At 40.3% G+C, this 288,358-nt stretch overlaps 2 protein-coding genes and 2 long non-coding RNA genes across 8 annotated transcripts; 1 reads left to right on the top strand and 3 right to left on the bottom strand.

Moving 5' to 3' along the window:
- Nucleotides 1-71,756: 71,756 nt before the first annotated feature.
- On the bottom strand, nucleotides 71,757-95,311 carry FANCB (FA complementation group B). Its single transcript, XM_060002085.1, has 10 exons — nucleotides 95,219-95,311; nucleotides 86,935-87,891; nucleotides 83,603-83,755; nucleotides 82,377-82,463; nucleotides 76,907-77,035; nucleotides 76,073-76,075; nucleotides 74,379-74,545; nucleotides 73,267-73,709; nucleotides 72,909-73,146; nucleotides 71,757-72,171 (listed from the first exon to the last, which is right to left on the bottom strand). Exons 1-10 carry the CDS (start codon nucleotides 95,309-95,311, stop codon nucleotides 71,757-71,759), a joined length of 2,685 nt encoding a protein of 894 aa, XP_059858068.1.
- On the top strand, nucleotides 95,229-155,128 carry MOSPD2 (motile sperm domain containing 2). Of its 4 annotated transcripts, none has more exons than XR_009518044.2 (16): nucleotides 95,229-95,318; nucleotides 95,476-95,545; nucleotides 109,957-110,112; nucleotides 111,976-112,062; nucleotides 113,497-113,651; nucleotides 117,288-117,348; nucleotides 119,860-119,898; nucleotides 125,156-125,280; nucleotides 134,469-134,645; nucleotides 139,181-139,293; nucleotides 141,805-141,901; nucleotides 142,672-142,768; nucleotides 143,397-143,526; nucleotides 151,910-152,012; nucleotides 153,822-153,882; nucleotides 154,196-155,128. XR_009518044.2 is itself a non-coding variant. In XM_060002912.2 (15 exons), the coding sequence occupies exons 1-15, from the start codon at nucleotides 95,310-95,312 to the stop codon at nucleotides 153,828-153,830; spliced, it is 1,428 nt and encodes a 475-aa protein (XP_059858895.1). In that variant the 5' UTR covers nucleotides 95,229-95,309; the 3' UTR covers nucleotides 153,831-155,128. The 4 variants fall into 4 exon arrangements, 2 of the variants coding, with proteins under 2 accessions (XP_059858895.1, XP_059858894.1); XR_011246341.1 differs by having other exon boundaries at nucleotides 152,600-153,882; nucleotides 154,196-155,125; XM_060002912.2 differs by having other exon boundaries at nucleotides 153,822-155,128.
- Nucleotides 145,812-152,671, bottom strand: LOC132418858 (uncharacterized). 2 transcript variants are annotated; one of them, XR_009518046.1, is made up of 4 exons: nucleotides 152,574-152,671; nucleotides 151,051-151,142; nucleotides 146,486-146,651; nucleotides 145,812-146,017 (listed from the first exon to the last, which is right to left on the bottom strand). It is a non-coding gene; the product is annotated as an uncharacterized lncRNA (long non-coding RNA). The 2 variants fall into 2 exon arrangements; XR_009518045.1 differs by lacking the exon at nucleotides 152,574-152,671 and having other exon boundaries at nucleotides 151,051-151,307.
- Nucleotides 155,129-155,204: 76 nt separating the features above from the next.
- LOC138413982 (uncharacterized) lies at nucleotides 155,205-190,628 on the bottom strand. Its single transcript, XR_011246342.1, has 4 exons — nucleotides 190,519-190,628; nucleotides 186,275-186,416; nucleotides 155,520-155,721; nucleotides 155,205-155,411 (listed from the first exon to the last, which is right to left on the bottom strand). It is a non-coding gene; the product is annotated as an uncharacterized lncRNA (long non-coding RNA).
- Nucleotides 190,629-288,358: the final 97,730 nt, after the last annotated feature.

Here is a 288,358-nt window from a genome sequence, read left to right as displayed (position 1 = left end):
AACTATTAATGATTTTTTTCAGTAAGGAAGAACATTCCACATGAAATAGAATCCACTACATTAATAAACCTTAGCTGATACTAAACGTAAGTTATTGGATATTTTCCAAATGCATTACTAAGTACTGGATAACTCGCAAATATAGCAAAATGTAATAAAGGAAAATGAAAAATTCTTAGGTGTTGATTACTTTCTGTGTACAAAGGGGCTTCGTGCTCTAGATATACATGAATAGATCAAATGACTGTGAACCATGATTATGGCCAACCGTGAAAAGGAGGCTTGTTTCCCTGTGGCCTGGGACCACTTATTTTACAAAATGAAACACTTCTCTCTATAACAAGTTAAATTTCTAACATGATACAGGAGAACTACTTGGTCTCGCAGAAAAGTATGGTCATTTTTCATTTGTTTACTGTTAAATATTCCCTACCTGCTTACTATGTGCCAAGCACTCAGTAAGAGTACTTAAGAAGTAAATCGTAAGGTTAAATACTGAAATCGTTGTCTGGGTTTTTAAACTCTTACGTTCTATACATACAACCAGAAGACAGTTTCCAACAACATAACATCTTAGTCTGAGGTCTAAAAAGTAGGTTATTAATGATAATTGGGTAGAAATCCGGCTAAACTTTTTAAATGTCTAAAATATTCTGAAATAAATGATTTTGATGTAACATAGGTTAGATTTTAGCCTATACTTGATAATGTTACAATTCAATTTAGTAGAACATGTATTGCCCAGATCCACGAGTCAGCAAGCTTTTTCTGTAAAGCATTAGATAGTAAATATTTGAGGTTTTGCAGGCCAGATGGTTTCTGTCACAATTATTCAACACAGCCCTGCAGTGCAAATGTAGATAATACAAACATTAATGGGCGTAGCTGTGATCCAATAAAACTTTACAGACACTGAAATTTGATTTTCATATAATTCTCATGTGTCACAAAATATTATTTTGATTTTTTTCAATCATTTAAAAATGTGAAAAATCATCCTTAGCTCATGAGTGAGCTCTATAAAAACAAGTAGTAGGGTGAGTTTAGTCCAAGAACCTGATGTCCCAGTTTTGAGTTTCCCCGAAGTCGGGCTGAGGCAAGGGTTTGGGGGTGCAGGTAGTTTATTTGGGAGGTGACCCCAGGAAGCAGGAATGAAGGAGCATAGAGAGAGAGAGATATTGGAAAAGAGATCTGTTACTGAGGGCAGCTGGACTCTATCTCACTGGGTACGCTCTGAGAAACTGGTAGAATGTGCCCTAGACATTCTCCTCTGAAGGATGGGAGGTTGCTCCTGACGGCAGTACTTTAAATAATTAAGTAATTTAAAGCGTGGAGAACAAAAGCGTCATATGCCTAAGCTTTCACCTCGAGGCACAGATTAAAATCAAAGATTTTCTATAACACGCTTTAAAACATTTTCTCTCTTACAGCAATAAAAATAAAATATCCAAAAATCTAACTCAGACTTTGAGTCTGATCAAATCCAAGTTTGCTTGCTGAATTACAGTATCAGTTGGATTCACAGCCCTGCCACGTCTTTGATGTGAGTGAAGGCAGTGCCCTGGAAAGAGTGCAATTCCAGCAATTTGAATGGAAATATCTGGAACACTTTGAAGAATACCCTGAATCCTCAACTCCCCATGAAGTGCTTCCCACTGGGCCTCCTGAGTCTGCAGAGCAGTTCTCCTACCCTTGCTTAGAGAAACTCTTACTTCCTGGCCTGTGTGCCCTCGTGGAACAAAATTAATATTTTGTAGCCCACCAGTCATTGTCACTCAGTCAATAACCATAATCAGATTCCAGCCCTGGGAGAGAGGTTGAGTGTGGCATCAAACTTGGGAAGAGAAGGCTTATATAATGGAAGACCTTTAGGAATTTGTTCAATTATAAGAGCAAAAATCAGAGGGATATTTGTGGGAACAGATCTTGAGGATTTTGAACCCAAAGGGAAGAATATATAAAGGAAGAATAAAAAAAGAATGTATTTCACAACAAAAACAACACATATTTCAGTATGGAAATGCTGGGGCATAACTACAGGAGAAGATACTCTGGAGTAGATGGACACTTGCCCCTATCACCATGCATGCAGCAGTTACAAATGCCCATGGATTCAGGCGTGCTATGTTAGCAATACATGCCTGTGTTAGTATGAGTTTCCTATTGCTGCTGTAACAAACTACCACAAACTTAGTGGCTTTTAAAAACAACACAAATCTATACTTTTACAATTGTGGAGGTCAGAACTCTGAATTGGTCTCCTTGGACTAAGATCAAGGTGTCAGCAAGGTTGCATTCCTTTCTGAATGCTCCAGAGGAGAATTCACCTTCTTGCCTTTTCTAGCTTCCAGAGGCTGCGTGCATTCCTCAGCTCATGGCGCCTTCTCCACCTTCAAAGCTAGCAATCTTAAGACCCTTGCGAATCAATGAAACAGAATAGAGAGCCCAGAAATAAACCCACACACCTACGGTCAATTAATCTATGACAAAGGAAGCAAAAATATACAATGGAGAAAAGACAGTCTCTTCAGCAAGTGGTGTTGGGAAAGTTGGAGACAGCTTCATGTAAATCAATGAAGTTAGAACACACCCTCATACCATACACATAAATAAACTCAAAATGGCTTAAAGACTTAAACATAAGACATGATACCATAAAACTCCTAGAAGAGGATATAGGCAAAACATCCTCTGACATAAATTGTAGCAATGTTTTCTTAGGTCCGTCTCTCAAGGCAAAAGAAATAAAAGCAAAAATAAACAAATGGGACCTAATTAAACTTAAAAGCTCTCGCACAGCAAAAGAAACCATAAAAAAAAAACACAACCTATTTATGGGAGAAAATATTTGCAAATGATGCAACTGACAAGCGATTCATTTCCAAAATATACAAACAGCTTATACAGCTCAATATCATAAAACAAAAAAAAAAAACAATCAAAAAAATGGGCAGAAGACCTAAATAGACATTTCTCCAAAGAAGACATACAGATGGCCAACAGGCACGTGAAAAAATGTTCGACATCACTTATTATTAGAGAAATGCAAATCAAAACTACAATGAGGTATCGCCTCACACCAGTCAGAGTGGCCATTATTAAAATATCTACAAACAATAAATGTTGGAGCAGGTGTGGAGAAAAGGGAACCCTCCTATACTCTTGGTGGGAACGTAAATTGGTATAGCCACTATGGAAAACAGTATGGAAGTTCCTTCAAAAACTAAAAATAAGTGAGGTGGATGGACCTAGAGTCTGTCATACAGAGTGAAATAAGTCAGAAAGAGAAAAACATATACCGTATGCTAACGCATATATATGGAATCTAAAAAAAAAAAAAGGTCATAAAGAACCTAGAGGGGGCTACCCTGGTGGCGCAGTGGTTGAGAGTCCGCCTGCCGATGCAGGGGACACGGGTTCGTGCCCCGGTCCGGGAATATCCCACATGCCGCGGAGCGGCTGGGCCCGTGAGCCATCGCCGCTGAGCCTGCGCGTCTGGAGCCTGTGCTCCGCAACGTAAGAGGCCGCAACAGTGAGAGGCCCGCGTACCGCAAAAAAAAAAAAGAACCTAGGGGCAGGACAGGAACAAAGACGCAGATCTACTAGAGAATGGACTTGAGGACACGGGGAGGGGAAAGGGTAAGCTGGGACAAAGTGAAAGAGAGGCATGGACATATATACACTATCAAACGTAAAACAGATAGCTAGTGGGAAGCAGCCGCATAGCACAGAGAGATCATCTCCGTGCTTTGTGATCACCTAGAGCGGTGGGATAGGGACGGTGGGAGGGAGGGAGACGCAAGAGGGAGAAGATATGGGGATATATGTATATGTATAGCTGATTCACTCTGTTATACAGCAGAAACTAACACACCATTGTAAAGCAGTTATACTCCAATAAAGATGTTAAAAAAATAAAAATAATAAAAAATAAATAAAAGTGGTGGGGTCTGGCCCTTCTCCCTGTCATTGGTTGCCAAGAAGGGAACCTGAAAAATCAAAGAACCTCCCCCGAAGGAAAGAAACTATTTTTAAACTCCTATTTGTGCTAATGCCTATTTCACCTAGTCTCTCTTTGGCCCTTGTGGCAAGAAAAGGGAGCTGAGGAAAACTGTACCTTGAATGAGCCTTACCATGTTCCTGATAAAGTGAGGAGAAAGAACCCCATAATTAGTATGCAGGAAGCAGAATGGGGTAAAATTGTCCAAGAAGCAGCAATATAATCTTTTATTGGGCCTCTAGTGGTATCAAGAAGTTCATTACCACCCAAGAACTCCATGAGTTCAACCTTGCGCTGGCTGCCAGCTCCTTAGTGCCAAGCTCTCCATGTTTGTGACTCCAGAAGGATTTGTCTGGAATCCAATGATAATATATTTCATAGACCATGGATTTAGAGCCCAGTGAGTTGAATGATGTGAAACGTCAGCGTGCAAAATGTTTCAGTGAAGAAAATGGGTCAAAGGCAAAATGGGGATTATGACTCTGAGGACAGGTAACTTTTATATGGCCTCGGTCACTATATGGTGAATTTCTTGGGAGAACATGCCCACCTAGCCTGGGGGGATCCATTAGGGGGAGTCAGAGAAGTAAATGCAAGGAAGTGAGAGGAAGGAAAAACCTCCATTTTCCTCAGCATTTAAAATATTCTCTCATCAGTGCCCTTTGAGATTCATTCAGTTCTTGCTTTCTTCATGAAAAGTCTCTTAAAACATACATGAGGCATACCCGTGTTCATAGCAGCATTATTCACAATAGCTAAAATGTGGACTCAACCCATGTGTTCAGTTCACATTTTATAATAATAAAATAAATATTTTTTTAAAAAAAGAATTAGCAGGAAAAAAAGGGAAAATCTGGCTAGATTGTGCCAGAGGTGAAGTTCTAGGTGAAGTCCTGGGGCTGGAGCTACATTTGGCTGAAGTAGCAGGAATATGCCCCACATGGACTGAGATCCCAGGAAGCTGGTATCAGGGTCCAGACAGGAAAACAGACACCATGCCAGGTATTTTAATAGAAAAGATTTAATCTAGAGAATTCACTGAACTGTTGTCAAAGAAACCATAAGACAAAATCAGGAAACTAAAGCAGCAACCTGTCCCTATATGAGAGATTAGAGTTAGTGGAATTTAAAGGTTTGGAGGAAGAGCCCCATGGAATTGGAGCCCAGCCCTGGGGGCATGGGTGGAAGGGGCAGGCACTGCCCAGCTGGTCCTGGTATCTCTGAGGAGTACAATGGGGCTAGTTCTGGGAGTGTGGCAAGTACTGAAACCAATTGCCACTGTCAGAGTGAAGAACCATTGCTGTGTTGACATTAACTGAAGGAACAAAAGTGGACAGGAAGGAACAGGTCCCTTCTCCTCCCAACTTTGAAGTCTCCATCTAGTGCCCCCTACTGGCAGAGCCTAACAGGGCATCAGCTGGCAAAGGTTTGCAAAGTGCCATCCCCAGCATGACAAAATACAATGCTGTCCAGTCTGGTTGTCACTAGCTACAAGTAGCCATTTAAGTTTCAATTTAAATACATGGAAATTAAATAAAATTAAAAATTCAGTTCCTCACTTGCACTAGCTACATTTGGATTGCTCAAGAGCCACATGTGGCTAGTGGCTATTATGTTGGACAGCACAGCAGTAGGAGATGGTGATGCCCTAAATCACATAAGAAGGAACACAGTGCATCTTGTAAGTTTCACTTTCTATGCTGTATCTTCAGACCCAGAGAAACCATCCATACTCTAGCAAAGGTGATCTTTCTTCAAACAAATAATGGTATTATGCCATTAAAAAAAGGACTCTTCTTCAATACAATGACGGTGGTGGTAGTGATGGTGGTGGTAGTGGCAATATTTTATTAAGCATTTACATTTAGAGCCACGTCCTGTGCAAAGTATTTTGGTTTCAGTATTTCATTTACTAGCACAACACTAAGAGCTAAGTACTTTTTGGATCCCATCTTACAGATGTAGAACCTGGAGTTTAGAGTGGGTAAGGAACTCGTCAAAGCCACACAGTTGACTGCAGAGCCCTTGACTTAACCTCTGGCATACATTGTCTCAGGCTGTCAAAGGGAGCTGATATTTCACAAAGAGGAGATTTTATTTGCTTGCCATTTTTCAGTAGAACATTATTTCCTCAGAAAAAAATAAATTACACCAAGAAAACCAACAATTAATAATGGGGCTTAATAACATAAGGAATTATGACAATGAAAGTAATTTCACTTCAGTAAAATTCACTCCCAGCAGACTTGCAACAACCAAACGGGGAGAAGTAAAGGTTCTTTCTGGTTTTGTGATGAGTCATCACACTCCATCAGATTCAATGCGTAGAAATATCTTGGATTGAATCCTTCACCTTTCGATTATGATGTTTGCAAGATGATTGCTTAATTTATGAGTAGAGACTAAAACTTCGTCTGCCCTCATTTTCTGTTGCGTTAACAATGCAGTTATCTAAGTTATGCTAATCAGAGGCCACATGATCAAAACGTGGTTGGGTCAATCATAAGCTTTGTGATATTGAATAGCTATGAAGTTCCTCTAAGTCTTGGTTTCCTTACCTCATAGGGATATTGTGAGGATTAAATTAGATCACGGATATACGTAAACAATCTTGAACATTCTTTGACATGTATAACTGTGCTATTATTAATGGATTTTAGGTGGCCCTCTAACAGAAGGCAAAAGAGACAGAAACAATTATTTCTTGTCTTTTAAGCATATCTACATTCATTTGTTCACTCAACAAATGTTTGTCAAATGCCTACTATGTGCCATGCACTGTTCCAGGTTCTTGGGATACATCAACGAACACACCAGACAAAAATCTGTGCCATTATGGAGCTAACATTATATCTAGTGAGCACTCGTTCTGTAAAAGACATTAACCCCATTTGTCACAAATATAAATAGGAATCTTCCCTGTCTTTAAGAAGTTTATATTCTATTACCTTAAAAGCTTGTAAAACACCCTCTAAAAGGAACAACATTTATTAACATATGAAGTATTCCTGGAAACAGGAATTAAATATATAGTGGGGAAAGATGCTAATTCAGGTATCAGAGAATCTAGGTTCTAGCCCTATCTCTGCCTCTAACTTCTTGTATTATCAATTATACTCTGTGAGCTTCAGTTTTTCTCACCTGCCAAAATGGGAGTAGGTATTTTCAACAATAAAGTTATATTTTCTATACATCTACTATAATCATACTAGCAAGACAGGCCACATTTATGAAGACTAGAAAAATATACTTTTCATAGTTAATATCATAATCAGAGGCACTACTATCATGTATAACTTGAGATGCAACCTTACAGAGGAATACTTAGTTTTTCTACTGAAGGTAGCAAAAGCAGCTGTTTGGATAGTCGCAAAAGCAGAGTCTGAGACAAAGAGATCATCTTAGCAGAGTGTTGGTAATTTGTTTGAGGGGAATCCCAAGAAGTTGTAGTAAGGGAAAGGATCAGTGAGACGGGAGAAAGCCAACGTCAGGGTGTGTTAATAAAGTTGCTGTTGTAGCAAATGGGACGCAGTCTTGTCAGGACTTCTGAGAAAAGATGGAATACCTGCTTGCCAGAATAATCCATCCAAAGGAGAGGAGTGTGGTGCATTTTTTCACGGGTCCCATTCCTGACTGATTGAGGATTGCCCCAAGGGTGTCAACAGGCTCACCTTCTGAGCCCAGCAGCTTCCATGGCTTCAGCTCTGAGAAGGCCATGAGACAGAAAGCACGGTGCGAGTTTAAAATGTGACACTGCTATAGGTTGAACTGTGTTCCTCCACAGAATTTATATGTTGGAGTTCTAACCTCCAGCGCCTCAGAAGGTAACATTATTTGAAGATAGGTTCTTTACAGAGGTAATCAAATTAAAATGAGTTCATTAGGATAAGCCCTAATCCAATACGACTGGTATCCCTAGAAAAAGGGGAAAATTTGGACACAGATATAAGCACACAAGGAGAATATCACATGAAGACTGAAGTTCTGCTACCACAGCCAAGGAACTGCCAGGTGCTAGGACAGAAGCCGGGAACAGACCTTCCCTAGCACCTTTGGAGGGAGCATGGCCTGTCAACAACTTGATCTGGAATTCCTAGCCTCCAGAACTGTGAGACAATTCATTTCCGTTGTGTAAACCACTCAGTCCACCCGATTTTGTCACTGCAGCTTTAGCAAACTGATATAGACGTTGTTGTGGTGCATCTGAGCGCGCGAGGAACTGTGCGACACAGCAATGGCTGAAGTTAGAAGTAGGTGAGGGAGATGACATGGGCACTAAAGACATCTACAGAGTCCCTAGAAGAAGGATGTGCTGGAGCTGAGCAATTACCCTGCCGCTTCTCAGCTCCACTTCAAGAAAGGGTGAGAAAGCTACAACCTGCAACGGCTAGACCTATAACCCAGAATGTCAAAAGGTGTGTTCTGTATGTTCATTATACTTGAAGCAGTGATAAACCCTCCTATTATCCTCTCAATTGTTAATATACCTTTTCCTCCTAAGGTGGCCATTGAGAGCCCATGTCCTCTTTTATATGAACCAATTACATTTGTTAACACATTTGAAAAAGGGACATTTTAACAGCCTGGTTTCCAGAGCAGCCTCCATTCTTTCTAGGGTAAGAATGACAAAAACAAAAAATGGATGACAACTGTGTTACACCTAAAAATCTTACATTTATATTCATAATATTTTATAGTGGGAAAGGTTTAAAAATTGTAATGAATCCACTCAAATGTGTCATAGAAATGCCGTGGAAATTGGGAGCACGGGTTTTGCCTGAAATTTGAGATTCTTTAACTAGGTCAGGAATATCTTCCTAAAAGCGCTGCGCTTAGACACTGTCATTCTGTACTTTCCCTCCGAAAGCATCAATCTCAAAAGAAATATGTGCACAAATTAGTGAGAGGAGTTTTTCAAGACACTGAATATGTTTGATCTGAAGAAAAAGCAAGGCTCTCCACAGAAGTTAGTCACTTCATCATGCCCTACTTTGGTTAGAACCTGACTCTCCCTCCCCACCTGGCTGACCTGTCCCTCCCTGAAGCTAAGCAATTTTCTGGGATGAATATATACATTGAACCCTGTTGGCCAACAGAAATCAGAGGCTAGGTTTCAATATTAATGCCCCATTTAAAAAAAATTAGACCTATTGCCTCATTGTAAAAGGAGTTGTAATTTGTCAAGAGTTAAAAACACAAAAAGTAAGTTGGAAGTAATCTAGACACTTTGTCATAAATATTTCATTTATAATACTGTAAATTGAAAAACGGAAACGTGCCATTTAGTATCTGTGTTGTTGGATAAGGAATTTAAAGTGCAGGTTTTTTCTAACATGAATTTTCACTTCTTTTTTTCACCATGTGGTACATTAGATCCCCAGAACTTATTCATCTTACAAATGGAAGTTTGACCAACATCTCCCAATATCTTCCACCCCTCAGCCCCTGACAACCCGCATTCCACTCTCTATTTCCACGAGTTCAATGTTTTTATTTTATTTTTAAACAGTTTATATTCATAGTTAATATTTTTTTAATATTTATTTATTTGCCTGTGCCGGGTCTTAGTTGCAGCACGTTGGATCTTCATTGCCTCGTGCGGGATCTTCACTGTGGCATGTGGGATCTTTAGCTGCAGCATGTGGGATCTAGTTCCCTGACCAGGGATTGAACCTGGGCCCCATGCATTGGAGAGCGGAGCCTTAGCCACTGGACCACCAGGGAAGTCCTGAGTTCAATGTTTTTAGATTCTATATATAAGTGAGATTGTACAGCATCTTTCTTTCTCTGTTTGACTTATTTCACTTAGCATAATGCCCTCAAGGTCTATCCATGTTGCCACAAATGGCAAGATTTCCTTCTTTTTTACGGTTGATATTCCATCGTATACGTATATAACCACATTTTCTTTACCCATGCATCTGTCAATGGACACTTATGTTGTTTTGAAAGTGAGGTATTAAACTTCCCTACTATTATTTATTGTTGTCTATTACTCCCTTCAGATGTTAGTATTTGCTTAATATATTTAGGTGCTCCACTACTGGGTTGATATATATTTACAATCATTATATCCTCTTGATGATCCCTTTATCATTATATAATGACCTTGTCTCTTATTACAGTATTTGACTTAAAGTCTATTTCACCTGATATAACTATAGCGACCCTGTCCTCTTTTAGTTTCCATTTTCATGAAATATCTTTTTCCATCCCCTCACTTTCAGCTTATCTGTATCCTTGAAACTGAAGTGAGAGTCCTGTAGGCAGCATATAGTTGGGTCTCGTTTTTCATCCATTCAACCACTCTACAACTTTTGATCAGAGAATTTAATCCACTTACATTTAAAGTAATTATTGATAGGTAAGGACTTACTATTGCCATCTTGTCAATTGTTTTCTGGCTGTTTTGTATGTCCTTTGTTACTTTCTTCCTCTCTTGCTGCCTTTCTATGCAAACTGATAAATTTCCATGTTGGTATACTTTGATCCCCTTCTCTCAATTTTGTGTGTATCCACTACAGGATTTTTCTTTGTGGTTACCCTGAGGCTTACTTGAAACATGTTATAGAGATAATAGTCTATTTTAAGCTGATAAGAACTTAACTTTGATTACACAGAAAACTCTATCCTTTTACTCCCACCCCCACATTTTATGGGTTTTTTTTTTTTCGGTATGCGGGCCTCTCACTGTTGTGGCCTCTCCCATTGCGGAGCACAGGCTCTGGACGCGCAGGCTCAGCAGCCATGGCTCACGGGCCCAGCCGCTCCGCAGCATGTGGGATCTTCCCGGACCGGGGCACGAACCCATGTCCCCTGCATCAGCAGGCGGACTCTCAACCACTGCGCCACCAGGGAAGCCCAGAGCTGTATCTATTTTTAATACTTTCATCCTTAACCTTTATACTAGAGTTAACTGGTTAACACTCCACCATATTATAGTATTAGAGTATGTGAATCTGACTACACTTATCTTACCAGTGTGTTGTATATTTTTGTATGTTTTCATATTACTAGTTACTGTGCTTTCATTTCAGCTTGAAGAACTCCTTTCAGCATGTCCTATAAGGCAGGTCTAGTGGTGATGAGCTCCCTCAGCTTTTGATAGGAAAAGTCTTTATCTCACCTTCATTTCTTAAGGACAGCTTTGCTGGGTAAAGTATTCTTGGCTGGCTGCTTTTCTTTTTCTTTCAGCCCTTTGAATCTACCATTCCATTCTCTCTTGGCCTAGAAGGTTTCTGCTGAATAATCCACTGATAGCCTTATGGGGGTTCACTTACCTGAGAGAAATTTTTTCTCTTGCTGTTTAAAAATCCTCTCTTTGTCTTTGACTTTAGACAGTTTTATTATAATGTATCTTGGAGAAGATCATTTTGGATTGAAATTTGGGGGTACCTATTAGCTTCACAAACTTGAATTTCCAAGTCTCTCCCCAGGTTTGGGAAGTTCTCAGCCATTATTTCTTTAAATAAGCTTTCTACCCCTTCTCCCTCTCTTATTCTTCTAGGACTCCAGTAATGCATAGATTATTTCTGTTAATGGTATCCCTAAGGACCATAGGCTTTCTTCACTTCTTTTCATTCTTTTTTCTTTCTCTCTCTCTCCTTTTTTTGTTCCAACTGCACTGCATGGCCTGCGGGACCTCAGTTCCCCGATAAGGGATTGAACCTGGGCCACAGCAGTGAAAGCCCAGAATTCTAACCACTAGGCCACCAGAGAACACCCTCATTCTTTTTACTTTTTGTTCCTTTGATTGGATAATTTCAAATGATTTGTCTTTGAATTGACTGATTCTTTCTCCTTTTGGTCCTATCTGCTGTTGAAGCTCTCTATTGAATTTTAGTTCAGTCACTGTTTTTTTCAGCTCTGATATTTCTTTTACTTTTTTCTGTCCTTTTGTTGAACTTCTAATTTTGTTCTTGTATTGTTTTCTTGACTTCATTAAATTGATTATTTGTGTTGTAGCTCTCTGAACATCTTTAGAACAATTATTTAAAGAATTAATTATTTAAGGAATTATTTCATTCTTTGTTGGGCAATCCCTGTATCTTCACCTCTTTGGTGTCAGTTACTAGAGGTTTCCTGTGTTCCTTTGGTGAAGTCATGTTTCCCTGAATCTTTGTGATCTCTATAGCCTACCACAGGTGTCTATACATTTGAAGAAGCAGTCACCTCTTCCACACTTTACTGGCTGAAAGGAAAGGAAAGGAAAGGAAAGACCTTCACCTGTGGGTGGGGCATATTGGAGTATGCTATGACCCTGGGCCTAGTGGTACAAGGTGCCAGGTGCAGGGGTATGTGGCGACTCTGGGTCTGAGAGGCTGTGGTGACTTGGTGGTTCTGGGTACCATGGCCCACAGCATCAACAACTGCACGGTCCTTGGTGAGCACTTTAGGGGGTCCACAGAGGCTACAAGGGATGTTGGGGTCCTCTAGGACACTGTTACAAATATGTCTTGTGTGTAATCAGATGAGTGACATGCTTCTGTTTACCTGGAGCCAGGTAATGGTCCAGGTTGAAAAGTCCAGAGTCATAACCAAGGCAGAAGTGGGGAGGAAAAAGACAGGTTATAATTTTAAAGGCAGAATCAACAGTTTGTTGACTGACAGATCCTGCGGATGAAGACTGAGGGAGAGGAAAATGAAAGATGAAGGATGATGCAAAGGTTTTTAGGTTGGATGACTGAGTGATGTTGCTGTTAATTAAACTAGAGGACACCAGAGGAGAAAGGATGAAAGGAAAGATAATGAGCTGTGTTACTGTGGTGAAGATGCCTTTATGAGATACCTTTGAGATATGCAGTTAGAATCATGGGTTTGGATCTAAGGAGAAAAGTGGGGCTACATACATTTGGAAGTCATCTGTGAATATGGAAGGCAAAGAAAGTGCCGCCATAATAAATGTTTTCAAAATTATCTCATTTAATGTCCATGACAATTCTGAGCTGTACATTATTTTTACTGATGAGGACACTGAGATTCTAAAAGACTAAATCACTTCCCCAAAATCATATAGCTAATAAGTGGTAGAACTGGCATTCAAATAACTCTTATTAAATACAAAGTCCATGTTCTTTCCTCTGTGTCTAGCTGACGCTCTCTAAGTCATGGCAATGATAGACTCTTCCATGAAAAGCCTATAGGATGAGGAGAGAACAGGTACATACAATATTGGGTGTGATGGAAAAATCAAATGTAGTCAGTTTGTAGTTTACATTCCAAATGGAGAATGTAATAAATGGTGTGATTGAGAGAGAGACAGTAGCCACCCTGCTACAGTGATTCTCACACGTATTAATGGCTTCCTAGGGAAATTTTCATTATGCTCTTTGAGTGAATGTGACTTTCAGACTTGGCAAAATAAAGAGAAATCAAGAACACTTAGGTAGCAATAAAAGAAAGGTGTCTTGGATCTCCAGCCTCTTAGTTTCAATATGATGCTTTAAATGTTGTAAAGTGGCCATTAGGTTGCCAAATTGGTAGTTGACCACTAACCAGACACATCTCCATTTTAAGTTGAATACCTTTGTAGCTTCTTTTACTACATCTCTGGTGAAGAGGCTGTAACTTCCATCTTAGGTTTTATTTTCAAGAAAAGGAAATACAAACTTTGGGGTAGACACTGAAAAAGAATAACTCTATTCTCTATTAAATGCTTCAGTATTTTCAAAATTAATACATTTACTCATGTATTCAATGTATCTTCATTAACAAGACACTTCCCTTGCCTTCTAGGTTACAACAGTTGAGCTGGGGAAAGAGTGCAGGCTTCAACCATGAGTAGTTTCAATGAGAAGAAGCTAGAAGAGAAGAAGCAGTGAAGATGTAGACTCACCCTTGAGGAGAGGGAGAGATAATGTGATGCAGAGCACAGGTGGGAATATTAGCCTGTGAAAAGAGGACATCAACTTTCAAGAATAACAGCCAGAGGAGAAGAAAAGATTGGATACAAAAGCAGTTTGATGACAAGAAAATTAAGGGAATTTGTGTCTAGTGGCTTCTATTATTTTTCCTATGGAATTTTCTTCTGAAAATCAAGAGGAAAGGTTCAAACTAGCAGAAAAATTTAGAACAATATTTTGTCTTTCATAGGGCTTTTACTCTGTTCCAAACACAAAGATGTCTACACCCAAACATGAGATAACAGAATTACTGGAGCTGCAAAGTCAATTCTGAGTGCAAAGAGACAAGGACCAAGGCAATGTAATATGGTCCAAGAATGAAGCTCACCGATGGGAGGCTTGGCTTGGACATAGGATGAAACTGGAAAATACTGAGAAGCAAAGAAAAGTCACCACTACAGGTCTGTTGCTTCGCCTAGACATTTGACAGGCCCCTTACCATATAAATAAGTGGTCAAGATCCCTTTGAGTGCCTAAAAAGCAGGTATTTCATGATTTTTACTGATGGGAGAGTAAAGCAGTTCGCCTTAAGCTTGGCTGCATAATGGAATCACCTAGTGTGGTAGTCATCTATTGCTGTATAACAAATTACCACAAAAGTTAGCAGCTTAAAACAAAGAACGTTTACTACCCCATGCAGTTTCTGTGGATCAGGAATTTGGGAATAGCTTAGGTGGGGGATCTGGCTCAGCATCTCTCATGAGGCTGCACTCAAGATGTCAGCTTGGGCTGCAGTCATCTGAAGGCTTGACTGGGGTTTCCAAGATGGCACACTCACAAGACTATTGGCAGAAGGCTGCATTAGTCTAGGTTCTCCAGAGAGGAACCAATAGGATATAAATGTGTATAAAATAAGTAATTGTCTTGCACACTTACTGAGGCTGAGAAGTCCCAAGACCTGTAGTCAGCAAGCTAGAGACCCACAAGAGCCAATGTTGTAGTTCCAGTCCAAGTACAATAGCCCAAGAGCCAGGAGAGCTGACGGTGTCAGTTCCAGTCCCAAAGCCAGCAGGCTTGAGACCCAAGAAGAGCAGCTGTTTCAGTTAAGGTCTGAAGGCAGGAAGACTGATGTCCCAGCTCAAGGACTTAGGCAAGAGGAGTTCCCTCTTAGTCTTTTTGTTCTATTTAGGTCTTCAGTTGATTGCATGAGGCCCATCCAATCTGCTTTGCTCAGTCTATCTATTCAAATGTTAATGTCATCCCGAAATACCCTCACAGACAAACCCAGAATAATGTTTGTCCAAGTGTCTGAGCACCCCATGGCCCAGTCAAGCTGACACATAAAATTAACCATCACAAAGGGCTCAGTTCCTCGCTGGCTGTTGGTAGGAGGCCTCAGTTCCTTATAACATGAGATCCTCTCTAGGGCTGCTCGAGTGTCCTCATGGCCATGGTAGCTGGCTTCCCCCAAAGCATGTGATTCAAGAGAGAAAGCCAGGAGGAAGCCTCAGAGTGTTTTATGAGCTAGTATTGGAAGTCATATGGTCACTGCCTCCATATATTCTTGTTAGAAGCAAGTCACTAAGTCCAGCTCACTCTCAATGAGCTGAAGGAATTAAGTTTTACCTCTTGAAGAAAGGAGTATCACAAAATGTGTGGGTGTATTTTTAAACCACTGAATCTGACAGATTTAAAAATACTGACACCTAGCTACCTATCACACCTAGCCCTTCTGATTTAATTAGTCTGGGATTTTTTTTTTTTTTAAAGATCGCCAGGTGATTCTAATGAGCAGCCAGGTCTTCCCTCTATCATCTGCATCTACTCTTGTGTCTCTGAAGACACAAGTCCTTAGACAGCAAGCACACAGCCCTGTGATTTGCGCTTTACCAGCCCCAGTGTTGCACCATATCATGCCAGTGGGTGTGAAAACGTCCTCTGATAAAGAACTCAATTTCATTAAAGGAAATATTTAAATAATCAAAATGCTTCCTTTTTTTTTTTTTTGCTGTACGCGGGCCTCTCACTGTTGTGGCCTCTCCCGTTGGGGAGCACAGGCTCCGGGCGCGCAGGCTCAGCGGCCATGGCTCACGGGCCCAGCCGCTCCGCGGCATGTGGGATCTTCCCAGACCGGGGCACGAACCTGTGTCCCCTGCATCAGCAGGCGGACTCTCAACCACTGCATGAACCTCTTTTTCACTTGTTTTTTCATATATGTTTGTGTATGTGTTTATGTGTATTAGATCATAACAAAACCGTTTATCCTTCTGGTGGGGGAATCATGTTTTTAAAAGTTTGAAAAACAGAGCTCGCAGCATAATAATGATTCCCAGATTGCCTTCCATCTAAAGGACCACTAGACCCTCGCACTGCTAACACAGCCACCCCTCCTCCATTTCTTTTTATTAACACCATGTTCCCAGGCCAACAGTACTGGTGCCTGCTAGGAAAAAAATGAATTGCAAAGACTCCAGGCCTTAGGAAACACAAAGAACAGGGCAAGATGGAAAATAAGAAGAGCTTTGTGGCTTATTCTCCTTTAAGAGCTCTGTGATTTCCTTGAAACCTTGGGACCGAGGCCATATGACCTGTCTTCCTCTCTTCTTGTGGCTATTTAGGCAAGAGAGTCAAAGATAAATGGATCACGGCTCCTCCTGAAGGTGCTCCTGGACTGACAGCAAAGAAGGACGTTTCAGATAGTACCATTGTAAGGTGATGCTGTGAGTGATTTATTGAGGGTGCTACCAAGGATAAGATGTTCTGAAAAGATAACTAGGAGTTTCCCTATCAGAGGAGAGGAGGAAGGACCCTCCAGGCAGAGAATGGAATATGCAGGGTATGTGAAAGGAATGGCGAGGCCATGGAGCCAGGCACCTCATAGGATGGTATGGTATCACATGATGTGGCTAAAACATTGGGTCACAGGGCAGAATGTCAGACCATAGGGTAAGGAGGGAGGGCAGAGACCAGGTCACAGAGGGAAAGGCTTGGTGGTTATACTAAAGAGTTCAGGCATTACCCTGTAGTCATGGAAAACCACCCAGGGGTCTTAAGTTGTAATAAAACAATCAGATTTGCAACACAGAAGGGTCATTGTGTAAGGACGCCAAGACCGATTGCTGAGATCAGGGGCAGTAAGCTTTTGGAGGCAGGAAAGTTTGATAGGACCCTGTTACCATAGATCATGTAAGACGTGATGGGGACCTTCATCACAGTGGTGGGAAGGCAGAGGAGAAAATGGAAATAAGAGATTGAAGAGATAGAATCAAGAAAATTTGGCGACTGGTGAAGAACCAAGAGGAGTCTTGGGTAACTCCCATCCTTCTCAATTGGGTGTCTGCATGGGTGGTGGTACTATTCTTTAGGACAGGAATTGTGGGAGGAGAAGAAACACTGGGCACAGATGATAAATTCAGTTTGGGCTAAACTGAATTAATGTGAATATAGGACATCCAAATGAATTAGGATATTAGATAATTGAATCTGGTACCTTCTTTTGTTTTCTAAGCTGAAATGCAATCAAACAACCCAAGAAATGTATAGGCCTTAAGTCAAGCAACACTTTCCTTTAAAGTCACCAGGCAGTGGTTTCTACTATGGTCCTTGAAAATGTATTTCAGGAGAAAAGATTCAGCATGCACTGAATACAAGAAATTCTGGAAAAACTAGGGCCCCAATGCTGCTATCTTCAGATCTAGGTACTGCTGAGACTTGAATAAATTCTCTTCATTCCAGGATATGAAGACCAACCTTCATTTTGAGAGCCAAGACATTTGCAGTGGTGGAAAAGAGTCATGAATTTGTCTCTGACTCCAAGAAAGCTACTGTTTTTTACATGCCAAAAGGACTGGGTTCTGAATCATTTAGCCTTGAGCTCTCCCAAAGGGAGTAACGTTTATTCCTAGGGACAAATGTGCAGATCACCCAGGGATTTCGAGACCTGTCTGTCGATTAGCCACAGGCATGTATGGTGCTGAGGCAAAGCAGACGTGCTACTTGGATTTCAGCAATAAACTTGGTGCCAGAAAATGTTATTGCAGAACAAGACTCCAGTTTAATCTGTTACCTTAAAGACCTCCGGAATTCTTTCCGCCACTCAATATTTTAAAATGATCACCATGTGTTTCCTCATCGATGAAGAGATTGCATTTTGAAATGCCTTAGATAAGCTACCCACTAATAACTCTGGGTGTGTGTAGGTGGGGGAGCGGGGGAGGGGTGGGGTGGGGCAGAGGAGTGTTGGGGAGGAAAAGAAGCTCACGCCAACCTGACAAGCTTCTTTTTTTTTTCCGGGGGGGAGGGGAGGAGGGCAGAAGGAGCATCATGTAGCTATCAGTAAAGTTAAAATAAGAAAAAGTGTCAGAAGTAAAAATTTAGCACGTTTCTGCCTTCCAATACCATGCCTGGTGTTCATCCTCGGCCCACAGAGGTAACAGATATAGTTCTGCTGATGTGGGTTAGATTTCACCCTCTTTTCCAAGTTCATTGCTCACCTCAATCCCTTTTCAGATTGTTAAAGAACTACCTGTCTCTGCCAGTTGTTGGGGGGGGCGTGCCTTGAAGAAAGTAGAGCAAACTCAAAAGGCTAGGGCCCGCTTCTCAGCTCCACGCCATTTAGCAGAGCTAAGAAATCAAGAAATCAAAAGCTACAGTTTGGCAAAATGGATTCGACTTCTGTTTCCCTAACCTACAGCTCCAGTTCTGATACCACCCAAGTTCCAATCCTGACTTTTTAGTGGCTTTTCTATGCCACTCTGTCCGCTCAAACTCCACAGGTTGAAATTGTATTTATCGTCTCCTCCTTTTCACCCTACTAGCCAGCACTTCTGGCTTTTGTCTTTGAACCCACCCTTCCTGAATTCTCCTGATCCCCCAAAAATAGACGTGTGAGTCTCACTCATAGGCTACATGACTCATTCTTTTTTTTTTTTTTTTTTTTTGCGGTATGCGGGCCTCTCACTGTTGTGGCCTCTCCCGTTGCGGAGCACAGGCTCCGGACGCGCAGGCTCAGCAGCCATGGCTCACGGGCCCAGCCGCTCCACGGCATGCGGGATCTTCCCGGACCGGGGCACGAACCCGTGTCCCCTGCATCAGCAGGCGGACTCTCAACCACTGCACCACCAGGGAAGCCCCATGACTCATTCTTAAACACCAGTTTTTCACCTCCTGATTTACATTTGTGCTACAGGAATGTCATGCTCCTTAAGAACATTCAAAACCAAGCATGCTAAATCTGTGGGTGCCGGCATCTGGGGGTCTACAGCTGCCGACTCAACATCTTTGAGAGGGTGTCACTGGTACCTCAAACTAACCATAGGCATAACTGAATCCATGGTTTCCTCCACCCCCGCCCCCCGCAAAGTGCTCCTCCTTCCATGTTCCCTCGTCTCAGAAAGGGCACCAGCACGCCTCCACTGCTCAAGCCAGGTCCATCCTCTCACTGACTCACCTACCCACACAGCTGCTGAGCCCCTTCAATCCCACCTTCGCAATAGCTCTCAAATCCATTTCATGCCCCTCCCCTTGTCCTGCCTCAGCCCACACATTTCAGAGTTCCTTCTGCAGTCAAAGTCTTATGACTGTTCTCTCTGACTCCACGCTGTGGCCCTCTGACCCAAGCCAGAGTGATCTTTCTAGAATGTAGCTTTGAGCATGACATTCTGCTCCTTAACATCTTTCAAAAGCTTCCTTCTCCCGAGATAAACCCACGCACCTATGGTCAACTAATCTATGACAAAGGAGGCAAAGATATACAATGGAGAAAAGACAGTCTCTTCAATAAGGGGTGCTGGGAAAATGGGACAGCTACATGTAAAAGAAGGAAATTAGAACACTCCCTAACACCATACACAAAAATAAACTCAAAATGGATTCGAGACCTAAATGTAAGACCGGACACTATAAAACTCTTAGAGGAAAACAGGAAGAACACTCTTTGACATAAATCACAGCAAGATCTTTTTTGATCCACCTCCTAGAGTAATGGAAATAAAAACAAAAATAAACAAATGGGACCTAATGAAACTTCAAAGCTTTTGCACAGCAAAGGAAACCATAAACAAGACAAAAAGACAACCCTCAGAATGGGAGAAAATATTTGCAAACAAGTCATCAGACAAAGGATTAATCTCCAAAATATATAAACAGCTCAGGCAGCTTAATATTAAAGAAACAAACAACCCAATCCAAAAATGGGCAGAAGACCTAAATAGACATCTCTCCAGAGAAGACATACAGATGGCCAAGAAGCACATGAAAAGCTGCTCAAGATCTCTAATTATTAGAGAAACGCAAATCAAAACTACAATGAGGTATCACCTCACACCAGTCAAAATGGGCATCATCAGAAAATCTACAAACAACCAATGCTGGAGAGGGTGTGGAGAAAAGGGAACCCTCTTGCACTGTTGGTGAGAATGTAAATTGATACAGCCACTATGGAGAACAGTATGGAGATTCCTTAAAAAACTAAAAATAGAATTACCATATGATCCAGCAATCCCACTACTGGGCATATACCCAGAGAAAACCATAATTCAAAAAGACACATGCACCCCAATGTTCATTGCAGCACTATTTACAATAGCCAGGTCATGGAAGCAACCTAAATGCCCATCGACAGAAGAATGGATAAAGAAGTTGTGATACATGTACACAATGGAATATTACTCAGCCATAAAAGAAATTGAGTCATTTGCTGAGACGTGGATGGACCTAGAGACTGTCATACAGAGTGAAGTAAGTTAGAAAGAGAAAAACAAATATCGTATATTAACGCATGTATGTGGAACCTAGAAAAATGGTACAGATGAACCGGTTTGCAGGGCAGAAGTTGAGACACAGATGTAGAGAACAAACGTATGGACACTAAGGAGGGAAAACTGCTGGGGGGTGGGGGTGGTGGTGTGCTGAATTGGGTGATTGGGATTGACATGTATACACTGATGTATATAAAATTGATGACTAATAAGAACCTGCTGTATAAAAAAATAAATAAAATAAAATTTAAAAAAAAAGCTTCCTTCTGCCCACATGATACTCCCCAAGAGCCTCCATTACACAGGCCATTCTGACCACTCCAGTGTCATCGGCTACAGCTCAGCAAGCTCCTGTGCTCTCACATGCTACTCTTCCTCCGCACAAAGTTCTCTACTACTTCTCACGCTCCTCAAATGACTCGATGCCTCATACTGCTTCCTCCTTTTTCTAGAAATTAGGAACTCCCATTTCAAACAATGTGCTCGATTAAAGAAAACGCTGAACTGAAAGCATGTGTTCCCAAAGGGTGTCTACCCAGAGTAGACGGCCTTTGTTTGGCAGAATGCCTGGCTGAAGTTTATAAAATAAAGAAGCAGGGGAATTCCCCGGCGGTCCCGTGGTTAGTACTTTCACTGCCAAGGGCGTGGGTTGAATCCCTGGTCGGGGAACTAAGATCCCGCAAACCCCATGGCGCGGCCAAAAATTTTTTAAAAATTAAAAATAGAATAAAATAAAATAAAAGAAGCAGGACCAGGGTTGAGTTAAAGATCAGGAAAGTCAAAGTGTAGCACATACTTGAGTAAGGGTGATTATGGGCTTCAAAGGAATGGGGTGAGGAGAGTTTGAGAGAGATGGAGGGAGAGCCCTGAGAAAGGAGGGCAGGGAACATGTTAGAGAGTGTGAAAATGAAAGAGAGCCCAGTATCATGGTGACAGGCTATGCCTGAAAAGAAAGACACCCACCAAGCAATTCCCAGTAATGAGGACGGCCACGGGATGCTAGAGAACTGGCGTGCCTGTGATTCAACGTCATATGGCCTGTCTTGACTATTCTGAGTTGCGGTCCCCCTCTAGTACCCCTAACCCTTCCATCAAAGTCTGCTACAACAGCCCTGTGTGCTAGCGCAGAGCGGTGCTCTAACAGAGGGGATGTACGCTTGGTGAGAGTGCTGCTGGTGTGGAGAGAAGATAGCAGCCACTGGGGTCCAGAGGTGACACCCTCCGGACACAGTGTGGACAGACCACAAGAAAGTCAGATACATGGAACAGCCCGGATATCTTCGTCAGCAAGTTAGATTTTCTATCACCTGAGAGACTGCACCTCAGGGCAGTTTACTTGACATGAGAGGAAAAGGAGACGAAACTCCCAAAGGCAAAAAGAACTGAGGATTTCCAGGCAGCTGACCCTTGTGTTACAGTTACAGCTCATGCAATAAAGATACAGGATTGCTACGAAGTAAATAAACACTTTTGAGTAAGTAAATAAATGCAATAATAAATATGTTAGATATAAATTATAAAGGATGAGCTTATGTTTAGAAGGGGTTGGTAAAAAGCACATGGGATGGTAGATATAAAGTAACGTTACAAGAGTACTGATGATAACTTAAAAAGAAAAGATTGGTCTTCAGTCTCTGAAGCCTTAACCTACCAAAAAAGGTAAATTGTTTCCAACAGGTCAGAGAAATGATGACATAGTTTTGATTCAAATTATGGAGAAAGAGAGAGTGAAGTGTGTGGATGAGAAGAGAGAGAGGTTGTTTACCACTGTTCTAGAAATTTTCACACTCTCTAATCTAGAATTCAGGAAGCTAAATAAAGTCTACATTATAGCTTACATAACAGAATTTATACAATGAGCAGGTAAAAGTCATCAAACTTGAGATGTCACAATTCAGCATATATTTTAATGTCAACAGAAAAATCATTTCAGACATAAAATGTATTTCCAAAGCCTAAAAAAAAAGTTCCTTCACATGCAGCCCAGAAACTATATGAGAGAACATTTGCTGCTTACTGCCAAGTCACTGGAGTTTTATACAGACTAACATCTCTCTAGAACTTCAATGCTAATCAGAATTTGAGAAAGCAGTGTGAATGAATATGTATGTGAAATATTAATATATCCTGATTCCCAAGGCAGAAGCAACACTCTAGAAATTTGGGGGTTCAAGAATTCCAGAGTAGTTGCTAATTAACTTGGATGTATTAGTCAGGATAAGTTAGAATGTACTACAATAAGAATTCCAAAATTCTCAGTAGTATAGCACAACAAAAGATTGGTTCTTACTCACGCAAAGTCTAGCAGATCTGGGAGACTGGGCGGGATTGCTGTTCTCCACTGGTGCGGTTTTCCACATTGCTCAGATGTTATGGTTTCTCCATACCAACATACACTCCCATGGTTGCTGTGGTCTAGGACGAGAGCATGGAAGATCATGAATTTGCTTCCACTCATAATTCACATTTCAGTCACATGACCACACCTAACTTCAAGAGGCGTGTACTCAACACACTCCCCACCCACAAAAACTGGGGGCAAATATTAGCATTGTCTACTACAGATATGTAGCAGATCGATTGACTGATTGATTGATTTACATTTTTGGCCGTGCCATGCATCTTGCAGGATCTTAGTTCCCTGACTAGGGATCGAACGCATGCCCCCTGGAGCGGAAGCACGGAGTCTTAACCACTGGGCCACCAGGGAATTCCCTGTAGCAGATCTTTAGATTTTCCTTGTATTCATATAGAAAAGATAAAATAAAAATGTTTTCAGGTATTCTCAAGCACCAGAAGCTCTTTGCCACCTTCCTCCTACTTGTTCCTTGCTTCAGTATGGTGTGACCAAGAAAAAAAAAGAATAAAAATAGACTTCAAATAATTATTCATTTTAATCCAATCCACAATACAAGTGAAGGACTGAGCTTTCTTTCATCTATTGTACAGTTCCTCAACCTCAGCGTTATCTACCTTTAGAGCTGCACCATTCTGGGGAGCTGTCCTGTGTTGCAGGATATTTAGCAGCGTCCCTGGTCTCGACCCACTAGATACCAAGAGCAACTTTCCCATTTTACCCTGGGGGGTAAAATTACTCCTGCTTGAGAACTGCTTTTCTATTTGCTTCCTTTGACCACTAGAAGTGTTCAGGTCATCTAACAGATGGTGGGACCCACTGCTGAAGAAGGGGAGAAGACATACAGATGGCCACTCTAAGCCCATGGTGCACAGGCTTAGACCAAAGATAATACACTTTCTCTCAGATCTACCACGGAGACTTTAGGCCAATCTCTGAACCACTCTTTGCCTAATCTATAAAGTGGGGAGAAGTGTTACCTGGTTCACAAGCTTTTTGTAAGAATTAAATAAGACACTAAGTAACCCATTCTTTTCTCTCTGTTTTGGAAAACTACTTCTATATACATCCAGTTCCTATATATACATGGAATCTATTTCTGGACTTTCTGTTCTGTTCTGTCTCTTTGCGCACTTCTGTGAGAGTTCGTCACTGTACAGATTAACCATTGTTATCATTAAGCCCACTATTATCTGTTGGTGACTTGTCTGGGAAACTCAGCCATCAGGAAAGAAGCTTGAAACTGAGAAGTGAAGAAAAAGGCCTGCAGAAGCTCTGCACTGAAGTTCAGACACTTCTCACTGTGCAGTCCCCCAAGGTTATTAAGATGGTTTATAAATTATTTCTTCTTCAGCCCCTGTACCATCTTGTGCCTGTCACACAGGTACAGGCACCCAGCAAATGGTTGCTGAAGGACTACATGCCCAACTTCAGACGTAAGTCAAACAAGCTCCCCATTACTGGGTTTCCCCACGTCACCTTAGCTTAGGAGTCCCAAATTACTTGGGACGAGGGCAGGGAAGGTATTAATACAGGCAGGGCCAGCGTTAGCAATAAGTGACAGGTGACAGTCTGACATTAAAAGAGGACATTAAAGGGCAGACATTAATTAAAAAATAAAAACCACTGCTGTGGAGAGTAAGCACTCATTCACAACACAATAACCCCTTAGCTGCATTACACTGTCAGTGCATAATAATTGACATCCCTAATAATGACTCTGACATTTTAAAAAATGCTAATTTCTGTTCAGCATGTTCTATTTTAAAAATTCAGAGTAGTATGTAAGGCATTTGAGAAAGATTTCCAACATAGACTTATAAAATATGTGATTTGCAATATACCTTAGAGCTTACCTAATCTCTTTTCTAGATGAAGAAAGTTCCAGAAAGGTGAAGTGCACTTGTCCAAGAGCAGGTTGCCCATAGAGGCAGGAATGGAACTAAAATCTTAGCTTGCTGACTCCGCAGCAAATTCTTTTTCGACTACAGCACATCTTCAAAAATATAAATATATTTCTTTAATTAGTTAAAATTGCCAAGTTTAATATTTGGCAACTCAATAAGGGTACAGTTCAACTATATGGAATATTCTTGCACTGGTCCTTATTGAGCCTTCGTGTTGCTCCAAAAAAAATCATAGTTTAAATCCAGTAGATGTGTCAAATGAAAGAGAAAACATGATGTTTTTTTTTTTTTAATTATTTAATTAATTTATTTTTGGCTGCATTGGGTCTTCGTTGCTGCGCACAGGCTTTCTCTAGTTGGGGCGAGCGGGGGCACCCTTCGTTTAGGTGCACGGGCTTCTCATCGTGGTGTCTTCTCTTGTTGCGGAGCTCAGGCTCTAGGCGCGTGGGCTTCAGTAGTTGTGGCACGTGAGCTCAGTAGTTGTGGCTCACAGGCTCTACAGCACAGGCTCAGTAGTTGTGGTGCACGGGCTTAGTTGCTCTGCAGCATGTGGGATCTTCCCGGAACAGGGCTCGAACCCGTGTCCCCTACATTGGCAGGTGGATTCTTAACCACTGCGCCACCAGGGAAGGCCAGATGCTTTCTTTTTTAATTTTATTTTTGAATTTTTTATACAGCAGGTTCTTATTAGTTATCTATTTTATACATATTGGTGTATATATGTCAATCCCAATCTCCCAGTTCATCACACCACCACCACCACCCGTGCCCCGCTATTCCCCCTTGGTGTCCATACATTTGTTCTCTACATCTGTGTCTCTATTTCTGCCTTGCAAACCGGTTCATCTGTACCATTTTTCTAGATTCCACATATATATGTTATTATACAATATGTGTTTTTCTCTTTCTGACTTACTTCACTCTGTATGACAGTCTCTAGGTCCATCTATGTCTCTACAAATGACCCAGCTTCGTTCCTTTTTATGGCTGAGTAATATTCCATTGTATATATTGTACCATATCTTCTTTATCCATTCATCTGTCAGTGGGCATTTAGGTTGCTTCCATGACCTGGCTATTGTAAATAGTGCTGCAATGAACATTGGGGTGCATGTGTCTTTTTGAATTATGGTTTTCTCTGGGTATATGCCCAGTAGTGGGATTGCTGGATCATATGGTAATTCTATTTCTAGTTTTTTAAGGAACCTCCATACTGTTCTCCATAGTGGCTGTATTAATTACATTCCCAGAAAGCAGATGCTTGACTCAGTGACTGAACTTTCTAGAAGGGAAGGGAAGATTTACATGTAAGATGTCAGAACAATGAAAAGGGGTACAGAGTGTGGCAACGAATCTGCGCATGTAGAAACTAACTCTGTGTGCTCTGGGAATTAAGAAATGGGAGACATCAACCCATGGCATGTGGTCAAGGATGGCAGAGGGGTGGGATGGGACAGGTCATCTGAGTTGGACCCAGAGGCAATGTAGACTTTGGAAAAGAAAACAAGGATGTTCCAGATGCAAAGAACAATGACAGAAAACACTAGAAGGGGGTGGAAGCCTGGATCACATTTTCTAAACCATTCATTCGAACAGGTTATCTAACAATTATGAATTATTTATGAAGATGGAGGGGGTGGTTAGAGGAAATATTAAAAATTTAGCCTGCCCTGGAAAATCTAAGTTGAAGGGAGGAGAGAACAAGGAAAATGGCCCAATTGTTCTAGAATAGCACTGCCTGATAGAAATGTAATACATGCTACACATGTAACTTAAAATATTCTAGTAGCCCTATTTAAAAAAGCAAAAATCAACAGATTAAATTCACTTTTAAAATATATTTTATCTAATTCAATATATCTAAAATGTTATTTCAATATGTACTCTATATATAAAAATTATTAATGTGATATTTTAAATTCTTTTACCCATACTAAGTCTCAGAAATTTAATGTGCATTTCACACTTACAGCATATCTCCATTTGGATGTTAAATTCATCTGAAATAATTAACCTGCATTTAGATATTGTAAAATTTACAACTGAAAAGATGAACTCGTTTACCCAAGTTGTTCCAAATACTTATACATAAAAGTTTCCCTGGGGCTTCCCTGGTGGTGCAGTGGTTAAGAATCCACCTGCCAATGTAGGGGACATGGGTTCGAGCCCCAGTCCGGGAATATCCCACATGCTGCAGAGCAACTAAGCCCATGTGCCACAACTACTGAGCTCGCGTGCCACAACTACTGAAGCCTGCGCACCTAGAGCCCGTGCTCTGCAACAAGAGAAGCCACCGCAATGAGAAGCCCACGCACCGCAACGAAGAGTAGCCCCCGCTCGCTGCAACTAGAGAAACCCCACGCGCAGTAACGAAGACCTGACACAGCCAAAAATAAATAAATAAATAAATAAAAATTTTTTTAAAAAGAAAGTTTCCCTGTAACTGAATCAAATACTAAAAATCATTTTCTGTTAATATTTGCATCCACATTGACAAAGGTACTTCAGTTCCTAAATTTAAAAGCCAGTCAATTAAAATTAAATAAAAAGTGGCTACGCATTAGGCTGCACAGGTCTAGAAGTGCGTGTCAGGGGTGGGAAGCAGGATGGCCAGGTGACATGCAGCCCTTGGAAGGCTTACTCCGAGTGCCTGGAGGGAGACTCTGCATAGGAGCTAGTACACAAAACGGTGCCACCCTGTCCTACCTGCCAAGAAGAAAGGAGATATCAAGACAAAAACAGATTTCTAGGGAGACTAATCAGCAACAGGATAGAGAAAACAAAACAGAGAAAAAGCAAAGTCAGGAAGACCAATGGACAGTTAACTGTAATAAGTAAAATGTGAAATAACAAGGACTGGAACCGGAGGTGGGAAGGAGGAATGAGGGGGAGTTGATGATCCGAGAGGCTGTTTGTTGGATAGAAGAACAGACAAGACTGAAGAATGGGTGGGACACATAAGTAGAGCTACTGGCTGAAGACGTCAGAGGGACCTGGTTTATGTTGGCTTGTTCTGTGTTTTGTTTGGGGTTTTGTTTTGTGTTTGTTTTTTCTCTCTTCTCTCTTCTATGCGCATAGCGGTTTCCAGGAGTTCATGGATTCTTCAGGTGCAACACTTGGGAATGCAAAGGGTCTATTAATATGGACAAGAGCTGAAGAGAGGAGAGGAAGGAACAGAGGAGAGGGGAGAAGGAGACGGAGAGGCTATAAATTCTAAATTTAGGATTTACCAATAAATAGAAGATAGATCAAACCATTTGAGTGAGTGAGATCACCCAGGGAGGTATGGAGAGTGAGAAGACACGGGCCACCTCAGGGATAATACATTTCCAGGGACAGAGAAGCCTTCTGAGGAATGTTTCCAATGGGCAAAGTGACTGAACCAGACAGGTTAGGGGTCTGCTCCAGGGCCTCATTCACTTGACCAACATTTACTGAGACGAAGGTCTAGGTGTTCTCATTCTACATACAAGTGAGGTGGGCCACACTGGAAGAGTGCCCTGCTAGGGTCGCAGCCAGGACTGAATCCCCGATGGCCTCCTACACCACAACAGAGCAGGAGTCATGCACGGTGTCACTGGCGAGGTTCTGGCCTTGGAGATGGGTCAGTCTAAATCATGTTCTTTTCCCTTGATGTTTCATTTGCCATTTCTAAGAATGCTCTTCAAGGAAGATCTTACTTTTACCACCAAGAGCAAAGTAGTTAGATTCACATTTTAAAGGGAAAAGAAAAGATGGGGCTGTGTAGAGTTGGGATGAGGGAGAAGTCTTCTCCTTTACAGTAGTGATGGTGTGGAGGCAGCACAGGGCTTTGGAGAGGGAAATAGGTGTTGGTCTCCCATCTATTAGCTGATACAAAAAGATGGGTGTGAAGGTATAGAAAAGACAAATTATGATGCAAGAAAATTCAGAAGACGTTCCGTTCAATATGAACTGATGACACATTATACCATTTAACTTCGGAAAGGGGTAGTGCTCAAATTGACTTGGGATGGAAAGGTCTAACTTTGTAACTTCTCTTTCCATAGAAATGTCATAACATTTTCCCTTAAGGCTCAAAGGGGCCACCATAGTTTCACTTGCTGGAACACAGATTTCTATCCCACCCTGGTGAACAATTATGATTTTACATTGGTTAGTTATGAAAATTCTATTTTGCCTGCTTTGTAATTTGGAGGAATGTTTAGTATTCTCGATTCAAGCTGTGAAATACAATAGAGAAAATTACCCATCTTGGAAACATAATTGCTTTTATTGCATAGTTGACTTAACAAAAAAAAAGACCTTTAAAGGAACAATTTATTCATTAAATCCAACAGTGCGCATAAAACAATGCCGTACCTCAATTCAGTCCTTATTTCTTTCCAAATTTTTCATGAAAGGTAGAATTCAGTCTCATTAACTTCACACTTCTCTCAGTGACATTCAAGATTCTGAAATCAGAGGACCATGGAACGTGCAGTAAGAAAAAGCAGTTGCCTGGGGTGTCTTTCTTCCCCCTCCATCTGACATCTCCTACACATCATTAATGTGGACTCCTCTGTGCCCTTCCAAAATCTCTACTCTTTTGGAGAAATCTACTTGTGTTTTTCTTATGTGTGAATGCATCTGACTGCGCCAGACCTTCAGGGAAGGACTCTCATGCACATCTTTGTATCTCCAGAGGTTACCCCAGTAACTGGTCTAGGAAGCACCCAGTAAATATTTGTGTAAGAAATAAAGCATGGATATATAAATGAACAAGCAAATGAATTAGAAGAACTGGACTGAGGACTTCCCTGGTGGTGCAGTGGTTAAGAATCCGTCTGCCAATGCAAGGGACACGGGTTCGAGCCCTGGTGCAGGAAGATCTCACATGTCGCAGAGCAACTAGGCCTGTGCACCACAATTACTGAGCCTGCGCTCTAGAGCCCACGAGTCACAACTACTGAAGCCCGCGTGCTTAGAGCCCGCGCTCCGTAACGAGAAGCCACCACAATGAGAAGCCCGCCCACTGCAACAAAGAGTAGCCCCCGCTCGCCGCAACTAGAGAAAGCCTGCTCACAGCAACCAAGACCCAACGCAGACAAATTAATTAATTAATTATTTTAAAAAAGAAGAACTGGATTCAGAACCAGAATTCTTACTACCTAGAGCAATTCACTCCACTTCTCTGAGCTTCAATTTCCTTATCATAATAAAGAGAAATAGTAGACTGCCTAGTGAACTTCTCAGGGCATTGGAAAGCATAACATATGATAATATATGTGAAAGCCCCTGACAAATGGTAAAGCACTATGCAAATATTAGTTACTGTCTGGTGTCTGGATAGAGACATAAAAACCTAGTCAAGTATAAGACAGATAGGAAGCAAATTCCACATGTCTGGGAATGGTGCCATTGTTGATCCAGATCCCAAAACAAAATCCTGAGAAACATCCTTGATTCCTCCTTCTCTTTCACTCCTAACACCCAATTAGAACCAGTGTCACCTGTCTCACCATCACTAAGGACAATACAGGCACGAACAATTATACATTCAAGGCTCCATCCCTGCTGGTAGCAGCAAGTCCATTTCCTCCCTGTATATCACATCTCCCCATAATTGACCACGGCCTCCAAGGCCTTACCCAATCCCAGGGGTGGGATCAGGACACAAAGGATGGTATTGGTTCTTCATACAAACACCCACTGGAGAACCAACTAGAGGACTGCTATCTGACAGAGTTCTCCCACAATTTTGTGTTTTAAACAAGTTCTGTACAGCGACTGCTGCTGGAAAGTCTATTCCAGAGCCCATCTCAGGCTGCGAGGCATGTCACATCATGTACCATGATAGCTCGGGAGGTTAGGTCCGGAGGATCCTCCAGCACCAGTCACAGACTATGCTTAAACCAGCCCTTCTCCATAAACTCCAAAACCCCTGTCCTGGTCCCTGTTCACAAGCCCCCTTTACTCAGTCATTGCATTTACAGGATTTCATTGTCTGTCTCTGCCACTGGTTCTCAGAAGAGGTCTTTCTGACCTAAGTTTACAGGTCTTCCTAACTTTGAATCTTGGGAAGCAGGTACGGAGTTCTCACGTATTTTCCCGCACTGAATAATGGGTGCCTTCCCCTCTTCTATTTACATCACCAAAGGAGTTCTGTAGCTTTTATAGAACAATGAAGATCATTTCAGGGATACCACCCACCATGGGCACTCCATTCAATATCTGCCTTAACAGGCAATCTATTACACAAGCAGCCACAAAGTTCTGCCCTTTTGAATGCCAAAATGTTTCTCAGTTCCATTCATTTGCCTCACCACCACCTTGTTCAGGCCACATCTTTCACCTGGGTTATGGTGGCGGCTTCCTGACGTTGCCTGCTTTGAATTGCTCTGTTCCAATCCATTCTCCAAACAGTAAGCAGAAGACCCTTTGGAAACAAGAATCAGATCATGTCACCTCCTTGTTCAAAACAAGTCAGATGTTTCCCATTGACCTCCTAGTGAACCCCTTAACATGATTTTACATGACCGTTGTGATCTACATACTTCTTCAGCTTTACGTGTCATCTTCCTCTGCCTCTGCCACTGCTTACCAGTCCCTTCCCTTCTTTCCTAGTCCTATCCTCCTGATTTATTTTCCCTTTCTGGCAAATACTAATCAATCAACCAATCTCTCTCCCCGTCCCTGTTCCCCTACCTTTCACTTCCCAGCATTTCCCCTTCTTGTTCCCCAGTCTGAAATAATCTTCCTTCCATTCTTCACTGGTATGCTTCATACTTCTCCTTTACGTCACAATTAAAAGCCACTTCATGGAAAAAGTCTTTGCTGATCCCCCAAAACTAGGTAAGAGTCATGTTTTATATGCTCTCATAACTATTGAACTAATTTTATTGTATTGTAATACCTATCATGTTGGTATTATAATTGCCCATCTCATGTGTTCTGTCTTTTCTTTGTTTCCTAAATAGAAGGGAAGCTCATTGAGTGCAGGGACTTTTAAGAGTTTAGTCGATAGGAGGTACAGAATAAAAATGTAACCACAGGAGGTCACATACATGAAATAAAACCTAATAAAATTTAATATCAAAAGTAACTAAACTATTAAATTCAGGGCACTGGTAATAAATAGCCTTTGTTATGGTACAAATCCAGTTAGACCTAGATTTTACCTTCTTGAAGTTTAAATCTAAAAAAGATAACTGAGAAAGATAGATGGCAATAATCTCAGCTGTCTAAAACTTGATATAAAAATCGTATTTTATTATTTTATTATTAAAATGCATTTTATTATAGTTATGCAAGATGTTAGCATAAGGAGAGTATATAAGAACTCTATATAGGAACTCAAATTTAAAAGTTTTTAAAAATGATTTTTTGTATGCATTCTTCCCTTAGCTATGTAATCCCCTTCAAAAAAATGAATTCCACAGATATGTCAAGACAAAAGAGATGAGAACCGGAACATTTGTCAAAATTAATACTGATCTAGAAATTCAGATATATATTTGGAGTGCCTAAAATATTCTATTCATTGCTTTACTAAAAGTATAATGATTTCGGTCTGTTACAAATTTCTTTTATCTCTATAAATATAAAAGCATATATAGAAAATTGATATTTTTACTGTAAACAGCTTTGATTCTCAAAATTCCATAATGCCTACAATGGCTAAAATATTATTTTTAGCTAAGAAACTGCCACAACAATTTTGTTGACATACACTACCGTTGTACCACAGTTCAGTAACAGGTTACAAGTCTCAATTACAGAAAACCCTTGACAGAGAAAAAAAATACCACATGAAAAGTAAAGCCCCGGGCTTCCCGGGTGACGCAGTGGTTGAGAGTCCGCCTGCCGATGCAGGGGACACGGGTTCATGCCCTGGTCCGGGAAGATCCCACATGCCGTAGAGCGGCTGGGCCCGTGAGCCGTGGCCGCTGAGCCTGCGCGTCCGGAGCCTGTGCTCCGCAACGGGAGAGGCCACAACAGTGAGAGGCCCGCGTACCACAAAAAAAAAAAAAAAAAGTGAAGCCCCATGCTGAGGGTATAAGCTTGATGAAAGCCAGTAAAGCAGGAAAAAAGGCATCTATCTAATTTCATGTTTTCATTATATTTTAAAATATGTATTCAGAAAATGTTGCCCTCTAACAAATTAACCCTCTGTCATACGGATGACAAATGGTTATGACATAGGACATAGAACATAAAATAGAATAAAACATTTAATGTGATTTATGATATATATAACCTAATTATTTAAACAGATTATTATTCCAGAAGGTTCTCTTTTAGTCTGCTATTCATATAGTCACGTAAGCAGGCCCTGTTAAGCTAATGTAAAGTGATATTAAATGGTGCTTTTCTTATTGTCTGAGAGGTCCCATGAAGCCCTCAGAGCTGAGGCCAATGGGTGTCACGTTTCTAGTCATTCTAAAGACAGGTGATGGACTTAATCACCCAAGTGACTGGTTCAGTGCCCACCACCTCCGCCAGCTTATTCAGGAGAAACCCAGAGAGACTTATTAGAAAAATTAGAAGAGAGGTGATTTCTCAAAGTGAAAAGAAATGAGAACATCCTGGTATTTTTGTTTTCTTCCTCGTGGGGTCATTCTCTCCTCCTTCAAACTTAGGTCAAGGGGGTCAAGGAGGCAACAAGAAACTCCTTTGGGGAGATGGGAGGATAGGATTAGGAAAGAAGGGAAGGGAATGGTAAGCAGTGGCAGAGGCAGAGGAAGATGACACGTAAAGCTGAAGAAGTATGTAGATCACAACGGTCATGTAAAATCGTGTTAAGGGGTTCACTAGGAGGTCAATGGGAAACATCTGACTTGTTTTGAACAAGGAGGTGACATGATCTGATTCGCGTTTCCAAAGGGTCTTCTGCTTACTGTTTGGAGAATGGATTGGAACAGAGCAATTCAAAGCAGGCAACGTCAGGAAGCCGCCACCATAACCCAGGTGAAAGATGTGGCCTGAACAAGGTGGTGGTGAGGCAAATGAATGGAACTGAGAAACATTTTGGCATTCAAAAGGGCAGAACTTTGTGGCTGCTTGTGTAATAGATTGCCTGTTAAGGCAGATATTGAATGGAGTGCCCATGGTGGGTGGTATCCCTGAAATGATCTTCATTGTTCTATAAAAGCTACAGAACTCCTTTGGTGATGTAAATAGAAGAGGGGAAGGCACCCATTATTCAGTGTGGGAAAATATGTGAGAACTCCGTACCTGCTTCCCAAGATTCAAAGGGAGAGGAGTTAAAGGGAAATTATGGGAAGTCATTTCTCACCCTGGTCATGGAATGCAGCAGGGCCAACGCCTCCAGGAGGATCTCTGAATAGCTCACACAAACAAGCCTTGAAATGAAGAGCCTTCAGTTGGGCAGGCTGCTGGGACAGAGGTACCAACAGCCAGACTGTGCTAAGGCCAATCCGGAGGGACTGCTCCTTGCCTTGAATCTCCACGTCAGGAGCCAGCCTGGACAGCTGAGCGCGTGAGGTCCGGATACAGTCTAGTCCTCTTCCTCACCGCCGGTCTGCAGAACTGAGGGCCCAGCCTGAGCTGAGAAGAGAAGGAAATCTTTGTATTAAAGGAGAGATTTACAGTTTACATTTTTTTAAATTTATTTATTTTATTTATTTATTTTTGGCTGCGTTGGGTCTTCATTGCTGCACGTGGGTTTTAGTTGCAAAGAGCGGGGGCTACTCTTTGTTGCGGTGCATGGGCTTCTCATTGCAGTGGCTTCTCTTGTTGCGGAGCACGGGCTCTAGGCACGTGGGCTTCAGTAGTTGCGGCTCGCGGGCTCTAGAGCGCAGGCTCAGTAGTTGTGGCATACGGGCTTAGTTGCTCCGCGGCATGTGAGATCTTCCTGGACCAGGGATCGAACCCGTGTCCCCCTGCATTGGCAGGCGGATTCTTAACCGCTGCGCCACCAGGGAAGCCCTACAGTTTACATTTTAAATGTAAATGTACTCATCTCATTTGACAAAATAAAGAGTATAAAAAGATTATCAGTGAAAAATCTTACTCCCACCTGTTTCAATCACCTAATTCTTCATAAGAGGTAATTATTTTTATCAGTTTCCGAATGAGTTTCTTAAGGCTACTGTAACAAATTACCACAAACGTGGTGGCTTAACAGAAACGTGTTCTCTCAAATTTCTGGAGGCCAGAAGTCTGAATTTAGTGTCACCGAGGAGAAATGAAGGTGTCAGCAGGGCCGCGCTCGCTGGAGACGCTCTAGGGGAGACCCTGTTCCTTGCCTCCTCCAGCTTCTAATGGCTGCTGGCGTCCTTTGACTGCGGCTGCGCCACTCTATTCGCCATCTCCATGGTCACACTGCCTTCTCTTTGGTGTCTGTAATCACTGTCTGCCTCTCCTGTGATGGCGTTTAAAGCCCACCTGCATAATCCAGGAAAATCTCCTTAACTGAATCGCATCTTCTGCCAAATAAGGTAATAGTCACTGGTTCCAGAGATTACGAAGTGGCTCTATCTTTAGGGGCCATTATTTAGCCTACCAGTTTCTTATGCATCTCTCCAGATAGAAGCAAATGCAATCACACAGGAAAATATACTCACATTGTTTCATATTCTAACACAAAAGGTGATTTGCCATACACAGCTCTGTACCTTGCTTTACTGTTGGAACAATATATACTGAGATCTTTCCATATTACTGCATAGAGGGCATACTCCATTTTGACAGGTGCACAGAATACCACTGAACGGATGTATGCAATTTCTTTACTTCCTTTCAGTTTTCACTGTTTTGTCGTTACAATGTCAAAGTAAATACTTACACACAGATACATATGTTTGCAAATATATTTTAAGATAAATTCCTAGAAGTAGGATTTGTCAAAGAGTATACATGTTTGTAATTTCGTTTAGATATCGCCAAATTGCCTGGTTAAGGGATATATCTGTTTGCACTCCCACCTTTAAAACATAAGAGCGCCAGTTTCTCCATGTCCTTGATGGCAGAAGGTACTGTCAAAGAACATTTAAATTTGTGCCAATCCAATCAATGAAAACTGTTATCTCAGTAAACTGAATGATTTTTAAGAGTTGCTGAACATTTCATCACATGTATGAAACAAATTCTAAAACCATTTTTCCTACTGCTAGACATCTCATTTTTTTACTGTTTGAAATCAATGATCATCTCTAAGCATATATATCTTTTCCCACATACTGGATTGCTTCCTTATAATAAATTTCTAGCAGTGCCCATGCTCAAAGAGTTTGAGTATCTATTGTCTGTGATACATATTCTAAAGTGGCTTTGTAGAAAAGTTTTACCTGTTTTATTCTCACCAGTAGCATAGGAGGGGCAGAGAGCAGAGTCTTCACTGCAATTATTTATAGGAATTGCTTACAAGTAAGCAATTACAAGTTTCGGGTTTTTGGACCCAATTTCAACGTGTGGGCGAGGTTTCCGCACACCTCCAACAAACAATTCTCCGGACACCAGCTGGTGCCTATCTACCCAGAGGCAGCATCAGATGCCACAGGTTAAGGGTTCAGTCCTACAAGGCAGCCCGCCCTCCCACTTCAGATGCCAGTCGCAAGCCCAAGTTATTATTACCTGTACTTCTTGACCAACCAGTTATATATCAGAGGTTCCCATGACCCCTCCTTGGGTTCCATCAATTTGCTAGAGCAACTCACAGAACTCAGGAGACCCATTTACTCCCTAGATTACCAATTTATTATAAAAGGATAGAACTCAGGAACAGCCAGATGAAGGAAATGCATAGGGCAAGGTGTGGTGAAAGAGCCCGGAGCTTCTTTGCCCTCTTCAGGCACCACCTTCCCCAAATTCCCGCATGTTCACCAACCTGCAAGCTCTCCAAACCCCGTCCTTTGGGGTTTTTATGGAGACTTCATTATATACGCATGATTGATCAAATCATTGGCCACTGGCGACTGAACTCAATCTCCAGCACCCCCCCACACCCCGCCCCTCTCCCCCCTCCCTTCCCCTGGGGGCGGGAGGGTGGGACTGAACATTCCAACCCTCTGAATCACAGGGCTGGCTCCACTGACAACCAGCCCCCAACCTTAAGTGCAGTCCAAAGGTCACCTCATTAACATAACAAAACACACCATTGTAACTCTCTTTACAGGAAATTCCAAGGGTTTTAGGAGCTCTGTGCCAGAAATGAGCATGAAGACCCAATACATTTGACCTTTGAACAATGCAGGGGTTAGGGGCGCTGACCCTCTTCGAAGCCAAAAATCAGAGTGTAACTTATAGTCAGCCCTCCACATCCCTGTTTCTAAATCCTTGGTCAACCAAGCTCAGATCACGTAGTACAGTAGTATTTACTATTGAAAAAAATTCATGTATAAGTGGACCCTCAAGGTTCAAACCCGTGTTGTTCAAAGGTCAACTGTATATATATATATATATATATATATATATATATGTCTTATTATATATCACAACATCACAAGAAGTTTTAACTCAGGGGTAATACTAATAATAACAATACTAAAATAACAATACAGACACTTATTGGGAGTTTACCATGTGCCAGATGTTCTAAACATTTTATATTCATCATGTCATTTATGATCCCTCATTTTACAGTTGAAACTGAGGAGTCCAGCTTCTAGCCAAAAACCTATGCATGATTTCTCAGGCCCAACCAGAGGCAATTACAAAGGCTTTACCTGGCAGGCGTCCTGATGCATATCTGCCTTCCTAGCCCAGGCACCTTCATTCAGAGGCCTCCTTCTTATCCTCTGGTGCCTCCCATGAGACCTCTTTATCAGGGGGGAGAAGAGAAGATCCTTGAACACACTTTCCTCCACTCAGACTCAGTCCTTTTCCACACCGAGTCCTTCCCCTCTCCCTCCCCCTGGCCCCCAGGTCCATGAAACTGCAGCAGCCTCTTGTATGGGGCTCCCTCAGCAGGGAGATGACCCCTCTGTGCTGATCCAACTCATCCTCCACCAATGGGCCCTTGCACGTGGGCCCATGCTCTCTCCGCTCTTGCTTATACTATCACAGTAGGTAAGTAAATGCTTGAATGCTATTCAGTACTTTTATTTTGGCTGGCTGTCTTAATCAGCTACTTTGACACCTGGCAGCTCAGCTCTCTCCAGCTCAGCTGAGTTCCAGACAAAAACCAAGGCCCGTGGAGGTTAAGTAACTAGCCTAATGTTCCTAGCTACTAAGTGGTGGATCCCAGATTTGAATCCAGACTGTTTCCTAAAATAAGAATAACATGCATGATTAGCTGAGAGTAATTAAACCTACAATGAGCCATTCCATGCAGAGTTCACAAAATAGTAAACTTTACCATAAGACTTCATACTCATTGCAAATAATTCACAGGATTCTGGTATTAATTTTTGGTCTGAACCCTCCTGAAGCCAAGTGTGTGGTTGAGGGAAATGATTCTCCCATTTCTACAAACTCTAGAAAATTCCCATTAACTATATTTCTAGGTTTGCTTCCCTCTAATGACTGCAAAATGTTGCTTGCTCTTTTTACCTGAATGATCTCCACAAATCTGAACCATGGTAGTTTTTCACTGTGAAAATGGGCATCACATGATATTTGGTGTTAACTTTATATCTGGGTATATTCTGTAGTTTCTAGACAACATGGAACCTGAAAAATTAGTCTATTCTTACTGTCTGCAGATTAATATCACTATGCTAGCCTGCTCTGGCTTAATGTTGGCATGTTGTATCTTTGTCCCCCCTTTTACTATTCACCTTTCTGTATCTATTTAAAGTATATCTCTTGTATGTAAGACAAATCTAAAGTAAGAAATATACAAATAACACTAACAACTTGTAACTTTTACCTGGAATATTCAATCCACTTACATTAAATGTAATTAGTTATCGTTGGATTTATATCTGCCATCTTACTATTTGTTTTCTATTTGGCCCATCTGGTTTATGTTCCCTTTTCCCTTTTCACTTGCCCTTTTTTTTTTAATTGAAGTATAGTTGATTTACAATCTTGTGCCTTTGCCTTCTTTTTAATTAATAAAATTTTTACTAGTCTTTCCTTAAGTTGTTGTTTTGGCAATATTTTTTTTATCAAGGTAAATTTACATAAAATAAGATACACAGACTTTAAAGGTATAGTTTGATGATTTTTAACAAATATATATTATACACTTACATAACCAACACTCCAATCAAGACTTAGAACTTTCTATCACCCCAGAAAATTTCCATGCCCCTTTCCAGATAACATCTTCCCCAGTCATGGATTAATTCATTATTATTATTATTATATATTTTTTAATTTTTCGCTGCATTGGGTCTTCGTTGCGGCATGCAGGCTTCTCACTGTGGTGGATTCTCTTGTTGCCGAGCACAGGCTCTAGGCATGCAGGCTTCAGTAGTTGTGGTTCACAGGCTCTAGAGTGCAGGCTCAGTAGTTGTGGCACACGGGCTTAGTTGCTCTGTGGCATGTGGGATCTTCCTGGACCAGGGCTCAAACCCGTGTCCCCTGCACTGGCAGGTGGATTCCTAACCACTGTGCCACCAGGGAAGTCCCTGGATTAATTTTATCTGTTTTAGAACTTCATATAAATGAAATCATGAAGTATTTGCTTGTTTTTGTTCCATACAACATTGTTTATGAGATTAATCCATGTCATTGTTCTTTTTTATTTCTGAGTAGTATTCCACAGTAGGGATATTATACCACTATTTGTTTACCTGTTTTCCTATTGAAGGACATGTGAGTTCTTTCCTTCAGCGGTTATTAAAATAAAGCCACATAGGGCTTCCCTGGTGGCGCAGTGGTTGAGAGTCCGCCTGCCGATGCAGGGGACACGGGTTCGTGCCCCGCTCCGGGAAGGTCCCACATGACGCGGAGCGGCTAGGCCCATGAGCCACAACTACTGAGCCTGCGCTCCACAATGGGAGAGGCCGTGACAGTGAGAGGCCCGCGCACCGTGATGAAGAGTGGCCCCCACTCGCCGCAACTGGAGAAAGCCAGTTGTGGGATCTTCCCAGACCAGTGCTCGAACCCATGTCCCCTGCATTGGCAGGCAGATTCTTAACCACTGCGCCACCAGGGAAGCCCCTGACTGGTAAGTTTTATACTTTCATATGATTTCATGTTACTACTTAGCACTCTTTCTTTTCAACTTGAAGAATTTCCTTTAGCTTTCTTGTAAAGTATGTCTAGTTGTGATGAACTCCTTTAGCTTTTGTTTGCCTAGGAGTGTAATTCTCTCTCCTTCATTCCTGAATTTCAACTTTGCTGGGCAAAGTATTCTCAGCTGGCTTTTTTTTTTCTTTTAGCTATTTGAATATATCATCCCACTCTCTCCTGGCCTGCAAGATTTCTGCTCAGAAATCTACTTATGTTGGGGAGTGGGAGTGGGGATGTGATTTCTCTTGTATGTAATGAGCTTATTTTCTCTTGTTGATCTTCCTTTCTCTAGAAAGATGCTCTGTCTTTGATTTTCAGTTTTATTACAATGTGTCTCAGTGAAATCTTAGTTGGGTTGAACCTGATTGAGGACTTTTGACCTTTATGTACCTAGACATCCATATCTTTCCCCAGATTTGGGAGGCTTTTGGCCATTATTTCTTTAAGCATTCTGTTCCTTTCTCTCTTTTCCTTCTATGATTTCTATAATGTGAATATCATTTGGCTTGATGTTGTCCTGTAGGCTTTCTTCACTCCTTTTCATTCTTTTTTCTCCTCTGACTGGATAATTTCAAATGAAGTGTCTTCTAATTCACTGATTCACTCTTCTCTTGCCCAAGTCTGCTGTTGAAGCTCTCTATTGCATTTTTTTTTTTTTTTTTTTTTTTGCGGTACGCGGGCCTCTCACTGCTGTGGCCTCTCCCGTTGCAGAGCACAGGCTCCGGATGCGCAGCCTCAGCGGCCATGGCTCACGGGCCCAGCCGCTCTGCGGCACGTGGGATCCTCCCAGACCGCGGCACGAACCCGTGTCCCCTGCATGGGCAGGTGGACTCTCAAGCACTGGGCCATCAGGGAAGCCCTCTATTGCATTTTTAAATTTCTGTCATTATATTCCTCAGCTCCAAAATGTGTTTGGTCTTTTTAATGTTTTCTCTGTTGAACTTCTCATTTTGTTCTTGCATCATTTTCTTGATTTTGTTAAACTGCCAATCTGTGTCCTCTTGTAGCTCTCTGAACTTTAGAACAGTTATTTTGGATTCTTTGTCAGGCAGTTTGTGGATCTCCATTTCTTTGGGATAAATTACTGGAAGTTTACTTATTCCTTTGGTGGTGTCATGTTTCCCCACTCATCATGACCTGTGTAACCTTGTGTTGTTATGTGTCTGTGCATCTGAAGAAGGAGTCACCTCTTTCAGATTTTATGGACTGATTTTAGTAAGGAACAAACCTCACCTGTGAGTCAGGGCATGCTGGTGCATGCTGTGGCCCTTGGTCTAGTGGTGTGAGGTGCCAAGTGTGGGGCATGTGGTGTCTCTGGGTCTAGCGGGTAAATAGTGTCTCATCGGCTCAGGCAACTGTTTATCACAATGTTGACAACTCCAGGATCCTTTGTGGTGAGAGCTGCAGGGTGTCTGCTGGCTGCAATGGATGTTGGGGTCCTTAGTGATGCCTCCAGGTCCAGAGGTGAGGGTGTGGGACTGGTAACAGTTCTGGCCAGAGCTGGTGGTGTGCATGTTTGACTATGGGAACTGGCTGTAGGTGCCTGTGTGGGGTCAGAGGCCAGCTGCAGGTACACATGCAGTGATAAGGGCCAATGTCAGGGGCTGGGGCCATCAGTGGACACACAAGTATCTGCAGGGTTCCAGGCTACATAATATGCCCTTGTGTGGCTGCAGGGGCTAACTGCAGGTACATGCATGGCAGTAAGGTCCAGTGAAAGGATGCAGGGCCAGCTCCAGGCATACAAAGAGCTGTGGTGCCTGGGCTTTGGCATGCACTCATGCATCTACTGGGGCTAGCTGCAGGTATGCACATGGTGGTAATGCATGGACCTAAGCTGGCATTATGCACCCACACAGTCACAAAGACCGTGGCTAGTTGCCAGTGCAGATCCCGGGTCCTGTGCATCCTGCAGCAAGGTCACCAGGAGAAGGTAGAGGAAAACAGGAAGGGACTGAGGCAGCTGCTGTCTGCAAATGCAAAATCCTGTGGGGCCCTCAGTAACAGACGCTGTAGAGGGCCCACAGTGGCTGTGCTGCTATTGGTTTCCTCAACATCGAAAGCTGTTGGGATCATCTGTGGAGAGGTCTGCTGAGGTCTGTGATGAGGTCCTCAATGATGAAAGCTGTAGGGTTTCTGCAGCATCCTGAAGGCCGTCGTGGTCCTCAGTGGCAAAGGCTACTGGGGTCCTCTGCAGAGCAGGCCACTGGGAACCACATTCACTCCCACTGCATGGCTGATACTGGTAGCCCCTGCCCTTCTTCCTTGTTCCCAGCCATCTCTAGATGTCGCAGCTATGCCAGTCTCTGGGTAGGATGAAATCAAGCAAGTCTTGTGCAGTGCCCCGAAAGCCTGGGTGAGCTGATCACTCATTCCTTTCTCCTTTTCCCAGCAAAGGGAACTATTTTGGACCAGGGAGCTCCCTCTTGGCACTGAGCCGTGTTGACTTGGCACTGGGATGATGCAGGCAAGATGAAACTGTTCTTCCTACTCTTGTTTTATAGTTATTCTCAGGTTTGTGGGCCACTGTGTTGCTGAAGCTTCTCAAGTGGACTCTTGAGCACACCCAGAGCCATTTTTCTTTGTGGATTTGCTAATTGTGGTTCTTTGTAGGGAGACAGAGGCTTGGGTGTCCTGCTGCAATCTTGGCAATGCCACTCTTCTGTTGTCATGCATTTTAATTATACATATAATTTAAACTCAAGACATGACAATTACTGTTTTGTACAATATTTATTCATATATATTTACTATTTATCTTTTAATACATACATTCTTCATTCCCTCCTGCAATTTTCATGTTTCCATATAGCACCATTTTGTTCCTGCCTGGAGAAATCCCTTTAATATTTCTTTTAGAGCACACCTGCTGGCAATGAAATTCTTTAGTCTTTGTCTGAAAATTTATGTATTTTATCTTCATTTTTGAAACATATTTTTGCTATACCTAGAATTCCAGGCTGTTATTTTCTATAAGCAGTTTTTTTTAAAACATCTTTATTAGAGTATAATTGCTTTACAATGGTGTGTCAGTTCTGCTTTATAACAAAGTGAATCAGTTATACATATACATATGTCCCCATATCTCTTCCCTCTTGCGTCTCCCTCCCCCCCACCCTCCCTATTCCACCACTCTACATGGTCACAAAGCATCAAGCTGATCTCCCTGTGCTATATGGCTACTTCCCACTAGCTATCTATTTCACATTTGGTAGTGTATATACACCCATGCCTCTCTCTCGCTTTGTCACAGCTTACCCTTCCCCCTCCCCATATCCTCAAGTCCATTCCCTAGTAGGTCTGCATCTTTATTCTCGTCTTGCCCCTAGGTTCTTCTGACCATTTTTTTTTTTTTAGATTCCATATATATGTGTTAGCATACAGTATTTGTTTTTCTTTCTGGCTTACTTCACTCTGTATGACAGTCTCTAGGTCCATCCACCTCACTACAAATAACTCAGTTTTGTTCCCTTTTATGGGTGAGTAATAGTCCATTGTATATACGTGCCACGTCTTCTTTATCCATTCATCCGATGATGGACACTTAGGTTCTTTCCATCTCTTGGCTATTGTAAATAGAGCTGCAATGAACATTGTGGTACATGACTCTTTTTGAATTATGGTTTTCTCAGGGTATATGCCCAGTAGTGGGATTGCTGGGTTGTATGGTAGTTCTATTTTTAGTTTTTTAAGGAACCTCCATACTGTTCTCCATAGTGGCTGTATCAATTTACATTCCCACCAACAGTTCTATAAGCAGTTTAAAGGTGAAATTCCCTTGCTTTCTGGGTGTCAGTTGTTTCTGATAGGACATTGACTGTTGGTTTATACTCTTGTTCTTTTGAGGGCAATGTATTCTTCTCTAACGCCTTTTAAGATGTTCTAACTGACTTTATCAGCTGTTTGTCCATGATGCACATAAGTGCAGTTTCCTACTTGCTTCTTGAGTCCCTGGGTTGATGTCTTTCACCAGTTTTGAACAAATTCTCAACTATTATCTCTTCAAATATTGCTTTTGCCCCATTCTCTTTCTTCTTTTCCTCCAGAATTTTGATTACATGAATGTTAAACCATTTGAGTATGTATTACATGTCTCTTATACTCTCTTTTTTCCACCCTTTCTTTCTCTGCTTCAGTTTGAGCATTTTTTATTGACCCATATCCCAGTTCACTAATCCTACATTTTGCTACGTCCCCTCTGCTGCCAAATTCATACACTGCGTTTTAACTTTTAGATATTGCCTTTTTAAAAAAAATTTTTTGGCCATGCGGCATGTGGGAACTTAGTTCCCTGACCAAGGATCGAACTTGCACCTGCTGCAGGGGAAACACAGTCTTAACCACTGGACCACCAGGGAAGTCCCTAGATACTGCCTTTTTCAGTTCTAAACTTTCTATTTGATTGTTTTTTTTTTAATAAAGTGAATAGTGTGGTTTTTTTATTTATTTTATTTTTGGCTGCACTGGGTCTTTGTTGCTGTGCGCGGGCTTTCTCTAGTTGCAGTGAGCAGATGCTACTCTGTTGCAGTGTGTGGGCTTCTCATTGTGGTGGCTTCTCTTGCTGAGGAGAGAGCTCTAGGTCCATGGGCTCAGTAGTTGTGGCTCACGGGCTCTAGAGCACAGGCTCAGTAGCTGTGGCTCGCGGGCTCTAGAGCGCAGGCTCGGTAGTTGTGGCTCACGGGCTTAGTTGCTCCACGGCTTGTGGGATCTTCCCGGACCAGGGCTCAAACCCGTGTCCCCTGCATTGGCAGGCCGATTCTTAAGCACTGCACCGCCAGGGAAGCCCTGATTATTGTTTAAACATCCCAAGTGTTTTAGATTTTCCATTCTTTTCGCCTATTTTGTCCTTTTCCTCTATTTAGAATATATTATATAACATATTTGAGTTCTTATCAGCTAACTTCAGTATCAGCAACATCTATGGATCTGCATCTATTTTTTTCCCTCTTAATTGCCAGTCTGACCTTTTTACACACCTAGAAATGTTACTGTGTGCCAGGTAGTATGTATAGAAGAACCATAGAAGTTTCACAGAAAAGAGGTTTCCCTTTTATTTCATTAGGCTGTTAAGGTGAGTAGCTAATAAACTCTATCCAGTCAGAAATTGAGCTTGATCAGGAATATACTGTAAGTTTAGTAAGACTCTATCTCCTTCTGGTATGTTCCTGTTCGTAGATTGTGGAAATACAGATCTCCTCACCCCTAGAAGCTAACAGACAGTTCTGACCTTCAGAGGTTTTCAGCCTCCTTTAGCCTCCTACTTCACGCAGCTTTAAAACTTGGCAAACGTCTTTAAGAGAAAACTCACTGTGTTTGAAGAAGAGCTCCTCTCTCGCGGCACTGTGCAACTGAAAGGTACCTCAGTCTGTCTTTTAGAAGTTTCTGTGCTAACTCCACCATTTCCTGTACAGCTACAGAACAATGAAAATATCCCAAGGTGAAAACTGTGTGCATTTAGGGTCCCTTAATATTTCAATTTGTCACCACAGTACTATGCAACTGCTAAAAGGCTTCTGACTTCTCTGTCCTCAAGCAGAAGCCCTTTGCCTGGAACAAGCCTGATCTACATCCTGCCCCCAAATAAACAAAGGGCTGGCAATTATCAAATCACTTTGTAACAATTTTCCCTTTTCTGTAAGTTCAGTTCATCCAGTCCTTTGTTTCCACAGCTCTCTGAACCCCTTAAAATGTGATTTTCGTAGTGTATCCAATTTTGTCTAGTGGGAGAGTGGGCCTGTGGCAACACATTTCATTTCACCGCTACATGAAAGTCCAGGGTTTTTGGTTTTGTCACTAAGGGTATTTGTTATTTTCAGTTACACTTTGAATTTTATGTACAAAATTTCCTACCAGTCTGAACATTCTTTACAGCATGCATTTCAAGGTTTAGGCTTGCTGAAACCACATATACATCCAAACAGTTTACCAATATCACAGAGCTGAAAGCTGTCAAAGTCGGTTTTATTGATGCAGATTCTTTTTGCTTTTGTGAAGTTGCACATGTTGTTAAATCTTTATTTGCATCTCCTTTTCCATTAGTTTTTTTTCTTTGCCCTTTTTTTCTACTGACATTTTCCCTTTACCATTTTCAAGACATTTTCTCTGTATTGCAGATACTAGTCCTTATTTTGAGCTATGTCACAAATAATGTTTTCCCCATATTATCTTGTCTTTTGACTTTATTTTTTAATAAAGATGTTTTGATTTTTTCTTTCTATGTGACTGAATTTTATGGCTTCTGGAATTTGTGAAATAGATTGGTAAGTCTTTCCCACTCTAAGTTAACATGGAAGTTATTACTTATTTTCATCTTTTTGTTTGTTACCTTTTTTTATACTTGAAACTTTGATCCTGGTAATGGGCACATTCTCCCTTGTCTTCCCCAGATGGCTATTTGGATTCCCTAAGACCATCCTTTTACTCAATGAAGTGGAATGCTGTCATTATAATGTACAAATTCTCATATGCATTTCGTTCTATTTCTGAACTTTCTATTCTGTTCTATTCTGGTGTGTCTATGTGTGCACTAGAAACACACTTTTACTTATTGATATTTTACTACATATCTTAATATCCAGTAGGGTGACTCTCCACTTGCCACCATGCTTTCCTTTTCAGAGTTTTCATGACCTTTCTGGCTTGCAGATTTTTCCACAAGAACTTTAGAATCAAGATAACTTGTTCCAAAGAAAATCTATGGGTATTTTTATTGGGATTGGGTTATATCCATAAACAACAAACATAGAGAGAACTGACAACTTAATGACACTGAGTTTCTACCTTAAAATAACGTGTTACTATTTATGTTTCCTTTTTGGAGGGGAGGATCCTTTAGTAGTATTTGAATGTTTTCTTCATTCACATCTTGCACATTTCTTGTTACGGGCATTTTTTTGTTGTTACTGTAATTATGCTGTATCTGCTTTCTTATATAGTCTCATTTCACAGATAATAGATTGAAATGAACTTTTCAATACTTGAAAATGGGATTGCTCTTCAGTACCCAGAAGTAGCAGAGAAGCTATAGGGATGTGTGAGAAACACTGTTTGAGAGTAGGGAAAAAAGATTGCCTTCACTGAGTTCAGTCCATTTAAAAAAAACTGTTTTCGTAAAATGTAATAGATTCATTGAAGGAGTTCAAACTACTCTTTTCCCTAAATTTTATCATTAACCCAAAATAAAAACCTGGGAGTATTCCTTGACTACTCCCACTTGGTCTGCTGACCATCTATCCATAGTTTTTATTCTGATGGTGAACATCAGAATTATACTTGTAGCTTTTAAAAAAGCATACAGCCAGCTTCTACCCTTGACCATTCTGATTCAGGTCTAGGGCAAGTCTAGGCATGTGTGTATGTGTTTACACACACAACTCCAGTGATTGTGATTCCCCACCTTTTAGGAATCATTAAAAAATCAAAAACTAAGTCCTGTTGACAATACATCCTAAATATCTCTGCAATATACTTCTTCATTTTTACCTTTGCCAATTTAAACCAATACTTCATCATCTCGTGCCTAGACCACTCTAGCAATCTCCTTGTTGCTATTTTAAAATCTACTCTTTGTCCCTTACAATTCAGCCTCCAAACAGCTAACAAGGCTATATATATGTAAAAGAAAAATCAGGCTGTGCCACATGCCAACATAAATTCCTTCAAAACTTCCCATCTACGATCCCTAAACACTGATCCACTGACGAGTGCCAGTCCCTAAGTTTCCACTGGTGTGTTGCACAATGAGACTGAGAAAAAATAAACATGGTGATTTTTTTATGAAACCAAATTTATTCAGTTTAAATTATCTGCATTCTATGATTATATATTTAGCACCAATATATTATGTTTTCTGAAATGATGGTGGCATGGGTGCCATCTCTTAACATGAATTTTACGTGGTAAAACAGAAGGATGTCAAATCTATGCTGGTCTCAATTTTTAAAATTACACCTGCTCACATGATCAAAGTCTGGGAACCACGGATGGAAGAATTAAGTATAAGCTTCCTAATGTGGTCTGTGATATGGAAATCCCCTAGTACCACACAAACACACCAAGGTTGGCTCTTTACTTGAATTTGTTAAAACTACATTTCATTCATTAACATTTTCTTTTTAAAAAATTTACACTAATATTAGTTAATTACCAGTTATGTGCAAAGTACTATGCCAGATGGGATAAAAAGGTGATCAAGAGCGGGAAGAGAAATGGGAACATATGTATATATATAACTGATTCATTTTGTTGTGAAGCAGAAACTAACACACCACTGTAAAGCAATTATACTCCAATAAAGATGTTAAAAAAAAAAAAAAGAAAAGAAAATGGGCCCTGCCCATAAGGAAGTTAAGCGTATTGGGGGTTCTAAATTTTGGAGTCAACAGCCTTGATTTCAAACTGGAGTTAACTATAGTACCTGCCTATAATTAGTTAGCTATTAAATTACAACTATAGTACCTGGAAAGAAGGACGGTGTACTACAAAACTACACACCAGGGGAACTTGGCCTAGTCCTCGAAGGTCAGAGGTTTCCACGAGGAAGTGAATTAAGAACTGAGATCTGAAGGATGAATGGGCATGAAACTAGGTGAATGAAGAGCAGGAATGAAGAGAGAGCAGCACAGATAATGGGAAGAGCATGTGCAGAATATGAGGTGGGAAGCACAGGCTGTGCTTGAAGAACTGATGGGCTATCGGTGACTAGCGCCCATGGGGACAGGAGCAGAATCCTAGCTAGGCTCGTGAGGAAGACTAGGTGACACCGGACCTCACATGTCACATATGGATTCTGGTCTTTATTCTAAAAGTAATGGGAAGTCACTGAAGGAACACTGAAACGATGGAAAGATGATGACAGAATCTTATACTGGATTGGCCAAAAAGGGTCGTTCGGGTTTTCCTGTAACATCTTATGGAAAAACCCAAACGAACTTTTGGGCCAACCCAATACTTTAACACTAACAACCATCGGCTTAACAGTCCTATGCAAACATCATGCTGTTGTACTTTTCACTGCCTTTATAATAACCTACCCTCCTTCCTCCAATACACTCTTGATTTTTTAATATTTAAAACTAACGTAATGGATAAGTGTTGTATTAGTTTCCTAGGGCTGCGGAAACAAAATGCCACAAACTCAGTGGTTTAAAACAACAGAAATCTGTTTCACAGTTCTGGACGTTAGAAGTCAGAAATCGAGGTGTAGGCAGCGTCATGCTCCCTCTGAAATCTGTAGGGGAATCCTTCCTTGCGCCCTCCTAGTTTCTGGTGGCTTGCTGGTAACCTGTGGCATTCCTCAGCTTGTAGCTATGTAACTCCAATCTCTGCCTACATTGTCACACTGCATTCTCCCTGTCTCTGTCTTCACATCTTCCTGTAAGGACACCAGTCATACTGGAGTAGGGGCCCACCCTACTCCCGTATGACCTCATCTCAACTGATCACATCTGTAACAACTCTATTTCCAAACTAAGTCACATTCTGAGGTACTAAGGATTAGGACCTCAACATACCTTGGGGTGGATGGGGGGAGGACACAATTCAACCCATAACGAATACCTACATAAAAACATTTAGGTAGTACTAAACAGGAAGCAGTGAGGTCTCCCTCTCATAACCCAGGCCTAAGCCAATCACTACAGGATATTCAATGACCATAGACCATTTCAGGACTGAATGTGGGTAGTAAGACATGAGGGGGAGATGTTCCTCACTCTTCTGTAAGCTTTCTCCCTCTGGACAGAGTGGTGTGTAGACGTGTACACCTTAATATCCTGCTGAGCTGCCTAATTAAACCATCTCAAGCTTGCACACCTCCCACCAGTTACAATAACCATGACATCTCCTTCGCTGGTAAGTTTGTTTTGAGTTGGACGTTCCTTTAATATAAGTCCTAATGGATAAGGGTATCATCTGGCAATGTACAATCATTATCTTTCCATTGTTTCAGTATTCGGAGTAATTCTTCATGGTTACGAATTAAAGAAAAGACACCTTTCCACAATGATTATGGACATAAGATATGGAAGATAACCTAAAGTGGGAAATGTCAAAGAAGAAAGTAAGATTAAGCTTATGTATTCCTTGGTTTTCCTTTCATCACCAAAGATGTTGGGATAATGCAGGGCAATATACTTTTGGGTAGGATTTACATCAATGGAAGCACAATGCCAGCAGAGATGGATGACCTTGTAGTTAGCCATCCAGAAAACACATCAGACTGTGAGGATTTTATGGAATGACAACAAGATGATATTTGGAAACTTGAATTTTCCCCAACACAAAAGTCTTGACTTTGACAATACCATAAAGTTGCTTATCACCTTGCCTTTCAGAGTGTGGCCCATGAACCAGAAGCATCAATATCACTGCATGTTAGACATGCAGTCTCAGGTCCCACTCTAGACCTGCTAAATCAGAATGTAGAGTTGAACAAGATCCTCAGGTGATTTGTATATACATGAAAGCTTGGGAAATAACGGCATTATTACACTGAACAGAAAGATGACAAAGAGAAGTCTGTGAAGACATGTCCCCTGAAATGGTCAAGCTGATTTGCTGCTTGTTGTAATGCACTGGCTCTAGCTATACATCAGAATAACCGCAGAAGCTTTTAAACTGATGCTAAGGCCCAAGGCAGAACCTAGACCAACTGGATCAGAATCTTCGGGGTGAGGCTTAGGATCAGCAAAGCCCTTTAAGAAGTCCTCAAGTAATTCTTATCAAAAACCATGGCTGAGAATTATTAGTGTAAAGCAAGGGCTAGGGAGAGGAGGACTAAGAATTCATGTTTAATGAATATAGAGTTTTGGTTTCACAAGATGAAAAAGTTCTAGAGATCTACTGCACAACAATGTGAATATACTTAACACTACTGAACTGTACACTTAAAAATGATTAAGACGTAATATTTGCCAGAATAGGCAAAATCATTCAGATAATCAATTTTAAATTATTTGCTTTACTATACACAGATATGTTATTTGAATTTTTAGAATAAATTTGGTTTTCTAAAAGGGTTTTGAATGTAATTATAGTATGGGTTCACCAATACAGTAAAACCAATTTTTCGATCAATAAATATTTCAAAATTGCATGATTTAAATGCTTTAGACCCCTGTTTACTGTCCCAAGTGCTCTGGTTTGAACTTCTCTCTTTGTGTATACGTATCTCTCTGGGCCTTTCTTCATGGGGCAGCAACAGGTCTGGTGGAGGCTCCCTGAAGCATCAGGCAAAATTCCAGTATATTATAATACCACTTTAATCCACAACCACCCCAACATGAATATCCTTAGAGTTTACCAGATCCCCGAAGAGTCCTGTTATGCAAAATTAAGAACTCTTGCTTTCAGATGGTGTCCCTGCTGGGTACAGTGCCCCATAAGGGTATTCCTATGAGACCCCAGGAATACTTTTATGAATTAGTATAGCATATAGCTCTGTGCCACTGTCTCTCCCATTAAGACTGCAAGCTTTCTGGAAGCTGTGGAGAGTCATATTTATCTTTAGATCTCTAGCACCTACTTATATATTTGGGCATGACAACGTATTCAATGGAACATCAATAAACACATGACTGGATGAAAGATCTCCATATCCTCTTCCACTTCATACCCTACTGATATTTTGAAAGAGACAAAATGTTTTCTATAGGCACATCATTTGGAAGGATTAGAGCACACACAGGATGAAAAAAGAAAACAGAATTCCATTCCTTTTCTTCTCAAGTAATGTACTCATGTGGAATAAAGACGTAGTTTTCTAAAAGGGCTAACTTTTCCTGGAATTCCAAGCTCTACTGCACTGACTCCCAGCCAATGACAAACACTTCAGAGAATCTCAAGACTTCCTAGAGACGTCTCAAAGAGAAGTTACTTAAGGGTTATTTAAAGAACTAACAATTTCATTTAAGAAACCCCAAAATATAAATGAGCAATGGTAAATGCAATAATTCTGGAGAGTGATAGTTCTAACAAAGACAACTGAAAGGTAATAAGAAAGAGAGACTCAGGTATTTAGATAGAGTTGGAGGCAGTAGTCAAGAGATAAAACTCAGCTGGGGCCAGCAATCACCTCTAAGAGCTCACTCATAGGATTTAAGATAACACGGTGCACAGCAAAGGAAACCATAACAGAATGAAAAGACAACCTACTGAATGGAAGAAAATATTTGCAAATGATATGATCAATAAGGGATTAATATCCAAAATATATAAACAGCTCATACAACTCAATATCAAAAAAACAAACAACCTGGTTAAAAAAAATTAGGCAGAAAACCTGTATAGACATTTCTCCAAAGAGGACATGCAGACGGCCAACAGGCACATGAAAAGATGCTCAACATCGCTGATCATCAGGAAAATGCAAATCAAAACCACAATGAGATTTCACCTCACATGTGTCAGAATGACTACCATCAAAAAGAACACAAATAACAAATGTTGGTGAGGATGTGAAGAAAAGAGAACCCTAGTACACCGTTGTTGAGAATGTAAATTGGTACAGCCATTGTGGAAAACATTATGGAGGTGTCTCAAAAAATTAAAAACAGAACTACCATATGACCCAGCAATTAAATTCCTGGGTATATATCCAAAAAAACCCCAAAAACACTAATTCGAAAAGATACATGCACTATTATTCATAACAGCACTATTTATAATTGCCAAGATACGGAAGCAAACCAAGTGTCCATCGACAGATAAATGGATAAAGAGGATATGGGGTGTGTGTGTGTGTGTGTGTGTGTGTGTGTGTGTGTGTGTGTACACATACACACAATGGAACATTACTTGGCCATAAAAAAGAATGAAAATTTTTCCATTTGCAATAGCATGGATGGACTTGGAGGGCATTATTCTAAGTGAAGTAAGTCTGAGAAAGACAAATACTGTATGATATCACTTATATGTGGAATCCAAAATAATACAGCAAACTAGTAAAAATAACAAAAAAGAAGCAGACTCACAGATATAGAGAACAAACTAGTGGTTACCAGTGGGGAGAGGAAGCCGGGGAGGGACAATATAAGAGTAGGGAATTAAGAGGTACAAACTATTATGTATAAAACAAGCTACAAGAATATACTGTACAACACAGAGAATGTAACCAATATTGTATAACTATAAATGGAGTATAACCTTTAAAAATTGTGAATCACTACATTGTACACCCATAACCTACATAATACTGTACATCAACTATACTTCAATAAAAATATTAAAAAAAATAACATGGCCCAGATCATATAAATCTTTCGCCTTTTACTAAAAAAAAAAAAAAAAAGGCCCACATTTCCCGATATCTCAATATTAATAAACTTATACTTTTATTGAACTATACATTTTTTGTAAATTTTTAAAACAGTAAGTGCATTTTGTTAATATAAAACTGTCAGAAGACATGGCACTATATTATTACAAACTGACTTTATTACAAACTGACCTTTGCTCTTTCACCACGAAGAGCATAGTCCTGGAGCTACACTGGATGTCAATCTTGGCTCTGTTCCTTACTATAGCTATATGACCCTGGGTGTAGTACTAAACCTGTGTGGGTCTTAGTTTCTTGATTTGTAAACAAGAGATAGTTAATAGAGCACATCTTATAGCAGCACTGTCTAATAAAACTTTCTGAGACTAAGGAAATGTTCTATTCTGTACTGTCCAAATAGTAGCCACTAGCCACATGTAGCTATTGATCATTTGAAATGTGGCTAATGCAAGTAAGAAACTGAATTTTTAATTTAGTTTTAATTCAGTTAAATGTAAACAGCCACACAACACTACTGGCAATGTCCTGGAAAGCATAGTTTCAGAGAGTTGTAAGGATCATATGGGGTAAGCATTCAAATCAATGTCTGACACACAATAATCAATATATGTTAGCTAGTGCTATTGCCCAGCACATCACATTATAGATAACTAGTACCCAAGCGCAGATTACAGTTTTATTCAACTCTTTCCCTAAATTTTATGTAATCATTTTTCCTACTATTTATAGTTCCAGACTAATTCTTTCCCCTTCCAGGTGGCACTGGCTTCAGGAAACAGACCAGTCTGCACACCAAGCCCCATCTCCCCTTGTTAGGCTCAACGCATGTACTATATGGTCACTTTCTCTGAAGGTTTTGAAGACTGTCAGAAGACATTTGGTCCTGGCTCCCTTCGGATGGTACCCGCTGCCCCCACTCCCAATGTTTTGACTACATTTACCAGAATCTTTCAAGTGTTACAGCATATTAATTTCCTTTTTGGATAATGTATCAGAGGATTTTATTGTCACACTTGACATAACCAAATTAGTCATTCTACACCTTAAAACATTTTATCAGGCTTATAAAAACGACACTAAATATTTCCATCATCTTGTTTTTTGTATGAGGCTACAGTGAAGTTTAGAAAGGTTATCTTTTGCTCCCTGGTATATATTAAAATGCAACTACTCATGTTCTAGCACATATTTGTTACCTTGAAAAAGGCTGCAAGCTCTAAATCAATAAGGCTGTTCATCTCTTTTGATACAGCAATACTACTCTATTTCCAAAACAGTCTCATAATATCACATTTGTTTTTCCTAACACAAAGACTCCTAGAACAATCAAAATTGGTAAAGATTCCTTTCTCTTCCCATTGGAGAAGATATAGCTGAGAATATGAGAAAAGATGTCAGAAGAGAATTACAAGTCTGAATTCTCCTGCTGTCTAAGTAACACAATAGATGTGGTTCTTACATTGATAATTTTATATTCTAAAACACGAAATATGGAGAAATAGTTAAATAATCTGACATATACCTCTAACCCAATGAGGAAGGCATCATTAAACAAGTGGCCTGGTGTAATACCAGAGGAAAGCTAAGGAAGACAGAAAAGATAAAGAATTAAAAAAAAATACAGCTTATCTCAGATATAAACTACTATCAGGTATGAACTAATTTGAGTTGTAAACTTACAAAAAAAAAAAAAAGAAAAGAAAAGGACAAAACAGGAAAGAAGCCTAGCAAGCCACTGCCCAGAAATAAACTGTGGGGAGTGGGGGCAGGGAGGGGCAGCTTTTGCCTACACTGCTTTTAGCAGGTACAAGCACCCTGTTTCTGCAGGAAACTCTTCCTGTCCTGGGACTGCACATGTGTGGACAGTCAGCTTTGTTCTCTGGGATTCTTTACCCCATTTCAAGCAGTGAGAAATGATTTCAGCTGCAAGTAACAGAAACCTTGACTTCTGTTACAAGGAATTTTTTTTTTTCCTGAAGTAATGGGCAGTCCCGGGAAACGGTGAGCTTACATTCAATTCAGTGGCACAATAAAACAATTTTTCAGTCTACAGTGTCAGATTCATTCTAAAGCCTAATTTCCTGTGATTCTCTCAACTTCTCAAGTTAGGGCCACCTACTTCCAGCGGGACAGGAAAAACCTCTTCCTAATTGGACTGAGGGGAAGAACCAAGCCCTTCCCCTCGGTCTGATTCGGCCCAATTTAGGTTTTGTGCCCAGCCCAGTAACGGCTGCCTGGGAAATGTCCTGCACTAACTGGCTTAGACTAGTCAGGACTAACCTCTGGAACTGGGGATGGAGTTCACTTACCCAGTCACATGAATGGTGGGAAGGAAGTTTCCGGAGCAAAATGAGAGCTCTGCTATGAGAAAAGGAGGAAATCGATGTGGACCAGGCAATCAACCGATTGCATCACACTTACCTCCCACTCCTGGCGGACTTGGTATCTAGTGCTAAATGCTTTGGCTGGTTACTAAGAGTATGTTTTACTGGCCCATAACACTGCTTATACTTTGTGGGTAAGTGACTGCTGCTGTGGGGAAATGGATAATCCAAGATGAAATTAAAGATGCTAAAGAAGTTTCCTAGCTGAACTCAGGACTATTATGTTGACCTCCAGTTAGGCACACAGGCACTTGTCCAGTATAGCTGCTCACAAGTGTAGCACAGGAAAAATCTGCATAGTGAGGGCACAGCAGGTCTGATTTTCTGCCCTTATGAACATTCACTACCTCAATAGTGCCTGCCACGCTACTGAACAAAAAGGCAACACAGGATTATTGAAATAAGGTCCTAGGAAATGGCCACACTATTAGCACTGTGAAGAAACTCAACACAGTAGGATTTTACAGGACAGGGCTATTTTGTAGAGTCCATAAGCAATTCAACTCAAAAACTGAAAACAGAAAAAACCTTTGAAGGATTCAATTAAATACACTGTTTACAGATCAGCATTCTTTCCATTGCACCATACTGTCTTTAGCAGTAAAAACCTCAAGTTCCCCAGAGAAGATTAACCAGGAAAGAGCTCTCACTCTCAAATTCTTAGGATGTTAAGTAATATTTTCACAATTTGAATAGAAGAAAAAGGATACCTTTCAACATTTGGTATTAGCCCAGTTTTGCGGGAAAAAAAAAAGGAAAGGATACAAAGCTTTGCTTTTACTCGGAAGGGCAGGCAAAGAAGTTAACTGGATCTTTTCCTTCCTGAGACGGGGAGAAAACTGAGTGGTCAATTCTATGTAGTACAAAGGGATGTTATCAGGACAATAGAAGATTCACTTGTACATTATTAGAATTCTTAAAGGGTCTGCTGATTTTAAAAAAAACCTCTAACAAGGTTATAGGATCAAGTTGCTTGCATGCAACCCCTTAATTTGGTTTAACATTTTTTTTCATACTGGGGACAACATTAATGAGCTGCTATGAAGGATTAAACCATATATATGTATAGGTATGAATATTACTGCGGGAGGGGTATGTGTGTGTTTTCAAGCTGTTTGGTATACAGTTGAAGGAAACAATAGCATAATAACTGAGGCAGAAGAATGGATAAGTGACCTGGAAGACAGAATGGTGGAATTCACTGCTGTGGAACAGGCTAAAGAAAAAAGAATGAAAGGAAATGAAGACAGCCTAAGAGACCTCTGGGACAACATTAAACGCAACAACATTCACATTACAGGGGTCCCAGAAGGAGAAGAGAGAGAGAAAGGACCAGAGAAAATATTTGGAGATTATAGTCGAAAACATCCCTAACATGGGAAAGGAAATAGCCACCCAAGTCCAGGAAGAGCAGAGAGTCCCAGGCAGGATAAACCCAAGGAGAAACACGCCGAAACACATAGTAATCAAATTGGCAAAACTTAAAGACAAAGAAAAATTATTGAAAGCAGCAAGGGAAAAATGACAAATAACATACAAGGGAACTCCCATAAGGTTAACAGCTGATTTCGCAGCAGAAACTCTACAAGCCAGAAAGCAGTGGCATGATATACTTAAAGTGATGAAAGGGAAGGACCTACAACCAAGATTACTCTACCCAGCAAGGATCTCATTCAGATTCGATGGAGAAATTAAAAGCTTTAGAGACAAGCAAAAGCTAAGAAAATTCAGCACCACCAAACCAGCTCTACAACAAATGCTAAAGGAACTTCTCTAAGTGGGAAACACAAGAGAAGAAAAGGACCTACAAAAACAAACCCAAAACAATTAAGAAAATGATAATAGGAACATACATATCGATAATTACCTTAAACGTGAATGGATTAAATGCTCCAACCAAAAGACACAAGCTTGCTGAATGGATACAAAAACAAGACCCATATATATGCTGTCTACAAGAGACCCACTTCAGACCTAGGGACACATTCAGACTGAAAGTGAGGGGATGGAAAAAGATATTCCATGCAAATGGAAATCAACAGAAAGCTGGGGTAGCTATACTCATATCAGATAAAATAGACTTTAAAATAAAGACTATTACAAGAGACGACGAACGACACTACATAATGATCAAGGGATCAATCCAAGAAGAAGATATAACAATTATAAATATATATGCACCCAAAAAAGGAGCACCTCAACACATAAGGCAACTGCTAACAGCTCTAAAAGAGGAAATAGACAGTAGCACAATAATAGTGGGGGACTTTACAACCTCACTTACACCAATGGACAGATCATCCAAAACGAAAATAAATAAGAAAACAGAAGGTTTAAATGACACAATAGACCAGACAGATTTAATTGATATGTATAGGACATTCCATCCAAAAACAGCAGATTACACTTTCTTCAAGTGTGCATGGTACATTCTCCAGGATAGATCACATCTTGGGTCACAAATCAAGCCTCAGTAAATTTAAGAAAATTGAAATCATATCAAGCATCTTTTTTGACCACAATGCTACAAGATTAGAAATGAAATACAGGGAAAAATATACAAACACATGGAGGCTAAACAATACGTTACTAAATAACCAAGAGAACACTGAAGAAATCAAAGAGGAAATCAAAAAATACCTAGAGACAAATGACAATGAAAACATGACGATCCAAAACTTATGGGATGCAGCAAAAGCAGTTCTAACAGGGAAGTTTATAGTTATACAAGCCTACCTCAAGAAACAAGAAACATCTCAAGTAAACAATCTAACCTTACACCTAAAGGAACTAGAGAAAGAAGAACAAACAAAACCCAAAGTTAGCAGAAGGAAAGAAATCATAAAGATCAGAGCAGAAATAAATGAAACAGAAACAAAGAAACAATAGCAAAGCTCAATAAAACTAAAAGCTGGTTCTTTGAGAGGATAAACAAAATGGATAAACCATTAGCCAGACTCATCAAGAAAAAGAGGGAGAGGACTCAAATCAATAAAATTAGAAATGAAAAAGGAGAAGTTACAACAGACACCGCAGAAATACAAAGGATCATGAGAGATTACTACAAGCAACTCTATGCCAATAAAATGGACAACCGGGAAGAAGTGGACAAATTCTTAGAAAAGCACAACATTCCAAGACTGAACCAGGAAGAAATAGAAAATATAAACAGACCAGTCACAAGTAATGAAATTGAAACTGTGATTAAAAATCTTCCAACAAACAAAAGTCCAGGACCAGATGGCTTCACAGGCGAATTCTATCAAACATTTAGAGAAGAGCTAACACCCATCCTTCTCAAACTTTTCCAAAAAATTGGCGAGGAGGGAACACTCCCAAACTCATTCTATGAGGCTACCATCACCCTGATACCAAAACCAGACAAAGACACTACAAAAAAAGAAAATTACAGACCAATATCACTGATGAATATAGATGCAAAAATCCTCAACAAAATACTAGCAAACAGAATCCAACAACACATTAAAAGGATCATACACCATGATCAAGTGGGATTTATCCCAGGGATGCAAGGATTCTTCAATAAATGAAATCAATAAATGCGATACACCATATTAACAAATTGAAGAAGAAAAACCATATGATCATCTCAATAGATGCAGAAAAAGCTTTCGACAAAATTCAACACGCATTTATGATAAAAACTCTCCAGAAAGTGGGCATAGAGGGAACTTTCCTCAACATAATAAAGGCCATATACAACAACCCACAGAAAACATAATTCTCAATGGTGAAAAACTGAAAGCATTTCCTCTAACATCAGGAAAGAGACAAGAATGTCCACTCTCACCGATATTATTCAACATAGTTTTGGAAGTCCTAGCCACGGCAATCAGAGAAGAAAAAGAAATAAAAGGAATACAAATTGGAAAAGAAGAAGTAAAATTGTCATTGTTTGCAGATGACATGATACTATACATAGAGAATCCTAAAAATGCCACCAGAAAACTAGTAGAGCTAATCAATGAATTTGGTAAAGTTGCAGGATACAAAATTAATGCACAGCAATCTCTTGCATTCCTATACACTAATGATGAAAAGTTTGAAAGTGAAATTATGGAAACATTCCCATTTACCATTGCAACAGAAAGAACAAAATACCTAGGCATAAACCTACCTAGGGAGACAAAAGACCTGTACGCAGAAAACTGTAAGACACTGATGAAAGAAATTAAAGATGATACCAACAGATGGAGAGATATACCACATTCTCGGATTGGAAGAATCAATATTGTGAAAATGAATATACTACCCAAAGCAATCTACAGATTCAATGCAATCCCTATCAAATTACCAATGGCATTTTTTACGGAACTAGAACAAATCATCTTAAAATTTGTATGGAGACACAAAAGACCCTGAAGAGCCAAAGCAGTCTTGAGGGAAAAAAACGGAGCTGGAGGAATCAGACTCCCTGACTTCAGACTATACTACAAAGCTACAGTAATCAAGACATTATGGTACGGGCACAAAAACAGAAACATAGGTCAATGGAACAAGATAGAAAGCCCAGAGATAAACCCACGCACCTATGGTCAACTAATCTATGACAAAGGAGGCAAAGATATACAATGGAGAAAAGACAGTCTCTTCAATAACGGGTGCTGGGAAAATGGGACAGCTACATGTAAAAGAAGGAAATTAGAACACTTCCTAACACCATACACAAAAATAAACTCAAAATGGATTCGAGACCTAAATGTAAGACCGGACACTATAAAACTCTTAGAGGAAAACATAGGAAGAACACTCTTTGACATAAATCACAGCAACATCTTTTTTAATCCACCTCCTAGAGTAATGGAAACAAAAACAAAAACAAACAAATGGGACCGAATGAAACTTCAAAGCTTTTGCACAGCAAAGGAGACCATAAACAAGACCAAAAGACAACCCTCAGGCTGGCAGAAAATATCTGCAAACGAATCATCGGACAAAGGATTAATCTCCAAAATATATAAACAGCTCAGGCAGCTCAATATTAAAGAAACAAACAACCCAATCCAAAAATGGGCAGAAGACCAAAACAGACATTTCTTTAAAGAAGACATTCAGATGGCCAAGAAACACATGAAAAGCTGCTCAACATGACTAATTATTAAAGAAACGCAAATCAAAACCACAATGAGGTATCACCTCACACACACCAGTCAGAATGAGCCTCATCAGAAAATCTACAAACAACAAATGCTGGAGAGGGTGTGGAGATAAGGGAACCCTCTTGCACTGTTGGTGGGAATGTAAATTGATACAGCCACTATGGAGAACAGTATGGAGGTTCCTTAAAAAACTAAAAATAGAATTACCATATGATCCAGCAATCCCATTACTGGGCATATACCTGAGACAACCATAATTCAAAAAGACACATGCACCCCAATGTTCTTTGGAGCACTATTTACAATAGCCAGGTCATGGAAGCAACCTAAATGCCCATCGACAGACGAATGGATAAAGAAGTTGTGATACATGTACACAATGGAATATTACTCAGCCATAAAAAGGAAAGAAATTGAGTCATTTGTTGTGACGTGGATGGATCTAGAGACTGTCATAGAGAGTGAAGTAAGTCAGAAAGAGAAAAAGAAATATCATATATCAACGCATGTATGTAGAACCTAGAAAAATGGTACAGATGATCTGGTTTGCAGGGCAGAAGTTGAGACACAGATGTAGAGAACAAACGTATGGATACCAAGAAGGGAAAATCACAGTGGGGTGGGGATGGTGGTGTGCTGAATTGGGTGATTGGGATTGACATGTATACACTGACGTGTATAAAATTAAAGACTCATAAGAACCTACAGTATAAACAAACAAACAAAAAAACAACTAATACTAAACTTTCTTTGGGTTATTTGTATTGAAATATGTTAATATAAATGTTGCAGACATTACATGAAATTTCTAAAAATCTTATATGTTTTGGTATAATGTTATAAGTCATACTTCTACTTATTACTTTAAAATGTATGTCTCAGAAATAAGTAAATTTCCTTGCCAATTGCATTATTATGAACTTTCAGCAGATCTTTAACCGTGGTCATTTTTAAGTCTTTTGTCATTCCCAGACAGTTCTGGGTGTACTGTGATGCTTTTGCAAAAATGTTCCTATAAAACGGTTTCATCTTCAAGAAATTCACGGAAAAGACTCTGACAAGTACAGGTTTCTGGTAACTGACTATACTGGTGAACTGAATGAATAAGCATTTTCAGAACTCTAACGGAAAACTGAACTCATGAAAGTGCTAACAGAAGATCAAGATGACAAAAAAATGATTATATGGGACTGAGTGAACTGATGAGGATGATTAAAATTTTTGTGACTTTCTGTTTGAATAAAAAAAAATCCCACAAGGACTCAGAGGCAAAAAATATACAAATCAATGTTCACTGGAGGGGGGCAGAGGGGAAGATGGCGGAAGAGTAAGATGCGGAGATCACCTTCCTCCCCACAGATACACCAGAAATACATCTACACGTGGAGCAACTCCTATAGAACACCTACTGAACGCTGGCAGAAGACCTCAGACCTCCCAAAAGGCAAGAAACTCCCCACGTACCTGGGTAGGGCAAAAGAAAAAACAGAGACAAAAGAATAGGGACAGGACCTGCACCAGTGGGAGGGAGCTGTGAAGGAGGAAAGGTTTCCACACACTAGGAAGCCCCTTCGCGGGCGGAGACTGCGGGAGGCTGACGGGGAAAGCTTCGGAGCCGCAGAGGAGAGCACAGCAACAGGGGTGCAGAGGGCAAAGTGGGGAGATTCCCGCACAGAGGATCGGCGCCTACCGGCACTCACCAGCCCAAGAGGCTTGTCTGCTCACCTGCCGGGGCGGGTGGGGCTGCGAGCTGAGGCTCCGGCTTTGGTCGGAGAGCAAAGAGAGGACTGGGGTTGGCTGCGTGAACACAGCCTGAAGGGGTTAGTGCACCACGGCTAGCCGGGAGGGAGTCCGGGAAAAGGTCTGGAGCTGCCGAAGAGGCAAGAGACTTTTTCTTCCCTCTTTGTTTCCTGGTGCGCAAGGACAGGGATTTAAGAGCGCTGCCTAAAAGAACTCCAGAGACGCGCGCGAGTCGCGGCGAAAAATGCGGACCCCAGAGACGGGCGCGAGCCGCGGCTGAAAACGCGGACCCTAGAGACGCGCACGAAACGCAGCTAAAAACGCAGACCCCAGAAACGGGTGCGAGCCGCGTCTAAAAGCGCGAAACCCAGAAACGGAGCACAGGTCACTATCCACACCTCCCCTTCCAAGAGCCTGTGCAGCCCGCCACTGCCAGGGTCCTGGGATCCAGGGACAACTTCCCCGGGAGAACGCATGGCGGGCCTCAGGCTGGTGCAATGTCACGCCGGCCTCTGCCGCCACAGGACCGCCCCGCACACTGTGCCTCTCGCTCCCCCCACCTGAGTGAGCCAGAGCCCCCGAATCAGCGGCTCCTTTAACCCCGTCCTGTCAGCAAAAAACAGACGCCCTCCAGTGACCTACATGCGGAGGCGGGGCCAAATCCAAAGCTGAGCCCCTGGGAGCTGTGAGAACAAAGAAGAGAAAGGGAAATCTCTCCCAGCAGCCTCAAAAGCAGCGGATTAAAGCTCCACAACCAACGTGATGTACCCTGCATCTGTGGAATACATGAATAGACAACGAATCATCCCAAACTGAGAAGGTGGACTTTGAGAGCAAGATTTATGATTTTTCCCCTTCTCCTCTTTTTGTGAGTGTGTATGTGCATGCTTCTGTGTGAGATTTTGTCTGTATACCTTTGCTTCCACCATTTGTCCTACGGTTCTATCCGTCCGGTTTTTTTAAAATTTTCTTTTCTTAATAATGAAGTTTAATTTTAATAACTTTACTACACTTTACCTTCTTTCTTTCTTTCCTCCCTTCCCTCCTTTAGACAACGAATCATCCCAAATTGAGGAGGTGGACTTTGAGAGCAAGACTTATGATTTTTTCCCCTTTACCCCTTTTTGTGAGGGTGTATGTGTATGCTTCTGTGTAAGAGTTTGTCTGTATAGATTTGATTCCACCATTTGTCCTAAGGTTCTATCCGTCCTCTTTTTTTTCCTAAATAATTATTTTTTAATTTAATAACTTTATTATACTTTATTTTAATTTACTGTATCTTCTTTCTTTCTTTTTTCCTTCCTTCCTCCCTCCCTCCCTCCCCACCTCCCTCTTTTTTTTCCTTCTTTCCTTTTCTTTCTTTCTTCCTTCCTTCCTGCCTTCCTTCCTTCCTTCCCTCCTTTCTTTCTTTCTTCTTTCTTTCTTTCTTCCTACTTCTACTACTTCTTTCTCTCTACTTTTTCTCCCTTTTATTCTGACCTGTGTGGATGAAAGGCTATTGGTGCTGCAGCCAGGAGTCAGTGCTGTGCCTCTGAGGTGGGAGAGCCAACTTCAGGATACTGATCAACAAGAGTCCTCCCAGCTCCACATAATGTCAAACGGCGAAAATTTCCCAGAGATCTCCATCTCAACACCAGCACCCAGCTTCACTCAATGACCAGCAAGCTACAGTGCTGGACAACCTATTGCAAACAACTAGCAAAACAGGAACACAACCCCACCCATTAGCAGAGAGGCTGCCTAAAATCATAATCAGTCCACAGACACCCCAAAACACAACACCAGACGTGGACCTGCCCCCTAGAGAGACAATATCCAGCCTCATCCACCAGAACACAGGCACTAGTCCCCTACACAAGGAAGCCTACACAACCCACTGAACCAACGTTAGCCACTGGGGACAGACACCAAAAACAACGGCAGCTATGAACCTGCAGCCTGCAAAAAGGAGACCCCAAACACAGTAAGATAAGCAAAATGAGAAGACAGAAAAACACACAGCAGATGAAGGAGCAAGATAAAAACGCACCAGACCTAACAAATGAAGAGGAAATAGGCAGTCTACCTGAAAAAAAATTCAGAATAATGATAGTAAAGATGATCCAAAATCTTGGAAATAGAATGGACAAAATGCAAGAAACATTGAACAAGGACCTAGAAGAATTAAAGATGAAACAAAAAATGATGAACAACACAATAAATGAAATGAAAAAGACTCTAGATGGGCTCAATAGCAGAATAACTGAGGCAGAAGAACGGATAAGTGACCTAGAAGATAATATACTAGAAATAACTACTGCAGAGCAGAATAAAGAAAAAAGAATGAAAAGAACGGAGGACAGTCTCAGAGACCTCTGGGACAACATTAAACACACCAACATTCAAATTATAGGGGTTCCAGAAGAAGAAGAGAAAAAGAAAGGGACTGAGAAAATATTTGAAGAGTTTATAGTTGAAAACTTTCCTAATATGGGAAAGGAAACAGTTAATCAAGTCCAGGAAGCACAGAGAGTCCCATACAGGATAAATCCAAGGAGAAATATGCCAAGACACATATTAATCAAACTGTCAAAAATTAAATACAAAGAAAGCATATTAAAAGCAGCAAGGGCAAAACAACAAATAACACACAAGGGAATCCCCATAAGGTTAACAGCTGATCTCTCAGCAGAAACTCTGCAAGCCAGAAGGGAGTGGCAGGACATACTGAAAGTGAGGAAGGAGAAAAACCTGCAACCAAGATTACTCTACCCAGTAAGGATCTCATTCAGATTTGATGGAGAAATTAAAACCCTTATAGACAAGCAAAAGCTGAGAGAGTTCAGCACCACCAAACCAGCTTTACAACAAATGCTAAAGGATCTTCTCTAGGCAAGAAACACAAGAGAAGGTAAAGACCTATAATAACGAACCCAAAACAATTAACAAGATGGGAAGAGGAACATACATATCGATAATTACCTTAAATGTAAATGGACTAAATGCTTCCACAAAAAGACACAGACTGGCTGAATGAATACAAAAACAAGACCCATATATATGCTGTCTACAAGAGACCCACTTCAGACCTAGAGACACATACAGACTGAAAGTAAGGGGATGGAAAAAGATATTCCATGCAAATGGAAACCAAAAGAAAGCTGGAGTAGCAATTCTCATATCAGACAAAATAGACTTTAAAATAAAGACTATTAAAAGAGACAAAGAAGGACACTACATAATGATCAAGGGGTCGATCCAAGAAGAAGATATAACAATTATAAATATTTATGCACCCAACATAGGAGCACCTCAATACAAAGGCAAATACTAACAGCCATAAAAGGGGAAATCGACAGTAACACATGCATAGTAGGGGACTTTAACACCCCACTTTCACCAATGGACAGATCATCCAAAATGAAAATAGATAAGGAGACACAAGCTTTAAATGATACATTAAACAAGATGGACTTAATTGATATTTATAGGACATTCCATCCAAAAACAACAGAATACACATTTTTCTCAAGTGCTCATGGAACATTCTCCAGGATAGATCATATCTTGGGTCACAAATCAAGCCTTGGTAAATTTAAGAAACTTGAAATTGTATCAAGTATCTTTTCCAACCACAACACCATGAGACTAGATATCAATTACAGGAAAAGATCTGTAAAAAATACAAACACATGGAGGCTAAACAATACAGTACTTAATAACCAAGTGATCACTGAAGAAATCAAAGAGGAAATAAAAGAATACCTAGAAACAAATGACAATGGAGACACAACGACCCAAAACCTATGGGATGCAGCAAAAGCAGTTCTAAGAGGGAAGTCTATAGCAAGAGAAGACCACCTTAACAAACAGGAAACATCTCGAATAAACAACCTAACTTTGCACCTAAAGCAGTTAGAGAAAGAAGAACAAAAAAACCCCAAAGGTAGCAGAAGGAAAGAAATCATAAAAATCAGATCAGAAATAAATGAAAAAGAAATGAAGGAAACAATAGCAAAGATCAATAAAACTAAAAGCTGGGTCTTTGAGAAGAAAAACAAAATAGATAAACCATTAGCAAGACTCATCAAGAAAAAAAGGGAGAAGACTCAAATCAATAGAATTAGAAATGAAAAAGGAGAAGTGACAACTGACACTGCAGAAATAAAAAAGATCATGAGAGATTACTACAAGCAACTCTATGCCAATAAAATGGACAACCTGGAAGAAATGGACAAATTCTTAGAAATGCACAAACTGCCAAGACTGAATCAGGAAGAAATAGAAAATATGAACACACCAATCACAAGCCCTGAAGTTGAAACTGTGATTTTAAATCTTCCAACAAACAAAAGCCCAGGACCAGATGGCTTCACAGGCAAATTCTATCAAACATTTAGAGAAGAGCTAACAACTATCCTTCTCAAACTCTTCCAAAATATAGCAGAGGGAGAAACACTCCCAAATTCCTTCTACGAGGCCACCATCACCTTGATACCAAAACTAGACAAGGATGTCACAAAGAAAGAAAACTAAAGGCCAATATCACTGATGAACATAGATGCAAAAATCCTCAACAAAATACTAGCAAACAGAATCCAACAGCACATTAAAAGGATCATACACCATGATCAAGTGGGGTTTATTCCAGGAATGCAAGGATTCTTCAATACATGCAAATCTATCAATGTGATAAACCATATTAACAAATTGGAGAAAAACCATATGATCATCTCAATAGATGCAGAGAAAGCTTTTGACAAAATTCAACACCCATTTATGATAAAAACCCTGCAGAAAGTAGGCATAGAGGGAAGTTTCCTCAACATAACAAAGGCCATATATGACAAGCCCACAGCCAACATCATCCTCAATGGTGAAAAACTGAAAGCATTTCCACTAAGATCAGGAACAAGACAAGGTTGCCCACTCTCACCACTATTATTCAACATAGTTTTGGAAGTTGTAGCCACAGCAATCAGAGAAGAAAAGGAAATAAAAGGAATCCAAATCAGAAAAGAAGAAGTAAAGCTGTCACTGTTTGCAGATGACGTGATACTATACATAGAGAATCCTAAAGATGCTACCAGAAAACTACTAGAGCTAATCAATGAATTTGGTCAAGTAGTAGGATACAAAACTAATGCACTGAAATCTCTAGCATTCCTATACATTAATGATGAAAAATCTGAAAGTGAAATCAAGAAAACACTCCCATTTACCATTACAACAAAAAGAATAAAATATCTAGGAATAAACCTACCTAACGAGACAAAAGACCTGTATGCAGAAAATTATAAGACACTGATGAAAGAAATTAAAGATGATACCAATAGATGGAGAGATATACCATGTTCTTCGATTGGAAGAATTAACATTGTGAAAATGACTCTACTACCCAAAGCAATCTACAGATTCAATGCAATCCCTATCAAACTACCACTGGCGTTTTTCACAGAACTAGAACAAAAAATTTCACAATTTGTATGGAAACACAAAAGACCCAGAATAGCCAAAGCAATCTTGAGAAAGAAAAACGGAGCTGGAGGAATCAGGCTCCCTGACTTCAGACTATACTACAAAGCTACAGTAATCAAGACAGTATGGTACTGGCACAAAAACAGAAAGATAGATCAATGGAACAGGATAGAAAGCCCAGAGATAAACCCACACACATATGGTCACCTTATGTTTGATAAAGGAGGCAGGAATGTACAGTGGAGAAAGGACAGCCTCTTCAATAAGTGGTACTGGGAAAACCGGACAGGTACATGTAAAAGTATGAAATTAGATCACTCCCTAACACCATACACAAAAATAAGCTCAAAATGGATTAAAAACCTAAATGTAAGGCCAGAAACTATCAAACTCTTAGAGGAAAACATAGGCAGAACACTCTATGACATAAATCACAGCAAGATCCTTTTTGACCCACCTCCTACAGAAATGGAAATAAAAAGAAAAATAAACAAATGGGACCTAATGAAACTTCAAAGCTTTTGCACAGCAAAGGAAACCATAAATAAGACCAAAAGACAACCCTCAGAATGGCAGAAAATATTTGCAAATGAAGCAACTGACAAAGGATTAATCTCCAAAATTTACAAGCAGCTCATGCAGCTCAATAACAAAAAAACAAACAATCCAATCCAAAAATGGGCAGAAGACCTAAAGAGACATTTCTCCAAAGAAGATATACAGACTGCCAACAAACACATGAAAGAATGCTCAACATCATTAATCATTAGAGAAATGCAAATCAAAACTACAATGAGATATCATCTCACAGTGGTCAGAATGGCCATCATCAAAAAATCTAGAAACAATAAATGCTGGAGAGGGTGTGGAGAAAAGGGAACCCTCCTGCACTGCTGGTGGGAATGTGAATTGGTTCAGCCACTATGGAGAGCAGTATGGAGGTTCCTTAAAAAACTGCAAATAGAACTACCATATGACCCAGCAATCCCACTACTGGGCATATATCCTGAGAAAACCAAAATTCAAAAAGAGTCATGTAACAAAATATTCATTGTAGCTCTATTTACAATAGTCTGGAGATGGAAACAACCTAAGAGCCCATCATTGGATGAATGGAAAAAGAAGATGTGGCACATATATACAATGGAATATTACTCAGTCATAAAAAGAAACAAAATTGAGCTATATGTAATGAGGTGGATAGACCTAGAGTCTGTCATACAGAGTGAAGTTAGTCAGAAAGAGAAAGACAAATACCGTATGCTAACACATATATGTCGAATTTAAGAAAAAAAATGTCATGAAGAACCTAGGGGTAAGACAGGAATAAAGACACAGACGTACTGGAGAACGGACTTGAGGATATGGGGAGGGGGAAGGGTGAGCTGTGACAGAGAGAGAGGCATGGACATATATACACTACCAAACATAAGGTAGATAGCTAGTGGGAAGCAGCCGCATAGCACAGGAATATCAGCTCGGTGCTCTGTGACCGCCTGGAGGGGTGGGATAGGGAGGGTGGGAGGGAGGGAGACGCAAGAGCGAAGAGATATGGGAACATATGTATATGTTATATGCATAACTGATTCACTTTGTTATAAAGCAGAAACTAACACGCCATTGTAAAGCAATTATACCCCAATAAAGATGTTAAAAAAAAATTTTCACGCAAAGTAAAGAAGCTGTTACAGTGGAGGATTACTGGACTGAATGTCAATATTATGACATAGTATGAGTGTGTTTGGTAATTGCAATCATTGTTGCTTTTGTTGTAGTCATCCATTTACAATGCTTGTTGTCAGTTTATTTATCTCTTGTAAAAATAAAATACAGTGTGTGTGTGTGTGTGTGTGTGTGTGAAAAAAGAAAAAGAAAAAGAAGAAAAAGAAAAACAAATTACACTGGAGTACAAAGCTCACTTGTAAAGAGGTTATTTGGTACATACAGATTAACACCTTTTGTTTGCTTTTATAAATAAAAAATAAGCAATATGCTATTTTTTTTTTTTTACTATCCTAGCTTTTCTATAGATAAACTATTACAATCAAATTCTGTTTAGTTTTTTGACAGCCTCCATTTTACAATTTAGTTCCTATATTTTCTACCTGGTTGTCCTTTCAGAACATGTCATGGGAAGTTTCACTACACCTACTGACACACATTGCTTTCTGACTTCCACAATTAATCCTGAAATTATCACATTTTCATTTCCAGAAAGTCTGAAATATTTTTCATTGAAATTTCATAGAAATCGAGCTATAGAGTTATAGAACTCAATTTGCAATGGATTACTAAAAAAAGAGGTAGCATATTATATGGACAACCATAAAAACCGAGACAAGACAGTAATAACCTAGCTTCTCAAAAACCCACTTGCATCACCAGATCATTAGGGACAAGCACTTCTGAGGCATGGGGTGGGGGGATTAGCAGTTCACTGCTGCAAGTGTGAAATGCCGGTTTCTATAATCATCTTTATGTCTCTCAAGTGAGACAGAAACTTCCATCTCACTTATGGATTTTAGAGCAAAAAGGATCAGAAACATTCCTTTTGGCCCATATCCTTTTGTGTCTTTTTCCTTCTCCTGACATTCTCTTATTACTTCAGAATTCTTATTTTTTCCAAAAAGAAAAGAGAATAGGTTGAATTTTTATCCCTTTGAAATGCCTCACTGGACCCCTTAAAAAATCACTTAACTGAAGTGAATTTTCACTTATTTTTAAATTTCTCAGTCCCTAAGGAGTGCCATATTCTTTAAGTTACTTTAGTTAGGATTTTACATTTTAGCTTTGCCTAGAGTTGGAATTTCAGATGGCTTAAAGGCAATTTCAATTTTTTAAAAATAGTGGCCTATGAGGTCTGCTTAGCCTTTTGAAAGAGAGATGCTTTTCAAAGAAATGCCCCCAAATTTTCACATGCCTATAGACTTACACAATTTCATAGAGGCTTTCTAAGAAAATTTAATTTAATAAGGGTTTCCGCCATAATGGTCTCACCTAGACACTCTGCCATTTAAACTTCCACAGGGGCTTGATATTTACAGAAACTTCTGAATTGTGACAACCTTGTTTATCTGTTTGAAGCTTTTTTTTTTTTTTTTTTTTGCAGTACGCGGGCCTCTCACTGTTGTGGCCTCTCCCACTGCGGAGCACAGGCTCCGGACGCTCAGGCTCAGCGGCCATGGCTCATGGGCCCAGCCGCTCCACGGCATGTGGGATCTTCCCGGACTGGGGCACGAACCCATGTCCCCTGCATCGGCAGTCAGACTCTCAACCACTGTGCCACCAGGGAAGCCCTGAAGCTCATTTTTATATGCTAGGTTTTACTAAGCAGAGTATAATAAAAGGGCTACTTAAGGTTTTTTGAAGATTTAGAACAAAATATTGTTCCATCACCTATGTCTTAAGTGGAAACACTAAGGCAGGATTTCTCCACCCCGGGCATTACTCACATTTGGGCTGGACCCTCCCCTGTCGGGGGCTGTGCTTTGCTGTGTAGGAAGTTTAGCCGCATCCCTCGCCTCAACCCACTAGATCTGAATAGCACCCCTCTCTTGCCCTCCCCACCTGCCACTACTCCTGACAACCAAAAAATATCTCCAGACATAGCCAAACGCCCCTGGGAGGCAAAATGAGCCTAGGTGAGAAGTGCTGCTCTAAGGCATGCTATTTTGTGCATCTTCAAGATTCTACACTAAGCCTCAATCTTTACTTTTACAGAGAAGGCATATAATGTAAGATGAAAACAAGTAGGACCAAAACATTCTGGCAGGGAAAAATATTCTAAAATATAACCAAGCCGAGATTGTAATTATAAATCAGTCACTTTCTGGGCAGCAAGGTCTGATTTCAGCTGAACCTCAGCTAATTTCAAAGTCATTTCTCTGTAAAGGGCACCACTCACTTTTAGGTTCGTCCCCAACTTTTGCTTCTTTTCTCTCTGAAGTTCTTTTCTGTAGGCATGGATGCTTTCCTCTATGTCTGATAAAGCAGCCACATCACCACTAGTCTTTTCTTTGCTTGCTTCACAACTCTGCACCAAGTTGCTTTCAACCTTAACTAAGGCAGAAGAAAAAGAACCAAGGATAACCAATTCCTTCTCCAAAGCTAATCCCAAATGACCAATTAGGAAATCCTCACTTCCTAATTTTAGATATTTGAAGAAACTGTTTATAGGGAGAACACTGCTGAGATTATGAAGGCACTGGAACAAAACTGTTTGATTCCTGGAATAAAAAACCAAACACAATATTACACAACTTAGGACAGTGAAAAATGGTCATGTACAACATACTGTAGTAATCAATTAATATTCATTTCTAAACTCTCTAGTAATCATCAGAACCAATAATGCATTCATGTGGTCACTGACATAATTCAGACTGTAGCAATCAAATACGGTCAGCCCCGTGGTTGGTTGAATCGCAGATGTGGAACCCATGGGTATGGAGGGCGGACCATACTACGCCGTCCTCTAGGATTCGAGCATCCGTGGATTTTTGTGTCCACTGGGGTCCTGGAACCAATCCTCCATGGATACAGAGGAACAGCCGTATACATATCCTAAACCAACTCAGTATTAATCAGGTTGCTTCCTGATTAAAGTTCTTTTTCTGAGTAATAAGATCAAAATTATATTTTTAAAACTTCACTGTGGGGGAGCAGTAAGGGGGAATCTTAAAGTCATTATTAGGCCCTAATCAATCCCACCAAAAAGCCAAAAACAAACAAAATCAAAACGGCTTCAGTTTCTAAATGAGACCACCTGTTCATTCACGTTGTACCAGGCGATGACCTGGACATGTCCCACAGTGGTATAGAACACTACCACGGGGATCCCTGTTGGCACGCACACACACGCACGCACACACACACACACACACACGCACGCAGGCGCGCGCACACACACACACACACACACACACGCACTTCCCTGGACCAATTCCAATTTGATGTGCCTTACCTGGAATAGACTATTAAAATCCCTTCAAATGGTGTTCTTTGTTTCCAGTTGAAGAGTGTCCCATAGAAGCTTCCTGGCCTTTTGCAAAAGCAAATTTCTGGAAATTCTTTGATAACTTCACATTCCATGTGTTCTAAGAGCCATACCTTCATTGAAGTCAGAGCATAGCTGGGTGATATGATTTGAAAACAAGTTCTCTGCCAGGCTGCGAGAAGCGCAAAGAGATCTTCCATGTGTTCTATGGCAAAAACATGTCACAAGTGCTGTCATTAAACTCTGCCCATTATCACATAAAGGGAGTTCTTAAAATTTTCTGATTCTATTAGGTATATGATTAAAAAGGACCCACAAAAATTACCTATAGGTTTCTTCTTTGGAAATGTCAGCAGGTATTTCCCACTTGAAAGATCTTCTAGACTTAAAGCAATTCTGCCACACTGAACATAACGAGTTGCAGAACGGTTACCATTCTCTCTCTCTCTAATTTGTAGCAGCACAATGCAACAAAAATTACCGAATGCTAAAAGTGGCGAAAGAGATGTTACAGCAGTAATCATCTGCACATACTCTTTCTCAGATGGTTGTACAAAAACAACGCTTTCCTCTTTCTCTTCCTCTTCCTCACTATCAACACTCAACTTGATTTTTTTTACCTCTGATCCTATTTCATATGGCACTGAGCCTGGTACTGGGGAACATTTCCTACTCAACTTGATCACCCTACTTTGACACTTAATGAGCAGAAAGCTGGAGTTAGGGGCTTGATCCATTGACAGCGATAAAGTCACATGATTCAGGGACCTGTAAAAAATACAGAGTAAAAGCTCATTCTTTAAAATCAAACAGATGATTAAATGCCATACAAACAACAACCAAAAAGTTTTATTCTCTGCTTTCCTAGGAAACATCATTTCAAATGTAAAATATATCAGAAAATTAAGTGTAAAAGCCAAACACATTTTTTTTTTTTTTTCAGTACGCGGGCCTCTCACTGTTGTGGCCTCTCCCGTTGCGGAGCACAGGCTCCGGACGCGCAGGCTCAGCGGCCATGGCTCACGGGCCCAGCCGCTCCGCGGCATGTGGGATCTTCCCGGACCGGGGCACGAACCCGTGTCCCCTGCATCGGCAGGCGGACTCTCAACCACTGCGCCACCAGGGAAGCCCAAACACATTTTTAAAGATTCTGTAATAGCACTTCTCTTGAAATAGGAAAGCAAAGACATTATAAATATGCTGGACTTAAGGAAGTAATTTTTTTAGGAGAAAGGAAAGGTAAAGTAATGCCTGTATTTTATTTTTGAGGTAGATTTTTCTCCTTTCCTCTTAAACAAGAAAAAAAAAACTACTAAGTTTTTAAAAGAGTCGATTTTGGTAGTTATTTAGAATGAAATACCTCCATGCACTATATTTCTGTTGGACAGTGCTGTTGTAGAGCATCAAGATAATGTTATCATGTTAGAATTTACTTACACCTTCAAAGAAGATGTGGTTTTCACTCCAACAACCAAGCTATCTTCTATTACACGATACCATATCTTCTCTACTAGCTGTTCTGAATCTTGAAAATTATCTGATAACTTTTCATCAAAGGTATAGACAGGATTTTCTTCTTCACCACAAAGAGTGGCAAGACATTCCTTATGGAAAAACGTTTAAATAACTGATTACAAAAAAAAAAACAACAAAAAAACCGGCCAAATGTATCAAAACTAAAAAAAATAATATAAACCAGCTTTTGGCTGGGCCTTATGGCTTACATATTTAAAAATAAATTATCATCAATAATATATTATAGATTATACATAATTCACTAAAATAAAACTTATAAAACATATAATTAACCATCTACTTGGATTAAGAAGCATGGCCTGACTGTAAACAGGGCTCTGGGTACCCAACACAGAGCCAGCAGGGATGTAAACCTGGAGTCCATTTTGAAAAATAATCTCACAATATGTGCTCAAGGCATGCTGAGAACAATCCAATCTTTATTTTAGCAGTGACTAACTCTAAACTGTAACTGGAAACTTTTGTATGAATAACAGTGATTAAACTATCTTAGGACAGCTGATCGATTATTGCTAAAATTTTCTTCTTTTATTTTTCCTTATTTAAAAAAAATTCTAGTAGAGTTGATGCCAAAATTTTCTTCTTAAAGACCAGGCCACTCACTTATTTCCGCACACATATGGATTTATGATAGAAATGGAAATAGGAGGAGGAGTAATGATTATAATAATACACAACACTTACTGAATGCTTGCTATATGTTAGGCACTGTTCTGAACGCCATTCATGCGTCAATTTGTTTAATCATCACAATAACTCTAGTACCCTAGGTCGGTAGTATTATTATCTACATTTTCCAGATAAGGAAACTTGAGGCACAGGGAGGTTAGGTACCTCCCCCGGTCACCCAGTTAGCAAGACTCAGAGCTGGAATCTGAACCAGAGGCAACTGCTTCCAGAGCCCATGTTGCACATTAACCATTACTCTATACTGCCCCTCTATGTGGTAATTACTGAAAAAAGATATGGGCACTTACATTACAGTGAATGAAACATGTTCCTAGGAATCTGACACTTCTGCCAGTAGCTGTGAGATTTGAGGCAGGCTGTTCACCTGAAACCCGCAGAAATTTTTATTACCTGCCAGAATTGCTCTTAAAGTTAACAATGTAAAGGGCCCAAAACAGTGCCTTGCACGCAATGGCTTCAATGCACTAATTTGTAACATTTCTTCCCCTTTTCTAACACCGGCAAAATCACCGGGGTCAAGTGGGGAAGGGAAATGGGAAGACTTTGAACAGTGACTTTCTACAAGGACTCGCATGAGGTTTCCCAGGAGATGAGAACAGTAATACAGAAATGCAAGACGATGTGCTTTTGTTTTTTACGTTAATGGAATCATATTTTGGGGCAAAATGATCATATGGCTAAGACCGAAATACAGACACAAGGCAAAGAGCATTACAAGAACAGTTAATCTTAAAGGGAGTCAAAGCAAGGCACTAAAGTGACTTGAGGGAAGAAAATGCAACTTCAAGTGTATCTATGTCCAGCTTTTCTTGATTTATCTGTAACTCTGCTATGCTATCTTTCTCTGTAGGGAACGAATGTGCATAAATCCTATTTTTTATGAAGTCAAAGCAGTTTTTGCTCACTTTCTACATTACTATACTGGCACAAGTAACTGCAAGGTACCTGAAGAGGTTCTTATGATGGTCAACCACAAGGGAAACTAGAGTAAAATTATAAAAAGCAGATATGAGGACTAGAAGAGCATAGCAATTTAGGGACATTAAGTAGAGGAATAAATATCCTTAGAAATGAACCATGCAACAGACTAAAAGAATAATTATATTAATGATGAAATTATGTCACCATTAATACAAGGTAAAATAATACTCAGTATATTCTGTTTAAGAAGTCAGAAAACATATACAATTGCCCCTTGAACAAAAGGAGTTTGAACTGCGCAGGTCCACTTATATGTGGATTTTCTTCAATAGTAGATACTACAGTACTACTTGATCGCCAGTTGCTTGAATCTGCAGATGGGGAACCAGAGATATAGATGGCCCACAGTAAAGTTACTTGTGGATTTTCACTGCGTGTAGGGTCGGCGCCCCTGACCCCCATGTTGTTCAAGGGTTAACTGTAATTCACTTAGGAGTAATTTCTATTCAAACTATACAAAAAAAACAGTTTAATATTTAAACCTTGTTTAAACAAAAGGACTTGTTCCCCGAGGTTCCTGATAACTGAGATTTTAATATCCTACAGAACAATTTGCAAATTGGTAAAATATTGGCTTTTTAACCAAATAGTTTTCAATGTCATAAAAGCCCACCATTACAGAATCCCTGCCACTTTGCTTCTTGATCCATTGTGCAGCATTTTCTAATATATTCCAATATTCTAATTTAAAGAACTCTTCAATAGCTTATAGGTTTTCAATTCATAAAATGATAAAACGGTCACATGATCAAGTTTACCTCCTCTGCACTTGATGTACTATCATCCTTCCCTTGAAACAGGTTCATTAAAGCCTTGTAAGATTTTGAAATAACTTTTTCCTTAAGCAAGAGATGCTGCTGTAATTCCTGAACAGAAACCAAACCAACCTGTAGAGTATAAAGAAAAATCATTGCCAGAGACATAAGTTCAAATGAAACCGAACGTACCAATAATTCAGTAAGTATTTTCTCCAAATTTGCTTATTAATTCATTTTTCTATAGACAAGTAAAGAATACGTGTCAGAGCAAAACTATTTACGAATTTTGAGTCTCTAATTACAAAGGAAAATAAACACAGCAAATAATTATAATAGTTTACATATCAAATTGAGAGAATGCCAATGTATTTGCATCTGTTTCACTAGTGAGTTAAGTAATGAATCAATATGAATAAGTCCAATCAATATTAATAAAAAGCAAGGCCTACCAACACTCCTACTCCAACAAGAAAACTGTTTTGCTTGTTGAAATAATTTCTGCTTCAAAAAGCAAGACGTATCATTATGAACAGAAATGCTTACCTTTGATTTGATACTGCCTGAAATCCTCTGTTCATATGACCTTTAGAGCAAAATTTTAACGGTAACATGTAACTGTCACACGTTAATTGTTGTGCAAATAAATTCAGTGCTCGGGTCCAGTCTTAACTATCGGGGGGTAAAAACTGGCTCTGAACTGAGCATACAGCAAACCGTTCCTTTTATTATACTAGATAAATAGATTTCAGCACTAAGGATGAAACATTCATGAAATATATTTTACTCCTGAAAATTTAAAAAGAGTCGCGTCACTGAACATTTAGAAGCTGCTTCATTTCAGGTGGATATCTGAGACTGTTTAAGTATTAATTCAGCTTTTAATATAACATGTTCTTCTAGACTAAAAAAAACAAGATGCAGCCTGTATTTGCCTTTCTTTTAAATTACATTTTAAGGCAGATAAATTCTTTTTCCTTTTATCAATGAATAGAAGTTGGAGAGTAAAGACTGAATTCTATCTTCCCTCGGTGCACAAAGCACGTCAAGTGTCTACCTAACGTTTTAAAACTTCATCTGTTAGCCTACCTCCGAGGGCTCCACGTCATTCACGTCCCATCATTCATTGGCCGAGTAACTCACGACTGTGAGGCCGTGAGATGTACCTGTCTGGGGTGGAGAGCCAAGTGTGAGGCTGCTGGAGGGGCAGGGAGTGGAAGAGAAGGCTATACGGGCAGAATGACAATGAGGGCACCCTCAGAAATTATCCGTGGTCTCTCTTCCCTACTCTCTTCAACATGACCCCCACTCCAGGAATAAATCGTGTGTCACTAGACTTCTTAAATATTCTATGTTGTTACAAGTTTTATTATAAAATTATGAAAATAAGCCCATGATAACAAATTTAAACAACATAAAAAGACATCTCACCTTCCCTTCCTAGACCCTCAATCCCATTTGCACAGCCAAAAGATTGCTTACCTTTCCAGAACTTTTCCATGTATATGTTAAGGTATGCTTTCATTCTCCTCCTCATAAACAAGACCTAACCCAAACCAAACAGAGGAGCACACTGCACTGCGTGACACCGAATGTTGCTTTCCTGTTCTTATTGTGATCTCTTTCATACGTGCAGAAGAGTTTGCAAGACAAAAAAGCAGTTCATAGACTAATGATGAAGTAGATACCCCTGGAACCACACCCAGGTCAAAAAAGCAGCACTTTAGGAGCAGCCCATGGGCCCTCCCCAATAGAGCACCTCTCTCTGCCGGAGGCAACACTACCCTGGCCTTTCAGGATAACTTCCTTGTTGATCTTCATCATTTTACCATCATCATATGAACTCCTAAAGAATATGTTTAGTCTGTGTGTGTGTTCTGCTTCTGAACTTTTATAAGTGGAATCGTTCTGTATGTAATCGCTTTTCGAGTCATCTATTTGTCGCTAGTAGCTGCAGCTCGTGCCTTTCACTGCTTTGTAGCATCCCATCGGCTCACTACACCAGTTCCCCTCTCCTTCCTCCCGCTGATGGACAGCTGGGTTATGCCCAGCTGTGGAGCACTACAAACAATGCTGCTGTGAACATTCCTGTACCTAGGCACAAGTGTCTCCAAGGTCCTGGCCTCTCCTTATCCCTTCCAACAAGTGGCTGGAAAATAAAATGCATAGGGGAAAGAACAGTGAGCCGAACTCTAGCTGTAGCTCTGCAAGCCACCTCACATTTCTGGCTCTCCATCTGCTTCCTTGTATGCAAAATGGCAGAGAGGGTAGATTTGTTCATCTCTAAAAGGCCTTCCAGCGCTTAGAAATGTTTTGAGCCACATTGAGAGCTAGTGGTAACATGTGGATACTTGAAACAACATGGACGCTCAGCTATTTCTCGTACGTCCCTGCCTTCCCTCTCCGTTTCTTTCATATTTTCCTTCTTTGTCTCTGTTGATACCTTCTAGATAATTTTCTTAACAGTCTAGTTTGCTTATTTGCTCCACATCTCTGAGTCAACTATTAAACTCATCTGTTTTTTTAAATTTCAATTTATTTTTAGTTTATAGAAATGGTTATTTTCTGTGAATAATTAATCATGATGCCTTGTTTCTTCATGTGCTTAGTTATTCTGTAGGTGGCTCATTTTCTTTAAAAAATTACTTGTGAGATTCAGAAGAGACCTAGGATAAATGTGTATTCCTAGAGAGCATTTTATGTTGCTTCTGCCAGGTGACTAGGGCACTCGTGCTTTATGTTAAATACAAATGCTCCCAGGGCAATAGTAGCATCAGTGTTCTGCTTGCCTCCCTGGGTTCCAGCCTTTAGGGTTTGGCCTGCTAATTTATTCTTATATTTTCAGCTTTTTGAAGCTTTTAAGAATATATTAAAAACATATTTCATCTATCATTTTAAGTTGTTTTTATCATCAAAGTTGATCCAAATAAATTAAATGACATATTAACAGAAGTAGAATTTCTAAAAGTCATGCTTTCATAAATTAAATTATTTTGGCATCATTTAACAATCAGTATAAAGAGGTACCTTAATCTTTCTGACAGCTGCACACTATTCCATGGTTCGGTTATATCATATTTACCATACTCCTAATGATGGATATTTAGATTTTGATTGAACTTTGTTTATTAATACTACTTAAACGTTCCTGTAAAATCAGCTTTGCTTACATGTATAAGTATATGTTTAGAACAGATTTCTAGAAGTGAAACTGCAAGAGTAAAAAGATATGTGCAATTCACATTTTAATAGCTATAACAAGTTTCCTTCTGAGGAGGTTGGACCACTTTACATACTCAACAATACTGTTTTAGGGCTTCCCTGGTGGCGCAGTGGTTGAGAGTCCGCCTGCTGATGCAGGGGACAAGGGTTCATGCCCTGGTCCGCGAAGATCCCACATGCCGCGGAGCGGCTGGGCCCGTGAGCCATGGCCGCTGAGCCTGCGCGTCCAGAGCCTGTGCTCCGCAACGGGAGAGGCCACAACAGTGAGAGGCCCGCATACCGCAAAAAAAAACCCCAAAACTCAATACTGTTTTAGAATAATGCCTATTTATATTAAGAAAATTAATCCTTTGTCAAATATGTTCCAATTTCTTTTTATATAATTTGCCTTTTTATTTTACTTTGTTTGGAGCAAAGAAGTTTTTAATGTAATCAACCTTTTCCTTTATGGTTCTATGTCCATTATGTTTTATTTATCTACTGTTTACATTCACATCTAATACGTGTTCACTAAGCATTTACTGAATTCACTTTAATATTAAAATACTTGCAAAAAAAACTTTTAAAGGGCCTGCAAAGTACAAATATTTACTATCTGGTCCTTCACCAAAAAAGTTTGCCAGGGATAAAGGATAAAGATAAATGACAACACAAGGAAACAGACAAATCAGAAAGGAGGGACAACTGGCCTGGCCTCCTCATTAGTGTCACTTTTTTCAAAACGGGGAGAGGGCATAATTCTAGATGAAAAGACCAATGAGACATATAATAATCAAGTGCAAGTGTAAACTGATTGGATCCTGAAAAAAGCAGCCATATAAAAACATTTTTGTGGCAATTGAAGCCATTTGAATATGGACTGAATAGTAAATAAGATTAAGAGATTATTATACTAACTTTCTAAGTGAATAATGGTATCGGGGTTACATAGGAGAATGTCTTTATTTTTAGGAGATTCCTGCTAAAACACATAGGAGTGAAGTATTAGAAGATGTGCAACTTTCAAATGGTTCTGCAAAAACGTACAAATACATGTACATACGCACAAGCAGAAACAGATGAGGCAAATGTGATTTTTTATAAAGTAACAATAGTTGAATCTACATGGGGACTAGAGATAATCACTGTTTTATTCTATGAATTTTCTGTATATTGGAAAATTTTTATGAATGAAAAAAGGCAGGTTACATAAGAACAGGCATCTTATAATCACATTTCCATGTAAACTTGTATATATTCATTAAAAACATCAACAAGAATATGCAAGTCAAAGTGTTAAAACTGGTTACATCACAGTAGTGGAATCATAGGTAATTGTGAGTATCTCTTGAATATTTCTTGGCATAGTCTGAGTATTTTACAGGGAATGTGTGTTACCTTCGTACATTTGGGAAAAAATCAAAAACTTTTAGAGAGCTTTGTATGGAAAACTTGAAGGTAAACTGATCATGTTTAGAACATGTCATGATTCATCATATTTGCTGCTCCTTTAAAAGAGTTATGGTATGCTGATCCTAAAAACTAGGAAGAATGTGTTTTCAAAAGTCAGTCTCTATTTTATCTTATAAGGCTTATTAAATTTACATAATCTTACGACAAAAAGGTATCATGTTTAGATGACACATTTATAAGTAATGTCATAATAGCTTTTACAGAGGTACCAAAAAAGGAAATAGATCCTTTGAAATACAGGTTTCCCCACTACCCAAAAGTAGAGCATGCCTATGAAACCTTTTGAAAGCCATTATGAAATGATGTAAAGCAAAGAAGCAATTACCTTAGGACACATCTTGCTAAGGGATGCACAAAATAAATGGGAGATAAAGCACGGGTGCTCACAGACACAGGTCAAAGCTATGGCAGCTGGATGCTGAGATGCCAAACTCAGTCCCCAGGAAGGAGCTTGGCGGGGTTACTCTCGCTTCTCGGGACGTGAGGTATAACGGCTCATCGCAAAACAAACGCTGAACGCTATTTTCGCTTTCGCCTTTTCTCATAAAAGTGAAAGTCCTCTTTGGATTTCTTTCTGTTAGCAAAAACAGGTGCTAACGCAGGTCTTTCGTAAAAGCAAAGTGGCATAAAGCAAAGTGGCATAAGGCGAACTTTCAAAAAGCAGGGGATACCTGTACCATATTTTTCCCTCCCAATCACTCAGCTTCTTATACTGTAAGGACCTTTCTTTCAATGTTCTTTCCTTCATTTAGAACAGCACTAATCCAAAAAAGCAAAAGCAGAAAGCAAAGACACTAACTTTCAATCTTCTTTCCAGAGGTGGAACCACCAAATAATTCTCTTTGCCGTCAAATAAGTCATCTTCATTGTAATCCAATGATTCACTCTAATAAATAAAACAATACACTAAAACTTTACACTCTAATAAATAAAACTTTACACTCTAATAAATAAAACAATACACTAAAACAATACACTAAAAATTTTGAAAGAAACTGAAAATTCTTAAGATTAACAAAATACAATTAAAGTTTATCCAAAAGGCAGTGTGCCACAATACACACTGTTATATAAAAGACAAGATACATATTTTCCCCCTCATCTTCTCATAACTAGAAAAAAACTTATTATTTCCACTATTACCACCCACCTAACATTTGTATACTGCTTCAAAAAGTATCAGCTTGGGCTTCCCTGGTGGCGCAGTGGTTGAGAGTCCGCCTGCCAATGCAGGGGACACGGGTTCGTGCCCCGGTCTGGGAAGAGCCCACATGCCGCGGAGCGGCTGGGCCCGTGAGCCATGGCCACTGAGCCTGCGCGTCCCTCCGCAACAGGAGAGGCCACAGCAGTGAGAGGCCCGTGTACCGCAAAAAAAAAAAAAAAAAAGAAAAAAAAAAAAGAAAAAAAAATCAGCTTACTAGGCTTTTATAAAATCCCATAACTAGAGAAAATACGAATTATCCTCATTTTACTAATGGAAAAAGAAAACAGAAAAAAAAAACCCCTGAGGCTCAGAGACGTTTTATATAGATCTGAAACTTCCAGAGTATTATTTTCCTTATGCTCAAAATCTTAAGATATTATGAACAGTTACTTCTTTTAGTAAAGCAGTTTCGCTTTATTTTGTTCCTTAATTAATCCAATATTATCATGTTTATTGGTATAAAATGTGCTTTTCAGAAGCAACGATAGTTAATTTACAGTATTATTGTCACTTGAGTGAATACCAGATATACTATATTCCAAATTTATAACAAAAACACCTACACTAATATGTATAAAATAGATAACTAATAAGAACCTGCTGTATAAAAATAAATATTTTTAAAAAGTCAATTTGTATAACATTTGTTGAAAGAAGAGTCAATGTACTATTTAAAAGATTCAATGTATGTATTTTTAAAGTTCTAAAAGCTTACTTTAAGTATGAAATCAAAAATATTTAAAGGGTAAGTCAAAAGCTTTAAAGTGCTCAAATTTTCTAAAATATTCTTAAGTAATGCATAAAAAGTAAACAGAACTTACTGAATAGTTTAAGTTGTCCAGGTCTGTTATTTTAAAGGAACTGAGGCAATCTGAATTCAAGGGGTCCTTAAAAAGTAGCAGTACTTGTTCAGTTCCAGTTCCAAGAAAGTCATCTATCAGTACTGAGCTAACTTTCTCCCACTTAGCAGCAACCTGAAAGAGAGTGTTAAAGAAGGAATAGAGAAAGAAAAAAATCAGATGTGAAGTAAGCTAAATCCTTTTGTTGCACGTAGCTCTAATTTGTCATCTTCAGTCTTACAAACAAGCCATGAAAATGGTAGGGTAAACACTGAAAACTAAACTAAAATAAAGATATTGGGAGACGAGAAGACATAAGCAGTCATCAATTTATAAATAGCAAGGTACTGACATTTCTTTATCAACATTTGTCCAGGGACTGTCACGTTCCTGATTTGTATATTAAAATTTTATAATTTATAAATTCTAACACTTCTCATGACTAACTCTAGTGAAGATTCTTTCTCTAACCGGTTAATTTAAGGATGACCCTCACTCCCATAAGCCTTAGTGGATATGTATTTATGATCAAACCAATTAAACAAGGAATTCAGTGGCATTAGGTAACTAGACGGTACTAGCAAACACTTTAAGAGCTCTCAAAGCAGAATAACGTTTAAGAGTCCATATAAAATTAATTAATACCCTAAACTCTGGTAGGACAGAACAGTCATTATGAGGGGCACAGAAGGGGAGGGATCCTAATAGTAGGGCACCTAGAATCATCCTAGCCTAATGAAATGATTTCTTAGGTTTATACAAGAACGTGAGACCCCAAGTTTAAAACAGAAGACAACTTCTTAAAGATCCATAAAGCTGAAAGCTTCCAGATTGGTTCCCTAGAAAACTAACACCATGGGGATCAGAAATCCCTTCTCCCTCAGGCAGAAAAGCTGAAACTCCCACTTAGAATCCCGCATGGATACATCATCCTCTAGGTGGAGGGTAGCCTGCATTACAGCAAGAACATAAGACTCTCAATCTATATAATGAAATATCAATCTTTCCCCTATAAGGTTAATTCCAAAGCAGTGATTTTTCACTCATGCAGGGAGAAAGCTGTAAACTCATATCCTCCCTTCCTCCCACTGCCCCACCATGAATAGCATGGACTATAATGAACCATGTGAAGAGACACTGGTAATAAGAATGTGCTCAGCACGCAAACACCATAGAGCTGTGCACGCATGCATGCACACACACGCCTGCAATCTCTAGCTCTAGAATAGCGTCATCCGAAAGAAATATACGTGAGCCACAAATGCAAGGCACATATATAACTTTAAATTTTCCAGTAGCCAATAAAAGAAAGTTCTCTAGTAGCAGTAAAAAGGTGAAACTTATTTTATTTAATCTATCTAAAATATTATTTCAATTCAATATAATCAATAAAAATTATTAAAGAGATATTTTATTTCCATTTTTTACTAAGCCTTTGAAATCTGGTGTGTATTTGACATGGACAGCATGTTCTAATTCACACCAGCCACATTTCAAATGTTGAATCACCACCTGCGGCTAGTGGCTACCGTATAAGACATCGCACCTCTAGAATATATTAGCCTCTTTCTATCTACAACACACCACTATCTGTTTCACATATACCTGACAATGATCTCAATTTTGAAATGCCTGCTACATAGAATACTTGTCAAAACTTGCAGAGACAATTTCTTAGTTGTGGCATGTGGTATCTTTAGTTGCAGCATGCGGGATCTAGTTCCCTGACCAGGGATCCAACCCGGGCCCCTCGCATTGGGAGCACGGAGTCTTACCCACTGGACCACCAGGGAAGTCCTGTGATAGAAAATTTAATTGAGCTTCTAATTAAATGGACAGGGCACATCAAGTAAGGCAGTATCTGCTTTTTTTCCCAAAGCAGCACAGGAACTTAAAAGATTGTATAATGTATTAAAAAAAACTACTTTGGAAGATCTTAAACTATAAACACTTCATATCACATAAATGAATGTGCTGATAAACATCTTAAGCCAGGAGGACGCAATGTTAACAAAACACCAGGGTCAGAGAAATGTTATCGGAGACGCACAGTTACAATCCTCCAACTTCCTTTTCATTTTCTGCACCTTTTTACTTGTTATTGAATGCTCAATACCAGTGAGTATTTTAAAGCAATTTCCCAACCTTACATTAAAAGACATGACTACATGTAGATAAAATGTGAATGCTTGCTCAAAGGACAACTCTGAGTTTCAAAATGTAACATTCTCTAAGCAATGGTTTTTAGAAAAATTAACCCATCACTTTTCTCTGGAGAACAATTATTTGTCTCTAAAGGGACAATGATAGATTTCAAGGAATTCCTCTAGATTTCATTTTAACTTTAAAACGATAATGACCAACTTTTAAAAAGCTCAACAACTGGGCTTCCCTGGTGGCGCAGTGGTTGGGAGTCCGCCTGCCGATGCAGGGGACACGGGTTCGTGCCCTGGTCCAGGAAGATCCCACATGCCGCGGAGCGGCTGGGCCCGTGAGCCATGGCCGCTGAGCCTGAGCATCCGGAGCCTGTGCTCCGCAACGGGAGAGGCCACAACAGTGAGAGGCCGGCGTACCGCAAAAAAAATAAATAGATAAAAATAAAAAAAGCTCAACAACTGATTTGAGTTTTCTAGAAAGGTTTATGATCTTATTCTAAGTAAAAATACAAAGCCAATTATTACCAACTTATGAAAATTAAAAAGTTATAGTAAAAGACAAATAAATAGATAATAATTGTAGTTATGTATTTATGTATTCCCCAAAACTCAAGGGTTTTGTGACTCAAAATCACAAGGCAAAATCCTTATCAAGTAATATTCAGATAATTTTAAGAAAAAGGACTGATGTAACATATATGATTTTCTTTTTAGTGCAGCACTAAAAATTGATTTGGATAATAAGACTCCAGGATGAACCCTATGAAGCACAGGGATGCTTAGTAGGTCTAAGACTATGCCAACTGAATGATTAAAAGTACCATACCTGGGGCTTCCCTGGTGGCGCAGTGGTTGAGAATCTGCCTGCTAATGCAGGCAACACGGGTTCGAGCCCTGGTCTGGGAGGATCCCACATGCCGCGGAGCAACTAGGCCCGTGAGCCACAACTACTGAGCCTGCGCGTCTGGAGCCTGTGCTCCGCAACAAGAAAGGCCGCGATAGTGAGAGGCCCGCGCACCGCGATGAAGAGTGGCCCCCGCTTGCCACAACTAGAGAAAGCCCTCGCACAGAAATGAAGACCCAACACAGCAAAAATAAATTAATTAATTAATAAACTCCTACCCCCAACATCTTCTTTAAAAAAAAAAGGTACCATACCTGAAAGTTCTTTTCCCAAACAGCACAAGCATCACTGGCCCTAAAGGATATGACGAAAAGGAGGTCTCCTCCACCTGAATCCATAAGTTGAACTGCACAAGGATCTCCAAATGGAAGCTGGCACACACTTTTAGGAGTCCCATCTTGGAATGAAATCAGCTGATTCTTTTGAGTAAGAGCAATCAGCGACATTCTTAACCGGTTGTTGACAATCTCAGTTGCACAGACATGCACACATGTTATCACACTGGTATAAACAGGAGGGATAATGTATGTATCACTTATTACTTCTTCCCTTTCGAGCGAGTATACACAAAATTGAGTATTCCAAGTTGCATAATCTGATTTTGAAGGCTGTGGGGTACATCCTTCCTCAGATAAGTTACATCTCTTTCGTCCTAACAAAACCATACCTACATTTTCAATCTCCCCTGCCCACTCAATAGAGGAAAACTTAATGGACATAGTAACAACTTTGCCAGTTTGGGAAGAGATATAAAAGAATGTTTGGATATGTCTCCATAAAACTAAAGGGCCATTAAGGACCCTTATGCTGTCCTTCAACTCACAGTGTAGGCTAAAACTCAAACGCTTTTCAAATTTATTGGTACTGTGAAGAAATAGTAGAAAATATCTGAAAACGTTACTCTTTTTAATGCACTGTATCATAATATAAGGCAGATTAATTCCAGTTCTGAAATCTGAAACACAGTCGCAACCCATAATTCTTAAATGAGAGTATTCTTCTTTTATGCTGAAGAATCCAGTGGATTTCTGAACAAATACTCCTGTTCCTCTGTCAAATACCATTCTTCGGACATGTAACACAGTTGTTTTTGTAGGCCCTTCATCTACAAAATTTCCTTTAGACAAACGAAAAACAAGGACTTCTCCATTATAACAGAAGAGCCTTTCTTGTTCATTAGATGACATTGCTTGTTTGCTAGTAAAGCCACAGTATCAAGTCCAATTTTCAAATGTAAATCGATTCCAGTTGATGCTTCTAAACCTAAAAATGAAATGAGGGAAACTGCCATCCAGTAGGCAGAGCTGAAAAGAAAACACATGTTTTTGTTAGAGAACCATCACATAGGTAACTATAAACTTTGACATTTTTAAGCTTTTTATGCTATTTTAACAACGTCACACTTATCAAAAAACTGTATCCCAAATGTTATTTCTGTACAGCCGTTAAAAAACACAGTTTGCAAAGAATGCAAATAACCACACCACAAAAGATAACCGAATGTGTTAACAGCATCTATTAAAAGGTGTGGGTGCTCTATTATAAGGAACTGCACACATTCTCTCTGGCTCAGGGAATTTCTTAAGGGTTCTACTTCTGTCTCTCAAACCTACCAACCTAATCTGGTTTCTCCCTGTCGGCCTGAGTCCCTCTACAATGACAACTCAGTCAGTCAAGGATTCAAATTAGAGCACTCCCACAGACCAGGCGCTTGGGTTCCTGCTTCCCTGAGAAAGGAGTTCGAACGGACTCGATGGCCAAAATGAAAGCCCAGAAAGAAAAACAGGAGATGCTGTAACATGGCTTTAAAAAAATCTCCATAAGCGTAACAGAAATAAACCTTAAATCTCACTTTGCAAAAACAGTGCAGTTTTACACCCTAAGGAAGTCACTATCCTCATTCAAAGTAGAAGGAAATAGAGATTATGGAGGATCTATAAAATAGAGGATCCTCTATAAAACAGAGGATTAAAATAGAGTATCATTGTTATAATGAACACAAGAATTAAATAATAGCTATCAATTATTCACGCTTATTATATGCCAGGTACAATACATGCATTATTTCACTTAAGGCTCACAACTACTCTTTTAAAGTAAGTATTCTTATTATCCCATCTTATAAACAAGAAAACCGTAGTCTAACAAAGGTCAGAAAATTCTTCCAAGCTTACAAAGCTAATCAGCAATGGCACTAGATTTGGAAGAGGGGCCCAATGCCTCCTGAACCTACACTTTTAACCACTACACTGTCCTGGCACACATTCCCTTACTCTGAACACTGGTTAAGAAAGGCAACTTGAGAGAATTAGTAAAGTAGAACACATAACAAAGGAACACCCCCTCCACTGAACACATGTAAGAAAACATGTAAGAAAAAGATGTTGATGTCTCTTTATCCAGTGGCTATATATGCTGAGTCACTCCTGTAACAGTTACCAAATGCTTAGCATATGCTAAGAACCGTGCACCTTTAGAACACCCTCTGAGTGTTGGGCCTGCCTTGTACTAGATGTGTGATCTATGGCAAGTTTCTTAACCCCTTTATGCCTCACATCCACATCTATGTAATGGGGTGTAGTAACAGTATCTACCCCACAAGGTGCTGGAATTAGCTAATATAACTCACTTGAAATAGAAGCTGGCACGTAGAAAGTGCTAATAAAGGCTAGCTACTATCATTCTCATCATCATGGCTGGCTCTGGTTCATACAGTACCTAATCTTAGAAACATCAGAATAGTTGCATACTTAATGGTCTGTGAATGCTGAAATGTCTCCCGTCACTCACTATAAGTAACTCTAACTCATACTCTCTCTTTTCTCTTATTTGTGGATCACTTAAACCAGGAAAATAAAGTACTTTAGAAATAAATGAAAACTAGGTCATGTACAAGGAAGTAATATTGTTTTCCTCTTTCAAATGAGAAGCAAACTCCAAAGGCTTAGGTTTTGTTCTTTTAATATAAAAATCTACCAATAGTCCAATTAGAACAAAAATCACTGAACCATTAATCTATAAATTTAACTTAATATAGCCTGCATTTTATTGAAATGACTTGATTTAGAGGCAATTCTACTTAAAAGCAGACTAGATTAGTCAGCATCTACATTCGAATTGGAGAGGCTGCACCTTATTGTCTAACTTCCAAATACATGTGGTTTTAAAATATGCTCACAGCAACTAAGCCCATGCGCCACAACTACTGAGCCTGCACTCTAGAGCCCACGTGCTGCGACTACTGAAGCCCACGCACCTAGAGCCCGTGCTCCGCAGCAAGAGAAACCACCGCAATGAGAAGCTGGCGCACTGCAACAAAGCGTAGCCCCAGCTTGCCGCAACCAGAGAAAGCCCGCGCGCAGCAACGAAGACCCAATGCAGCCAAAAAAATAAAATAAAATATGCTCACAAATCTCTTTGAAATTCCTTCCATCAAGAAGGAACTCTCCTCCCCTTGAGTGAGGCCTGGTCATTATGACTCACTTCCAGCCAACAGAATACAGCAGAAGACTGGGTGACAGAGCATGGTGGTTTCCTCAGTGACCTGTTCCTTGGCTCACTTGCACTGGGGAAAGCCACCTGCCGTATCATTAAGACACTCGGGCAGCCCCGCGGAGATGTACACGTGGCAAGGAACTGTGGCTTCCTGCCAACAGCCAGCAAGGGACTGAGGCCTTTTGCCAAGAGCCATGTGAGTGAGCCTTCCAGGGATCCCATCTCCCAGCTCCAGTCAAGCTTTCCTGAGCAGACCCACCCCAGCTAAGCGGCTCCCAAATTCCTGGTCCTCAGAAATTTTAAGTTAATAAATGTTTGTTGTTTTATGCTGCTCAATTTGGGAGTAATTTGTTATGCAGCAACAGATAAATACATTCCTCTATGGCATTTGGGGTTTTTTTTCAAATCAAATTGATGATATTGCTTTTGAGAATTTCAAGAAGTATTAGTGAAGTAACTAGAGATACTAGATCATAATACAAACTAGCAGAAGCCAAACAGTTTCCTGGCTTGTTGTTAAGCAATTCATGCGAAGATCTGGGACAACAGGTACCCCAGAGTAGTTTCAGCTTCATCAGTAAAGAAGATACGTAGGGTAACCAAAGGTGTGGCTTTTAATTACGAAACTACGTTTTACTTGAAAGGAAATACACATATTGGTTATATTACATCAAAATGTATGACTACTAATTTATTTCAAATTTCCCACAGACATCTCAGACCTCTTAGAAGACTTCTAAGAAAGTTTCCTTTTTTAGCACTAAATGATATATTCTTTTTTAGCATTATATATTATAAATATAAATTATATATTCTGAGGTAAAGATCTAAAAACTCATTGTCTTTTACTACCTACTCACTTCAAAAGGTGTTCAGATTTCTTAATACTAAAAACAACCAAAACAACCTTCTGTCCAGGAAAGGATTTTGTTATTTTAATATTAAATGTCACAACTAATGTGTCATCAACACAATGCTCTTGTTCACCAACACCCAAGTGTGACAGGAGTAAGGAGGATCTTAGTGGTAAGACCACTAAGTAAAAGGTCACAGAACCGCCCCCTTCAAAAATCTTTGGAGTATGTATTGTTGCACCTTCATAAAGTAATGAGTTAGGAAAATCAGGCCCCTTACATTCTATTCTTTTAATGCTATCACCAAGTTCCTTAACTTAGAAACTTCTTTCTTCCAACTCTCTGATCCAACTGCCACTATGATGATTCAGGGTTTCATCTCTCATTTAGGTTGAGATAAAAGCCCTTTAATCAGTCTTCCTTAATCTAGTCTCTCTCCCCTGCAATATATCTATTCATTTATGCTACCTCACTTATTGTTCTAAAACACAAACTTGACTGGGTAACTGTCCCCTAATTTAAAAGCTTTGCATGCACTTACCGCCACTCCCCCGCACCCCCCATATCTACGATCTATGATCCCTAAACTACTACCTGGAAAGACAGATGCGAAACAGTGTACTGACCGTATGAATGACATAGAGATAAAAGGGTGCAAGCCACTGCTAAATTATAATCCTATTATCCTATTATAATCCTAACCCAACATGCTTTTAGCATGAGCTCTAGGCAAAAAGCAAACTTCTTCTCATGGACTTAGACTCAAATAGATTTAAAAAACATAACTGCTACATAAAAGGTCATTATTTTTTTATTTTTAAATACTACTGCAAAAACATGCACATTTTTAAGGTAAGTTATTCTAAATGGACCATCTTTAGGGTTAAAAATTAGAAACTATAATATATTTATAAAGATAAATTTTTTCCTCAAACTTTCTGTAATCTCAAGGCTTACTGAATTCACATATCTGTGAATACTGTTTTATTTTATACTATGCAACATCTTTTTTAAAAGTAAAAGTTCTGAGTATATGTACATAAGACAAACCTTTAAGGCTATGGAATAAGTGGTAATGTTCTTTTTTCAGATAGAAATAATCCGGAAACAAACCCAGGTTCAATTTAGAGGTTCTTAAACCAATATAAACAAGCCTTGATTAATCAAATCAGGACACCAGGCTTAGTATTCCAGCCTATTAGTCACTTGACTTTTTACTTGGTACTCTTATAACAGTGGCTGCAGAATGAAACAGGTAACTCAAACCAGTTAAGTTTTACCTCCTGTTTCAGCTCTGGAGGGGGGTGGCGGAGGGAAGGAGGGAGGGGAGATTTGGATGCAGATTATTTGTAAAATACTAGGTAGTTAATTTGAGCTTTTCCCGTTCTGTATTACCACACATCAAAGTTGACTGTATATATTTCACATACAAAATGGAAACAGATGTGTGAGTATACTAGAAAAACAATACATGCTAACCTAAATATAGTAGATGGGCAACGAATTATCACCCTTCTCTCCCAGCCTCCCACCAAATAAACAATGCTCCCGTTCAATGCTAATAATAACAACTGGCATTATAAATTTCAGAACTCTTAAATAAACTACAAGTCTGGTTCAGGAAGATCCTAAAAGACACTATATTATCTGCAGGTGAAAGCTATAAAACTCTTAAGAAACCAATCCATAGATTGCGACCACTGGAAAGTGTCTTTGGAATTCTACCCTTGGAAAAAAGATAGAATTAAGACTCCCAACTAAAAACTTCACCTAATAATATTAAACATAAACGTATGAGCGTAATACCCATAGATATCATTTTTCCAACATATAGGACATTCTTTACCTAAGTAGATTAACTTGGCTACAGAATGGGTCCACTGTTAAAACTTTTTCTACCTATATACCTAGGTCATTTGTTGGGGCTTGCCCAGAATCAGTCTCCCCTTTCCCTTTCCCAACAACACTTAGTGTACCTGAAATGTAGATGAATGTGGGGGGATGGTGGTCCACTGAGAGAATCAGGAAAGATTAAATTAAAGGTTCTTGATACCATACTAAGGAATTCTAGCTTTCTCTAAGCAGTGATAAATCACTGAAAGATTTCAAAAATAGAAATCAGAGGGGCTTCCCTGGTGGCGCAGTGGTTGGGAGTCCGCCTGCCGATGCAGGGGACACGGGTTCTTGCCCCGGTCCAGGGGGATCCCACATGCCGCGGAGCGGCTGGGCCCGTGAGCCATAGCCGCTGAGCCTGCGCGTCTGGAGCCTGTGCTCCGCAACGGGAGAGGCCACAACAGGGAGAGGGCTGCGTACCGCAAAAAAAAAAAAAAAAAAAAAAAAGAAATCACAGGATTGTACTTCTGAATAATAAAGATCCTGGTGACAGTGTTGAAGATGGCGGAGTGAATTGAGATTGGAGGAGGAGCCATCAGTTAGGAAATCATTACAAGTACTTAATTAAAGGGAGACTTTGGGAGGCAATTTGGCAGTAAACAGAAATGCATATACCCAGCAATTTCATTTCTAGATATGAACCCAGAGAAATAATCCTACATAATAATGCACAAAGACATTGCTCTAGAATGTTCACTTTGCCGTCATTTGCAATTTTTTTTTGAAAAGCAAGAACTTCAATGACCACCAATGGGGGAATGAATACAGATGGAATATCATACTACAGTTAAAAGGAATGAATTAGATGTGTATCCTCGGGGCTAGACTTCAGAAGTCAAATGAAAAAAATTAAGTTGAAGAAAAATGTATACTGTAGTACATTATGTATCAAAATCAAAACACATAAAACAGCATGAAATATTTTGTTTACCTGCAATGGCTGTATTCCCTGACTGCTCTATGCCAGGCACTGTTCTAAGCACTTTGGACTAATTCATTCCTCATGACGTCCTTATGCTGTAGGCAGTATTATCCCATTCTACAGATGGGGAAACTGAGGCATGGAGTTTAAGGCCTACAGATAGGAAGTGATAGAGCCAGGATTCAAACCTAGGCAGCCTGGTCCAAAGCAAAAAAAGCAAAGGTGCAAAGATTCATGCCAAATCCCAATGACTACTGATTTTGGAGAAGAGGAATATCAGAGTAGGGGAGTGGAGCCAGAGAGAGGCTTTAGCCATATCTGAAATACTATTTCAAGGGCGTATTCAAATACTTTTTAAACAATGTTCATTTTTCCCCCATTAAAAAAAAGTGAACATATAAAGAAAGTTTGGAGCAAAAGAGTGTCCATCGTGGTTGACTATGGCTGGTGGGAATATGGGGACCGTTCTTACAACTTCTTGGTAGTCTTCTGTTGCGAAAACCAAAAATGTCTCCAGACATGGTCAAATGTCCCCCGGGGGGGGCAAAATTGCCCCGGCTGAGCACTTCCTTAATTAATAAACCGTAAGACGCTTTACATCTTTTAACTCTATATACCTGTTTTAAAGATGTCAAAGATATATTCTCTGTTAAGTATTTCACCCTCCAAGTGAGAAAGATGCTGCAGGGGTGAAGAAAGTGTCAAGCGAAATAATCCTCGAATAGAGTAACCACTTGGAATAATCTAGTTATCCTTCCAGAGAAGGGTGGGCACAGGCCCCGGATAGCCCACTTCCTTCGCGCTCTTCCGCAATAAAGGGACTAGGGGAGCAAAACCCTGCGCCGCCGCCACCCCCTCGGCGAAGGCTGGGTCAGGGAACACGCCGCCGGCCCTACCTCAGCGTGTGAGGCTCTAGCACACCACAGCCGCCACGTCCCCAACGCCGCAAAACCGCTCAGCGCCAGGAGGCTCCAAACCTCCCGCCCGCGCGCTGCATCTTGGGAGGCCCAGGCCGGAGGCTGCGTCCAGCGCAGAGAAGGCGGAGCCTGCCTAGCGGCCAGGACCGGGTTGCCAAGGGAGGCTGAGGAGGCGAGGCCTCCGGGGAATGTTGTGAAAGCGAATAGCAGGAGGAGCTAGTCAGGGCTGAGCTTGAAGAGGGAAGCGCCCGCGATCCGCCGGTTGGCGGGGGCGGGTCCGCAGTGCAGGAGACGTCGGGGGGCGGGGCCCGAACAAGAAGTGAATGGGAAGCCAGCTTGCGGGCCTGGTCCCGCCTCCATTCCCAGGCGGCCGCACCGGATTGGGCGGTGCGGCGGCGCTGCTGCCCGCCTTCCGTTGTCACGCGACCGCCTCCACCTCCCGCCCTTCCCTCTTTACCTCCGGGCCGGCTTGCCCTGTGATGAGATAGTCGGACCGCAGTGTCGTGGAAGTGGCGACGGCAACTGCAATCACGTCCACGACCGCGACCATGGCCGAGGTGAGGAGCTGACCGCACCGCTGCCGAGCCCCTCCAACTCCGACCCCGAAGCCGCCTCAGCCTCGGGGGCCGTGCGCCCAGGTGCAGGTGGGCTGGGCAGCGGGGAAGTGGGATGGAGCGCGTAATGTCTAAGCGTCCCTTCGTGTCTCCCTTATAGTGTCAAGCCCAGAATAAAGCCAAGCTCATCTCTGACGTCCGACGGAGGTTCGAAGCTGAGTATGTGACAGGTGGGTACCGCAATCTCGGTGTTGAGGCAGGTGTGAAATGAGCGTCCCCAACTTTGCTGGGGTGTTTGCGGGAGTCATTAGGGACCATTTCGATCCTCACGGGGTTAGGGACCGTGCCCTCCACGTTTCCCAGGTTTTACTCTCCGTAATATATGGCAAGGACACTGCTCCACTTGGGCAAGTGATGCGTCCATTGATTCCTAAAGGGTTAACGTAAGTTGGAAGTGTTTTGAGCGTCTCGAGTTTGTGGAACTTGCAGGACACTTGTCAGGCCCTCAGCTCAGGTGACACTGTACCTCTAATGACCTTTCACGAGCAACAATCTAGAAAATGAACCTGGAAACAGCTGTAATACTACTCACGTGTGCTTAATTGGGGATCTGAATTCCTCGGCCATTTTGCCTAATTGCACTTCCTACAACCCAGCAGGCTCCCCGCGAAGTAGGCCCTCTCGTGCTGGAGCGAGTTCTTATCTTTTTATCCCACATGTACATAGCAAAGTACCTGTGAGTCCAGAATTGATTTATTGGGTGAACGTTCTGTGTCCAGATGTCACAGATAACTTGAGCTGTCCAGTATTTGATGATTTAATCTTTGTACAGTAATTTTCAGAAGCCTGTAGGATAATGTATTATAAATATGGAATAAATAGTCTAATCCAGACCCTGCCACTTACTAGCTTGCTTGTCTTCTCTGAGCCCCTGATTCCATAAGTGTGAAATGTGAATAATTAGGTTAGGAGAATTAAATGAAAAGGCATATATCAAACTGTGTAGCATGGGGTTAGCATATAGTAGGCTCTCAGTATTTTTCCTCAGTAGTCTTTTTGGTTATGTGAAAGGAGTTCAGCTTCTACATCTTGATTTTAGTGCTGAGCGGAGGTTCCCCACAGCTTTAGACTGCCCTAGATGGTATGTCAGTTAATGACCTAGAACAAATAAAGAAATATGTTTGGAATAACCTAGTCAGTAAATCTTTTCATCCCTCCTTGTCAGTTTTCTTCACATTCCAAACTTTGTACCAGAGAGTTGCAAAAGCACTTGATTCACTTGTAGCCTAGAGATCTCATTTCTAATAAGATAGCTGGTTCCAGTAAAGAGAGAATTCTAAAATTGCTTTCTGTGGAAGTGTAACTCTTAGAGCTACGTGGTTTATAACATTGTAAGAAGTAACCCAGAAGTTGACCTAATGAGCTAGTTCTCCCTAATGGTCATTTACTTAGGCCCGAGGGAGGAAGCAGGATATAGTCATGGAATTTAGCGATAGATAAGATCTTGAAGGTCATCTTGGCCCAACCTTCTCATTTTTACAGTGAAGAAAGTGAGCTCTAGAGAGATGAAGTGATTTGCTCAAACGCCCTAGTGTTAGTAGCTAGGCCGGGGCTGGTGCTCAGGTCTTCTGAATTCACTCTAGTGATGTTTTGGCAGCACCGTCATGTCTAATTAGATCATGGCACTCCCCAGCTTGAAACCCTTCAGTACCTTTCTGCTGTGTTTAGCGTAGACCCCAATTCTTTATGGTGGCCTACACTGTGAGGCCATGTATGCACGAGCTGGATGAGCTCCACCCTCATCTTTTACTACTCCTCTTGCTTAGTACAGATTTCACCACTGCCCACAGTAAGAAACGTATTATACATTGTAACTTAGTACACACGCACACACATAACTGAAGCAGAAGTTCATTAAAGAATACTTATGCTGAAAACCTATGACTCCCTGATACAATGACCCATAAAATTGACATCTCAACCTACAAATGTGACCCACAGTTTGAATAACATGGCCAGCCACACTGCTGCTTTTATGCACTCCAGATGGACTGAGTCTGTTTCCATCTCGGGACCTTTCCAGTTCTCTCTGCCTGGAAGGCTCTTTATAGGGAGTGAGCATGGCTACGTTCTTCTTTTCTTTTCCATCTTGGTTTACATGTATACAAGAGGCCTTTGCCAATTATTAAGTAGCCTCCCTGTCTTGTCTCCTTTACGGCTCTTACCATAACCTGTAATTTCCTGTTCATTTGTTTCCTTATTGTTCATTTCCTTCAGTAGAATGTCTGTGGGTCTGGGGCAGCCTTTGGGCCTTGAGGGCAGGGTCTGACTCGCCTCTGTATACTTATCACAGCTCTGAATACATAGTCATCGATTGAATACAGCAATGCTTAAATACATACATATGAAGATGAGTCCAAGTCTGTATTAAGAGCTGTCCTGACCGTCTCCCCTCCCCCACCAAAATCTGGCAAAGAGCAGCCCTCACAAAATGTCTCCTAAAGACCAGTGTTATTTCAAATTAAAGCACCGTCTGGCATTAAGTATAGGGAGGGTTTTGTCACACCTGGGGATGTGTGAATGTACGTGGGTGAGTTATCTGCACAGCCATTGCAAATATTAATTAATTTAAAGACTTGCGTTGGAAAGGAAAATAAAAGTTCTTTAAAGACTTTCTCCCCTTAAAGTTTCAGCTGTTTCCTGAAATACAGCACTGGGTAAAGGTAGAGTAGGAAAGTGGTGAAAAGGGTTTTTTGATTTGCCTGTGTTCTCCCTTTCAAGTTTACTTTTTAGAAGTTAGGTGTTGAGAACATCCACTTTCCTCCTTCCTCTGTCTTTCATTTTCCCCTTTCTCTTATTGTTAACAATATTTTGTTTCAGAAGAGGCTTAAGGCAGGCTTAAGCAAACATGATGTTTTTCCTAAAGGAAAATATTATTTGCAAGTATGTTACCTTACACACTGGCTGTACTCCAACACGTCCTTGGGGGGTAGGTTCTTGGGAATTCTGAGCATGTTTTTGTTTCCACAGAAATTAAGTTACCAATTATGGATAGATTTGTAGCTGCAAAAAGAATAAAATCTAAGTCCATAATTGTTGTAGCAGTACTACTGTTTCTGTCCTCATTGTTTCTGTAAGAAATTTCATGCTGAGCCTCGAATGAGGAACATTTTCCCTTCTATCTTCCTCCTTCTTGTGGCCAAGGAAAGAGACTAATCCCTTGTGACAATAATGTATTCAGTTCCTCACATACTGTGTGCTTAATTCTGGGAAACAGTGTGTCAATATTAGAGAAAGCGCCGAAGAAGGATAGAGCCCCTTTCTGAACGACTACAATCTAGTAGAGTCATCAAAACAGAGCTCTATCAAGAGGAATGAGTGCTAAAATCATTTCTGTAGGAGTCAAAGAGCAGGGAAAAAATCACACCTAATGGGGGTGACTGGGTTAGCACCGAGTTAGGAAAAACTTCTTAGAAAAGGTGGTGTTTCTCAAGAACTTTGGAAGATGCTAGAATTCGGCTAGGTAGAGATTGTGATCCAGGTGGCTCAAAGATGCTTAAGTGAGAAGGTGTGGGGCTTGTTCGGGTGGTGTTTCTCAAGAACTTTGGAAGATGCTAGAATTCGGCTAGGTAGAGATTGTGATCCAGGTGGCTCAAATAGTCCAAGCTGAGATGCTTAAGTGAGAAGGTGTGGGGCTTGTTCGGGAAGCCATAGGAAGTCCGCTTTGATGAGCCTTAAGGAGGGTAAGCATACCTGCCTAAAAACAGTGGGAATATAGCGTAGAGAGCCTTGGCCACCAAAGCGATGCATCTGTACTTTATTGAGTTTGAAGAGCAACTGAGAGGTTTGTGGGTTTTGTAATTTTAGGTTTGTTTTCTGACTCTATAAGTATATGAATTCATTTAAATAAATTTGGGTGATACCAGAAACAGTCTGGAGAATCTCCCATAAGCTTATCATCCAGAGATAGCTCTCCTAACAGTGGGTGCATTTTTTTCTGGCCTTTTTTTCTATACATTAAAAAAATAGTTAAAAGGTCATTCTGTATGTAGTTTTTCTGTGTTGCATTTTTTATTGACGTGATCTTATTTCCCCATATTATGAAGTAAGCCACGTTTTACATTACTACTTAATATTCAGTTCTATAAATAAAAGAGAATTTTCTTATCTTTTATCTGAAGTAGTCCCTTTTGGACATTTAGATTCTTTCCAGTTTTTTGTTAATACAATGTTTTGCACAGTAGTTCAGATTTTTTCCTCAAGAGTCATGTGTAGAAGTAGAATTGTTGGTTTGAAGAGTGTGAATATTTTAAGATACTTCATATGTATGCTTAATTCTCCTCCATACAAGTTGCACCACGATTCATTCCCAGCAGCAGATATGAAAGTGTTAGTCTCGCCACAGCTTTAGGATCATTTCTTAACTCATGCTTCTTTGTTTGCATTTGATTACTAATGAGAATAAACTTCTTTTCATATGTTTACATCCATTTGTAGTTAAAAAATTTTTTTTCTTTAGTATGGCTTTTAAAATTGGTTTGGGCTTTTCTTGTTTATGTCATTTGGACTTTTTTCCTTTTTTGAATGTATTCAAACTTATCCATTCCTTTGTGGTTTCTCCCATTGCTGTTAAGTTTAATAATTGTCTCTCATCCAATAACTTTTTCTAGTCTTTTTGTTTTGTCTTGGCCTCTTATTTTTAACTTTGAAATATCTTGTATGTACAAAATGTATAAAACATGAATGAAATAAACACCCATGTACTCGCTATTCAACAAAAGAAAAAGAACTTTGTGGGTATCCTCAACCCGGCCATTCACAGGGCAGCTGCTTATCCTACATTTGCCGTTACTCGTTCTCTTGCTTTTCATTAGCTTTACCACCTGTGACGTATTCCTCACCAGTACTCTATTAAGTTTACCTCTTTTTTGAACTTGAAATATCAATAAAAGCTGAATATTCTTTTTCCATGACTTGCTTCTGTTGCTGAAGAGCCATTCATACTGTAATCAATTCCTTTTTATAGCTGTGTTGTAGCTCACAGAATGAAAATACCAGTTGATGGATTTGGGGTTCTTTCTAGATTTTACTATTATGTACAATGCTGCTTTAAACATTCTTAGATATACCTGGGGCCTAGACTTTCTCTAGGGCAGCGGTTGTCAAAGTTGGTATAGGAATTAGAGTTCCTTGAGCCCATTTCAAGGGGCTTGAGACTCCAAAACTGTTTGCATAGTAACACTGAGACATCATTTTCCTTTTTCACTGGCATTCTCTCACAAGCATACAGTGGCGTTTCCCAGAGGTTACATGGCATGTGATATTGCTGTGACAGATGATAGAATGTGTGCTCATGTGTCCTTATATTTAATTGTTTTCTGTTATAATACCTAATATAGTAACTACCAGTAAATATAACCCATATAAACAAACAAACTCTTTAGAGCCCTCATTTTTAAGAGTGTAAAAGGGGTCTAGAGACCAAGAAGTTTGAGAACTGCTGCTCTAGTTTGTAGCCAACAGTGAAATGGGTGGATAGTAGAATAGGCACATGGTCCACTTTACTAGATGATGCCAAACTAGTTTCCAAACTGATTGCATCTGTTTTCATTTTAACCAGCACTTTTTGAGTGTCCTTATTTTTCTACATCCTGAAATCTGGCATTGTTAGTGTTTTTTTAAATTTTTGCCCATCTGATGGGAGTGTTGGGATATCTCATTGTGGTTTTAATTTGAATTTCTTTAAGTACCAGTGAGTTTGAGCATCTCTTCATATCTTTATGGGCCATTTGGTTTCTGCTTATGAAAATCACTTCTTCAGGCTCTTCTTGGCCCTTTGTTCGTCCATATAAATTTTAGAATCAGTTTATCATGTTTTTGCAAAAAAAAAAAACCCAAAACAAAACAAAACCTCTTTTGGGATTTTGAGTGGAATCATGTGAAATCAGAAGATCAGTTTTGGGGGACTTGACATCATCTTGGTTAAATTTTCTAAGAACCTGGTATACCTATCTGCTGAACTCTTCCTTCTTGAAAGATTTATAATTTTCTCCATAAAGGTTAACCCATTTTTGTTCAGTTTATTTCCAGATACTTTATATGTTTTATTTTTATGGTGGTTTAGACAGTATCTCTTCAGAATTTATTTTCTAAATGATTGTTGCTGGTTTATAGAAAGTACATTTGACTTTTTTACATTAATATTGGACTCAACCTTACTAACTCTTATTAATTTCAATAATTTATCTCTAGATAAGTTGTATTTCTATGTAGACAATAATATCACCTGGAAATAATGATAGTTTTCTTTCAAACTTTGCAATTTTTAGAGCTTTAAGTGCTTCTGTTTTATACTCACTGGAACATTTAGAACACTGTTGAATTGAAGCATTGATAAAAGCCTACTTGTCTTATTCCCGGTCTTAGAGAGATACCCCCGAACACGATCTCTGTAGCTATCTTTTATCAAAATGAAGAAGTTTCCTCTGTTCCTGCTTTGCTAGTCTTAGGGTTTTGTTTGTTCTTTTGTTCCCATCACAGTTGCGGGTTGAATTTTACTAAATGCATTTTCTTCATCTATTGAACACATTGTATCGAATGAAATGTTCACTTGGTTTTTCGCTTTTAATCTGTTAATATGGTGGCTTATATTAATCAGGTTTTTAAAATATATTGCTGTAGTCGGTTAGGTGATACTTTGTTTGGGCGTTTTACATCTGTATTGAAAAATTGGCCTGTAAATTTCTTTTCTTGCACTTTTCTTGTGTGACTTTGACATTAAAATTATGCAACCTTCATAAAATGAGTTAGCAGTGTTTCCTCTTTTCTACTCCCTAACAGGTATGGTCATTGTGGAGTTCTAACCTGGTTTCCCATAAATCACCCCTCCTCCAATTGATTATTGTTGTTTTATATATTAGTGGTTGCTTACATACCATGTATTTGCCAATATCTTTATCTATCATTCCTTAAGTTTCATATCTTTTATCTGGTATCATTATTGCTTCATCTTAAGTATAACCTTGAGATTTTCCCTTGGTGAGGTCTTGGTGGTAAACTTAATTTTGAAAATGTCTTTATTTTCTCTGTTTTCTTTAAATTGTGCAGTTAACCTTGCAGAATGCCTTCGTCTTATTAGGCTGAGAGAGACAAAGTAGTTAGAGAAGTAGAAGAAGTAGGAAATGTTAGTATCATAGATGATCTCTGAGAGGAGAATTTCAAGGACAGGAAGATCAGTGAATAGAAGGAAACTCTGTACGTAAAGGTACATAAAAACGGGATTGTTCTTATCAACTGCCCTCTCTGGAAAGGAAGGGTGTAAGGAAAATGGCATTTAAAGTGGAATTAGTATAGCAGATTGACTTTGTTATAAAGCAGAAACTAACACACCATTGTAAAGCAATTATATTCCAATAAAAATGTTAAAAAACACAAAGTGGAACTACACTCCTGGACATTTTACGTAAACTCTCTGGGTTATGAACCATCAGGGATCAGCTCAGGCTTTATTCATCTTTGCGTCTGCAATTCCTAGCTCTCTTTTGAGCTAACATATGGTGGGTGATAATAAATTAGTCCTCATAACTAATGAATTATGTATTATCCCCAAGAGAGGAAGCCTTTAGAAGATAGGTAGGTAGACAGACAGATAGACACACACACACACAGGCACTTGGATTTCCTTAAATTCTACTCCAACATTCTCCAGGTCAACCTTTTAAAGTTGTCATGATCACAAGAAGAGGAAAAGATGGGTTAAGAGTTTATCAAGTTTTGTCCTTAATACATGTCTAAAACTATCAAGCCTTTGATAATAGAGAGTATAATATGATGTTGTAACTTTATGTGGGTACAATATATATTTGTGCTCTTGGAACTTTTGCAAACATTCACCACATATTAAGTCATAAAGGAAGTCTCAGAAATTCCAAAGCAGCTAGATCATACAGACCATATTCTCACCCCATTAAGCAACTAAATGAGAGGTAAGGTACTTAAAAAGAAATCAAATGTTAGGAAACTAAAATAACACCTCTAAATAACCCATGGGTTAACAACTTTCCTGCAATGTGTGTAATTCATACTTCTGCTAAATAACTCATAGGGTAAAGAGGATATCACAATGGAAATTACAAAATACTTAAAAGCTGAGCAAGAGAATATCTGTGGTCTCACTTTCATTTATTAGAAAACAAGGCCCAATAAAAATCAGGTAAAGATTCAATTCAAGGAGCTAAAAAAATGCACACGAGTAAATTAGAGAAAGTAGAGGAAAAAAGAGCAGATATTCATGGTATAGGAAAGAACGATAGTAGGTATAATAAACCTAAGTTGGCCTTTTGAAAGAACTAGTAAAATAAACAAACCTCGGATGACTGATTAAGAAGATAGCGAGAAGGCAAACACATACACTAGGAACAAAAAGCAGATAGAATTATAGATGTGGTAGAGATTTAAAAAAAATCATAAGAATTCAATGACCAGCTTTATCACAGTAAGTTAGAAAACTTAGATTAAGTGGAAAACTTTCTGGAGAAAAGAAAAATCATCTAAAATTGTCTCAATGACAAGTAAAAAACCTAAATACATCAATGACTATTAAAGAAATTGAATTGGTAGTCACAGACCTCTACCACTCTTCCCACCCCACCATCACAAAGGCACACACATACTCGTAAGGCCCAAGGTCTTTTGTTAGCCCCAGGAATGCAAAGATAATTCATAATCAGAAAATGCAGCAGAGGAATTTACCACGTTAACAAAATGCTTCTCAGTGAAATTTTTGAACAGGCACAGTTCACAACCAAAACTATAAAAAGGTACACATTGCAAAGTCTCTTACATCTCTTGTGCCTCTTCACTCCCTCTTCCTTCTTTAGCTAGCCATATTTGTTTTCTGTTTCTTTTTTCTATATTTGTTTAAGCAAATACAAACATTTGCAGTAACCAGATTAAATGAGGGGAAATGTTTATTTCAATAAAGACAGAAACCACACTGGCTATAATTCACCTTTATGAAAAACGAACAAATCTTTTACCAAACGATAAACTTTCTTAGCTCTGAAGTGTGCCTTCTAAAATTCTACAGCAAAGGTCATGGTTAATTGTGAACCTTCAAAATGATTCCCAGAGCGTCAGGAAAAAGACAGTGATCTACAATATTATTTCTGTAATTCTACTGGATATAAAATAACCTAGTTATCAATATGGCAAGGAATATAAGAGGTATAACGTTTGCCAGTCTTGTCAGTATTGGCTCATGGTAGCAACACAAAAATCTCTAGACTACTTAATAATCTGATAGAAGAAATATACAACTTTTTTTCTTTTATGGAGAAAATTATAAAGTATGATTAAAGAACATTGAAAACAATAGATCAAAAGGGAGATAAGTCATCCAAGATACAATATCTCGTACATATCCAGCATATGAATTGAGCTCTTCAAGGATAGGAGCTGAAGCACAAAGCACCTCCCCTCTCTACAACAGACCAGAGATCGGCTCAGTCCTGTTGTCATTGTTGTTGTTTTTTAATAGCCCTTGAGCTAAGAATATTTTTTGTATTTTTAAAGTGTTGCTTAAAAAAAAAAAAAAAGAGGAAGAATCGGCAGCAGAGGCCATATGTGGCTTCAAAGTCTAAGATACTTAGATGTTTACCATCTGGCCCTTTACCGAACAATTTTGCCTATCCCTGTAATAGGCCCGTAGTTCTCAAAGTGTGGTCCCTGGGGCGGCAGCAGCATCCTGTAGGAATTTGCTGTAAGTGCAGATTCTGGGATCCCACCCATGAATTAGACACTCTAGAGGTGGGGCCCAGTTATCCCCGTTTTAACAAGCCTTCCTGCTGACTCTGAGAGGTGCTAAAGTCTGAGAATCGCCGCTATAGGCCAATGGCTTAATCCCATCGTAGATGATCACCTGCCTCTCAGTCTCTCACCAGCTAGCTTCACTGGAAAGAGAAGATTCAGGGTAGGTTGTGGCCAACCAGCAGAGGATGCCCTAAAGGGAATATTCCATTATTTCAGCCTGATCACTCCCATTGTTGACATTTACATGGTCCAGCCAATAGAAGTGGTCCATCCAGTACAAATGCTCTTCCGGGGTCCCACCAGGACTTTAAGTGGATCAGTGCTCAGAGTCCTTGGAGAAATAACAGATGCTAAGAGGTTTTAAACTACTGTTGATGTTTGATAGTTGTATATTTGCTGCATCTGAACAGTATGACACCCAGTTAATAAATTTTCTGGTTTTCATTGTCAGAATACTTTTGTATTTTTTCAACCTTTCTATATGAATTCTAGGCACATTTATAATATCTATAATATACTTTCAAGATTTTCTCAACCAACTAATAGGTCAGTTAGAATTTAATATTCTGTTCATAGGGAGAGTTCTACCGTATGTTAATAAAAATTCATTGGCGTTGTGTTTAAAATTTTCAAAGTGCCCTTGATCTTCATTAGACTGTGGATAGATAGGCAGACCTTATCTCCATTGTACAGAGAAGAAAATCAAGCCCAGAGTGACTTGCTCAGTCTCCCTGTACATAGTTAGTAGCAGGGGTCTTCTGATTTCATCACTGTGCCTGGTATCCTGAATCAGGCTATGAATTTTTTTCACACTTGTTAACCTTAAACCACAGTTTCTGGCTGGTTGGTAATTTCACCAGCCAACAAATGCACGAGGGAAGAACGAAAGTTAATAATGGAATTCTCTGTTTTATGAGTAAGCACTGTATTCTGTTTATCCTGCAGCACTTAAAATTGTGTATGTGAGAGAGAGCGTGAAGGAGGTGAGCATGCACACGCAGGGAAGAGAGGAAGAAACAAAAAGCTGAGAGGTCATCTTTACCCTGGAACATTTAGTCCTGTCTAACCCGGAGGTGAATTACCATTGCCATTTATTTAGTTCTTTCTCTGCAAAATTAGGAACTTTCCACTTTGTTTGGTGGGGATACACTGTATAAATATAAGACCAATTTACAGAGCAAAATTGATGGAAGAAGAAATAAATAGTAGAAAGAGACAGTGAACCATACAGGTGTGGTGATGGTTCACTGAGGTTTCTTAACAGAGGAGTGGCCAAAAATGAGCTTTGAGCTATTTTGAACAAATGTAAGGATGAGGCTTAAAAGTCCACCACTCGAGATTAATGTTGGTTTGTGGTGAAGTTTTCACTGGTCCTCAGCAAGATGAAAGTAATAAGGACAAGGTATTATGAGAGTATACACATATATATCTGTGTGTAAGGCAAATCTCTTCCTCATCGCTATGCTTTAATCACTGAGAGGTAAAGTCTTTCAAAGTGATGTGTCCTAGGTGGTGGGGAGGGGTGTGCGCACATGTGTGTTTTGATATCTTCAGATACCTTTTGAGTGTACATGTTCAGCTTCTTCCTGTAACATCTGGATTTACTGAAGGACTGGTTTTCAGAAAACTCCCTAACACTTGAGGGTTCTGTGGAGGGGAAAACATTTTCCTTTTACCCTTCTAGGTTCTTTGACTGGCCTAATAATTAAATTGATATAAGACAGATGAACCAGAGAAAAACACAAGTTTAACATGTGTATCCCTTGTATACGTGGGAGAGACCCAGGAGGACTGAGTAACTCTCCGAAGTGGCCCAAGCCACCACCTTCAATACCATCTCCAGCTAAAGATAGAAGATGCTAGGGTGGGGAGTCAGTTATGAGAGGTGACCAAGAAAAGCTCAGTGAACAAGGGTATGGTTGTGCAGATCTACGTCCTGGCCTTTCCCGTTGATAAGAGTTTCTGGAGATTTCCAATCCTTCTCCTCTTCCTGTCACAGAGAGGGAGGCACTTACAAATGGAGACTTCCTTTATACGTGTAAATGTTTCTTATAAAAGGGTGACTTGTACTCACTTTAAAGATTCCTGTATGTGCTGTTTGTTAAAAATATCGGCCTAAAATAATCAGTATGCCAAAGAGGTATGTTTTGGGCTGTGTAGTTTGCTTCCCCTCAGTTCAGTTGTCTGGGAGCTGTGTTTGAAAGCGGCAAATGGTGTTGTCATAAGCAGTTATTATTACACTTGGCCTTGTGGTCCCAGGCCAAGTTTTCCTTACCTTGAATGCTCAGTTTTCTCTCTGTTTCTCCCTGTGTGTCCTTCTGTCTCTCCCTCTCCTCCCCTCAGCCCTCTTCTGTGTCCTCTTCTGCCCCTACTTTTCTCCAGCCTCTCTCCCTCCACTCCTACATGACCTCCTCCCCAATCCTCTCTTGCTCTGTCTTTTCTAGCTGTTTCCATCTCTACCTGTCTCTAGGGGTAAATGTTTAACAAGAGGTGTCTCATATGTAAGCACATGTCCTATTAATAACAATAATTAATCATTTTAATCTAAATGGAGATTTCTGATTTCAAAGATCTGTATCCCTAAAAGCTATCCAAGAGCAATAAGCTTTACATTTCTTGGTAATGGGCACTGTCTTGTTTATGGTGTCCGTAGTGGTAATATCAGCAGTGGTAGGAGTAATGATAACAATAATGTTTGATTCTTCTTCTTATGGCTAATATTTTTTGAGTTTTTACCACTTGCCACATGTTGTCCTGGGGAAGTGGTAGTCTGCGGACCCTTGGAGATGCCCAGGACTCTTCAGGAGCCCATGAGGTCAAAGCTGTTTCCACAGTGATGCTAAGAAGCTTTTTTCCCTTTTTTGTTTGCTCTGATTACGCAGAAGCAATAGTGGGCAAAACTGCTGCCTCGTTGGCCCGAATCAAGGCACTTGGCCATTATAGTCTTCACTGTCAGCACTCTCAGTTAAAACTTTTTTTTTAAGTCAATTTTATTTTAGAAAGCCCCCGATGAAGCAGTAAATTTTATTAAATCTTGACCCTTGAGTACATGGGCTTTAAATGTTCTGGGTAACAAAATCAGGAAGTACACATTAAATACTTATGTGTATTTGAGTTGCTAGCTAAATTAGTCACATTTTTCATGGACCACCATTTTTATTTGAAAGAACAACTGTTAAGTAAACTATGGTTACTCAGATTGGGGTATTTGGGAGAAATTTTCTTGAAGTCAGACAGTAATTTCAAGGAAAACACTATATTGGTCCAGTGGAGAGTGCTGTCCAGTGGCCAAACTGGATGATCTGACTTTAGGGGCAGGTGCTCCCAGGGTCCTTTTTGCTGCTAAACAGTATATAAATTCTTTTATATCTCAACTCATGTTTATAAATCATAATTAAAGAAAAGTTGTCCTTTGAATACTGATGAACTTTTGAATAGACAGAGCTAAAATACCATTTTCCAAGGTTAACTTAAAACAGAACCACTCATTGTAAAGATTAGAAAAATAGAGCCCAGATATTGAGAGCCATATCCAAGGTAACACTCTACAAATACATGATTTATGGCCTCATCTTATATTTTATAGTGCTTGAAACTTTCAAGTACTTTCATATATACATTTTTCTCTGATCCTCACACAACCCTGTGAGTATCTAAAACAGTTTAAAGGTAAGGAAATTGGGACTCGAGGATAATTCCACGGATGCTCTTTATATTTCCCCACCCTTTCAGCTGTTATCGCTGAGGGCCTGAAATAACTCAGAACTACTGGAGAGGAGAGAGAATCTATACAATTTGGCAACTAACTAGGGGAAAAAAAAAAAAAAGAGATGAAGGAGCCGGGCAATTTTCTGAAGTTTCTTCTTTGGGTCCCTGGGAGGGTACCATTGACAGAGAAAATAAAAAATAGAGACGGAATAGATTCAATCAACAAATGTTTCCTGAAGGCCTTTTCATTGGCACTATGTAATCTGCTTTGGGGGCTTCTTAGGATGTATATAGACTGTGCTGTTACGATCTGTATATGGGAAGATATGGCATAAACACGAGTAACTCTGATTCAAGGGTGCTAAGTGCGTAGTTTAGGTCCTGTAGCTAGTCACAGGAGGGAAGGAATTACTTCTAGGCCCAGGGAAAATTTTTATGGAAGAGGAAGTATTTGAAAGGACTCTTGCAGAATGGTAGAATTTGGATGTGCAAAGGTGGTTGTGAGGAGACAAGGAAAATTTAGTTACAGAAAAATAGAGCAGGGTGTGGAAGGAGGATATAGAGGTATGTAGAGGTTGGTGAGAACACAGCATGTGTGTAGGTGGATAATGAGAAATTATTGGCAACAATTATTCCAGTGAATTAAGGGAAATGTTGACTGCTACATACATAGTTTTCCATTTTGTATTTAGTTCATTTTCAAAAAAGACACTTGGCAAACATGTCTTTTTAAGTACAACCTAGTTCTTTCTTTATACATAAAAGTTCATTTTTCATTGTCTAGGGTGAGTATTTTAAGTTCACATAACATAATCGATCTTCCTAGATGTTGGTTTATGGTTTTAGAGGGTTATGCAAAATATTTTACTATGGTCTTATTTTTTAACTCTGTGGTGGCTTGTCTTAAAATAAAGCTGCAATTTTTAGATAACTTTATTCTAGTCATACTTAGAAATTCCATCAATCCTTTAAATTGCATTTTCATCTGAACTGCGTCCCTGTGTCTATCTTCAAGTAGCTTAGCTTTATCTTCCAGGTCTTTCTTCTCCTTTGGTATTAGTGCTGGTTATCATTCACTGCTGAATTTATCTGACTTGGATATTTATTACTGTTTTTCCCCTAGATAAGTCAGATAAGTATGATCTACGTGATGTTGAAAGACTACAACAAGATGATAACTGGGTTGAAAGTTACTTATGCTGGAGGCATAATGTTGTAGATGAAACACTGAAGATGCTTGATGAGAGTTTTCAGTGGAGGAAAGAAATGTCTGTCAATGGTAAGCTGTTCGGGCTTCCCTGGTGGCGCAGTGGTTGAGAGTCCGCCTGCTGATGCAGGGGACGCGGGTTCGTGCCCTGGTCCGGGAAGATCCCGCGTGCCGTGGAGCGGCTGGGCCCGTGAACCATGGCCGCTGAGCCTGCTTGTCTGGAGCCTGTGCTCCGCAACGGGAGAGGCCGCGGCAGTGAGAGGCCCGCGTACCGCAAAAAAATAAAAAATAAAAAAAATAAATGGTAAGCTCTTCAGTTTAACCTTGACTGTGTACTATATCCCCTGCATAAATGTTACTATTTTACACTTATAGCGTATTTGCAGATATTCTTGGCAGTCATCAGAAATATCAGAATATAATGTTTTATAAAGACACAGTAACATTTGAAAGGAACATCTTATGAATAAATCTTAAAATAGGATTATTCATAAGGAAATCAGATCACCAAGGAGCAGAATCACAGATTCTTCACTGACAGCAGAGTCTCGTATTCTGTGTCTATTTGGTTTAGAACCATTAAAATATCAAGACAGCATCTTCGCTACTAGGCCTAGAAATAAGGGGATACTATTTGCCTGTTTTTCTCAGTTGTTGCCTGGTGTCTGTCTCTATTCCCAGAGTTCCTTGTGCTAATAGGTGCTCCATGTGGAATTACTACACGACTGGGAGTCCCCAAAAAGCCGGCTTATCCCCAAGGATGCCTATAGCAGCCTCCTCTTAACTTCTTGATTTCAAGGCCCAATTCTAGATTGCAATTCCCCACCTCCCCCAAAAAGGAGTTTTAAATCTTAGAGGGGATTTTATAATAGTGTTCAAGTACATGGAGAACTCTTTTCAGGAGAGGTTACCTGTTATCTCTCTCCTCCTAAAAAATTTAACAGGAAGAAACTGGCACAACTACTAGTTTCGATGAGGTATAAAGAAGGATTTCCTGACCTTGAGGATTATAAACTCTGGACTGACTGAGTCTGGAGACTTAATACAAAATAGTCAACAAATAAATCCAGAGCAGATACTCTCCGCAGTCATCCTACTTGGAGAAGGAATCTATCAGAAGGAGAGTATTTAAAAAATAATTTGATTGGAGATATAAAAACTGTAGGTAATTTCAACAGTGAAGCATTTATTAGTCAAGCAAAGAAATGTAAACCTGATGTTTCTAAATCATTTAAGTACAGAATAAACCTTTAAACTCAAGAATAGTTTTCTCTTACATAGAATTGCTAGTTTCTAGTGGCAGACAGCAGAGAGATGATGAAAGGTGGCTGGGGAAAGATAAAGAAACCTTTGAGAGTTCTCGGAGAAGTACTAATGAATGACACAGAAGCCTTGACATTTGCTGCCTTGCTGTGTTGGTTCTCGGCCTCACTAGAGAGTGGACCTCCTGCTGAAGGATCTAGCATTTTTCTTGAAGTATTTCCCACCTGCCCCAAGATTATAAATGTATTAGACTCTACTGGTTATCAAACTTTGATTTCTTATACCACTTCTGAGGCTATAATGTGGACATTTACTGCCATGTTCTTTTGAAATTGTCCAATCGTGATAATATTTGTTTGCAAGTCATTAGGTGAAATACAACTAGAACATGGAGATGTGTCCACATCATAATGGCTGATATGTAAGAGGAAATGGATTTTTTCCATTTCTGTCATCTGTGTCTTTATGTAGTTTTTTTTCTACTTAGTAAGAAACACCATTTTTTATCGTCAGAGGTTCTTTCCAGATGTTTGCATAAGCTTTTTCTTTTTTTAGTAAGTTTATCTTTTTTTATGTCAGAGCTACTATATTAACAGTAACCTTTATGTTGTAAGTTTTGTTTTTAAAAGGCGTCTAAGTTACAATTACTCATCCAACTTTATCACTTTTTAGACCTGACTGAAGCCTCCATTCCCAGGTGGTTACTGGAAATTGGTGGTATTTATCTCCACGGTTATGACAAAGAAGGCAACAAGTTGTGTAAGTATAATGTACGTACTGGCTTTTCAGGATTTTGAGATGTAGCCATCCATCTCAACTGAATTAATAATAGGCAGAGCTTTCTACGTATGTACCACACGTCAGGTTTCCTACAATAGGGATTGTTAGGGTCAGCTGGACCAAGCGTCAGATACTTAGTAGTTGAATGTACCGTTTGCATTATAATAAAGTAGGCTGTAAAGGCAAGTGCCACATCCCATCACACAGCCAAAAGGATGTAACTCAGAGTCATTATCTTCTTTCTAATTTACTGATGTTAAAATTCAACCCAGTATCTTTATGGAAAATCTTTTTGATAGTCACTAAGGGTGGCTAAATGGGCCAAGCCGAATTTGGGGCAAAGGGGATAGAGGAATAACTTGGTTTGTACCAATGCTGGGACTCAGCAGGAGTGTCAGAGCCCCATCCTGAGCAGATGTCCTGCCAAGGCAGTTTGCTGCACGGTCGTGCCCGCCTTGCGCACCCTGTGTGTGGCCCGTGGTCGGCTCCTGTTGTAACAGTGCTCTCGTAGCGTTTCCCTCCCATTGCTGGCTCCCCCTCAGTCTTCCTTTCCCATTCCTCTTATTCCACCTGTATCTCACATGTGCTTCCCAGGCTTTGTTCCTTTCTTGGCCTCTTTTCCTTTCCAGCTGATGCAGTCTCCTTGGGTGATCTCAAGTACGTTGGCACCTTCAGCTGCCTTCTCCCCAACAGCGGTGACCCCAGGCTGTCCCCAGGCCACATGCATGTACACATCCAGCTGCCCACCGGATTGATGGTTGGCCGCCTTCAATACAACACACAGCTGAACCACATGCGTCCCACCACCCGCCCTCCCCGTACTCCCAGCTCGGGCCCACAGCCGTCGGCTCTTCCTCTGACAGAGCTTCACTTTAGCCCCTCCTCCGATTTCAGTAGCACTTCCTCAGTTCACTCCCAACCCCTACCCCCTTAGCATTTCATGCAGATTTCTTCAAGCCCCGCCTGTCTCTCTGTTTAGCTGCTCCTCTCACCACTCGTCACATCTTGTCCTAGCTGCCACCACTCTGAATGGTTGCCAGGCTCCGTCCCCACACACGACACCCGCTCATGCTGCCATCGTGCTTCTGTCTGGGCTTTTCCTCTGGACGGAACATTTTTCTAGTGCTCTGTTTTTTGTTAACCACAGTGTAGAGTACTTTTAGGTTATTACCAAATATTGTTTTTTCCCTTACTTACTAAGGGGGGAAGTGTATTTTCTAAGGGGGGAAAATAGTTTACCTTTCTGCTACTCTTTAAGGTTCCCTAGTATATACTATTTCGAAGAGATGTTTTTAATCTGAGAAACAAAATAAAGACAAATGTTAAGGAAAAGGAATGATATAATATATGCATAAATAATATTATAATGCCATAAATATTTTTTCTTATTTTTATCTTATGACCTGCTTAAAGTCTGGATCAGGGTGAAGTATCATATAAAAGACCAGAAGACCATAATGGACAAAAAGAAGCTTATTGCGTTCTGGTTGGAACGGTATGCTAAGAGAGAAAATGGGAAACCTGTAACAGTGATGTTTGACCTGTCAGAGACTGGAATAAATAGCATAGTAAGCATTTTTCATTAATTCTAAATCATTGTTTATCATGACATCCTCCCTCTCTCCTGTCCTCCCTGCCACTACCCCCTTGACCAAGTTGTCCTGTAAAATAGAGCTAACCAAGTCATGTTTGGGATTTATTTCCAACCCCTGCATTGTGAGTGAAGTCAAACGTGGAATAGGATTTGCAAAAAATTAAATGTGCTTCAGTATTTGGCATTGAAACTGTAGATTTCCTAGAAATGTTCCTTGTCTGATACATAGGATATGGAAGGAAGACGTCGAGGCTGGCAGAGTAATGAGTAGATGTGGTAACAGTGAACTTTTCTATCAGAGCTAATAATACCCTATACAGCACCTCCCCGTGCCTGGCACAGAGTAATGCACTCAGGAAATGTGGAGTACAGTAACGTATGCTCTCCAGCGTACCATTACCCGCATGCCATGTTTTGCAGTGGCGAGATGTTCACCTGCATTTTTGCACATCCAGCACTTTGTGATTTTGTTGAGGTTTTTTGTTTGCTCGTTTAGGTTCGCTTTCTGTTTGATTTGGTTAGCTTTGGAAACCAGTTTTCTTCAGGTGATTTTGCCAAGCTTAAAAAATAAATAAAACCTACCGGTCTTTAATTTGGGCCCTTGTGACCTTAGTGCCAACTACAAACCCTTCAGCAGTGATGGGAATTTGTTGGCGCATTTATTAGAGCTGTTGTCTCTTAACACTCAAAGCTGGGCTAATTCTGGTAGCAGTGAAGTGGTGTTCGGAGACATGCCTGGGGCAGCGTTGAAATCTTTTTCAAACTCCAGTTGGCAAAGTATGTTAATATCCCTGAAGTGTTCGTATTCATACTCTTTGCCTGGTAACTAACTTCTTGAAATCTATTCTAAAGAAATAAACCTGAGTATAGAAAAAGTGTACATCAAAATGTTTTTTCAGAGTGTCATTTAAAATGGTGAAAAAGTAAAAAAAATGTAAATGTCAATACAGTGAAGTGAATTATGGTGTATCTAATTGATGGAGTATGTGTAGGTATGTAAAATGGTGTTTGTAAAGAATTTGTAGTAATATTGGAAAATAGCTTTTTTTTTTTAAGAGAAAAGGGCGACAGGGTTATATCATAGTGATACATAGCCCCCAAAAGGGAAGTCTTAGACATTAAACAAACAAACAAACAAAAAACAGGCTAGAGTTTTTTTAGGCAGTGGGACTACAAGTTTTTTTTCATCTTTCTTTGTCTCTAAGAGTCATTTGCCCTGGGTTATTTTTTCAATCTAGTTTCCATGTCAATGAGTTCTAGATTACAGAATAAACCATTTTATACCCAAAATCTAAATCAAAATGCCTAGATAAATAAATATTGCATAATAATAAATTATGATTCTGTTATTCTTTATGTATGATAGTTTTCTATTTATTAACCCAGAATCATAAAAAATAAATGTTAATGTTTTTTATTGACAAATACAGGGGCAAGGAATTGAGCTGATTATTTTTCAAGCTACTTATATACTGTTTCATTATCTTTAATTTATAAAGTTTATTTGCATTACTAAGTAGTTAAATCATTAATGTTTTCAAATACTAGAATCTTACTGAATTATGTTTATACATGACCCTCGTAATTCAGAAAAGATTTAAGTCAACCTTTAAAGATGTATACATAATTGCAAGTCAAAATTTAAATTATTTACTAGAGTTAGGCCACTAATTTGGCTTTAAGCTTGCCTGAAAGAAATGGAATCATTTAAAATTACTCAGTGAACACAACATCATAAAGCAATTATACTCCAGTAAAGATAAGACAAATAAAATAACTCAGTGGACATACTTTAAAACCAGCATTTTAGGGAAGTTTATCTATTGCTGATACTTGAACCAGAAGAAAAGTCTTTCTTTTTTTTTTTTTCAAGTTTTATTCTTTAATTAAAAAAATTTTTTTTGATTGACTGATTGATTGATTTTTTGGCTGCACGCATGTGGAATCTTAATTCCCCTACCAGGGATCAAACCTGCACTCCCTGCATTGGAAGCGTGGAGTCTTAACCACTGAACAGCCAAGGAAGTCCAGAAAAGTCTTTCATGGGTCTTCAAAGGGAAGACATTTTACAAGATAATGAATAGCATCCTTGAAAACATCCTCACAGAACGCAGAGCAGTGGGTTTCACGGAGCTTCTTTATGTAGTACCCACCAATACACGTACACCAGTGGCATCCTATCAAATCGGCTTGAATTAGCAGTAATTTGGGATTTTATAAGCAAGGTTATTCAATTAAAGATGAAAAGAATATTGGACAGAGACTTTTGGGGCAAAGTCTGGAAGCCACAGATCATATACTAGGTAACCAAATCTTTACATAACTAGTTATTTTGAGATACCTTCTTTGACTCTTACTTAACTACAAATTATTCAACTCTGTGCACAGTGGATATAATGATTAGTTATAAAGGTATTGTTATATGCTAGAATTTATCCCATAATAAATACGTAATATAGTTATGGATGCTTATTTTCAGTTTATTAGCGTTAAAGATGCTACAACTCACATGCTAGGAATAACTTTATAGACTCAGATCTCTAGGGCAGCTCACCTTTGAGTAACTGATAGATTTAAGTTTGGTTGTATCTTTCATCCTACAGTCCTTATAAGATGGTTGATCAGTAAGTCAGCCTGTGGCCAGTGGAAACACACGGAATGAAATGATCCATGTGAACAGTAACCCTAATAATCTAGTTTCATGTTGCTGTGTTCAGTGCAGTAGAACCAATAGTCAACTGTGTCTCCTAGAAATTGAAGTCAATGAACAACCTTTAAATATAAACGAAAAAACTCTAATTCTTATTCTAGGCTCCTACACAAGAGGAAAGAAGCTAGAAGTGAAGTAGATACAGCACACCAATATGATCAGATTAACTGTTGTATAAAAGATTAATAAAATATATTTTATTGACTATTATGAGGTATAGAAATTAGGTTTAAAAAACAAACATATCAGAATTAACATGCATATATATTGTCGTTCCAAGTAGTCAGGTTGAAAACTATATACTTGTTCTAATAATTCTTTAATTGTTCGACAGATGTTTAGAATTTCTTTATGGGGGTTCCTCTTTATTTTTTATTTATTTATTTTTTTTTTTTGCGGTACGCGGGCCTCTCACTGTTGTGGCCTCTCCCGTTGCGGAGCGCAGGCTCCGTACGTGCAGGCTCAGCGGCCATGGCTCATGGGCCCAGCCGCTCCGCGGCATGTGGGATCCTCCCGGACCGGGGCACGAACCCGTGTACCCTGCATCGGCAGGCGAACTCTCAACCACTGCACCACTAGGGAAGCCCGGGGGTTCCTCTTTAGATCCGTTTTATAATGCCACATTACCTTAGCAGCCTGAAGTATCTAACTAGTCTGGGGTAACATGAATGATGTTTAAGGTAATTTCTTTAACTCAGTTTTAGGACTGATTATTATAAGTAGCTTAATGACTTAAAAACTAACTCCTGGGAATATAAATACTTATTTATGAACTATTTTTTAAAGAATTTAATAATTACCTCATTTATATTTAATAATTTATCACTTTTAGAAATATGCAATCTAAAATTCTCTAATGTGGACACTCTTAAAGATTTAAATGTATAATCTTTCTTTTAGGACATGGACTTTGTACGCTTCATCATCAACTGCTTTAAGGTTTATTACCCTAAATACCTCTGTAAGTAACTTCCTCCTTTATAAAAATACAATATAGCGAAACTGTAGACAGTGTCTAAGAATTGTGGAGCTTTGTATTATTTTAGACTTTAATACCTGAGACATTGTTTTCTGGTGAAGAGCTTAAATATGTTCTAGAAGTTGAAGTACATATCCTAGTAGATACAGGAGAAATTTTTCATAAATAATCATTGTCCTTTGCAGTTAGTTTTAAGAGTTCAAGTTATAATCTGTGTACATGCCATCCTGTCACACACACACACACACACACACACACACACACACACACACAGAGACGTAAAAACGTACATTTATTTCCAAGATTATCCCATTTTTACTAATTTTTCAATTGAGAAATTAATTTTAAATATTATTTGGAACTTCTTACATGCAAGAAACATGAGCAATATTGGTAAGTAAAGTATACTGTGTGATAAGCAATACTCATACATAAAGTACATTGTGTTTCTAGTTGCGTTTTTTAAATTGTCATTAAGAAAGCACTTGACTAGTGTGCACGACATTTGAATCTGGTTGCATTTGGAGTTTGTTTTTAATTGTGACTCTTCTATTAATTACCTGAATGAAGAACTCCTAAATATTATATATTCATTTTTGACTTAATAGGTTTACATGATGGCTTCCCCCTAGGGAAATCAAGATGCCATTCCACATAAACAGTCAAATATTTTTAAAAACCCCAGTGGGTTGAAAGTGAAGAGACAGAAGAGAGGCAACAGGGACATCAGAAGTGGAAACTCACAGGTCTGCCTGGGCACACCCCTGGCAAATGCCACAATTAGCGTCTTTGGGGACTTGTGACTCAGGTGACACTACAGCATGAAATGCCTAAGTCATTTTATTTTGACGTGCTTTCACATTAGTGTTAATGTGATGTGAGAAACAGACAGAAAGCGTGGTGGATATCGAGGATCATTGCCACTCCTAGCCCTGTGCTCTCGTGTCTTCAGAGAGAGTGTTGATGAACATTTTTAGGTAAAGAGAATGTCTAGTTTGGGGAACCTGTAGGATCTGCTGTTCCTTCTGAATTCTTCCTGGATCTGGCATATACCCTGATTCATTAAGACTTGCTGAGTGGTGCCAGTCATTGGTCAGTAGGGAATCACTGCCCTGGATTATTAGATTTTTTTCTTTCATGTACAAAATGAATATAAAATATCTACTTGTTTACTGAAATATCCAAAGGGGTTTGTGAAGAGCTATTTATAAAGAACATAAATATTACTATTACTTTATAAAACACGTCTAAGATTCTTTTCAGAAAACTATTAATAAATTCATGGGTGTATATCAAGATGAACTGAACACTGTCATTCCAAATAACTAGAGATAATATATTTATTCTAGCTACATAATGTTTTGCAGACATTGAATTTTTTTTTTTTTTTTTTTTGCGGTACATGGGCCTCTCACTCTTGTGGCATCTCCCGTTGCGGAGCACAGGCTCCAGACGCGCGGGCTCAGTGGCCATGGCCCACGGGCCCACCCGCTCCGCGGCATGTGGGATCCTCCCGGACCGGGGCACGAACCCGTGTCCCCTGCATCGGCAGGCGGACTCCCAACCACTGCGCCACCAGGGAAGCCCACAGACATTGAATTTTATAGAATCTTAAGTTGATCATGTTTCAAAATTTGTCATGAAATATAATATTCTTAAAATCTTGAGTCAAAATCTTTTTAGGCATATCTCAGATGAAAACTGAGGTATTGAGCACCAGGGTACCTCTTTGCAAGTACCTTGTTCCTTACATGTGCATTATTTGTCCTACATTAATATAATCATTCTAGGAAGTTCTCTGTTCAGGGAAGAATGAAATTATGTTTTGATTCATCTGGAATAGAAGAATGAATTTGTTATCAAAAATCCCCTCTGTGGGTTCTGATTCTTTCTCACAATTGTTAATAGGGCTGCTTAATATCTTCATCTAAGTATACAAATAAAATTTCTGTATACTTTGGAATTATTGGTTTCCTGAGGCTCATAATATTAAGAAAAGTTGAAATCATTTTTGTTTCTTAAAACATAATGATTTCTTAAAAATGGGGCAACTGTCAGAGTGGGTTTAACAATATAATGTCTAGAAAACTAGAATTGAAGCCATAAATTAGACATTGAAATCATTTTAAAGCTCAGTGGACTTCAGCACTAATATGACTTGCCACATCCAGAGTTTCCACTTACCCACTTACTATTTTGTTTGGTACCTTTCTGCAAACAACAAAAGCAATAAATGAATAAAAGAACACGCTATTTGCCAAAGGGCAGTGATAGTACATTATTCATTTCACACAAGCCATCCTCCTAGGTGAGCCCCTCACCATTGTGAGAAGTCAGTTTAGTTCTAGCACCACTCACACTTTATGGAATTAAAACTGAGTCATCCATCTCAGTTTTTAGATATATTTAGATCACTAGTTTTTTTTAGGCCAGGTATAAGTGACTACTATTGTGGTACTAAGTCACAGACAATGAATTTTTTTTATCTTTCAGCAAAAATGGTGATCTTTGATATGCCTTGGATAATGAACGGTGAGTATATTACTTATACTTTCCTAACATAAAACGTCTGATTTTTTTTTTCTTTGCCAATTTAGCCGTATTTCTATGGTTGTTTAAAAAAGAATGTTATTGTGTTTGGTGTGTAATTTTAAGAGGCTGGAGCTAGAACATGCAAAGGCTGTTCCTAAGCAAACTGGGCCAGCGTTGTACCCCCAGGCTCTGGGGATACCCATTAGTCTTGTCTAAAAACAGTTTTAAAATGTTCGGTCATTCAGGTAAAACTATAGCCAGAAGACCTGTTTGTCATCTACAGATGGGATATGTCACAGAATGCAGACCTTGGCTAGGTTCTCTCATGGGCTTCAGGTGTTGAGGAAGAAGATGGGATGAATCTAAAATTTAGTCCAAATCTCTATAGTCACATAATCCTTAGGACAGTCATGGTATATATTTTTGGCAAAAAAAAATTTAAACCATTGAAAAACATTCTTTACCAACTCGGATGTGGTTGTAAATTTAATGTTATTTTCAGAATGTGCATTTTCATTCATGTTTGCCAATCAATTGTTACATAGAAAGCAGTAGAGAAAACCAATGAAATCAAAACTCGGTTTTTTGAAAAGTTCAACAAAATTGACAAAACTTTAGCTAAACTGATGAAGAAAAAAAGACTCAAATTATTAAAATCAGGAATGAAAGAAGAGACATTACTACTGACCTTACAGAAATGTAAAGGATTATAAGGGAATACTGTGAACAGTTGTGTGCCAAGAAATTAGATAACCTAGATGAAATGGGCAAGTTCCTAGAGAGACACAAACTATCGAAATGGACTCAAGATTCTGAATAGAAGTATAACAAAAGAAATTGAATTAGTAATCAAAAAACTTGTCACAAAGAAAAGCTAAGACCCTAAATGGCTTCACTAGTAAATTCTACTAAGCATATAAAGAAGGATCAACACCAGTTCTTCTCAAACTCTTCCAAAAAATAGAAAACACTTCCCAACTCATTTTATGAGGCAAGTATATCCCTAATAATAAACATCACAGAAAAAGAAAACTAATATCAGACTAATATCCCTTATGAATATAAATGGACCAGCCCTCAATAAAGTAACAAACCGAATCTAGCAGCATATAAAAAGGATTATATACTATGATCAAGTGGGATTTATCTCAGAAATGCAAAGTTGGTTCAACATATGAAAATCAACCAGTTATCCAACATATTAATAGACTAAAGAAAAAAAATCACATGATCATCTTAATAGACACAAAAAGTATTTGACAAAATCCACTACACTCTCCTGATAAAAGCACCCAAGAAACTAGGAATAGAAGGTTCAAAGAGTTGGGACAACTGCCAAGTTAGTTGGATCACAGTAGTTCACACAAGACTACCCTCACTTATGACACTAATTGTAAGTTCAAGGGGTTTCCAAAACTACCCTCAGGTTTACTGGAATCATTCACAGAACTCACTGAAAGCTATTGTACTCAAAGTTATGGTTTATTACCAGGAAACAATTCAGATTAAAATCAGCCAAGGGTAAAAAAAAAAAAAACATATGGTAGAATCCAGGGAAGTACCAAATGTGGAGTGTGTTACTTTCACGTCATCAATATGTGACAGTGCTCATGAAGTATTTTCAAACAGGGAAGCTCACCCAAACCTCAGTGTTCAGAGTTTTTATTGGGGCTCCATTTCCTAGGCCTGACCAGTTTATCACATGGTTCATCTCAGTCTCCAGTCTCTCCAGAGGTCTACAGATACTGTGTGACCCAAAGCCCCCACCCTAAATTGTATTGTTCCAGTGTGACTCGGGGTCCCTAGGCAAACAAAGACACTCCAACAGGCATGAAGGTTACCTCCAGAAGCTGAGGGTAAAGGCCAGACCTTTCTTTGGGTAAAGTTAATTTTTCACAGAAGAGAATTTCCTCACCCCGATAAAGGGCATCTATGTAAAACCAACATCTATGAAAACCCACGGCTAACATCATACTTAGCAATAAAAGAATGAATATTTTCCCCCCTAAGATCAGGAACAAGATAAGGTTGTCAGCTCTTACCACTTACATTGCCAGGGCACTTTGGCAAGAAAAAGAAATAAAAAGCATCCAGATTGGAAAAGAAGAAGTCATACTATCTATATATGCAGGTGACATCTTCTATATGGAAACGTTTAAGGAATACACACACACAAAAGCCTATTAGAACTAATAAATGAGTTCAGCAAGGTGGCAGGATACAAAGTCAATACACAAAACCAGTTGTATTTCTGTACACTGGCAATCAATAATACAAAAATGAAATTAATTCCATTTATAATAGCATCACAAAGAACAAAATACTTAGAAATAATAAAAGAAGTTGAAGACTCATGCTGAAAACTACAAAACACCATCGAAGGAAATGCAAGACCTAAGTAAATACTCATCTCTTGTTAATAGATTAGAAGACCTAATATTGCTAAGATTCAATGCAGTCCCTGTCAAAATCCCAGCTGCCTCCCCCCCTTTTTTTTTTTTTTTTTACAGAAATTGACAAGTTTGTCCTTAAATTCATATGGAAATGCAAGAGACCCAGAGTAGTAAAAATAATCTTGAAAAAGAACAGTGAAATGGAAGGACTCACACCTCTTGTTTTTTTTTTTTTTTTTTTTTTTTTTTTTTTTTGGCTGGATTGGGTCTTAGTTGAGGCACACAGGATCTTTTGTTCTCATTGCAGTGCGCTGGCTCTTTGTTGCAGTGCACAGGCTTCTCTCTCGTTGTGGCGCACCGGCTCCAGAGCACATGGGCTTTGTAGTTGCGGCATACGGGGTCTCTAGTTGTGATGTGTGGGCTTAGTCGCCCCACAGCATGTGGGATCTTAGTTCCCTAACCAGGGGTTGAACCAGCGTCCCTTGTGTTGCAAGATAGGTTCTTAACGACTGGACCACCAGGGAGGTCCTGTACCTCTTAGTTTGAAAACTCACTACAAAGCTATAATAATTAAGATGTTGTGGTGTGGACATCAGAATAGACACATAGATCAGTAAAACAGAATTGAAAGTCCAGAAATAAACTGTAACATTTATGATTAATTGATTTGTTAATGGTCAGACAATTAGGTGGAGAAAGATTAGTCTTTTTAATAAATGGTACTGGGACAACCGAATATCCACATTCAAAAGAATGAAGTTGGACCTCTACCTTCCGTCATATACAAAAATTAACTCAAAATGGGTCAGAGTTAAAATTATAAAACTCTTAGGAAAAAACATAGGAGTAAATCTATATGACTTTGGAGTAGGCAGTGGTTTCTTAGGTATGACACCAAGAAAGCACAAGCAACAGAAGAATAGATACATTGTACTTCATTAAAATTGAAAACTTGTGTACCTCAAGGGACACCATCAAGAAGGTAAAAAGACAACTCTCAGAATGGAAGAAAATATTTACACATAAGACATCTGATGAGGGACTTAGGTCTAGAATACATAAATAACTTTTATAATGCAACAGTAAAACGACAAATGGCCAAATTAAAATGGGTGAAAGATTTTAATAGACATTTTTCCAAAGAAGATATGCAAATGGCAATAAATACATAAAAGATGCTCAACATCATTAGTCATTAGAGAAATACAAGTAAAAACCGAATGAGATACTACTTCATACCTACTAGGATGGCTGTAATTAAAAAGACTAAAGTAACAAGTGTTGATAATGATGTGGAGAAATTGGAGCCCTCATACGTTGCTGGTGAGCATGTTAAATGGTGCAGCCACTGTGGAAAAACAGTTTGGCGGTTCCTGAAAACATTAAACATAGAATTACCATGTGACCCAGCAATTCCACTCCTAGGTATATCCCCAAGGGAATTGAAAACATGTCTACACAAAGAGTTGTACACAAATGTTCTTGGTAGCGTTATTCATAATAGTGAAAAGTGGAAACAATCCAAAGTTCATCAGTTGATAAATGGATAAACAAATGTTACATATCCATAAAATGGAAAGTTATTCAGTCATAAAAAGGAATTAAATACTGATACATGCTACATCATAGATAACCTTAACATGCTGAGTGAACAAAGCCAGTATGAAAAAAAACACATGTTGCATGATTCCATTTATACAAAATGAGCAAATCCATAAAGACAGAAACTAGATTAGTGGTTGCCAGGGAATGGGAGAAGGGAGAATAAGGAGAGATTGCCAGTGGGGGCAGATTTCTTTTCGGTGTGATGACAGTGTTCTAAAATTAGATAGTGGTGATGGGTTACACAACTCTGTGAATATACTAAATAAAAAACATTGATGTGTATACTTTAAAAGGGTGAATTTTATGATATGTAAGTTTTATCTCCATAAAGCTGTTATAAAAAGTCAGATTTTGCACTTCAGTTAATTCAAGTAGCATAGCTTCAAACATGTCAACTCAGACTTTTTAAATTGAAATTAATGAAAATGTAAATGTTATGTAAAAAAATTTTAAGCACAATTAGCCAAAGTAAAAATGCAATTTTCTGAACCACTGTTTAATCTTTATCATGCGGTTTTATTTCCTGATTTTTTTTCATTGACACTTCTGAAAATTTAATGCTGGATTTCTCTTTTAATTCCTTTAAAATGTGCTGAGAAAGTCATGATGGAAACGAGGTTTAAAAGTTTAAGTAAATCAGAATGGCATGACAGAACAAAATTGTAATTACTAAACAGCTGTGTTTGATAACAGTTTATTCTTGCGGATTCTATAAGAACGTCACAGTTCTAAGCTGCAGGGCTTGGGAGAAAGGCACAGAAGTTCAGGCTTAGGATGGAAAGTCTGGGTCTGGCTCACGCATAATGAGGAAGCCTGCTTTTTTCTCTTTCTGACTTCTCATTTGAGAAGGTTTTTCAGATTGGGGGTTTATCAGAGAGGCATAAGGCAAACGACTCTTCTCATACTATTGTACATATTAGTGAATCACAATGCTGTTTGATTCATTGTCTGGAAATCTTAGTAGTTGGGATCATTGATGGATTTGTACAGAGGCCAAAACCCTGATAGGTTTATTAATGAACATCAGGATAATTTAATCTTCCTGAATCTTCCTGGAACATTTGAAACCCACAAGGGACAGTCAAAATGTAGATGCCTACAGAGATTAGAGAATGTGAATTAAGTACTGTGCCATGGAAAAATACATATTAACAGATTTTAGCCTGAACTAATTTCAGAGGACGTGGGTTAGCACATACAGTAAGTAAATCGAGAAAGAAAATGAAAGGAATTTAATGAAGTGACTGTTTTTTCTTCAGCTGCTTTCAAAATTGTGAAATCCTGGCTTGGTCCAGAAGCAGTGAGTTTGTTGAAGTTTACAAGTAAAAATGACGTCCAAGACTATGTCAGTGTAGAATACCTGCCTCTTCACATGGGCGGAACTGTAAGTACAGTACTTGAAACCTGTTTCTAAAATAAGACTGGGTCATGGCACATGAGGCTGTATTCTTTCCTCAAGGAAAAAGGAAAAGCAATATCTTACCATCCTAAGAAAAATCATAGATATCGTAAAATAGCAAGCAGTGTTACAGACACTTTTTATTTAAGTTTTCAAGTTGTTAAATGTTTATTTGTGAATAGGTCATGTCTTTACATGGTTCTAAACTGAAACCTATGGAGTAAAAGTATTCAGAAACAAGAAACAAGTATTCAGTAAAAAGTCTTTGGACTGCTATGCCAACCACACTGTTCCCCTTCCTAGTTTCATTTCTTATTTTTATTTCCAGGGATCTTTGTTACCTATATAAGCAACTATAGTAAATATGCAATACATATATAAGCAACTATAGTATATATATAATTCTTTCTCCCTCCCATCTGTTTTAAAAAAGTAGTGTATTTATACACTATTGTGTATCCTGCTTTTTTCTTCACGTCTTACAGATCATTCTAAATTAATATGTGATAAGCTGTCTTACTCTTGTTTATGGCTGCATAGTATTCCAGTGTCTAGAGATGAACCATAAATTGTTTAAGGAATAACCATAAGTTATTTAATTTCCTTTTGATGTGTCTTTAGTTTGCTTCCAGTTGTTTACTGTTGAACAGTTTTTAATATATACTGTCATTTCCATTTTTTGGAAATAATCTTACTACTTAGAAGTAAGAGACCAGGAGTAAGTAGATATATGTTAAATTTTTAATACTCCATAACAATGAAACATATTTGGATAATGACTTTTTTAAATAAACTGTGAAACCTATGGATTTGGTATGCTTTGGGTTAATTTGATTAATACTTCAATTATTTGATTTTTACAATCTACTTTGTACTGGCAAAATTGTATTCAACTAGAACCAAAGGACTAGCAAAATGAAAAGTTGTCGTGTGTGCTTTTCTTTGTTTTCTTTCATTTTAAAAAAGTTGAACCAATATTTTTTGGGGGGAGCTATCAATCTTTTATTTTTATAGTACATATTTTATTTGTACAATACATCTGGAACCTATCAAAGATCATCTCTTAGCGACTGAATAAAATATCTGAACCACAATTTACTCTTTTTTTTTTTTTTTTTTTTGCGGTACGCGGGCCTCTCACTGCTGTGGCCCCTCCCGCCGCGGAGCACAGGCTCCAGACGCGCAGGCTCGGCGGCCATGGCTCACGGGCCCAGCCGCTCCGCGGCACGTGGGATCCTCCCGGACCGGGACACGAACCCGCGTCCCCTGCATCGGCAGGCAGACTCTCAAGCACTGCGCCACCAGGGAAGCCCCACAATTTACTCTTACTCTCCATGAGGATGATGTGTTATACAGAAAGTTCTCAGCAGCTTTTGGCAACCAGCTAAAGATGATTTTAAAAAGGAAAAAAAGAAAAGAAGAAATAGTACAAAGTCCTTAGACAACACTTATGATCTGAGACTCAGATTTATTTTAAAGGATAACAAATATATATTATCCTTAGGTCTAAGATTCTGTTTCCAGACTATCAGAACTCAACATAATCCTCCACAGAACTCCCAACACACTTCAACTCACTGCAAGAGAAACTGGGTGGGGTGGGGGTAACAGAAAATTGAATTTTTCCTATACAGACATGCACAATAATTTCTTCAGCCAAATTGGACCTTAAACTGGTTATGAGTATCTTGATTCCCAGACATCTGAAAAAGCAAATGAAAAGTCTCTATTATTACTGAATGATGGTCATTAAAGGTGGCTGAAAATATGTTTCTTTTTTCCCCCTTAAACATCCAATTATTTCTTTTTTTTTTAACTTTTATTGGAGTATAGTTGCTTTAAAATGTTGTGTAAGTTTCAGGTGTACAGCCAAGTGAATCAGTTGTACATATATATACATACATATCCATTCTTTTTCAGATTCTTTTCCCATATATTACAGAGTGTTGAGTAGAGTTCCCTGTGCTATACAGTAGGTCCTTGTTACTTATCTGTTTTATATATAGTAGTGTGTATATGTTAATCCCAATCTCCTAACTTATCACTACCCCCATGTTTCCCCTTTGGTAACTGTAAGTTTGATTTCGAGATCTGTGAGTCTGTTTCTGTTTTGTAAATAAGTTCATTTGTATCATTTTTTATTAGATTCCACATATAAGTGACATCATGTGATTCTTGTCTTTCTCTGTCTGACTTCACTTAGTATGATCATCTCTAAGTCCATCCATGTTGCTGCAAATGGCATTAATTCTTTCCTTTTATGGCTGAGTAATATTCCTTTATATATATGTAGCACATCTTCTTTATCCATTCCTCTCTTGGGCATTTAGGTTGCTTCCATGTCTTGGCTATTGCAAATAGTGCTGCAGTGAACGTTGGGGTACATGTATCTTTTCAAATTATGGTTTTCTCTGGATATATACCCAGGAAGTGGGATTGCTGGATCATATGGTAGTTCTATTTTTAGTTATGTAAGGAACCTCCATACTATTCTCCATAATGGTTGTACCAACTTTCATTCCCACCAACAGTGCAGGAGGGTTCCCTTTTCTCCACATCCTCTCCAGCATTTATGATTTGTAGATTTTTTTTTAAAAATGATGGCCATTCTGACCAGTGTGAGCTGATACCTCATTGTAGTTTTGATTTGCATTTCTCTAATAATTAGTTATGTTGAGCATCTTTTAATGTACTTCTTGGCCATCTGTATATCTTCTTTGGAGAAATGTCTATTTAGATCTTCTGCCCATTCTTTGATTGGGTTATTTTGTTTGTTTGTTTTTTTAACTGCATGAGCTGTTTGTATATTTTGGACATTAATCCCTTGTTGGTCGCTTTGTTTACAAATATTTTCTCCCAATCTGTGGGTTGTCTTTTTGGTTTTGGTTTCCTTTGTTGTGCAAAAGCTTGTAAGTGTAATCAGGTCCTATTTCTTTATTTTCATTTTTATTACTCTAGGTGGTGGAACAAAAAAGATATCGCTGCAATTTATGTCAGGGAGTGTTCTGCCTATGTTTTCTTCTAAGAGTTTTATGGTATCTGGTCTTACATTTAGGTCTTTGATCCATTTTGAGTTTACTTCTGTGTATGGTGTTAGAGAGTGTTCTAATTTCGTTCTTTTACATGTAGCTGTCCAGTTTTCCCAGCACCATTTACTCAAGAGACTGTCTTGCCTCCTTTGTCCTAGTTTAGTTGACCGTAGGTTGGTGTGTTTATTTCTGGACTTCCTATCCTGTTGCATTGATCTATATTTCTGTTTTTATGCCAGTACCATAGTGTTTTGATTACTGTAGCTTTGTAGTATAGTCTCCAGATTGCTTTGGATATTTGGGGTCTTTTGTGTATCCATACAGATTTTTTAATTTTTTGTTCTACTGTGGAAAATGCCATTGGTAATTTGATATGAATTGCATTGAATCTGTAGATTGCCTTGGGTAGTGTAGTCATTTTGACAGTATTGATTCTTCCAGTCCAAGAACATGGTACATCTTTCCATCTGTTTGTGTCATCTTCAGTTTCTTTTATCAGCGCCTTATAGTTTTCAGAGTACAGGTCTTTTGCTTCCTTACGTAGGTTTATTCCTAGGTATTTTATTCTTTTTGATGTAATGGTAAATGGGATTGTTTCCTTGATTTCTCTTTCTGATCTTTCATTGTTAGTGTATAGGAATGCAAGAGATTTCTGTATATTAATTTTGTATCCTGCACCTTTACTGAATTCATGGATGAGCTCTAGTAAGTTTTCTGGTAGCATCTTTAGGATTCTCTATGTATATTATCATTTCATCTGCAAACAGTTGACAGTTTTACTTCTTTTCCATTTTGGATTCCTTTTATCTTCTCTGATAGTTTTGGAAGTCCTGTACACAGCAGTGTTGTATAAAAGTGGTGAGAGTGCACACGCTTGTCTTGTTCCTGATCTTAGAGGTAATGCTTTCAGCTTTTCACCATTGAGTATGATGTTAGCTGTAGGTTTGTCATAAATGCCTTTTATTATGTGGAGGTATGTTCCCTTTATGCCCACCTTCTGGAGAGTTTTTTATCATAAATGGGTGTTGAATTTTGTCAAAAGCTTTTTCTGCATCTATTGAGGTGATCATATGGTTTTTATTCTTCGGTTTGTCAGTTTGGTGTATCACACTTATTGACTTGTGGATATTAAAAATCCTTGCATCCCTTTGGATAAATCCTACTTGATCTTGCTATATGATCCTTTTAATGTATTGTTGGATTCAGTTTGCTAGTATTTTGTTGAGGATTTTTACATCAATGTTCATCAGTGATATTGGCCTGTGATTTTCTTTTTTTGATATCTTTGTCTGGTTTTGGTACCAGGGTGATGGGGGCCTCATAGAATGAGTTTGGGAGTGTTTTTTACTGTGCAGTATTTTGGAATAGTTTCAGAAGGATAGTTGTTAGCTCTTCTCTAAATGTTTTATAGAATTCACCTATGAAGCCATCTGGTCCTGGAGTTTTGTTTCTTGGGAATTTTTAAATCACAGTTTCCATTTCAGTACTTGTGATTGGTCTGTTTATATTTTCTATTTCTTCCTGGTTCATTCTTTGGAGATTGTACATTTCTAAGAATTTGCCCATTTCTTCTAGGTTGTCCATTTTATTGGCATATAGTTGCTTGTAATAGTCTCTTGTGATCCTTTGTATTTCTGTGGTGTTTGTTGTAATTTCTCCTTTTTCATTTCTAATTTTATTGATCTGAGCCCTCTCCCTTTTTTTCTTGATGAGTCTGGCTAAAGGTTTATCAATTTTGTTTATTTTCTCAAAGAACCATCTTTTAGTTTCATTGATCTTTTCTGTTGTTGTCTTCATCTCTATTTCATTTATTTCTGCTCTGATCTTTATGATTTGTTTCCTTCTGTTAGCTTTGGGTTTTGTTTGTTCTTCTCTTTCTAGTTGCTTTAGGGGTAAGGTTAGGTTGTTCCTTTGAGATTTTTCTTGTTTCATTAAGGTAGGATTGTATTGCTGTAAACTTCCCTCTTAGAATTGCTTTGCCGCTTCCCATGGGTTTTGGATCTTTGTGTTTTCATTGTCATTGTCTCTAGGTATTTTTTGATTGCCTCATTGATTAATTCAGTGATCCATTGGTTGTTTATTAGCATATTTAAATTCCACGTGTTTGTGTTTTTTACGGTTTTTTTCTTGTAGTTGATGTCTGTCTCATAGCATTGTGGTTGGAGAAGATTGTTGATATGATTTCAGTTTTCTTAAATTTACCAAGGCTCACTTTGTGGTCCAGCATGTGATCAATCCTGGAGAGTGTTTCCCATGTACTTGAGAAGAATGTGTATTCTGCTGCTTTTGGATGGAATGCTCTATAAATATCAGTTAAGTCTATCTGGTCTAATGTGTCATTTAAGGCCTGTGTTTCCTTATTGATTTTCTGTCTGGATGATCTGTCCATTGATGTGAGGTGTTAAAAGTCCCCCATGATTATTGTGTTACTGTCAATTTCCCCTTTTATGTCTGTTACATTTGCCTTATGTATTGAGGTGCTCCTAAGTTGGGTGCATATATATTTACAGTTGTTATATCTTCTTTGATTGATCCCTTGATCATTATGTAGTGTCCTTCTTTGTCTCTTGTAACAGTCTTTAGTTTAAAGTCTATTTTGTCTGATATGAGTATTGGCACTCCAGCTTTCTTTTGATTTCCATTTGCATGGAATACCTTTTTCAGTCCCCTGACTTTCAGTCTGTATGTCCCTAGATTTGAAGTGGGTCTCTTGTAGACAGCATATATATGGGTTTGTATCCATTCAGCCAGCCTATGTCTTTTGGTTTGAGCATTTAATCCATTTACATTTAAAGTAATTATCTGTATGTATGTTCTTATTGCCATTTTTTATTTTATTTTTTTGGCCATGCTGCATCACTTGCAGGATCTTAGTTCCCCAACCAGGGATTGAACCCAGGCCATGACAGTGAAAGCACCAAGTCCTATGCACTCGACCGTCAGGGAATTCCCTTCTTAATGCCATTTTGTTAATTGTTTTTTCCATTTGTTTTTGTATGTCTTTTTTCTCCCCTTCCTCTTTTGTTCTCTTGTGATATGGTGACTTACTTTAGTGTTGTGTTTGGATTCCTTTTTCCTTTGTGTGTGTCTATTGCAGATTTTTGGTTTGCGGTTACCATGTTTTGATATAGCAGTCTATATACGAATAAGATTGTTTTAAGTTGCTGGTCTTTTAATTTCAAATGCATTTCCAATATCCTGCGTTTGTACTTCCCTCTTCTCATGATTGATGGTTTTGATAGCATATTTGTGTGTGGATTATTTCCTACCTTTACTGTTAGTTTGCCTTTACCAGTGAGCTTTTCCATTCATAATTTTCTTGTTTCTAGTTGTGGCCTTTTTTTCCCCCATCTAGAGAAGTTCCTTTAGCATTTGTTGCAAAGCTGGTCTGCTGGTGCAGAATTCTCTTAGCTTTTGCTTGTCTGTAATGCTTTTGATTTCTCCGTTGAATCTGAATGAGATCCTTGCTGGATAGAGTAATCTTGGTTGTAGGTTTTTCCCTTTCATCTCTTTAAATATATCGTGCCACTCCCTTCTGGTCTGCAGAGTTTCTGCTGAAAAATCAGCTGATAACCTTCTGGGAGTTCCCTTGTATGTTATTCATTGCTTTTAATATTTTGTCTTTGTGTTTAATTTTTGTCAGCTTCATTAATATGTGTCTCGGGGTGTTCCTCCTTGGGTTTATCCTGCGTGGGACTCTCGGCACTTCCTGGACATGGGTGACTATTTCCTTTCCCATGTTAGGGAAGTTTTCAGCTATTATTTCTTCAAACATTTTCTCAGGTCCTTTCTCGTCCTTCTGGCACCCCTTTAATGTGAATGTTGGTGCATTTAATGTTGTCACAGAGGTCTCGCAGACTGTCCTCATTTCTTTTCTTTTTTCTCTATTCTGTTTCGTGGCAGTGATTTCCACCATTCTGTCTTCCACTTCATCTGTTCTTCTGCCTCATTTATTCCACTCTTCATTCCTTCTAGTGTATTTTTCATTTCAGTTATCATATTGTTCATCTGTGTTTGTTTTTTCTTTAGGTATTCTAGCTCTTTATTAAACATTTCTTGTGTCTTCTTGGTCTGTGCTTCCATTATTTTTCCGAGATCTTGGATCGACTTTACTGTCATTACTCTGCATTCTTTTTCGGGTAGATTGCCTATCTCCACTTCATGTAGTTGTTTTTCTGGGGTTTTTATCTTGTTCCTTCATCTGGGACATAATCCTCTGCTGGTCTCATTTTGTCTAACATGCTGTGATTGTGATTTCTGTTCCACAGCCTACAGGGTTGTAGTTCTCCTTGCTTCTTCTGTCTGCCCCCTGGTGGATGAGGCCAGTCTAAGAGGCTTTTGCAGGGAATTCCCTGGCGGTCCAGTGGTTAGGAGTCCATGCTTTCACTATTGAGGGTGCACATTCAGTCCCTGGTTGGGGAAACTAAGATCCTTCAAGCCACACGGTGCGGCCAAAAAAAAAAAACCATTTATTTAAGAGGCTTGTGCAGGTTTCCTGTTGGGAGGTACTGGTTCCTGCCCATTGGTATACAAAGCTGGGTCTTGTCCCTCTGGTGAGCAGCTGTGGGCTCAGGAAGACTTTAGGCAGAATGTCTGCTGATGGGTGGGGCTGTGTTCCCACTGTGTTGGTTGTTAGGCCTGAGGCATCCCAGCACTGGACCCTGCAGGGTGTTGGGTGGGGCCAGGTCTTGGTGAGAAAATGGCAGCCTCCAGGAGAGCTCACGCCAATGAGCACTCCCCAGAACTACCACCAGTAGTGTCTTTGTCCCCACAGTGAGCCACAGCTACCCCCCCACCTCATAAGGAGACCCTCCAGTACTAGGAGGTAGGTCTGGCCCAGGCTCCTATGAGGTCACTGCTTTTACCTGTGGGTCCTGGTGCTCATCAGACCTTATGTGCGTCCTCCAAGAGTGGAGTTTCTGTTTCCCCCAGTCCTGTGGATTCCTGTGATCAAACCCTGTTGGCCTTCAAAGCCAGATGCTTTTGGGGGCTCCTCCTGATGCCAGACCCTCAGGCTGGGCAGCCTGATGTGGGGCTCGGGACTTTCACTCCTGTGGGAGAACCTCTGCTATCTAATTATTTTCCGGTTTGTGGGTAGCCCACCCAGCAGGTATGGAATTTGATTTTATTGTGATTGCACCCCTCCTATTGTCTCGTTATGGCTTCTTGGTTTTGGATGTAGAATATCTTTTTTGGTAGGTTCCAGTGTTTTTTTGTCAATGTTTGTTTAGCAGTTAGTTGTGATTTTGGCGTTTTCATGAGAGGAGGTGAGCTCATGTCCTTCTACTCTGCCATCTTGTCTCGGTCCTCAATCACAAACGTTTCATTTTGGCGTGCTCATTTTTTGTCCATATTTTTATGCCTTCTGGGTTTCATGTTTTACTTAGAAAAGGCCTTCCCTTACTTAGTTTTTGTGTTTTTGGGGTTTTGTTGTTTTTTTAATCCTCCTATGTGTTGTTCTGGAGCTTATGTCGTTTTTTTAAAAATACACATATACATTTAGAGCTTTCATACATCTGAAATTCTTTTTGGTATAAAGAATGAGCTAGGGACTTCCCTGGTGGTCCAGTGGTAAAGAATCCACCTTCCAATGCAGGGGACACGGGTTCGATCCCTGCTCGGGGGACTAAGATCCCATGTGCTGCGGGGCACCTAAGCCCACGCGCCACAACTACTGAGCTCGTGTGCCTTGATGAGAGAGCCCACATGCCGCAAATTACAGAGCCCATGCACTCTGGAGCCCGTGCACCACAACTGCAGAGCCCGTGCACCCTGGAGCCCGTGTACAACAGCTAGAGAGAGAAAACCCGCACGTCACAACTAGAGATAAGTCCGTGCACTGCAACGAAAGATCCCACATGCCACAACTAGGACCCGACACAGCCAAAAAAATAAAAAGTAAATTTTTTTTTTAAAAAAGAATGAGCTGAAGATCCAATTTCGTTCTTTTACAGATGGCTGGCCAGTTGTCCCACACCACATCCTGCTTTTACCCTTGCTGTTTCAAAATGCTTGCTTTGTTTTAAATTTCACTATCTAATTAGCTCTGTTTTCTTGGCCAGAGGAATGGATTTTAACTTTTACTAAGAGAATTATTTCTCCACCCACCTCTTAGCAAGCTGATACAAAATTCTTTTCTCTCAGGATCCTTTCAAGTATAGCTATCCACCACTTGTAGATGATGACTTCCAGACACCATTGTGTGAAAATGGGCCTATTGCCAGTGAGGATGAAGCTTCAAGTAAAGAAGATATAGAAAGTGATGGCAAAGAAACCTTGGAAACAATTCCTAATGAAGAACAAACAGCTCTTCTTAAAAAGGTAAGTTTTTTAACATCTTTATTGGAGTATAATTGCTTTACAATGGTGTGTTAGTTTCTGCTTTATAACAAAGTGAATCAGTTATACATATACATATGTTCCCATATCTCTTCCCTCTTGCGTCTCCCTCCCTCCCACCCTCCATATCCCACCCCTCTAGGTGGTTACAAAGCACTGAGTTGATCTCCCTGTGCTATGCGGCTGCTTCCCACTAGCTACCTTTTTACGTTTGGTAGTGTATATATGTCCATGCCTCTCTCTCACTTTGTCACAGCTTACTCTTCCCCCTCCCCATGTCCTCAAGTCCATTCTCTAGTAGGTCTGTGTCTTTATTCCCGTCTTACCCCTAGGTTCTTCATGAACTTTTTTTTTTCTTTTTAGATTCCATATATATGTGTTAGCAAACGGTATTTGTTTTTCTCTTTCTGACTTACATCACTCTATATGACAGACTCTAGGTCCGTACACCTCACTACAGATAACTCAATTTCGTATCTTTTATGGGTGCGTAATATTCCATTGTATATATGTGCCACATCTTCTTTATCCATTCATCTGTCGATGGACACTTAGGTTGCTGCCATGTCCTGGCTATTGTAAATAGAGCTGCAATGAACATTTTGGTGCATGACTCTTTTTGAATTATGGTTTTCTCAGGGTATGTGCCCAGTAGTGGGATTGCTGGGTCATATGGTAGTTCTATTTTTAGTTTTTTAAGGAACCTCCATACTTTACTCCATAGTGGCTGTATCAGTTTACATTCCCACCAACAGTGCAAGAGGGTTCCCTTTTCTCCACACCCTATCCAGCATTTATTGTTTCTAGATTTTTTGATGATGGCCATTCTGACTGGTGTGAGGTGATACCTCATTGTAGTTTTGACTTGCATTTCTCTCATGATTAGTGATGTTGAGCATTCTTTCATGTGTTTGTTGGTAATCTGTATATCTTCTTTGGAGAAATGTCTATTTAGGTCTTCTGCCCATTTTTGGATTGGGTTGTTTGTTTTTTTGTTATTGAGCTGCATGAGCTGCTTGTAAATTTTGGAGATTAATCCTTTGTCAGTTGCTTCATTTGCAAATATTTTCTCCCATTCTGAGGGTTGTCTTTTGGTCTTATTTATGGTTTCCTTTGCTGTGCAAAAGCTTTGAAGTTTCATTAGGTCCCATTTGTTTATTTTTGTTTTTATTTCCATTTCTTTAGGAGATGGGTCAAAAAGGATCTTGCTGTGATTTATGTCATAGAGTGTTCTGCCTATGCTTTCCTCTAATAGTTTTATAGTGTCCGGTCTTACATTTAGGTCTTCAATCCATTTTGAGCTTATTATTGTGTATGGTGTTAGGGAGTGATCTAATCTCATACTTTTACATGTACCTGTCCAGTTTTCCCAGCACCACTTATTGAAGAGGCTGTCCTTTCTCCACTGTACATTCCTGCCTCCTTTATCAAACATAAGGTGACCATATGTGTGTGGGTTTATCTCTGGGCTTTCTATCCTGTTCCATTGATCTATCTTTCTGTTTTTGTGCCAGTACCATACTGTCTTGATTACTGTAGCTTTGTAGTATATTCTGAAGTCAGGGAGCCTGATTCCTCCAGCTCCGTTTTTCTTTCTCAAGATTGCTTTGGCTATTCGGGGTCTTTTGTGTTTCCATACAAATTGTGAAATTTTTTGTTCTAGTTCTGTGAAAAACACCAGTGGTAGTTTGATAGGGATTGCATTGAATCTGTAGATTGCTTTGGGTAGTACAGTCATTTTCACAATGTTGATTTTTCCAATTCAAGAAATGGTATATCTCTCCATCTATTTGTATCATCTTTAATTTCTTTCATCAGTGTCAAAATTTTCTGCATACAGCTCTTTTGTCTCCTTAGATAGGTTTATTCCTAGATATTTTATTCTTTTTGTTGTAATGGTAAATGGGAGTATTTTCTTGATTTCACTTTCAGATTTTTCATCATTAGTGTATAGGAATGCAAGAGATTTCTGTGAATTAATTTTGTATCCTGCTACTTTACCAAATTCATTGATTAGCTCTAGTAGTTTTCTGGTAGCATCTTTAGGATTCTCTATGTATAGTATCATGTCATCTGCAAACAGTGACAGCTTTACTTCTTCTTTTCCGATTTGGATTCCTTTCATTTCCTTTTCTTCTCTGATTGCTGTGGCTACAACTTCCAAAACTATATTGAATAAGAGTGGTGAGAGTGGGCAACCTTGTCTTGTTCCTGATATTAGTGGAAATGCTTTCAGTTTTTCACCATTGAGGATGATGCTGGCTGTGAGTTTGTCATATATGGCCTTTATTATGTTGAGGAAAGTTCCCTCTATGCCTACTTTCTGCAGGGTTTCTATCATAAATGGGTGTTGAATTTTGTCAAAAGCTTTCTCTGCATCTATTGAGATGATAATATGGGTTTTCTCCTTCAATTTATTAATATGGTTTATCCCACTGATTTATTTGCGTATATTGAAGAATCCTTGCATTCCTGGGATAAACCCCTCTTGATCATGGTGTATGATCCTTTTAATGTGCTGTTGGATTCTGTTTGCTTGTATTTTGTTGAGGATTTTTTCATCTATGTTCATCAGTGGTATTGGCCTGTAGTTTTCTTGCTTTGTGACATCCTTGTCTGGTTTTGGTGTCAGGGTGATTGTGGTGTCATAAAAGGAGTTTGGGAGTGTTCCTCCCTCTGCTATGTTTTGGAAGAGTTTGAGAAGGATAGGTGTTAGCTCTTCTCTAAATGTTTGGTAGAAGTCGCCTGTGAAGCCATCTGGTCCTGGGCTTTTGTTTGTTGGAAGATTTTTAATCACCATTTCAATTTCAGTGCTTATGATTGGTCTGTTCATATTTTGTATTTCTCCCTGATTCAGTCTTGGCAGGTTGTGCATTTCTAAGAATTTATCCATTTCTTCCAGGTTGTCCATTTTATTGGCATGTAGTTGCTTGTAGTAATCTCTCATGGTCTTTTGTATTTCTGCAGTCAGTTGTTATTTCTTCTTTTTCGTTTTGAATTCTATTGATTTGAGTCTTCTCTGTTTTCTTTTTTTGATGAGTCTGATTGAGATGAGTCTAATTGATTAATGGTTAATCAATTTTGTTTATCTTCTCAAAGAACCAGCTTTTAATTTTTTTGATCTTTGCTGTCATTTCCTTCATTTCTTTTTCATTTATTTCTGATTGGATTTTTATGATTTCTTTCCTTCTGCTAACTTTGGGGGGTTTTTTGTTCTTCTTTCTCTAATTGCTTTAGGTCCAAGGTTAGGGTGTTTATTTGAGTTGGTTCCTGTTTCTTAAGGTAAGATTGTATTGCTATAAACTTCCCTCTTAGAACTGCTTTTGCTGCATCTCATAGGTTTTTGGTCATCGTGTCTCCATTGTCATTTGTTTCTAGGTATGTTTTGATTTTTTCTTTGATTTCTTCAGTGATCACTTGGTTATTAAGTAGTTTATTGTTTTGCTTCCATGTGTTTGTATTTTTTACAGACCTTTTCCTGTAATTGATACCTAGTCTCATAGCATTGTGGTCAGAAAAGATACTTGGTACCATTTCAATTTTCTTAAATTTACCAAGGCTTGATTTGTGACCCAAGATATGATCTGTCCTGGAGAATGTTCCATGAGCAGTTGAGAAAAATGTGTATTCTGTTGTTTTTGGATGATGTGTCCATTGGTGAAAGTGGGGTGTTAAAGTCCCCGACTATGATTATGTTAGTGTCTATTTCCCCTGAAAAAGGTATTTTTCACAAAAAAATGAAATTGAGACAGAAGCTGTGACATAGCCCCAATTCTACCATAGCTGGCTATGTAATTTTAGGTAATGCACTTAACTTGCTGCCCTTCCATATCTTTGTACGTAAAAAGAAAGAGGAAGGATAGCACTAGTTGACTGGTAGTGTGCTACAGTATATAAAAGGTTGATTCCTTGCTTTTGTATAGAAATTGGCTAAACACATCTTACAAGAGTCCTTTTTTTCTAAAGTATTTTTTATCTATCTAAAATAAGTAAAAGTAATTAACTCAGAACATTACCTTGACCTACTTTCTCTTTTTCATTTTTAAAGAACACTTAGTTATGTTTTTATGAGATATCAGGGACTTGATAGAGGGATAAATATATTGCAGTGTAGAACAGATTTTAAAACGCTTAAAAGGGAGGGGAATTCCCGGGTGGTCAAGTGGTTAGGACTCTGCGCTCTCACTGCTGAGAGCCTGGGTTCAATCCCTGGCTGGGGAACTAAGATCCCACAAGCCATGTGGGGTGGCCAAAAAAATAAAAACTCTTAAGGGAATGACCATGTTACATTTTCTAAAAGGGCCTATTTACATAGTAGGCACTCAAATATAGGTCAATCATCAGGTTACTATATGTTAAATATATAATTTAGATATAATAAACCCATGTTAAAGATTGCAATTTGGATTGAGTCACTATAATGCTTACTTTTTGACCTAATGAACTGCCTGTCAGTGTGAAATTCAATTTATCTGTTTTTCTTCATATATATATATATATATATTTTTTGTCTTTAGGTTAACATAATTGAACCTACTTTCAAAGCAGAAGAGAATGAAAAAGTTGATTCCAAAATGAAAGCTTTCAAGAAACCATTGAGTGTGTTTAAAGGGCCCTTATTACACATCAGGTACTAGTTGAGGATTTTATTAACTATGCTTTCATAATATATCTTGATCCTTTTGAGGGAACTACAAAATTAAGAAAACTTCTGGCCTGTTTTTGAAACTGTGGAAATATAAAATTAAGGGTTATCTGAAGACTCACATTGGTTTCCAGATATAGTGGGTATTTGTAGCTACCTTTTTGTTATTTATTCTGTTGAGTGTGTTTAAAGGGCCTTTATCCCGCATCAGGTAATAAGAGTGAATATTCATATATTAACAACAAATCTGAATGACATATATTTTTCTCATTTTACTGATAGTGTTTGACTTGCACAAGTCTGAGGTTGCCAGAAATGACACTGAAGTAGCCATTTATCAGTTTGACCTTCCAAAAGCTAAAGCTGAACCAGAAAAATAGGGTTTTTACCAAAGCCGAATTTCAGCACATCTCTCTTTTTCTGTCTAGGTTGTTCAATCCAAAAAATTCAGTATTGTTGCCTTATCATGATGTAAAGACCTTTCTCACTAATGATGCTTTTGGTTGGTAAATCTGTACAGCCTTATGTTAATACTGCTTTACCAACTTTATTTAGTAATGGCCTACTGTATCATTTTCTATCCCTTTACTTGAAACCTTTGTATGTTACTGTTAAAGACTCATGAACAACAGAGCCAGACATTTTAAACATCAAATCTGAAATTCTCGACAGGATTGGTTTGTTTACATATATTTTGAAAACTGTTCTATTTGGATTTATCTTCACCATCTGCAGGAGTCTGTGTGTGAGAGGGAAGGAGGGAAACACACGTGCATGTTCTTTTCCGTGGTTTTTCTTTGTAGTTTCCCCCACTTTGGAATTTGTTTCCCATTTTTCCCTCTACTAGTTTGGAAGTTAGTTTTTTCTCTGGAGGCCTGTCAAAACCATAGGTCCTGGCTTGTAACTATCAAGGTATGGCTAGAAGATCCGGCTAGGGAGAAAGCCAACTCTGCAGTGCCCACCCATCTCTCCAGAAAATCAGCACTCCCTCCCTCTCCCTCCCTCTCCCCCTCTCCCTCTCCCTCCCTCCCTCCCTCCTTCCCTCTCTCTCTCTCTCTCTCTCTCTCTCTCTCTCTCTCTCTCTCTCTCTCTCTCTCACACACACACACACCACACACCACACACCACACACCACACACCCCTAACCAACCTCTGTCTCCCTAGAGCTTTTCATGGTTTTTGTGCTGGATACTGAGAGCAGTTCTGAGATCCATTAACCTTCCTGTTTTTTCTGTGGTATATTTCAGATTGGGTTTTAAAAAGATGCCAGCAACCATGCTAATTTATGTCTTGTCCAAAGCTGGGCACAGCTCTCCTGGGAGAGCACTTTTTTAAAATGTGTGTTCTTTACATGAATAAATATCTCTGATAACGCACATATTCCTGATATAAAATGAATCTATTTAAAGGTGGAGCTTATAGTCAAGGGCTATCTGAAGAATTCACCTTTTTATCTAAAAATCACAGTCTGGGCTTCCCTGGTGGTGCAGTGGTTAAGAATCCACCTGCCAATGCAGGGGACACGGGTTCGAGCCCTGCTCCGGTAAGATCCCACGTGCTGCGGAGCAACTAAGCCCGTGTGCCACAACTACTGGGCCTGCGCTCTAGAGCCCGAGAGCCACAACTACTGAAGCCCGTGCGCCTAGAGCCCCTGCTCTGCAACAAGAGAAGCCACCCAATGAGAAGCCCACGCACCGCAACAAAGAGTAGCCCCTGCTCGCCGCAACTAGGGAAAGCCCACGTACAGCAACAAAGACCCAATGCAGCCAAAAATAAAAATAAATTTTTTTTAAAAGTAAGTAAACAAATAAAAATCACAGTCTTCTGCATCATTTGGAGGCACCCGATTTGGCTCATGTAATTAAACTACACAAACTTTGCTTGAGTCTTTTTATTTTTAAAATACAGTGGCCAGTAACAGTAAAATTTGCATTTGAGCCTCACTGATTTTTTGACAGTTTTTTCCAGTAATTCCTGCCCCATATTTTGTGTTTTTCTCCTTCCATATTATTTAGAAAAAACCTTTCTATAGTCAGGACTTATTCTGTTACTTAAATATATCCCTGATGACCATTTTGAGTTATACTCTTTTCTCTTGATGTATAAAAATGTGCCCCATTCTAATGTTTGTAATTAGGTAAAGTTGAAGCAGCAGTTTCTTCTCTGATTTTTATCTTTCACCTACCAAAGAGGTTTAATAAAGAAACCTTAAGATGGTGCTGATTATAGGACTAATTCAGAATCTTCCTAATTCGCTCCTGTACGTCCCTATTTTGCTTTTAGATCTAGGGGGAAACCATAGGACTTTTTAGTGTGCATTGAATCAGTAAGATTAAAATACAAAATATATTAGGTATTGTTTTGTAATCTCCTTTGATGAAATCTCTTTATACAAATGAGTGTAAAGTATTAACCAAATGTTTTTCTTCAAGCTGATGATTAGATTGTCATTTATCCTGAGCAATACCATTGGCTTATGCTTTTGTTGTCACCTAGCCCAGCGGAAGAACTGTATTTTGGAAGTACAGAATCTGAAGAAAAGAAAGCTTTAATAACGTTGACAAATGTAACGAAAAACATAGTGGCATTTAAGGTAAATACCTGAAAGATATAAATTGTGTGTGAAAATTGAAAGATTGATAATTTTGAACTTGTACAGTGGTTTTATTTCTGTTTTTAGGCTTGTCATACTGCCTTCTATCTCTGTGTGTCACAGCTTATCTAAAATTTTCCCTAAGGTCTGTATCTTAGTCTTTAATGTGCAGTAATAGGGTACTGTCCAAATTAGTCCCAGGGTTTGTTTGTTTAAAAAAAAAAAGACACTTTTCATTGTATGAATAATTTAATTCATAGAGAGTGAAAAAATAAAACTATAAAATCTAAAGTGCAGTTTCCCCCAAGTGTAGTATATTCTGGAGTATAGTTTATACTGGATACTAACCTGACACTGAGCATTAAGTATAACAGGACTGACTCCACCACTGCCCCTTATTGTAGGGTATTACTTCCTTAAATCACCTACTTCCTAGATGTCCTTTGATTGCTGCTTTTAAATTTCTGGACACTATTGTAACATGTGTTCTAATGTGTGTTGTTTTTGAACATGAATTATTAAATTCAGGTGATTAACAGAATAAATATGTAACAGTTTTTAGTTTAAGAGGAAGGCTAAGTAACAGACTGATGAGTGTTTTTTTCTAGTAGATTGAGATGCTTTTTTCCTGCAGATGGGGAAAGATATATTCTATATACGTAACCACCAAGATTGTTTTATAGACTTTATTAATGATTTTTAAGTCATTTTAAAGCCATTTCCCCCCAAAGAGCATAAAGGTTATGTGACTACTGTTTTTTTGTAAACAGGTGAGAACAACTGCTCCAGAAAAGTACAGAGTCAAGCCCAGCAACAGCAGTTGTGACCCGGGTGCATCAGTTGATATAGTCGTGTCTCCCCACGGGGGTGAGTTGTCACCTGGCTGGCCACAGTGGGGTGTTATGGGAGGCCTGGGGCTGGGTGATGACTCAGCAAAGCTGGACTGGAATCTAGAAATTAGCAGGGTATCAGCAAGTCACCTCGCCACACTCTGGGCATCTGTTTTCTCACCTGTAAAATGAGACGGGTGAATGGCTCTCATTAGAACAAAATTTTTTTAAGAAGTAAAATTGTTTAAACTGATGCCAGTTAAAATTGAATTTCAAACAAAAAAATTATTCATCTTTAGGAGAACTTTTTCCTTTTTTAAGATAGTTCCGGGCTTCCCTGGTGGTGCAGTGGTTGAGAGTCCGCCTGCCGATGCAGGGGACACGGGTTCATGCCCCGGTCCGGGAAGATCCCACATGCCACGGAGCGGCTGGGCCCGTGAGCCATGGCCGCTGAGCCTGCACGTCCGGAGCCTGTGCTCCGCAACGGGAGAGGCCACAACAGTGAGAGGCCCACGTACCACAAAAAAAAATAATAATAAGATAGTTCCATATTATTCGTTTTCCTTAGTGTTTTCTAGAATAATGCTTAAGCCACATAGCCAACCCTTTGTCCCTTTGTAAAGGTTCCTGTTTATTATATAATAAGTTACCCTTTTGGAATGCAGGTTTAACAGTCTCTGCCCAAGACCGTTTTCTGATAATGGCTGCAGAAATGGAACAGTCATCTGGCACAGGCCCAGCAGAATTGACTCAGTTTTGGAAAGAAGTTCCCAGAAACAAAGTAATGGAGCATAGGTATGCTTTTCCCTTACAGGCTCTCAAATTGCAATGGGAAAAATCCCAAAGAGGAATGCACCTACATGGGCTAATAAGCAGGCATCCCTTCCTCCTGGCATTTGGCAGACATCTAGGCTTACACTGTTGGCCCCAACCCCTACAAGGCTCAGGTACAAGACCTGGAGTTTCTCTAGGAGATTGCTAATAGCAGAGATTTGTTTGCTGGCCAATGCAAGAATCTGAATGTGTCAAAATTACAAACAGATTTTCTCTTACAACAGTTACCTTTGTAGGAATGCTCACGTTATGTACTTGAATGTTTGCTGCAGTGAAACATTGTTTCACAAAAATTGTCTAGTAGTGGAAAATGGAAAAGAGCCTAAATATTCATCCGTAAAGTAATAGTGAAATGCATTTGAGAAGTACTCTGAAGCCATTCAAGAGTGTAGTGCATCTGTTTGTTCTGATACCTGTGACATACTATTAGGAAAAGAAAAAAACCTACTCACAGAAAAGTATGTATGACAATTATCCTATTTAAGAGAAAACCCTGTGACTATATAGGCATATACACGTATGTCTGTGCATGTGTGCAAAAAAGATGTATAGGAAAGAGGAGGAGAATAGAGAAGAAGGTTGTGGGGTTTTTTTGGAGTGTGCCCAGTCTTGCTCCCCAAGGGACGCAATACCTGGAGACATTGTTGGTTGTCATAACTGGACAGTGGGGTGCTGTGGAGACATTGTTGGTTGTCATAACTGGACAGTGGGGTGCTGTGGGCATCTAATAGGTAGAGACCAGGATGCTACTCAATATCCCACCATGCACAAGACAGCACCCCATGACAAAGAATGATCCAGCCCAAAATGTCAGTGGTGCCAAGATTGAGAAAGCTCAGTTGAGGGTAGTTAAGGATGGCCACACTGATGACATTTGAGTAGGACCTGAAGGAAATGAGAGTAGGCCACATAGATAACAGGGAAAAGAGCTTTGCAGGTAGAGGGAACCATAAATGAAAAAGATGTGTGCTTGGCCTGGGTGAGGAACAGCAAGGAGGTCAGTGTAACCTGAATCCAGTACGGGATGCCAGATCATTGCCATAGTGAGAACTTCTGGTTTTGAGAGGAGAAACCATTAGTTGGTGCTGAGCAGAGCCATGAGGTGATTGGCTTGTTTTTTTTTAAAGGATTACTCTGGGAGGCTTTGTAGAAAAATAGACTGTGGGCAGACATAGATGAAAGAGTGACACTGAGTTAACAACACTTAGACTAGCGCTGGCATATAGCAAGTTCTATTTAAGTGTGGTACTCTCCTTTATTCATTTAGTCACTAAAACAACCCTAGGTCATAGGTAGTTATTTTTCCCTTTTTATAGACGAGAAGCTGAGAAACCTAGTAAGGGTTGTAGTTGAGTTCAATCTTCAAATAAGGAGTTGAAAGAATACAGATGTGGCTGGAACAGGGTGTGAGAGGATCCATAGTAAGAAAGCATGTTGGAGGCAGACAGGGCCCAGAGGAGCAGCTTGGGCACCACTGTAAAACCACTGGGAGAACGTCGACCTGCTCTGAAATGCCTTGGGCAAGATTACCCTTTGCGGGCAATTCATAGAGGGTAGGAGAACAAGAATAAGAATGGGCCTGGGAAGACGAGCTTTATTTCCTCTAGGCTAGGTCTAACTTGTACCCAGCGAGAGAGGGTGAAAGTTAGACACAGCTCAGAGGAATATTTAGTAGCCAAATGAAGGAGAACAATACAGGGCGTCAGGAGGGAAAGCAGTAGGTGAGCTGTGTCAGTAAGGCCCGGGGTAGAGTGTGTTTCACAGAGGAGGAACAAAGTGCTACCAACGTCAGTCAAGGATGAGGTGTGAGACGTGGCCGTTGCTGGTGACGTGATGGAGGTAACTGACGACCTCACGGGGAACAGTGTGAGTTGGTAGGAGCCAGATGCCGAAGAAACACAGGCAGTAAGACTTCTGGACGTTGGGCTTGTCGGGGAGGGACCAGGGTCATAGTTGGAAGGAAGACTGTGTTGTTGAGAAGGGGATGTTTGGGATTTTGTAATGGGAGATATTTGAGCGTTGTTTAAAACCATAGTAAGGACCATTTCCGAAGGAGAGGCTGACCTTACAGAATAAACCATTGACAGTGAAATTCCTGAGAAAGTTAGAAGGAACAGAACCTAAAGCCGAGGTAGGAACACGGATCTAGATAAGGCTCATTGTGACAGTTGTGGTGACAGTTGTGACATGTTTTTAGATGGAGAAGATGTTTAAATTTTCAAGTTACTTTTCAGGAGGGCCTACTTTTGAAGTTCTTATCAAACAGTACCTCAAAATTATGGGGTTTTTTCTTTCTTTTTGGGTTGCTTTGTAAATCAGTTTCTAATGGCTTTCTGTTCTATAACTGTCAAAAGAGAATGAAGCACTTACCTCACAGAAACAGGGGGACTTGGTGGTTTGGTACCGAAGGCCCAGGTGAAAGCACTGCCTCCCATCTAGAAAGGGTGGCTTCCTGCAAATCGGAAGATCAGGTGAATTCTACTGAATATCATATAAAAAACTTCTCTTAGGTTATTGAGCACTGTGTGTAATTTATACCTGCATTAAGAAGCTGGAGGATGTAGGAAAGGGAAAATAATTCTCCCTCTACCCTTCCAAGTTCTTGGCTGAGACCCACTGTAATAAAAGACAGACGAACAGGAGAGAAACAGAAGTTTCATAACATGGACGCCTCCTGTATACGTGGGAGAGACCCAGGAAAACTGAGTAACTCTCCCAAATGGCCCAAGCCACCACCTTCACTACCATCTCCAGTGAAAGACAAAAGAAAGATGTTGTGGGGTGGAGGAAGGCTATCACGAAAAGCACGGTAAACAAGGATAAAGTTATTATGCTAATTTAGGCAAATTCCTGTCTTCTTGAGGTCCCCAAAATATTCTGAGGTTCCTGAGCTTGCCAGGAAGTGACTTTCCTTACTCACCTAGTAAGGCTGTCTGGAACCCTGTAAGCAAGGTACCAGGTCAGTTGTTTCCAAGGGTCTTTAGTTCCTTAAAGCCATCTGGTCATATCCGACTTCATGCATTTCATTTTCAAATATGACATTCAAGTCAAAAGCTTGATAATACAACCATATTTCCAACTGTGTCCTGTTACAAGGAGAACAGATTCTCATTGAACTTGTGCAAATAACTATATCACCATGAAAATGAGAACATTCACTAAGAGTTTCTAAATTCTGGAGGGATCAGGTATGGAGAAAAATTGTCTCAATTCTGCTTACAAAGGTATAATTCACCAAATTGCAGTAAATCATAGATAGCTTAAGAGGAAAAGTTCTCCTTAAATCTGGAGAAACAAAACGTGTTTCAATCATTCTCATCAATTCATTCAATCCCACGTTATTAATTTTTGTTCTGCCTGAATTCAGTTTTTTCCATTAGTTCTGGAAATTCTTACCCAGCTCAGTTTTACGGTCTTAAAAGTTATCAGAAACCTGTGTTCTAGAGTACTTGTCAGAGTCCTTTTTGTGAATCTCTTTGAAGGTGAAACATGTATCTATACAAGTACAATCAAGAAGGTTTAGTATTCTTATTTGACAATGTGTCCCACATAATTTAACATATCAAATAAGCCTAAGTGGTTTAGTATCTTTTTATAAAGAGAACACATCTTTTGAGATGTTCCAGGGGCCGTGGGGAAAATCCCAAAGTTAGTTTGAGGTCAAAAAGACTTCATTTAGAATTTGATTTGGGGACGTTTGTCAAAAATATCAAAAGGTTTTGGACACTTGGCTAAATAGAACCATATATCATTATGAAACAATACTTAATTAACCAAAGTGACAGTTAAAAACATTTCAAAGGCAAATACAGAAGGTCACATAGTTGCGAGCAAAACGTAGCTCCTAATCTTAAAACTGAGTTTTAATTAAAGACCTGCTGATAAAGATAAGATGAAGCACAGGAAATTATTTTGATAAAATGCAAAATCTTTTCTTTCTAGGCAGATTACTTAAAAAGGTAAAGAAAAACCTTTCACAATCTCTTATCAGGAGCAGACCACACCACACCAAGAGCCCAATAAAACTGTCCCTTTAGCAAAAAAAGAAAATTTAGTTTCATGTAATTACACTGTTGATATTAAGCTTATTTTTAAAACCCTTAAAACAAATTTATTCAATTTTAGCCAGCTTGACTACACAAGGTAAAATTTTCTCTTTCTGTCTCTTCCCAACTTTCTGTATCCATTTATTCTCCTACTTTCTACTCTGAAATAACTATAGCTTTACTTTAGGATAAAATCACTTTCACTTCCCTTAACAAAAATGCACCTCCCTACTTCTCTTGGCCAAAAACACATCCTAATTCTTATGTACAGGGTTGATATACTTATTTCTAGTCGTTTTAATAATCCTTAGAAATGTTACTTTCTAGTGAAAACTGATAAATAAGCACTTGCAGTCTGTTACACCAGCATTCTTTGGATTGGCAAATTTATGAATATATTTCATAATTTCTAGAAATAGATACTTCCTCACAGTATAGTTTTTCATTGTGGCACAATATATGTTTACTAATATACCCAAATACCTTTCATTCTGTAATAAGAAGCCAGAAGTAGATAGACCTATGTGTAGTAAGTAGTAATTAATGTTTCACTATTTTATCTTATTTGGAAATGATTAGATATTCAGTGAATTTCCTGTCATTTAACTTAGCAAAACTCTAAAGTTTCAAGTTACCAAAGACATTTGGAAAACTGTTTATAAGAGATATACCATAAAATATACTCATTGCTGATAAGTTCACCTAACGTTTATCTCGCTGACATTTATCTAAATCACTTGCTACCAACAATTGTTTAGACTCTTCACACAAACACCAGGAGACATTACACAAAATCAGCCATCATGCCAAGGTGTTCTTGCTGACAAATTTTGTAACAGAGATAACATGAACTTACTTATTTGAATAGTAAGCCCAGGTAGAATAAAGGTTGCATGTCTCTATTATATCAAGACCTGTATAATTAAACCAACCAGTTAACCCAGTTTGTTTGTTTTGTATTGAAGTATAATTGATCTCCATTGTATATTCTTGCCTCCTTTATCAAAAATAAGGTGACCACAGGTGCGTGGGTGCATCTCTGGGCTTTCTATCCTGTTCCATTGATCCATATTTCTTTTTTTGTGCCAGTACCATACTGTCTTGATTTAACCCAGCTTTTATTTACCAAAGATTATCCCAGATCCTGTGAACTTGAAAAAAATTTGGGGTTAGTTTCTCTATTTCTGAGTTTTAGGAATATTCAATTTGAAAAGCACTTATTTTTCTTTAAGCCAGTTGAATAGTTTTTATGAATTAATCTTGGCAGTACCATTCAGAAGTAGGAAAATATCACACATTTAGAACATATATATATACACACATGTAAACATACAGATGCAAACCAGAGACCTTATAGCTTTGGTTCCAGAATTTTAGCCATGAATTAAGGTACAGTGACACAAAACTCACTAGCTTATTAAAGAACAGTTGGATCCGAACTGTGTTTCTGGCAGTTGGAATAAGTTTACCTGCTCAGAGTGCTAAAGCTTTTTTTTTTTTTAAAACTAATATTTGTGGGGGTTTTTGTTTTGCTTTTTTCATTTGCCCAATTTCAAAATAGCTCCTTTTCTTTAACTTCTGATGAGCTTCATTTTCCTAAAGTTTGCATTTCTATGAGCTGGCTATCAGGTCCTACAGAAGGTGGGGTAGAAAATTTACACCTCAAAGGGACAGAGAAAGTAAGGTTTTTTTTCCTGGAGTTTTGGGGGTACTTTACCTATTATCAGAGGTTTAGCGAAATTACCGTTTAAATGTTTTCTTACTTTTCTAAGTACAGAACAGTTCTGTTTCCAGTGATGTGGTCTTTTATAATACCTGCAAGTATTTTGAGATAAACAGGGCAGGTTTTGGAATGGTTAGAATAGGTGAACTTTGAATTGCTTCTAGAGCCGAATTTCTGGTTTTGTGAAGATTTGCAAGACAAAGACAGTTGCTTTTAATTCCTCAAAAAAATTGGATTGCAGCCTGAATGGCATCCAGCTACATTTTCTTCAGTTTGCTTTATATCAGGGAGATTTCCAATTACGACGGAAATCAAATGATTTCTATGTTCTGGAGTTTCAGGGCTTAACGCAGCATCTGTACAAAGTCTGTAGAAAGCGTCCAACAAAGGCCTTTGAATGCTCTCCTTTTTCTGAGTGCACAATTCAACCTTGGACCAATTCACCTTAGGGGAAAAAGCCCCTACTTCTGTCAGCCCCTGAATATTGGCCTTCAGCTGATCCATTTCCTGATAATTTGGGAGGAATTCTGGTCATATGCTGCCCGTGTGAGTGTGCCTGTTTTCCCTAGGGGGGCCATCGGGCTTGTCTGATAACTACAGTATAATCATGGGTGTGAAGAACACCCCTTAGCAGCCAATCAAGGTCCCTATGAGTGGGGAACTGAATGGCCACTAGTCTTTTTTAACTCTTCTCTAAATTTGGTAGATATCTTCTGAAAGTGGAGGTAAAAAGAGCTTTGTAATTTCATCTTACTAAGGACGTCCCTAAGGCTGGCCCCCATACTCCTTCACGTCCTCCTTTCAAGTTGGTCTTGCCATAGATACCAAGAAAAACAATTGTTTAGGCTGAGAGCTCTCTAAAAAATGTTTAAACACAGAAGTTTTTCCAATTCAAAAGATCCATCTTTTGGCCATTGCTGAGTAGTATGATCTTATATTAATCTCAATAGCAACTCAAACTTATAAGCCTTTTTATGGCTTAGCCATGGATGCAAGAGGCATCCCGAAACGGGGTGCAAAAGATGCAGCCCTCACACGATTCAGAAAGCTCACTCCCAGAGTTAGCCTAAGGAAGCAAAGACCTTCATTGTCACACGTGGTTAGAATGGGGTCGTGAAAAGTGTCTCCCGTTTCCCATAAGAATGATATGCCTTCAGTTACAAACCTGCGACACGGGGTAAGCACTACTGGAACAGGACTTTTCCAGCCCTAAATAAGACAAGAAGGTGGAGACCACAAGGGGCCCTTATGACCGACGCCCACGAGAGCCGGTAGCATCAGAGAATGCTGCTTATCAGTTAGTGTCCCGGATCCCCAGCCTATTCAGGTGGTCGCCAGATGCACGCAGACACATGCATCATCCCTCTGGCAGAGACCAGAGAGACTGATCTCCCTGGTCATAAAGCCAAGCTCTCAAGACAGAGTAAAACGAAAGGAAAAGCTCATCTGTCCTGTGGTTCTCCTTCTGACAACACAAGAGACAGAGATAAAAGAGAACAATGACCATCTGTGGGAGGAAAGAGGACCAGTAGAAGACAAAAATACTCATAACAAAAATCTCTACCAAAGTCACAATACTAAGGAACTGGCTGACACAAATATTTTCTCCTGCTAATCTCAATTTGGAAAAGAAGGGACAAGGTGAAATTTTTACCTTCCTCTCTCAACTGCACCAGACTGAGATCCAGGAGAGCTGACTTTAGTAAGAATTCTTACCCTTCTCGGGCTTCTGCCCGTTTTCCAGAATCCCATCTGCAGGCTCCCAAGTGAGTATGGTATCTCAGCAGCTCCCAGGGTAGGTTGCCAAACTGTAGGAGAGGAAAAATAATTTTCCCTTTATTTTTCTACGTTCTTGCCTAAGATCCCCATCCCACCCCCCGCCATACCCCCGTAATCACAGACAGGTGAAAAGAAGAAAACAGGAAAAAAACAGAAGTTTACTAGCATGTATACCTCCTGTATACTTTGAGAGACCCAGGAAAACAGTAAAACTTCCCGCAATGGCCCATGACACCACCTTAAATACCACCTCCAGCTAAAGAGAAAAGATGATGTTGTGGGCGAGGGAGCCAGTTCTGGGAGGATGGTGGGAAAAGCACAACATACACGGCTAAGGTGGTCCTGCGGATTTAAGTCTCTGCCTTCTCCATTGATAAGAGTCTCGAGAGATACAAAGTCATCCTCCTGTACCTGGCAGAGAGGGAGACACCCTTACAAATGGAGATTTCCCTTGTAACTGTGCATGTCTCACAAAAAGGTAGCTTCTCTTCACTTTTCAGAGCTTCTACTGAAAAGTGAAAAAGCTTTCCACTTTTGTCTGCTTTTTCTTAAAAAATAACCAGCTCAAGATAAACCTTGTGCCCCAGAGGCACGTTTTGGGGTGGCAAATTCTGCTCCCCTTCAAAGATAAACACACGTTGAGCTAGCTGCTCCCTTAGGTATATCTGGGGAGAGGAATGAGTACTTTCACCTCTGTTACATACACTTCTGTGTTTAACTGTTTTCATTTTACACTTTACTTTTCAAAAATTCATTAAAAACTTTAAGAAGTTATGTTTCCTTTGTACTTTCATAGGTTAAGATGCCATATTGTTGAGAGCATTAAGCCAACCACTCTTACATTAAAACACCATGCCTTTAACATGTCAGATAAAACCAGTGAAGAGCTCTATCTACAGGTAAGTGTTCTTTCTTCCTAACTATAAGTCTTTAGTGTTAATCAATATTAGAAATCCATTTTTTCCCCACTGACATAAAGCAGACCTTTGGCATAGCCACGACAGAAATGCTCTCTTCTTTGTGAAGGGAAGCCAGATCAGAAATGGTAAGTGGTGCGTTACTTTTGGAGATCTTCTAACTAACTTTCTGAAAGCTCTGGCTATTTCAATTTGGACTAGGGACCTTATAGCAAAGCGCATGGTATTTTGGGGGGTATCGAAGAACTTGATCTCATGGAAAAGGTACCATGTAGTGCATTTAAATTTGAAAAAGGTGGAGGGGCTCTCTTTCTGAATAGCTGGTTTCAGTACCTCCAGGAAATGATTGCTTTGTTCCTTTCTCAACTAGAGAATTAGACCTTTTCAAAATGAGAACAGATACACATCCGTTCAGCAACCAAATTGCATTCCCAGCTCCCAGCCTTTCAGAGTAGATGGACTCTATCCCATAAATGTTTGTGGGATTTCTAATATTCCCATTTGTCATGCACTTGATTATTGTACTGTTTTATTGATACAAACCTTTCATCCTTTTCTCCCCTCTTTAGCTCAATCGTTTACTAGAAAGCAATAGGAAGCTTGAAGACCAAGTTCAGCATTGTATCTGGTTCCAGCAATGGCTGCTTTCCTTAACAGTGGTCTCGCTTGCTTTTGTCATCTCTCTCTTCTATTTGTTGTACAGTTAAATAAGTGGTGCTCGGTAGGAAACATGGCTTTTCCGTTCATTAGTTGGAAAAAGTACCTCCCAGAACTTCTCCACCATGCTGAAAGTGTCACACATCTGTGCTTCCTTCCTCCAAGGAAATGTACGGCATTTGGGGGGGGGGGGGACTGAAACATGTCTTGAAAATAAACTGTTAACAATAAGGAAACGCTGAAGATACTGATTACAAGAAACTATAGGTAGTTAGTCAAGTAAGTAAAGGTATATCTGTTGTGTGACTTAATAGAGATAATTTATTTTTCCCTTTTGATTTAATACTTTTAAAGCTTGTTTTATCATGTATATATGTTAGCTGAACGGAAAAGTAACATGCTTTGTTGCAGCCAAAAACTGTCATCTGCTTTTTTTTTGACAGAATTATTATAGCTGAGCCAACTTATTAGCTTTTCTATACTATGTATATAGAAGAACATGTATATTGAAAAAACATACAGAGTAATTTCTGTAACCATGACTTTGTAATTTTGAGAACTACTAACAGATGCTAGTCGATGTTCTTTTGGAATGTACAACTACTTAATGCCAAACCACCTTTAGCCTTTGTTTCTTATCCGTCTTCCTTAACGGCCTGCCTGCCTTTTATTAATCTCAGACTTTTTAATGAACACTCACACTCTCATTTAGCTAGGATTTGGGGAACTAAGTCTGGTTGGATTTTCTCTAAATTCTGTCCGTCAGTAACGTCCAGAAGAAGAACCTCTCCTGTCTTTTTTTACGCAGTTTCACGTTGCTCTCTCTGGCTGGACAGGGACCCTTTTGCTTCACTTATTATAAAGGCCTGATCCTCCATTGGACCATCTTCACCCTCCTTTCTAAACGAAAGGAGTTAGATAAAATTTTTTTGAAAAGTTAGTTTTTGAGATGCAGAGCAGTATAATTCATTTACATTTCAATTCCTTGCTAAAATCAGCCACGAGAAGGGAACTTTCGGTAAGGGTGAAAAAATAAATCGAAAGTGTCACTTCTCGGTTTAAGAGTGAAAAATACTGTAAAAACTTCAGACCAGGGTTAATTGACTCACTTGATATATTCTGCCTTTGTCACAGCAATACTGAGGACGGTTCCTCAATTCGTAACATGATACACCTCGCAGGAGCAGAGCCTAATGCAAGTAGTTTGTTTTCTCATTTAATATAAACAGTTTTGGTCCATGTTGGTTCACATATAAATCTATACTTTATATGAAAGAAAAAAATAGTCTGCCTGTAAAATAAATTTTGAGTTTTGATTGAGCCATGTTTGCAGAATGTTTTATTCTGAGGTTGTAGTGTTGGCGGCTTTCATCTTGAGAATGTGATGATTCCCAAATGGCATTATGAAGAATGAAAAAATAGAGTTCCTTCAAAATTGGCCTAGGAAATAAAACCTTAAATGGACACTGGTCTGATACTTCGTCTTAATTTGGGTTTTTCTGTTTCAGTTTGCCACCTCCAGACGTGAAACTGACTGCAGCCCACCCTAAGTACTGTCCATAGTATCTCCCTGTGTGTGTGCACAGCGATTTCCCCTTATATGTTAGATTCCTGGCTTTGTTATAATCTAATCCCGAAGTATCTGTGTATGTGTTTTGTTCTTCAGCAAATAAGCGAGGAAATAGTCAAAATTGGAAATGTATTGTCCTGACGGTGTCCCTTTAATGTTTCACATGAAAATTACATTGACTCACTAAAATGTTTTTCCCTGATGTCTGGCCAGTTGAATTTAATAACATTTCTTGTTAACATTTGTGTGTCTATTAAATGTGACTAAGCAAAATATATTGAAAATTAACCATAAAATCAAAGGCATCTAAACTTCTGTACTTGTCTTAATTGATCACATATATTTACATTTGATTTTATTGTGTCTTTGTTTGATTTTATTTAATCACGTCTGTATGACTGAGTACGCTATAATTAATAATTTTATTTTTTAATATGTCATTACCTGTTCATGACCAAATTACCAAGGACCAACATTCAGATTTAAATTATCTTCACTTGGAATGGAAATTCATAGTTTCCATGAAAACATTAATGAAATATCATTATAGGCAAGTAGCCTAAAGATACAATTGCTGGTAAACCTAGCCTCAAATTTCATAATATACCATAACTGTTTTTATATCTTGCCACTAATTTTGACTGGATTTAATAGCACTTTATTGTACAATTGCAAAAAACAAAAATATATTCCTAGAATTGTTGCCGGTGTAATTTCTCTAATGTTCTGGTGCTTTTCATATATTTTCAGTATTTTTATTACTATATTGGTATTTTCTTTGTATAAACTGATCAAAAGAACATGTTTTCTATTTTAATATGTTTTAGAAAAATAATTACATTTATGCAATAAATATCATCAGGAAAAACCTCTGGTCTCTAATTGATAAAGCATCTTAAAAATCAAAGCTCAGGTTCACTCTGACCTTCCAAAGATCACATTAATTTCTTCTGCGCCTACTTACCTTTTTATAAGGATGGCATCACAAACTTCCAAAGGCACAATTGTGTCATCAGGTGAACCCGTCCCTAGTGTGTCCCATTTCTCCTCGCCCCTGGGTCAGGGTCTGGCTGCTCTTCAGGGGATCTCTCCATTTTCCGGACCTAGCGTTGGCCTCACTGTCACAGCTGGGGGCTCCATCACAGAACCTATCACTAGAGTGGCCACACATGTCAGAATTGCCCTACATCCCTCAATCCTAGTACCTATACACCTGCCTGCTGACAGGAACCTGCGGGAAGCAGGCTGACAAGAAATCCTACCTGGCTGCCGGGCGCATGGCAGGTGGTCCCGGCGAGAAGGCACCGGAGCACGGCACGTGGGTGTGGTTCAGGAGGGGCGGCCCCGGATAGTGATGGCAAAGGCCCTGGGGATTGTTTGTGTGGTTCCCCTCGCCACTGGAAGACACAGCTCCCAAGTGCAGCTCCATAAAATAGAACGAAAAGGACAGGTCCATCTTCTAAACTGCAAAAGAGGTTGAGATACAAAACCATGGGAGAAATTCAAAACAGAGCCACAAAGACAGACCGGTAACCTACCAAGGAGCCCCACACCTACCCAGGACTCTGAGGGTGTGGCCTCCTTTCCCAAAAGATGCAACTTTCTAGGGAAGAGCTCCTGTGCGGGGAAGGCTCCAGCTAGGAAAGGATCAGTTACTTTACAGCGACCCGGCTCTTCTCTAAATTCTACCAGCAACTCAAGGTTTCTTGATGTCAGAACAACATGGGTCCCCAGAAGCACAGGACTCCCCTTTTCTTCCTGGCCCGAGGGCACGGAATGGAAGTCCTCCCATTTGTCCCAGCTGACGGAGTGGTGGTCAGGAGTGAGGGCTCTGAATGAAGACTGCCCGGGTTCAAGTCCCCTCTCTGACATTTGCTACCTGTGTGACCCGGGAATGTTAATTAACCTCTTTCAGCCTCAGTTTCCTCATCCCTAAGTGCCTCTGATATCAAAGTACAACTTCCCAGGATGAGTGTGAGAGTGAGAGGAAATCTTGCATTTAAAAGCAGCCCCGGAGAGGCTAGCCCGGCTTTGTTGATGTTGCCTCCACCACCTTCCACTTCAGCTCCCTAGAACTTTTCACACTTGGGTTGATGTCCTGAATATCCCATCTCACTCAAAGCCAAATGTCAGTTCTCTAAACGTTTCCCTGCTCTGTACTCCCATCCTTGCCTTCTTGGTACTTCACTCTGAATTCTGGTGCCCAGGTCAAGGGACGCATGTAGATGGCCAGTGATGATCAACTGCCTTGAATCCTGTAAAGGAGTATCCCTTACCAGTCTGAGGAAGACTTGGTTTGATGCTTCCTTCCACCACTGCACCCACACCCCGTCATAACAGCACACCCACACCTGGAATTCATCTTGCAATATTCCACCCATAACAGTTTCCCGTTACATTTGTAACAATTCCATCAAAATATCACATAGGCTCTTTCACATCTTCATAACAATTTCATCCTTAACACTGAATATAATTACTTCCCTCTAATGTCCAAAGATTCTCTTCCCTACCCTACTCATGTCCCCTGCCATGCAAAGTAAAGCCAATCTCTTGCACATGTTAAAATATTTGAGACAGCTGGTTCAACGGGCAAGAATACAGAATCCTTGAAATGACCAGTTGTTCGTGTTCCTTTGTCTGAACAATGTGAGAATACATGAGAAGACCTTGTGTTTTACAGATAAGGAAACCAAGAGCCTGAGAAATAATTCTTTTTCCCAAGGTCACAGGCTAGTTGGTTTCAGAGCCAAGAGTTGAACTAGTCTCCCAAGTCCACTGCTTGTTACAACCACTCAGAACTGCCACATCTGAGTAATAGGTTACAATGTTGAAAGGACAGCTGAGAACTTTACCTACCCTAAACAGCAGGGGACGAAAAAGAGAAGATAGAATACTTGAGAAGCAGAGGTGACAAAACACAAATAACCACTCAAGACCCTTGGTTGGAAACGTACTTGGAATTCTAAGCTACAGACAGAACTTACTTTGTGAAAGGTTTGAAACGTACAGGTTAATGTACTGTTTACTTTGATGGAGGGCTGTGCTGTGCAGCATCAACCTTCTGAGAGGTTTATCCATCACTCTGTAGAAGGGCACCTAGTAGGGTGTGCAGCTACTAGTTGTCTCCGCCATAGTCTAGTCACCTCAAGGAGTCATGTGTTTAATACCATCAGATCATAGACGTTTTCTATTGCCAAGTAACAAATTACCACAAAGTTAGCATCTTAAAACCACCCGAATTATTTCATAGTTTGTGTGGGCTGAGTCTGGTACAGCATGGCTGGGTTCCCTGGTCAAGGTCTCACAAGACTGTCAGCCAATGACATCCTCCATGGAGGCTCAACTGGATAAAGATCCACTTCCAAGGGCTCACCTGATTAGATCAGATCCAGCCAGGACAAATCTCCCTTCTGATGAACTCAAAGAAACTGATTAGAAACTTTACATCTGACAAATCCCTCCTGCCGCGTAAGCTTACCTAAATCATGGGAGTGTTAGCCCATCACATTCACTAGCCCCAGCCCCCACTCAATGGAAAGGGTTATACAGAGTGTGTATTGGGTAGAACCTGCAAGCTCATCCGATCTGGTCCCCTCACTTTGCAGACCAGGAGACAGAGGGTCAGAAAGCTGAACCCAATCTTACCCAGTCTGACTGACTGCTTTGAATTCACAGATGTCCTCACATGAAAAGAAACAGACTACAACTTCTGTGTCAGGCATCAAATGATAGTCGAGGAGGACAGTATATCTCTATCCCGGTTGTCTTTCTCCAGTCTCATAACTTCAGTGCACACAAATATTCAAACTTTTATAAATCATTTGTTAAGGGAAAGTATGTCTCCACTATTTTAAACATTGACTCGATCATAAACACTCAAGAAACATTCTCATGATGAGTTAATGAGCTAGGGCAAAGAGGACTTCCAGTAATTGTGTGCTTTTGTAAATGAAGCTGTAGTGAAAAACAACTAGTTTTTTTAAACTTTCCTTTTTTTTCCGAAGAATCCATTTCAGTTAGTTTATTTAAATTAGTGTTCTCGGACATACATATGCTCTGTTAAGGTAGCTATGAGAAAAGATTAAAACTAAGAAAGGAAAAAAATCATTTTCTTATGGAGACTTGCATCATGATTCCCAGTATATTTACTATCTAATTTACTTTGTATCAAAGTCCAGTGCCTTGAATTCTAATTATTCCAAAAAGTCCCCTGCAAATTTTCAGGTCATTACAGAGCAGTGCATGTATGTGTGTGCTGAAAATGTCACTAGCTTTTTTAAGTCACCCAAAACTCCTTCTGCATGGATTTGCTGTTGCCCCATGAATTCAAACTTGATTTTACCTTCTATGTATGTTCGTTTCTGACTGCAAGAAACTTTAAAACTACTAATATTATGACTGTCCCCTTTTGCAGGATCTGGGACTATAACAAACTAAGACGTGAATCATCTGTCTTTCCCATTCCAATATTCCTCTCTCTTTTCTGCAGCAAACCCTCACCCTAATATTGTCATACAGATTCATTCAGTACAACTTACTATTTGCAGTTAAATTTGCCCTGAACTGTTTTCACCCACTAACAGGCAAATGGGCTTGAGTCAAATACCAAATCACTGTTCTCAGTCATAAACTAAATGTCAAAAATGTGTTTTAGGTACTTTTCCAACACTCTGTGACTCCAGCTACTTCCTTTTGCAGGGGTGGAGAGGGAGAAGGTTATAATTAGGGGAAATAACAATAGTATGATGCAGTCTACCAAAATTTAAATTTTTTTCATGTGGCTGAACTAATAAGTTGCTTAAAAGGAAACTGATGTAAAAAGCAAAGCTTCCTTGTAAACCCAGTATTTACTGCTCTGAGATCTCTGAAACCACTTAAGATCTTACTCATTAAAGGTGGAGGTGTATCTTATAGAGAAATTATATCCTCAACTCAGTGCTTAGGGTAGAATTGAGTATAGTCAGAATTTTCTTTCCTAAATTCATTGGGAAGGTGCCAAAATAGAGATGGATATAGTAACCATATCTTGGTGAGTCCAAACCTTTCTAACACCAGATAAAGCATTTGGTTTGCTTAATAGTGTGTGTGTGGGGGGTCATGTAGTATAATAAATATATGTATTGTCTTTAAAACTAGAATCACCATCAGCAAGATTCTCTTAAGAGACACAAGAGAACTGAGAATGAATGAAAGGAAAACGTTCATATTTACCATTCTATATACAGTGGAAGAGACCATCTTGATTCTAAGAGTTGAGAGCCAGATATAAGTGAGGTTGCTCACATAGTTAAGGCCAAAATCAGAAGGAAAATATGGGCTTCCTCTTAGACAAACCTCTTTAAGAAGGGTCCTCACCACATCTCCACTTCCACCTTGCTCCCTGCTATCTCACTCCATTCTAGTGTCTATTCCCATCATTCTAGCAAAACGGTACTTGCTACGATCCAGCAACGACCTCCTTACCACTTCTTCCATTGGACTTGCTTCAGCCTGAAACTGAAGTGAGTTCCTGCAGCAGCATTTGGCTGTATCAACCACTAGGTTTCTGAGACAACAAACTCCTGCTTTTCTTTTCTCCCACTTTAGTGTCCTTTACTGGCCAAGTCCTCCACCAAGTCTTCAAGACGTTAAAGTTAGAACTGGACTCTTTCCTTTCTCTCCATAGGTGATCTCCTCCACACCCAGGGCTGCAATTAGCAACAGCAAGCCATTAACCCTTCGATATTCTAACCATACCTCCTGTTCTAGGTCTAGATATATGTATCCACCATCAACTCAGCAGTTCCAGGTGTCCATCACAAAATGTCAAAAACAACTCATGATCCTCCCCCAGACCTAGTTGTCCAGTTTCTATCTCAATGGATGGTACCACCCTCCATCCATGTAAAACCAAGTACCCCTAAAACTGAGTTCCTCTGCTGAGTTTATAATTAACCTCTCTATCCAAAACTTTATTCCCTTTCTTGTTCCACACCTATTCCCCCTCAAGATTTAGGAGTATCAAGGAAAAGGGAGGATTGTAATCAAGCAGGACCCTATGGGGCCTTCCTGGGACAGACCTTTCCCCTGCCAGGTCCTCTGCCTGCCTCCTGTTTATAGGAAAACTTTAGCCTTTTAGGCCTTCCCCGAGTTACAAAGAGCAAATTTAATCATAGGAATGAGAAAAAGCAGAAACAAAGGAAAACAAGCAAGACAAAATAACAATAGTTTAGCTACGGAACCAATTTAGTTCCTCCTCAAGGACTACAGATAATATTCTGAGCCATATCCTTGAGCTGTTTTGCAAATACTGAAACTCCCACCAGGTGGAAGAAGTTAACTGCATGTTAGCCACAAGCACATAGACCACAAGGACAGATGGAACCAGAAGGTTGATGATGCTGAGTCCCAATTACCTCACCACCAACCAATCAGAAGAATGTCCACGAGCTGATCACACACCCTAGAACCTTCTCCCTCGCCTCATCTTTAAAAACCTTTCCCTGAAAGCCAACAGGTCTTTTGAGCCTTAGCCACCCATACTCCCTGCTTGGCCTTGCAATAAATGCTGCACTTTCCTTCACCACACCCAGTGTCAATAGATCGGCTTTACTGCACGTGAGCGAGCAGAACCCAGTTTGGTTCAGTAACACATTTACACCAGCTAGAAACCTGACCTTCATCCTTGACCGTACAGGGCCTCTCCCCTTTCCACTGCCATCCCCCTTCTTCAATCCACAGCATCTCTCACCTGGACTTCTGCAACAATCTCAGGCAGTGTCTGGGCCTCCCCTCTGACTCTCTGCAGTCATTCTTTCATACTGTAGTCAGGGACATTGAGGACTCTTTGAAAATGCACATCCTATCATATCACTCCCCAGGTCCTATCATATCACTCCCCAGGTTAAAACCTTAAGTGTCTTCCATGGCTCTCAGCCTGTGATTAAATTTCCTAACTTGGCCTACAAGCTGCTGAAGGATGACCTTCCCAGCCTCATTTTCCCCCTCTCTCTCCCTCTAAACAGTCTGGTTCTATCTCTATGCCTGGAACTTCCCCCCATCTCAACCTCCCACCTTCATCTCTTCAAGGTGGCTCTCAGCTCCTCATCTGTTCATAAAAGATACCTCTCTGCACACCCTCACCACTTTTCTTCAACATGGTATTGGAAGTCCTAGCCAGAGCAATTAGGCAAAAAAATAAATAAAGTAAAAGGTATCCAAGTTGTAAATGAAGAATAAAACTGTCAGATGACATGATATTATATATAGAAAACCCTAAAGACCCCACCAAAAACTGTTAGAACATACGAATTCAATAAACTGGCAGGATACAAAATCAATATACAAAAATATGTTGCATTTCTATACACTAATAATGAATTATCAGAGAAATTAAGAAAATAATCTCATACACAAGGTGCATCAAAAAGAATAAAATACCAAGGAATAAGTTTAACCAAGGAGGTGAAAGACATGTACAGTGAAGCAATATTAGTGAAAGAAACTGAAGAAGACACAAATAAATGAAAAGATATTCTGTGCTCATGGATTAGAAGAATTAATACTGTTAAAATGGTCCATATTGCCCAAAGCAACCTACAGATTCAATGTAATCCCTACCAAAATTCCAGTCCATTTTTTCACAGAAATTGAACAAGCAATCCTAAAATTATGGAACCACAAAGACCCTGAGTAGCCAAAGCAATCCTGAGAACAAAGAACAAAGCGGAGGCATCATGCTTCCCGATTTCAAACTCTACTATAAAGCTACAGTAATCAAAACAGTAGAGTATTGGCATAAAAACAGACATATAGATCAATGGAAAAGAATAGAGAGCCCAGAAAAAACCCCATGCATATATGGTCAATTAATTTATGACAAAGAAACCAAGAATATGTAATGGGAAAAGGATAGTCTCTTCAGTAGATTGTGCTGGAAAAACTAGATAGGCACATGCAAAAGACTGAGACTGGACCACTATCTTATACCATACACAAAAGTTAACTCCAAAATGAATGTAAGACCTGAAGGACTTGAATGTAAGACCTGAAATCATAAAACTCTTAGAATACATGAGGGTAAGCTCCTTGACAGTGGTCTTCGCTATGATTTTTTGATTTAACACCAAAAATCAAAGGCAATAAAAGTAAAAATGAGCAAGTGGGACAACATCAAGCTAAAAAGCTTCTTTCTGCACAGACAACAACAACAAAAAAGGCAACTAGAAGAATGGGAGAAAATATTTGCAAATCATATATGTGATAAGGGGCTAATATCCAAAATACATAAAGAACTCATATAACTCAATAGCAAACAAACAAACAAAAAAAAACAATACAGTTAAAAAATAGGCAGAAGACCTAAAGAGACATTTTTTCAAAGATGACATACAGATGGCCAGTAAGCAAGGTACCTTAGGTCAACTGTATAAGGCACATGAAAAGCTGATCAACATCACTAATCATCAGGGACATGCAAATCAAAACCACAATGAGACATCACCTCACACCTGTCAGAATGGCCATCACCAAAAAGACAAGTAATAACAAGTGTTAGCGAGGATGTAGAGAAAAGAGAACACTTGTGCACCGTTGGTGGGAATGTAAATTAGTGCAACCACTACGGAAAACAGTACGGAGGTTCCTCAAAAAGACTAAAAACAGAACTACCATATGATCCAGCAATTCCTCTCCTGGGTATTTATCCAAAGAGAATGAAAATACTAATTCAAAAAGATATACACACCCCCATGTTCACTGCAGCATTATTTACAATAGCCAAGACATGGAAACAACCTGTGTCCACTGATGGATGAATGGATAAAACACAATATATACACAACAGAATATTATTTAACCATAAAAAAATAAGAAATCTTGCTATTAATGACAACCTTGAGGACATTATGCTAAGTGAAATAAATCAGATAGAGAAAGACAAATACCATATGATCTCACTTATTTCTTGACTCTTAAAGAATCACCAAGAAATGAGCTCATAGCTACAGAGCATGGAGGTGGAGGGTGGGGGGTGGGCGAAATGGGTGCAGGGGTCAAAAGGCACAAAGTTCTAGTTATAAAATAAGTTCTGGGGATGTAATGTACAACATGGTGACTACAGTCAATAATACTGTATTGGATATTTGAAAGTTGCTAAGAGAGTAGATCTTAAAAGTTCTCAACACAAGAAAAAAAATTCTGTAACTACATGTGGTGATAGATGTTAACTAGATTTGTTGTGATCATTTTGCAATATATATCAATATTTATTGAATCCTTATGTTTTACACCTAAAACTAATATAATGTTCTATATCAATGATATCTCAAGAAGAAAAGGCCTCTCTCTCTCCAAGGACGTGGTTGATCAGTTTCCGCTATCAGATGTTCCCATGATACCACCATGTTTTCTTCATAGTACTTATTGCTGTTTATATTTAGATATTTATGTGTTTTTTTAATTGAAGTATATTTAATTTACAATGCTATGTTAGTTTCAAATGTACAGCAAAGGGATTCAGTTACAAATATATATATGCACATATATTCTTTTTCAGATTCTTTTCTATAGGTTATTACAAGATACTGAGTATAGTTCTCTGTGCTATACAGTAGGTCCTTGTTGTGTATCTATTTTATATATATTAGTGTGTATATTTTTTTGTTGTTTTTTTTAATTTTTGGCTGTTTTGGGCCTTCGTTGATGCGCACGGGCTTTCTTCTAGTTGCCGCAAGAGGAGCCTACTCTTCGTTGCAGTGCGCAGGCTTCTCACTGCAGTGGCTTCTCTTGTTGCAGAGCACGGGCTCTAGGCACGTGAGCTTCAGTAGTTGTGGCTCGCGGGCTCTAGAGCGCAGGCTCAGTAGTTGTGGTGCACGGGCTTAGTTGCTCTGCGGCATGTGGGATCTTCCTGGACCAGGGCTCAAACCCTTGTCTCCTGCATTGGCAGGCAGATTCTTAACCACTGCACCACCAGGGAAACCCTATAGTACTGTGCCTATGTTAATCCCAAACTCCTAATTTATCTCCCCCCCACCACTTTGGTAACCATAAATCTGTTTTCTATGTCTTTGAATCCATTTCTGTTTGATAAATAAGTTCATTTGTATCATTCTTTTAGATTCCACATATAAGTGATATCATATGATATTTGTCTTTCTCTCATTTACTTCACTTAATATGATAATCCCTAGGTCCATCCATGTTGCTGCTTGTGTGACATTTATTAATGCCTTTCTCCCCATTAGACTATAAACTCCACAAGGGGAAGGGATGACATTCGCCATCGAGTCCCTAGCGCCTAGCACATACCTGCCACACGGGTGGAGCCTACTTGATGAAGGAATTAATTCCTTAGTTTTAAAAAATAGACTCTTCTGAAGTTCAAGGTTAGCCTTCCCCTTCCTCGTTTCTAGCTTTTGTTAATTAAGAATTAATTAATTGTTAATGTCAATTAATTAACATTTACCAAGCACAGCTTTAGGCAAAGCATGTAACTTGGTGGCATAGGAAAAATATCAAGTAAAAGAGACAGCGGCTGTTCTCGAAGAACCTAGAATAGCTGGTTTGCAGCCCTGAGGGGAATTATAGGTCAGCAAGGCCTCACAATGATGGAATTCCTTCCGTCATTCGTCATGTTCAGGCTCACCCAGATGTTGAGTGAGCAGGGAGCTTCCCCCAGCTTTTCTTACCCTACTCGCATCTCAGCAAAAATGACTATAGCTTCATTAATATCATGCCCGAGCAGTTTCTTAAGTGCTGCTTTCTCTCTCCATAGGCCTGCATTTCCCCCCAAGGAGATCCTTCAGAATACTAACTCTACAGTTTACTCTGGGCCAAAAGGCTTCCATCGTCATACAATTTTGAGAAACACTGTACTAAACCAGCCTGAAGTTTCCCCCCATAAACTTCCTCAGACTCTTCAGTGTACTAACGTGCCTGACAAATCTGAGAATATTATGTGTTTCCCCAGTTTTTATAAAGCACGGAAGCCTCTTTTCAAGCAATGTATTTTGGGACTCAGTCTCCTAAGAATACACTCGGGACAACATCATGTTAGGAGTATTAACACATGCTGAAGGGATCCCGTATGCCTGCAAGCCCAGCCTGCAACAGAAATTTGTCAGTGCCAAAGGTGATGCTTCCAAGTTAAAATGCCATGACGCATGTAAATAATAAGATCTATACTGTTCAGCCTGGTATAGCTCTTTAGACTCTCATTTTCTAAATTCCATTTGTAAAAGTAACTGAATACGGCAGAAAGTCTGTTTTAACTCAATGCTACCTGCGCGCTCCAAGACCTTCCTGTGGATTTGCATTTCGATGTCCACTTCCCCCCCTAGAGCCAGTTTATATTTTAGTCATGACCAGACTGCCTATGTCTGACTCTCCCTTCCTTCCTAACCCTATCTGGACCGATATTTGTCTGCAACCTTTCTGTGGATCAAATATGTGAAACGTGTCTGGGACTCCCTTAGATGGAAGCTTATGAATGGCAGCCATTGCTGCTCTCTGCTCCACAGGACCTCAGCCAACCCATGCATGACTTTGGGCCGCAGCTCACAGCCCATAGGCAGCTATGACCTCCGGGAAACACACCCGCTTTTGTTGGCTTTCCTTCACTAAGGGCAAATCCAAATAGACCTCAAGGCCGTTATGAGAATCCTAATTTAGGGGATTTCATTACAGCCATTCAATGTAAGTATGTTTCAAGTTAATGGCATTTTCTAAGTATTGGCAGACTTGGATATAACTGCGTATAATCCTATCATCTCAGCCTGCCTCTCTCCCTGTGTTAATGGCATTTCCTTTTTGAGTCTTCTTTTCCATCTTGATGTCTCTCTGAAGACAGAAATTCTGCTGAGTACTTCACTTCATGCCAGTAGTAGTTTCTTCTTCACTTACATCTTTGAATTTCAAAGGTTCTGGCACCGATCTTTGGCTACTTGTACCTATTAACCCTTCCATTTCATGGCTTAAAAATCAGTATACAGGGGCTTCCCTGGTGGCGCAGTGGTTGGGAGTCTGCCTGCCAATGCAGGGGTCATGGGTTCGAGCCCGGGTCCAGGAGGATCCCACATGCCGCAGAGCAACTAGGCTCATGTGCCACAACTACTGAGCCTGCGCTCTAGAGCCCGCGAGCCACAGCTACTGAAGCCCACGCACCTAGAGCCCACGCTCCGCAACAAGAGAAGCCACTGCAATAACCCTGTGCACTAAAACGAAGAGCAGCCCCCGCTCGCCGCAGCTAGAGAAATCCCGTGTGCAGCAACGAAGACCTAACTCAGCCAAAATAAATAAATATGTAAAAAAACAAAAATCAGTATACATTTTTTGTTCAAGGTTCAGGGGAGAAAAGGTGACTGACTCCTGTGAGGTACCTAAGTACAAATGCATTTTATTTACTCCAGGTACATTTTTCTCTAGCTATTGAATCTAATGTTCTTTGACTCAATTATAGGTGAAATTTCCACGTGCCTTCCCTTGCCCACAGGACTCATCATTCAATATTGGATTTACCTGTCCTCCAGTAAAGAGCATGCGTAAAAGTATTAGACTGTTTGCCAGGCACCCCCTAAACAAACACGGCTTGAATCAAACGGACTGCAAGTTCAAAGTTTTATGGTTTCAGGAAGTTACAAGAGATAGAAATCTGCTTTGTTGTCCCTCAAACATAAGCTTGGAAAAGCCAATCAATTATGAAGGAGCTATAGAGGCACCAAAGAAATTATCACTTCTCAAGAAGGACCTGGTAACCTGAGAGAGAGAGAGAGACAGAGACAGAGAGAGAGACAGAGAGAGAGACAGAGACAGCAAGCACAACAGAGAGTCCTTGGCCCTTTTCAAAGAGTGAGTTTGAAGGAATCAAGAACCTATGAAGACACAGACCTACTAGAGAATGGACTTGAGGATATGGGGAGGGGGAAGGGTAAGCTGGGACAAAGTGAGAGAGTGGCATGGACATATATACACTACCAAACGTAAAATAGATAGCTAGTGGGAAGCAGCACAGGGAGATCAGCTCGGTGATTTGTGACCACCTAGAGGGGTGGGATGGGGGGGTGGGATAGGGAGGGTGGGAGGGAGGGAGACGCAAGAGGGAAGAGATATGGGAACATATGTATATGTATAGCTGATTCGCTTTGTTATAAAGCAGAAACACACCATTGTAAAGCAATTATACTCCAATAAAGATGTTAAAAAAAAAAAAAAAAGAACTTATGAAAAAAGAGCCAGAATCTGATTAAGAAAGGCTGGGCGGGGCTGAAGATTCTGCATTTCTAACAAGCATCTAGGTCATGCTGACGCTGAAGCTCCCGACCACAAGGCTTTAGAAATGTTAGAAAAGCCCATCTCAGGGCCTACAGCAGATCCCCTGCATTAGAAATTGCATATAAAATAGATAGCTAGTGGGAAGCAGCCGCATAGCACACGGATATCAGCTTGGTGCTTTGTGACCACCTAGAGGGGTGGGATAGGGAGGGTGGGAGGGAGGGAGATGCAAGAGGGAAGAGATATGGGAACATATGTATATGTATAACTGATTCGCTTTGTTATAAAGCAGAAACTAACACACCATTGTAAAGCAATTATACCCCAATAAAGATGTTAAAAAAAAAAGAAATTGCATATAGACACCATCCCAGGTGGTTCATATGCACATTAAAGTTTAAAGAACACTGATCTAAACAACTCCTTCGTTTTGCTCCAAAGTCCTTTTTCCTAAGGGCCTTCCCATTTTATCTGACTTTCCATCATTCCCTTGGCTGCAGCAGTTTTGGTTAGAAGGTGTTATGCTCTTTTTATGGATTTTGCTCGCTAAAGAGTTTGTGGCCATTTATAAGTGGGCTACGTATGTATATTCTTTAAAATAAGTTAAACATTTATTGACTGTTCTCTAGGTACTGGGTACTGTGCTGGACGCAGTGTTACAGAGAGGAATAAGATGCGGGCTCTATATCCTCAGGGAATCACAGCCTTCGGATGGGGTGGCCCTGGCCCAGGTTTAACACATGGGGTATCACTTACACAAAAGGAGCTATTTTTGTCATGAAACTTATTCATTGTATACTCTGATAATTAAAAGGATGACACTGACATTTTCCAGCTGGCCATGAAATCCATAGATTCCAGGTACATTTACCATAAGTAATCCTATACAAACTTGATATATCCTGACAAAAACTTTCCATAGGTAAGGACTCCCCATTAGCAAATACCATCATGAAGTCCAGCTAGCAGATCTACAAGATTTGCTCAGGTCATTTTCCCGGGGTGTGACCTCAAGGCGGGAAAAGCTGGATTGCAGATCAGCTGTTAACTCTTTCCTTCCCACTTATACAGCTGTGTCATGCTGGGAGCTGGCAATGAAGCTGTTTAGAGACTGTGGGCTTTTCAGAAGCAGGACAGGAGAGGCAAATTTCTAAAAGACTTATGTGGAAAATAGTTGCCCTTATTCTAACGAAACTCATCCTGGAAATGTCGCATCTGAAGCAGGGGAGGCATTCAATAAATATTTGCTGAATGAATGAAAATGTAAATCTGCCTTAGGGGAAACAGCTTAGAACACTAACCATAACACATCCCTGCACTGGTCTTGAGGCAATTAATGTTTACCCTCTTCCACACTCGTGAAAGCATACCCCTTGTGCAGGGTTCATCTTGCACAGTAAAAAAAAAAAAAAAAAAAAAAAAAAAAGGCAGGGTATGGCCTGACCTCTATTTGGTTGGGTCTAGTTGTTAGAACTGCTGGTGCAATCACTAGTAATAAATGGCTCTAGGTTTATTCTCATTTCAAAAATTACTTTGATATTCAGCTTTGCAAAACGAATTCAGATGTTTAATGCTCCACTGAGAATTAATGGATTCGTTTAATGTTCGAAATCCATTAGCTAAACAATTTATTCTGGGGACCAATTATTCAACATTCTGAGGCTCTCCAAAGTACCTATAAAAGACACACCTTAACAGATGCCATTAACAACTTTCTACCCTCTAAGATGGTCCTCAGAAACAGAAAATACTAAATGAATCCTCTCCTAGCAATCGCTCCTATTAAGTATGTTTTCTTTGGGTACTAATTAAATGGATTTTTGTTTTGCTGGATCTGTGAAATTACTCCATTTCTTATTTAGCTCCTTTAGATAGCCCGTAACCCCACTACTTTGTCTCCTTTTTCTTTATATCAAAAAGGGATTCCCAGGGACTTCCCTGGTGGTCCAGTGGTAAAGAATCCGCCTTCCAATGAAGGGGATGCAGGCTCGATACCTTGCCGGGAAACTAAGATCCCACATGCTTCGGGCCAACTAAGCTCGCATGCCACGACTATAGAGCCCACGCGCCCTGGAGCTCTCGCGCCACAACTAGTGAAGAGAAAACCCGCACGCCACAACTAGAGAGAAAGCCACATGCCGCAATTAAGACCTGAGCTGCAACTAAGATCCAAAAAATAAATAAATAAATAATAAAATGTTTTTTAAAAGGGGGGATTCCTGAATCTAGGGCTAGCTACCAAGTATTGCCAGGACTGGAGAGAAGGGCAGGGCTTTTAGATTATGATTAGAGCCAAGAAATGTCACTGGAAGGCAGATGGGGAAAGAAGAGTTGTTTTGCATACTATAGCAACCCTGCCTGTCACTCTTAAGGAGAGAGTAAAAGGGCAAGTTTGCATCTACAAACAGGTTCTACAAATAGCCACTGAACAAAAGCAGCAACTCCCAGGCTTTGCTGCCAACACAACGATTAGATTCCTTCTTCCCCACTGAGGAAAGTGCTTGGTTGTACTGGAAAGGGCTCTTGGCTCAAAAAGCCCTTTGAGTAGATGGTGGGATGTTCAGGATATTATGTGGGGGACGTGTCTCTCCAGGTTAGGAAATATAGGACCTTTGAAATTCACATGGGTCTGTGCAAATCCAGGCACCTCCCATAAATCCTCAGAATGGTTTTGAACTGTTCAAAACAAGACAGCAGGCCCCAAACGGAACTGCTTATGCTAAGCCTCATGTCACCAAACCAAGACTTAATTACATTTTCGGCTCTCCCAGAAACGGAAACTTAAACCAGTCGATAAGAAAATCACCTGATCAGCAAGTTAGGTAATCCACCTGATAGACCCCTGCCATCCCCTGAAGGAAAGGAACCTTGCAATAACCAACCTGCTTCTTTGTCCACAATGACTTCCTTGTCCCTGCTTCCGTCTGCCTATAAAAACTCTTTCTCTTAGTACAGCTCCTCAGAGCTCCTTTCTATCTGCTAGACTGGATGCTGCCCTTCATGAATCGTTGAATAAAGCCAGTAAGATCTTTCAAATTTACTCACTTGAATTTTGTTTTTTAACAGACTCAAAACAAGGCAAAGATCACACAATGACAAAGAATAAAGATACAGGACAAAATAAAAACAAATTCTGACTTATGTTAGTTATATGATTTTTTGACACTTTAAAAATGCTAACTATCAATCATCAAAAAACAAAATTAAAAAGAACTGTCACTGGGGCTTCCCTGGTGGCGCAGTGGTTAAGAATCCGCCTGCCAATGCAGAGGACACGGGTTCGAACCCTGGTCCAGATCCCACATGCCGCAGAACAACTAAGCCCGTGTGCCACAACTACTGAGCCTGTGCTCTAGAGCCCGTGAGCCACAACTACTGAGCCCATGTGCCACAACTACTGAAGCCTGCGCGCCTAGAGCCCGTGCTCTGCAACAAGAGAAGCCACCGCAGTGAGAAGCCTGCGCACAGCAACGAAGAGTAGCCCCCGCTCACTGCAACTAGAGAAAGCCCGCGCAGCAACGAAGACCCAATGCAGCCAAAATAAATAAATTAAAAAAAAAAAGAACTGTCACTGGGTATTAACAAGCAGCATAAACACAATTCTAGCACAGTCTATGACATGTTGTAGACACTCCGTGTTTCCATGGCCGTTCAAGCACTAGGGCCCTTTCATTTTTTATTCATTATAGCCAAGATCTCAAAACTTGAATTACTTTTCTGGTTCTTTAGTTAACGGACCATAAATAATGATACATCTCAAGTCTCTGTAGAAACTACTCAACTCCGCTGTCATAGAAAGCACCTGAAGGGGAGCAGAATATGCCGCCCCAAAATGTGCCTCTTTGGCCTGAGGATTATTTTGAGCTGATTTTCTTTTTTTTTTTTTTTTCTTTTTTTTTTTGTGGTACGCGGGCCTCTCACTGCTGCGGCCTCTCCCGCCGCGGAGCGCAGACTCCGGACGCGCAGACCCAGCGGCCATGGCTCACGGGCCCAGCCGCTCCGCAGCAGGTGGGATCCTCCCAGACCGGGGCACGAACCCGTGTTCCCTGCACCAGCAGGCGGACTCTCAACCACTGCGCCACCAGGGAAGCCCTAGCTGATTATTTTTAAGAAACAAAATATTCAGCAGACACAGGAGATTCTCCAGAAACATGGTAGAAGCTACTCTTTTGTAAAGGCTATTTACATTTTTAAGGGAAATCTCTATTGGTTAACATCTCCCTCTCTGTACCAGGAAGAGAAGGATGACACTACATCTCCAGAAACTCTTCTCCATGGAGAAGGCACCCACTTAAATCTGCATAACCTGACCCTTGGTGACCATGCTTCCTTTCCTGCTAACCTTCCATAACTGGCTCCCTCCCCTCTCCAACATCTGTCTTCTGTCTTTAACTAAACAGAAGACATTTAAAGTGGTGGCTTGGGGCCATTTCAGGGACTCTTGCTCAATTTTTCTGCGTCTCTCCCATATATACAGGAGGTATACGTTATTATTAAACTGTCTTTGATTACAAGGTTCCCAGCTGAGAACTCAGAAGGATACAGGGAAAAAATGATTGTTTCCCTCTATACAACTATATCTAAGTGTGTGACCTCACTATGATGCAATAAAACTTTCTTTACAAAAACAAGTAGGAGGCCACATTTATTTATTTGTTTGGGGGTTCTTTTGGGGTTTTTTTGTTTTTTCTTTCTGGCCGCGCACAGCATGCAGGATCTTAGTTCCCCGACCAGGGATTGAACCCATGCCCCCTGCAGTGGAAGTGCAGAGTCTTAAGCACTGGACCACCAGGGAAGTCCCAGGAGGCCAAATTCAACTTATGGCCAGTAGTTTGTCACCCCCTGCCTTCGAGTATTCCCCTGCCTAATCCATCGTTCTGCCCACCTCCAATGTTCTTTCCCTACAACCTGTTCTCCTCACTGCTAGCAGAATGGTCTTCCTGAACTGTCAACCTGACTGTGATGGAATTTTCCAGAGAGGTATGGATATCAAACATCTTCTTCCTCCCACTTACTATGTCATACAGTTGTAGTCTTTAGTTTAGTACATGGCAACCCAGGAAAACAAATACATCACCTAGCCTCCTTCACAGTCAAGTGTAAATACACAGCAAGTCCTGGCCAATGAACTGTATGTAGAAGTATGGTGTGGGATTTCAAGGAAGACTCCTGACAAATTAGGAAATGGTTCACTGACCTGGAGGGGAGATGTGATGGGTGGAATGTCAGCAACTATCATGAGGATAGAAGTCAAGCAGGGAAAAAGACAAATAAACAGAGTTCCTGGTGTTTTGTGGTAAGGAACTGCCATTCTAGTCTAGACTGCATATGGCTCTTTTCTCTATGTGAGAGTGGTAAAGATATATCTCGCTTAAGCAAATGTTGTTTTGGATTTTGTGTATGTACAAACACAACACCAACTGATATATTAATGATGTGTCATTCTAGGCTAGTCATAGGAGGGCTTTCAGTTGCAAGTAACAACAACAAAAAAAACAAATAGTACCTGGAGGAAGCGTCTCCTCACTTCGATTCCACAGTCCAAGAGATCAAGGCTCGCCTAACACTGGCCTTTCTCCCATAGTCAAGATGGCTGCCACAGCTCCAGGAATACAACCTCATTAAAGGCAGAAAGAAACAGCCAAGGGACCTGCCGGCCACACGTTATTTTAATCAGGAAAGCAGTAGCTTTCGTAAAGATCTCCACTGAGGTGCTCTGCCCTTCCTCCAGCAGCAAGGGAGTCTGGGAAAGTCAATATTAAGCTACGTGCACATCTACCTGGCACCTATGGTAAAGGCAGGCAGGAGTGCCTGGGGATACTAGTTTAGCCAACCTCCAGTGCCTAAAAACCTTGTAATCGTTACCTGTATCCCTGAGGATAAAGGCTCAATAAAAAATTCAGCCTTCCTATGTCTTAGAAGTGCTTCTCAGGCTCTACTGAGAATCCCCTGGGGTTCTTATCAAAACACAGATTCTGAATCAGCCGATCCGGGGGCAGGGCCTGAAAGTCTGCATTTCCAGAAAGTTCCCAGGGGATGCCAGTGCTACTGGTCCTTGGCACCATACCTGGCATAGCAAGGGCTGACAAGGACTTCATGATCTGATGCCTGCATTATTTCTACAGCATCATCTTTTTTGCCTCTTCCCCTTCTACTCTCAACTCCAGCCATGTTTTACTTTCAGTTCCCTGTTAGAGTGGTGACTAACTGCTGACTGCCTCGCATGCGGTACCCTCTGCCTGAAACACTCCCTGCCTCCTCTGCTTCGTCCTGTGAATTGTTAGTCATGCATTGGGTCCTGCTGGACATCACTTCCTCCAGGAAGGTTCTCTGAATGCCACTACCCTCCCCTCAGAGGTGGAATTTCTTCCTCACTTATCTTTGGATCCCCAGTGCCCAACCCAATGCCTGGTACACTGTGGATTGTTGAACAAATACATGTTGAATTAATGAATCAATGAATGAATCAAAGAAATGATGTACTATCTACAAGACAAATGCTGTATTTCAGCGGGAGTCTTCATAGCCAGCTTTCTCGTGGATAACAGCTATAAATTATCATGCCAAAAAAACAAAACAAACAAAATTATCATGCTTTTCCAAAGGCATGTATTCCTTTTAAAAATTAAATAGAAGTCACCAACAAAACCACTAAAGCTAACCTAAATCATCTTATTTATTTATATATTTTTATAAATTTATTATTTTGTTTTATTTATTTATTTATTTTGGCCGCATTGGGCCTTCGTTGCTGCACACAGACTTTTCTCTGGTTGCAGTGAGCGGGGGCTATTCTTCGTTGCAGCGCGCGGGCTCTAGGGCACAGGCTTCAGTGGTTGTGGCATGCAGGTTCAGCAGTTGTGGCTCACGGGCTCTAGAGCACAGGCTCAGTAGTTGTGGCGCACGGGCTTAGTTGCTCGGGGGCCTGTAGGATCTTGCCGGACCGGGGCTCGAGCCCATGTCCCCTGCACTGGCAGGTGGATTCTTAACCACTGCGCCACCAGGGAAGCCCTAAATCATCTAATTTAAAGGTGACGAAATGTTGAACATGATATAGAGACTTCAGAACAATTTCTTACTATGCTGCAATTACTTGATTCAATGCATTTTTTCTTAGTCGAACTTGCTCCAAATGAGTACTGCTGAGGACTGAAGCCAGTCTACTGGTCATTACTCATCCATATAAGTACAGAAATGGAGAGTAAGCATTTGGAAACCTTTTTGCCAACTTCATAGAGTAATTTTGTTTCATTTGAATCTAACCATTAAAAAATTGTTTGTATTTTACGTCCTTTTGTTACTTTACTTTTTTTAAGTAATTCATTTTTATCGTGTTTCAGAATGTCTTGGTTCACAATGGATTGGAAATGTTTTCAAAACCGGTTTTCTCTGCAGATCATTTGGGGGCCACTTCGAAGTTTTCTCATCTGGGTCAGATCTAAAGCAGTGGTTCTCAACTTGGGGGTCACCCTGCCTCCCAGGGAACACCAGTCAATATCTGTAGACATTGCTGATCCTCACAACTGCAGAGGAGGGGCAAGTTCTACTAGCATGTAGTGGAGAGAGACCAGGGACGCTGTTCAACGGCATCCCACAATGCACAGGACAGAGGGCCCCCCCGCCCCCCAAGAATGACCCAGCCCCAAATGTCAGTAGTGTGAGGTTGAGAAACCCTGATCTAAAGATCTAAACCCACAATCTGAAGCCAGTTTAGGGCCCAAGACGTTTTTTTCCTGTGCCTCTTCTCAGTTGGTGAGTTGCTTCTTCCCATCAGAACCACCAACGGAAAAGTCACATGCTCACAGGGTTAGATTTGATAATGATCTTCTGCCCTTCTTCTTCTTTGTGTCAAAGATTCTTCCCTCTTCCTGACACCCTTGATTCCTTCGAGGCAGAGCAAAAAGAGAAGCACAGTCTGATGATTTTGCTGCAACAGGGCCTCGTGACTCTTTTCCCCTCTCATCGGTGTTTTTTTTTGTTTTTTGACAGCTGGCTCCTTGGTTTCTCAATCTTGCACTTAGAATGTGTGCGAGCGCTAATGTGAACGCAATGCTTAGATGTCCATGTTACACAAAATTCTCTGCTGACCCTTCTGGCAACCATCTCGAACAGGACTAAATGAAAACTCTTTTCTTGTTGGACTTGTAGTTGCTGTTTAAGCTTCGTTGAATATAACTTTCCAAACACATGTCAATAGGCTCTCACAAGTTTTGCTGAAGAAAAATAGGAAGCGATGGATCTAAAGTTGTTCATGCTTATTTGCACTGCTCCGAGAAATCATTTGATTTCAGAGAGTTTTCATTCAATGACCTGATCCTTTTTTCACTCTGGCAGGGTCAATGACTCTGGCGATAAACATGCTCACTGGCAACTGGGCCAATGCATGTGAACAACTCAACCTAACAGATTTCCTGAAGTTCTTGGAAACGAGGTCTTTGCAATCTTTACTGAAGCTCTTCTTAAAAGTAATCTGCCCTCTGCTATTGCCTGGTATTTTTTTTTAAAATAAAGAACCTGGTTGATTTTACTTTGTTGATTTATTACAATGCTGCTTATAAAGCTTATATTCCATAATAAGAGTTCTGACTGGGATGCTATAATAATAAGAACTAATACTTTGGGAGAGCTCACTATGTGTGGGTTACAGTGCTAAGCACTTTAAATGTATTATCTCACTTAATCATTGTGACCAACCTACACAAGATGTACTATCATTGTTCCCTCTTTACCGTTGAAGAAAGTGAGGCACACAGAGATGACAATAGTTGGCCAAGCCTATAAAAGTAGTGAGCGACCGGGCTAAGATTCCAAGCCAGGCGCAATGGATCCAAAACTGCAATTTTACCCATCTCCCCTGTCTTGCAAGGTGAGGGTCACTTAAACAAGAAATGCCAGTAGAATAAGAAATTGGAAGGTATGATTTGTGTGCTCTCAGGCTGGTCATGAGAAGCACCATGAAGAAACTAATGTAAATAAGTTCCGTACCTTTAGGAAATGCATCTTACCCATCCTTGTTTCTCCCACAGCCTTGTTGGGTACCATAAGAGTGCCTCTCACAGAATGAGCGGGCAGTCAGTACTGGGAGCGTTGCCCCACACTAGAAGCTGGTCACTCACATCCTTGCTCTCCACTCACTCCATCTTCACCCCTCTGTAATTTGCAAGTCTGGTCTGGAACCAGTAGCTACGAAACCGGGCATTCTCTCCCCGGGCAGACCCTGAGGATAGCCCATGAGCCACAGTCACACAACTGTGCTACGCTCTGTCACTATCTGTAGCTGCCTGTTCATCCTCAGCAGGGATCGTGGAAGCTGATGTTCAAGGTAGATTAAAAGACAAAATCTTGAGCACCTTTGCTGTTCAGCCATGGGATGGGAAGTCTCAGGCCCCTTTCTGCAGAAGCGGGGAGGGATGTTGAACAATGGTTAGGATTGCCTCCCCTCTGTCCTGGTGAGCTTTTCATTCCTTCAAGTCAAGGTATCTAAAGTTTTTTGCTTTTTTGGTCTTTATTTTACTTATTTAAAAAATTTTTTTTAATTTTATATTGGACTACAGTTGATTAATAATGCTGTGTTAGTTTCAGGTGTACAGCAAAGTGATTCAGTTATACATACACATGTATCTATTCTTTTTCAGATTCTTTTCCCATTTAGGTCATTACAGAGTACTGAGCAGAGTTCTCTGTGCTGTACAGTAGTTCCTTGTTGGTTACCCATTTAAAATATAGCAGTGTGGGGCTTCCCTGGTGGCGCAGTGGTTGGGAGTCCGCCTGCCGATGCAGGGAACGCGGGTTCGTGCCCCGGTCTGGGAAGATCCCACATGCCGCGGAGCGGCTGGGCCCGTGAGCCATGGCCGCTGAGCCTGCACGTCCGGAGCCTGTGCTCCGCGACGGGAGAGGCCACAGCAGTGAGAGGCCCGGGTAACGCAAAAAAAAAAAAAAAAAAAAAAAACTGAGTAAAATATAGCAGTGTGTACATGTCAATTAAAGTTTCTTCCTCTCTTCTTCATGTCGTCAGGACTATTTGTACCTTAGCAGTCTCAAAATTAAAATCGCAGATCAGAATGAGACCAAAGAGTGAGAATTACTTTTCAATGCCTCCCAGGACAGCAGAACTTGGGAACTTGCAGAAATGCAGATTCTCAGATCCCACCCAAGACCTACTGAATCAGACCCACTAAGGGTGGAGGCCTGCAATCTCTGTTTTTAATGTTCTCCTGGTGATTCTGGCATGGATTCATGATTCTCAACCCCGATTGCATATTAAAAATCACCTTGGGAGTTTTAAAAGTCCCAAATTCCAGGCTACATGACAGACTAATCAGACTTTCTGGGGCTGAGACATATGCGTAAGAATCTCTTAAAGCTCTCCAGGTAATTCCAGTATGGAGCCAAGGTTCAGAACCAGTGGGTTTGCACAGGGTTCCTCAACTGGGACAACACTGACATTTTGAGGCAGATCATTCTTTATTGTCGGGGCTCTTCTGTTCGTTGTAGGATGTTTAGGAGCATCCCAGGGCTCTGTGCAACAGCACCCCTCTCTCAGCTGTTACAGCCAAAAGTATATCCAGACATTAGCAAACGCCCCTGGTGGAGGAATGGGGGTGGGGGCAAAATCACCCCCCGCTGAGAATCACTGGGTTAGAGGTCATCATTCTCTCTGCAAGAACGATTATAGGCCAATGCACAACACAATTATCTGCAGGGCTTATTTAAAAAGCAGATTATTAAGCCCCAGCAGGCCTCCTGAATCAGAATCCTCCAGGAAATCAGGCAGCTTGAGCGTCTGAAATTCTCAAGTACCTTCAAGGTGGAGAACGACTGAATTGAGTATTTCTTCTTAAAGGCAAATTGAATTTGATGTCGGTACTTAGGAAAGCAAAATTCGGCGTGTTTGGAATCCTTGTTCTTGATCACAGGTGGAAGTGAATTGACTTATGTTTCTTCCAAACATTCCAGCTTAGCCAGACAGAACTACTTGGAGAGTTTAGCCATGTCTCTGATGTGCAGTGAGATAAAGTAAAACTCTAAAATTTCCATCTGGGCTTCCCTGGTGGTGCAGTGGTTAAGAATCCGCCTGCCAATGCAGGGGACACGGGTTTGAGCCCTGGACCAGGAACATCCCACATGCTGTGGAACAACTAAGCCCGTGCGCCACAACTACTGAGTCTGCGTTCCAGAGCCCCCGAGCCACTACTACTGAGCCTGAGTGCCACTGCTACTGAAGCCCGCACGCCTAGAGCCCGTGCTCCGCAACAAGAGAAGCCACCGCAATGAGAAGCCTGCACACCGCAACCAAGAGTAGCCCCCATTTGCCGCAACTAGAGAAAAGCCCACGCACAGCAACGAAGACCCAACACAGCCAAAAATAAATAAAATTTATTTTAAAAAAATTTCCATCCAGTGACAGTAGTGTCATGTTTTGTGTAAATGAGTATTTCAGCATCTGCACAGTAACTTTTTATAGAGATTCTTGACTGTTAAAGGACATTTACTGTGAATGTCGATTCAGACATCTTGAAAGTCACAAATTACAGGGCGAGAGGAGTTTGCAACACTGATTCCAGTTTACTTAAGGGTATGAACAGCACTGATGACCATTTTTCTTAACAATTCTGGTCCTGGGTGTTCTCTTTATGGATGCTATCACCCCCTTAATTAATTTTTTAATATGTTTGGAGAGCTTCTCGGCCATGTTCCAAGCACGCATCTACTTCTGATTACTTTTGCTCTGTCCATTGACTGTGGGTGCATAAAACATGCTTCTTGGTTTAATAAGAGTTGGCTAGGCCTCATCCTCCAGCTTCTGCCCATAATGTCACTTGGAATCATTCCTTCATTCACTCACTATGCAGGGATAACTGTAATAACAAATAGATGCTTTTAGCGGAGCTTCAGACCTCTGACAAAGGCGTCATTTTTCTTTGGAAATTACCAAAGACTTTACAAATGAGGCGGCATTTAGGCTGGCCTTACAGGATGAGCGAGAATTCATCAAGCAGCCAATAGAGGTCTTTTTCGAAGATAAATCTTACATCATAGAGTAGATGAGAATCTGTTTTTGTGTCTCAAAGAGTCCACAGTACCGTGGCCTGAAACTAAGGGGGCCATTTTCCCAACGATTAAAGCCTCTTATAGGTACATTTAGAAACATAATTTCTCCCAAAGAAGAAAACCAACCGGAGAATGAAATATTCCATAATTTGAAGTGTTACAAAACCAGACAACAGGCCCCAAATGAAGTGGCTTATGCTAAGCTCCACATCACCAACCCAAGAGTTAATTACAGTTTTAGTTCTCCCCAAAATGGAATCTTAAACCAATCAGGAATCACCTGATCAGCACTAGTGAGGTCATCTGCCCGAAAGGAAAGTCACCTTGCAGTAACCTGCCTGCTTTTTTCCCCTACGTAACTTCCTTGTTTCCACTCCCTTCTTTCTGTAAGAGTCATTTTTTCATTTTGTACAGCTCCTCAGAGTTTTCTATCTGCTAAATTGGACGCTCAGTTTGAATCATTGTTGCTTAAATAAACTTAAATTCTTTAATAAGCCTCAGTTTATCTTTTAAGAGTTCGAACACAGTCATGTAAAATTTCAAATTAGGCCAGAAAAACGCCAAATAAAACCAAATCCACCAAAAAGGCCATATATGACTCAGAAATTCATTTCATTCCAGCCCAGTGATTCTCAGCAGGGGGCGACTGTGATCCCTAGGGAACATCTGGTAATGTCCGGAGACACTGCGTGCATTCACACCTGTGGAATGTGTGGATCCTAGAGACGCTGCTAAACATCCCCCGGTGCAGAGAAGAGCCCCACCAGCCCCCATACAAAGAGCGCTCCAATCCAAACGGTCAACAGTGCCGAGGATGAGAAACTCGGCTCTAGCCCACACCGTGTGGCAAAGGGGACATTTATTTAAACTGCCGTGCTTGGTCGAATGGAAATCAGTCCGGCTCTGCTCTTTGTTCCTTAGACGGTTTAAATGATGACATGTAAAATTTACCTTGTTCCGCCCTCACGGCTGCACAGTTCCATCTATAAACAGGGTCCTCGTGAACTTAGGACACTGCACACTCATGTGAACTTACTAATTTGAGTCGAGGAAAAATAAAATAAGAATCCAAGGGTGGGGGGAGAGCATCGTGACTGCAAGGCTGGGGGCCCATCACTGTTGGCGCAACATAAATATTTTTGAAAGTACATTCCACCGCGAGTGCATGTGTCTAGAAGAGAACTGTTTCATGCGGCTGTAAGAAGAAGCAAAGTTTTCTAAACACAGCCTGTATTATTTGAAATGAGTAGCCTTACATTTGTGCCAGGTAGAAAGAGCGCAAGAATTTCATATTCAGTCAGCAAACGTGCAAAGAACGGGGTGGGGGGGGAAAACAAGACTGTCCCTGTCTAAAATTCTATTTTTCCGTTTAGTAGTCGCTAACCACATGTGGCTGTTGAGTACTTAGAATGTGGTGAGTCCAGCTTAGATGTACTATAAATATAAAATACATACCGGCTTTCAAAGACTTAGTCCAGAAAAAAGAATGCAAAATATCTCAACAATATTCAGTTTGATTACAAGTTGAAGTAATTTTTCAATATACTGGGTTAAATAAAATATATTATTAAAATTACTTTGGCCTACTTTTTAATGGGGCTACTAGAAAATTTTTACTTTTGTATATATATATATATATAAAATATACTAAGAAATTATGTATTTCTATTGGACAGCACTGTTCTAAAAGCACACATTTCTTCCTGCCGTTGCTTCTAAATCCTATTGTGACGCTGCTCCTGAAAAATCTGAGTTCAGATTTCTAACAGGTGTGTCCTTCAATCACCAGGCCACTGGTTCTCAACCCTGGTTGCACATGGAAATCACGCTGGAGACCTGCTAAAAATTACTGATGCTTGGACATCCATCGGCAAAAACAAAGCAACAAAACTCTAGACCTAAATCCCACATCTTACACAAAAATTGACTCAAAATGGATCAACAGGGTTCAATGTAAAATGTCAAACTATAAACTTGTAGAAGAAAACATAGGGGAAGAGCTTCAGGATCTAGCGCTAGGCAGCAAGTTCTTAGACTTTATACCGTAAGCGCCATCCATAAAGGGAAAAATGGATAAATTGGACTCATGAAAATTAAAAGCTTTTGCTCTGTGAAAGCCCACTGAAGAAGACAAACTACAGACTGGGAGAAAATGCTGGCAAACCGCATATCTAGACTAGCCAGAGAAGACGCAAACTCAACAGTAAAAACACAAATCATCTAATGAGAATATGGGCAAAAGACATGAACAGATATTTCACTGAAGGAGGATACAGAGACGGCAAATCAGCACATGAAAAGACATTCAACAACATCAGCCATTAGCGAAATGCAAACTAAAACCATTGCGCTGGGATCTACAATGATCTCAATACAAATTTCAATCGTAAAAAGTACTACCACCCGCCTTCCCATCCTCCCACTCCTCTAGACTCTGATTTAAGTGGTCTAGAGTATGGCCCGGGCATTGAGAGTTTCAAATCTCCCCTCGTGATCTTAACGTGTGGCTAAGGTTAAGGACAATTCTTCGGGGATGAAGAATGTCGCTTAATAGGAATTGATAAAATAGAGCCTGAAGGGAGGTGAGGGAAGGTGCTGACTTGGAGCTTTCTGATTGAGGGTTATCTTCACACTGAGTCCCCGAATACGAGAACGCGGCTTGTTCTCAGGATGTTTTATGTTCCAGCATTAATGTCTAGCCAGAGACACAGCTATTTCTATCCACTGGAAAGAACAGGATTTGGGCAAACTGACCAGGTGGGATTAAATTGTGATGCCTTCTTATATTCTCTCACCTTCTGAAACCGAGCGGGGCCCTGTGAGGCTCCCAGGCATGGAGGCCTCTTTTTGGTCCCCCTTTCTTGTAGGCAAGACACCAGCCTCCATGACCTTCCCTGAGTTCCAAAGGACACATTAGAACAGTTCCTAATCGAGAGAGGGACAGCCAGGAAAACCCCTGAGGCAAGATTAAAGGGACCAGAGAAGCTCATCCAGGTTAGAAGACCCACCACCTGAGACCCTGCACACACCCTCATCTTGTCAGCAACCCCACCCTTGGGAAGCATTGCTATAAAACTCCTCCTCAAATCCTCCTGGGTTGGGACGCATAGGTTTTCGAGGCAGGAGCCTGCTGTGTCCCCCTTTGCCTGGCAAAGCAATAAAGCCATCCTTTACTACTTCACCCAAACCTCTGTCTCCAAGATTCGATGCGGCACCGGTGTACAGAGAGGCTGTACTCTTTGGCACAAAGATTATTTTGAGAGACAGCAGGCACAGGAGGCGTTCTGAAGACACAGTAGAAGTTACCTTCTCGTAAGGGGCATTTACTTTTACAAGGGAAGTCTCTATTTGTAAGGGGGTCTCCCTCTGTCTACCAGGAAGAGAAAGATGACTAAATCACCAGAAACTCATCAATGGAGAAGGCACTGCCTTAGTAACAAAACTTACCCTTGTTTACCGTGCTTTTCCTGGTCACCTCCCATAACTGGACTCCCTCTCCCACCACTTTTCTTTTGTCTTTAGCGGAAGGTGGTATTTAAGGTGGTGACTTAGGCCATCTCGAGGCCACCTCAAGGAGTTACTCATCCTCCTTGGGTATTTCCCATGTATACGTGAGGTATACATGTCAATAAACTTTTCTTGGTATTTCTCTTGTTAATCTTTTATCACAGGGTCTCAGCTAAGAACTCGGAAGGGTTGAGGGAAATTATTTTTCCTCCCCTACAGCAAGGAAATTTGAGGATCACTGTTTTAGGCCACTGGCTCTCAACCTTGCCTGCAAGTTGGAATGACTTATGGGACCTTTTCAGTATCCTGACGCCTGAAAGCCAAAGACCCTGATTTAATTGCTCTGGGGTGCGGTCAGGTCAGCTGGAGTTTTAAAGCTCCCCGAGGGCTTCTAACATGGAGTCAAAACCGAAAACCACTAGTTTAGGTATTCATCTTCGCTTATCTTCAACAACTACATCCTTACGGAGCAGGACCCTGTGGAGCTCCTGGGCACGAAAGCCCTTCCGTGTCCCCCATTTCTTGATTACAGGCAATAGGCTTCATTCAGCCCCCCTGACCTTCCCTGAGTTCCACCAGGTCGGTGCTAATTAGGGAAGGAAGGGGATGCGGAGACAAGGCAGGAACAATCAAGAGAAACAACAGTGCAGCCTTGGGGCAGGGTCCTGGTTCCCCTCAAGGGACACACACACATAACAATATCTTTGAGCTGTTTTGCAGATGCTGAAACTCCACCAGGTGAGAGAAGTTAACTGCATGCTGCCCACAAGCACGTAGACCCCAGACCAGCTGGAACCAGAAGGTTGATGATGCTGCCGCCCACTTACCTCCCCACCAGCCAATCAGAAGAACGTCCACGAGCTGATCACGCCCTCTGTGAACCATTACTATCAAACTTCTGACTACCCCCTCCAGGTGGGGACACACAGTTTTGAGGGCATTAGCCTGCTGTGGCCCCCTTTGCCTGGCAAAGCCATAAAGCTATTCTTTTCTACTTCACCCAAAACTCTGCCTCCAAGATTTAATTCAGTGTTGGGGTACAGAGGCTGGATTTGGCTTCAATATCAGCTGTGTTTAGGCACACAGGATTCAAGAGTGAATGCTTTCATAGGTAGGAGAAAACTTTACAGGCTGGGGGGCGGGAGAGAACCCTGTCTGTTCCTCCAAAATCACTGATGACCTGTTTTTAAGGCTGGGCAACTTTTGCCACTTAGCCTCATTACCAGAGCATAGCACAATATCCCCTTTCCCTTGTGAAATGGATTCACCTATCCTGAGCTCACAAGACCCTTCCCAACCACCCATCCAATGGCCGTGTAAATTGCCTAAGTCAGTGGTTCTCAATTTGCTGCGTTTTAGAATCTCCTGGAGACTTTTAAAAAATACCGATGCCTGGCCCCCACCCACAGATGGCCTGATGTAACTGGTCTGGGGCACAACCTGGGCCTTGGGTTTTTGTTTTTGTTTTTTTTTTGCCGTGCCGCAAGGCTTGTGGGATCTTCGTTCCCCAACCAGGGATTGAACCCAGGCCCTCGACAGTGGGAACGTGGAGTCCTAACCACTGGACCGCCAGGGAATTCCCAGGGCCTTGGGATTTTTAAGAGTCTCCACGGATCCTAAGGTTCAGCTAAGTTTGAAAACAACTGATCCAACTGAGATTTGATTTAGTGTTGGGAAACTGACTTTGCATCAAAAGATCCTACCAAAAATAGTCAACAAGGCAAGCAGGCATGCAGAATGTGTCGTACGTTCAAGCTAAGGACTCCTAAACAATGTGGTGAAGCGTTCACAAACGCAACAGAGAATGCTTGTAGGCGAATCATTCCTGGGAACACCGTATTCCAAATCTAAATCGCCCCCTCCCACAGCTAAGAGCCCTACAGTGTGTCAGAGTCTCTGGCATGATCTATGCAGGGTTCACGTGCATGCCCAGTTCTACAGATGTGAAGGCAAAGTAGTTCTTCTGCAAAACAGTGACTCTCAACTCATCAACTCTCTACCTCCTGGTGGGCCAATGTTATACCAACATCAAATGCAAATTAAAGATAAACTAATTTAAGTCCTAACTGCCTCTACCTCATCTCCCGAGGGGGCCCGGTGTTTGTGATCACACCTCCAAAGCGGTGTGCCACCCGCGGACTGTCATTTTCATCAGACGTGCCTAATGACAGCTTCATTTTGAAGCTGTCCGCCAGCATTCACTCCTAGGTTCCACAGTAGTGGAAGACATTTTCCCCAGTTAAAATATCCTCTCTGCCCCTTTTCAGAGGACACTTTCAGTTTCCAGATGAGCATCCGAGAGAAGATGCCACCCCTGGCAGCAATCTTTAGGGAGATTTGGAAGAGAAGTTTAACTAAATGTCATAAGAGAGAATCGGGTGTTTTGCACTGTGGTTAAAAGTCCATCCTCTGCCTGCAAGGGATGAATGCCAGAAGATGAGTCACACCGAGTGGGATGTGAATGTGAATAGCAAGGAACAGCATGTAACAGGGGCCTTCTGAACCATGGCTAAAGGCAGACAAGTGGGATGAAATCTCGCTGCCTCAGATTTTCTTGGGCTGAGCCATCTGGAAGCAAACACACAGAACATCTGGGAGACACTGTGGTGGTTCCGCCCAGCTGAGCCCCCTGGAAGCTCTCACCACATGCAGATGGAGATGTGGACTCGAGGAAAATGCGGGTTAGAAGGAAAATGTTACTTCTAAACGTCCCACTGGTTTGACATGGTCCTCTTCCCACACAAAGGGCAGTCTGTCCTGGGGTAAACAGATGACTCAACCAGGGAATAGAATGACTCTGTTAGGTTCAGCCGGGAAGCTCAGGAGATTCTGCTGGCAAACCTGTGTCTCCAGGTTACAGCCAGAAATAGAGAGACGAGAAGCAATTGCATTTCATGAAGCCCACTGGCTTTTCCGTACTGAGTTTCAAATTCCAGTACAATTAAAAATCTATACAAGTGGTTCTCACACTTCAGCGTGCATCAGAATCCCCTGGAGAGCCTGTTAAGATGCACCCCCAGTGTCTCAGTGTTTCTGGTTCTGCAGGTCTGTGCTAGGGCCTGAGAATTTGCATCTCTAACAAGCCCCCAGAAGATGCTGATGGCCCAGGGATCATACTCTGCGAGCCACTGCTCTGAGGACAGCTCTGGGTATTTCTTAACCACAAAGGATGACTTACACATGACTCTGAGCGCTTACACCCAAGTACCTCTTTCTTTGTAGATATTTGGGACCCCAGCAGGTCAAGTGAGCACAGGATTTGGAGTCACATGGAAGATGCTGACTGTGGATGCCCGTGATGTGACTGGTGCGACAGCAACTTCTGGTTTCATATACAAAACAGCAGCTGACTGCAAAACAAGAAAAATAACATTAAACAACTGCTGGGAGCATAAAGGGAAATACCAAACCCCACATGCAGAATGCAGAGTGTGTGCGGGACTGGGGAAGGACTCAGAAGATGAAGGGATGTTATTTTGTGGATGAGATGCTCATCTTTTATATGGAAGACAGAGCAGCCTTGAGAGATGCAGCAGGAGGGTTTTGGTTATTTATTTACTAATTTCATGATTATTGATGCCCGCTGGGTGCACAGGGTTGTGCTGAGTTACACATCTGAAAGAATATCATAGTTGGGAGGTTTGTGATGTTGGGATATGGTGCCAGTGGAAGTGGAGTTCATCTTCCCTGAAGATTTAAATTTGGGACTTGACCACTGTTTATTGGTCAGCCAGAGCTGGTTTTAGTCAGACTGGCCTAGATGCAGGAGAATGGATTTAATGATGTCTCGAGTGCTATTTCTTCTTTAGGTAAAGAGAGCATGTAATGGAAAGTCAGCGCTTCAAGGGGAAGCTCTGCTATGTCCATAGCTCACCTTTCCCCATGATCTCATTCTGAGTCTATGAAAGCCATTTAACAACTCTGTAAGCTGGAGGTAACTGATAGCAAAACAATTATTGCCTATAGAAATGCAAATGGAGGGTCCATCAACTTCCCTCCCCCACGGGAAGAAGGAAGAAGCTGGTTTGATCTCTACCATTCAGCAATACCATTCTGATGCTAGCCACCTGGAGTTAGGGTGGACTCAGCAGGCTAAGGGCACGGTCCGCAACAAGACTGCCCTCGTTTCAGATGCCAGCTGCAAGGCTGGGGGTCCTCAAGCTACCAGCGCTTCTGACTCACTGGCTACAAATTCAGGGAGGCCCACTACTCCTTCATGTTTGAGAATTCATGAGAATGACTCATGGAACTCGGGAAACCTCTATACCTAAGATTACAGTTTTATGATAAAGGATACAAATGAGGACCAGTCAAATGAAGAGACACATAGGGTGAGGTCCGAGAGGGTCTCAAACACAGAGCTACTGTGTCCTCTTCCCGTGGAACCAGGGCATGCCACACTCAGCACACGTGTGTTCACTCACCAGGAAGCTCACTGGAGCCTGGTGTCCTGAGTTTTTACTGGGGTCTCATGACATAGGCATGATTAATTGGATAATTGGCTACATGATTGGACTCAATATCCAGTCCCCCTCCTCTCCCTGAAGGTCCAGCTGACATCACCTGGCTCAAAGCCCCAACCCTCTAATTACCAGGTTGTGTAACAGGGAAGAGCCAATTCTGACTGCATATTGGATCTGTTTCTTTGACTTGAACCTTTGCTTCTCGTTGCTTTTGTTATTATAATCACTGTCTATAGCTGCAAGCATACATAATAGCCTGTCACAGGGAACCCTGCCCCTCTGCCTGACTGTTAAACCAAAAGGCCTTTGTTCAACTCACACAAGAGACATTTTGACCCTGCCCACCTGTGAATGGCTGCAGAAAAGAAAAAAATTAACACATCCTCTCCTAGTTCGCAAGATAAATGGCCTTTTTACTTTACTTCCCCACCTCCTCCCCCTCTCTGTTCTATAAAAGAAACTGGTGTCCAGACCCCAATAAGACGATTTTTGGGGGACCCTAGTCCGCCATCTCTCGATCTGCCGGCTTTCCGAATAAAGTCGCTATTCCTTGCCTCAGCACCTCGTCTCTCCATTTATTGGCCTGTCGTGCAGCGAGCAGAGCGGGCCTGGATTCGCTAACGGTTGGTCTAATCACATGAGTCGTCTCCTTAGCATAAACCCAGTTGTGGTCCAAGGACCCACCATGAATAACAGATGCTTCTATCACTCAGGAAATTCCAAGGATTAAAATTTCCCTCCCAGGAACTATAGGGAGTCAGTCCCCATTTGCATGTTCATTTTAATATTCTTGATCCATAAACGTGTCTGTTTTTCAGATGGGTGGTTTAAGTGGTTACAACATCACTGGGTTCCTTTGTTTTTAGTTTTAAAACTTAGATATCTGTAGCGGGAGGACACTTGGAACTGATCTTGGATCACCCTATCATTTTGTGGTTAAGTACCCAATGCCAAGAGATAAGTGACATGCCCTGGGGCCTCACAGCCAGGCGGAGCTGACCTGGTGTTACCGAGACCAGGCTCGCTCTGCCCGCCACATGACAGGCCAATAAATCAGAGACGAGGTGTTGAGACAAGGAAGACGACTTTATCCAGCTTTGGAAAGCCGGCAGACCGAGAAGATGGCAGACTACAGTCTCAAAATAACCGTCTTATCAGGGTTTGGATGCCAGTTTCTTTTATAGCAGAGAGGGGGAGGAGATGAGGAAGTAAAGTAAAAAGACTATAAGATTTGCAAATATCTCCTGGAATAGCCAGCCTCGGGGAGGGGATGTGTTAATTTCTTCTTGCCTGTAGCCATTCACAGGTGGACAGGGTCCGGATGCTTCGCTGAACAAAGGCACTTTGGTTTAACATTCAGGCAGAGGGGAAGAGTTCTCCGAGGCAGCCACTATGTACAGACAGTATCCTTTTAGTGAACCAAAGCGATGGGAAGCACAGGTTAAAGTAAAAGAAACAGATCCAACACGTAGTCAGATCTGTCTCTTCCCTGTTACACTGGGATTGGAATTTCTGCTTCCAGACTCAGACTCTAAGTTGTGTTTGTAGAAGGGAAAAATAATTTTCCCTCTGCCCTTCTAGGTATTGATTCTTGGCTGACAGCCCCGTAATAAAAGACAGATTAACAGGATAAAAACAAACAGCAGTTTAACAGCATGTATACACCTCCTGTGTACATGGGAGAGACCCAGCAAAACTGAGTATCTCCCCGAAAGGGCCCGAGCCACCACTTTAAATACCATCTTCAGCTAAAGACAGAAGATGTCGGGTTGAGGGGAGTGAGTTAAGGGGAGGTTTTCAGGCAAAGCACAGTAAACAAGGGTAAAGCTGTTACGCAGATTTAAATTGATGCCTTCGCCACTGATAGTTCCTAGAGATTTAGTCACCCTTCTCTTCCTGGCACAGAGGGAGACACCTTAACAAATGGAGGTTTCCCTTATAAATGTTAACGTCTCTAATAAAAGGGTAACTTCTACTCTGTTTTCAGAGCTTCTCCTGTGTCAGCTGTTTCTTAACAATAATCAGCTCAAAGTAATCCTTATGCCAAAGAGGCATATTTTGGGGTGGCATATTCTGCTCTCCATGTTCCTCATGAACAAAGTGTTCCCCTCTCTACCCTCCCCCAGACTCCCTGAAGAGAACACCACCCAAGGCCTGATGTACTCCAGTTAGGAACTCTGTTCGTCCTGACTCTTCCTTTAGATCAAGAACTTGTAACTGAGCAGGACCCCATGGGGGCCTTCCCCCACGTCCTGTGCCTTAGCTCCTCTCTGAAGTACCTAGAAAATAGCATTTGATGCACATTCCCTGAGTTGTTTTGCAGATGTAAAAGAACCCTCCCCCTCTCCAACAAATGGAAGAACTACTTGACGACCATGGGCACAGAGCCCCAGGCCTCCTGGAGCCTAAGGACCGATAATGTTAACCCCTGTGACACCGCCCTGCTACTGCACCATCAGCCAATCAGAGAACTGTGCACAAGCTGATCACAGACCCTGCGACACCACCCCTCACCCGGCTTTTAAAAGTGCTTTGCCGAAACCCTTCGGGGAGCTCAGGGCTTTTTAGGGCATGAGTCACCTGTCTCCTTGCATGGCCTTGCAATAAACCTCTCTCTGATCCGAACTCCTACGTTTCAGTTTGTTTGGCCTCACTGTGTCCCTCGGACGCACGTTAACAAACCCCTTGGGGGTGAGTGTGGGACCTCGTCCCAATTGGCATCTACATTACCTAAGACAATTGCACTGGCACGTGGAATGTACTTAAAACTGTTTACAAATATATAAATGATACTTAATACAAAAGCACGTAAGTGAATAATAGCAAACAATGATGATTACCATTCATAGGACATTGGCTATCTGCATGCAAATAACTTTCCTTGCACTAACACATTTAAAACTCACATCAACTCCACAGATTAGGTACCATTATTATTATCGCTACTTTACAGTTGAGAAAACTGGTTCACAAAGTTTGAAAAACTTACGGAGACAGAAGATGGCAGAGCACGGTCTGTTTGCTTCTCCAGTTGAACTCAACCTCTAGCCCAGCAGTTCTCAAACTTGAGTGTTCATTAGGGTCAGCTGGAGGGCTTGTTAAAACACCTGGGGTGGGTTGTGGAATTTGCATTTCTAGCAAGTTCTCAAGGGATAATGACGATGCAGGCTTAGAGTCCACAGGTGAGCCACTGCTCTAGGCTTTGCCCGCCAACCCTGAATAAAAATAAACACAAGGCAACACAATCTAAGAAGAAATGCAGGCCAAGTTTTATACACCGCGAGCGATCTTCTTGTACATTTTACATTTTTCCCAAGCAGACAGGAGCGACCCAGGTCTACTCTTTCATTGTTTTTTAAGCATATGATGGGATTGGGGCGGAGCGTGAAATTAAAGGAAGGGATGTCTTCTAGTGTTATTAGGATCTTTCAAGAAATGGGGAAAATGCCAGTAACCTATTTCTGTGCAGATTTCAAACCCGAAATACAGGACTGCCTTCAAATCACAACATTATATCAATTATGTGTTCTGAGAAAATGATACAGAGGAACAGAAAAAAATTTGAAACTCTTTTTCTTCTATCCAAGCCTGTGCCAAACAGGAAGAAGGTGCTGGTGGCGGTCCTGGGTACCTGCAGTGGCCTTTAGGGGAAAAAATAGTCATTGTTCATCAGCCCAAGCCTTTTGTAACATAGCCCCCAGCTGTGACATCGGGGTCAGCTGCTGCTCTGCTGACCACGGTCCACACAATACCCCTAGTCTTTTTCACTTTCAGGTGAATGGATCTGGACTGTTGGATTAGCTATCAAACACGCACTGGAACAATCCTTTGAACAAGCGCCCACACTGACCAAGGAGGAATCTTTGGAGAGGAAGAGTGGGCCGTTTAAAGTGGTGGTTCTCGAACTTCACTGCAAAATGGCATCACTTGGGGAGCTTTTATAAATCCAAAGCCCAGGCCCTAGCCCAGACCTGTTACAATACAGTCTCTGCAGGTGGATTCAAGCATTAGCTTTTTTTTTTTTTTTTTTTTTTTTTTTTGCGGTACTCGGGCCTCTCGCTGTTGTGGCCTCTCCCGTTGCGGAGCACAGGCTCCGGACGCGCAGGCTCAGTGGCCACGGCTCACGGGCCCAGCCGCTCCGCGGCATGTGGGATCTTCCCGGACCGGGGCACGAACTCGTGTCCCCTGCATCGGCAGGCGGACTCTCAACCACTGCGCCACCAGGGAAGCCCAAGCATTAGCATTTTTGAAGCTGCCCAGGTGATGCCAATGTGCACCCAAGCTCAAGAGTGTCCTGAAGGGCACTTCTAACATTTTACATTGCATAGGATTCCCCTGGGGATCTTGCTAAAATGCAGATTCCAACTTAGTAGGCCTGGGGTGGGGCCTGAGATTCTGCATTTCTAGCAAGCTCCTAGATGGAGCTGATGCCGCAATGTATCTCAAGTGCAAGAAAAGCAGCAAAATGACCGGCAAAGTTGTGCTCCATTGAATGCAAAGATCTCCTGTTGCTGAGACCCTCCTGCTTGCCTGGAGTCAGAGCAAACCCCAGATAATGTCAGGAGGATGTCTGCTGTTCAGCCCCATTGAGCGTGTTAATATCCTGTCTTTGGCGAGGAGGCAAGGAAACTCCAGTAACAGCTGAAATGCTAATTTCTCTTACCTAGCCTCACTGCATGAAATGCTCCGGATTTCCTGGTATAGAATACCGTGCCCCTCTGGATAGACTGATGGATTCAATGAGCCCTTAGCAACCCTATGTTTAGCACTGCTCAGTGAAATCAGATTTCAGAGGACATGATATTCTTCCACATGATGTGCATCGGCCTAAGCCTTGCAAATGAATTTCTAAGTCGTCAGGCATTCCCCTTTCCCTCCACCACCCAAATTCTGTGAAATGTGTGATTTGCATTGGACATGTTATTCAGTGACATCCCCCCCTTTCCTTCCCACACTAGCTGTTCACCAAATGCCATCATCTTCTTCCCTACTGGTCTACCAGTCACAGCCTCCTTTGCTCTTAGGTATGGTCATGTGGCTGGATTGTAGCCAATGGAATGTAAGTAGAAATAATGTGCATGGCATGCAGACCGGGCCTATAAAAATCTCTCCCCATGTGATCTTCTAAGTGCTCTCCCCTCTGCCAACTTTGTGCAAATGAGTTCAGCAACTTGGAAGCCATGTGTTGCAGATGGCAGACCCACAAGATGGAAAGGGAGCTTCCTGCCGATTAGGAACGCTTCTTTTTGACTTTATGGAGAAATACAGTTCTTTTGTGTTTGAATCATTCCACCTTTTGTAATTCTTTACAGCAGCTAGCCATATTTTAATTAGTATACCTTGCAACCAACACGGTCTACCTTCCATGGAGAAGAACTTGGGGATGTGGAGAGAGAACCATGGGTCACCCAGGTCACAGCATAGCCCCCATCCCATCCTAGAGAGCAAGGTATTTGTCGCAGGACTGGAAGAGGGTCTCTTCCTCCTTGTGGACCCCTCTTGCTATGCCTCTCTGCTGCTAGACTGTTGCAGTAGGGCTTGGGAGAGTCCCTCTACTAAGAGGAGAGTATGGGGAGCCAAAGAAGGAGCAAGGAGAAGCTGATTGCTTAGGTCTACTGCTTGTGTTGGTTTTAAGAATGAGAATGATGATACATGCACCAACAATGTCCACAGCAGCACTATTTACAGTAGCCAAGACATGGAAGCAACCTAAATGCCCATCAACAGATGAATGGATAAAGAAGCTGTGGTACACACACACAATGGAATACTACTCAGCCATGAAAAAGAATGAAATAATGCCATTTGCAGCAACACAGATGAACCTAGAGATTAATCACCACACTAAGTGAAGTCAGTCAGACAAAGACAAATATCATATATCTTTTATAGGTGGAATCTAAAAAAAAATGATACAAATGAGCTTATTTACAAAATAGAAATAGACTCACAGATATAGAAAACAAGCTTACGGTTGACAAAGGGGAAAGGTGGGGGGATAAATTAGGAGTTTGGGATTAGCATATACAAACATATATAAAATACATGAACAACAAGGTCCTACTGTATAGCACAGGGAACTATACTCACTCTCCTGTAATAACCTATAATGGAAAAGAATCTGGAAAAGAATATCAATATAAATAATTAATATATATTAGTTAATAATTAATATATTAATTTTAATTGATTGATAGAATGATTATTAATATATCATTTATTAATATATTAAGAATATGTTAGTATTATAACTATAGTATTATAATTTATAATTATTAATTATACAGCAAACAATAATAGTAATTATATAATTAACAAGAAGCAGTGATTAATTATTAACAAATAATATTACTAGATAGTTAATATTAATTATATAATTAACATATGGTTAATTAATATATATTTATATTCTTTTTCAGATTCTTTTCCATATATAATATATATATTATATATATATAACTGAATCACTTCACTGTACACTTGAAACTAATATGACATTACAAATCAACTATACTTCAATTAAAAAAAAGAGGGCTTCCCTGGTGGCGCACTGGTTGAGAGTCCGCCTGCCGATGCAGGGGACACGGGTTCGTGCCCCGGTCCGGGAAGATCCCACGTGCCGCGGAGCGGCTGTGCCCGTGAGCCATGGCCGCTGAGCCTGCGCGTCTGGAGCCTGTGCTCCGCAACAGGAGAGGCCACAACAGTGAGAGGCCCGCGTACCGCAAAAAAATAAAAATAAAATAAAAATTAAAAAAAAGAATGAGAATGATGAAAAGACGATTCACAGACTGTCCAAGTAACCTCACCAGAGGAGACAAGGCAGGGGTAATAACAGTGATGGTGATGATGATGATGATGACGATGATAACTAACACTATTAAGGGGTTATCACGTGCCACCACTGTTATACAGTTTTACACAGATTGCCTCATTTACTCTCCACAACAACCCGATTATTAAGTACTATTAATATTCTCCTTTTGCAAGGGCAAAAACAGAGGCCCAGAGAAATGAACTTGACCACTCTGCAAGTGGCAGAGCTAAGAGCGAAGGCAGTCTCCCTCCAGATCTCAGGCTTGTATCCACTGAACTAGGCAGTTTCAGGGTCTGGGAGAGGAGATCCAACCACCAGTGGAAGGTAGAGTGTGTGTGTGTGTGTGTGTGTGTGTGTGTGTGTGTATGTGTGTGTGTGTGCGCGTGCGCGTGCGTGTGCGTGCGTGTGTGTGTGTGTGGTTTCTCTTCTCTCTCAGGAATGAAACTGCAGCTGAACAGAGCAGGTATCTGGCAGAATCAGGGAACCCCAACAACTGGGGAACCCTCAACACATGTGGCACAGTCATAAGAAGAAGCTCTGAGGGAGCTCACACCTGGCCAACTACGTGGTCTATTTTTCACGACTGCTCCTGGCTGAGACCCAAAATAACACCTTCAAACACCTTATGGGAACCTTAAATGAATTAATGCATGCAGGCATCCGAAGAGGCTCATTTTCTTCTATGCCTGTTTCCTTACACTTATAACTTATCTGTATCCTCATAATTCTTGAATTTTAGTATCTTGTAAAAATTTAATTATACAGGCAAAAAGTGTATGCAATATATAAGCATCTTTGAGGATTATAAAATGTACATCTGTGTACCTACCACCAAGCTGAAGCTAGAAGACATTCCAGGATCTTTGAAGTACCTTCCCTAGTCTCATATTTTTACTCCCCCACCCCCAAAAGGTATTCAAAAGTATTTCAGTCATTCCCTTGCTTTCTTTTTTGCCGTACTCCAGGGTTCCTCAGTAGCAGCACTATTGGCATTTTTGATGGGATAATCTTTTGTTGTGGGGCGCTGGCCTATGCTGTTATGAGTTGAATTACACCTCCCCAAGGATATACTGAAGTCCTAACTCCCAGTACCTCAAATGCGACCTTGTTTGAAAATAGGGTGGTAGTAGATGTAATTAGTTAAGATGAGATTATACTGGAGTAGGGTGGGTCTTTAATCCAGTATGACTGGGGTCATATAACTACATACATGGAATCATACGTGTGCTCTTCTGTGACTTGCTGCTTTTTTGATCAGTGTTATGTGTCTGAGATTTACCCAGGCTGGTGCATGGAGCTGTCTATAGTGTATTCATTTTCTCTGCTGTATAGTATTCCACAGCATCAATATGCCTGGTTCCCCATTCCTTCCATCTGGGGAAAAGGTGGAGACAGGGAAGTTTCTGAGCTCTCTCCTCTGCATTATGGGTGGATTTCTTGTTCACTCTAACCCTAAGGGTGAAACTCTTCATGATCCTAGCCTTATGGAGGGTTCTCCTATTAAAGTCTCTACCTTAGTATTTCCTAAGCTTTATTTTCTGCTCCCTGGGCCCCATGAAGCCTCTAAAACAGAGCTTGGGGGTCATCAGACACCCTCAGGATGAAAACCAGGTAGAGCCCGCCTCAATTCTTGAGATTCCCACTTTCCCTTCCCCTTTGACCTTTATAGATTTCCTTCTTTCTTGCCAGCCTAGGAAGTGCATTTGAAAAGCTCATTTTTCCAGAACTATGATCAGGACTCTTAGAACTGAAGAAGTGTGGTTCTTCTCTTCCAAGAAAGAAGAAAAGCAATTCTTGGAAATGAACTCATCAGTCTGGTAAACCATAAGAAGTCTTGGAGTTGAACACTGAAACACAAGAAATGGTATGTTTACAGCAAACCATCATTGTTCCTGTCGCATAACGAGATCTTGGGCCATCTATGGAAGACTGATCCTCTAGCATTTCCCTCACCCATTGCATTCCCGTTCATTACTTAACTGCATAATTCCACCATTAAGCACACATCCATCCCTGAGCCTAGTTCCAGACAAATCCCCTTTGCTTTACGTAGAGAATCAGAAACATTGAGTTAGAAGCATCATCTGCATTCTTAGCCCGAATTTACAGAGGTCACATGCCCCCTCCTCTGCATTCTCTTGATATTTCTAGGGTCATTCCATACTTTCCGGGTCCAGTCATTCTCCTGTAGAAATTTCACTACGATGACTTTGAGACCTGCCTTGCAAAAGCCGCACAATCACGCCAGAAGCCAGTTCTGGGGCATCCTTTCCTATCAAGAGATTTAAATGCAAAGCCAGAGGCAAACTTTTATGCAAAATGAATAAAACAAAACCAGGCTGGGGAACAGCAGGGCATGATTGCAAATATTCTGACATATTCCAAATGCCAAAAGCCCACAAGTCTAATTTCTACTCCACTGGTTTATGTGTCTTTCTGTGAGAGGTCAGCTGCTTAATAAACACCTGCTACCTGGCCGCGGATTCTCAGAGATCTCTTTTGGAGTTGATTAGACCTCACGGGAATTCAGACACACTCTCAAGTTGAATTCAAGGCCGTGTTTAACTCCTTTCCTCCCTCTCTTCCTCGAACGCCAGCGAGCAAGCAGGTGACAGATATCCTTTTATTCCCACAGCTTTACTGAAGTACAATTGACAAATAAAATTGTCAACTATTTAAGGTGTACATCATGATGATCTGATACACGTATATACTGTGAAAGGATTCCCCCTATCTAATTAATGAACATGGCCAAGGTGATGGACATCTTGACGCTGCCACGCATGCTTCTGCTGCCTTGATCAGCTGCAAAGCACCACTAGGGCCGTTCCCTGTGGCTCAGGTCGCCCTTCAACCAGCTGCTCTCCACGGATGTTGGAAATAGGCAGAAATCACTATACAATCACACACCATAATTCCTCTCTCTGATACTGCACTCAAGAATGACTTTGCTTTACACACCAAGAATAACCAAAGCAAGACTCTAATCTCATGGAAAATCTGTTAGGACAGACTTCTGCACCCGTGAAACAAAAGTGATCCTTTATTAAAGCTGGAGTGGGAAAGATGTTACGGGCAAAAGCTGAGCAAGGTTAAAATGATGTCATTCTCCCGCAGACAAGCCTCCATGATTTCCGGGAGCACGTATAATAAAGCCCTTACCATGCCTTACGTGCTACGTCTCAGGTTGGGGCATCACCCAGGTCTTATCCTGCTGCCTTCACTCGCTTTTCTCAGACTTCTGTTTTCTGGTCCTTCTCCCTGGAATGCTCTCCTTCCAGGTCTTTCCATTGCTGCCTCCTTCCTCCTTATAATTCAGGTCTCTGACCAACAGTGATCCACAGAAAGGCCTTCCTAGACCACCCCTTGTCAATTGCTTCCACCCCTGTCATCTGTCTCTCTCCACACCTTTACCTTGCTTTATTGTCCTCAGAGCACTGAACTCCACTTAAAATACATTATTTACTTATTCTCATAATATTATAATAAAATCATTATATTATGATATAATGATCAAATCATTATATTTTCATAATAATAATATATGTATAAATTATTTATTTTAACCTACTTACATTCTGTCTTCTACACAAGAAGATCTTGGTTACCTCTGTATCCAGGCTTCGCTCAGAGTCTGGCACATAGTACATGCTCAATAAATATTTGCTGAATAGTAAGATATGGAGAATTGGAATTAGAAATAATATATATATATATTTTTTTTTTTTTACTAGAAAGTATGTGCTATTGTTTAACTATTCTTTTAAAAAATTTTTTGGATATACCGCACAGCATGCGGGATCTTAGTTCCCCAACCAGGGATCAAACCCGTGCCCCCTGCAGTGGAAGCGCAGAGTCTTAACCACGGGACCGCCAGGGAAGCCCCCTATTTAATTATTTCAACCCATTTTCTGCATTCGTAATTAAGGACCAGGTGACATTAATCTAGCATTTAGGGGGAACCAGTGTTCCCCACGTGAATAAGACGGTATTAAAATTAGAAGGCAGCTGACTTTTGAGCAAAGAACCTTTCTATTAGGTTTTGATCATGATCAAGTCTCTCTCATCTGGATAAAAAGAAAGAAAACCTCTTTCGAGTCCATTTCGACCCCACCTCCCACCCCCAGAAAGTGCTCGCCTTTCCCTCTCCCTTTAAATTACACTTTGTGTCTGAACTTTCAGCATTTATTCACTTCCCAACAAGGCTTTCACCAAACAACTCCCTCTCGTGTCATCAGGATTTCCAAGCCACTAAATCCCAGAAAAACTCTTCTGCTTCCATCCTTCCTGAGCTCTTGGCGTCATTAAACACAGGTGACTGCTCCCTTTCCAAAAGCAACCTCTTCATGGTGCTGGCACGACACCAGTTTTTCTGGTTGTCTTCCTAAGGCTCAGGATGCTCCCTCGGAATCCCCTTGTCTCTCCTATTTGACCTTGAAGCCTAGTCCTTCCCCTTTGTTTCTCCCCTTTCTTCTTCCGATTTTCTACCCGTGTCATTCACTCTCTGGCTTCATTTACCCATTGTACCCCTCTCAGCCACAGGTTAAAGACGTGTATGCCTAACTCTTAACTTGCCATCTTCATCCAGTTATTGCAGAAGCGTCTCCATCTCAACATGCTGCAAACTGGACATGCACCCTTTCTCCCACCCTAGGGATGCTCCTCTCTGGGAATGGCCCCATCACCTACCCACAGTTTAGAAAAGTCAGAGGCCCAGGAATCACTCCTGATACGTCCTTCTTCATGTCTACATCCCAAATCCAGACAGTTAAACATCTGACACTCTGTACTTTGCTCCATCCCCATGGCCCCAGCCTAGCCCTGGCTTGCTACAACAATGCTGTCTTCCTTAAAAGCAATTTGTCCCCTTCAATCAGTTTACTAATAATAACCTTTTAAAACACAAATCTGCCCATATTTAAGCATTTCAATTTCTTCCACTTGCTCCTTAGTATAAAATTCAAAATTCTTACCGGGGTATTTCACGTTCTCATTCCTTCCGCCAATCCTCCACCCCCAACATAGAAAACTTCCTGCTCATTATGTAGCTCTCAGTTTATTTTCCACCAAAAAACCTCTTTCCTGATTCCCAGGTAGGTGAGACCTCCGTTATAAGATTTCTTAGCATCTAGTACTTCTTCTTAGCACTTATCACAAAGGTAATGAAGTAATCATAAATAATAACTATACAGACTATTGTTTTATGTATGTATGGTCTTGTAATAGGATGAAAACTCAACGAGGTTAGGGGTTTGCCTATGGTTTTTAATTGCTTCCTAACCTTTTCCCACATCATGGCACAAGGAGAAAAATGATATTTATAAGGGAAACGGGAATAACCAGGGGAAGAGGCCACTTCTGGCCAGAGGCCACCAACCTGTGGTCTCTGGCTGTCCTAGACTCTGCCCTCCACCTTGGAGGCTGGGGGAATAAATGTGTTAGCACACGTGGGTACTGGGCTAGTTAGGAAAGTCTGCTTTACATTGACACTACATCCCTAGGACTTGCATGACTTTTCTACTCTAACACATTGCTCTCTAGTCGCTACAGCTTCCCCCCACTCCCGCAGAGATATTTAGGACAGAGTCTGGAGGAAATTTATTCAAAGTAAAAAGGCTACCCAAGTCATCCAGCAAGGCCTTGGATACTTCACTAGCTTAGATGAACAAGGAGACTGGAGGTACAAGTCAACATAGGAAGGGAGGAGGGGGCACCTACAGAAACACCATTGAATACAGGCATTACAAAGGAGCTCCAGCACACAGAAGCCTGGACTTACGGTGCCTAGTTTTTTTTTGGTTTTGTTTTGTTTTTTTCCAGTACGCGGGCCTCTCACTGTTGTGGCCTCTCCCGTTGCGGAGCACAGGCTCCGGACGCGCAGGCCCAGTGGCCATGGCTCACGGGCCTAGCTGCTCCCCGGCATGTGGGATCTTCCCGGACCGGGGCACGAACCCGTGTCCCCTGCATCAGCAGGCGGACTCTCAACCACTGCACCACCAGGGAAGCCCCTGGTGCCTAGTTTTGATGTATTGTACACTGCTCTAAGGGGAAATAAAGGGAAATTTGAGTACCTACGTACTGTTACATGCTTGGTTGTATAGTTTTTAATTATATGCATATATTATAGTTGATACAGTACCTAGATTGTAAAAGAAAGCAAATTTGCAAACTTAATGTGATACAGATGAAATAAAAGAGATCTTAAAAGTCTGAAACACAACAGATACTTAATGTGAATTTTTTTCTTTTTTTAAAAATGTTTATTGGAGTAGAGTTGATTTACAATGTTGTGTTAGTTTCAGGTGAATTTTATTCTTAATTGCACTGCATGAGAAACTTTATTTCAAGTAAACCTCTTGATCATTTTGAATTTCCCTTAGCGGACCTTTTAAAGTTAGATTTGATTGGTTTTCATTCCTAACATGACTGATACACATCTCATTCCCCCCCCCCCCGGGGCTGGCATTATTAGTGTTATTAATATTATTGTTGTTTACTGGTATTTTTAAAAGTCATTTGTCCATTTGGGGGGTTCAAGTTAGTCACCACTCGATAATACAATCTGGAGACGCACTGCATGGGCATTTGTAAAGTCCACTATTTCACGATACACTGACAGCCAGAAAATGAAGGCAAAGAGGCCACTGGCCACTCCTCCCTACTATGAGATGCCAGTGCTTTCTCCAGATGCATGAGCCCATATGGGGACATACTAGAAGATCTAAGTGTTCCCTTTTATTAATAATGAGAAAAATAACTGTAAAGAAAAGTTTTCTTTCCCCTGTACTACACTAGAACATCTTGTCCCTAAAAGGTGTGGACTCTATTTTTTTTTTTACAGATCTTTAGTCTCGACCAGGGGGCAGCAAACTTCCTCTGTAAAGGGGCAGAGAGTAAATATTTTCTACTTTGTGAACCACACAGTGTTTGCAACTACACAACTCTGCTGTTACTGTGCAGAAGCAGCGACAGACAATACATGAATGAATGAGCAGAGCTGTGTTCCAAAAGAACTTTATTTACAAAACCATGTGGCAGCCCATTTGGCCCATGGCTGTAGTTTGCCCACCCCTTGATGAGGGCAGCAAAAGCCCAGGTCCTCACAAGGGGAATTTGACACGAAGAGCCTTACTCACAAGAAATAGTACAAGGTGATAAATATTTCTAGGCTCTAAGAATTCTAAATGTAGCTAAGGGTCAGGAAAGCAGGTGCCGGCTTCTAGGTCACTGAATCAAAGCCTTAAAGGGTAAACCGACAGATCCCAAGATCAGAGGGGCTCTCATGGTGTGTGTTAGGTTGAACTGTATGAAAGTGCTGATAGTTGACCGTTTTCTGGCTGCACCACGTGGCTTGCGGGATTTTAGTTCCCCGACTAGGGATTGAACCCAGGTCCTCGGCAGTGAAAGTGTGGAGTCCTAACCACTGGACCACCAGGGAAGTCCCTGATAGTTGGCCATTATTGACAAGCAAAGATGGCAGCTCCCTAACTTATCTATATGTAAAAATATGAATAATAATGGTTAGAGGTTTTTAAAATAAATTTATGTATTTATTTATTTTTGGTTGCGTTGGGTCTTCGTTGCTGCGTGTGGGCTTCCTCTAGTTGTGGTGAGCGGGCGCTACTCTTTGTTGCGGTGCGTGGGCTTCTCATTGCGGTGGCTTCTCTTGTTGTGGAGCACGGGCCCTAGGCACGTGAGCTTCAGTAGTTGCAGCAAGCAGGCTCAGTAGTTGTGGCTCGTGGGCTCTAGAGCACAGAGCTCGGTAGTTGTGGGATAGGGGCTTAGTAGTTCTGCGGCATGTGGGATCTTCCCGGAGAAGGGATCGAACTCATGTTCCCTGCATTGGCAAGCAGGTTCTTAACCACTGCACCATCAGGGAAGTCCCTCCTCTTTTTTTTTTTTTAAGATGTGGACACTCCCAGGCATGTTTTTGTTTGTTTGTTTGTTTGTTTGTTTTGCGGTACACGGGCCTCTCACTGTTGTGGCCTCTCCCGTTGTGGAGCACAGGCTCCGGACGCGCAGGCTCAGCGGCCATGGCTCAGGGGCCCAGCCGCACCGCGGCATGTGGGATCTTCCCGGACCGGGGCACGAACCCATGTCCCCTGCATCGGCAGGCGGACTCTCAACCACTGCGCCACCAGGGAAGCCCCCAGGCATGTTTTGTAGGCAGGCTTTCTGTGCTTTTTAGTAAAAGGGACCTTGATACATGCCATTAGCGGTCAGTGGTGTAGGTGAGTTATTTACCACGAAATACCTGATTTTTTTTTTTTTTTTACAAAGCACCCCTGCTTAAATCAATAATCTCAGTGGTCCATTTCCATGTTCACTTGGTAATTCATGAATGCTATGGGCAGAACGTATTTAGGTCATTACATTTTTTTTCGTTATTAAAAAATCATACCTACACCTAGAATAGTAATGCAAATTCAGCAGAGATAGCTTCTCACAGTTCAGTCATTTCTTAGTAGAGGGTCTGTATCCTCTTAGAGTCTGGCCCAATATAATCACAGTATACAGACTCCAGCTCCAAGCAGAAATATAGATTATGCTGCTAACATCCCGTTCCATCAGGTTCATGAAAGGATCCCATCAAATTCGAAGCCTTCAAAGAGTCTCTATACATTTTCTGTCATGCTGAATTTGTATGAGAGCATAATATTTAAATCCATTGTAAAATGTGTTCTCTGAAAAGGAGGAGAAATCACAATTCTGGTGCCCTAGAGCTAAAGTAGTAAGTTAGAAGAAGTTACAAAAGCACTTCAGATGTTAGTCTCATGGGTCTTCACATTGAGGATGGGGAACCTTTGATTTTCAAAGACCATTTATGATGAAAGGATCCTGCACTGCTCTAAGACTGAGGGTGTCTATCAAAGCATTGAGCATTTACGTCTTGTAAAATACCTAAGAGGGCCACTTAGGCTGTAACTGCTAAAGAGGGAGGTTCTGGAGTCCGTAAGTTTCCTCCAGCACAGTTTCCAATGATGCCAAGGAGACATTGATCACTGGAGCCCTTGGTGTCTTTCTGTCCCAAGTGGGTTCTAAAGCAAACAGAAATTCTTCAGAAAGTAGCAGAAGAAATATTTTTCTCTGTTAGAATTCTTTTTCTTCAGGGAGACTTGCCAGAAATTGCCTTCTACAGCTAATACTAAAATTTCTCACTTAGTCTTACAATTTTTAGGCCCAATGAGTTGCAAAATGATGAGAAATTTGTAATGTATTGGAATTTGAGTTATGTTTTCATTTATGCAAATATCCTTTTGCAATTTGTTACGTAACCACAGGAGGCAGGGTTCCATATTAAACCAAGCTCTCTAGAGAACTGATACTGTTCTCAGATAAATGCTTCCTCTTTTGGTAGAGCTCAGGAGGAGGAAAAATAGAAAGAATGTTTGCAAAGATACAGGATAGTTGAAGGTGTATTAAAATGAAATATTGTAAGTCAGATATAAAAGACTATTTTTCTCTTCTAGATTTTGAATGAGAGTGCAGTTATGCAATATTTTAGATGAAATAAAGTATTCTGGTTAATCAAAGTTCTGTTTCCTAAAACTTTCACGAGATATAGGTTATCTACTTTTAAGGAATCAGGATTTAGGAAGGTAATATTAACGCTATTCTTAAATAGAATCTAATAACTAGTGCAATTGAGCTCATACAGTGTGCTAATCACTTTAGAATACTATCACTTTCAGTTTATTATTACACGTATTAGTAAACATGGTTCCATTGAGAAATATACTTTAATTTGTCCTGTACTTGGGAAAGATTAGTTGGACTGATTGATAGACACTTCCAAGTGATAAAATGGTTGCTAAGTAAACCATTTCATTATAAATAATGAAAACGAAAGGAAAATATTGACAATAGAACTGTGTAAGAATTAAAATGGAAGGTATGTTGAAAATTAAGTAGATTTTAGCTTAATTATCTTAATCTTTTTCAACTTTACAGATAGCCCACTATGAACCATCAAGGAAATTAATACCATAAAGTACATACAGATAAAATGTAAACATTAGCACGTCCAGTGCCTGGTGAGGGCAAATTAGAAGATTAAGATCAACCTTCCTATTGCTATATAAAGACCTCTTACAAATGAATAAGAAAAAGACAGACAATGCAAGGGGAAAATAGGAAAACCACCTGAAGAGGCACATTCCAATATCATATGGAAAGGTGTTCAACCTCATTGGCTACTAGGTAAATGCAAGTTCAAACTACAGCAAGATGTCACTACATACACATCAGAGTGGCATCTGATAATACGCGTGTATCAGAATGGCAAGACTTTTTTACATATATGCGTTTGGTAGATATTAACAAGGATGTGGAGCAATGAGAACTCTCATGCACCGTTGATGGGACTAAACAGTGTAAACTCACATTTAAGTAGTGTCTGACAATAACGTTGAAAATGTGTACAGACTATGACCTAGCGATTCTGTTTCTGGCTCTCTATAGCCCACAGAAATGCGTGCTTATGCGCACCAGGAAACATGCCCTAGCATGTTCCCAACAGCACTGTTAGTAGATGCTCCAAATAAGAACAACTCAACAGAACTGGTAAGCAAATGGAGGCAGGTCCACACCATACTCTACAGCAAGAAAATGAATGAGCTACACCTCCATATGACAGCATGGATAAATCTTAAGCACAGAAGACTGAGCTAAGGAAGCCAGACTACCTACTGCATGATCCTATTAATATATTTACATTTCAAATCCCGGCCAAATTAAATTATTATTATACAATACAATAATGATAATATAACTATATAATAATTATGCACAACTCCAAAGGAAGCAAAACAATACAGTGGAAGTCAGGATAACAGTCTCCAGTAGGAGGTAGTTCGGGATTGTGATCAGGAAGAAACAGGTGGAGGCCTTCTAGGGGGCAGATGCCATTCTATGTTTTGACCTGCAGGGAGGACACATGGGTGTTTTTCAATAATTTGTTAAACTAAATATTTATGTCTTATGCACATGTTGTATCACAAGATAAAACATTAAAGAAACTTATTTCACTGGTATTTCAGAAAGATGAGTTTATTTATGCCATAAATATTTAATGGACGCCTAGGGTACTTGGGCTTGTGCTAGAGAGAGCTCATGATTTAAACCAGGTGAGGCAGAAGAGAACCAAGGGAGACTAAGGGAATTTCACTGCTTTTATTTAGTTAGAGTTATCAACAGAGGATGATTGGAAGATGCTCCAGTTAGGGATGAAAGGAACAGAAAAACTGGTGTCTGAATAGAGCCAGAAGACTGTAAATGGTCCCAGAAACCTCTTACATCTGGGAGGAAGTTTATTCTCTAATGAATTTCCTCCTCAGGGTTGAGCTCTATCCTCAAGCTTATTTGAAAACTGCTTGACTTCTCTCTCTGGTTCTTTGTGCTCTTTCTGCATTGCCTGTAAGACTTTTTTTCTTAATTTCCTTAAACTACTGACCAAGCGCCTATGACATTCATTATTTGGAGGAAAATAAATCAAATTCCATCAATTTGAAAGCCCCTGACGAAGTGTTGGAACCTATGGGGTAAATACAAAAATCAAACTTGAGAACTTCTGACCTTCCTCTTACTGATGTACGTTGAAAGCAATTACATGAATGTGTATTTCTGCCCTGGGAAAAGAACAAAACAAAACACGCGGCCATGACTAAATTTCCCACAAACAGCTTACTGTGCCATTTTTTGACAGCTTCCTCTACTACCATAATTAATAACCTTGACTGTGACAGGAGATTTTTCAACAAAGTTTGTGGCTCTTGAGTTAAGAAGTGTAGAGGTTGAATCCCAAACAAGGGAGTGAGTCTTTAGTCAGAATGTACTTGTGCACCAACCAGTATAGTGGCTAGAAAAACACAGTGTTGTAACAAATAACAATTTACTAACATTTTATTGTGAGTGGCACAGAAGACCAAATTTGAATGCAAATCCCTGAATTAGAGCAAGCCAACGTGTTCTACCACTGTAGCCAGGTAAGAGTGGGAAGTCAAGAAACTTGGAGTAGATTTGTCATGAAGATTATGTATAAGGTATGACTACTGAGATGAAAGTACTCTTATCTCTGTTAAAATACCTTGCTCTATCCTGTTTAAATAAATGTTAAAAACATTCTCTGTGAAGTTTAGGTAGTAACTTCAAATCTTTCCAGAAAAGCACATGTACTATCCACGCTAAGTGTTTGAATCAGCTATGGTTGCTAAGACACCAGAGCTTTGAAATTAGTTCTATCTTCAATGGGCAAGGTTAGGAGGAAAAAAAAAATCATTTTCTCCTAACTGGGAAAAAAGAAGTATGCAGTTTAATGTTTACCTGTATAGAATGTCTCTATTTGTCTCAGAATTCGTTTGCATGTTGCTGCAAATCATTTAGAACCACGTGTCCACTAACTGCTGGCAAAACAATTTGCACTGAGGGAATGTTAATTAAGAAAAACTAATGCTTGTTTTTAATTAAATGTATGCAGATATTTAAGCTTTTTCTAGAATGATGTAGAAACTTCCAACATGTTAATGTCATAGCTGCCTTAACCTTCTCAATCTATGATCTTCACTTCCCCATCCACTTAAGGCTTCTACACTCCTAGGCACCTTTTGGAACATAACATTGCCTGAAAATTTTCCACCTCTAAAATCGTGGACTCTGAAGCACTGCTCTCAGTTCATAACCTCGTATGGTATGGTTATCTCATTCTCTTACTCCTATGATAGGACTTGATAGAGGATGAGGTGGTCATCAACTTTTGACTCTCAGGTTTCTGCTTTTAGCATTGGACAACATTATGGAAGGCTATCTACTAAGATACAAACCCTGAAGGTGAAGCAGGTTTTGGAAGCAAAAATGATGAGTTCAAGTTTAGATACAATTAGCCTAACATGTCCCAGAGATAATAAATGTATCTAGAGTTCATGAGAGAGAACCAGTCTGAAGCCACTGACACACTGACAATAATGAGGCCATGGCAAGAGGTGAGATCATTCAGGTAGAGGGTAAGAATGAAGAAGAGAAGCAGGCTTAGGGTCAGTGTCTCAGTTGATTAAAAGAAGAGGGCCTTAGAGCGGCCAGAAAGGCATGGTGTATGTAAACCACAGAGAGAGAGAGTTTCAAGGAAGAGACAGAGAGCACAATATTGTCAAAGGTATTGAGATGTTAAGTCAGAAGTCTGAAGATTGTCCATTGGATTTAGCAACATGGAGGTCACCAATGATCTTGGTAAAAGCAGTTTTGATCACATGGAAGTTGTAGAATCAGAACGTGAGGTGTGAGAGGAAAGTGAAGAAATGGAAAGTATTGAGCATCCTTCTGTGACGTTTGGGTGAGAAGAGGGAGAAAAAAAAGACCATCTGCTTGATGAAAATTGGATAGAGTGAGGGATTTTTAACTGGGAGAAGTGTAAGTGACTTTGAATGTTAATGGAGAGAGAGAAAGACCTGGGATCCAAAGCATGGGAGACACCTGAGGCTTAGAAAAGAAAAGACATTCCACCACTGTAAATTTGGTTTGCAAATCTGGTGATGGGCTGTTTAATAATTTCTTCTTCCTCCTTGAAATAAAAGGAAAAATTATCTGCTGAATTTGCGGTAGAGATAGAGAGCTCACCTAAATGTCATGCTTCTGGTGTGGTCTGAGCAGGGCTCTGGTTCCATTTCTTTGTCATCCCCTCAGCCCTTCCCTTTTTCAGGAGTCAGCGCTCTTCCAAGACAGGCTTTCACCATAAGGGTAAACTGTGGAAGAAGATCCAGTCTTCACGTTTGCATACCACTGTGGTATGCAAAGGAGAAAGGGTTTGTGTTTCAGAGTTCCCCCCAAAAGTCCTGAGATTCACTCCATTAGACAGGCATAGGAGATGCGCCTGCCCATGAGTAGATGGCCAGAAAGATGAAATGTTCTGACTAGCTTGTCTGAATTCATGTTTGACTCACGGGCCTGAGAGACAAGTGTGTGCACCTAAAACCCATGGGTCTCCAATGGAAATAGAGGGTTGCTTGAAACGTGGGACATGAGAAATAGGTGGTGAGAAGGAAAAGAAAGTGGCTACTACAAAAGAACAAAGAAGGGATCCTGGATTCCTTCACAGCACTGAGAAGGAAGCAACCTTGCTACAACTTGATTTTGGACTTCTAGACTCCAAAAAGGTGAGACAATAAATTTCTCTTGTTTAAGCCACACAGTTTTCGTTTTTGTTGTTGTCATTGTTGTTACAACAGCCCTGGCAAACTAATGCATTTAGTTTCTAAATATTTGGGGGATTTTTCCAGATATATTTAGTTATTTCTCATTTAATTCCATCGTGACCAGATGATACACTTTGTACAATTTAAACCCTTTAAAATCTATTGACACTTGTTTTCTGGCCCCAAATATTATCTATCTTGGTCAATGTTTCATATGCACTTTTTGTTTTTCACTAGTTTGTTCTATAACTGTCAACGGGTCAAGTTGGTTGATCATGTTATGTCTTCCGTGTCCTTGTGGATTTTCTTCTTGTTCTAATCAATTACTGAGAAAGATATGTTAGAATCTCTGACTATAATTGTGGGAATTTATTTCTCCATGGAGTTCTATCAAGTTTTGCTTTATGCATTTTGAAGCTGTTTTAGGTCTAAGGTCATTTAGAACTATGATGTCCTTTTGATTAATTAATGTCTTTGTCATTTTGAAACTTGTCTTTTTATCATTGGTAATATGCTTCGTTCTGAAATCTACTTTGTTTGATATTAATATAGCCACTCCAGATTTCTTTTGATTAGGGTTATCATGAAATATCTTTTCCATCCTTCTACTTCTAAGCTATCTGTATTTTAATATTTAAAGTGATGTTTTTGTAGGCAATATATAGTTGGGTCTTTTTTTTTAACTTTTTATTTTATATTGGAGTATAGTTGATTAACAATGTTGTGATAGTTTCAGGTGTACAGCAAAGTGATTCAGTTATACATATACATGTATCTATTCTTTTTCAAATTCTTTTCCCATTTAGGTTGTTACATAATGTTGAGCATATATAGCAGTGTGTACATGGAAATCACAGACTCCCTAACTATCCTTTCCCCCAGTTGGGTATTGATTGTTTATTTAATCTCATGATTTCTGCCTTTTAATTGGAGTGTTTACACCATTTACATTTACTGTGCTTATTTATTTATTTATTTATTTGGCTGCACCGGGTCTTAGTTGCGGCATGCGGGATCTTTAGTTGTGGCATGCGGGCTCTTAGTTGCGGCATGCATGCAGGATCTAGTTCCCTGACCAGGGATCAAACCCAGGCCCCCTGCATTGGGAGCACTGAGTCTTAACCACTGGACCACCAGGGAAGTCACATACTGTGATTATTTTTATGTTTGGGGTTAAATCTATCATTTTTCTACTTTTTAATGTTTGTTTTATTTGTTTTCTGTTGCTAATTTCCCCTTTTTCAGGAACATAATAGTGTTATCTTACATCAAGTTTGGAATCGATGGAACAAGAACAGGGATATAAATACATTATTTAAAATTACAAAAGTAACCAAATAACGTAACTATAAACATTGGATGTAGGATATGGGAAACAGGTGGAAGAAAGTATATAATGAGCTAATTCTCACATTTCCTACAGGTATCAGTAAAATTATCATAACTGATAAGTCAAGAATATTATTTAGAATTATAGAAATCATCACTAGAAGAACTAAAAATAGAAATGGTTAAAGAGTCCCATCAAGGAATATCACTGGATGGTAGTATGGGGTGAAGTAAGAGATTATTCTTTTTCTTCATAAGCTCTCCAGTCCTCTTTGCTTTTTACCATGCAGATGCTTCAGTTTAATCATTTTTAAAATGAAAACTAGACATTGTAGAGAGTAGGAGAGTTGACTAGGAAATATTAGTGGGACTTTCAACTAATATTAAGGGCCTTTCTAAAATTGTTATCTGTTAGAAAAATAAATGGGAGGGAACCTTACTTTGGGAAGCAGAGGTGGAAGGTATGCCCTTGTGACCTGAGTGTTCTCTTAGACCAACTTTCATACACTGGGTTAACAAAAGGGGTACCATATAACAGAAGGATTCTTAGAATCATCCCCATCAATATTTAAGCTGGAGCACACAACTGTCACCAGGTGATGTTAAACCAGAGCAAGGACAAGAATGAGTTTGTGAAATAGATAACTAATAAGGACAGGGAACTCTAATAGTACAGGAACTCTACTCACTACTCTGTAATGACCTATATGGAAAAGAATCTAAAAAAGACTGCATATATGTATATGTATAACTGATTCACTTTGCTGTACACCTGAAACTAATGCAACACTGTAAATCAACTATACTCCAATAAAAATTAATTAAAAAAAAAGAATGGGTTTGTGGTCAGCTAGCTGCACAGGCTTGCAGCAAATGATTCATTCATCATGCAGTAACACAATTCAGCTTTTTGGACTCACTTATTGCTTTACGCTGGGGAAGAGTTCCTGTATTTTTTTATCCTTGACTGTAATTGTGTGTCCTTCTCGTAAACACTGTGATTTGTAGTGTTTCTTACAATTGATATGCTATGCTTAATTGATTACTGCCATATTATTTCCAGTATCCTACCACCAGTTAGTATACTATTTTTCTATGAGAAGTTTTGCGTTTTTAGATTATAAGACATTATTATCTACCTGATCAAATACAGAAATAACTAGAACAGGGACTTCCCTGGTGGCGCAGTGGTTAAGAATCCGCCTGCCAGTGCAGGGGACACTGGTTTGAGCCCTGGTCCGGGAAGATCCCACGTGCTGCAGAGCAACCAAGACCGTTGAGCCACAACTACTGAGCCTGCACTCTAGAGCCCTCAAGCCACAACTACTGAAGCCCATGAACCACAACTACTGAGCCTGCGTGCCTAGAGCCTGTGCTCTGCAACAAGAGAAACCACTGCAGTGAGAAGCCTGCGCACCGCAACAAAGAGTAGCCTCCGCTCATCGCAACTAGAGAAAGCCATGCGCGGCAACGAAGACCCAAGCAGCCAAAAATAAATAAATTTTTTAAAAAAAGAAAAAGGGAAAATTTTTTTTTGCATAGATCAGTATCTAGCCAAATTTAAATCTTCAAAGCAAAAGGAAATTCCATTGTATTACCAGTCCCTGCCTTAGTAGGGCTTATCTTTACTCTTCACTCATCTCTTTCACTTTATGAGTATTTGAATAGTACATAAAGTAACCATGGTTACTGGAAGAAAACTCCTTTCAGGTGTGAAGGCAGAGGCTGAATATGTTTGAACTTTTACTTCTACATCTTAAGATTGTTTAACAAGTTGGACTTGTCTCTATTGTTCTGCTTCATGTGGCTTTTGTCATTATTTGAAAAGCGTGTACTTCTTCATCGGAAGTACCTGCTGGTTCAATACTCGTCACACTTCCTTGATATCACATTTAGAGAAAATTCTCCTCCTGCCCTATTGCCTGATGTTTTCCCCTCCACGGAATTCATTTCCAAGTAAATAGAATAAGAAGTGGTTTTATGAGCATTAAACAAGTAATTCTCTGGCACATTAATTTTGAAAGCATTGGATGGTAGCAACTATGGAGAAAGAACAAATCTCAAGGCTGACATTTTCTATTCCAGGGAAAAGAAAGCTTTTATTCATAGATTACCTAAATCAGGTAGCTGGACATTCAATGATTTAATAAAAATATAAACAAAAATATGATTATTGAGTGCCAGATAGTGTCTTAGGCAAGGGAAATAAAATTTCTCATTTCTAATACAACAACCTTGCAAGGAAGATTCTATCATCCCTATTAAACATCCCAACTAATAAGTCCCAGAGGCTGGAGTCCAAGACTGAAGATCCCACCCTCACCATGCATCACTTACTATTTTTTAAAAATAATTACTGAATGTCAATTTTTATGCTAGGTATTTTTAAGGCACTGTGATCTTTCCTTTTACAAAATTTATCTTTGAGAGATTTGATCTGTTATCTCACTATGTTATGGTAGACATTTGCTTCACAATGACTTTTTAAATTCCCACTTCTGAAATGTGGGTAAAATCATAATAAATGGCCACTACTGATCTTGATTTTATTTCATCCTCTATTACCATAATAAACTAGTGAATGTTGGTTGTCATTTTGACGAAAGTGGCATCTCTAAGAAGAATGAATTAATACGTAGTACTTTTCAAAGCAATGATTATTGACATGTTGCCAAGATTTTGCCTTACTATAATGCTCTCTCTTTAAGGACTCAAGGTAACATGAAATGATGGTATCTCAGCTTAGCCCACAACTAGCTGAGTGAACTTGGGTCATTTCTTCACTTATAAAAAGAAAGGCAATAATGCCAACTTCACTGGGTTTTGTGAGACTCTAGGGAAAAAACACGAATAAGAACATTTTGGAAATGGAAATGCCCTTTACAAATTTTATGTTTATTACAATTGCTGCTAAATTTGGAAATGCTTTTCTTCAGTTTGATTATTTTCAGACCATAATACAATTAAATCATGAATCCGAGTGGTAATTTTCTCAATTAAGAGTTTCAACCCACTTTCCATGAAAATCCAAGAAACCCTGAGATAGTGACATATTTTTAAAGAAAATATGATCACCGTTAGTATTCCGCAATCTTTCAGCGTCAATCTGAATACTACAGCAGGAAAGATAGTTTCAAGGTTTGGAAAAAATCTTAACCACATTCCCAAAGCCTATAAACCTTGAAAGACATTCTTCCTTTTTTTTTTTTTTTTTTTTTTTTTTTTTGCGGTACGCGGGCCTCTCACTGTTGTGGCCTCTCCCATTGCGGAGCACAGGCTCTGGACGCGCAGGCTCAGCGGCCATGGCTCACGGGCCCAGCCGCTCCGTGGCATGTGGGATCTTCCTGGACCGGGGCACGAACCCGTATCCCCTGCATCGGCAGGCGGACTCTCAACCACTGCGCCACCAAGGAAGCCCCCATTCTTCCATTTTAAAATGAAATATTTTAAAGAGCACAACTGGTGATAATCAACACTACTATCCAACTACAGAGAACATATACGAAGGTAACACTCCCAAGGGTGCCAAAAGATATTAATGATAAAGTCAGTGTAAACAAAGGTAAACCTCAAGGATCAAAAAAAAGTCAAGAACGGTCAGGACAATATCTGCAAAGCCTAAGAAATTTTGAATTGTCATCAGCTCTGAGACAATCATCAGAATCCTGTCGGGAAACTAAACCAGTGACAAAGTTTTTCTCTCTATTCGACTTTCAACCTGGGACCACAAATATATGTAATTGAGACTTTTTACCTATTTTTGAGTTATTCAGGTAGAGTGAAGGTCAAAGAATTCTTTTCTCCCCAATTTATTTATTTCGTCCGTCATTTACAGATATTAGTGTTGATGCATGCCTATTTATCTTATACTTTGGGTTATAATCCAATACTACTTTATTTTGTTGCTCAAATGGTTCCTGAGAGCATGTTCAGATTAGCTCCTGACATTCCAAGAGTTTCACTGTGCTTTGGAAAAGGAACAACGAGCGTGGATGGTGGTGCCTGGAAACAGGGGTGAAGCACTGAACCGGAAACGAGGAGACTTCAATTCTAGTCTCAGTCCTGAAATAACTGGTTTCGTGACTTTGAGCCAATCACTTAGGCTCTCTGAGCCCCAAAGACCTAAAGCACTGTAGCTTAGTGGTTACGGGCAAGACTTGGAGCCAACCCTTCTGCTCAGTCAGGCTCCTCCACTTACTGTGTTAACTTGGGAAAGTCAATTAACCTCTCTGTGCCTCCGTGTCCTCCTCTGGAAAACGGGGATGAAAATAGTAACTACCCTCTAGGGTTGCTGTAAGGATTAAACAAGTTACATGATGTTATAATCTAATCTGTTTAGAACTGTGCCCAATAAATTGGGAGCACTGAATTATATGGTAAAATGAGGACAATATATAACAACATTGTAAATCAACTATGCTCCAATAAAAATTTTTTAAAAAAACAAAAAATAATGAGCACAATATAATCTGCCTAACTTTACCTCTTCAGGTGCTGTGACACATGGGAAAGAGCAATAGATTCCATCAAATTGTTGTTGCTTTGTAATGAAGAATAATAAACACCAACACAGTGTTTTATAACCACAGTTCATCTTTCTTCAGACCACCAACTTCCCACACACTCCCGTTTTGCTTTTTCTTTTCTTATCTTTTTTTTTTTACTTTATTTGGATTTCACCAGTGTTTGCACTAATGTCTTTGTTGTGTTCCAGGATCCTGTCCAATATACTACATTGAATTAGCTGTCAGTAGCCTAGTCTCCCTAGGCTCTTTGGTCTGTGACTGTTTCTCACACCTACCTTGATCTTAATGATTCTGAAGACTGGTTTTAGAATGTGCCTCGATTTGGGTTTGTCTGACGTTTTCTCATAATTTGGACTGGAGATACGGATTTTGGAGGAAAGAACCAAGCAGGTGAAGTACCCTTCTCATCACATCAATTCAGGGCATACATAATGTCCACATGACTTATCGCTGGTATGTTAACTTTGACCACTTGGATACGGTGCTGTCCACCAGGCTTCCCCACTGTAAAGTTACCACTTTTCCCTGTCCATCCTCTGTTCCTTAGAATGAGTCACTAAACCTAGTCCACACTGGGGTGGGGGATTAAACTCCACCTCCAGGAGGGGGTGGGTATTTAAATGTATTATTTGGAACCCTTTATAAGGAAGGTATGTCCTTTCTCCCCTATTTATTTATTTGATCATTTATTTCTATTTGTATGGGTGCCTGGCTATTTAGTTTCTACTTTGGGTTATAACCCAATACTACTTAATTTTGTGGCTCAAATTGTTCCAACTTTGGCCATTGGGAGCATGTTCAGGTTGGCTCCCGTGGCCCTTTGACATGCCGCCATCTTTGTTTTTCTGAGTACTTCCTTGCTCCCTGGCACCGCAAGATGCTTGAGGCTCATCTCATCTCACCTTGTCTTCCCTGCTCCAGTTCTAGAAGCAGCAATTTCCCTAAGAGGCTCTGGTGCATTTTAGTGGAGAACAGTACGGCTCTGATTCTTAACAGGATGGGAACAATATGCGGTCCGAAGTCCAGATCTGAGTCCTGACTTCCAGCACATAACACCCGTGTAGCTGGGGACAAGCTCCCTGATTATAACACGGGAGAAGGAGACAGGACACCTCATAGCACTTAGCACAGTGCCTGGCACACAGGGAGCACCCAATAAGTGCTGCTTATTGGATTCGTTTCTTAGGGCTGCTGGAATAAATGACCACAAACTTAGTGGCTTAAAAGAATACAAACTTCTTCTCTTACAGTTCTGGCGGTCAGAAGTCTGAAACAAGTTAAAAGGGGCTGAAATGAGGTGCTGACAGGGCTGGGCCTTCTGGAGGCTCCAGGGGAGAATCTGTTCCCCACCTGTTACAGCTTCGGGAAGCTGTCCTCATTCATTGGCTCCTGGCTGCATCTCTCCTATCTCTCCTCCACCTTCTTCACGTAAACTCCTCCTCCTCCTATCTCCCCCTTATAAGGACCCTTGCGATTACATCAAGTCCACCTGTAGAATCCAAGACAATCTCCACACTCGAGAGCTTTAACTTAATCACACCTGCAAGATTGCTTTTTAACGTAAGGTAAGATATTCTCAGTTTCCAGGGATTAGGATATGGGCATCTTTGGGAGCCGCTATGCAGCTTATTATCTTTATTCTTATTATTTCAGGTCTTGATTTGTTAAATTAAGGGTGTAGGAGAAGAGAACACTGAAAATAAAGGGAGTGAAAATACCAGATATTCGTTTTCATGACAAAATTAACGACGGTTAATAATTGTTATCTTAACTAATAATTAGTTTGGAATCTTACCCCAAAGGCCTTAGAAATATATTTTTTTGAAGTTGTTAACCACATTTGGCATTCTCTTTCTGGCCTCACAGGTCTCTTTGCCAAAATGAACTCCCACCTACTTAGGAAATGTTCCTTTGCAGTTAACCCCTCTCTTTTTGTCTTCATAATGTTTTTTCTTCTTTTCCATCAAAAAGTCACATGTCTTTTCTGTGATATTCTCTGAATCTCTCCTCTGGCTCTTACCCGATCTTCTCATTTTTCTCTCTGCAAAGCTCTAAGAAAGAGTTCCATACACCAGCTGCCTCGGTTATCACTTCTTAATATTTTACTCTAACGAATACATCAATTATTATAATGCTATATTATAAAAGTACTTATTATTTATTAATAAATTAAAATTATTTTAAAATTTCTAATAACTACCTAAAATCTTAGTTTGGTCTCCTCTTTTCTGGTGAAAATATACACTTGAAGGTAATCAGGACTTCCCTGGTGGCGCAGTGGTTAAGAATCCGCCTGCCAAAGCAAGGGACATGGGTTCAAGCCCTGATCTGGGAAGATCCCACATGCCACAGAGCAACTAAGCCCGTGCGCCACAACTACTGAGCCTGCGCTCTAGAGCCCGCGAGCCACAGCTACTGAGCCCATGTGCCACAACTACTGAAGCCGGTGTGCCTAGAGCCCACGCTCTGCAACAAGAGAAGCCACCGCAATGAGAAGTCCACGCACCGCAACGAAGAGTAGCCCCCGCTCGCTGCAACTAGAGAAAGCCCACATGCAGCAACAAAGATCCAATGCGGCCAAAATAATAATAATAATAAAATTTTTTTAAAAAGAAGATAAGCAATAGCATCTTTAACCACCAAGCACAATAGCCATTTCTTTGTTCTCTCTGGACATTTGTTACTATCCGCTTTGAGATTCTTAAATCTTTTCCATGCTTGGAAACTATATGTGGTAGATGGCATTACTGTTTACCAAGCAGTCACCTCCCCTGCTCCCTGCTCTGTTTCCATGGGAGAAACAGTATTCTTCCCATCTCCCTATGAATACTGGACTTGACCATTGAAGTGACAGGGGGGATTTCAAAGGCTAGTCCTTAAAAAGCCTTGTGTGCTTTCTCCCACCTCTCTGGGAGTCTGCACCTCCTGCCGTGGGGAGAATGCACCATCTAGTCTCTGTCCCTCTCGCCTGAGTCAGGGAGTGAGGCCTGTGTCATAGATCTGCATCCTAAAGCAGTGCAGGCCTGGCCAGTTGTAGACCTGTGGGCATGAGACTGGAGATGGCTCCACGAAGGGGACCACCAACTTCTAGCATGTGTCTCTTTGCCAAAGAGCTTCCTCTGGCCACTGGAGCCCACCCTGCCCGTGCTCACACAGGCCAAAAATGCTGTGAAGTTTACATCCTTGACAATAACTCTCAACTCGTGACTGACAAAGATGGCTGTATAGCATCTGTCTCCCTTCCTCCTTGGGCAGGATAACTCTAAGACCCGCATTCTATATTAGCTCCTGCGGTTTCCCAGGGAACTGAGCTCCAGCTTCCCTAAGGGGTAAGTTGCTTGCTGATACACTCTTCACTGGCTGGCTTCCTTTCTCTGTCTCACTTCCTACTCCTTTTCTGCATTTCTTGTCTGACAGTATGCTTTTGGGGACCCGAACTAAGGCAGTAAAGGGATTCAATTCATCCCGTTGATATGCCAGCCAAGATGGCTGCCTACTCAGTGAGATAACCTCAGTAATGAGAAGCTGTGGAGGATGAGAGGCTGGAAGGGGCCAAAGCTGAATGTCTCAACCTCTTCAGGGTCTTGGGCAGCAGAGAGATCCCCTGTCTCTCTGGTACGCGGACAATGAGAAGCCCGCGTACCACAATGAAGAGTAGCCCCCGCTCGCCGCAAGTAGGGACAGCCCACGCGCAGCAACGAAGACCTAACGCAGACAAAAATAAATAAATTTATAAAAAACAAAAACAAAATAAGGCTTTTTTTCCCCTTCAAAATGAAAAGATGAAGAGAGAAAATTCTTCCAAGAGGGCACAGCCATATTGATCTAGAACATAAAATGTTACAGCTGGAAAAGACCTTAATGATCTAATCTAAATTTTATAAATCCAGAGGCACAGCACACAGTCACTTCAGGGAAAACATATACTTAGGATCGTAGCCTTATGATCATGTAACCAGAAACCTTCTAACTTTGGGCCGCTAGGACCAATGACAATGACATTGGTATAGATGAATCTGCTCCTTTTGCACAGCCAGATTTCATGGACACTTCATTTTCTAAACATAAGAAATTTCACACTGCTTTATAGATCAAACTCTATAATACTCTTCCACTGGCTGGAGAAAGAAGAAGGTGTGAATTTTAAAGAAACGCCTCCTTGTCCCACCTTTTGGATATTTTCCAGGTGGAAGGAGGTACTTTCCAGAATCCTTGAAAAAAGGTAATGGAAACTTTTAGACTGGGTCTGTCTCCATTATTAAAATTTTGTATGTGCTCATGTATCATTCTTTATTTGTTCCACTGTAGTGATACTAGCAAGTTGTCCTTAAATTAGGGTGCATAGTGTATTTGCCTCCAGATCAAATGACTGAAAAGCTAACAAGTATTTTAAAATCAGACAAGGCCCAAAGGAAAAATAATCAGACTGGTTTATCTGTGGAGTCATATCTTGGGAGAGAGAGTGAATAGAAATATTCAAAATGGAAAAATTGGCAAAATGTAAAAAGAAAAAAAGTGAGATTGAGTCATGGATCCCATAGAAAAAAAGGGGGTAAGAGGGGAGACAGGCAAGGATTGAAGGGTCCTCTTGGGGCCTTAACTATCACATGGTGATGTTTGAGGGACACCTGGTCCTTCTCTCCAGCGTCTCTAAGCGCACTGCCTCTTTTCGGTGATGCCCAGTTCCTTATTTTAAAATTCTGGCCCTATAAGCAACTCCTGGCGCTGAGATAAGAGCATATTTCTTGTTTTTATTACACTTACTCTTAGAGCATGAAACTTAATGAATGATTGTCTTGTTTTCCTCCAGCCCCAGGATCTTATAAGCATGCCCAGAGGCTCATGAGTGATGGAATCGACTAATAAATATGCTAAACACCACTTTACCAGTGTTTTCAGAATCAAGAACATTGATTAAACAAAGCACTAAAAATATTTTTGACAGGAAAAACTGTTTCCAAGTAAAATTAGTCATTATTATGAGGCTTTCCTTTTTTTTTTTTTTTTTTTGCGATACGCGGGCCTCTCACTGTTGTGGCCTCTCCCGTTGCGGAGCACAGGCTCCGGACGCGCATGCTCAGAGGCCATGGCTCACGGGCCCAGCCGCTCTGCGGCATGTGGGATCCTCCCGGACCGGGGCACGAACCCGTGTCCCCTGCATCGGCAGGCGGACTCTCAACCACTGCGCCACCAGGGAAGCCCATGAGGCTTTTTTTTATGGATGTAGAAAATGCATTAGGTGTTGTGGATACAGCAGTGTGAGACACAGACTCTCAATTGCTTTCCAAAGCAACCTGATTTTGCAGGAATATGAAGTTTATGACAGCTATCTTTAGAAGCACTGGAAAGCTAAAGGTATTTCACATTCAGACATGGTTCAACTAAAAAAAGTATGATTATGATAGGCTAAATTCTCATTTATCTTAGAGGAATCTAAACCAGAATTTGCTAAATAATAGACGTACTTCCCAAATTGAGAAGTTAACTCTCACCTTCCAAAAGGAGTAACTGGAAATTGTGTAAGAAATCTGAGTTTTAAAGTGGTAATATAAACATGTTCAAGATCAAGCGTAGTTGCATCTGGGAAATAAGGACATTATGAATAAGGAATGTTGACACTATTCTCACAAACAAGCTAAACGAGGAAAAACTCTAAGAAAGAGGCATTAATACATATGCCATCAAGAGGAAATCAGAAAGCGTGAAAAATAAGAAATCAGAGAACAATACTTGGCACAATTTCTCCCTATCTAAATAGCCTGGAACCGAATGAGATCTTTGAGGGAGAGGAGATGGCCCTCAGAGAAAATGTGAATTGATCATCACTGTTACTTACAGATGATATTTTTGTGTCTGTTCCCATACATCCATTCTCACTGTTGCTATATTGGACACTGGATGACACACTGGGACTCACAGGATATATGAGCCATTATGAGAAAGCTGAAGTGAAATGATGGATAGTTGATGACCCTTGGCATTTGTAGGTGCGTAAATTGCATTCTTTTCAGGCAGACAGATAAACATTGTGAAAAGACATTGTATCTGTCAAAAAACTTGCAGTTGAAAGTCATAGAAACCCAACTCAAAATAATTTAAGCAGGAAAAAGCTGAACTTAAGGAGAAGTTAAAGGATGTAATTAATCAGACCCAGCGCTTCAAGTGATGTCATCTAGCAACACATTCTGTCTCTCCATCTCTTGAAATCTCTCTCCATGCATCGGGCAAGATCACACCAGTAAATCAAGACTCATGTCCTGCTAGCTTAGTAACACCAGGAATAGGAAGTCGTTTTTTCCTAATCGTCCAAAGAGGATACGTATTAACCCAGCCTGGAGCAATATGCTCATCCCCGAATTAATCACTCATTCAGGGGGATGAGAGACTCTGATTGGCCAGAGTTTCTAACAAGATATTTAATCTCACAATCCTAAATACGAGCAGACACCAAGGATTACCAGATATCTGAAGAAAGCGTCTAACACAGCCTACCAGAGAAAACGCCAGTTAGATATTACAGTGGCTATGTAGGGAGAGGACAATTCAAAACCCAAAAACCGGGCTTCCCTGGTGGCGCAGTGGTTGAGAGTCCGCCTGCCAATGCAGGGGACGCGGGTTCGTGCCCCGGTCCGGGAAGATCCCACATGCCGCGGAGCGGCTGGGCCCGTGAGCCACGGCCGCTGAGCCTGCGCGTCCGGAGCCTGTGCTCCGCAACGGGAGAGGCCACAACAGGGAGAGGCCCGTGTACCGCAAAAAAAGAAAAAAAAAAAGATTTCCCACCTAGAATTCTAAATTCAACCAAATTTATGTCAAATGAGAAGATATATAAGGTGTCAAAAACTTACTTACCATCTTATATTCGTTATTAGGAAGCCACTTCAGGGTGTGCTTTACCAATGAAGAAACCCCTGAAGAGACCAGAAACCCCAGGAGATCCAACGCAGGAGAGAGGTAGCAATTCTCTAGCACGGCAGCAGTGCAAAAGGCACAGAAGGCAATGCAGCTGGAATAGCACAGATGGGAAAGCGCTGAGAGAGGTTTCTAAAAGAAAAGTAAACATTGTAGAACAATGAGTGTGAGGGGACCTCTTGAAAAGAGATTCAGACATTTGTTAAAAAGTATGGTATTTAATTAATGTTTAAAGCTAAAAACATAGGAAACAGCATTCCTATGCAAATTCCTATGCAATTATCAATCACAGGAGAATCAAAAGTGTATGAAAGGAAAAGTAACCGCATTTTACTACAAAGCTCACCAGTATATAGTATTTATATAGCCATCATGAGGTAAACAACAATATTAGCCTACCTGGAATTAAGATATAAGAACATTGGGGAAAGGGGAGGATGTTAAATGCTCATTTTCCACAGTGGGAAATCAACTAATGATACCTGAGCTGAAAAATCAAGAAGCAGTGATTATCGAGAGAAATGTCCTATTTAGAGAAATAGAATAGTTAAGTAAAAATAAATCATCTAAGAAAAGGAGAAAGTGATTTTTCTCTGGAAGGGGGCAAATGGCAGGGCAGACATTTGGTTTTTATATAAACCAGTAAAAACATTATACGCACACTGTAACTTCACACATAGAAATATAACTTTGATAAATGTAGGAGTTAAAGAAACAAAAACAAATCTTGTGTTCTATCTAGTTCATTCTCTATTCTTAGAAACCCTAAGCTCTAAATTTCTTTGGAACTGATGGTTTTCACGTCAACAATTAGCTAAAAGAAGGTGACAGCAAATAGATTTGGTTTTCTTTCTTTTGAGATGTAAATTTAGTAAGAGTGACATAAATAAAAAGGAGACTGAATGAGGCATGTTCACAGTAAAAGAAATCATTTTTATGCCACAGTCCATTTATTTACACTAACATCAAGATTTTATTTTTTAAAAGACCTATTTTTCCATAGTAGATAAATATTGGAAGACTATTACACTTTTCCCGTGGGGGGAAATCAATGAAATTATCTTATAGCAATTATTTAATAACTTTTATACTTTTATGATACGTAAAATCAGAACAATGTCTTCTAAAATTGCTATGTGCTCAATCAGTAACAAAATCTCTCTCAAACCAAATTTTTTCTCAGAAGCAACTCAATTTTATCAGGACAATCAAAAACTGTGAAATTAAAAACAAGCTCTGCTATTAAAAATAAAATAGCTTTCTAGTCAGCTATATACTGGTTGCAGCCCTCAAGTTGCTCACAGTCTGGTATTGACTGGAGAGACAGAAGCGTAAGCAGATACAATGTGAATGGACAATTAAAAGACAACATGGCCAGGGTCCAAATGGGGTTGTGGGAAGAAAATTAGAGAGGGGTATGTCTAACTTCCTGAATATGAAGAGGGCACATTTCAGGCAGAGAACTCCCTTCTGAAAGACCAGGAGGCTGGAAGCACCAGAGCATGAGCTGCTGGTAGCCTCTGGTTCAGTACACAGAGGGACGCCTGGATAAGGGGATCCAATACAAAGTAGGTGCCCGCCCTAGAGGAGGCCATTCACCAGGGAGGGAACACATTTAATGGGGTGCAGAGGTGCAGGGTGGTCCTGAGAGAGTGAACAAGAACAGCTGAGGTACAGGCTTGGGAACCAAGGTCAGAAGATCAGAAGATTAGGAAGAAGAGTGGGTCTGGGAGAAACATCTCAAGAGAGTGGAGTCAGTTCAGACCTCTGAGGTTTTTTCTACAGGCCTCCTGCTAGGATCAGGTCTGAGCTGCAAGCAGAACCAGTAAGTCAGTCATTCGCTACTTCAGTCTTGGCCTAGAATGCCCCACTATCTTTTTTTTTTAATTGCAGTAAAAAATCACATAATAGAAAAATTAGCCTTTTAATATTTTTTTAACTGTACAATTAAGTAGTGTTAATCTTATTCACATTGTTCTATAACAGATCTCTAGAACTTTCATCTGGCAAAACTGAAATTCTCCACCCATCTGGTTCTCTTCCTAGATTTTCCCTCCATGTTGGGAGACCCACCAGATATTTAAAGGATCAGCATCGCCCACTTGACTTCTCCCACTTGGAGGAGGTCAGAACCCCAAGCCAGGCACTTTGAAGCTCTAAGTGTTGGGATTTTCCAAAATCTGTTAGCGTACTAGGGTGGAATTTTCAAGTTTATTCCTTTTCTAGAAGCAGTTCAGCAAAGATCTGCAAGGGGCTGCATGAATCAGCATCTGGTTTGAAAGAAGATCGATATAGCTTAGTGTTCTCAATAAAATAAAAACAGACAGCCAATTTAATTATTATGTTTCTATTGAGTTTTCTAACCCCAAAGCTAATTATTTTTTGCTGAGGATCTCTACCTTGATTATAGCCCACGTTATACAAAATTTAGAATTCAATCATGTTGCACCAGCTTTAGGGAGTCCGGCTCAGCAAACACATTATTATTAGCTAAAAGTTTTGGTAAAGGCAGAAACCCTGACAAAGACAGAGAAAGATAAATATTATATGATATCACTTATATGCAGAATATTAAAAAATGATACAAATGAACTTATTCACAAAACAGAAACAGACTCACAGACTTAGAAAACAAACTTTACCAAAGGGGAAAGATAGGTGGGGGAAGGGATAAATGAGGAGCTTGGGATTAACATATACACACTATTATGTATAAAATAGATAACCAACAAGGACCTACTGTATAGCACAGGGAACTCTACGCAATACTCTGTAATAACCTATATGGGAAAAGAATCTGCAAGAGAATTGATACATGTATACGTATAACTGAATCACTTTGCTGTATACCTGAAACTAACACAACATTGTAAATCAACTACACTCTGATATAAAATAAAAATTAAAAAAAAAAAAGCAAAAGGGAGTGGTGGGGAAGAAAGACAGACAGACCAGACTTTGGGGTAGAGAGTCTTTAAGAATTTCTTTCAATATGAACAGATTTTCCCACAAATTCAAATTAGAAGGTGCGTTATAGCGCACAGTTAGATTTACTCTACTGTTTCAGATACTGTGGCCTCATCTCTGATAAACGGATTTCAACTACTGGAGATGCTGAGTGAATTCAATATCTGGCTGTGATCCCAGTTAGCTTCATTTGGTCCATCATCTTTGGCACCATCTCTCCAGACCCTTCCTATGAGTCCTTCAGCAGGTGAGGGAAGGAGTAATTATGGGAGGTGGCCGTCCCCTAGTCTGGTGTCACAGATGTTAAGGGAAACCCGTCAGGTTTTAGGTCTGAAAAGCAGACTCAGATGGGGATTAGCATGAGGGAAATCTATTGGGAGATGGTCTTGGAACCAACACCTATGAGGGAAGGGAAGGGAAGGAAGCAGGCTTGGGCAGAAGGAGAAGATAGGCCTCAGACAATCACAAGGGGACCTCTTAGGGTGATCAACTTGTCCCAGTTTGCCTGAGTCTTAGCACTGAAGTCTCGAGTCCTGGGAAACCCTTCAGTCCCAGGCAAGCGAGGAGGGCTGGTCACCCTCGGGCCTCTAGAGCTGGGATGGCCCTGCAGAAATATCCTGACTGCAACCAGGTGGCTGGGCCTTTATGTTCCTGTATCAACCAGTCATTGGATAGGGGATGTCCTCTTAGCTCCCAAAGAGGCATAACCTTGGACGAGGTGACTCTCTTCAGCCAAGGGCAATTTCTAGAGAGGGACTCAGCTGTGAGCTGTCCTTGACCAAACTTTCCAGCAGCTGAAGAATGAGTGTTTCAGTCCTGAAGGGGGCAGTATTGGGAGATGCCTGATTTTGCAATAAGTTACATTCTGGGCTCTTAGAAAGTCCCTGAATATTGATGGATCCAAATGTGGGTCCAGTTGGTCCCTTACAGAGCAGCCATCTTAATCTGGAGAACCAAGGGCCCCACACTGAATGGCCTTTCCCCCCAACTGTTTCTGCTGAGTTCTTGGCACTTAGGGAAATTCTGGCCAACCTTCTGTCTATATGAGAAGCTATTCTAGCCCTCTGATGTGAGTACATCAACATGCGGGTGCTATAAATCCTGGTGGCCCCAATTCATCTTCCCCATTCATTTCAGCCGCTTTGGAGAGGGGCTCTGGCCAAGTCAAGGGCTGCCAATGAGCATTGGGAGGACAATGGCTGGTCCTACCTGCTTAAGCAAATATAATCTTCTATGCACCAGAAGCACGTGCTCAGGAGTCAGCCAGCCTGCATTCCCAGCCACCCCTGACCTTGTGGGCAAGTTGTTAATGTTTCTAAACTTCAGTTGCCTCATCTATAGATGAGGCTACAATGTTCACTTTTTAAGGTTCTTGGGAAGATTAAATGGAATTTAGATAGAGACAGATAGACAGACAGACAGGTAGACAGACAGGGCTACAGACATAGGTTAAAAGGTACTATATCTTAATGGTTAAGACTCACATTTTCTTAGTTTCATATTTTTGGCTCCACTATTCAGTAGCTATACATCATATATCGCTGGGTAAGTTATTAGCTTCTATATACCTCAGTTTCCTCATATGTACAATGAGCTATAGTGAAAATCAAATGAAACAATCTATTGAAATGACCATGACTACAGCTTAACCCACAGGTAAGCACTCAGTGTATGCTAACTCACTATTATTCAAAGTCCTACCACAGTGTTTGACATATACTAAGTGTTCAACAAATTGTCTGTTATTAAGATTGAGGTACAATTCCTGCAAATAGCAATGAAGCAATGATAGAAGACCTCCTCCTTCTGATGATGCTTCTCTTTTCCTTTTTGAATGGGGCATCTTGGGTGGTGAAACTTGGAGGTCCATGTGCCTTCTTGGAAGGTGCCTTTGGGACAGAAGAGCTGAGAGGGCCTAGAGTGGTATCCGGGTGAGAATAACAGGGGCTCTGGTTGCTTGGGGCTGGCTATGTCTTGGCCCAGTGGTTCTAAAAGTCTGGTTCTGAGACCAACTCTATCATCAACTGGGAATATATTAGAAATGCAAATTCTCAGCCTTCACCCGCAAACTACTGAATCCAAAACTCTGGGGCTGAGGCCCCGTAATCTGGTTTTTTAACAAGTCCTTCAGATGATTCTGATGCGCATTCAAGTTTTAGAGCTGATATGCTAGGCTTTGAAAAAGAGATGAAAGGGACCTTGATTTTTTCATGTTAGATGGGGAGCAGTACCTCTGGAGGCAAGACACTTCCAGAAAATTCCTTCATGGATGTCCATAAATGGACATCAACCCTTAGAGTTGGCCTTCCATGGAGCAAGCAGTAAGAGAGGACCACTACCACCTCTCTGTATGCCACATCATAATGTGTAGATGCAGCTCAGCTACTCTGTGTGTGCTTGGACCACTGGCCCATAGTAGGTGTTCAATGAGTAGTTACTGAAGAAGGGAAGATATGCCAAGGACAAAAGTCCTCAATGTGTTCCAGTGCTTAAGCTACCATAATCTCTTCTTCACACAAATCCTAGAATAAGCAACTTCCTGTCTGTGGGCCGCCTTATGCCATACCTGTGTACCTGGCTCAGCATAGCCGTTGAGTTGAATAAGCACAGGATTTCTTTCAGGCTATGGATATGGCCATCCATCACCTAAACTACCCATGTGGCCAGGCCCCCTGTCCACACACTCAAATCTCTAAAATATTAGAGATTTATGGAACCAGGAGAAAACCCCCTGAAAAATATCCCTCCATTCAAAGGTTCTGATGTTCAGTGTAAACTCACTGCTATTAATCACGTACACTTTGGAATCTTGCTGTAATCAGAGACATGAAAATTGTGATAGTTGAAAAAAAGTTGAAACACTTGTTTCTGTATTTTTGTTTTAAGATAAGAAAGCATATGGGAGTCCTGTTGGACACAAATGGCTCCATATTTTCTAAATCTCTAAAACAAAATGCCTAAGTTAGAATCTTCTGCTCTAAATTCCATATGGCATTAATTAATTCACAAAGTGAGTAAATGTATTTTCCATTTAATGGAAAAGGCTTTTGGCAGTAGGACTACTTACTATGCAGTAGTTAATGGAGCATTAAGAAAAAGACAGAGAAGTATTAATCACATTTGAAAATATGGCTAGCTTCAGGGTTAGGCTATTAACCAGGTATAGTGCCACTGATAGAAACGATACAACATATTCAAAGGAAATGATTATCCTACTATTACTAGTATCTTATAAGAATGAATAAACCAAGATGTAATATTTTGTAAAAATAAATAGAAAACATTATATCTCCTGCAACTGAATAATGCCATCTTCCCAGTTAAAGTGTCTTATCATTTCAAACATGAGACTTTATCATTTGTCACATCTGCTCTAAGAAAAACGAATAGCAAGAGTAGAAATATTAGAATTCTTGGTCATAAGATTTGCAGGGAATGTTGTTCTTCAAAAAGAGAGGGAAACTGTAGATTCCCCAACAACAAAGGTGTCATGAAAAGCTCGAAGTCAGCTTCCTTAAAAAGTACAGCCTTTTGCTTCTAAAAAGGCTGTCTTTCGTATTATTGATTTCTACCCACAGAGTGAGGGTACTACGCATAACACCAAGGTCATTTAATCCCCCAATTTATAAAAATTGGCTTTCAAGCTGAACACATGCAACAATGATGAATGCTGCTTCATTTAGAGCAGATGGGAACATCCTGGCAGCATCAAAAACTGTATTTGGCAAAGTGGCAAAGTATGTGAGAACAGTTCTTGAGGAATAAGATGGTGTTGGATGTATTCCAAGATAGTATACACCAACCCATTGAGATAACCAAGATATATAACCAAGATATATTAATTTGCTAGGGCTGCCATAATAAAATACCACAGACTGAGTGGCTTTAACAATAGAAATTAATTTTCTCACACTTCTGGAGGCTGGAAGTGCAAGATCAAGAGGTGAGCAGGTTTAGTTTCTTCTGAGGCCTCTCTCCTTGGCTTGCAGGTGGCTGCCTTCTCGCTGGGTCGTTACATGGCTGCTCTTCTGTTTGTGTTTTCTGTGTCCTAATCTACTCTTCTTATAAGGACACCAGTCATATTGGTATAGGGCCACCCTAATGACCCAATTTTAACTTAATTACCTCTTTAAAGGCCCCATTTCCAAATACAGCCACATTCTGAGATACTGGGGGTTAGGGCTTCAGTATATGAATTTTGAGGCAGGTGGGGCACAATTCAGCCCATAACAGAAGAGAACAAAATTCTTCTAGCTTTGAGACTGCAGTTTTTCTTCATTCACTAATTCAACACAGTTATTCATTTAATGAACAAATAACTGTGAATCTCAACTGTAATTCAAGCGAGATACGTAGGGTGATGAAAGCTTATATTAGGAAGAATCAGCCTGGTCAGAGATGTGAATGAAAACCATCCCTAAGGAAGTAACAATTCAACCAAGGTCTGAAACATTATTAGTTATGGAACAAATGAAGGAGAGAAGGAAGTGTTTTAGAAGACAGTGTACACAAAGACCCCCCATGTCACGGGAGGATGTGTGAAGGAGTAAAAGAGGGTCACTATAGCCAGATCAGGAGGATGGAGGGGAAGTCTGGGATAAGACGAGGCTGGATAAATGGGTAGAGGCCATACAGGAAGGATCTTGTGGCACAGACTAACGATTTTGTGGCTATTTGATGAGTAAACATTTTAAAGTGTTTTAAACCTAGGGACGAGGATGAGGGTGGAAATAATCCTACCAGTTGGATCATAGTGTTAAGAATGAATCATAGAGGTAGAGAAGAAGTGGGCAAGCAAGTGAGGAGGTGTTTGTAGAGGTTCAGGAGATGGTGGAGAGGCAAAAGAAGTGGACAGGTTTTTATTTTTTATTTTTAAAAATGTTTTGAACAGGTTAAAAAATATTTAAGAAGTAAAACCAAAAGGATCCAATTAATGATGGATTAGACATGTGCTGGGGAATGGCGATAAAGAAGAGAGACGAATTGAGAATGATTACTAGGTTTCAGCCTTTCAAAACTTGATGAATGGTGTTAACATTCCCTGAAGTAGAGATCAACAGGACAGTACAGGGTGTGGGAGGAAAGGTCGTATCTTCCGTTGGATCCTGTTGAGTTTGAGCTGCCTTCAACAGATCAAAGAGGTATAAAGTAGATAATTAGATATGCAGGTCTGGAGTGCAGACTAAAGGTTTGGGCTAAAGATACAAATGTGTGATTTATTTCCTTATGGGTGGCAACTGAAAGTGAAAATGTAGATGAAATTATCCAGAGAGAGAGTCTAGATTGAGAAGAGGAGTGGGTGTAGAATTGAGCCTTGGAGAACCTTCACATTTAATCTTTAGTTAGAGACAGATGGGCCTGTGAGGGAGACCAGGCAGGAAGAAGCAGAGAAATAAAAAGAGAACCAGTGGTACAAAAATAGTGTCAAGGTGTCAAGAGAGTATTGCAAGAGGTGTATGCAGTCAATTTGTGTAATGTCGCTCAGAGACTAAGTAAGTAAGGACTGAAAATGCCCTTTGCATTCATTAACACAGCAGTCTTCAGTGACACGATGGGGCAGAACCCACATGGGAGTGACTGGAGAGTGGTAAGAGGTGATGAAATAGAAATGGGTTGTCTGAGGTCCGGCTCCCCCAGAAACAGATCCTGAGACAAGAGTTTGACATAAAGTGGTTTATTTGGGAGACGATCTCAGTAAGGGAGAGAGAGGGGAAGTGAGAACAAAAGGGAAAGAAGCAATCGAAGGGTAAGATACTGAGCATATTAATGCTGTGGGCAACTGTCGTTCAGCCCTGCTGGGGATCTCTGGGAGACGATGTAGAACGTAACTCAAAGTCATGCTCATTTCACCCAGTTGCTGGGAAGTTTGCATTTTTCCTCCAACCCCCACCCATCACTGGCTGAGGCATATTCCCAAGGGCACGAATTTCCCAGTTCTTCTGGTGTGCCCTGCACTAGACTGGAGAGAAGTCTCAAGATGGGTATCCAAGGTGCTTAAAGTAGGATGCCACTGGCCTGTACCAGGAGCTGAGTGTTGAGTGGAGCTGAGGGGGTCACTGACTGCATCTGCCTCAGCGTAGTACGGATAACTCAAGAAATTTGGAGATGACGAATAGGAGGGAGATTTGGACTTGGCTGGAGCGAGATATAAGGTTAAGAGAGATTATTTTGTTGTTTTAAATGGAGAGATTTAAAAGTTCACGGGAAGGCAATAATGACAGGGAGAGAGTAAGCATACCAAAAAAAAAAAAAGGATAATCATTTAGACAAGCTGACTCCTCATAACTTGTACCATTGTTGATAGATACGTCAAGTTGTGTACTCCATAATTTCTTCATTTCCACACCACCTGTAATCATGATTACTACCTATACTGACCAGCTGGCAGAAATTTCTGTAAATAAGATCAAAATCATGACATGCATTAAGTGACTTCCGGTACAGTTTTTAATCTAAGACGATCTGCTGAGAGGCTAACTGGGAAGGACTGAAGGATGAGGCATGTTGAGCTGCTTTAGTGGGTATTTCTGTGGGAGAATTTCATTTTCAAATGGAAGTGATAGATCAACATATTCCATACAATGCTATATATATTCTTCTGGGTGACTGAAATATATTAAAAGATGATGTAAGCTGAATCTTTAAATTAGCCTCTTCAATTTACACCGAATTCTTTATTCTAGTTCCACTATTGGGTTGTTCCCCTGCCAAAGTACCTTATGACAGAGCCAGGAAAAGCTTTTAGTCTCTGCTTATTTGCATTCCACTTCTTAAAGTTAGCATATATCTAACCAAATCAAATATGAGATTGGCAATTTGCACCATCTCCAACTACTGGCTGAGCTTCAGCATTAAGGTATATTGTTTTACGGAACAATCATCAAAGTGTGTCCACTAGGGTTTATCTTGGATTTTGATTTTTGTATTTTCATCTCTCTCCTTCCTTCCTTCCTTCCTCCCTCCCTCCCTCCCTCCCTCCCTCCCTTCCTTCCTTCCTTTCTTCAATAATTGTAATAATTATTTGTTGAGTGCTAGTCAATATGATGTGTTCTTTGGATATAAGAGTGAATAACAAAAATACAGTAAGTGATTGTATGAATGTAGATCAGCATTCATTCATTCACTTATTATGTCTTCTTTATGTGATCCAAGTCACAGAAAACCTAACTAACATAAAGATCTTGTTTACTACATGAAGTCTGTTGGTAGGTGGTCTAGGATTAGCTCAGCAGGGCAATGGTGTCATCAAGGACCATGCTTCTAAACCTTCTTGTTCTTATTGGCCCAGCTCTAAATAGAACATCTTCCCAAGACAGTGTTCAAAGCACTAAGTGGAGGAAGAGGGAAAAGGGCTTTCTCTTTGTGCAGATTTTAACTTCTTTGCTTCCCCAGAATCTCCCCAACAGGGTTCCCATTCCATTTCTTTTGCCAGAACTGTGTCACACTCACACATCAACAGATTGCTAAGCAAAGGAGAACAGGACTGCTGTTATGGTTTAGATTCGTCATGGTTCACCCTCTAGTTCCAGATCCATTTTTTCCCAAGTAAAATTAGGGTTATGATAGCTACGAATAAGGGAGAATGGTGCTGGGTAGACAGCCAAAGATGTCTATCACAGGTTTCATCTTATAAATAGTCTTCTAAACATCATAGTCAATATTTACTGAGAACATTCTACACACACACACACACACACACACACACACACACACACACAGAGGTTCCATAGAGAGATTACTCCTGTGATTGCCATGGATGTTGTCAGCTGCTTCCAACAAAGGAATAGAACCATGGCCTCCTCCTTAGTTAGACTACCCTCTGGGGAATACAGTCCTGTTGTGGAGTCCATTGAACAATATTTTCATTGTTGAATCATTGACATGAATAGTAGAGCTCAGCCAAATATCTAGAATATAAGGTCCATTTGACCACAGGGTTAGGAATCTTTGTCTATAAAATGTCTATACAAAACAACTACACAGTACCATTATGTGGCATGAGGAAGATTTGAAATCCCCTTTTCTCTGCTGTCTTTGACTCTCTGAGAAACTGTGTAGTCACCACCTCACTGCATCTTCTGTTGTTTCCATGCTTATCATGGTGTGTACACATTTAATTCTCTAATCATCTTTCTTCATTTTAGTTTTCCCTGGTCATTTCTCCCTTGCTCATCCTTGCATTTTTCTCATCTTTTATCAACCATCTTGGAGCTCCATTTTGTGCCTCATCTTTTTTCATTTTCCATTTACCAACTTCTAATATGTCAAAAAAGAGTAAGTACAAACACCCACATATATGCTTAATGCAAGGGGGTCTGTGTTTGTTACAGGAACGGAGAGGATTCATGTTAATGGAAAAGTGCAACTGAATTTAGTAGCAAGTGTCCTGCAATCAGACTGCCCAGATTTCGATCCCCTCCCTACCACTTATGAGTCCTACGATCACGGGAAAATTTCTTAACTTCTCTGGGACTCAGTTTCTTTATCTGAAAAATAGGAATACTACCACTACCAACCACAGAGGGTAGGTGTAATCAAATATGAAAACACAAAAGCCCTTAGCATAATCTCCGACACATAAGTTCTCAATCCTAACTTTTATTATTATGTCTATTAGATAGGAGTGGGATGAGAATTAATGAGGTGTTTTATTTATTCAGTATTGCTTTATTTTGTTCACAAAGAATGAATTCACATATTACTTGTGGAAAAAATTAAGATAAAGAAGAATGAATATTTAAGTAAGTTTTTAAGAACCTGAGAGTTGGATTTAAAATAAATAAATGGTATTCCTTTGAAGAGATTGCAGTTGATAATAAACTATCTCCCATGACCTCAATATTTTCCATATGTTCTATGCCATTAGTATTACCTTTACTCTTATTTTAAGGCATGGATAGATGTAGGCTCTGGCTTCCACTGGGCTAAGACTTGAAATAACAAAGCAATTATCTCTTAGAGGAATTTCAATAAGGAACGTATTCTTACATATACAAGTATAATAAAATCGAAACAGTCCTGAGCACTTGATAACATGGAGCTTTTGCTCCAAAAGGGTGTCCCTTCTTGGACTCTCACCCTCAGGACTATCATTAAGCCAGAATATCTTATACATTTTTTATTACCCATGGTTAGGATAAAACTAATATATAAAATTACTTGATAAGCTCTTTGGTCCTAAGAGAGTGGCACTACTTTCTGACCAGTGCTAAATTCTCATTGGAGTGACCTTGGTCTCAGAATGACTCAAATATGTTGCAAATTGTAAGGGGAACACAGCGTTACAAAGGACTACCAAACTTTTTGGTTTTCCTTCCTTATGTTGTTGGCCTGGAAAGTACCTCTGTCAAGTGTTGTGTTTTTATAGCCCACAGTAGACTGGATGGGAGAAGTGAGACCTGAGAGACAGCGATATACTGGCTCTTCTGATCTGGGTTAGATCAGAAGATACTAACTATAGCCTCTATGGTTAATGTACTCTTTTAAAAATATTTCTATTAAATATTGAGTAGATACAAAATAATTTTAAAATTACGTGTGTATGATAAAGAATTCCAAACATGTAAGCACGTATGAACACTTCCTTCTTTAAAAGTCCCCATTCACCCATTCTCATCCCGTCCTGCCCCTCAGAGATAACCACTGTCTTGAATTCTGTGTTTAACTTTCTCTTGCTTTTCTTTATAATTATTTTTTCTTTATAACTGTTTAATTTCACATGCTTTTGAACTCTTAAAAATACAATCATCACACTGTATCCATCCTCCTGGGACAAATATTTTCACTTGACATTATGTTTTGAGATTCATTCACACTTGTATGTGTAGCTGTAACTAATTCCCCTTTGACAGCTCTACAGGGATCCAAACAAGTGTTAATTATATGGGTGTTGACTGTGCAATACTTTTTTAAAAGTTCTATATTAGTATTTTAGCCTACTTTCCTGGATGTGTATTACATTTCACAATAAGAAGTTTTAACGGTTTGGGGGTAACAAAAAGCAGAACCCAGAGAGATGGGCAGGAGGGGGCGCAGCTATGGCTTGTGTGGTGGGAGGACCCAGTCCACTCTCCCTGACCTGGACCCAAGTGCCTCAAGTTTCCTAGGTACCCAAGACAAGGGGGAGAAATTGTCTCAACATAGGACCCCAGCAATAATCACCCCTGTCCATTCCAGGACAGTGACTCACGCCTGTCTTTTGGTGGTACTACCTGGTGGTCCCAAGGTCTCTGCAGGGTGGAGAGTAACAGTAGCCTCAACTCAAGCACAAAGGGGCCCTGGGTGGCTGCCACAGACCTAGGGCTAAAATAAGCTCTAAAATGGGAAAGCCGCATTGTCAGGGATGGAAACAAAATGAAAGGCAGCGATCGATGGGCAACGTCTCCCTGATAAAGAAATGTAGAGGTTTTAATACGCTAGTGGGTAAAGCCAGAAGGGAGAAGCCCCACACCTCTGCTTGTGTAATTTTGTTACACCGCCCACCTTCTGTAATTGTCCTTCCTCAGACTTCTGGCCTGGAAAGCAGCTTTTCCTGGTATTGTGGTCTTCTAGCTCACAGCAGATTGAATGTGAGAAGTGAGACCACACAGATAGCCACGTGTGGCATTGACTCATTGCCTGACATTTAGCAAGAAGGTAGAAAATGAAGGGTCAAAGCATTCCCTGAGTGGCATGACCTGGGGCAACTGTCACCTATATCAATACTCATAGAAGTTATCTCTGCTTGATTACACAGTGTAAAGATAGATGTTCTCACTGAACCTGACCCTTAATGGAAGCTTAAACCATGTCTGTTACAGTCTACATAAGAAGAGAAGAAAATATATACCTTATTTTATTGATCCCAAGATTTCCCCTCATTTCACATCTCCGAACCCGGATGTAACTGTCCATTTGTGACATAGTTTTATGTGCCCAAGCACGCTCAGATTTGGTTGTGACTATTGATATTGTTATCACTTCAACAGTCACATACATGGATCGTTGGTGTCTCACTTGTATAGTTGCCATTTTTAAAATGGCTTCCAAAGATTCCATTGTGATTTGGGATTGAAATGAACAGTGACTGGGTTCACAGAAAGGCATAAAACTATATAGGGATATGACTTTAATAGTAGAGAAGCAGGGGGAGACCTTCAAGATGACAGAGGAGTAAGATGGGGAGATCACCTTCCTCCCCACAAATACATCACAAATACATCTACGTGTGGAAAAACTCCTACAGAACAACTACTGAACGCTGGCAGAAGACCTCAGACTTCCCAAAAGGCAAGAAACTCCCCACGTACCCGAGTAGGGCAAAAGAGAAAAAGAATAAACAGAGACAAAAGGATAGGGACGGGACCTGCACCAGTGGGGGGGAGCAGTGAAGGAGGAAAGGTTTCCACACACCAGAAGCCCCTTCGCGGGCGGAGACTGCAGGTGGAGGAGGGGGTAAGCTTTGGAGCCGCGTAGGAGAGTGCAGCCACAGGGGTGCGGAGGGGAAAGCGGAGAGATTCCCGCACAGAGGATCAGTGCCGACCAGCACTCACCAGCCCGAGAGGCTTGTCTGCTCACCTGCTGGAACGGGCGGGGGCTGGGAGCTGAGGCTCAGGCTTCGGAGATCAGATCCCAGGGAAAGGACTGGTGTTGGCTGCGTGAACACAGCCTAAAGGGGGCTAGTGCGCCACGGCTAGCCGGGAGGGAGTATGGGAAAAAGTCTGGAACTGCCGAAGAGGCAAGAGACCATTGTTTCGGGGTGCGTGAGGAGAGGGGATTCAGAGCACCACCTAAACAAGCCCCAAGGATGGGCACAAGCTGTGGCTATCAGTGTGACACCAAAACACACCACTGGATGCGGTCCTACCCACCAAAAAGACAAGATCCAGCCTCATCCACCAGAACACCGGGACCAGTCCCCTCCACAACCCACTGAACCAACCTTAGCCACTGGGGACAGACACCAAAAACAACAGGAACTACAAACCTGCAGCCTGTAAAAAGGAGACCCCAAACACAGTAAGTTAAGCAAAATGAGAAGACAGAGAAACACAGAGCAGATGAAGGAGCAAGGTAAAAACCCACCAGACCAAACAAATGAAGAGGAAATAGGCAGTGTACCTGAAAAAGAATTCAGAGTAATGATAGTAAAGATGATCCAAAATCTTGGAAATAGAATAGACAAAATGCAAGAAACATTTAACAAGGACCTAGAAGAACTGAACAGCAAACAAACAATGATGAACAACACAACAAATGAAATTAAAAATTCTCTAGGAGGAAACAATAGCAGAATAACTGAGGCCGAAGAACGGATAAGTGACCTGGAAGATAAAATAGTGGAAATAACTACTGCAGAGCAGAATAAAGAAAAAAGAATGAAAAGAACGGAGAACAGTCTCAGAGACCTCTGGGACAACATTAAACGCACCAACATTCGAATTATAGGGGTCCCAGAAGAAGAAGAGAAAAATAAAGGGACTGAGAAAATACTTGAAGAGATTATAGTTGACACCTTCCCTGATATGGGAAAGGAAATAGTCAATCAAGTCCAGGAAGCACAGAGAGTCCCATACAAGATAAATTCAAGGAGAAACAAGGCAAGACACATATTAATCAAACTATCAAAAATTAAATACATAGAAAAAATATTAAAAGCAGCAAGGGTAAAATAACAAACAAGGGAATCCCCATAAGGTTAACAGCTGATCTTTCACCAGAAACTCTGCAAGCCACAAGAGAGTAGCAGGACATATTGAAAGTGATGAAAGGGAAAAACTTACAACCAAGATTACTCTACCCAGCAAGGATCTCATTCAGATTCAACGGAGAAATTGAAACCATTACAGACAAGCAAAAGCTAAGAGAATTCAGCACCACCAAACCAGCTTTACAACAAATGCTAAAGGAACTTCTCTAGGCAAGAAACACAAGAGAAGGAAAAGACCTCCAAAAACAAACCCAAAACAGTTAAGAAAATGGTAACAGGAACATACATATCAGTAACTACCTTAAATGTAAATGGATTAAATGCTCCCACCAAAAGACATAGACTGGCTGAATGGATACAAAAACAAGACCCGTATATATGCTGGCTACAAGAGACCCACTGCAGACCTAGGGACACATACAGACTGAAAGTGAGGGGATGGAAAAAGATATTCCATGCAAATGGAAACTAAAAGAAAGCTGGAGTAGAAATTCTCCTATCAGACAAAATAGACTTTAAAAGAAAGACTATTAGAAGAGACAAAGAAGGAAACTAAATAATGATCAAGGGATCCATCCAAGAAGAAGACATAACAATTGTAAATATTTATGCACCCAACATAGGAGCACCTCAATACATAACGCAAATGCTAACAGCCATAAAAGGGGAAATCAACACAGTAACACAATCATAGTAGGGGACTTTAACACCCCACTTTCACCAATGGACAGATCATCCAAAATGAAAATAAGTAAGGAAACACAAGCTTTAAATGACACATTAAACAAGATGGACTTAATTGATATTTATAGGACATTCCATCCAAGAACAACAGAATACACTTTCTTCTGAAGTGCTCATGGAACATTCGCCAGTATAGATCATATTTTGGGTCACAAATCAAGCCTTGGTAAATTTGAGAAAATTGAAATCATGTCAAGTATCATTTCTGACCACAACGCTATGAGACTAGATATCAATTACAGGGAAGAAAACTGTAAAAAATTCAAACACATGGAGGCTAAACAATATGCTACTGAAAAACCAAGTGATCACTGAAGAAATCAAAGAGGAAATCAAAAAATACCTAGAAACAAATGACAATGAAAACATGATGACCCAAAATCTATGCGATGCGGCAAAAGCAGTTCTAAGAGGGAAGTTTACAGCAATACAATCCTACCTCAATAAACAAGAAAAAAGTAAAAAAAAAAAAAAAAAAAAAACCTAACCTTACACCTAAAGCAATTAGAGAAAGAAGAACAAGAAAACTCCTAAGTTAGCAGAAGGAAAGAAATCATAAAGATCAGATAGGAAATAATGAAAAAGAAATTAAGAAAACAATAGCAAACATCAATAAAACTAAAATCTGGTTCTTTGAGAAGAAAAACAAAATTGAAAAACCATTAGCCAGACTCATCAAAAAAAAAAGGGAGAAAATTCAAAACAACAGAATTAGAAATGAAAAAGGAGAAGCAACAACTGACACTGCAGAAATACAAAGGATCATGAGAGATTACTACAAGCAACTATATGTCAATAAAATGGATAACCTGGAAGAAATGGACAAATTCTTAGAGAGGCACAACCTTCCGAGACTGAACCAGGAAGAAATAGAAAATATAAACAGACCAATCACAAGCACTGAAATTGAAACTGTGGTTAAAAATCTTCCAACAAACAAAAGCCCAGGACCAGATGGCTTCACAGGCAAATTCTATCAAACATTTAGAGAAGAGCTAATACTCTTCTTCTCAAACTCTTCCAAAATATAGCAGAGGGAGGAACACTCCCAAACTCATTCTACGAGGCCACCATCACTCTGACACCAAAACTGGACAAAGATGTCACAAAGAAAGAAAACTACAGGCCAATATCACTGATGAACATAGATGCAAAAATCCTCAACAAAATACTAGCAAACAAAATCCAACAGCACATTAAAAGGATCATACACCATAATCAAGTGGGGTTTATCCCAAGAATGCAAGGATTCTTCAATATATGCAAATCAATCAATTTGATACACCATATTAACAAATTAAAGAGAAAACCCATATGATCATCTCAATAGATGCAGAAAAAGCTTTCGACAATATTCAACACCCATTTATGATAAAAACCCTCCAGAAAGTAGGCATACAGGGAACTTTCCTCAACATAATAAAGGCCATATATGACAAACCCACAGCCCACATCGTTCTCAGTGATGAAAAACTGAAACCATTTCCTCTAAGATCAGGAACAAGACAAGGTTGTCCACTCTCACTACTATTATTCAACATAGTTTTGGAAGTTTTAGCCACAGCAATCAGAGAAGAAAAAGGAATCCAAATTGGAAAAGAAGAAGTAAAACTGTCACTGTTTGCAGATGACATGATACTATATATAGAGAATCCTAAATATGCTACTGGAAAACTAGTGGAGTTAATCAATGAATTTAGTAAAGTAGCAGGATACAAAATTAATGCACAGAAATCTCTTGCATTCGTATACACTAATCATGAAAAATCTGAAAGAGAAATTAAGGAAACACTCCCATTTACCACTGCAACGAAAAGAACAAAATACCTAGGAATAAACCTACTCAAGGAGATAAAAGACCTGCATGCAGAAAACTATAGGACACTGCTGAAAGAAATTAAAGATGATACCAACAGATGGAGAGATACACCATGTTTTTGGATTGGAAGAATCAACACTGTGAAAATGACTATACTACCCAAAGCAATCTACAGATTCAATGTAATCCCTATCAAACTACCACTGGCATTGTTCACAGAAGAAGAACAAAAAATTTCACAATCTGTATGGAAACACAAACGACCCCAAAGAGCCAAGGCAATCTTGAGAAAGAAAAACAGAGCTGGAGGAATCAGGCTCCCTGACTTCAGACTATACTACAAAGCTACAGTTATCAAGACAGAAGGGTACTGGCACAAAAATAGAAATAAAGATCAATGGAACAGGATAAAAACCCAGACATAAACCACACACATATGGTCACCTTATCTTTCATAAAGGAGTCAAGAATATACCACGGAGAAAAGACAGCCTCTTCAATAAGTGGTGCTGGGAAAACTGGACAGTTACATGTAAAAGAATGAAATTAGAACACTCCCTAACATCATACACAAAAATAAACTCAAAATGGATTAAATACCTAAATGTAAGGCCAGACACTATAAAATTCTCAGAGGAAAACAGAGGCAGAACACTCTATGACATAAATCACAGCAAGGTCCTTTTTGACCCACCTCCTAGAGGAATAGAAATAAAAACAAAAAAAAACAAATGGGACCAAATGACACTTAAAAGCTTTTGCACAGCAAATGAAACCGTAAGACCAAAAGACAACCCTCAGAATGGGAGAAAATATTTGCAAACAAAGGAACTGACAAAGGATTAATCTCCGAAATATACAAGCAGCTCATGCAGCTCAATATCAACAAAACAAACAACCCAATCCAAAAATGGACAGAAGACCTAAATAGACATTTCTCCAAAGAAGATATACAGATTGCCAACAAACTCATGAAACGATGCTCAACATCACTAATCATTAGAGAAATGCAAATCAAAACTACAATGAGGTATCACCTCACTCCGGTCAGAAGGGCCATGATCAAAAAATCTGCAAACAATAAATGCTGGAGAGGGTGTGGAGAAAAGGGAACACTCTTGCACTGTTGGTGGGAATGTAAATTGATACAGCCAATATGGAGAACAGTATGGAGGTTCCTTAAAAACCTAAAAATAGAACTACCATACAACCCAGCAATCCCACTACTGGGCTTACAGCCTGAGAAAACCATAATTCAAAGTGAGTCTTGTACCACAATGTTCATTGCAGCTCTATTTACAATAGCCAGGACATGGAAGCAACCTAAGTGTCTATCGACAGATAAATGGATAAAGAAGGTGTGGCACATATATACAATGGAATATTGCTCAGCCATAAAAAGAAACGAAATTGAGTTATTTGTAGTGAGGTGGATGGATCTAGAGTCTGTCATACAGAGTGAAGTAAGTCAGAAAGAGAAATACAAATATCTTATGCTAACACATATATATGGAATCTAAAAAAAAAAAAAGTTCTGAGGAACCTAGAGGCAGGACAGGAATACAGACGCAGACGTAGAGAATGGACTTGAGGACATGGGGAGGGGAAAGGGTAAACTGGGACGATGTGAGAGAGTGGCATGGACATATATACACTACCAAACGTAAAGTAGGTAGTGGGAAGCAGCCGCATAGCACAGGGAGATCAGTTCGGTGCTTTGTGTCCACCTAGAGGGGTGGGATAGGGAGGGTGAGAGGGAGGGAGACGCAAGAGGAAAGAGATATGGGAACATATGTATACGTATAACTGATTCACTTTGCTATAAAGCAGAAACTAACACACCATTGTAAAGCAATTATACTCCAATAAAGATGTTAAGAAAAAAATAGTAGAGAAGCAAACGTTCATCACCACTGGAGGAATAACTACCTGTTCCATGCTTCACACAGAGCTTTGTGGGATTAAAAAGGAAGATGCTCACAAATGAGTGAAACTGCGTTACATTTTGCTGTTGAGATACAAGGAAAAGTACTGCCTCTCAACACCCAGCCTTGAGACGGAGACTGGAGAAAATGCCAAATTTCTTGGAAAACATGAAAAAGGTTTCGAAGAAACGAGCGCCCACTGTGACCAATTCATGCAGCACTATCATTAAGGAGCAGAATATCAACATGTCAGAAACTCCTTGCTGACTCTGAACAGAAGCTGATGCTAAACTTGCAGCTACGTTTAGTTTAATAGAGGAAATATAAGAGAATGAGGCAAGTAGGCAGTAGTCACAAAACGCAGTGTTCTTCAACGTGCCACAAAATTATACTGTCAATATTAAAGGTCAAAGAAAGTCCTTACTGCCAGCACAAGCTTAAATTCAATTCATGAGAAAGCACTGTAGCAATTTAATTGGCAGGGATTTTTCCTCCTTAGTGGCATGTAACAGCGAGTCTTGGTATCTTTGACTTATCACAATACAGTACATCCAGAAAATGTTCCCTAAAAACTTCTATATATATTATAAAAAAGATTTCAACAAGTTTTGATAGACAAACAAGAGACTTGGAAAAATATTTCTAACACAGAGAACAGACAGTGGGTTAGTAAAAATAATGCACAAAGCACTCTTAAAAATTGCCCAAAAGGGAAAAACAACCTACCAAAAACAATGGATGAAGAATCTGAAGAGAGATTTTCCAGAAGAGTAAATCCATTTGGCCGACGAACAAAAATACTAATCTGGATAATACTTTTTAAAGTAACAAGACATCATGTTACACTTACCAGACTGGCAAAAATTTGGAAGAATCATAACATTCATTGCTAACAGGCGGAAAGAGTACTTTCAAAATTTGCTTGTGGAAATCTGAATTATGACATTTCTTTTGGAAAGCAATTAGGTAGCATCTATTGTAACTAATATAAATATATACTTTAACCCAGCAGTCCCTTTATTAAAAGACTATCGTGCAGAAATAAGAGTACTACAAATAACGGAAGATATGTTTGTCAAGGATTGAGGCAGACTGTCAGCAGTGTCCAGCCCCTATATGCTCACTTTATTGCATCACTGCCCACCAGTCTGCCTTGCAACCAACAGACAGTACATACATTTCTTTGCCTGAGAGTGTTGCTGGAGCCTGCTTGGCCATACTTACAAAGTACTAGGGAGTAAATGTTCCCCAGCGGTAGCCCACAACCAATCACTGCTGTGAACTGGTATAAATACCCCAGCTCCCTAACCCTTGGATAGAAAAATCCAGAAGCACGTTTTCTATTACTGGCTCTGAGAGCTCCGCAATGGGATTAGGTTCCAATTGTCCACAGGGACTGCAGTCTTCATAATGCACCATTCGTGGCTGTCTTCCCTCCCCTGTCTCATTTTCCCACTCCCCTGCCGGGAGTGCCTTCCCACTTTCAAAAAACGATCACGCTTAAATCCTAAGGAAGCACGGCATTTTGGTCACATGTTATATGCTGTGGTGGCCAGCAGTTTCACACAGATGCAACCTGACAGTGCTTTGCCACGTGTCACACCTCTTACTTCTTCTTCGTGCCCCAAGGTTTCTGCAACACCACAGCATGAGCCACTCAGAGGAACCCACTTGGCCCTCATGCAAATACAAGGAGAAAGTACGTGTGGGGATGAACACGTGCAGATCCACCCTTGGCCAGTGGGGTTGGCAACTGAAGGATAAAGGCTCCCTTCTTTGTGCCCTGGGCAGACAGTTCTGAGATGCACCTCCTAAGTCTCCTGGGAGGGGCCTGGGTCATCAAGTACAAGTAGCCTAGAGCAGGAGCTGACTCAATGACACATCTTTGCATTGGCTTTCCTACTTCCCTGATTTACCAACTGACCCCCTCGCCCCGGCCCCAGTCTTCCTCTCCTACATCCTTGGATCAGGTCTCAAATAAACGCTCTTGCACACAAGTCTTCTTCTAAGGCTCTGCTTTTGGAAAATCACAGGCTAAAAGATATAGATACCTGTAAATTCTCTCAACTCTGTGATACCTCCATCCCAGCCATAAAATGTTTCGACAGCATTTCTTTAGCACTGAGAAGAGAAAACAAGAAATCCACAGGAGCACTTTTACTTTAACCTTGCAGAAGAGAAGGATTAACTAGATGGTGTGGAAGAGGTGCCTGTTGCAGAATTAGAGGAGAGGTCTTTGCCAATGGCGCTGAGGTTAACTGAGTGATGCAAGTCTCCTGCATGACTGGACTTCCGGTGAAATGGTGCGTTCGAAAGGAAAATACAAGTTCTGATAGGGAGCCTGGGGAAAGGCCCCCAGGAAACCTGAAACCTTGTCCATGAGGAAATACAGTGTGGATACATTAGGCTAGTGATTTTTACTAAATATAAGGAACTTTCAGAAAAGGCTAGATTTACTTTGATTGATGCATTTGGGAAAGAAATGCGTGTTTCCCGACGTGCAGTCTCGCCCCTACCCGAAAATCATACTTGGGCCAACTTCATGAAACCTTCCTTCTCACCTGAATGGCATGCTTCCAGTCGAGTGCCAAGTGCCAAGGATGGGGCTGTGCCTCAGCATGGGAGAAGTGTTCCAGAAAGGGAGAGGGGAATTATGAATTCCAACTTTGCCTTTTTGGGGGGTTCCTGCTGTGTGTTTGTTCTGTGGACTCGGTAAGACAACCTCTGTACAAGAGAAGCTGGTTGTAGAGCAGGAGAGCAGGAGGCTGGTAGGCAACAATGTCCTTTCCCTTCCCTTTCCTCTGGAGTTCTGCTGGGAGGATCTCAATGAGATTATGTCGTAACTGGGTCTTAAGATGGCGTAAGTCTACAGCTATCTCTCACCTAAATTTCATTTTTCCTCGATATTATAGAGGTACATACCTCTATGTATACCTCTGTGTATTCGGGGACATACACAACACACCAGTAAGGGTAAATTTCAACAGTAGTTTTCACTTCAGAGAAATCAAAAGAGTGATTCTTTCTGTTTTAACCCCAAATCATCATTCTGTGGATGTTAGAGTAGATTCCATAAAAGCCTGAATTTGTCTATTTCCCTACCTTATATTTTGCATCAAGTAGAAATGTAAAATACTGAATAGATACAATGTATAGGTTGGAAAGAATTAGAAGAGTTCATACAAGGATATGAGAAATTTAAATCTCAAAAATGCATTTGAAAGCGGTACTTCTTAACTAATACATTGATGTAGCCATGATAATAGCAAATATATTTCTCTCTTTTCATTTAAGCACATTGTATGTGTTCAGATGATAAGAAAAAAACTGATGGAAAATTGTTAACCTATATTTGATTCCTTTAAGTAAAGTTATTTCCTCTAGAAGGGAGATAGGATAATCTGAAGGAGGTAATTTTGGAAATTTTCATTAAAACAGCATGGTATATGTCTTCCTATACAACATTATCCGAAGAAAACATTCAATTTAAATGAAATAAGATAATACTACTACACTTTTTCTTGGAAAGATATAAATGCAATCAACAAAATTGAAACGAATTTTTTTCTGTTTTGCAGACTATCTATAGGTAAGAACACAAACGTTCCTGTTGAGGGCTGACTGAAACCATAATTAAGATGAGCAAAAATTACAAATATACTATATGTTTGCACAGCTAATTTGGCTTTGCATAAAAATTTAATTGAGAAGTTGAATTCAGATCCCGAAGGTGAATATTTGCACATAAATGTAAAACCCCAAAGAGGTATCCTGTGAAGGAAATGCCACGTAATTTTTCACCTCCCAAAAATTCAGAGTAATACAGAAGTTATCATGGAATGACCCTTTTTTTGGTTGTTTTCTCGGCCACATTGCGCCACACGCGGGATCTTGGTTCCCTGACCAGGGATTGAACCCGCGCCCTCTGCAATGGAAGTGTGGAGTCTTAACCACTGGACTGCCAGGGAAGTCCTGGAATGACACTTTTAATTCAGAAAGAGAACAATCTTTCCCAAGAGGCTTCAAAGCTGCCACAACCTTCTGGAATTTTGAGGGCTTCACCACAACATGCTCCTGGAAGCATCTACATATTTCCAACAGAGGTACTGGGGAGCAGAGAGCAGACAGAGAAAGAAGAGATGACTGATGTATTTTTAATTGACTCCTATGGCTACAGAGAGAATTCACCCAATACTGGTAATTCAGTAGACTCTGGAAGTCCTACTCATCCTGAATCCCAGCCCATATGCCATTTTCCCAGTGATCCCAGGCCATGACAATCAGTGTCACTCTCTTCCCTGCCCACAACCGCCAGGGTGCTAACTTTCAAAACCACTTAATGAGGCCTGGGGGTTTACACAAACCACACCAGGCAGGTTCTGTGGTAGGGGTAGACGCTGGGGCCTGGCACTAAATCTGGTCAGGTACAGGAGTGCTCGACTGAGCTGTCAGAAGAGATTTGGCCACCAGGCATGGACGGCGTTCAAGGGCAAGATGACCTCCAGCTTTAGTTCAGGCAAATGTTCACACCCAGGGAAGAGGTGAAGTAATCTGTGCTCTCCCTGGTGGACGGAGCCCTTCTTGCGTGACCCTGGCCCTTGGTCTTTGCAAGAGCCCATGGTCAAGCATCTGAGAGTATGTTCACGGTAACTGTGCCTTATCCAATGACAAGAAACGTGGTTTAGTGAGTATTGTCAGGGACGACAAGACCAGGCTCTGGTTTTTAAAGAAAAGCTGAGAACCAGACAGACTACTGGCAGAGGAACTGTAGATAGACAGCAAAGCAGAAGCACAGCACTGCTCTGAGATGTGCAGAACATAGAGGCTGGGGAGAAGGAGGAACTCAGGTCAGGAACTCAGCTGCCAACAGTTAGACAACAATGGGGGAGGAGGAGTGAGCCACCACAGAGAGGAAGGGGGCCCTGTGATCTGCACTCATTCAATAATAGCAGAGGCTTTACAGGGACAATGATGGAACCTGCAGGGAACTTCCAGATCAGCCTCATGACTCAGGTGCCTAAGTACTTCCCCTCTGAGCCTGGATCACTCTGGGAAGCAGGACCGAGATGATCAGCCCACAGACCAGTGCATAAAGCTTCCAGGGAGATGGGGAAGATGGAGGCAGGTCATCAATTATACTTCAGTTCTACCCCATGTTAAAGCTTTTCATGTATGTCTCATCTACAATGATTAGTTCACGGAGGGAAGGAGGAGCACCCGGCCTAACTCATGTGTGCATCTCTCCATGGCATCTACCATGGTACAGGCTCTATGCACAGTAGGTGCTCCAAGGATATTTATAGTGGCAGGTTTAATTTTGAGTGGGATTATGCAGATTTCTTGTCTGTAGCAGCCCATCAATCAGGATGACAGGTGTTAAGATGGAGGAGCCGGTAAAAGGTGCTTAGGACCAGAACCTCTTCCACCCAGTGGAGTACTTATGAGACTGTCCACTCTAACACCCACTGGGGTCACCATCCAGGGCCCAAGAGTAAGCTCCTTCTTACGTCATCAGCATCTACTGCACAGCAATGGCAACTAACACACATTCCTTCTCTCAGTACATGTTGACACAGCTACAGTAGTGAAGACGACAAAATCCTGCTCTTGTAGAACTTAGTTTAATGAAGGGAAACAAGGGCATTAAAAATAATCACAAAATAATTGATGGCGCTTGTGAAGAGGGCTGCAAAGTAGAGATGCAAGGTCATACGGAATCTCTCACAGGGCATTTTCGGAAGCTGTGAGGGGTTGCTTGGCCCAAACAGGAGAGTGCTGGAGAGTCAGTTTCCCAGGGCAACCTTCAGAAGGGATGCTCCAGCCTCACCATCCATGGAAAGGGCAATTGTGAGCCTTATTCTGCATGGTCCCTCAGAGGGCCCGTGGTGGGACTGGGCCTCGGCCTCAGTGGCCTCCCAGGGGTCTAATGACTCATTAACACGCCATTTGGATTTTTCTCCCTCTATGTCTCACTGCTCATTTTTTCCATGATGCCTCCTGGGATAGGGTTGCCAGATAAAACACAGGACAGTTCAATTTTTTTCTTTTTTTACTAAAAATACTTTAAAAAGTATTCACTGTTTATCTGAAATGCAAATTGAATGGGGCATTCCATATTTATTTGCTAAATCTGGAAACCCTAACCTGGGAACCAGTCTCCAATCAACAACCTCTTTCTCAAGTTCTTGGTTTGAGCTCTATTTTGAGGGGGAACACAAACTAAGACAAGCACTGACATCTAAAGAAAGGTCAGCAAAAGAAACAGAGTGGCCTGGCAGCCGGGAGGAAACACAGGAGAGTGATGGTCTGGAAGCGAAGTGGACACTGTTTCACGGAGGCATGCTTATCATTTGCCAGGATTCGTCAGTGATGCCAGGCTCTGCCAGGATGCTAAGAATTTTCATGGCTTATCTCAGTTCCTCCCACACAGCCCCGTGGGATAGGTAATGTTCTCACCCCCCTCTTCAGAGGTGAGGACCAAAGTGCACAGAGGTTAATTAACTGGGCGTGAGTCGCATAGTTGCGCAGGAGAGAAAAGTCATTCTGGTACCCCGATCTAAGCTGATCTCCCTCCATTGTGCTCCTAGGTGGCCCCAGGCCTTTATTAAAGACTCATCCCTCCCGCCTTCAGCTCTTAACTCACAGTACGAGGTAGTTCACTCAGGGGAATATGGAGGCAACAGGACTTGTAATTAATAATACAATTAAGAATAGTCAACCTCTGAATAGTCATGCCACAGGGAAAGAGGTCTGTTTGTTTATTTATTTACTTGTCTTAAAACTTTTTATTGGAAAATTTCAAATATATCCAAAAGTAGAGAAAATAATATAAGCCCTCACGTCTCTCACTCGGCTTCAAAAATTATCATCGTTCTGTCCTTTCATCCCTCCCCTCGCTCAAATATTTTAAAGCAAATCTCAGTCAACGTACTATTTCACAGGCGAATACCTCACTGGGAATTTCTAACAGATAAGGACTTTTGAAACAAAAACATAGCCATAATGCCAGTCTCAAACTCAACAAAATAGAAAATTTCTTCATATCATCTGTAGTAGGCTAAATAATGGCCCCAAAGATATTAGGTCTTTATCCCTACGACTTGTAAATGTTACCTCATAAGGGAAAAAGGTCTTTGCAGATGTGATTAAGTTAAGGATCTTGAGATGGGGAGAGGATCCTGGGTGAACTGGATCAGCCCTTACTGTAATCACAATTGTCAGTAGAAGAGGAAGGCGGAGGGAGATTTGACACGGAAGGCGGAAGGCTACGTGACAGTGGAAGCAGAGATTTGAAGATGCTACACTGTTGGCTTTGAAGATGGAGGAAAGGGGCCATGAAGGTATATAGCTCTAGAATCTGGAAAATGCAAGAAAACAGATTTTCCCCTAGAACTTCCAGAGGGAGCCTGGTCCTGCTGACATTTTGGTTTAAGTTCAGTGAAGATGACCTCGGACTAGCTAATTTTAGAACATTTTCATCACCCCTCCCCCCCGCAAAGAAACCTTATAAACCATTATTTTAAATGCAATTTTTGTCAAATCTACAGAGTAAGGCATACTTACAGGAGCGTAGCTTATAGTTCTGCCCCTTATATCTTTCCCCCACTCTTCCTATAGGTAACCTCCTTTGTAAAAGTTTTTGTTTATACACATATAAACAAATATGTGTAGATATTCTTCTCATCCTTTTTAGTTAAAATTTATTATTTATATTTTAGTTATATATATATATATATATATATTTTTACACCATGCTTTTTTCACTTGATAATATACCCTGGCAGTCATTCCAAAGTAATACTAGAGATATACCATGTTCGTTTTCACAGCTGTACTGTTCTCTGTTATGTGGGTGTATCCTAGTTTACTCTACCAATCTCCTAATGATGGGCATTTGGATGTTTCTAAGTTTTTTGCTATTATAAACAGAGCTGCAATAAATAGTCTTGGGCACATATTTTTTTCATATTTTTGCTAGTGTATACATGAGACAGATTCTTAGAAGTGGGGTTGCTGAGCCCTATTTAAACAACACAAAACTTCTACTCTTGTCAAAGCTAGTTTATTTAGTTTTTCCATGCTCACTCAACTTCCTTTGGAGATCTTACTGAAAGGCTGTTTATGGACAAATAATATGTGAATACACAGCATTTGAATACTAGTTTCAAATCACAGCAAAATCTGGGCTTACATTGTTCTATATTAAAACAGAGTCATGTTCATTAGTGATGGTGCTGGCCATTCTAAAAATGACATATCATGGAGGATTTGGGGTTTGAATATTCCAAGGATACCATGGGTTTACTTTGACTTGTTTTTTCTGGAAAAGAGAGAATGTCCTGGTATGAGGAGCTGATCTAAAGTTCTATGGGGATTCCCTGGAGGTCGAGTGGTTAGGACCCCGTGCTGTCACTGCTGAGGGCCCGGGTTCGATCCCAGGTCGGGGAACTAAGACCTCGCGAGCTGTGTGGTGAGGCCAAAAAAAAAAAAAAAAAAAAAGGCACTTCTGCTACAATTGTCAGTGAATCTCCTCCACATGCATGTCTTTGGATTAGAAAACAAAAAAACAAACAAAAAATAAAGTTCCGATAGCATTTGTATCACGTCCGTAAGTGGCACTTAAAGAAAGTCTGAGCTTTCTTCATTTCTTATCTATTCTTATGGATACACAACTCATTAGCCTGCCTGTTCACATGATTTCTTTTCTAGAAATGGAAAACATTTCATTCCTTTACAACTCTCAGATACACAACTGTGCAGACAACAGAAGTACCAAAATCAGGTATCATTCAGATGACATTCAAAGGGACCCTGTAGCAAAATCATTCCACTAGCCCGCGAACTAGTGGAGCAAATTCACCTTTGAGCAACACGCACATTTACAAGTTCCTCTGAGAACACTTTGTTCTCATTCCTCACCTTTATGAACAATAGCTATGAGCTCTTTCAAATCACACTGTTATTTCTCATAACCTCCCTGTACAGCTTTGGCAGGTGAAAATTACAATACTGAAATTTCCCAAATGGAGACAGACAAATGCCCACTACATTAACCATGCAAGATAGATTAGATTTCAACTTCTTCGTAATGACTAAGACTCTGCCAACAGCTTAGGAAAAAAGAAAAAAATTCCCCCACCCCCATGCTTTCCTCACCTATCCGCGCAAGGCTGATGTTTCAATGCCTAATAGCTTCCTTTGTTGCCCCAGGCAAAAGTAGTGAGCGATCAAGATCAACCATCCTCTCTCCACTTCAGTGTTGATAGGATATAAGAAGCCATTTTACCAGTATGATTACTTAGTTTTTTAAAATCTATTTTATGCCAACACTTTGGCCTGAATTATTTCATTCAAAGCACACTAACTAGAGGGCATGAAGTCTTATGGCTAAAAAGAAGGGCTTGGAGTCTGTCCGACAAAGGCTGGAATTTAACTCAATCAATGCCTCTGAGTCCCTGCTAAATTCCCCCAACTCTCTGAGTGTCACTGTCTTATGCATAAATCAGGGCTAACGGGGCCCACCTCACAGGATATAATGATATGACCCAAGATGGAATAATACAATGTATGTAAAAGTCTTAACTCTAGGCATCACACTTGGTAGGCACTCAGTATGTGAGAGTGTTTCATGTTGTTATTCATATTTGTAATTTGCAGACCTGAGGGTTAAATTAGTTTAAAGAATTTGGTTAGGGACCCCCTGCGTAGTGAAGAATTAACCTTACCCAAAAGAAGTCTCACCTTTACCCTTGACTACTGGGAAGTGATCTCTACCCCTTGGAATGTCATGCCTGGTTGGAATATCTTTGTTTGCTTTGGGACGTTGGTCACAAGATAGTCAAATAATAAGATTTATGATGGGAGCTTTGGACCATGAGGTATCAATTCTACCTCTGGAAGGGCTCTCAAAAATAAGGACAGCCACATGGGTAGTAACTGATCAGGCCCAAATAAAAACTCTGGACACTAAAGCTTGAGTGAGCTTCCCTGGTTGGTAATACTTCATATGTATTGTCATACATTAATGCCAGGAAAGTAACACTGTCAATGACTCCATGAGGAGAGAACAAAGGAAGCTCGACATGTGGTACGTTCCCTGATCTCTGCCCTATGCAATCAAAACCACAATGAACTATCACCTCTCACCTGTTAGGATTGCTATTATGAAAAGACAACAAGTGTTGGCAAGGATATAGAGAAATTGGAAGCCTTATACACTCTTTGTGGGAATGCAAAATGATGTAACCATTACGGAAAACATTATGGAGGTTCTGCAAAAAATTAAAAATAGTACTACCGTATGATCTAGAAATTCTACTTCCAGATATATAACCAAAAGAATTGAAATTGGGGCTTCCCTGGTGGCACAGTGGTTGAGAGTCCGCCTGCCAATGCAGGGGACACGGGTTCGTGCCCCAGTCCAGGAAGATCCCACATGCCGCGGAGCGGCTGGGCCTGTGAGCCACGGCCGCTGAGTCTGCGCATCCAGAGCCTATGCTCCACAACGGGAGAGGCCACAACAGTGAGAGGCCCGCGTACCACAAAAAAAAAAAAAAAAAGAATTGAAATTGGGATCTCGTAGAGATATTAATACTCTCATGTTCTTTTTTTTAAAGTATTTTTTTTCAAATTAATTTTGTTTTTTGGCTGCATTGGGTCTTTGTTGCTGCGCGTGGGCTTTCTCTAGTTGTGGCAAGTGGTGGCTACTCTTCGTTGCGGTGCGCAGACTCCTCATTGCAGTGGCTTCTCTTTGTTGCAGAGCATGGGCTCATGGCACGTGGGCTTCAGTAGTTGTGGCGCGCAGGCTCAGTAGTTGTGGCTCATGGGCTCTAGAGCACAGGCTCAGTTGTTGTGGCGCACTGGCTTAGTTGCTCCGCGGCATGTGGGATCCTCCTGGACCAGGGATCAAACCCGTGTCCCCTGCACTGGCGGGCAGTTTCTTAACCACTGCGCCACGAGGGAAGTCCCAATACTCTCATGTTCTTTGCAGCACTATTCACAACAGCCAAGAGGTAGAAACAACCTAAATGTTGACTGACAGATGAATAGATTTTAAAATGTGGCATATACATACAATGGAATATTATTCAATCTTAAAAAAGAAGGAAATTCTGCGATATGTGACAACATGGATAAGCACTGAGGATACTATGCTGAGTGAAGTAAGCCGGTCACAGAAGGACAAACTCTGTATGATTCCACTTATATGAGGTGTATAAGATAACCAAACTCACAGAGTCAGGGAATGGAATGGTGGTTGCCTGGGGCTGGAGGGAAGCTAGGAATTGGTAATCAATGGGTATAGTTTCAGCTATGCAAAATGAGTAAGTTCTAGAGATCTGCTATACAACACTGTGCCCATAGTTAATAATACTGTACTGTACTCTTAAATTTTTGTTAAAAGTATAGATTTTATATTTTCTTACTATAATAAAATACTATTTTAAAAAATTGTAGAAAAATATTGTGTTTCAATGAACAACGATGCATGGTCTAGAGCTCCCCCTGCCCAGGTATCAGATTCTAGCCTTTCGCTGTCTGAGCTATTTCACAATTCTGTAAACCATAGTTAAGTGATACCGATGTAAAATCATTCTTATAGGCGTGCAAATTCTGTCCTCTCTGATAGAGGTCTGACTTCTTTGACCCTTGTGGAAAAACCAGTTTTGTGTCCATTTGCACACTCAATTAAATATTTCTTTTTTGCATATAAATTTGTGCTTTTTTTTTTACTTTGCCCTTGAAATGGCTTTCTCATGAGTTAAATAATACCTTTAGCACATGTTTATTTTTATATCTGTATGGGAGTCATGATTTTACCATTTTCTGAAAATTATCTTTGAGTATGCAGAGTATGCTTTTGGGGGGGTACCCCTAAAGGGGAGTGACTATCATTCTTATTGATGGTAACACACACCTTATGGTGCGTTGATTGGGGAAAAATGAGAACTTGACCTTAGCAATATATCATAACTTGTTCAAGTGGAAATTTACTGATTACAGCTGGTAGCCATCCAATTTCAATTCTTTTCGGTAACAATTTCTGACATTTTCTGTGGTGAGTACCCTTCTGCCATTCCAAGCCCATTGATTTTTATGTGAAGGTGACTCCACCCCAGTTCCAGAGATCGACATGGGAATGCAGGTCTAAGCCAGATAGAGAACAGAGTATAGTGGTTTCTACTGGGGGTGGAGCAAAACTACCTAAGTTTGACTTTCAATTCTACCACTTATTAGCTCTGGGACATAGTCTTTCTATGTCTCATTTTTTTCCCTCAGTGAAGTAGACAAAATAATAATGCCTATCACATGAGAAAAGTGCTTGGAACCAAGCCTGACACAAACTGAGTACTCAATAAATGTTCATTTTTATTATTCTTCCATAAACGCCCACAGTGCTTGCGTCCGGGATGAGCCCATGACTCTCACTAGAAGTTGAGTCAGTGAGAATGAGCGCTAAGGCTTCTGTTAAGGTTTTTGGAAAAGACTCTCTCTCTCTTTCTTGCTGATCTTAAATCAGGAGGATGTAGGTCTGAAGCCTTCATCTTGGTCCCCTATGGGAGCCTGAGCACGAGCCAATACAGAGAAGAACGGATCAAAGAGATACAAAAAGAACAACTCCTGCGGATAAGGCTGGACTTCCTGGATTTACCAGTTGACTGACTGTGAAGCCAAACTGACCTTTGCACTTTTCATCTTCATGAGTCAGTTTAGTCCCTTTTTGGTACTAAGCCAGCTCGACTTGGGTTTTCTATCACTTGCAATCAGAAGATCCTAACTGATTCAGGAGCCACAGATGAAATATCTTTGGGATCCATATCGCAAAATCTTTTCTAGTATCTCTGCAACTGCATTACTGAGGTGATTACTCGCATGTAAAGCCTGGTCCACTCACCACTTTCCATTGCTGGGGAGCACAGGAGGGAGGGAGACTGCATCAATGACCCAATAGGAAATCCAACTCTCAATTTAGGATAATTTGAGAAAATCTGTTACAAAGAGATTATATATAAAGCTGTGGAGAGAGTGTCACAGGACCACAAGGAACAGGCAGAGCACTGGGCTGGGTGCAGGGCAGCCACTGCCACTCACAGGCCTACAGGATGCGTGAGATTTAGAATACAGAAAGCTGAGAGAGCCGTATGGAGAAAGCCACTTATGAAAGAACACTGACCTTCAGTGGAGGTCCAGGAGAGAACCAGAGGAAAAACAAAACCAAACGCCGATTTCATTCTCCTCCTTCCCCCAGCCTCTTGCCAAGCTCCTCATTAACTAAATTGGAAGAAAGATGGCAGAAAGCAGAGGAGGAAAAGATGGAGTATGGATCTGGAAAGGCAACGAGAAGATTCCAGTCCAAGGACCCTGGTGAAGCTGTGCTGGTTCAGACTCTCTCAACAACTCAAAAAAAGTTAAGCTCTACCATACTTGATTCTATGATAAGATTTCCTGATGAGTTCATTGAAACTGCCAATTTGGGGGGCCTACAGGGATCACGTTTTAGACTAACCATCCCCTAGAAAACAATGATGAACTTGAAGTTGTCCAAAGGGAAACAGTGATCATAAAAATAACGTCAGTAAATGAAAAGTTTTATCCCTGCAAATGCTTTATAAGGAAACCAGTTAAATTAAGTATGGTATACAGTATAAGCAAAACTGAATACCATGCAGCCATGCAGAAGACTGAGATGGATTTATGTGCTAATGGGGCTATTGCTAAACTATGCTGTCGTGTGTAAAAGCTATGTCCATGAAAATCTACACAGTATGGTCCCTTTTGGGTAAAAACAAAGAATAAAAAAGAATTTGATATATTTTCACTACATTTTCTTTTGTCCTATTTGAAATTTTTTCTACATTCAAGTCTTACCACTTCCACAAACTAAAACAAAAAACATGGAAAAAACCCTGAAGACTGATAAGAACCAATTGTGAGTCATTAAAAGATCATCTGTACATCAGTGCTTTTCAAACATAAATGTTCATACAAATTATCTGCGGATCTTGCTAAAATGCAGGTTCTAATATAATACAGTAGGTTTGAGATGGGACCTGAGATGTTACATCCCTAACAAGCTTCCACAAGACCCTGATGCTTCTTATCTGTGGAGCATACTTTAAGGAACAAGGTTCTAGACCAAGGATCGGCAAACTTACTCTGTAAAGGGCCAGACAGTGAAAACTTCAGGCTTTGCAGACTGAAGTCTGAAGTCTCTGTCACAACTCTGCCTTTGTAGCACAAATGCAGCCACAGACAATATGAAGACAAATGGGTGGCAGCCGGATTTGGCCCACAGTCCAGTGTGTTAAACCCTGCTCTAGACTATTAATAATAGCAGTAATATTTATTGTGTCATGGGTTTTCTGCAAAATGCCTGTTATGGGTTAAATTCTGTCTTCCCTAAAATATATGTTGAATTTCTAACCCTCGTACCTGTGAATGTGACCTTATTTAGAACTAGGGTCTTTGCAGATGTAAAGGATTAGGGTGGGCCCACCCTAGTCCAATATGACTGGTTTCTTGTAAGAGGAAAATTTGGACACAGACACAGATGGAAGATGGCCACGTGAAGATGGAGTTCCATTGCCATAAGCCAAGGAATGCCTGGGGCAACCAGAAGCTGGAAGACGAGGAAGGATGCTTCCCTAGAAGATTCGGGGAGGGGGAGCATGGCCCTACCAACACCTTGATTTCAGACTTCCAGCCTCAGAAATGTGACAGAATAAATTTGTTAATTTAAGCCTTCCAGTTTGTAGTACTTTGTTACGGTAGCCCTAGGAAACTGATACTACGCTTAAAACAAATTATTTAAGGCTTACAAGTACCTTATACGTCATACACAGTTATTACCTCTATTTTAAAGATGAAGAAACTGAGACTTAGGGAAATTAACTTACTCTTTTAGGACAGGACTACCATTTGAATCTTCTTCAGTTCCAGAAGGAGCACCATGTATCTTTTTATTTATGCGAGACATTACTACGGAAGACACAAAGCTGAGTAAGATATTCAGGGCTTGAGGGCTTCCAATGACACCGTGGGGTAGGTAAAAGAGAGAATATGAACTGTTTCAGAACGGGTAGCAACTTTCCCACGGTCATACAGTTTCCTAGAGTATTACAGTTAAGAAGGAGTAACTCGGGTCTCCTAATTACTAGTCCAATGATCTCTCCCCTGCTTCTTCAAACACAAGTAAGGCACTGACCCCATTTTTCTTCCTTTAAAATTCTTAAAGGGTACCCTAGTTTTATTAGACATAGATTTATTTATATAGTTATATGCTTATGATTTATTATACATAAAAACAGGATCAATTAGCGTCCCTCTTCCACTGTGAAGAATGACTGCTACATAAATCAAAACTATGATCAACTGTTTAATATTTTTTGGCTCAGTTTAAAAAACCTTGCCGATATTCTTTTTCCCCTTTTGGATATAACAGCTTACTTGCCATTCTTCACCACAGCAATGTCTGATAGGAATATGTGAGCACGGAAGTAATTTTAAAATTTCTAGTAGCCATGTTAAAAAGGAGTAAAAAGAAATGGGTGAAATTAATTTTAATGATAAGATCCCAAATACTACCATTTCAAAACATAATCCATAAAAACAAGTATTAATGAGATATTTTACATTTTTTTCTTACTATGTCTTCGAAATCTGGTGTGTATTTTACATTTATGACACATCTCATTTTGAATTAGCCACATTTCAAGTGCTTCATACCCATGTGTATCGGGGGCTACCAAATTGGACAGCATGGCTTCAGCAAGTCTTGGTGCAAATGTCAAGATCTACCATCCTGAATCTGAACAGTTCTCCCCACCTTGATCAATACGTTCTGGGTCTAAACTACCATTCTCTTCTCCCTGGATCATTTTGAAAGCCTCAAAGTCGACATCCCTGATGAACTCTTAGCTCAAAATACTCTAATCTTACCTTAATAAATTCAAATCCTTAAAGACCCAGAAGGATCTTTAGAAAACAGAAATTATTTCAAGACCCTCCCCTGATTTTCAAGCAGTCTGTGGGAGAATTAGCACATGTAGTGTAAAACATGAAGTCCTCACCAATGATTCCAAGGCCCTCATTATCTGGCCCCTGACTAGCTCTGACTCAATTTCCTACCAGCTTCTCCTTCATTGGCCCTATTCCACACACTTCTTCCTCTGTTTCTCAAAAGAGCCAAGGTTACACTTCAGGGTTTTTCTACTTGCTTATGTTAAACTTGCTTGTGTTGAAGGACAATTTTCAAAAAAATAGTAAAATCATGACTCATATAGCTATAAGATGAACATGTGTTACGGATTTAACTCATTATCAATGAAGGAACCAGTAGCATGTTACAGTCAATTCAAAGGACAGACACATTTATAGATTAGAGATATTGAAATGAATGTGCAAATGGAAGCAAAATCAGCCCCTTCCCCAGTGTGGGGAGGGACGTTAATTGAACCTCCAAGGGAAAATTTATTACATGTCCACAGAGCACTATTATTTTGCATTCCTATCACTTACCGGCAACTTACTGAGTTGTACGGTAACTCGAAGGTAACGAAAGGCGCAGAGCCGTCACAGAACCAGAATCAAATAATCTGGAAGGGCGTGCTTTAAACCAGGATTTCTCAACCTCAGCACTATTGGCATTATGGGCTAAATAATTCTTGGTTGGGGTGTGGGGAGAGGGGGGGAACCTTTCTGCACACTATGGGATGCTGAACAGCATCCCTGGCATCTACCGATGAGATGCTAATAGCAACTTCCCCCCAAAGTTGTGACAACCAAAAATGTCTCCAGGTATTACTGGACATCATGGGGTGGTGGGAGGGGTTATGCAAGTCACCACCAGCTGAGAATCATTGCTCTAAACAATGTAGAGCTTTCCAGTGAAACACGTTTTCCCCTACTCTTGTTCCTGTATCTGGAATGTTCGTCCCATATCTTTTCTTGGCTCTCTCCTTCACTTCATTCAAATCTTTGCTCAAATGTTATGTCTTCCAAGAGGCCTGCCTTGCTACCCTCTCATACGTGTTCTCAGTGAGGGGCTGACTGAGCACACAGCTCAGTTGCTAAGTGATGGCTCTGGTTTCTCTCACTGAGTGCTCATCTTATCACAGCAGCAAACTGGCCATTTCTTTACCAAGTGGCACGGGTCAATATTTAGGGCATAGGGTCTTTAGGATCATCTTTCCATAACTGCTACACATGTATGAAATAACAGGTAATATGCATGAGATGTAAGCAATAAGCCACTTATCTATGGTATCACTTAGGTGTACCAAGCAACAAAGGTCGTATCCCCTGACAGAGGCAATTAGCACAATGGCACCAAACAGTACCAAGCAAAAATCAACCAACGTAGACAAAGGTCCTGCTTTTCCTCCAAGCAGCTATTAGCAGATTTCTCTAGCAATCAAAGACAACTGAACACTCAGTTTGCTTAATTCTCAATTTGGAGATAAACCTTTTCTCTTAGGAGTCACTAAATTTTCCACTGCACATCAGTGCACACTGAGACATAATCAGCCTTTATTCAAGTGTAATTGATTTATGTTCTGAAGTCTCTGCTTTGGCTCATTAGTCTGAGACAACTGAAGTTGGCACGAAAACACTGTCGAGATTAGCTTACTAATGGTGCCTCCTCCTTTTACTAACCCAAAGCAGGTTAGCTCACCTCTCTGTGCAAACCTTAATTATCTTCAAAGCAGGGATAAAAATAAACTCACTTCACTGAATTTCCATGACTACCAAAATAAAATAACTCCAAGCAGTAAGAGCTCAACACATTTCTTAAAGGTGATCATCTTGATAATCTATATTGTGCCTAAATTAATTTTCAGATTTTCACCAAAAATAGGGCCAAAGTTTAATAAGTTAGTAAGAACTTAACTCCCCTGAGAGGCCAATATTAGAATCCCAGACATCTAAAAACCACAACTTGGGGAAAGAATATGAAAAAGAATTATGTATATACACATATATATAACTGAATCACTTTGCTGTACACCAGAAACTGATGCACCATTGTAAATCAACTATACTTGAAAGAAAGAAAGAAAGAAAGAAAATTCCCAAAAAAAAAAAAATTCCAACTAGAAAAATACTGTCCTTCAGGATAGAAAGCCCAGAGATAAACCCATGCACCTATGGTCACCTAATCTATGACAAAGGAGGCAAGGATACACAATGGAGAACAGACAGTCTCTTCAATAAGTGGTGCTGGGAAAACTAGAAAGCTACATGTAAAAGAACGAAATTAGAACATTCTCTAACACCATGCAAAAATATAAACTCAAAATGGATCAAAGACCTAAATGTAAGGCTGGACACTATAAAACTCTTAGAGGAAAACATAGGCAGAACACTCTCTGACATAAATCGCAGCAAGATCTTTTTCAATCTACCTCCCAGAGAAATGAAAATAAAGACAAAAATAAACAAATGGGACCTAATGAAACTTAAAAGCTTTTACACATCAAAGGAAACCATAAACAAGACGAAAAGACAACCCTCAGAAAGGGAGAAAATATTTGCAAATGAAACAACCGACAAAGGATTAATCTCCAAAATATACAAGTAGCTCATGCAGCTCAATATCAAAAAGCAAACAACCCAATCCAAACATGGGCAGAAGACCTAAATAGACATTTCTCCAAAGAAGACAAACAGATGGCCACGAAGCACATGAAAAGCTGCTCAACATCACTAATTATTAGAGAAATGCAAATCACAACTACAATGAGGTATCACCTCACACCCGTTAGAATGGGCATCATCAGAAAATCTACAAACAACAAATGCTGGAGAGGGTGTGGAGAAAAGGGAACCCTCTTGCACTGTTGGTGGGAATGTAAACTGGTACAGCCACTATGGAGAACAGTATGACGGTTCCTTAAAAAACTAAAAGTAGAGCTACCATATGATCCAGCAATCCCACTCCTGGGCATATACCTGGAGAAAACCATAATTCGAAAAGATACATGCACCCCAATGTCCACTGCAGCACTATTTACAATAGCCAGGACATGGAAGCAACCTAAATGTCCATCAACAGAGGAATGGATAAAGAAGATGTGGTACATATATATACCATGGAATATTACTCAGCCATAAAAAAGAACGAAATAATGCCGTTTGCAGCAATGTGGGTGGACCTAGAGATTATCATGCTGAGCGAAGTAAGTCAGACACAGAAAGACAAATATCGTATGATATCGCTTATACATGGAATCTAAAATAAGGCTACAAATGAACTTACCTACAAACCAGAAATAGAGTTACAGATATAGAAAATAAACTTATGGTTACCAGGGGATAATGGGGGGAGGGATAAATTGGAAGATCAGGATTGACACATACACACTACTATATTTAAAATAGATAACTAATAAGGACCTACTGTATAGCACAGGAAACTCTAATCAATACTCTGTCATGGCCTATATGGGAAAAGAATCTAAAAAAGAGTGGATATATGTATATGTGTAACAGATTCACTTTGCTGTACACCTGAAACTAACACAACACTGTAAATCAACTATATCCCAACAAAAATTTTTTTAAAAATACATGAATAAAAATAAAAGATATTGGTTCTGGGGAAAAAAAAAAGAAAAGAAAAGAAAAATGCTGTTGTTTACCAAAATGCCATGCCACGGATATAGTGCTGACAGGTGAATAAAGAAAGGAAAATGCCATAATTACAGTAAGTTTAATGCAAAGGTGCAACTAGAGATTTAATAGCAAATTCCCAAGACTCCTTTAACAAGGGGAATCACCACCCCCAAAGAGCACTGTTCAGCCGTTTCTATGTACATTTTCCACGTGCTGCCGTGGAGAAAGCGGTGCTTATTCTGGGTTCGTAACACCGCTAGCAGTGACCATTCTCTCAAAACATGACACAAATCTCTGTAGGCATGTTCCCAAAAGAACTTCCTCAGAGAACACAGACCACTGTTTTGCCTGGCAACGGGAGCCCCAGGGAACAGGCTTCCAGGAAGAGCAGCTGCCGCCATCTGAGGTAGCACTGGGTTGGAGAGCATCTCATCTCCGTCTCACGCTCCTTTGCGCCCCCATCCTCCCCGTCCCCCTAGTACAGGGGTCCCCAACCTCCGGGCCGCAGACCAGGGTGCTCAGCAGGAGGTGAGCGGCGGGCGAGCAAGTGAAGCTTCATCTGCCGCTCCCCATTGCCCGCATTACCGCCTGAACCGTCCCCCCCGCTCCGTGGAAAAACTGTCTTCCACGAAACCAGTCCCTGGTGCCAAAAAGGTTGGGGACCGCTGCCCTAGTACCTCGCTTTCCACATTGGAGTGGCCCTTCGCCATCAGCTGGACCTGAACAAAATTGCATAGTAAGGTGACATCTGCTTCTGGTCCTGCCTCTGCTGCCTTGCAGCCTCCACCCACCATCACAGGTGATGCGAGCTCAGTCCCAGAAATGTTGACGGCTGACAGTTTAAGGGTTCACTCTTACTCTAGGCACTTGCATTTTCATTAGTCATTTTTGAAGGCTGCCCAGGGAGTGACAGACCTAAGGCTTGGAAGCGTGGAGACCTTGCATTAGACGTGGCCCTTCCTAAGGAGGCAAGAATATACAATGGGAGAAAGACCAGCCTCTTCAGTAAATGGTGTTTGGAAAACTGGATAGCTATATGCAAAAGAATCAAACTGAACCATTTTCTCACAGCACAGACAAAAATAAAATCAAAGTGGATGACAGACTTAAATGTAAGGCCTGAAACCATAAAACTTCTAGAAGAAAACATAACACACTGTTTTGACATCTGTCTCCTCAGGCAAGGGAAAGAATGACAAATTAGTAGCTTTTATGATTACGCCACGCCCTTGCTAGGCCTGCCTTTCCGGTGCATTTTCTACAACTGCTACCTAAAACCTTCTGGTACCTCAAGGCAGTGGACCCAATGGTGGACTGACCTGGGTGGAAAGGAGGAGAAGCCGATGGACCCAGGTATAACACCTGCCTAGGCACAGTCACAGCCTCAAATGGAGCTGAGTGAAATCTGAGTCCTGGGCATAGGTTTTCCAACCCTAGGGAAATATATTGAAATCAACTGAAAGATTTTTAAGACAGCCCGATGTGTACCCTACATCCGGACCCAAGGTTCTCAACTGTTAGCCACCCACTGGAATCACGTAGGAACTTTAAAAAACACTGGGGTGCCGACCCCAGAGATTCTGATACAATTGGTCTAGATGTGGTCTGGGCATGGGGATTTGTCAAACCACCCCAGGAGATTCTACTGTTCACTCAAGGCTGAAAAAGCCTTGTCCAAATCAACTCTTCATGACGCATCCACCACCCCCGACCATGTTTCTAAAACCCCCCAGGGATTCTAATCCACAGTAGGGCTGAGAACGGCTACTTTATGCGGGAAAACAAACAAACCAAAAAAAACAGATCATAAGATAGCAGTCACGACATTATTATAAGTTTTTTTTAAAGTCTATGTTTGCATAGGGGAAAAAAGGCGGAAACGATAGGCTCCAAAATGTTAACAGAATTCTTTCTGGGAGATGGGATTACAAGTCATTTTCTACTTATGTTTTCCTTGACTTTCCTAAGTTTTCCACATAATTATCCTTGAAATCAGTGAGGAAAACATCCCAGCGAAATTGTTTTATAGTCAATACTAGAGTTTTATAGTCAATACTAGAAATATCAAAGTGGAAAAATATGGTACCGTATTTTGCCCAAAGTAATGAATCTCTAAGCGTACAACTTCATCAGGATATCAAATTAAATCCTATAAACTGACTCACTGTTTGATACATAAGGCTGGCTTCATTTGCTATCTTTGTCTTCTTTATTAGACCCTCCAACATTATTCTGTTGATCGTGCCCTTCTTCTGCAGAGATTCTCTGAAAGCTATTACTTGAAGGCATCCTCAGTCACTTACTGCTAAGGGACTTTATGACATTACATAAATATGCATTTCCCTGCAAAGATAGACACTTACCTCTGAAATGCAAGCATCGGCACTTCCCAGAAGAGCACAGCTAATGTGGGGATTTTACAAATGGCATTTCCTTTATGTCAACACAACCTCCAGCTTCCTTTTCTGAAAGATAGTCTAAGCTCCAAGCTGAAAAGCGGGCAGTGCTCTGAGACTGACTTCAGTACGGAGAGTTTACGGTGTAATGCTAAACGATTGCGACGGCATAGATTGAAATCATAGAATTTTCTCCCTCTGGCTTAAAAAAACTACTCAATAGGGCGCAAACAAATAACTCCAGACAGCACAGTGTGTCGGATACTTGATGATTCTAGGTAAGGGAGCAATTTATTTCATTATCACTATAATGTTTTTATTGGAACAGAAAGTATCGTCTTTCATCAAAAGGAGTTGGTCATGGAAAGTTGGATACCTTCTATTTTGTACTTAAACCGCATTTAAAAAGAATTAAAAATTGCTTTGCTCTTGCGCCAGGCCTCAGAAACTTTTCTAAATATCGGCATGCCTTTAGCGAGGTGGTTTCTGTTATTGTTTTGGTCCCTGATACATAACACAGGAGAACAGCTACATGAAGTTAGGCCGTCTCAAAGGTATGTGTTACGGTTTAATTCAATTACTTAGCACGCGTCAGGGACTGAGTCCGTCTGAGATGACTCCTGGATCCCTGAGATACGGGAATCCAGAAGTCCTTTTTAAGGAACTTACAGGTTGCAGGGGAGATGCACATACATCACTAAAAATGCAAATCATTAAATGCGAAACCCAAAGAGGCCACGCTATACAAACCAAAATGCCATGCAAACACAGAAAAAAAAATGGATAAAGTAATCTAAGCCAGAGAGAAGTACAGAGTTGAATGGATACTGCCGGCAGCTCTGGGGCTACCTCTGAAGGGAAGACTGGATTTCAGTAGTCAAGAAAGGGGGGGCGGTGGGAAGTGCGGAGAAAGGGCAGGAAGATATCCCACTTAGACTGAACAGGGGAAATAACGGTTCATGGGCAGAAAAGTACACAACATGTTCAGACCTAAGTAGACAGTTAGATGGAGCTGGTATCCTGAGGCATGGAAGGATTTGGACCAGCTGTGGACGGTCTTCAGGAGTGTGGGGAAGCTGAGTGTTAATCTGTGGGCAGTGGGGAGCGGTTGAGGGTTTCTGAGCGTGAAGAGGGTGTGATCAGGATTCAGCTGCACTAGTTGTGCTCTGGCAATGGCGTGAAGGCTGGGCTGCAGCGAGGAGAGACGGGAGGCAGGGAGACCAGGTAAGAAGCTGCTGCCATGGATGGATGTGAGGCGATGAGGCTCTGGGTTTGGGAAGAGCAGTAGAGATGTGACCATACATGCAGTCGGAAAAAGATGCCCACAACTGGCTCTTGTGACAACTGCAGCACTCTCCCGGTGACACTTCACTCGGCCTCTTCTCATTTCCTGTTTCACTTACTTTTTCCCTTCACTCTCGCTGCCCTGGAATTGTACCCCGTACAGACTGTAAACCGTCTATGGCATACAGCTCATAGACTATTTTCTGGAGAACTTGAGCTAAAACGAGTAGCTTGTGATTACTATTTCTGTGTTACATCTACAAAACAGAACCCAACTCCTTTCTCATTGCACAAAAAAATTCAAGTTGATAAACAGCAAAGACCTACTGCATAGCACAAGGAACTATATTCAATATCTTGTAATATCCTATAGTGGAAAAGAATCTGAACAAGAACAGATATACATATATATTTGTATAACTGAATCACTTTGCTGTAACCTGAAACTAATACCACATTATAAGTCCACTATACTGCAATAAAAAAAAATTTTCAAGTTGAAAAATTTGACCCAAAAGTACACAGAAATATCCCTTTTAGGATAAAGGACAAATAACATGACTTTTTACACTGTTACAACTTAGCAGGCAAGAGGAACTGAACCGAAAGGGATAAAATGCATTGGCTCCCCCATAATGCCTGTCCCACAGAACATTACCTTCCCCAGGCGCCATCCCCCAACGTACAGCCCTCCAACTGAGTTCCAGAGTGCTGAGAGGGGCCAGAGCCTCAGTTAGAGCAGGGCAGGCTGGCACTGAAGTGGCTCAACTTCCCTGCAAGTGGGACTGAGAGGGTGCTGGAACACGAGGCAGACACGATGGCCTTCAACCTCTCCATTAGGCTCTTAGCCAAGGACCAGTGAGGCAGGAGGGGTCAAGAGAAAGTGAGGAGGTCCATAAATTAGGTGAGACACATCACCTTTCACCCAAGAATACATTTTAGTCCAGAATCTTAACTCTTTACCAAACTTCATGCTGTCTTCAAATAACGCAAAAATCGATGATCAAAATTCTGCTTGGTCAGAGAAAAAGAAGGGGTAGGAGATTCTAAATCTTGGGCAACCTTGTGAAAATTGGATACATCATGTACCACACCATTTCCAAATTTCAGAAATGGTTTTCTCATCTGTCGCTTGCAGCACCTGTGCTGCATGGTAAAAAGCTAGGATTGAGGTCTCTTCTCCGGGACCTATCGTATTTCATGGATTCTGGACTGCATGCACAGAGTCACTTACTTTGTGTGAAGAGCAAACACTTTACATATATGTATTCCAATTCTTCCCAGACCCCCATGTTAGGTACTATTTATCACTCCTATTTTACAGATGAGGAAACTGAGGTTTAAGGTGATTAAGAAATATATACAAAGTCACATAGTAAGTAGCATAGTGGACCTCTGAACCCAGATCCTATTACTCTAAAGTCTGTGTGGTCTGCAGATTGGCTGCCTTTTAGCAAACTGTTATTGATCTACGATGAGATCAGGAGCTTGAACCAGAATGTAAGTTCAATACATGAATAAGAACATTGTTTAATTCATCTAAATTTTTGGGTATCAAAATTTTCTCAATAAAGTAAGCAGAGCACTGATTTACATTCTGGTGCCTGTTTCTTATCTTGCCATGAATCAGCACATTGCACTAAAACTACAATGACTCCTAGAAAGGCAGTGTCTTAGTTTACTGTAGAGCCTTTCTTCTTTCACATCTATGGGGGAAGGGTATTAAAGTGCACTTAGTTTGTCTTGAGACAGAAGTAACTCAGAGGATCCCAGCTACTACTCTAGGCAGTCTGCTCCACGTTTTTCAAACCTCCTGGTCATTTTGAATATTCTTCTTTCTGACTCCCAAAGAAACATACATTTTAGAGGAAACTGGCAGCCTTAAAATTGGCCCAGGGAATTTTTTGTATGGTATCACTGCCCAGGACAACCGAGGTGATCGGGACCAGCTCTTCCTCTCTATTGGCACCTGTCAGCATCCATTCCTATATTCAGGGGCTTAACCGATTGCTTCCTTTCCTCACATGATTTTCTGCCCTCATTTAAGAAAACATATTTCTAAACATATGCCTGCTCTGTGATACAGCAATTCCAAGAGAAATGAGTGTGTATGTCCAAGAAAAGATGTGTATAAGAACGTTCGTAGCCACTTCATTCACGGTAGCCCAAACTGGAAACAACCCAATGGCCATCAGAAGGACAGTGGATATGTAAATGGTACATAAATTCAGACAACAGACTACTATATAGCAGTTATAAAGAACAAAGTACTGATATATACACAACATGGGTGAATTTCACAGACGTGATGATGACTACGAGTAGCCATACACACAGAATTATGAATCTATTCATAAGAAGTTTAAGAACAGGAAAACGAATTTGTGGTGATGGAAACTGGGGTAAAAGTTACTTGTAGGGTGTGTGGGGTGGGTAGAAATTGGTAAGAGGCACAAAGCAGCCTTCTGGAGGGCTGGAAATGGTCTATATCTTGATCTGGAAACTTCGAAATGTGAAGAAACCTTTGAAAAATACTCCAAAGGGAAGAAATATTTAAAGGATTTGGGGATTCAGTTAAACTCAAAATGTACACATCCACTGACTCAGCAATTCCACTTCGAGAAATTTCTCCTAAGGAAACTGCCATGAATATGCACAGATTTAGCATCAACATACTTGCAGAGCCCTGTTTATAACTGGGAAAAAATGGAAATGACCTCAATTTTCAACAATAGGGACTTGGTTAAAGAAATTATGATTAAAGAGGAAAAAAATAAATTATGATATGGTCATATAGTGAACTACTAGGAAGAAATAAAAGATGAGGCTGTAGACTGGTGGTTACCGGTGGGAGAGGGAAGGGGTGAGGGGCAAGATAGGGGTAGGGGATTAAGAGATACAAACTATGTACAAAATAGATAAGCTACAAGGATATATTGTACAGCACGGGGAAATATAGCCATTATTTCGTAATAACTTTAAATGCAGTATAATCTATAAAAATATTGGATCACTATGTTGTACACCTGAAACTAATATAATATTGTTAATCTACTATACTTCAATTAAAAAAATAAAAACAAAGAAATTTTAAATCCTTTTAAAAAAAAGATGAGGTTGTAGAAAATATTCAATGTCATGAAAAATGTTAATACTTTGTTAAGTGAAAAGTGGTAGGTTACAGAACAGCATGTAAAGTATAAATCTATTTGTATTTTAAAAGTTTGTATGTATACGTACATTGTAACATATATAAAATACATATATGTGTATTATGAATATATATTGACATTATATATAAAATGCTGGATATAGATTCACCCACATGTTAAACCCTGAGGTTATATTGATAGTATGGATAATAGCTCATTTTCATCTTTGGACTTTTAAAATTTTTTTCACATATTTTCAATAATGAATATTTATTACTCATGTCATGAGAAAAACATTAAAGTCTGTGGGCTGTGTGTCCATTAAATAAAGTCTGTAGGTTTCTAGCAATATGAAATGCAAGTGAGGTTATCAGACAAAAACAAAATTGCATCATTATTTGTGAAAGAATGTAAATCCATCAGCCAAATATCAAATGCGTAAATTAAACCACTGTGAAACCAGCGATTATACCCTGAGTGACCTCACAGTAGCATACCTTCACCAGTTAGGAATAATAATAAATATCTAGCCTGGTGTCAGTAATTCTCTGTTAGAGGAACCTGGAGCTGAACTCACTTACTGAAAAAACTTAGTTTTCTGGTAGCATCTTTAGGATTCTCTATGTATAGTATCATGTCATCTGCAAACAGTGACAGCTTTACTTCTTCTTTTCTGATTTGGATTCCTTTCATTTTTTTTTCTTCTCTGATTGCTGTGGCTAAAACTTCCAAAACGATGTTGAATAATAGTGGTGAGAGTTGGCAACCTAGTCTCGTGCCTCATCTTAGTGGAAATGGTTTCAGTTTTTTACCATTGAGAGTGATGTTGGCTGTGGGTTTGTCAAATATGGCTTTTATTATGTTGAGGTAGGTTCCCTCTATGCCCACTTTCTGGAGAGTTTTTTTTTTTTTATCATAAATGGGTGTTGAATTTTGTCAAAAGCTTTTTCTGCATCCATTGAGATGATCATATGGTTTTTATCCTTCAGTTTGTTTATATGGTGTATCACATTGATTGATTTGCATATATTGAAGAATCCTTGCATTCCTGGGATAAACCCCACTTGATCATGGTGTATGATCTTTTAACGTGCTGTTGGATTCTGTTTGCCAGATTTTGTTGAGGATTTTCGCATCTATGTTCATCAGCGATATTGGCCTGTACTTTTCTTTCTTTGTGACACCTTTGTCTGGTTTTGGTATCAGGGTGATGGTGGCCTGTAGAATGAGTTTGGGAGTGTTCCTCCCTCTGCTATATTTTGGAAGAGTTTGAGGATAGGTATTAGCTCTTCTCTAAATGTTTGATAGAATTCACCTGTGAAGCCATCTGGTCCTGGGCTTTTGTTTGTTGGAAGATTTTTAATCACAGTCTCAATTTCAGTGCTTGTGATTGGTCTGTTTATATTTTCTATTTCTTCCTGGTTCAGTCCTGGAAGGTTGTGCTTTTCTAAGAATTTGGCCATTTCTTCCAGGTTGTCCTTTTACTGGCATATAGTTGCTTGTAGTAATCTCTCATGATCCTTTGTATTTCTGCAGTGTCAGTTGTTACTTCTCCTTTTTCATTTCTAATTCTGTTGATTTGAGTCATCTCCCTTTTTTTCTGGATGAGTCTGGCTAATGGTTTATCAATTTTGTTTTTCTTCTCAAAGAACCAGCTTTTAGCTTTATTGATGTTTGCTATTGTTTTCTTCATTTCTTTTTCATTATTTCTGATCTGATCTTTATTATTTCTTTCCTTCTGCTAACTTAGGAGTTTTTTTGTTCCTCTTTCTCTAATTGCTTTAGGTGTAAGTTTAGGGGTTTTTTTTTTGACATTTTTCTTGTTTCTTGAGGTAGGATTGTATTACTATAAACTTCCCTCTTAGAACTGCTTCTGCTGCATCCCACAGATTTTGGGTCATCATGTTTTCATTGTCATTTGTTTCTAGGTATTTTTTGATTTCCTCTTTGATTTCTTCAGTGATCTCTTGGTTATTCAGTAGCATATTGTTTAGCCTCCATGTGTTTGAATTTTTTAGTTTTTTTCCCTGTAATCGATACCTAGTCTCATAGCGTTGTGGTAGGAAATGATACTTGATACGATTTCAATTTTCTTAAATTTACCAAGGCTTGATTTGTGACCCAAAATATGATCTATACTGGCGAATGTTCCATGAGCACTTGAGTAGAAAGTGTATTCTGCTGTTTTTGGATGGAATGTCCTATAAATATCAATTAAGTCCATCTTGTTCAAGGTATCATTTAAAGCTTGTGTTTCCTTATTTATTTTCATTTTGGATGATCTGTCCATTGGTGAAAGTGGGGTGTTAAAGTCCCCTAATATTATTGTGTTACTGGGGATTTCCCATTTTATGGCTGTTAGCATTTGCCTTATGTATTGAGGTGCTCCTATGTTAGGTGCATAAATATTTACAATTGTTATATCTTCTTCTTGGATGGATCCCTTGATCATTATGTAGTGTCCTTCTATGTCTCTTCTAATAGTCTTTATTTTAAAGTCTATTTTGTCTGATATGAGAATTGCTACTCCAGCTTTCTTTTGATTTCCATTTGCATGGAATATCTTTTTCCATCCCCTCACTTTCAGTCTGTATGTGTCCCTAGGGCTGAAGTGGGTCTCTTGTAGACAGCATATGTACGGGTCTTGTTTTTGTATCATGGAAGCAATGTAAATGTCCATCGAAAGATGAATGAAAAAAGAAGATGTGGTACATACATACAATGGAGTATTACTCAGCCATAAAAAGGAATGACATAATGCCATTTGCAGCAACATGGGTGGACCTAGAGATTATCATATTAAGTGAAGTATGTCAGACAGAGAAAGAGCAATATCATATGCTGTCACCTGTATGTGGAATCTAAGAAAATGATACAAACGAACTTATTTACAAAACAGAAGCCAACTCACAGACATAGAAAACAAACTTATGGTTCCCAAAGGGGATAGCGGCAGGGGGCAGAGATAAATTAGGAGTTTGGGATTAACATATATACAGTACTATATATAAAATATATAACCAGAAAGGATTCCTGTATAGCACAGGGAACTATACTCAATATCTTGTAATAACCTATAATGGAAGAGAATCTGAGAAAGTACACACACACACACACGTATATAAGTGAATCACTTTGCTGTACACTTGAAAGTAACACAACAATGTAACTTTACTATGCTTCAGTTAAAAAAAAAGAGAGTTAAATACAGGCACTTCAGGCACTAGTGTGACTAAAAACACAAATGCAAATGTGGACTGGGCTCATTTATAACGTGATCACAGACATCGGGGATCAGCAAACATTTTCTGTAAAGGACCAGATAATAAATATTGTCCACTCTCTGGGCCACAGAGTCTCTGTTACAACTACTGAACTCTATCAGTGTAGCACAAAAATAACCATACATGGTACACATATGAATAATATGTGGCTGGGTTCTAACACAACTTTATTTACAAAACCAATAGCATTTCAGTTTCTAATACTGCTATGAATAAACTTTAAATTCTTTTTGTGTTCACTATTATATTTTCTACTTTGTTGTGGATGATTTGAAGGAAAGCTACTGATTTGCATATGTTGATCTTACATTTGGTTACTTACTGAACTCCAATATTCTGTTAGAGTTTGAGTTGACTGAATAGGCTTTTCTAGGTGGATAATGATAATAACTCCAAATCGTGACAGTTTCTAATATTCATATATGTATGTTATTTATTTTTCTTGTCTAAATGTCCTGTCTAGGGATCCCAGGATAATGTTGATTGAGTGAATGAAAACAGCCAAACTTGTCTTGCTCCTTTTTCAGTAGTTTGCTTAGTTTTTTTCTTTGTAAGAAACTTTATTAAAGTTTTCAAAAATTCTTCTCTGTCTTTGATATGAAGCAGACAATAAGGGCTCAAATTTGCTACTTGTCAGCTCTCTGGATCTAAGCCCTAATGCCAGTGGTTGTGGCTTATTAAAAATACTGGCACTGGACCAATTTAATTAATTTGCTGAAGGGCATATAAAACTCTTAAGTTACACATAAAATATGAGAAACTCATTTCTATATCAGTCACTAGCAAGGGGTATGGGTTTCGGCTCAGATAAATCACTAGGGACCATTGAATGATGTGGAGTCAATTAGCACGGCCATCCAAGTGATCTATAGGCAGTACTTTATAATTTCATAACCAGCTCACACCGTAGATGGGGTTACTTCTGCAAACTTAAGTGCCAGTTGTTAAACTACTGTCCCCCAGTTCCAAACCTGCCCTTGTATACTCGGCTCTTTGATGCTGGGGCTGGGAGTCTGCAAAACACATTTTTAAGTTGCCAGCTAACGCCTGTTAGGCTCTCACTAGGGGATGCCAGTAATAGAGTGTAAGGCCAGAGAAGGAAGAGGGGCTTATTTGTTCCTGTTTCCTCTTTGTTTTCTATGGGCTTCCTGTTGGACTCCTGTTTCTATCATCACCCCAGTCTCACTTCTTTACCCTGGCTGTGGCAAGTCCTTAGCAGCAGCTGAATTCAAATTTCACTTCGTTGTTTTTTTTTTTAACACGGGCACAGGCAGCCTCACTGCACTCCACCACCGGCCAAGCAGTGTGCCTTTCTCAGGGCTCAGAGTTTTAAATCCATGGGCCCCTCCTCCTTCAACCTTCTAAAACAGCGGTCCTCAACCTTTTTAGCACCAGGGATCAGTCTTGTGGAAGACAATTTTTCCGGGACCAGGGATGGGGGGGGATGGTTCAGGCGGTAATGCGAGCGATGGGGAGCGGCAGATGAAGCTTCGCTCACTGGACCACCGCTCACCTCCTGCTGCGGGGCCGGTTCCTAACACGCCTCGGACCAGTGCTGGTCCACGGCCCGGGGGTTGGGGACCCCTGTTCTAGAACATTACAATCCCAACCTCTTCCCTTTGTTTCCCCAGGCGTAATAGCTGCTTCCTGTAGTTGCTACTTCTACAATGCCCTTTTCAGTTACCTAGTTAACACTTTATACCTAGTTAACAGTTCTTTATATTAAATTCTCTTTATTAAGAAAGACAAATACTGCATATCACTTATACATAGAATCTAAAAAAATGCAACAAACTAGTGAATATAATAAAAAGCAAGCAGACTCACAGTGATAGAAAACAAACTACTGGGTGCGAGATAGACTCAAGGATGTGTTGCACAACCTGGTGAATAACAGCCAATATTTTGTAATAACTGTAAATGGAAAGTAACCTTTAAAATTGTATAAATTTTTAAAATTAATTTTAAAAGACAATAATAAAAAGAAATTCTCTCTATTAAAATTGCTGGTGTGATTTTTGTCTTCTGACTGAGCCCTGATTGATACTTACCTACAGAGAAAGACTTCCTTACTGGTTGCATGGATTCATATTAACTCTCATACCAAAGGGCTTTTCCTGACATTGCCCCTCGTTTGGAGGATCATTTTACTTTTTGAGAACAGAAGGTTCTAGCTGAGGATCACAAGTTACCCACGATTAAAACAGATAGATACATAGATATCCTTATTCAAAAATTAGTTTCATTTCTATCATGTTCTTCCCATTACTTTTAAGACTTTTCTGCCTTCTAGAAATCTGAACCTCAAATCAAATTCTATAAAGTGCTCCTTTGAACAGCAATTGGAAAGCAAAACCAGGTTAGGCTGAAGACAAATAAATACCAAAGTTTGCAGAGTATGAAAACTCAAAGACTGCTTTCATCAACATAATTAAGTTTTGTCCACCAGAGAACATCATTTGAGGAGAAAGGAAAATGAAGATCCAGGACAGAACACATTACATTAGTGATCAAGAAGGCAAAACGCTGGAAACGAGAGCATTTTTTTTACCCTGCAGAAGTAAAAGTTCTTATAGTTATATATATCATTGTCAACATATCTAATAATAAATACGTTGAGTAAAATCACCTTTGTGTGCAAAAGAAAATACTCTGCTCCCATGGGGTCGGGAGTATGGAGAAATCATTGAAAAATAATGCAATTAAGTTGGATGAGAATGAAACATCAGCGCCCTGGTGGGTGTTCCCAGCTTGCCTCAGGCACCACGACACAGGATGAAATTTGAAAGTAATCAACTTAACAGTTAGAAAGACTTGGCATCGAGAGCAGTCAATACTTCTAACAAGTTTAGGTTCCCACAGGGAAACCCGGCACACGTTTAAGTTGATGGGGAAGGGAGAATTTCCTTCCCCCTGTACACTGACATAATATCTGAGCCTGTAGACCTAGCGTCTCCTAATTCTCAGTGTCATAAAGCATCTAAATTGGATGGGAGGACCTAGAAAATTGAGCAATGTCCATCTTACCTCCATGCAGTAAAGTAAATAAGAATTTAGTTTGTGCTTGTTAATTAGTGGTTCGATTCAATTCAACAAGCCTTCTAGATAGATATTATATACAGATATAGATATGTGTGTGTTCGTACACACGAATACACTTCTGTCTTCTAAGCCTTTCTGTCCACCCATTCATCCATCCATCATCCATCCATGAGCCAGGCACTGAAGTGCCAAAAAAAATGTGTCTACCCTCATTGCTTTGTCCCCTTCCTTATACTTTGCTTGTGGCACCAGGGATAAGAGGGAGAGTAAACTGCATGGAAACACAAATATTCTGCAAAAAGTGTTTTGGAGCATTCTCCTCTCCACTTTAAGGATCACTGTTTAGGGACTTCCCTGGTGGTCCAGTGGATAAGACTCCGCGCTCCCAATGCAGGGACCTGGGTTCAATCCCTGGTCAGGGAAAAAGATCCCACATGCATGCCGCAACTAAGAGTTCACATGCCGCAACTAAGGAGCCCAAGTGCTGCAACTAAGGAGGCTGCAGGCCGCAACTAAGGAGCCCGCCTGCCGCAACTAAGACCTGGCGCAACCAAAAATAAATAAATACTAAAACAAACAGAAAAAAGAATCACTGTTTAAAACTCAGGTGAAAGAAAAAAAAAAAGACGATACTCTTTCAAACTACATGAAATTCCCCTCCTCAGAACCTTTAGCTCATACTTTTAATTGTGCCTAGAATAATCTTCTTTGCCTGGCTAATGATTACTTTTGACTCAAGATTCCATCCATCCTGTGCCCCACCAGGTCTTTCTTATAGCACATTTCATATTGGAATAATCCATTATTTATATATTAGAATAATTCTTTTATATTAGTCCATTTAATTGTTGTCTTCACCTATAGACCAAGGCAAGGACTTTGTCTGACTTGATTTTATATTTCTTGTGCTTAACTCAACCCTTGGCACATAATGGGTGCACAATTAGTGTTTGCTGTTCTGAACAAGTTCACTGGCAAGTTGGAGATTAACACATGCAAACATGAGGATGTTATGAGAGTTTTCTGCCCGTTCTTCTGTTTTACAAACCTATGTCCTCTTTTGCCAACTAGATTTAAAAGTGCTCCATGACAGAGACCCTATCTAGTCATTACATTATTCAACATTTTTCTTCCCTATTTCTTGCCAGTGCTAGTACATTGTCTTTCTAGAAACTGAGCAAATTTGAGATTTACAATTTTTCATTGAGATAACATGGTTGTAAGCTTTTTTTTCCCCAATCATACCCAAAGATGAACACTTTTATTTCCCTAAAGCAAATACCTCGCATTGTATAATGGAATACGCTGTTGAAGCCTCTTTCTCATCCAATGGTCCAGGTCCTTATTCATACTCATTTTTGAATTTCAACAGGTTCCTAGAAAAAACAGCTAATGTTCCCTTCTGGGATATAGCAAAGTCTTCAAGGCGGTTTCAAACTGCCACTGTGTGCACAGAACAGGCTCTTTAGCATAGAAAAAGTTAGAAACAGAAATTCAATGAGCTCAGTTCAATCGACCTTTCTAACTTTTATGGAAGCAAAGGAGTTCATAAGAACTCATGTATTTCCTTTGGTTGCAGGTGGATTTCCTTCTACATTTCTTTCTCTTGAATTAGCGTCACCAGCCAGTACTTTAATAGGAAAGGAAAGGTCTGGAAAGCCAGCAGCCAGAATAAATAACAACAAGGAGTGTCTCAGGGGGAAAAGTGGAAACATGATAACTGTGTGGCCTCCTTTAAGCTTCTTAAGGGGCCATACAGCAAGCAGGTGGCATAGTCTCACAGGAAACATTTATTGTCAGACGCTCATTCTCAAATTCAAGGCTAACCATTTCCATCCCTACTTATATCCCAGAGGGCAGGAAGCAGGTTTAAAACAGCCCTGAATACCAATATGTGTAATGTAAATTTTATGCATGATAAAACTGTTTAGAAATCCATCTGGCTGTCCTATTCCTCTGCTACAGGTATAAAAAATAATAAGAATGTAATCCCCAGGAAAAATATTTTGATGATTTATAAAAACATACTGGTCTTATTTTGTCTAGAAGTATAAGGCATTTTCAAACATAACAGTTACAGTACAGAAACTCATCTAATATACCTTTGTTTCTACACCAATATTAAATAAACGCAAATGTCTTACCTTTTTAAAATCTTTTTTTATAAAGTGTTAAGAGATACGGCAGTAACCACTGCATTTTGTCCTCATTCAGCCGGAAGCCGATGTGTATTCTTCTGTATGTTTTTAACTTTAATAAACATATATCCATAGGAAATTACATTGTTTTCCTTTGTTTTTAATTTTTACATAAGTGATATAATGATGCATACTGTATTCCTTGCTACTTTCATTCAATGTTACGCTCTTTAGATTTATCCAGATAATACATGCAGACTTAGTCCATGCATCTTCACTGTCGTACGATAGCCATTTTCTGAATATTACAGCTCCCCATTATTCTATTGAGGGATAGAGCTAGATTATCTCCAGTGTTCCACTAAATTATCTTGTATTTGTCTTCGGGTGCACATGTGTGAAAGTTTCTAGAAATGGAATTGCCCAGTTGATGTGTATGTTTATGTACACCTCTATTAAATGTTGCAAAAATGCTTCCCAAAGTAAGTAATCCAATTTATAGCCTACCACCAATGCCTTTGACTTCCTATTTCTCTATATTCAACTCTTGCCAACATTTGGTGTTTTCAGACTTGAATAATATGTGCCAACCTGAGAGTGGTGGAATGATATTTCATTATTATTTGAATTTTCATACGTCTGATTATAAATGAGGCTGGAGAACTTTCTACAGGGCTTGTCAGCCATTGAGAATTTCTCCTCTGACTTAGCTGTTCATCCTTTGCCCGTTTCTCTTTCGGGTTGTTTCCCTTTTTAGTAAAACTTGCCTGTAAAACCACCTGGGCCTAATGCTCATTTTATAAACAGATTTTAGATTACTGATTCTATTTCTTTAGTGGTTATGTTTTAATTGTTTTTCTTTTGGTCTATTTTATAACTTAAATGTTTGAGTAAGAAATGAACCATTTTTTTCCCTAAGTCTTCATTCTGTCCTTTATTTTGAATGCTATTTTAGCTGGGTGTGAAATTATAGGTGACAGTTAATTTCTCTCATTATTTTGAAGATATCCTTCCAGTGTTACTAGGTCTATATTACTGCGCTGCAAAACCTACTGTCTTACTGTTAGTATAGTGGATAATCTGGTGTTTCTTTTCGGCTGCTTTTCAAATGTTTTCTTTGTTACTTTGCCTGCAGTTTCACTTCCTATGTCTAGATGTAGGCATGTTTGCTTAATCCTACTCAGGACGTGTTGTATTTTAAAATTTTTAGGAATTATGTCATTAATCCATTATGAAAAATTATCAGTTATTATCCTGCAAGTATTGCCTCTCTGCCAATCTCTTAATGTCTCTTAACCCTTCTTTCATATTTTCCATCCCTTTACCTCTTCATACTTCATTCTGACCAACATATTCAGATCCACCTTCTTGGTGACTAAATCTCTCTTTAGCTACGCATAATCCAGTGTTTAATGTGTCCAATAGTTTTAAAATTTCAATAACCATTTTTTTTATTTCTACAAATGCTATTTGGCTATTTTTCAAATGTCTATTCTTTCATTGTAATTTTATTTCTTCTGCACCACACGGCATGTGATATCCTAGTTCCCCCACCAGGGATCGCACCCGCACCCCCCGCATTGGAAGCGCAGACTCGCAACCACTGGACCGCCAGGGAAGTCCCTCATTGTATTTTTTATGATTTTGATTACTTCTTTTATGTCTTTAATTATGCTAAACATATTTTTTATAGTCTCCACTAAATTGTTCTATTTTTAAACTTATTTTATATTGGAGTGTAGTTGATTAACAATGTTGTGTTAGTTTCAGGTGTAAAGCAAAGGGATGCAGTTATATATATACATGTATCTGTTCTTTTTCAAATTCTTTTCCCATTTAGGTTGTTACATATTGGGTTGGCCAAAAAGTTCACTCAGGCCTTTCTGTAAGCTGTTACAGAGAAACCTGAATGAACTTCCCGGCCAGCTCAATAATACTGACCAGAGTTCCCTGTGTTACACAGTAGGTCCTTGTTGCTTATCCATTTTAAATATAGCAGTGTGTACGTGTAAACTGTTCTATTATTTCAAGTTCTTTGAGTTCTAATTATTCTATTTGTTAGGTCCATGGACTCTTGGATCATGGTGGATTTTGTCCTCAATTATTATCACGAATATTAAGTTTTAAAATTATCAATAATGTATCAGTCAAATTCCTGGCAGGAAACAGATGGCATATCAAATAGAGTAATTGTGGACAGTTTAATGAAAGGACTATTTCAAAGGTGTGGGAAGTGCTAACAGAAGCCAAAAGGTAGTGAAACACGAAGCTTTTGCTACCCCAAACCTGAGTGGCACAAGGAGGAAGTGAATATCAGACATGTAGTTGGAGGCCAGGGTTGCCTGACAGGAACCATGTGGTCTTTGGTAGAGGCTGGCTGACACTGCCAACCAGCAGCCCAGTAGCTGGTGGAACTAATATCATGACCTTACTAATCTATTGTTTTTCAATATCCTGCCATTACCTCCCACTGGCTGAACACAGTGAAAAGCCAGGAACCAGATTTTTTAAATGGACAGAAGACCTGAATACACATTTTCCCAAAGAAGACATACAGATGGTCAATAGGCACATGAAAAGAGGCTCAGCATCACTAATCATCAGAGAAATGCTAATCAAAACCAAAACGAGGTATCACCTCACATCCGTCAGAATGGCTATCATCAAGAAGTCTACACATAACAAATGCTGGCAAGGATGGGGAGAAAACGGAACCCTCAAACACTGTTGGTGGGAATGTAAATTTGTGCAGCCACCATGGTAAACAGCAAGGAGGTTCCTCAAAAAACTAAAAATAGAACTACCACAGGATCCAACAGTTCCACTTCAGGGTATGTATCTGAAGAAAATGAAAACGTTAATTCTAAAAGATACATGCACCCCAATGTTCATAGCAGCACTATTTACAATAGCTAAGACGTGGAAACAACCTAAGTGTCCATCAACAGATGAATGGATAAAGAAGATGTGGTACGTATATACAATGGAATACTACTTAGCCATAAAAAAGAATGAAAATTTGCCATTTGTAGCAACATGGAGGACCTAGAGGCCATTATGCTGAGTGAAATACGTCACACAGAGAAAGACAAATACTGTATGTTATGACTTATATGTGGAATCTAAAAAATAAAACACAGAGATGAATATAACAAAACAGATTCACAGATACAGAGAATGAATGAGTGGTTACCAGTAGGGAGGGTAAATATAGGGGTAGGGAAAAAAGAGGTACAAACTACTACGTATAAAATAAGTAGACTACAAGGTTATATTATACAGTACGAGGAAATATAGCCATCATTTTGTAATAGCTTGAAATGGAGTATAATGTATAAAAATATTGAATCACTATGTTGTACACCTGAAACTAATAAAACATTGCAAATCAACTACACTTCAATAAAAAAAAAAGAAAGAAAGAAAAGCCGGGAAGCCCCGCTGATTCAGTATATACAGGTCGATCTGCTGGGGGATCAAAGCAGAGTGGAGAAGGATGGAACAAAGATCTGCAGGGCCAACTGGAGAACGTTCTGCACAACTGTAAGCTCATGATCACCGTTGCCTTATCTGTTAGAAGCCCCTATTGCTTAGCGGGGGAGGGCAACCCCAGCCAGAGAAATTTTATATTTGCTTCCCGATACCTTAAGTTTATCACTAGCTTGGACTCAAGTTCTGTGTCAATTTCCAGCTCAAGCATTCCTGATCCAGAAGAATAGCTTAAAGTCTAACCCTAAATCACGTGAAACACACATCCATAATGATAAAACCTAAAAGGAGTCCATTTTTATTTCTACCCAAAGCCCATTCATGGGTAGAAAAGTTTTGTTGCTGCCTTATTATACTAATGGATGAAACTTTTCAGCTCTTGCCCTATATATGCAGCACGTTAAGAATCTTGGCTTTTTGCAAGGATCTTGGTTCCTATTATCTGCCTTGCATCAACTGAAGACCTTGTGTCCAGTCCCTGCATGTGTGGTAAAACCCAACCTCCCAGCTTACCACAACTGAAAAGCGTCACTAACATTTTATACAAATACTGACACTGGCATGTTCTCTCAACTGTATGTCAGATGGTCACAATTAGTCCATCAGATGTCCCAAAGGAAGAGGGGGCCATCAGAATGTGGAGGGATTGACACTCTCATCCAGCATTGGCACTTTGTGACATTTCAATTCACATACGACAAGATGTCATCAAGTTTTCTTTTATAAGACCTTTACACAGTAGATTCTTTAGAAAGCCTTGTAACAAGATGGTATACCATTCCACGGTGTTTGCTACAGAATTTTCTGGCTATCTTGTGGCAAAGTACTTAAAATAGTTATTGACTTAAAGATAAGTTAAATATTTTTCTTTCATAAGAAGGCTAGTTTCCTAGTTTTCTGGCAAGGAAGAGAAGTTTTGCATAAGGACAAGCGGCTGTCAGTAGTTGGCTACTTAGACTGAAACAAAATTAATGCATTTATGTGTCTCCAAGGTGCATATTAACATTTTAGCAAAGTTTGCAGAAGTAACATTTTTCGAAGAGAGCATTTTCAAAATAAATGTTTGGGAAATTTTCCAGCATTACGTAATTTCTTGCCAAAAATGATGTAAGTATATCATTTATAAAAATATTATCATAAATATATACAGAAAAGCCTTGAAATTGAATATTCTAAACTGAAAACTCTATTTAAATGCAAAGGCCTACTGGCTTCTAAACCCATTAAAATCGATTTAAATGCGAATGTTGCATCAGTTTGCAAGAACAACTGATGTGTATCATGAAAAATGGAAATTAATAACCAAATGTCAAACAGAAACTTTGGCATACATGGTGAGTGGGATTTTTAAAAACGAGAATCATGAAACAGACGCAGTACACAATGAAGCTCTTCTTATAAAATGTGGTGATGCATTTCAGAGAGCAGAAGCTGGGGCCATCACCCTCTGCAGTTGAAGATCTATCTAAGAGGAGTATCTTCACGGTCGCTGCAGCAGTACAATAGGCAAAGCTGCCAGGTTCTATGTTAGGTTGAGCGCCACCAGGACAAGTGAAGTCATTCCTGCCTTTCATCCAATTCTAAATAAGCTTGCCGACACCAGCCTGCATCAGCATCTCCAGTGCATACGCACCAGCCCACCTAACCCATCTGCTGAGTATGGAGGGATAGAGCCCACCACACAGTCTATCCACAGTGAAGCCTGACAGGGCACATCATTAGCCCGTGGGATCTGTACAACAAAATCCAGTTGTACAGATGCTTTCTCAGATAGAATGCTCTCTTATAGCAGACTGGGCTGTCTTCCAAATCCTTGACCAAACACGACGCTTGAAATAATGAAGTCAGCTCTACGAGGTGTTTCTGCTGGGAAAAGGTTGTTTGCTGCTACATGCCACAGTTGAATTTTTATTAAATTTTATCCCACAGGCTATGCTCTAATTAGCTCCCACACAAATTTCCTAGCTCTAACTTCATTTTGTTGATTAATGATTCCAACTTTCAATTTAATTATCAAGTGTCTTGATATGAGACTTAAAAAACACACACAGAAGAAAGTCTAAAAATCGTTAGCATCAACCATATGCTAAAGTAGAGATTGCCAAACTTTATGAAATACTGACAGGTCCTAATACTGTAAGGATGCTAGATTTCCTAATACATAGCCTCTACTCGCCCTCTCCACCATTTAAAAAAAACTGTTTTGTGTTAGCATACGGTATTTTTCTCTTTCTGACTTACTTCACTCTGTATGACAGTCTCCAGGTCCATCCACCTCACTACAAATAACTCAATTTCATTTCTTTTCACGGCTGAGTAATATTCCAGGGTATACACGTGCCACATCTCCTTTATCCATTCATCTGTCAATGGACACTTAGGTTGCTTCCATGTCCTGGCTATTGTAAATAGAGCTGCGATGAACATTGTGCTACATGACTCTTTTTGAATTACGGAATCTAAAAAAAAAAAAAATGGTTCTGAAGAACCTACGGCAGGACAGGAATGAAGACGCACACGTAGAGAATGGACTTGAGGACACGGGGAGGGGGAAGGGTAAGCTGGGACGAAGTGAGAGAGTGCCATGGACATATACACACGACCAAACGGAAAATAGCTAGCTAGTGGGAAGCAGCCACATAGCACAGGGAGATCAGCTCGGTGCTTTGTGACCACCTAGAGGGGTGGGATAGGGAGGGTGGGAGGGAGGGAGACGCAAGAGGGAGGGGATATGGGGATATATGCATATGTATAGCTGATTCACTTTGTTATACAGCAGAAACTAACACACCAGTGTAAAGCAATTATACTCCAATAAAGATGTTAAAAAAAAACTATTTTGTGATACCTATTTATTTTGAAAAGTAAATTTATTTTAGTTTTTAACATTTGATTAAACCTTAAAATAATCAAAGATAAATGAAGATATATAAAAAACAAAGGCCTAAATTAAAGGACAGGTACACTTATGTTGCTTTCTTGTGTCAAGTGTAGTATAGTACTAAGGTAACCCCATACTACACTAAACTATTAACCTACTATTATAACTCTATACTACATGGACTCATATAGGGTCCATATGTTAGTTAATATAATGCCAGCTACCGAAACAAATAAATGTTTAAACTGTCAAAGGCATAAAAATCAGACATTTATTTTTTACTCAGGTACAGTCCAGTGAATGGCCAAAAGGAAACTTAGGCCAATGATATAGTGATTAAGAAAGTGGTTTTTACAGGGGGACCTCTGTGTTCAAAACCTCAACAATATCATTTAATAAGTGTATAACCTTTGGCACGTTACTTAACCATTCATTCTGTGTCACAGATTGGCAGAGACTAAGGAGCTACAATTAAATCTAATGTGAGATCCAGGACCAGAAAAAGGACAGTAGTGGGGAAATTGGAGAAAGTCACAAAAGAGCTGTAGCTTGGTGAATAGTGCTGTCAAGGTTAATTTCCCGGTTTTAATCATTGTACTATGGCCCTGCAATATGTAATCATTAGGGGAAGCTGGGTAAGGTCTTTATCTGGAAACTCTCTACTATTTTAGCAGTTCTTCTCTATGTTGAAGACTTTTTTAAAGTAAGTTTCAAAAATAAACATTTAAAAGACGTTTTTGTGTAGTGGCATTTTATCTGACATTGGCCTTGTAATCTGGTAGCAATGCTATGGGCATGATACCTAACCTATGATTATCACTTAGTCTAGTTATTGGTTAGTTCACAAGAAGTGGTCTCGGTTACTCTGGCATTTCCAAGCTTTGCAACTGTTATCCTCAGGCATGGAAAGATCTTCAGAATACGTGAAGGAAGAGGGGCGAATGGCAGAAAATTTGCGAAGAAAGAAATGATGGCTAACTCCTGTCCCCTCACAATCCCCCAGGACAAAGAGGATCTAGAGGACATCTAGTTTCTTTCACAGCAGGGATTAGAATTTGATGGGACTGAATTTGATGCCACCATCATTATTATTAACAACAGCAAAAACAAGAAAACGCCTAGATCCCCCAGGGAGATATTTTGAAAAGGTACTTCTGCATTCACAGTTGAAGCGACTTGACCCGGCTGGTGACCCGTAGAGTTCTCTTCCCCTTCTCCTTTTATGCCATCTGCCTGGCATGTCCTGAATACCTGGGCTCTGGAGTGCTGCCTGGGCTGCTCTGGTGTCACTGCTGTGTGGCTTTCAACAGAACAATGGAAAGGGACAGGCAGAAGTAATTGGTTTGTCTCACGTTTTGACAGAGACAGATCTATTCTCTGCTGTTGTCCACGTGAGGTTTCTCCAAAATGTGTGGCTTTGATGTGAGATTCATCGGGCAGCACAGCGAAGACTCCAGGGCGGCTGGAATTTATCAGCACAAAAGGAACGAAAGCGTGAGTAGAGAAAGAAGGGATGCAGTTAGAATACAAAGCCAGGCTGGGGCTTAACTGCTTCTCTAGACCACCAAGGTTTTTCTTCCTCTTTTGACACCAGAAAATGAAGAAAGCATTTCCTGCCTAGTCTGTTTCCACTTGGAGTGAGTGATGCTTTCTGACTCTACGAATTGCCTTGAGATGTGTTATTTGGGTCATCATCTGCGCCTCAGTTTCCTAATCTAGAAAATGGGGATGGCAAGAGGATGCAGGCCCGTTGGAAGGATAAGTGAGTTCACTTAAAGCAGCACCAGCCACCTTGTAAATTCAATCGCCATTAGCTGTTGTTCATGGGGAGGGGGCTTTCGAGGTGAAAAGAATATAGGTTTGCATTCAGAATACGTGGGTGTGAGTACCAATTCCACCACTCACTAGTTGAGTGATTTGGGGAAAAATAAGTCTCAGTGGCCTTAACTGTGAAGGGATCAGAGTGTCTTACATCATGAGGTTTACAGGAGAAAAAGGACAGATGTCTCAATAGAAAGTAATCATTATTTTTACTAGCATTAAATCAGTGACTGGTAGGACTTAGTGATGTTTTGAGTGTGGTCACCTTAAAGGCCACATTTGTACCTGCTGAATGAGCAGATGGCCTTAGACTGCTGTTGGCCAGTAAGCCACACCCAAACTTCACTGAGGTCAAGTTTCTCCCAGTTTCTGAGATGAGGCTGAACCCTAGTAAACAAGGACTGGCCAGGTGGTTGAAGTCATTTGGGGTCCAACTAATAGGATTTGCCCATCTGTGTTTGTTTACACAAACTAACCACTCTTATTTAGAGACTGTCATCTGACACCTTTGAAGGGCACACACAAATGAAGAGTGGAATTAGTACCCTGACACTGTGAAGCCAAGATTATAGCCTTTCTCGTATGATTTCATGCCAGGGGTCAGCAAACTATAGCTCTGCAGGCCAAATCTGGTCCACCTTCTATTTTTGTGAATAAAGGTCTATTGGAACACCAGCAGTATGCTTATTCATTTACGTACTGCCTACGACTGCTTTCATGCTATAACAGAGTTGAGTAGCTGCAGCGGACACTGTACGGCCGGTAAGGCCTGAAATATTTACTATCTGGCATTTTCATAGGAAAAGTTTGCTGACCCCTGGCCTTTGCAGTCTCAGTCCACAAACTAATGTACTGATAGTACACAATGGCATTAAACACACCATTTACTCAAATGAGTGCCATTAAAAAAAAAATGCGGACACCAGGCTTAGAGAAAGTAGCATAAAAATCATAATTCCCGATTCATCTTAAAAGATGAATACCACTTGGTAAATTTTTTTCTAACATCTGTGCAATAAAAAGAAAATCTGAAACAGCTCAAATATTTCTGTCCAGGGCTTCCCTGGTGGCGCAGTGGTTGAGAGTCCGCCTACCAATGCAGGGGATACGGGTTCGTGCCCCGGTCCGGGAGGATCCCGCATACCGCGGAGCGGCTGGGCCCGTGGGCCATGGCCGCTGAGCCTGCGCGTCTGGAGCCTGTGCTCCGCAACGGGAGAGGCCACAGCAGTGAGAGGACCGCATACCGCAAAGAAAAAAAAAAAAAAAAAAAGATCATTAAATATTTCTGTCCATTCTGAACACCCCCAAAATGTAATAAAAATAAAATAAATAGTTGTGAAGTATTTCACACTCCTTGCAAAAAAAAGATACTATAAAGAAGCACAGAGAAATAGGTCAACAGGCCACGTGTCATGTGCTTCAAAGTAAAGTGTCAAATGCCAGTAAAGGTATTCTCTCTATTAACTAAACATCAAAAGATAGTGGAAACTTATGAGCATAATGGGATGGTGTAGATGCCTGGAAACTCATGTCAGAGAAACAAGGTAGGTGTTTCCCCTCCTCAAATTTACACAGAAATTTTAATAAATAAACGATTACAATCCTCAATTTAGCTACTAAAAAGATAGCTAAATAAAACAACATAGGGCTTCCCTGGTGGCGCAGTGGTTGAGAGTCCGCCTGCCGATGCAGGGGACACGGGTTCGTGCCCCGGCCCGGGAAGATCCCACATGCCGTGGAGCGGCTGGGCCCGTGAGCCATGGCCGCTGAGTCTGCGCGTCCGGAGCCTGTGCTCCGCAACGGGAGAGGCCACAACAGTGAGAGGCCCGCGTACCGCAAAAAAAAAAAAAAAAAAAAAACATAATCTCCTAAAGCATTCTAAAACTCTACTCAAACCATCAGTCTTTCTCAGATAAGCTCTGAGTTAAGTGCTCCACTTTGAATTTGAGAGAGCAAAAATATTTTTGTATGTTTGTACAGTTATGAAGGTAATGGTCATTTTCTATCCTGATCAGGTCGAATCCTTCTGATTTGTGTGACCTGTAGAAAAGGTCCTGGTTACCACTTAGATTTTAAAATGCTGCATTTTCTCCCTCAAGCTTCTCATCCACATGCTAATTTCCCAATAAACTTGGGGCAAAATGAGGAAATGAGACTAACCATCTAGTGCCATGGTTGACAGGTTGGGCTCTAGAGTGAGGCAGCCCTGGTGCCACATACCAGATTTCATGCAAACCAAACTCCCTGACGCTCAGCTGCTCTATCAGTAAAATGGATACAATAATAGCACTAACTCCTAAGGTTTTTGTGAAGATTAAATGAGATCAAGTATAAGAAGTGTGTAGAAAAGTATCTGGACAAAGGAAGACAGTTCATACAATACTTTAAACCGTTCAAGCATTATCTTTAGCTTCATTTTAATAAAGTTAAACTTAATACCATGGCCATATTTGTAGTAGGAAAGTATGAGATGAAATGTTGAGGGGTGTGTCTGTGTTTGTGCATGCACATGTGTGTGGGTGTGGGTGTGGGTGTGAGAGAGAGATAGAAATCCTCTCTCTAAACAATTTCTCTAATCTTGTTAAATGTTACTGGATTTTTGGGCTTCCCTGGTGGCGCAGTGGTTGAGAGTCCACCTGCCGATGCAGGGGACGCGGGTTCGTGCCCCGGTCCGGGAGGATCTCCCATACTGCGGAGCGGCTGGGCCCGTGAGCCATGGCCGCTGAGCCTGCGCGTCCGGAGCCTGTGCTCTGCAACGGGAGAGGCCAGAGCAGTGAGAGGCCCGCATACAGCAAAAAAAAAATTTTTTTTACTGGATTTTTGACTACACATTGGGATCACCTGGGGAGCTTTAAATATCCTGAGACCACACCCCAGACCAACTCAATCAAGGACTCTGAGTGTGGAGTCTGAAGCATCAGAATCTGTTAAAGTTCTCAAGTGATGCCAGTGTGAATCCCAAGATTCAGACCAACTGCTCTAAAGTGACCTTTGTCCCGGGGAGTTAGGGGGATGTCGACATTACAGTAGGGCTCTTAGCTGAGAAACAACATGGAATCCAACTCCTCCATCTTCTCACAAAGCCCCTAAAAAACCACCCCAGACTTTATTATAAAATCCCGCTCTTACTTCTGGAATTCCTGTCATTGAGTGACACCACCAGGGTCATGCTACATTTCTTCTTCTTCCTCACTCCTCACTCTTTGAGGCTCCAGGTTCCATCAGCTGGTGTCTATCTTGGTATCTCGTATGCATCTCTCCCACTCTACCACCTCAGCCTCATGCGAGGTTCAGATATCATCCTCTCTGTCTCAGACTGACACGATTATCTCCCAATTCGTCTCCATATCCCTGGTGTGTCCCTCTTCAGCTCCTCTTAGTTTAGGTTCCTCAGAAGCACATCCAGAGACAAGGATTGAAAGGCAAGTCGCAGGAAATATCAGTAGGGCAGTAGTTTTAACCCGTAGGGAGCGACAATTGAGTCCCCCAGGGATATCCGGCAATAGATGGAGATATTTTTGGTTGGTACAGTTTGGGGGGGGCGGGTCAACGGACTCTAGTGGATAGAAATCAGGGATGTTGCTAAGCATTCTACAAGGTACAGGACACCCTCCCCTGGGCACACACACAACAACAGTGAGGTATTAGTCAGCTCTGAATGCCAGTAGTGCCCACGTTGAGAAACCCTGCAATGGAGAAGTACAGAAGTGAGACAGTGAAGAGAAAGAAGCCCAATAAAGGTACATTATCAAGCTAGTTAGCACTGTGGGCAACCACAGCTCAGTTCTGCCACTTTAGGAGAGAGAACAGACCACACGTCTCAG

Source organism: Delphinus delphis, chromosome X (genome assembly GCF_949987515.2).
Source record: "Delphinus delphis chromosome X, mDelDel1.2, whole genome shotgun sequence".
Classification (NCBI taxonomy): domain Eukaryota; kingdom Metazoa; phylum Chordata; class Mammalia; order Artiodactyla; family Delphinidae; genus Delphinus; species Delphinus delphis.
This window is presented reverse-complemented; position numbering and strand designations above follow the sequence as displayed.

Coding starts and splice junctions, on each gene's coding strand:
- MOSPD2 (XM_060002911.2), top strand. Junction 95,546..109,956: donor CGAAGCTGAGTATGTGACAG/GTGGGTACCGCA, acceptor TTTTTCCCCTAG/ATAAGTCAGATAAGTATGAT. Junction 134,646..139,180: donor AAACAGCTCTTCTTAAAAAG/GTAAGTTTTTTA, acceptor TTTTGTCTTTAG/GTTAACATAATTGAACCTAC.
- FANCB (XM_060002085.1), bottom strand. CDS start 95,311: ATGGTCGCGGTCGTGGACGTGATTGCAGTTGCCGTCGCCACTTCCACG. Junction 73,710..74,378: donor ACCACATCTTCTTTGAAGGT/GTAAGTAAATTC, acceptor TATTTTTTACAG/GTCCCTGAATCATGTGACTT. Junction 72,172..72,908: donor ATTTTAATAGTCTATTCCAG/GTAAGGCACATC, acceptor TTTTTATTCCAG/GAATCAAACAGTTTTGTTCC.